The sequence below is a fragment of the Rhipicephalus sanguineus genome, chromosome 5, assembly GCF_013339695.2.
Source record: "Rhipicephalus sanguineus isolate Rsan-2018 chromosome 5, BIME_Rsan_1.4, whole genome shotgun sequence".
Lineage (NCBI taxonomy): Eukaryota > Metazoa > Arthropoda > Arachnida > Ixodida > Ixodidae > Rhipicephalus > Rhipicephalus sanguineus.
The window spans coordinates 80587269-80875626 of record NC_051180.1 but is presented as its reverse complement, the minus strand read 5'-3'; the positions used below and the strand labels follow the sequence as shown (position 1 = coordinate 80875626).

At 48.9% G+C, this 288358-nt stretch overlaps 3 protein-coding genes across 6 annotated transcripts; 2 read left to right on the top strand and 1 right to left on the bottom strand.

Moving 5' to 3' along the window:
• The first annotated feature begins 50212 nt into the window (after positions 1–50212).
• Positions 50213–243047, top strand: LOC119393838 (semaphorin-5A). 4 transcript variants are annotated; one of them, XM_037661018.2, is made up of 20 exons: positions 50230–50490; positions 127134–127246; positions 189244–189496; positions 192277–192376; positions 212243–212351; positions 213682–213780; positions 218525–218738; positions 219846–219934; positions 220824–221023; positions 221753–221888; positions 223245–223357; positions 223924–224125; positions 226147–226223; positions 227732–227868; positions 228119–228286; positions 229400–229573; positions 230356–230727; positions 231689–231871; positions 236378–236539; positions 239845–243047. In XM_037661018.2, the coding sequence occupies exons 3-20, from the start codon at positions 189352–189354 to the stop codon at positions 240186–240188; spliced, it is 3024 nt and encodes a 1007-aa protein (XP_037516946.1). In that variant the 5' UTR covers positions 50230–50490; positions 127134–127246; positions 189244–189351; the 3' UTR covers positions 240189–243047. The 4 variants fall into 4 exon arrangements, with proteins under 4 accessions (XP_049272347.1, XP_037516946.1, XP_049272345.1 ...); XM_049416388.1 differs by lacking the exon at positions 189244–189496 and adding an exon at positions 175859–176111; XM_049416389.1 differs by lacking the exons at positions 189244–189496; positions 192277–192376 and adding exons at positions 175859–176111; positions 178896–178995.
• LOC125758746 (uncharacterized) lies at positions 207609–209951 on the top strand. The gene has a single exon (XM_049416391.1). The coding sequence runs from the start codon at positions 207618–207620 to the stop codon at positions 208662–208664; it is 1047 nt and encodes a 348-aa protein (XP_049272348.1). The 5' UTR covers positions 207609–207617; the 3' UTR covers positions 208665–209951.
• Positions 243048–249076: 6029 nt separating the features above from the next.
• LOC119393840 (CDGSH iron-sulfur domain-containing protein 3, mitochondrial) lies at positions 249077–253001 on the bottom strand. Its single transcript, XM_037661019.2, has 4 exons — positions 252810–253001; positions 252010–252144; positions 250527–250671; positions 249077–249229 (listed from the first exon to the last, which is right to left on the bottom strand). The coding sequence occupies exons 1-4, from the start codon at positions 252864–252866 to the stop codon at positions 249186–249188; spliced, it is 381 nt and encodes a 126-aa protein (XP_037516947.1). The 5' UTR covers positions 252867–253001; the 3' UTR covers positions 249077–249185.
• Positions 253002–288358: the final 35357 nt, after the last annotated feature.

Here is a 288358-nt window from a genome sequence, read left to right as displayed (position 1 = left end):
ACGCTTAAACATCATCGCCTGTGCTCGCTGGAGCGCTCTGGCGGAAATATGCAAGAATGTTACTGTCGTTAGTTTGATTCATGTGGCTTAGTGGCAGCAATATCACCTTGAGAACGGTGGTGGTGGTGTTTCTATAGCAGTATCTTGTATCTTAAGATACACGATACATTATTGAATGTATCGGAAATACAGATACAGATACTCGTTTTGCAAGACGTATCGCGATACAGATACAAGATACCCAACGAGTATCTAAGATAGTATCGAAGATACATGTATCTTCGATACTGCCCTGCACTGGAGAGAAGGTATTGATGATGAGGAGGAGGAAAGTGGCGATGAAGCAAAACCTTGAACGTCCAGAAGCTATTTACATTCTCTTGTCGAGTTCTGTCTCGCGCAAAAACTTGTTCAGCGCTTTCAGAATACAGCGCTGATGACGAGGTGGTGGTCCCAACAGAACTTTTTCTGAAACTTGTTGTTTCGTAGATTTTAACAAGACGATGGCCATCGCATTTCTTTGCGTGATATATCGCTTGCTGACGCAGCAGAAGTGTTCTATTGTCTCAGCAGTGCCACATACCTCGCAATTCGGACTGTCCGCACCACCGTTAAGGTGTAGGTAACGACGAGTGAACGCCATCTCTAGTCGCGATCTCTGTATAGTAGGCTTGTGCTGCGCCTTTTCATGGAGAACTAATATGTGAAATTGCGCAGGACTCCCAAAAAGCTATTCAGGTGGACAGCTGCGGAAGAGAGGAAAGCGAAAATGAAACCTGCTTGCAACAAAACTGCCCGTACTGAATTTTCTGGTCCACATGTGTGCGCATGGGGTTCGAATCCCACTTCTGACACTATGCATCGTAGACATGGGACACCAAATGCCAAGGGAAAAAAACACAGCTTTATTTAGAAACGGCTATTTATACCGAAACTCATCACGAGAGTGCAAGTGCAGTCCGTCATTCAGCAATGCATATCAGCTATAGTTTTGAGTCGTCACTGCAGCAGGCTGCCCATCGCGCTTAAGATACAAGGAGGACGAGAAGAGATTGCATCATAGTGACGAAAACACAGGGGATTGAATGTCGAGGGCACAGGCTACATGGAAACGCCCTAGATACTGCAAGAGTGCGAACGAAGTCAGGAGGAACACTAACACGACCAAAGTGTATGGGGAAATGGCATCACCGAATGTACGTAATTTCGTCACTACCTATAGCCTTACACGTGAGCGCACGACTGCACGCGCGTACGTGCCTGCGTGTGCGAACAACCCGTACGCTGTGGGCATATCACCCGATTCCTAAATAGCTGACGACCTAAGCTTAAACGCGTCCTATATACGTTTGTCAGTGCAATAAACTAAGCATCACTAGACCTTTCTTTCTTTTTTTTTTTTTAATGCTCTCGAAAGCGCGCGGCAAGCTTCAAGAGCCCGAAGCCAACGCCTGCATGTATAGGGAGCAGGGACGATAATACGACCACTGTTACGACGCCCGCGCGCTGCCACATCACCTACAGGCTCCTTTCGCACTGTACCTAACTGTTACGTTTCCACCCACTGTGGGCACCCAAAACAAAAGCCGGAGGCCTTGCACCGCGTATGCAGTCACCGTGATTCGGTGACGTCGTTAAGTACAGGGTCGACCTTGTATCGCCGGGGCGTTTGTTTTCTCTTTTTATTGGTTATTATTTTGTTTGTTTTGTTTTTTCGAGCTCGTGTGATGAGAGCCCGCAAAAAGCGGAGGAGGACAAACAAGCAAAATGAAAGATAAAGACGACGACGAGGACCGCGAAAGGAAACGGGCTGGCCCATGCGCGCGCTTTACATTTTATCTCGCGCATGCCGGAGCCGAGCAAGCCGGCGGGAGGGCCGGCCCGTCGTCGTTTCTTCGCGTCCGGGTTTTTCGGCTGGCGACTCAATTTAGATTAGGGCCATCGGCGACCCCCGCGCCCGTATATCGACGCGGCCAGGCCGGAATATCGACACCCTTAATCGGCCCGCGCGCGGCCAGGAACTGCGCGCAGTCGGCGGCGAGCATAATTTGAGAGCCTCTTCCTGCACGCCCCCCGCCCCCCCACCTCCCTCCCCTACCTGGGTCTCGCACTGAGCGTCGTCGATGTCTCTTTGGGACGCTGATATCGCGGTTCTGCGCACACTGCCAAATGTGGCGGCGGCCGAGGAGTTGATTTTGGTGCTCGAAGAGAGGAGGAATCGGAGAAAAAGAGAGAGAGGCTGGGGGGGGGGGGGGGGGTCTGTAGCATTGGCACGAACAAGTGACAAATCGTCGATGATGCGCACGCGGTATTTTTTTCTGGTGCCTCCATGGGCTAGCAGCAGCAGCCAACGGCAATCGCGGACGTGGAATGCCCCCTACTGCTGCTGAGAGGTGGGTACACGGTGGTGGCGGCCAGCGAGCAGTTTTCACGTTGTTATATATTCATTTACCGGGTCGCTTTAAATCGGCCAATGACGCAATTCGCAGATCGTATTCTTATGCTAATGAAATAAACGCTGTCGATGGGCAGAGATTGTGGGGTTGCACACGCAACCCAGTGTCTTCAACGCGGCGGCACCTCGGCTTCGCGCTGCGTATGTACGCGCAGTGGCGAGAGGGGTTGCGTCGGAGAGGGCATTGTGCCGCTCGCGCAGCCTTTCGCGCCCTGCTCCCTGGCCGAAGTCGAGATGCCCCGTTTTCCCTCCTTGCCCTTTTCTGGAGAGACTCCTCTCCAGACCCCGGGAACACGCGTAGCTTTCTTGGGGGCCTCGGGGTCTTCGGTCTTGGACGGTGTGACTGACCACATCGGATCCAAGCCGTGAGCACCACCGCCGCCATCAACCCCTGCAGCGCTCCGGCCATGGAGTGCGAACCACCGCCCCGGACCGGAGTGCAAAAGCAGCCACGCGAGGTGAGATGAGCCTTTATCATTCCCTCGACGTGTGCTTGCTATTTTGTTGTTGTTTCCCCCAGTAGTGCGGAACACTCCGCCTCTGAGGTGTTAACTTGATGTGCTTGCTACTTATTGTTGCAATTGGCATCTGAGGTGAATAAACACCTTCAGTTGAAAGACTTGTCTCTGTCCCCACTGGCCTGAAACCCGCCGCGGTCGCAACTCACGCGAACCGCGGGATAGGGGGTCACAGCTCTGACTGTTAGGGCTGCTGCGTAGCACCTAGTAGTGAGTAACTACACTCCTCTAGTGCGCGGTGCGATCCAAACGAGGGACAGGTTCGCACGCGCGGCACTGTTCGTTACAAAAGTAGAACCCCTATATTTGGCGCCCAACGTGGGGCCAGCGGTGCGACAGAGCGAGTCAGTTTGTGTGAGTGACTGCCACTACACGAACAACCATGGCAGCAGACGGGGCTGACTTATACAGCCGTTGCAATTGCTGTCACGGATGCTGCCAATAAGCAACAGTTCGAAGATGCGGTAACGGCTACTGCACCCTTCGATTCCTGCGGCGAACTTTAGCCAAAGGAAGTAGAAGTAGCACAGAGCAGGGGTATGAGCGGCTGGCTGGCGCGATGGGCACCCCTCCTGCAGCGATACGACTTACTGTTCGCTGCAGAGGGAGAACGAACAGCGTGTATCGGACGCACTTACGCGTACGCTCGTTGTCTGTGAGAAGAGTAACATTACTACTCCACTCACCTTGCCCGACGCCGAGCCTGAGAGCGACGTAACTACTGCGACGCTCAATGTTATCAGGGGGGGTAACATTACTACTCATTCTGATAATTTGAAACTCAGCCAGAGAGCATATAGTAACTGCTACAATGCTCAACGGCGACGGTCCGAAACGAAGGGCGGACGACCCACCTTCGCAGGACGAGAACGCTAACCACTACGACTGCGTCAGTTTAGTGGAAAGCTTGCTTAGCCGAAGGGAGTTGTCAGAGGAACAGCGGCAGGATCTCTTTTGTAAATACTTTTGTAAGTCTTTGGTGGGCTCCGGGAGCCCGGCGGCGCGGCCGCGGCGCACGTTGATGCAGCTGGTATTGCTGTTAGTGCGCGGCGCTCTGAAGCAGCTAGTAACGCTGCGAGCGCGTTTCCTCCTACTTTCGATCCCTGCCCGCTGAGAACTGACCACTCCTTGCTAAGATAAATCCCCGCGGAGAAGGATACACATGAGTCCTTCAAAGCGCTGATTTCCCGCACGTTGGCACGCATACTCGTGCATAAGCTCATCGAGGTGTTCACGTGATTCGAATATCCAAAGCAGGTTATGACGGACAATTCGTCCTGATTCTCTGTCGAAATCTTCGTACACTCCTGCGTAGCCTTCGGCATTAAGCGCAGGAGAACGACCACGTAATGTGCCCAGGCAAATATCATTGAACGTGGGAACCGCAACATCAAGCACGTGCTCGTTGAAATTGCGGGGACGCACAATTGCTCTCAGGGCTACTGTGAACACTCTCGACTAGCTTTACCCCCGCCACCCTCAATCTTTGAAGGGAGCTGCCAAGTACCGTAGAACATACTCTACAGGAATGCAGCATGGCACTGGTTGCTTCGTCAGCACGCGCTGATTATGCAGCTGGGCTGCGCGCGAAGGTGACGAAGGCTTTGTGCAAAGCACGACGGAACCTGAGCACTGCTCGGGCGGAGCAGAAAGCGCAGTATGACCGCTCTCATCAGGACGTCAGTAAAAAGTGGGCGATCTGGTGTTGAAGCGCAATCATGTCCTAAGCGATGCCAGCAAGAAGTTCTCAGCTTCTCTGGCACGGAAGTGGATAGTACCGTACCGGGTAGGGGAGACTGCCTCTTCTCTCGCGTACAAGCTGACGGACTTGACGCTAAGACCGATCGGCTGACCGGTGCATGTCTGTGATCTCAAACCCTACTATCACAGAGGGAACGAGTGGCCCGAGGGAAACGCTTCCCCGCGCCCGCAGGCAGTGGCATTCGAAGGCACGGCTCGACGTACGAGCTCAGTGCGACGCTACAACTTGCGATCTCGGCAGAACTAACTCTGTCCGGTTCGTATGGGCTTTATTGTGCGCGACATCGGATGGGACGCTCCTCTGATATCTAGCATGCAACCTTCGAGAGCGAGCACGCGCTTGCTTTTTCGGAGAGTAAGAGAGGGGCTAACTTATTGTTCGAGTCGCAGATCACCCATCGGCAGCATTTCAACAACAGCCAAGCCGAAACGACCGTTTTCGCCAGCAGACGCCCCATAGCCTGGCACTTCATCAAGCCGTCAACGCAAGCGTCTTACAGCAGAGAGCGGCGACACCAAAAGCCCACAGCAGCAGCTAGAGTCAAGGCGAAAGAAAAACAGCAAAACAGCTTCCGGTCCCGAATGGACTCGGTGGAGAAGAATTCGCGGAACCAGTGCACAGCCCGGCGAAGAGTTGCAGACCCGGCGACCGAACTACGGAGTGCACCCGCGGTACGAGCGTGGTATCCCGCTGCGCAGAACGGAGGTTGCAGCCGGCCAGCCGCCAGCGTCGGGATACTTTCGACTCCAAACGCCTTAGAAGAAAAGAGGAAGAGAGAGGACGAGGCCGCAGGAGCAGAGCGGACCCCTGCTGAGCAACAAGTGGCGAGCCGCTAAGGACGGGTCGGCGCCTTCTTTGCTGCTTTGCGTGCCGATAGTCCCAGAGCAGCGGAGGCGCGCGACACGGAGAAATCTTCAAAAGAAAAAGAAAGAACCATTCCACCACAAGCGAACATCTAACATCGGGACGGCCACCAGAATCGAGCCCAAAGCCGGGTGCCCCCCCCCCCCTTTCAAGAGCACGGGTCCACGAAGTCCGAGCCAGCGATCGACGCCAGAGGCAAGCAAAAGTGTGCACGGTCCGAGCTGCCTGGTTTCCTGCCGCGCCCCCATCAGCTGTCATGTCTCCCCAGTGACATCACTCAGCGATAACGGTGCTGTGATCTGTGTCTCCGGGCGGCTCCCTCATCGACACGGACGTCGCCGTGTTTCTGGTGGAGTCGCTAGCCCCCCCTCTTAGAAAGCCCCTGGTGATGGCGGTCCTCTTTTTTGGCTAAAGGGTTCAATTAAGGAGGGGGGGATGTGGGGTTGCACACGCAACCCAGTGTCTTCAACGCGGCGGCACCTCGGCTTCGCGCTGCGTATGTACGCGCAGTGGCGAGAGGGGTTGCGTCGGAGAGGGCATTGTGCCGCTCGCGCAGCCTTTCGCGCCCTGCTCCCTGGCCGAAGTCGAGATGCCCCGTTTTCCCTCCTTGCCCTTTTCTGGAGAGACTCCTCTCCAGACCCCGGGAACACGCGTAGCTTTCTTGGGGGCCTCGGGGTCTTCGGTCTTGGACGGTGTGACTGACCACATCGGATCCAAGCCGTGAGCACCACCGCCGCCATCAACCCCTGCAGCGCTCCGGCCATGGAGTGCGAACCACCGCCCCGGACCGGAGTGCAAAAGCAGCCACGCGAGGTGAGATGAGCCTTTATCATTCCCTCGACGTGTGCTTGCTATTTTGTTGTTGTTTCCCCCAGTAGTGCGGAACACTCCGCCTCTGAGGTGTTAACTTGATGTGCTTGCTACTTATTGTTGCAATTGGCATCTGAGGTGAATAAACACCTTCAGTTGAAAGACTTGTCTCTGTCCCCACTGGCCTGAAACCCGCCGCGGTCGCAACTCACGCGAACCGCGGGATAGGGGGTCACAGCTCTGACTGTTAGGGCTGCTGCGTAGCACTAGTAGTGAGTAACTACACTCCTCTAGTGCGCGGTGCGATCCAAACGAGGGACAGGTTCGCACGCGCGGCACTGTTCGTTACAAAAGTAGAACCCCTATAAGATCCACGGGTGCGGCTGACGCTACATGCACAAGTGGTTCGACGGATTAACTGTCTCTCGGCTGGCGATCAACGAATCGAGTTCGCTCGTGGGGTGAGTCGCAATAAAAGGCGTTGCTTCGATTCTAATTAATAATAATTGCTGGGGTTACGGCCGCCACAGTCGGTATTCGATCCCGCGACCTGCGGGCCAGCAGTCGAGCACCATAACTACTAGATCATGGCGGATTTGCTTCATTCCTGTAGAGAGAGACAGTTTAATGAACGACACATTGTGACTGTGCATTGGATGGCGTTTTTGTGTGTTAGTCGGACATTGCAATGGTCATAATATGTCGACTTCATATTCTCTTCCTCTACATTATCCTCCATTCGTTTATAATAAACCCCATTTCGCCTTCCCAACTGTATAGGATAGCCAACTGAAGATCTCTTCGGGCTAACCTCCCTGCCATTCCAGCATCCCTCTCGCTCTCTCACGCACACTGGTGGTTTCGAAGTCAATTCAATGTACTTTCAGCACATCTGTGGGACCTCTTTACGTATGACTTTTCCAGTGTGTACAAGTGTTATTTGAAAATAACAAATTTAAACTTGAAGTATTGCAAACGTAGAGAGAGAGAGAAGACGGGCGGCGATGAAGTGGATCACTGTTTACCCTGCTTGGATTCGCGCAGAAACCAAAGAGCATGCCTACACAGCCGCTATGCCGGTTGCGAACTCTATAAGCTTGCCTCCTGACAAGGCAAGGTGACATTTTTCTTCATCTTGCCTCGGGCTCCATAGCGAAAGAGGCACATGACATTCTTCAGAACCGGACCATAACTATGCACACAATCATTTGGTTCCCGGCACACCTAGGTCAAACTTTGGACTCGCTCACCAACCTCAACGACATCGCCCACTCCCAAGCGCGCGTACTAACTCTCCGCGCGGAAGGTGAAGCCTTGTCACAGAGCAGGGTTCAAGAGTTCCTGAGACACTTTATCCACATTTAATGAATTTACGAAGCATTTTTATCTGGAAAGAAGAGTATTTCCTCCACCACACAAAAAGCTCACGAGACCACAGGCGATGACCCTTAGGATGCTACAAACTAATTCTTATCCGAATCTCGCTTTCATGCACTGTCTATTCCCAAGTGACTTCAGCTCGCAATGCCCTGGCTGCGGGGGAACGTGCGATTTAGAGCACATGCTTTGGTGGTGCCCCTCGTTACGTGGGGATAAGGACCTCACAGAGCAGAAATGGAGCTCGGCCCTCAAGAGCTCGGCATATCAGCATCAACTTTGGGCTGTCCAGAGAGTTTGCGATGCGGCGGTTAGGCTAGGTCTAACTGTCCCCACGTGGGAGCGGCCCGCGGTGTCACCCTAAAGCCTGTTTCACATGCAGCGATTTTGCTCCAAGAGCGGAGCGGCTGCCGTCGCGGAAGCCCAAAAACAGGTTTTTCCGAGCGACCAGTGGACGCGCGATCGAGATCGCCGTAGTTGGAAAAATTCGCGAGCGGCAGAGCGGCTGCCCAAGGTCAACCAATGGGGGAGCAGTGACGCGGGGAGCACGTGACCGTAGGGATGGAGACGAGAGCAGCCGCGCGCGCCGGGAGGAACTCGCTCCGACTCGGTTTCCTAGCAGACGACATTCGCTGCAACGAGCTGGCAGTGTAGAAAACGCCGTTCTTTTCCTTTTGTTGTTCTTTACTGCGCTTCCATCAAAGCAGACAAATCGTTTGCACGTGTCATTTTGTTCTTTTGTATTTTTATCGAATCGTGACACCAACATAGGTCCGGACAGGGGGAACCTACGACACTCCGCACTTGTTCGCAGTAGACGTTTCAGTTTTTTTTAAATGCGAAGCATTTCTTAGCGAACTTCTGCGACTTTGAGCGTATCTATCTATCTATCTATCTATCTATCTAGCCGCCTACGACTTTGTGCTCTCCTGGCCGTTTCGTTAATCGGATGTATACCAAAATTGGTGTGTCATAACATGGCCTTATTACGAACATAAATGGCAGGTCATATCATGAAAATCATGACACGCATGTCATGAACAGCACGATTTACATTCCACGGCCTTTGGGCTCCCTGGCCGTTCCGTTAATCGGATGTATACCAATATTGGTGTGTCATAACATGGCCTTATCACGAACATAAATGACAGGTCATATCATGAAAATCATGACACGCATGTCATGAACAGCATGATTTACATTCCACGGCCTTTGGGCTCCCTGGCCGTTCCGTTGATCGGATGTATACCAAAATTGGTGTGTCATAACATGGCCTTGTCACGAACATAAATGACAGGTCATATCATGAAAATCATGATATGCATGTCAAGAACAGCATGATTTACTTTCCACGGCCTTTGGGCTCATGCGGCCGTTCCGTTAATTTCATATATACCAAAATTGGTACGGCGTGACAAGAGTTCATGGCGAACATAATGACAGGTCCTAACATGCAAATCATGACGCGCATGTCATGTGCAGCATGATTTACATGGCATGGTCTCGGGGCGTTCGCGGCCGTTTAAATGAAGGGATAGATACGAAAACTGGTATGACGAGACATTTCTGTATGACGAACATAACTGACACGTGGTAACATGAAAATCATGATATGCATGTCATTTATGACATGATTTACATGCCACGCTCATGGCGCACTCGCAGCCGTTTCGCTAGATTGATATACACCAAAACTGGTATTGTGCGATGTGACTTTATGAAGAACATAAATAACAGGTGGTAGCACGAAAACCATGACATCCATGACATGTATGTCATGATATACATGCCACGCTCATGATGCATTCGCGTCCGTTTCGCTTGCGTGATATACACCAAAATTGGTGTTACGCGACACGACTGTATGATGAACGTAAGTGAGACGTGGTAACATGAAAATCATGACATGCAAGTCATGTACGACCTGATTTACATGCCACGCTCATGATGCGCTAGCGGCAGTTTCAGTAGATTGATATACACCAAAACTGGTATTGTGCGATGTGACTTTATGAAGAACATGAATAACAGGTGGTAGCACGAAAACCATGACATCCATGACATGCATGTCATGATTTACATGCCACGCTCATGATGCATTCGCGTCCGTTTCGCTTGCGTGATATACACCAAAATTGGTGTTACGCGACACGACTGTATGATGAACGTAAGTGAGACGTGGTAACATGAAAATCATGACATGCAAGTCATGTACGACCTGATTTACATGCCACGCTCATGATGCGCTAGCGGCAGTTTCAGTAGATTGATATACACCAAAATTGGTATGACGCGATGTGACTGTATGAAGAACATGAATAACAGGTGGTAACATGAAAACTATGACATGTACGAGTATGCCATGTATGTCATGACTTACATGCCACGCTCATGGTGCATTCGCGGCCGTTTCGATAGCTTGATATACACCAAAACTGGTATTGCGCGATGTGACTGTATGATGAACATTAGTGACAGGTGGTAACATGAAAAACCATAATATTCATGTCATGTATGGCATGATTTACATGCTCTACTCATGGTGCACTCGCGGCCATTTCGCTCCTTTGATATACACCAAAATTGGTATTGCGCGCTGTGACTGTATGACGAACATAAATGAGAGGTCTTAACATGCGAATCATGTTATGCATGTCATGTATGGTATGATTTACATGCCACTGTCATGGTGCGCTTCCGGCCGTTTTGTTAACGTGATATATACCAAAATTGGTATGGCATGACACGAGTGCGTGATGAACATAAACGACAGGTCATGCATTTATATACCAGAATATGCGTTTCATTGGCATGGTGTACACTAGATTGTGCATGCATGCGTGCATGGCAAACATGCGATATATGGTGGACTAGATGCCATGGCATGAATGATTTCATTTGGCTCAAAGACAAACAAGGCGATGTATGCAGCTCTTTGCTGGCTGCTTCGCATTACATCGACTCCCACAGTGCGTGGGATCTGCCGAATTTTTTTTACTACTCTGGTGCAGCACGTTCGAACAGTTTACTGTTTTCTTTTCCCTTTTTTTTTTTTTTAGTGGTCACGTACCCCGAAGACGACAAATGCCGCCGCCTCTTTACTGCAGAATGCCCATAGGCAAAAAAAAAAAAAAAAGAGACGAGCTCCTTCACAAACCCACAATGTCGTCGACTGGGCCGCTTGCATGATCCGGTTGCCGGCCCATACGGCGCACCAGCGCCTTGCGGCATTCGAGAGCAAAAGCCACCGAAAGCCCTGTGAAAGCTTAAAACCCCCAAAACAAATTCTTTCTTTCGCTTTTCCATGGCCAAGTGTATGGGCGTGCAACATGGCTTGCGTGGTAAAAAAAGAAAGCTGGAACAGAAATAAACGTGACTACTGAAGTTGTTTAATTGCACTCTGATACACTGCACATTTTCATCATTCAAGGTTTAGGCGCGTGAAATTCGATCACCGAAGTAGAAGGCTCGTGAAACTTGCAACCCAAGCGCACCAAAACAAGCGAGCCCGGAGAAAGGAAACCCGCGGATAACGGGCGCTTCCCACAACCATCACTGCGCATCGCAGAGGCGCGCGCCGCGCAAGAGCGGTGCATGTGAAACGAAGCCGCGTCCGAGCGTCCTGCTGCCGCTCGATCGCTGCGGGCCCCGCCGCTCGGTCGCTCGCATGTGAAACAGGCTTAAGGGGTGGCACTTCTCCGGATCTTTAAATAAAGTTCTTCGTACCGTATCTCCTGAAATAATAGAGTCTTTTAGCAAGTTACGGAAATACGGTACGCAAATACGGTAAGGCAGCACGGTACCGCTCCTCCTTTCCCGGTCGTTGAGCGGCCAAAGCACAACCAGCGGGAAAGGAGGAACGCTACCGTACTGCCTTACCGTATTTGCGTACCGTATTTCCGTAACTTGCTAAAACTCTCATATGACTCTATCTGAAAAATTCGCGCACGAAAGAGCTTCTTAAATGAGAACTTGTAACCCGCGTACGGCAGGAAAATCCAGTAGCGCCTGGTGATCGGATCTTCGATAGCTTCGCAACAAGAGGCCTAACTACGGCCAGCTAAGAGATATAGGAAACTCAATCATCACCATTTCTACAGGTTGGTGAACTCTCCTGTGAATAAAAATTTCGCGTTATATACCGCGCAAGCTTGGCCGCGATCGCGATTTGTCAACCGTATAACGAAAGACCCCTCAGACGGGCGCAGTAAGCATTCAAGGCCGGAGCAGCGCTGCCACTTCGAGGCCTGTTATTATTTGGTAACGCGCAAGATGGACGCATCGCTTGGCTGCCACCCGTTGTCTTCTGACGCGCTGCAGAAACCACCGATCAACCTTGGCAGCACGTCAAGCGTGCACAGCCGTCAGGAAGAAAGGCGATTAGAGTGCCGCGCGCGCCGGACCTTGTCCACCATGCGAAACTGTCCGATCGGCTTTCAGCTTGCTGTACTTGAAAAGAAAGCCACTGGTAGGAAATCGCAACGAACGCTCTTTCATCTGTGCGATAAGTTTTCATGAAGCCTCCTCTTTCCGCTATCTTTAGCGATTTTGGTTCATTTAGCTGCTGACACAACAATATCCGAGCATATTCTCAGCAGGTGCGACCGACCAATAGAAAAAAAAAAGCGAGCGGAACTGCTTGCGTTCAACTTGTACAAAATACGCTGATAATATTGCACTTACACTATCTACTAATCGCGGCATCACGGGAAAAAAAAAAAACAAATCTTATTCTGCGCGGACTAATAGGGCGGTCTCGAGAGATGGCCACGGGCCGCGGCTATACCTCGAATAAAGAGGCAGGCCACCTAGGGCACACAATTCGCTTGCTCAGAATAAAAGATTATTCTTCTCTTCCTCCGATCAGCTGACAATCCTCACGATGTTGAAAGTAAATACAGCGCAAATGTACAAATGGCGGTAAAGACACGACAGATGTTTCGTGCGTGTCCAATCGCGCGGCCTTTAAGATGTATACCATTACAATGCATCCTGAATCGACGTCCCAAGACCGTGTCGTAGAATAATTAGCCATTCCATTCATAATGGAGGGCTGTGGCGAACAAACTGCGTTGCCGTTGGTATACAACTCTGGTGTGGTGAAATTAGTCCCGCCATTCATAACAAAACAAAACTGATGCTAAAACAGCTGCGGTGATATGCCCGTGACAGTGTTGTATGATAAGGTCAATCACTCCATTCACAACTCAAAACTAACTCGAATGAATGGCGATGCCGTTGGTTCAGTGAGGAGCCAGCGCTAGTTTCTTTCAGCAGGCCTCGAGGTTTTGTTCCATGCAGCGTACACGTATGACTTTTCTTTGAAACGGGGTATAGGTTTCGGCGCAATATCTGCTTGGCTTCCCGTGTAATAACTCATCAGTCTTGGCTCCTGTTCCGCTTGCTCATAATAGCGAGCAACATGTTACGGCGTCAACGACCGCGTATGACCTCTGAAGACCAAGATGCACCCAGACCCGCACAGCCTGTCAGTTGGCCAAAGGGCGAGGCACACGCAATGGAGCACGAAGAGATGCAACCCTACGCCGCACACGCGAAGGGCAGGCGAAGGAACAGAACGACGGGAGGCAAAAGCCCGATGCATATATGCGCAAGGCTGTAAATCAACAGAATTATGATTTTTCTCCGGAAATAAAGTATAAAGTTATGATATGAGAAGGTGAGTGCGTGAACGGTGCGTCAGCGAGTGAGTAGTAAGCGAATAAGACAGTGAGCATAGTGGCCAAGACTCTCATTAACTGGCGAGTATTAAGACAGTGAGTGAGTGAGTGAGTGAGTGAGTGAGTGAGTGAGTGAGTGAGTGAGTGAGTGAGTGAGTGAGTGAGTGAGTGAGTGAGTGAGTGAGTGAGTGAGTGAGTGAGTGAGTGAGTGAGTGAGTGAGTGAGTGAGTGAGTGAGTGAGTGAGTGAGTGAGTGAGTGAGTGAGTGAGTGAGTGAGTGAGTGAGTGAGTGAGTGAGTGAGTGAGTGAGTGAGTGAGTGAGTGAGTGAGTGAGTGAGTGAGTGAGTGAGTGAGTGAGTGAGTGAGTGAGTGAGTGAGTGAGTGAGTGAGTGAGTGAGTGAGTGAGTGAGTGAGTGAGTGAGTGAGTGAGTGAGTGAGTGAGTGAGTGAGTGAGTGAGTGAGTGAGTGAGTGAGTGAGTGAGTGAGTGAGTGAGTGAGTGAGTGAGTGAGTGAGTGAGTGAGTGAGTGAGTGAGTGAGTGAGTGAGTGAGTGAGTGAGTGAGTGAGTGAGTGAGTGAGTGAGTGAGTGAGTGAGTGAGTGAGTGAGTGAGTGAGTGAGTGAGTGAGTGAGTGAGTGAGTGAGTGTCCTGTTGACTTGCCCAAGAAACCATGATGAAAGACTCTCTTGAGACTCCACAGAAGCAAGGAATCACACGTGTGTGTATGCAACAAATCGTGCCTTCAGAATGATCTACTAGAAATAAAGAAAGCCTAACGCCTTCTTTTTACATTCCTAAAACACACTTGCCTGTTAGACAAGTGGTAGTCACTTCAGTGACTGCAGCAACTGTGTAACAGATGCCCAAGCAGAGCAAATGCTATAGCCTATTGGCCACCAGGCGACATGCGCGCCTATAGCAACAACGCACCACCACATGCACATAGTAAGATAGTCTGAAAAAACTTGAACCAAAGGTCGAAAAGGCATCGACACAATTCGGCGCACTTGCAAAGGAGCGCTCGCACAGTATGTCACGCGGTCGACTTGAGCCCGCCGGCCTCGCTGCATTTTTTCAGGTTCTCGATCACGAAGGCATGTTATCGCTTCATCAAGCTCGCCTTTTCGGAGCCATATGTGAATAGCACTCACAGCATCAAGAGATGAGATCCAGGTTAGATTGAAATTCCAGATCGGCCAAACTAAATGACTTAATCAGAACGCGCATGATATGCTTCATATTATAGCAACGCACGTTCCACAAGACAGCCATTCAAATGTAATCGCGGCGCATGCTTATCTCTATTTCCTTGTTGCCTTAAGGAGAACAAAACGTGCTTAATCGACTCGCGCGATCGCATCGTGATCTGTTTCGGGATAAGAGAACTCGGCGCTTCGGCACTTCAGAAGGTCGTATCGCCGTATAAGATGGATCTGTCTCCTTCGAAGCAAGGCTGCGTACGCGTCGGCAAACGAGACGCAAAGTTCAATCAGCGGATATATGCCTCGCATTGCCGCATTTTCTCGAATGTCCCCACCCTTCGACCTGTACGCACTCCTTCCCCCACCGCTTTACACTGACAGGAAGAGGGAACACTTTAAAAAGATTAAATAGAAAATACGAAAAATACCCTGTATCAACGTCTCTTAATTGTTCCGCTAGGGACGTTTGCGGTCTTGATAACCCGTACCCCTCAAACAATGCAGAACACACAAATTGTTGTGGACATGCCCTCGTGACTGAACATACATGAACCGCACAAAGATCATTAACGAGAGTTAATGTTCATAGGAACGTGTACACTTTGCTCATAAGTACGTCCTATTCCAGGTAAATCATGCGTTCCCTGCGACTGCGTATTGTTCACGGCAGTACCAACTAGTCCAACTGCAATATTTATTGAGGAAAAAAGAACACATTTTTGCACAGATATTTAAGCACGCACCTTGCTTTCTTAAACCAAGCGGCGATGCGTTCAAGTGCGCACCTAGTCAACACGTCGTGAATGAGTATAGAATGGCAGGCATATTCCTTTTCATGCTAGGCTGAAATTCTCTGAGGTTCACAACATAACTGTGAACAGCAGTACTTTAGAACATAAGTAATGCGAAGTACAAAAGTGGCAAAAAAAGAAGTAAGGCAGTACTTTTCCACAATACTTTAAGCAAATGTCCCTTACGCTCCGTCATCTCTCTCTTTCAGCACTTCGTGTATTTCGCATAGTGCACCAGTCCTTCGACACTGGTCAGCTTAGTTAATATCACCACTGTGAAGAAAACGCTGTTCTTGCTCGAAACTCGCAGCAATGTCCTCTTTCCTTTCGAAACCAAACCAACCTCTCCCAATTTCGCCATTACTGGGCATGGTCTGGGAAACTATAGGATAAGTTCGAGCGCATATGGTATATATTCTCGCCGAACGTCGCCCGAAGGTATAATCGTATAGTGAAACGAAGGTGCATAAAAAAAGCAGGTGCGCGGGGGGTAGGCACTGTGGAGGGCGTCGCAAACGTCACTTTGTGCCCAGCGCGAGCGGGCCACGCGCGAGATGGACGACCACCGCGGCCGCGGGGGCCGAACCAGCGCGGCGCGCCGGAATCGCGTCTCGGCGGCGTCGTCGTCGACCGCGCTGCAGGCGCACGCGACGTGGGGGGCCCCTGGCTGCTATGGGTCTTGCGACACTGAAGCGCGCGAGCGTTGCTGCTGCGGCCGCCATGGATGCGGACGCGCGTGCGCGCCGCGTGAGCCGCCGTTTTCCGACGGCGTCGTCCTACTCACCGGCTTTCACTTCGTTTATTTATTTGTCTCTTTCTTTCCCTTTTCTGGCTTCCTTCATTTCTCTTCTGTATCGCAGAGTCATTTCGCTTCATCTTTCTCTACTTTCCGTTTCTTTATCTTTCTCTGCGCCGTTATCGCGGCTCACTCTGTCTTCGTCATTTTTTCTCCTGTCATCTCGTTTCTATGACAACGAGCGTCACGGAAGGAAGACCCCGCCGTTGTCAAGATACAAGAAGAGCAAGAAGAGAGGAACTAACGCACATGACCCCCCCCCCCTTCTTTTTCTTTTTTTCAGTCTTGTGACACAATGCATGAAAAAGAATGAAAGATATGACGGAAGCCGAGGGCACGTAAAGAAAGCTACACATCCTTGGTACACGCAATAGTGATGTCATACAATGCCGATATCGGGAGGGTCAGTTCTTGGCCGAGCGAGGTCATGAGGCATCTTCGTCGCATTATTTAAGCTTCCATCTCCATAAATTGAGCCCCTTAATTTGACATCAATAAATGTTTCTGGGGTTTTACGAGCCAAAACCACTATGAGGCACACCGTAGTGATGGGCTCAGGAAATTCTTTAACGCGCACTGACATCGCACTATGCACGGGCCTCTATAGCATTTTGTTTGCATCGAAATGCGACCACCGCGGCCGGCATTGAACCCGTGACTTTCGGGTCAGCAGCCGAGTGCTATAGTCCCTTCATCTGAAACGATGGTCTGTTCGCCGTCTTGAATGGCCCAACAACGCTTATATTTATCGTCAAGAACAGCCTGGCTTTTAATGTCCAGCTACTTATGAAACGATAAAAAGAAAACGTTGTGGTTCTGTCACAGCGGAGGCCTAAACTTAGATTCCCTGCTTTACGTTGTGTGGGCTCTCTCCCTATGTTTCAAAATTGTGCTCAGCCTGTTTCTCCACTAAAGGCAAGACCATTTAATATTATCTCGTGACCAGCGTAGATGTGTATGCCGCATGCACCCAAACGCGCGTGCAGAGGCGTGCGCACGGGGAGGGGGGGGCAGGGTGGTAGGTGCGGCCGCCCCCTGATGGGGACCCCTGCGCACGCCTATGCGCGCGCGAATACAAAGTTCTTTACAAAGCCTAAGCGGAATCAAATAATTAGCGGGGTTTACCTTACAGAAGTAGTGCAGCCGTGGATCACTCCGTAGATGAGGGCCGCAGATTCATAGAGACTACTTGGGGATCTGAAACGTGAAACGACGACGTAGTTACATGGTTATCGAAGCAATGAATGGGGCTAGTAGGTACACGTTCTCATTGAAATCCGCTTAGTATTAGAGAGTTGGTGGTTTGCGCCATGCGTCCACTTCTTGTTATTTCTTCTTTTAGTATTTTGAGTAAATGCCATACTAAGCGCATTTCAACATTTATCTGCTCGCTTTTACCCGACGCATATTTGCTCAGTCCTTAGTTCACCCACCCGGCCATATGAATAAAGCGGGAATCTAACAAGAAATTGTTTCTAAGCGCACGCTTACTGCGTTGGAGTAAGTGAGATGTCGCAGATCCGTAAAGCACCGACAGAAATAAGCAAACGAAACGCTCGAAAAAAAAAAAAAAGGAACATGTGAAAGGTACATGTATCCGGTTTATTGTAAACGGGCCGCTGCAGATATGCTGCTCTGCGTAGTCAAAACAAGCACGCGCAGTGTAAAGCGAGTAACTGGGAACGTGAGGTTTCGATGGCTGAGGATAGATGCACCTGACGCAGCTGGTCGACACCATTTGCTCGTCAACAGAAACTCAACCCGAGCGCTACATCCCGTGATCTGCGCGTACGACGCAGACCGATCGGTATGCTCAGTGCCCGGCATTTTTTTTTTTGTTACTGGCACTGCAAAATTTTATTAGCAGGACTTCGTTAGTAGCGTATAATTAACTAAGCGTATAATTAACTAACGTCACCGGTCACCACGGCAAACTACGCTAATCAGAACCACAGGCAAGCAAAACAAACGGAACACACTCGGACTCACTCATGTAAAGTATCGCTGGTAAGGCTTCACTCAGACTCAACGAAATTCTGCCAAGCCGGGCATTACTATATACTCGAACTCACAAGTTATACACAAACTCACAAGTTACACAGTGGTGTAGCCAGGGGGGGGGGGGGCACTGGGCCCGTGCCTCTCCCCCCCCCCCCCCGAACTTTTTTTTTTTTCAAATGGGATACAGGGCACAAAATGACGCTCGACCTTACTTACCTGCCCAGACCCGATGTCGGATCAAGGAGGTGCCCCCCCACCCCCCCCGAAAAAATTTCTCCCTACGCCACTGGAGTTATACGAAGCCGGGCTCACTTGGACTCACCATTACTTTACTCAGCCGGACTAATTCAGAGTCACAGGTCGGACTATATAGTGTCACAGACGAAACATACAAACGGTGCACATTTAAACAACCATTTTAAAATTGTGATTGCGGAATTTACCATGAAAAGAATTTTTAACACTATCAGTAAGAATATTAAAAGAAAATGGCATTTATAATTGTATGTATACGTTTAGTTGCCTGGATAATAGCCCTAACGGCTACAAAGGCGTACATGCGGCTATAACTCAACACCGAGGCACCGAAAAAAGATTACTGAGTTGGAAATTGAATCCAATGCAAGTCCAGCGAGCGGGATTTAAAGAAGTCGAACTATCTACCTTTTCTTTCTCTCCTCCTCCTTCTCTGCCTTCTTATCAATAGTGAAAATGACGAGCTGCAATTATACAAGTGGCGTCCACCAATAGCACCCACCCGCATTACTAACCTTACTAGTAACGAACGATGTATCCGCACTACACAAAACTGTTCTAGTTTTTATTATTATTAGTATTATTAAAGATTATCCAAAAGATTAAATAAGTAAAGCACGACCACGATGTGCTTTGTTCTTGGGCTATGCGCTGCACAACTCTCTCTCTCTCTCTCTATCGCGAATTCCTCAAGCTAACGTCTATCAACATTCATCACTGACAAACTCCCACACTTCTGAGTGCGTGCATGTGTTTCATATTTTACGTCAGTTCTTATGGAGTAGCTCACGAATCGTGATCGATCACTTCACTGTCATAAGAAAGCGTCATAAGAAAGCTAGCCAAGCTCAAGAACACGATGGTTTTTAGTACGCGACACTCGTATTAAAAACAATATTTACAAAATAAATCGAATTCCAAGAGCTTTAATGTTTTACTTTGTCCCAACTCAGAAAAACGCGTGCAAGAAGAACGTCTGAGGGGCGACGGACCCCTGAGTCCTTATTAACCTGGACCACAGAACCGCGAGCGTTGTCGCGTGTCAGTTATATCGGACTTCGGCAGCCGAGCTCGAGAATCGAACCCGCGACGTCATTCTCAGCGGAACGCCACGACAGGATAAATAGTTCTTCGTTCAACACTCACAAATCGGCTGCCTCGTATATGATGGCTATCACCACTGTCGTACTCGTGGATATATACTGAGTACGTGCAGCGCGAAGAAACGAACACAAGAGAAGACACATAAACGACTACAGCGCCAGCCTATGTCGCCTCGTTTATGTGTCTTCTCTTGTATTCGTTTCTTTGCGCTGCACACACTTAGTATATATCGAGACATGTACCAACTATCCCACCAACGGATTCTTCTAGAACAAAAGTACTCGTCGAGTTCTGGCCATGATGCACAATCCACAAGACAACAGTGGCTGTTCAAAGATTACACCCGGATCCCTGACCGGGCATTCGACCGCGTCAAAACAATGGGAACAAGCAGCTTAAAGGCCACGTCGGTAGCACCCATCTCACGTATACATGAACTAGGCTGTCCAAACAAATGTAGGTACATCACGCATTCGAAATGGCTTTCTCAGCAGGACATGAGCGCTGCGAATGAGGGCAGCTCTCGTTTGTCGTGCCGAGCGGCCAGATGCCTCGCGCTGAAACACGCAAGCAAAGCTTCTGTCGAGTGGCACCCAAGATATGCACGTAATGCAAAACAGCAGAGCAGGCAAAGCGCGCCTTGCTTTGCAAGGCACGTGCTACGAGTTTCGGGCTGGGACAAACCCCGCCGACATGCCACTGATGTCCCGAAAACGTTACAAGCTGCATATCGTTGAGTCCAGCGGGGAGCTGGTCGCGCCTGTTAAGCGGCAACAAGCGAAAACGTGTGCCATCTTCTGTCTCGACCGTGTGTACACGCTGTTTCGAGACTACGCGATGACTACGAAAGCCGCATATAGGGTAGCGCGACGTGTGTGTAGTGATAACAAACAGCGGTTTACGTGTTCCTGCAGGGGGTTCGGGCGTGCGCCGATTGCTCAAGAGACATCGTGGCCTGAGGAAGAGAGAGTGAGTGAGTGGGACAATCGTGTTAGCATACTTGGCCATGCATCCGCGTCGGGATGGACCACGGAGGAGGAACCGACGCTATGCCTGGCGATTAGCATAAGCCACGTATACGTGCGCAGTCGTGATACCTTTTGCCAAGTGTATACATGCCGGCGCTCATATGGTCCGCCGAGGGTGAAAAAGAAAAATGATCGCGCATTTCGAGCGAGCGGCGCGGCGCACTTTGGCCCAAGAGGCCAAGAATTCTTCCGCGCACCGACAACGATTTCGGGAGTTGAATTAACGCCCCGGTCGCTCCCTCCCCCTCCTCAACCTCTCCTCTTCATCTTCAGTGAAGGCAGGCCTTCGGAGGCCGTTCAAGGTCGCCGCTGTAACGCTCTTTGGTGGTCGGCTTCGACTTAAAGCACGCCCGAAGAAGCAAAAAGAATCACGGCAGTGGGGAACGGAGGGGCCCCACCGGGCTCTCGTACCTGTTACACGGTGTACTCGCTTCCAAACTGTGCGGGCTACGGGAGAGGCAGAGGAGGAGGAGGAAGTGTACCGGAAAAAGAATTCGCTTTCCTTTTGTTTTGCAGCCGCGAGCAGAACAGGGCGTGAAAGCGAGCGCTGAACGCAAGTCATAAAGAAAATTGGCCGGGGCGGTGGTGGAACTCGGCCTGAAGCCCATCGAAAGCCGTAGCTCCAGGCTCCCTGAAGTTGCGTGCAGCGTGCGTACAGCGGCCCGCGACCGTTTTTGTGAGCGCGGATACGCGTAGATGGCCATGGTTCGGCGATCTCCGCATATCCCCGTAGTTATTTTAGCTTGATTTCACTAATCGAGGGAAAAACTCAGTCACGAAGTGTACACAGTAACGTCGACCAATTATTGATCTGCGATTGCCTGTCGATAGCCAAGACAGCACCAGGCCTCAAAGTGATCAAGCTTACACGCGATGAGCTCTACGAATCAGTGGCGCAGTCGAGATGCGCAACCAGTCACTGCGCGGCTAGGATGCAAAGTGCAACACCAGCTAACAAGACTGTGTTAGTCCACTAAGGAAAAAGAACTTAGCTCACGACTGATCCCTCCTTTTGCGTTCTGCCGATCAACAACAACATCCTTTACTTGTACAGAAAGGTCGAGGGGACTGTGCGAAGGAAACTGATATGGACAACAGGCGGACAGATGACTGTATATACGAAGTGTACATAAGCGACCCCATAAGGTATAAGCTCGTACAAAGGGCACGGCCTCGAGTTGACGTCTGTGATAGATAACAAGCTACGTAAACGAGAAGAGCTACATGGAAGGCTCCGGAGAGCCCACTATGAGTTCCTCAGATAATTAACTTGGGTGAACTTGGGCACTGAACAAACACGAGCGCTCGTGTTTGTCACTTTACTTTCTTGTCCAGTCTTCGCGCAGTTCACTAAGTTTAATAGGTACCGACATGCCCAGCATAGAACCCTCCCTCGGATAACACCTGACGGTGAGGACGGCAGGACGGGCAGGTTCAAAAAATCTTGTAGTTTACACATGAGGTGGGAGCAAGGGCACCGTACACAGCGGCGAACAACACAGGACGGGTGTTCTAGTTATATATCCGAAGACACAGGAAAACACGGCTCGAGCGCTTAAATTGCCTGTGCTATATAAAAATGCTGACATCTGAACCATAAACTGTCAAAAACAACCCACAGAAACGAGTTCAAGGTGGTTGCTTTGCGAAAAGATGTCGAGCATCATGATTCCACGCGTTCCGCCCTCTTGCCGAGCTGCACGGAAATGGAGACGGGACACAAGCGCGTCTCCTCCGATGCTCGGCCCTTTCTCGCTGCTTCGTCGGATAATTACGGTACGGGATGAGACGGCTCTATAGCTGGAAGAGTGCACGGGGCTTCGCCCCGTTGCGAGGTGGCGGTGCGGGCCACGCTCGGCTTCGAAAGGGTGTGCGCGCATGCATGCGGCGACCGCCGCCCTGCCAGTCGCCCACACTCGCCGCCGCCGTGCAACAGATGGTCAGGGGCCCAAAGGATCAACATCCTGGATCGGTCGCGCACACGCCGGAGCAGCAGCACTCGGTCATGCTCTGCCTGTGTGCGCCTGGAGTGGCGCGTTCTCCCCGAATGCAGTGAATATCGCGATGCAGGCATCCGCAGCGCTGCATACAGCTCTGGATTGATGGATGAGCGGACGAAAATGTGAGAACAAGGCCACACGATTGAAAACTTCACACGCTGCAGCCCAGACACTGGGATGTAGGACGTATCTACGAGGGCAATTAAGGTGGGAGATGAATATGGGTCTAACGAAAGGTATCTCCAGTGCCCTGTTGAAGACAGCGTGACTTCGGAATGCCGTGTCAACGGGCTGCGCTGACCGATAGAACAAGTGCCAAGCGTCAGGTGCACAGCCGCGGGCTAAATTAGACGCCCAGTGAACGAATGTCAATGGCCATGACGGTTGAAAGGAAACCGGTTACAGGGGGCAGGGGCAGGGAAGTGGCAAAAGGGGGGGGGGGGCGAAAATTTTTAAGGAGCGGCCACCCTCCCATGCCCCTCCATCCCCCACCCCCTTTCCTGGCGTCACCATGTCGCGTATGTAAGTCATCGATACCCATGGAGCTCACCTGTGTATTTGCGAGTGACTTGATGGTAAATACAGTGAAACCTCGGTGATACGAATCTCACGGGACCACCAAAAATATTCGTATCATCTGGAATTCGTACCACCAGAAAGCATGGAAAATTAGCATGTGACAAAAGAAAGCTGGCGTACATTTTCAGATATTGTTTTTCAGGGCCGCAGCAACGTCAGGAAGAACCCTGAATGATTGTCAGTTAAGTTCTTAGATGTCGGCAATCATACCAGCACTCGTAAATATACGGCCCGTACGCGCGTACTTAATTAATGAACCAGGTGCATTGTGAGCTGCGACAGCAGTAGCCCCTTCGAAATTTTAGTATGCTTTTTTTTTTTTTTTGCATGACACCGAAGTACTGCAGCGAAAGTAACAAAAGAAGCGCTTTGACGCGATGGATCAAGGCCACAAAATTACAGCACCATGGTCCTGCGTTATGATTTTGTTATTGCGGAGGCGTTGGGGATGTTTTTTGGGAGATTTACGGTCGTGCCCGCACAAATGCGACCTCAACGGTCGCTCATGTTGACGTTGTGAGGCCTGACTCCTTCGCCAAGACCGTCCTCACCTTCTTTCGGTCCTCGTCCACCTTTCATGGGATGTCTGATGCACGAGGCAGGCACGTGTAAACACAGTACAACTACAGCAGCCCGCGTCGATGTGCTAGAAAAAGAAGCATGGCGCTAATGTCCTCTGTAATCTAAACGCGAAGGCACATCACGGAGGCATATAAGAGCCTCAAAGATTCGCGTACACAATCTCGGAGGCCGTGACGAGTCTCTGAAGGCTTATTCTGACCGTAAGAAAAGTGTTATTCTTACACCATGATTCTGACTATTTGGCGGTACGGCGCGCATGCCCTTGCGTTCCCGCGCTCGCACGTGCTTAGCGCGTCTTCCGCTACAGCGCGGACAGCACCTCTTTGTACCTGGTGGTAGCGTACGTTCGTATCAAACGCCGCTGGGTGAAAATCGGTTCGCAACAACCGTACTCCATTACATTGCAGGCCAATGGGCCTTGGACGGGACCAACGAAAAATTCGTATCACCCCGAAATTCGTATGAGCTGTGATCGTATCACCGAGGTTTCACTATATCAAGTCTGGACAGCTAAATATGCGCGAAAGGGATGCGGATTCAAAGAGGGCACCAGGTGTAACACAGAATAGCTTCGTATTTAGAATTTTCTTCATTAAGTGCGCACAATTACGCCAATACGAGAAAGAACAAAACAGTGAGGCTATAGAAAACGTTTTTCGTCCATGTTTAATTACAGATTTCAAACGTAGTTCGAATTGACGGTGTCATAGTCGCCAACGCGCAGCCTTATAAGGCTGTGCGTTGGCAACTATATATATTTAAAGCACGGCCGGACCGGAGAGGCGCGCGCAAGAAACGCCCACACGCCCCTCTATAGTCCGGCCGCGGTTAACGAAATGCAGCTCACATCTCGCGAGAGTGGAATCTGCTCTCGCTTACTTACCTTCGTGTTTCATCTGTGGCGTTCCAAACTTAGCTGAGCAAAATGCTATACGTACTCACGACAAATTGTTAACATCACAGCGTCTGGAATTGTTGAGTATACATTTCATGCCGGGAGCTTATAATCGCGTTCTGTAACAGTAACAGTAGCATTGTCTGCGTTCAATCCCACTTCAGCGCACAAGAGCGGGACGAAGACAGCGTTCGCACGTGCTTCATGCTTATTATTTTATCCTGATCTCGTGCGCTTGAGGCTTCGTTCATGTCCTGCCAATATTCCCGGACCTTGCTCAATAACGATTGAGTCGCCTACCAGTTTTTGTATGTACGACGATAGCTTTCAAATCACTTCGACAGATTTCTGCGGCGTCCGTCGGAAGCATCAACATCGTGAGTAGGGGTCTACACAAAGCATTCGTCACAGAGAGAGCAGCGCACTTTCGTTGACAACTGATTCACTTATACACACCGAGCATTAAGCGATTGACCCACCCCCATTTCTTACACGACAAGCAGGATTGCGTCGGCCGTCAGTTGTCCGGCACGCGCGGACAGCTGTAATTTCTTTGCCACACGCTGCCGACGAACGAACGTTTTTTTTGACGCGCCGTATCGCCGGCGGGCGTCACAGTTCGCGGACGCTGTGCACATACGTACGTTTATTCTGACAAGTCAAAGCGCCAATAAGGCAGAAAGGGCAGGCACAGATGTTGAGCCATTCGGATAAGCCCGCTGGCCCCCGCAGTATGCGTCGTCCAGATACATACAGACCCATGTAAGCGTTCTGCGGTGTTAGCAGGTGTGTGCCAGCGAATTCAGTATGTCAGGTGCCGACCGACCGCGGCACGAAATATGGCCCGGTTCAATCAGCGTCGCTCCACATTTGGCACGAGGGCCGCCGTCTACGGTGCCTCGTTTAATTGGATATTTTTAAAAGGGTGATCCATCGCCGCTTTCTCGTCGCGTTCGCCTGCCAACCGGCCTATACCTCTTCGTGTGGCCTTGAAGACGGGTGTGAACGTCCGCTGGTTCGGATGTCGCCGCATACATTCGCTGCTCCATTTCTGTTTCGGCCTGCTCGTTCCAAATTAAAAAGAAACTGTTAAATAACGCACGCTGGAACCTATAGGTCAATGCTTTCCCATCAGCATGGAAGTGCTATGAAACGCAGACTCACTAGAAACTATGTTACGTAAGGCACATGGGCCCCGCCATCATGAGCTTTTAAACGAACGTTTTCTTATTTTTGTATCCTCTGACGCGAACTGATAAAGTCAGGAAACGCCGAATGCACCAACCCAACGGTTTTCATGTGTATACGCCCACCGTAACACTGTTCGCTTAGTTGTTCAAGATAAAACACGGCAAGGTTAACAGCCCAGCATGGAGGCACCGAAACCCGTCCGTAAAATAATCTATAGCCCATCATTTAAGCACGCGATAAAGACGAACAAGTAACAAGTGTTGCTTCATATATTAGCAAAAAATGAGAAGGACGTTATTGCTAGCTGAATTGTGAGCGTCCATAACCGAGCCTAAAGGACAGGGAGAGAGGGTTGCAGATAGTACACGCCGGGTGAGAAAGACTCGTTACAAGAAAACTATACACAGAGCCGGCTCGTTCGCAAGAGAGGAACAAACCGCACAGCAAGAAAGCAATATCCTTGATAAACCAACCCGGTTAATTAGTTTTATTAATCAGAGCAAGTTAATCCACGCCAGTGTATTCCCGGAACCGAAAAACAAGGGATTCTCGGTTCGGAAAGCAGTAAAACAATGACAGACGTCACCGGTCTCCTTTAATGGCGTGTTCAGATATTAACACGACGGTCGCGCCATTGGATGAATGGTGAGAACGAACTTAAGAATTCTAGCCATGCAGATGCTAATGCTCTAGTGGAAGTGCGTGCCATCAGGTGCGCCCGCGGTACAGAAGTTACACTTGACTCATTAATTAAATGCTACACGCAGGATACAAAGTGCACAGGCCTGCCCTCTTAATGCGAACGAGACATAAATTCAAAGGAAGATCGACATCATTTGGCACTTCCCGGCAGACCCACCAGAACTTCAGACGCTTGTGTGTATACTTGTGTGCTCTAAAAAAAATCACAGCATATCCACGGAATGAATGATGATGAGTGGGCGAAGCTGCGGAGGTTCATCAGTAAACCGTGAATCTTCCGTGAATTCTGCCCAGTACATCATCACCGACGTGAGATCGGGCGCGTTTATACTAAAGGTTCGATGATAGTTATGACGACTTGCAGCTCACTTTAATTTTACATGTACGCTGTGAATTTTCATTGTTTAGAAAACCATTGCTTTAGAAAACATCCGGCGTCTTTCGTTAAGCAGCTGGCGTCTTTTCGTTTTGCTTTAGAAACATCTGGCGTTCTTTCGTTTTGCTTTTAGAAAACATCTGGCGTCTTTCGTTGGTTTATTTCATCAATCAACGGCGTTTTGAACAAAATTTTTATTGTTTAATCACGCACAGGAGAAATCTCACCAGGCACTACCTTGGAGGTAAACAATGGCTGCTAATGGGAATGAGAGACAGAAGAAGTCGGCTTTTAGCTAACACACACTTCTACTTCTACTAACGTTTCCTACTGGAACATGCCAATGGCTGCTAATGGGGAATGAGAGACAGAAGAATACGGCTTTTAGTTAACGCGCACGCTGCGAATTTTTTATTGTTCAACAACGCGCAGGAAAAATCTCCCACCGGCACCACCTTGGAGGTCAAGATCTGGTACTAGCGTTACGACTGGTTACGCACTACGACTACGAGGGACGAACGGGTGCCGCTTTAAGGAGCTTCGTCCCTAAATGTGGGAGAGCCTGCTGAACGACACTTCTACGGAAGTACAAGACCGAGTGACAGCAAGAACCCAAGACGTCGCCTTCAGCATCGACTGAGGGTCATCTGGTACGGTCGCGGAACCCACGACTCCCAGTACCGATAATAAAGTTTTGACTGGCTGACTGGAGGCTTGAAGTGATGATAATAATAATATCTGGGGTTTAGCGTCCCAAAACATGAAGTGATGAGAGATCGTTGAACAGGGACTGTAGTTGGAGCCAGCGTTTTGACAAGGTACAGTTGTCTTCGTCCAGGCTGTCCTGACGAATACAAGTCCTCTCGTCAAAACGTTGGCTTCAGCGACATTGCACGTTGAACGATTTCTCTTCGTTTCGTGCCTCTTTATTGGCTGTTCTGCGGCGTGAACTGCGCAAGGTCGAGACATGCGAGCGAGCTCCGAGTTGGCTCGCATTATATGTATTTGAACATCAGCTTTCCTGACAGTGCACAGGCAATATAACGCCATGCTGACAAACTTCGGCCGAGCATGCACGTATCGATCATTGGAGCCGACGTACTACACTGGTGGAAGGTAGCGACGCTTACATGCCGAAGTAACAACAACGGCGTTTCCCCTGCTGACACATGCCTTGAGGATAAGCACACATCACGTTGTTGGCAAAGCCCACAGACCATAAGCCAGAATGGCCGAGAAGGGGAAGGTACGTGTGTGTAAAGATGCTGGCGCTATTAAACGTGGGTGGCGCCATCGTCTTCGCGTGCCATGTGCCAAGAGCGAAGGTTGCGGAGGTGTCACTGCGTTTAGACTCGGGCATGCCACGCCGGCACTTTATGCTACACACACCTTGGCACGGAAGCTGCAATTGTGGTAGGGGCAGGCCCTGATTGATCGCCGCCCTTTCTCGCGCCTGCGGGTCTTTCTTTTGCGTGTGCTGGCTTGCTTCGCACGCTTTCAATCTGGCCCGGTTCCTCGGGACGTCTGGTACTACACGGATCGCTTGCGAGGTTGCGGCGCCTTGAAAAAGGCCCATAGCCGGTAAGGAACGCGTCGCTATACAGTATACATGCTACGGCAGCGCCGTGAAGCGGTGGCTGCAGGCGGCACGACGGCGGGTTATAATTAAGGTGTTACCGATTCCGCCCACAAGGACGCGAAAAGGCGAGCGCCATGCATGCCTCGCGCAGCCTTTTCGAGCGCGGCGTGCACGCTTTCTTGTTGCCGAGATACATGCACCCAGTGGCGCAGCTGCGTACGATGCCTGAGCTGCTCACTTCGTGAAACAAGCAAAGGCTCCTTAGACGAAGAATGCGCTTGTATATTATGCCGTATATATATACTCTCAGGGTCCTGCCTTCCTGTAAATGGAAAGTGCTCGAATGCCAGTTTTCGAAACGAGTTTCTCTTTTTTTTTTTTTCTGGCTCGCTGGAGAAAAAGAAATATGGGAACGAAAGAGGTTCCGCTAATTGAGTTTTAGACTCCGTTGAATGCGTCACTTGTGCGAAAAGAAATACGCAGGTAATTTTCCGGTCTTCTATAAATAAGAGCTCCCGGGATCGCTTCCGCCTTTCGTGCTTGGTCCTCGAGTCGTTCGGTGCATGCTACGCGCACGTCTTTCGAGATTCGTTCGAAGCGGGAACCAGGTTGGCGGTAGGTGGAAGAGAAGGGGAGAAGGGGGGAGGGGAAGGGCTCAAATGCTTGTTTCGAAAGATGGGTTTCGTGCTTGACAAGTGACGTTGAAATCCGTGTCAGACTCCGTGAGCACACCGCTGGTTTTAACGGCCAATTTCGTATCTTTTTCCCGACTGGCACGCGATGTAGAGTGGCAAAGTGACAAGCAAAAAGAAAGGAGGTAAACTAAACTGCGGCTAAGAAAGGTCGAAGACCCTGTCGGAAAAAGGTTCAAGGAAAGACGGGTAGTTTTCGTCTCACAGTTACAAATTAGACGAGAAAGACTACCTCACCAAGAAAAGACGGGAAAGAGCGAAAAATTGTCTCGCTAACAACAGGACACATAAGTTGGGCCTATGAAGGGCCACCAAGACAACACGTGGAACCATTATTATAAAAGAAATGTAAGTACCTGGAGTTCAACGCCACAACGCAATCACGTCTACAAGAGACGCCGTAGCAAGAGGCTCCGTATTATCTTTCGACCACACGGTGTTCCTGAGAGTTCGTCTAAAGCACACTTTACTATTTTTTATTCTTTCTTAATATGCTGTTTAGAATATGTCGGTGCCTTTCCATAGCGCCGGCTACATCTCTTCGCAGATATTTCAACAGCTGTCATTGCATCGTCGCCATCATTGTAGTCGTCGTCGTTTTTGTTGTTGTTGTTGTTGTTGTTGTTGTTGTTGTTGTTGCGTACATATAATGCACAAAGACATCACTAAGTAAGAAGTTGAAACCTATAATTTAGAGACCAATTAACCAAATGACTGTGGGCAAGCGAGAGATGAAAATGGGAAGCGGTCGTCAAGAAAGCGACTACGTTTGGATGCTGTATTGCAACCTAATCCGAGTCTCCTTAAAACCGTAATAATGGGAATAAACCCGGTAGATGTGCAAACTGCACGCTTACCTGAACGCACGTCTGTAACGAAAGAAAATGGGCCGGAGCCAGAACGAACTTAATTTGGATCTTAACTACACGGGCTTCATTAGACAAAAAATACTTATATTCGTTTTTGGCAAGTTTCTGCGCGTATCACTATATGGCGTATTGCTTTTCCTTAGTGGCGGCGTACGCGCAAGGGGATGGTAAAGTGTGAATCCTTCTATACAAGTCTATGTCCCTTAAGTAGATGCAAGAAGCGTGACCACCCGGTTCCCAATAATAACAGTAATAAATGACGCCGCTCCCCTACACTATAGCCAGGTATATTGCGTGACTGATATGCCAGACTAACTTCAGTGCGATATCATCATAGCTGGTGCCTTACGTCCAATGCGAAAAACATTACGAGATGGAAAGCGCAGAAAACTGGTTCCTTCGCTTTCGGTCTGCGCGAATGTAATGCACAGTATTAGAACTAAACGTCGTTCTGTACGCCGCAAGCCGCACAGTTGAGACTGATGACTTGTTAAAATTGGTCCAGCCAAACAAGCCCCTAACTGCGCGAAAAAAACAAAAAAGAAAAGGAAACAGAACTTAGGTGTGCTACTACAACCACTTTGTAAAGTAGGACACCTGAGCTCAACTGCCAACGTACCTCATCTTTCATGAGGCGTGTGCCACCAACAGTTCTTTAAAGCACTGACAAATGAGAATAGATGTGCCCATCTGGAAAGTGGTTCTGGTTTCGGGATTTATGCTAAGAAGATGTAACATGTACACGATCTTAGCCTGTCGCGGACCTTTAAACAACAAGCGCAATCTGCGTGCTTCGCTCGACTCTCCAGCTTCTACTGGAAGGTCATAGCGAGTGCCGTCACGGCAGCAAGCACAAGCGCTAATCAACGCCCCTTCAGGTGACGAGAAAGACCTCGACAAAAGTGGTCTTTGACCACTTTTGTGGTCTTTCACCACAAAAGTGGCCCTTGACAAAAGTGGTCCAGAGGTCATTTTCAGAAAGTTGGGCAAAGGAACCAAAGACCATTCTGACAATGGTTGACAAAAGGAACCATGGGTCTACGCTGATACAAACCTCGCGAATGCGATAGCCCAATATAAAAGCCTTCGATTGCCCATTACCGATGTCTGATTCCTGTCAAGGGCCTCAGAAAGAGACTACTGAGGCTTGAGAAAGGTATAGCACAGAGAAGCGCCGTATAAAAGATTTCGCTGAGCTTATACCTCAGATAAAGATATATCCGATGCATTTATCTCATTCATCCCTTGGCAGGTCTCCATGAGTGCGAAGATGCCGCTGCCTTCAAGGTCCTCATCATCCTAATAGTCGTCATCATAATTATGAATCCTTTCTCATAGAAGTCTCTTGGACAATGCCGGACTTCAACGACCATTCAATAAGTTGTCATTGTTTCGGAGCGATTTACAGGTTAATTGTTTAGTTAATCACGTCAATTTTTCTCTCCTCGTTAACTTTCCCCTACTTTGTCCCCGTTGTTCTCTTGCGAGAACTATTCACTCTCTTCTACAGTTCTTAGCGCCACCAGGAAATAGGTACCAAACTAAGCCAATAAATTAAGTGTTTTTTTTATTATTTGACAGACTTTCAACAGGTCATATGCAGTTTCAAGATTGCAAAAGGGCATCAAATAAATGCACGCAGTCCTAATCACCACCGCATCAATCGTCATCACCGCCACCACCCAACTCCACCACAATCACAAGCAGCAGCATCCCACACCTCCACAGTCCTTCTGTGACGCATCGGGAACATGAAGTTCATTGGCCCATCACCCTAACTTAGGGAAGCGGGAAGTCGTAGTGAACGTAAAATTTGCCGAAGAAAGCGCGAGAAAGAGTCCTTTCCTCGCGTCGAACTTGCTACATCGCCGTGAGGTGCTATCAAACGCATAGCCGACCGTGAAGAGAGCGCCCGTATAGACGTAAAACGGCAGGATAAGCGCTGCAGCTGCCAGCCAATGAAAAACGAAAACAAAACAAAATAAAACGGAAAGCAGTCTCTTTAATGACGGCCATCTCAGAGGCGCGCCTTATCCGTTCCGTGCGACCGATCACGTATATATACAGAAGTGTCGTCAACCGCGTGTCTCTGTATCGGTAAAGCACTCGTGAAACAAGAGCGGGCCGCTGGGTTCGATGCACTGTCTGGCCCGTCCGCAGTGTCATCTCCAAGCCCCCACCACGGCCTTGCCAATAGCTGTAGCCATACGGCCAGATATGAGGTGACTTCCAGGCGTGACGTTATCTCCAGAAGACGTCCGGGTATACGCTTTCTCGTCTGTCTGTTTCGTAGATAAGAACATACTTTCATTTATCATTGAAACGTTGAAATGAGGCAGGTGTACCCCTCCTCTATCATCTATTCTTGCCATTACATCTTCTTTTCTTTCGCGCGGCGTTCACTGATTACCTACACTGTAACAAGACAGCAACATCAAGGTTATCAAGCGAAAAGCCACAGACGGTAGACCACGTTGTTTTTAAACATTCCTACGTCCCAGATACTCTGTCATGGTCGCAGAAGACAGCTGTGGAAGCAACAGGACTGCGGTTATTGCGTTTCGATCGAAGCGAATACTACTAATGCTCCAAAACGATCAGAGGAAAGCGATTGAATAATTGATTACGCAAAAAAAAAATGAGGTAGATCCCACGCCTTGTGGGAGTCGTTTTCATGCGAAGCACTCAGTAGTAGTTGTCTATGCTGGATATTTTTGGCTTTGAGCCAAGCGTTACGAGGTGGATCGACGTGTTTTTGTAAGCGTAAGTATTGTGTGCACATCGTGGCCTTACCCGGCACGTCGTCTACGCTGACGTTTTGCTGTCACTGTCACTTTGCGAAATGGCATTACCATGTGCACCACAACGTTATAAACCATCACCTGCAACTCTACAGTTAACTTTAGGCCACTATAATACTGATAAAATCCGGCACACTTGTGCAAAGTTTTCTAGTTACATCAGTAATTCAGCTAAGAGCGTGGTTTTGGCCAGAGGTATTACGAGAAATATAAATATGAGCTTGATTGAATTGTTACTGCGGTTCCTGCCGCGAAGGCGCACTGATTGAATTTTCTGACCATGAAGTAACGGCAGAAGTAACGTGCGTTACTTTCTTTCGGTAATGGTATCGGTAACGCGTTACCTTTTTTGTAGGCAACGTAGAGCGGTAACGCGTTCCTCTTTTTGTTAGCATAACGAGCAACATATTTTGTTAATTTTTTTCCGGTAACGCATACAACACTGACGTTAAAGAACCCCAGGTGATCGAAATTTCCGGAGCCCTCAACTACGGCGCCCCGCATAATCATATCGTGATTTTGGGACGTTAAACCCCAACAATTATTATTATTTCTGCCACACAACGATAAACGTCATCCACGTCACGTACTTTCCTTGCGTTATCACCGCGGACCCGGCGACACAGCATTCTTGATAGGAAAGTGGCGAGAGTCGGGTTTTCAAGAAAGGAAACGCGAGCAAGCCAGATATGACGATTATAGCTGTGTGGCAGAAGTACTCTCCAAATACTCGATTTTTTTTTCTTAGAGTGCTGACTTGCCCCGTAAATGACTCTCTTTAAAGAGACTCGTTAACTCCCTTTTGGGTCCCACGACTCTCCGAAGAGAGTATAATGAACTCCAAAAAGAGCTCACGTGTGTCCAAAGAGATTCACATTTAAAAACTTCGGCAGACCCCACTCATTCTAGGAGTCGATGTCATGCAAAGCAGTAGGCGATTAGTGGTCTACACCGAAATTTTTTTTTATTGCTTTGCGTCAAGCGTTGCGAGTTGGACCGTCTTCTTTGTGCATCTTGAGTAGTTAGGGGTGTATCGTGAGCGGGCCCTAGCGAGGAATTTTCTTTTGGGAGATTAGGCGCAATGGGGGAAGCACTTGCTGAAGGCTTTGACTATTTGAGGAAAGCACTTATTCTGAGGAAAGTACCTATTTGAGGAAGCAACAAACTGGGGGAGTGGGGGGGAGTTCCTAGCCCCCTGGCAAGAGGACAGATCGTGAGCTTACCAGGCACGTCGGCTACACTGACGCCCAAAGCGTATCCTATGCTCCGACGTGCCGTCGCGGTACTCGCCTTACAGCACAGATGTCAGTTTTATCGAAATGAACTGCACGCTACGGTGCGATGATGTGCATATCATAAGAAGCGGTTTTCGTCGTACTCCTTTAGGTTGAGAAGTGCTTGACGATATATATATATATATATATATATATATATATATATATATATATATATATATATATATATATATATATATATATATATAAGAGAGAGAGAGAGAGCTTGGCGAATCGTAGGAGTTAATATGTAATGTTTACTTCATTGTTAGAAATGCCGATAGCGAACACTGGCCGCGATATGACGCCATTATAGGGTCTCTTCCATAAACACTTTCAAACACTGGCGTAGCTCTGTGGATACATACTTGACTGCCACGCAAAATGCCTTGGTTCGATGGCGGCTCTAACCGTGGTTTTCAATCCTTCCGTCCCTCTGATATTTCCCTCACCGACAACGTTGCCGACGCGTGCCCCGCATATTCCGCGATACAAGCTCCATAACGCGATCGCGTAAATATTTCTGAAAGTCTGTTACCGCCGTTCCTGGGTTGATACAAGCTGTGAATCACCTGTGGCTACTACCCCCATGGGCCGCGTATACGGGTATTGCCACACGTGACTCAAAGGTTTCATGATGTACGCGACAAGTATCTCACGTTATTCATGTAATGACTGTCCATCGCATCCGTCACACACTAATGCCCTCCCACGCAAATTTTGGTATGTGCCAAGTTAAGGAGACAACCAAGAGAGCGCGCAGACGTAGGCGGATAGATAGACAGATATACACGTAGATAGAAACGGTCAAAGTGCCTTTGGTTCGCTAAGAAATACCCTGCATTTGAGAAGAATCAAATCACTCTTTATTGATCTCAGAGTGTAGAACAAAATACTGCCACATGCGTTTCTTATTATCACTTTTTGCTGCATTCGGTTTTCGCTGACAAAGACTGTCAGCAACGCTCAGCCACCTCTTTTTTATTTAGCGGCCGTGGCTCAGCGCAATCCTCGCCTCATTGTTCGAGAAGCTTCTCGATTATTGTAGATCGTTTTGTTAAGATTGCGCGTAAGACGCGAACACTCGAGCTTATTCTAGAACTTGCGCGACAACCAGCGATAACGCTGGAATATTCGACGGCACATTTATAAATGCCGACGCGCTTCACCGCTTGTCAGTTGATCGACGGTCGACGCTCTGTTCGCCGCTATCTGTGTGTTGCTGTAGATTGATGTTCAGTTTCGCGGCCACAAGTTCGGCCAAATAAAAAGTTTCATCTCTGACATGCTGACTGCTGCCTTCGTCGACGTCACGACCACGTGACAATACGCTCACGATACGTTCCCACGCGGTTCCGGTTGAAAATTCGCATCAAGTCGGAATTCTTATCAACGCTAATTACACGGTTCGGCTGCATATACACGGACGGCCAAGCGCGCCAATCATGATCACGTTGAAATTTGCGTATACTGAACGCGGATATCCGCAACGTGTAAAGGAAGGCTTGTGCTAATCGGGGTGTGTTGTGTAGGTGTGAGTCTCTGTTATCTTGTACACTTGTGCACGGACAAGCTACAACCCGGAGAACGCCTGCAAAACTACATAGTGTACACAGGAAGTGGCGTTGGTGTTTCCAACTCTATACTCTAAAACCTGCTACACCCACTGCCTCGCTCTTCCTGTTTCAATCGAGGATGACTTGACAGCCCCGGAGGTGCTACGGAACTTTTTTTTTTTTTTTCGGAAAACTAGGAGATACGTTAACGCCGGTCTCGGACGTGGGTGAGAAGATGGTGGCGCGCGAACAGTGGGCGGTGCTCGACTGCTCTTCACCACCTCTAGACGTTCTAATTTCACAGGAACAGGGGTTTTTTTTTTCTTGGGTGTTCTTTCGAATGCACGAAGAAAACTCGAAAACGTACAAAAAGAAAAAAAAAAGAAACAGCCATCCCGGAAATACTTAACTGCGATTTTGTACGGAATCTGAAAGCTGTAATTAAACAACGTCCATTTAGAGAATAGAACTGCCGTATAGGAATTTCATCGTACAGTTACCCGCGCTCCTCTTAAGAACGTGGGATGTTTTTAAGAGGTAGCGCAAGTAACTTTACTGTGAATTCCTACCAAGAAACCAGTACCATTCTAAGTGGTATAGGAAACAGTTGTGCGTCTAATGTAGAACTTGTAGTACAAGGCTCATGTCTATGTAAAAACGGTACCAGTTAACCTAATGTTGACTTCCAGACCTCTAGTAAACTCCTTTTGTGCCTCTGTATCACAGCATTAAAACCGACCTTCGGCTGATATTGTAACTCTTAGGGATAATTAACCACAGGATTCCTAATGTTTAAGCCGGCATTGTACAATCAGGGCTATTATACTTGAATGTGAGACTAAGTTGAATACTGACTGCTTTTTGTTGTTTCTTCGACTGAATTGATCCCCCCTGCCCCCGGAAGCATTCTGCATCTAGCGTGGTTGTGCACTGCCTCCGAGATCGCAGGCGTTGCAAGCTTCCTGCATCTCACGTGCCTCCGGGATCAGCCCACTTATGACCAAGCGACGATGTTACGTGACGTCAGGGTGACGTCACTATGATGCCGTGATGACTGCCCAAATTTTGGCAATCTGTGACGTCACGATGGCGGCATAGGGAGACGTCATCACATAATGATGATTTTTCGCATCACTTGTGTTGACGCCCACGGTCGCATTTGTGCTTGATGAGGCATCTAAGGCTTTCGCCTTAATAAATAGCACGAGGCCGTTGACCCGTTTAGAAACACGGACGAACGATACCGCAGTGTAGGAACGCAGTTATGCAACGAATGATCTACGGAAGTCTCAATACGTCAACAGGTAAGCCGATACAAAAGTGCAACGCGAGTTAGTCCCTTGACACGGTTATATCGCGGGAACGACGTTTCCTGCGAGAACGCATGAAGTCAGTCGGCGCTGTGGAGCCTCATAACTCCGCAGTTTGTTTAGATCTCCATGATCTTTTTTTTCTGTATTTTTTATTTATTCGTTTGCTGGGCCATCTCGCGTTGCCGCCTTGCACGTATATGCTCTCGCGCAAATCGATTATTAGGCCAGCGACCGGTGCTCCGAGCGCTATACTTTATGAGCGCTCGGCCTGTCACATTTTTTCTGAACCAGCCGCGAGAATGCGGCCGTTACACTTTGCTATAGTATACATTCCTGGTCCGCCTCCCGAAGGAATCGTGTGCACACGTGCCTATGAAGCACAGCGTGAAATGCTCGTGCGTGTTTGTACCGCGATCGGGCGGATGATAGCAACGAATACTTTAGCTGCTATGCGGAGCAGCGTTTGCTTGGTTCCTAAAGTTTTCACTCAACACTACTAATCGTTATGCAAATGGCCGAATGCTTCGTGGACAGTGTGGTTTGCTTCATTGAGTAATCTCTCTGCGCTGAAACCCAGTCGCTGCGACGTTGATCTGCCGAGGTCGCGGGATCGCTCCCGGCCTCGTCGGGAATATATTTTGATGGAGGGATTATTAATGAAAAAAAAAAAAAAAGGCGGTCGTGCTACCCACTTTGGGAGCCCTTAAAGAATCCCGGGTGGTCAAAATTAGGACTGCTGTCTGCACTATGATGAGATCGTTGTTCTGGTACGTAAAACTGCAGAATTAAAGAAAAGATCATTTAAATTAACATTGCTTATCTAGATTTCACTATATATGCGAAGAAAAACGAAGATACGGAAACTTACTCCTGTAGTGTCGCTCAATTCGATTAAAATCGACAGGAATCGTTGGTTCTTATTGCAGTACTGCAGTGCAGGACTGCGGAGAGAACGGCATTTTTTGCGTTCTGCAAACAGCTGAGGGCGGCCGCCGATGCAGGAGTCGAACCCGGGACCTCCTACAGAGGCTTGAGCAACGCCGCTATGTGTATCAACTAAGCTACGCGGGCGCGCGCATCGTTAGGTTAATTATCACGTAAAAATCTGCAGCCTTCATTGACCCTCAGAGCTCCTCCCTCCCTCTCTGTCCCGTCCTATTATGGTATTCCGAGGTTTACTTATCTGAAATTTATGTAGCTTAAATTTTCATATCGCTTACTGTCGTCGTTGATTAGCCATACGCTGTGTTGTGCGCCGACACCACGTAACGAAGCATCCATAACGCTCCCCATTTCCATTTTGTTTTTTTACTTGTTACCACGTTTTTTTTTTATGTAAGGTAACAAACCAGGCTTTCCTGTAGCTGACGGTAGTATCTTTCTTTACTATTATTTTCTTTCTCTCTCTCTCTTTCTCTTTAAACTGAGCCCGAATATACGAGGGTCATTCGGAAAGTAAGGGCCGTTTGGTCCCCCAAAAATAAATATTCGTTAGCAAAAGTTTTTATTGGCGGGTTTAGTTTAGTACAAGCCTACATCACTTTTCTATACAATCACCGTTATCTTCTAAGCACTCTTCGTACCGCTTTACCAGTTTCTTTAGTCCCACTGCACAGAACTTCGCCACCTGGGAATTGCTTGCTGTTTCAGTTGGTCGGTAAGCATTTTCGGTACCCATCTTGCACACACTTTGTGGCATCCGAGCTCCTCAGTTACAATCGTGCAAATTGTAGTGCGGCGAACACGAGGAAGCTCATCAGACAGAACACTAACTGTCAGTCGTCGATCTAATCGCAATTCCCAGTCCGCTTGTTGAACGGTTTCATTGGCCTGCAGATTTTGGGCCTGCCACTCCACTCTTCGTCGTGCATATTAAATTTGTGCGGCCATATGTGAAGTCTCGACACCATTTTCTGACCTTTACTTCGCTCATCACTTCAGGTGCGTAAACAAGACAGACTCGCCACAAATTTGAGAAGCTGATGATCTTTTTGTCTGGAAATATCGAATTACAGCTCACACTTCGCAATTGGCGGGAGCAACAATTTTCGCAGACATTGTCGTTTGCATTCCCCGAAAAGCAGACCACTACTGAGTCAGAGAAATAACTTCAGTACCTTCGCAAAGAATTAACAGACGACTCTGCACAAATGAACCTTTATTATGACGTGTGAATGTTGAAATATTTGCAAACGGCCCTTACTTTTTGAATACCCCTCGTATTATAGCGCCTGCCGCGCGACCATGCGCAGTTTAAGACACCTCCTTAACTGTTACCTCAGATGTGGCTTGAAAAAGAGACACAGAGGAAAAGAAAATGAAAGCTTATTTGCATAGATAAAGCCTTAACAAAAAAGAAACAAAACATGGCGAAGACAAAGAGTGGTTGACTTCCCCTGTCGGTATCCTTTGAAACGACAGCATACTTCGGTGGCGCTCAGCAGCTGTTAGCTTTCTTCCATTTTTTTTTTTTTGCCTTCGATGATTATGAAACGCTGTCAGAGGTACTGATACCTGTTCTGTCGATAAGGCAACAACCTTCGGACAACAAGCGCGACACGCTCGAGCTAACAACGAGGAAGCAGCTGCGCGCATGATACTGAGATAAGGGTGCTCGCCATCCACAGCGTTATCCGATTTCCAGCACTGTTCGAGTAGTGTCCCAACAAGGTATGGATGGATACCTACGCGATAGGTGCGTGACTCCGAGCACGTTGTGCTCGCGTCGCAACAGCGATGTCCGCAAACAACAGACGAGAAAAGTCAAATACCTGAAGTAGCTGTACGTGCGTCGTAAAAACGTTGTCTACAGACAAGACATGAGCCATGTGAAATATCCAGTAGCTGTTCGGAACAAATACCCGCGGTGATAATGTATCTCTGTACGATCGCCGATATTGTGCTATAAACGTCCGCAGTACGTCAGCTTTTCTGCTATAAACAACCGCAGAAAAGCTCACAGGGTCCGTTTTGCATTCGCCTAAGACGACTCGAAGGCGAATGCCATCTTCGCAACCATCACGCTATGTTACCTCACGGTGATGTCATGATGACGTCACAGACATTGGCGATCTGTGACGTCATTATGACGTCATATGGTGTCTTATCACGTGATGATGTTTTTTTTTTCCTCATCACTTGTGTTGACGCCGACGCCAACGGTCAATTTTCGCGTTTGATGAGACATTGAAGGCTTTCGCCTTAAAACATATTCCATGGGCGATGGACATATACGATGGTCAAAAAGAAAGACTAAAAAAATGAAGTGGCATTTTAGCACGCCTGTAAGTTCTTCGAACGCTATAGCAGTTCCAGAGTTTTTCGCGATACATGGTCGGACACACGAGGCCACACACATTCCAACGCGGGACATTTCGCAACAGCTGTTTCACAATCGGGGACCGACCATGCCCAAGAGAAGGCAATGTTTCATTTTGACATGACAGGTAATTAGCGAGCTAGGTTACTCAACGGCTTGGAACAGGCATCTTCCTGTCGTCAGGCCAATCCCACGATTAGTTCATGCCAGCGTGCGTGTGCGTTCGTGTGTGCGGCGCGCACGTTTATGCGTACAAGTGCATGTATACGTATGTTCCAATAAGAATGAAGCTGCAGCAAAGACGTGAAATTGCACCAGTTGGAGTCAGTTATAGTCATCGACAAGCATTACGAATGAGAAAAGAGGATGGACGGATGAATGGATGGATAGATAGAGTGATGGAAGGAAGGATGGACGCAAGGGTGGATGAATGGACAGATAGAAGGATGGATGGATGGATGGATGGATGGATGGATGGATGGATGGATGGATGGATGGATGGATGGATGGATGGATGGATGGATGGATGGATGGATGGATGGATGGATGGATGGACATGCAGCATGATGGGCGGATGAATAGATGGATGGATAGATAGAAGGATGGAAGGAATGAAGGATGGATGGATCGATGGATGGATGGATGGATCGCAGTGAATGAGCGCCATATTTATGGGAAAGTGTTTCAAGAAGCAGTGCGACACTCGAAATCTTTTTCTGCGGTTATAGTAAGGAATGTATGTATTAATTACGTCTTGGAGCTGTTTCTGGCTATATGTTCCTCTAACTTTGCCCGCTACTACACAGCAACAACCTACTGTACTCGTGAACAAAATGACAATAAGACATACCGCATACGCAGCATTATCAAATCAACACTCTACTAACTACAGTCTCCGCATTTACACGTACACGTTTAATGCGCATGCAACTGGACATGCCGCTCGGGGTAGGCATGCACATGAAGTGCATGCACTTAAAGGGCCCCAAACCACTTCGAGTTCAAAGAGACGAGGGAGTGGTTTCTTTCTCGCCTTCACTACCCTTCCTACAGGCGATATCTCCTCCTTGCCGCTTATTTCTTAAAAGCACGTGTACAAAGTCAGCGCTAAGCGTGGAGCCTATCACGATATCGCGCTCGTCGGCTACACGCTGTTGTTATCGAATGCGCAGTCGAAAATACTGCCAGTGAGCGGTGGGAGGCCCAGCTGACAAGCTCGAGCCTTGAAGACCAGCGACGTCTGGTGGACGGGGCCAAGCTGTCAGCCCAGGCCCACGGCATCCTGGACCAGGGACGCCACCGACATTGAACGACTCTGCCGTCGGCTCACTACAATGAATGAAGTTTATTCGTCCTCCTCCTTTCTCTCCGTCTCTCTGCTCTCATTCCAGCCCTTATTTCCCCAACCTCAGTGCAGGGTAGCATACCGGATACTAGCGTCTGCTTAAACTCCCTGCCTTCCTCTTCTCTCTCTCTCTGTCTATGTTTATCTTTGTTAGACACAGTATTAATGAGAACTAACAGACAATAACGCCAAGGAAAGTATAGGGGATGTTATTTGTAGTAATCAGGATCTAAATGTGAAGAAAGTAAAGTGGTCGAAAAGATAACTTGCCGCCGGCAGGGACCGAACCTGCGACCTTCGAATAACGCGTCCGATGCTCTACCACTGAGCTACGGCGGCGGTCATCCTCCCGTCCACATTATAGGGTATATATGTGCATTTTAAACCTGGGAGTGTTAGTCAGTGCCGATCGCAGCCATGTCTGTTAGTTCTCATTACTAAAGTACTATGTACCATATCTCTCTAACGTCCATTGTACCTATTTCAATGACGACCCGAGAGCTGCGATGCGCGCTGCATTATTTACACTAGAAGCAAAGGCCTCTTCAAAGAGAGAAAGACAGAAAATAATAGTAAGAAATTCTGCATGTTGCACGTTACGGTGCAAGACGGAGACGGAAACACGCAAGAGATGGAAGGACACAAACAAGCGTTAACTTTCAACTGAGACTTTAATCCGAAAAAAAATAAAAAAAACATATACAGAGGGTCGAAAAGGTGTTCGTTAGCTCTGGCTACGTCAAACTACGTGAAGCGGTTCTTGTTTGTAGACAATGGAGAAAAGGTACTGCACGGTCCTTCATGGCAAAACCAGTGCCGAACATAGGACAATAGCTTTTTTTTTTTTTAATGGGGGCATGAGGGGGAGAGTCGGGGGGTGGGGGGCGTTATAGAAGTAATGGAGCGGTATGGATATCCGTGGAGAAGGCTCTGTAACTTTGCGGAGCTCACCTCCCTATCCAGAGCTTTCGAGCAATACGAGGCGCACCAGCAGGAAGCCGACTTTACGGGCTCCAGAAATGGGTTGCGCTAAGGCGCTGGGAACGCCTTCGTTTCTCGGTCATCGTCACATCGGCAATTCAAAAGTGTACGTATTTTAATTTCGCGCGTGGAGCTCAACTAAAGGGAAACTACACAATACCGCCAAGGTTTAAGGCTACAGATAAAGAGAGAACTTTCTGCGGTGTAATTACAGTTGAGATGTCGGACTAAATCAAAGTTCTTACTAGGCTACTACTCGGCGTTGACGATGAGGAATGGGTGTAAAGGTAAAGAGAGAGAGAGAGAGGTGTTAATAATACGAATTAACATAGTGGTAATTAAACTTGAACAGCGAAACACTCTTCAGAGTATCGTATCCAGCTCCTGAAATTCTCGCACTGTCAATTCAGTCACAGCGCTTGCTGTTCGATCCCGGAGGTTCATTAAGCTTGTAGCCACGTCGAGCGAGGTACTACAGGTTCGCAATCAGAGACATAGCGGGCGAGCCCCTTCCGTACAAGCGAAGGAAAGACACTCCTGTTGCCACCGCGTCGGGGTCAGCCCGCGTGCACGAGCTCCCTCGGCACACGAGGGGCGCAGCGAGGGGGCCCGCCATTTACCGCGGCGACCATTAATACGCCTTCGTCGACTTCAATTAGCAAATAATGCCGGTACAGCCACGAAGAGACCCGCGACAACGGCGAGGAACAAGCGAGGACTTAATTACAGATCGAAATCAGACTCCGGCGCAACGCGCAGTCGTCAATCTCTGCGGTTCCCAGCAGCATGCATGCATGCATGCACGCTATGCGGCGCCGAGGAGAGGAGAACACCGCCGGCTGGCCACCGTTTTGTGCGGTCCCCACGGCACTTTTCCGTGAACGCCATTAATTAGAATCGGCAGCGTGCGCCATAGGGACAGGCTGTGCCCGCGGACAAGCTAGAACGGTCGGACCAACACGTATATCGTATGAAGTTCCGTGGCTACACGTTCCACGCTTCGCCCATGCTCCCTGTCGCCAGCAGAGTGCGCGGGGCCTCCCCTGAGCATGACGCAAATCAAGTTCTCGTCGCCTCCTGAACTGTTGCCGCAGCCTCCAACGACCAGAGGACACGACACCGCCGTTACGTTTTGGGGTGAATAATGATCGCACGTGTGACCCCGCGACACCAAACCGCAGACGAACAAATTCTGGCGGGAAACACCAACATCGTGTACACTGTATACGTCATGTATAAAATATCCGGCCCGCTTGCCCCTGAACGTTTTGAGCCAGTGCAGACACGCTGATTTCGAGTTTACTGCCGTCCACGGAGTCTGCGGCTGCGGTGTGTTGGGTGCGAGGAATGTTGACACAACCGTTAGGCGATATAGTGGCAGAGTAAGATGTGTGCGTTGACACACGTTTTAACATAAGGTGTTCCTGGGATAGAAAGCTGAGACGACCGATGGCGTGTGATACGAATATCAATCATTTAAAGAATGCTCACGAGAAAAAGAGTCGTAACAGTCCACGATAGCTCTACAGTCGACCAATCTATCAACTTTTTGTCCGACCTGACTATTTGTGTGTTTATTATATAGTGTTACCTCAATTTGCATTTACGTGACCTTCGTGATTATTTTGTGCACTTATACGCGCAACTGCGTGCACTCTATAGTTTCGTTTTCACGTGGAAATGGGTAGTGGGCGCCAATTACACGCGCCAGCTTCTACTAACAATTTATTATTTTGGTTAACAATTTGGTTATTGAGTCATCCAATCAATAATCTATCAATAACAGGATTCCCAGCTGCGCTACGCAGGTTCTGCTTGGAATGTAGCTGGAGACAGGGCTCAGCCTCCGGTACGTGGCAACAGTGCGAGTGTTCCATTGACCGCATGGAACATACATATACGCCTTCAAACAAAAATACATTAGGCGACCTACGCATTGTTTATAAAGATAGACTAAAGCGCTTTGCCTTCTTAAACAGGGCCTGTATTCACAAAAACGCATTTAGCTAAAAAATTTTCGCAAGTTCAGCCAATCACGGCATGGGACATATCGTTAGCGAAACCGACTGACGAATGGCAAAACGCCTCTACGAAAGAGGAGTGTTGTGAACTCATCCCCTCCTCTTTTTTTTCTGCGTAAGTTATATGCAGAGATTACTTAAGCGTCAACATATCTGTTTCCTTAGATACACATACCGTTGTCCATATAACATATAGAGTTTCCTGCAATTATTGTGGAACCCCGAACGGCTTCTTTGCAGTGTATTCAGGCAAAAGACGAAAGTAAGTGTGCAAAAGCGAAGTCACCAGACATTCTACACAGCCTTGCGCTAAAACATCTAAAGGTTCCGGTCCAAGTGAAGATCCCTGTAGTAGGGGGCAGCTTCACCGTAAGCTGGCTTCTCTGCAATGTCTAAGCATCGCGGTGGAGAGACACTTACATGGGAAACGTTGCGTAACCACGCGGCTGATTATACGAAGCAAGATTTTGTTGCTTCCTTTTTCCTGCGGCAGACTGCTCAATATATGTTGCTTCCTTTTGGGCGGCCAATCTTTTATGGCGCCGCACGCTGTCGCGTTGCATCACCGAATCCAATAAGATTGCTTCACTCGGCGGCTTGCGTGTAGAGACCACATTAACGAGCATTCCATTCAGTGAGACACTGACCTCGGTCACTCGATTAACGTGCTATTAGGGCAGCGTTGTTCAGTTCACACTGTGTTTTCTTTTCCGGCGCCGTTGCGGTCTCGTCACCATGTCTCAAGGAAAGAGAAGGGGAGGGGAGGAGATTATCCTTTACGAGAAACGAAGCACAAACACATATTCATGCCTCATTGCGCCACTGAACCCTTACCTCGAAGCTCGTCTCCTCTTTATTAGCCGTGTGACCTTAATTATTCGTCGACGAATTTTCCAGTGACCGCATTTCTCTTCTTTCTGGCCAGGTCGATAATAAATCAGAGGTGGCTTTTTGTATGCTCGACCAAATCAAATTTAGCCAATAAATTAGTTTTTTTTTTTACCACGCGATTGATACCCTATAGTACATCTCGGCTCCAAAGACGTGCAAAATTCCTTCAACTGCAGGTGAGTTGGCTTTCCTGCACAGATTTAATGATATGGCGACGACCACCCATTCCAAAGCTTTCATTAAAAAAACTCCAGGCCTGCGCTGAAACCGCAGCACTGTCACAGCGAAAGCTGGAAGAGCGGCGTTTCTAGAGCGCGTTGTAAGCTCTCTTGGGGCTAATAATACAAGTACACTAGCAAGGTACCCGCTACGCCATAAATCATAATTTTTGTGAAGTTGGGAAGCACCTACTAAGCCATTATTCGTCATTCTGCGGAGAAGCGGGGCACCAGCTACACGTCTGTATACAGACGTGTAGCTGGTGCCCCGTAAAGTGCACATAATGCCTTATAAGGCATTATGTGCACTTTGTTGACGCGACGACTGACGGCGATGAAGAATTATGGCTCAACCCTTTGTAATGTGTTGGAAGCTTTAAACATATATATATATGTTGGAAGCTTTAAACATAATATATATATATATATATATATGTATGTATGTAATTTGCCTTGGGTGACGCCCGGTCGCTATTTCCCTCTCCCGCCATGCTGTATAACATACGTTGATGTGGGAGAGAGGGGGGGGGGGGGAGGCGAAGAACTTTACTGAGATTTCGAGGAAATGGATCGTGCGCTTATGGGCTTCCTTGGAAACCGATACAAGTGCACTTGCGAGGAACCCACTACGCTATAAATCATTGTAATTTTTGTGAAGCAGAGAAGCAGCCACTATGCAATGTTTCGTCATTCTACGGAGAGCCGTGGTACCTGCTAAACGCATGTAAGGCATTATGCGCACTTTGTTGATGCTGTGCCTGATGACGACGAAGAATTATGGCAGAGCCCTTTGTAAAGGGTTGGAAGCATTCAACAACCTACTCGTTGCGCAATTCGCATTGTGTGACGTCTGGTTACAGCATTCGCGTTGTGCGACGCTTGGTGCTTATTTAACTCTTCTACCACGCTATATTGCATATGTTAATGTGGTTCCTTCCCGACATGAAGCCTTATAGGACCTTTTTGCAAAGCAGTTTCAAGCACCGGCATGGCTCAGTGGTTGAATACTGGGCTCCCACACAGAGGGCCCAGTTTCGAACCTCGTTCCATCCTGGAACTTTTTCTTATTTCGTTTTTTTTTTTTTCGAGTGATAGTGGTTACGGACACCGCCGCGGCGGCGGCGGCAGCGGCGGCGGCGGACAACTACGGCGCCAAAAACGGCCGCTGAAATGATCTCATAACAGCTTTCGCTGTAAAAGAACACGCATTACAAAGCTTTCAAGCATAATTAATCAGCAGCAGAAACAACAAAGTGTGCAGCTGCGCGTGTTGCCTTACATACACGTAGTGGGTGCTTCGCCCATTCGCAAAAGGAAGAACTATGGCGTAGTGGGCATTTCGCAATTGTACTTGCAGTATAGGCATTCTAGGATATTTGGAAACGGCTTATATTAAGCGTACAGACATTCCTTTGATTGCGGCACCGAGAAGCGAAGGGAGGCTAGCAATTGAGAAGGCGATTGAGAAAACGATTACGCTATCGCGTTCTACTCTTGAAGGCGAAGCTCAAGCGTCCTCCAAGTTCTTTATTATATGTCAGACAGTTACGTATGTCAGCTCCTCCACACGTTAGCGCGAAGAGGATCGCACGAAAACCACGCATATCCAATACCTGCACAACATGTTCAACACCATTTCCAGCGCAAACTCCTTTGCAGGAAAGCCACCTTGCCGTTAGTTAAGTTCGCCAAGCCGAACGATAGCTCGAGTGAGCCACCGGGCAGGGCGCAGAACACGTGTTCCGATTGTTTAGAGGGTTAGTCGCAGCCGACTCCGCGCCAGTGTTCACTTGGTCCGATATTTTCGCTGCTTTGCGGTAAAAGGAGATTGAAGGACGCGCAACCGTTCCGCCCTTTGTGTACATCTGGAGGGGCCCGGGTGCGTACGAAGATCCTCTCCGGCGGCGCGCGCCGTTTACGCCTTCCCATTTTCCCTCCTTTTCCTCTCTCATACCCATATATCAAGAATAATAAAGATAACAGAGACATGGGTCAAGGATTGCGCGGCGCGGAAGACGACATTGCTTATGCATTGTTAGCGACCCCTCGGACCAATTTGTGGTTTGGTGAGCAATGTCGTCGCGCCGGACCCGCTGTACAGCTCTCGTCTCGTCGCGTGTAGGCAGGGCATACAGTAGCCCGAACCCTCCCGGTGTGGGCGGCATCATTATCGGAAGGGGGCCTGGTTACCGACAAAGGCAACTTTTCGGCGGCGCGGGTCTATGACTTCAAAAGGACAACAGTGAGGTGAGGTTTCGCATTGACATTGCGTCGAGTTAAAGGTGAAATAACTTGTTCATTGTTGGCAACATTCGAACCAATTGTTGTGTTCGCGAGTGATGTCGCCGCGCCAGGCCAAGTATACACTGAAACGGACGCAAGTTGTAAACAAGAGAGCCCTGGGACACTGTTGCAAGTGTCACGCAGTGTTACTTGAACGGTGTGTCGTGGAAGGCGGGCTCGAAAGGGGGCGCGTACACTGAAAGTGCCCCGCCTCTTTTTCTGTCATACGACCTGATACACTCATTGGTGGAAACTGAGTGAGGAGATTAAACAATGGTTCCGCCCTACATCGCGAGTGTTTATAAACGACTGTGTATGTGAATGAGGGGAGCGCGAGCCGGGCATCGGCCTCCGCTGGACAGTCATGTATGTTGATCCGAACTGATCGTGCCTTTTTGCTTTTAATAAACAGTTTTTGATTTGGAAGTTGGCCTCCCGGGTTGCAAGGTGTCTCCGGGCGATAAGGAAGAGGCATCCCTAGTAGCGGGAAACGCCTAGCCTCCTACCAGCCTGGACAAATCTTAACTTCGTTTATATGTAAAGTGTCGATGTCGTATAACGTCTCCAAATTGCATATAGACCCCGAAACACCACGTAGATGAGGCCACCCTGTTCATCTATACAACAAGTTCGGTCTTTAATATCTGCGCACTTTAGTTTTTCCCGCTCCAAGTGATCAAAAAAAATTTTTGATAATGTTTCGCGTTTATGACAGCTATTCTCTTTCTGTAGCTGCCAAGGACACGAAGTCAAAAGGTTAGGTCCCATTTCCCTCTAATAACAGCTTGCATTATGGACGGTCAGTCAAGAATCGGGTATAACTAGAAAGATACGTACAGTCCTTCTAGGTATCGGATACAAGAAAAGGAAACAGGGACGTAGTTGGTGGGAAGGGTAGGGTAAGAAGATCAATATAATTGAAAGAGCTGCATGTGCTTCGATCTCTCCTTCTTACTGTCGCACGTGTGCGTCATATTCTAAGCGTAGTGCAACGCTCTGCCCACTGTTGTTTTTCTTTCCTTCTTAAGAGTCAACCAAGCGCTTTTTGCATGTACATTCACGTCACGTGCCCAGAAGCGAGGGATATACGAGAGCAATTATGACGAAGAAACTGGAAAACACTTTGGTTCAGTTGCTCTCACAGCGTCTTCTCGCGAAAGCAGGAAAAATTACTATCGCAGAAAACTGCAGAAGACGCTGAGGAAAGCGTTTCGAGAAGGGAAAGGTGCATGATCAGCGACCCGAAGGGGCTGCGCGCGAGGCAACGGAAATGGAGCACCAGAAGAAACACACGAAAATGAGAGACTTCAGAAATAAATGAAGAAAACGAAACAATACAACAATAAAAGGGGGGGGGGGTGCCATCCCGCACGCGCGCGAAGCATGGATAGCGGTTAAACTGAAGCGGGAGGGTGGCGAAGGGCGTGCGTTGTGACGGAGGGAGCCGCAGAGGACGAGAAAAAGGAGCATGCCCAGCCCGCTTTAGGTTGAAAAGTCGGGCGTTGTTCCGCATCATCCCCACTCGGCGAGCACAAACTATGGCAAGATAGAGAGAAGGAAAGAAATGAGGGAAGGAGGCGTTCGAAGGGAGAGACGAGGAGGAGAGAAGAGGGAGGGCGGCAGGGGAAGCCGTGGAGCACTTGCTCGGCTGAGGAGGAAGATGAAGAGCCCCGCGGAGGCAAAAAAATGGCCGAGGCGATACGTCGTAGAGGGAGAGGGTGGGAAAGAGGTAGGAGGCTGAGGAGGAGAAGCCAGCTTGGGGGCCGGTTTCCTCCCTGCCAGACTAGAAAGCAGAGGGGAGCACGGCTTCTCCTCTCAGAAGTACCAAGTTCTAGGAGGAGGAAGAGGAACAAGAAGCTCGATACGCGGCCGAAGGGAGAACGGAGGGCTCGTTTTTCCTTCTCCGCCCAGGCTGCGTTCTCTCTCTCTCTCCTCACCGGCGGCCGCTGCTGCAAACTTGCGCGCGCCGCACGGCCAACAAACCGGCGGCTGCTGTCGCGGCGAACAAGCGAGCGAGCTGATTGTGCTGCACGCGCCGTCGTCCACTACTCGCGGCGGGGCTTTTTCCTGCTGGCAAACTCGTGCTTCCCCGACGCAGGCCACGCAGCGCAGACTCTCCAGAGAGCGATCGGCTGGATTACGCGCACCTCCTCCGTCCCCGCACGAGAAACGCTGTCAGCGGTCTTGTGCAACCTACTGTGCGTTCTATCCGTTTTCTTGATTCGACGCGGTTTCCTGAATTCGCTGGTGCTTCTGACCCCGTGTTTGTTGCTTAGTGCTGGTGCTTTTTGATTGTGACTTGAGGGGGCTGGAAGGCCCGCATCGGTCGTCAAGCGCCGGCGTGCCCTGAGGAGAGGATTGTGCGCTGGGCTCCCGGAAAAGGTAAGAAAGCAATCACGCCCTTCTTCCTTCGTTTGCGAGCAAGTGTACGTTGCAAAGGCGTGTTTCGGGTGGAGACGGGCGGTCGACGTTCGTTCGCCTCCCTCACGTGGTGGTGGACGCGGCGCCCCAGGAACAGCGGGGGGCACCGACCCGCCTGGCGTCGTCTTGCCACTCGCGCGCGTCTTGGCCCGGATCTTGCGCAGCTGCTGTCACTGCCCAGGACAGCTGCCAACAAAATGTGGCCACTGCCGGTGCCACTGTCAAGTCTCGCTACGCAGAGCGCGAAAAAGCGATAGGAGCGATCTTTTTACGAGATATAAGGGTTACTTTTTTACTACTTTGAGAGACTAGCTGCAGACTCGTGACCCTTCCATCTTGCGAATATGGAAGTTGTCACGTCACTCCCTGACCTAGCGAGCGATACAATTGGATAGATACGGGATATCGAATGTTTTATCTCTTTGCCTGTGCATTCCTCGTTCCAGATCCTTACTGAGAGATTAAAGCGACATGTCGCCATTACTAAAGGCACACACGACACCCGCATGCTAGCGGCCATTGGTAATTTGCTATGATCGAAAAACATTTCGAAACTACTCCTTGTAGCACACTTTCCTTTCGTTAAAGGTTCGCAGCCCATTTACTAACATCGGATATAAGGTATAGAGATGTGTACCCCATCACAATTCTTTCTCTCTTTCTCTTCTTTTTTTTTTTACCTATACCTGCTATTGGAACGTGTATCATACCCAAACAAGCCACGACCCGTACTCTGTAGGTTGTTACAACTTACAAGCGAAACGTATGTCCGTTCCAACTCGTTCTGCACGTAACTCACCGCCGTCGTCGAGCATGTGCAGAGTGCCTTGTTTATGTTTACATCCGTTACGTCACGGGGTGACGCCACGACGACGTAACGACGAGAGGACGCACACGTTTTATCTCGAGCCAGTCAAAACGCGAGACGACAAACTCCCTTGCCCACCCAACCCGCATTGGCTTGTCCGGTGAGGTCGCGTGATCACGCCGTTCTTATCTCTTCTCAGCCAATGAGGGCGCAGCGTCGGATACCCGATTTTCAAAACGGAAGAAAGAACGGCACGACATTGACGGTTCGAACGTGCGAATAATTGGCGTAACCACTTGATTGTACGTTTCACAGCTTGCGTCTGAATTCACCAGGTAACTAAGAGCGGTGCGCTGAAATCAGAGGCAAGCCTCGATCACTTGGCAAAAATAAGCGAGACATTCGGATATCGAAGCCGCGCCTGCGTTCTCGCGTCGTTGGCCTGCTCTGTCGCGTGCCAATGTTGGCGAAGCGTCGGCTGTACACGGTGTATTTGCCAAGATTTGATTCTCGCAACAATCCAAACATATCGCTTGCGGGCGAGCCAGTGCGAGCGACCTTTGGCTTCACTGCAATGTACGTAGATGATGACGCATGGGTGCTTGCAAACGAAGTTGTGCGGCGGCTTCTACTGCCAAGAATACACGATGGTGGTAAACATGACTGCGTGATCACTGAATGATGGCATGATGCAGCGGACGAATCAGTCACGTGACATGTGACGTGATTCGAATCGCACCGCAGCAGTCCACGGACTCTAATCGCGATTTGCTCCGCCATGTGAATACAGCTTAAAATCCCTAAAAGCAATCCCGGTGAAAGCCGGCGTACTGTGGAAAAGGTAACGATAAGCCACTGGGCGAAAACGCACGTAGTACCGGCCACACGATCAGCCGCTCGCCAATAACGCGCAAGGACTTTCGCCCGCAGCCACTACGACGCCGTGCATGCCAGCGCCCAGCCGGGCAGTAATGCATGCAAGAAAAGAAAGGGGAGAGGAGCCTGCGCGGGGCGATCACGCCACCCTTTCCGCGAAAGCGGTTACGTGCTGCTGCCGGTGCTCTGAAGCGAGGCAGTCAGTCTTCGCGAGGTCGGCTGAAAGGACCAGCTGGTCTGTGCTGCCTCTTCAGGCGCCGCCGCTGGTCTTTGTGACGAGCACGCATATTCGCTCGCCTCCCACCCCCGCCCGACGCGCGACGCGGCTTCCCCCTACTCACTCTTGCTCGACTGATGGCCGGCTGCTACACCTGGAACCATCAGTGCTGTGCAGCGGAACAAATGCTACAGGGCACATTCATCTACCAATGCAGGGGATGCACGAAAATATACACCTCTGTCCATAGTCCCCTTACACGAACGACGCGGCATGGTGCGACCTCCGAACGAATACAAATTTCATAAGGCATTCAAGGTAACTAAGCCTCAATAATAATATGTGGGGTTTTACGTGCCAAAACCACGATATGATTATGAGGTGCGCCGTAGTGTAGGGCTCAGGAAGCTGCGACCACCTGGCGTTCTTTAACGTGCGCTGACATCGCACAGTACACCGGCCTCTGGCATTTCGTCTCCATCGAAATGCGACCGCCGCGGGTTCGACCTTGGGGTCAGCAGTCGAGCACTGTACCCACTGTACGAACGATGCGGACAACGTTGAGATAATTGCAAAGGTCTGAGCAACGGTAGCGGCGGGTATGATGCGGTACGGTATGGTATGGTGTACAGTCAGCGCGTACCAAATCCGGTTTGCTTTTTGCGTTCAGTGTTTGCTAAAGATAAGCCGCTATTAAATTTGTATTGGATGTGGGGGTAGACTGAGACAGCTTAGTCTCATTTAGAGCATCATCATTTAGTATCATCATCATGTAGCAGCATCATCATCATTTCGTTTCATTTATCTATCTACTCCCCCTCTGGTCACGCGACCTGCATGACGCCCATAGTACTACTACGACGAAGGCACAGAATAGACTAAGACAATTTCACTGTAAAAACAAATCACCTTACGCTCGAATAGTTCGTTAGATAAAACTTCACTAGCGAAGCCGTTCGGCCAATGGCGAGAATTACTTACGAAGTGTAAGAACTTTTTGAATTTGGCCCTACCCTGCGCTGGTGAGACCAAACGTACTACTTTTGATGCAGGCATGCGAAGCAATTGTGCTGTTTTCTTCGAGAGCCGCACACCGTAAGGCCTCCCCCGTGCGTGCACACCTACTCCAGCGCTCGCATAGCCAGAGCACGCGTGTCGTTTCCGGGAATCGGCGGCGAGGCGCGCTGCATCCGCTGCATCCTGACGACCGCCGCTATTCATCGCGTCCCACCTCGCCGATTGCAGCTGCGCAACCGTTGAATGCTAATGCATACGGCATCGCCGCTTCCATCACAAAAGACAAATCGCCGAAGCTGCACCGGTGGGATGCCTTCCAGCACTCAAAAGGAAAACGTGCGCGGCTCATTCCGCGGCTATACATTTTTTTGAAATGCGAAATATTATGGAGTGGATTGTAATAATAATTGCTGGGGGTTTTACGTCCCGAAACCACGACGTCATTATGAAAGACGCTGTAGTGGAGGGTTCCGGAAATTTCGACCACCTGGGGTTTTTTAATGTGCGCATAAATCTAAGCACACGTGCCTCTACCATTTTGCCCCCATCGAAATGCGGCCGCTGCGGCCAGGATTCGATCCCGCGACCTTCGGGTCAACAGTCAAGCTCCATAACCACTAGACCACCGCGGCGGATAGCGTGGAATTGTGAGCTGGGGTTTCAGTGGCAGTTCTTGGGCTCAGCTAAAGCGAACCATTTTCGGGACTAATTCCGGTGAGAAATTCCATGAGAAATTTTAGTAAGAAAGCCCTGAATTAATACCGGCACAACAGCAATGCTAGTTCGCACTGGCTGATAGTATACTAGTTAAGTGTTTACAGTTGGCTACAGTTCTGTGAGTGTTGCCGGTGCACGATATGAACATTCAGCGCATTGCACGCACGGAAGTTCCTCTTAAGAAAACAAAATTGTCGCCATTCATGTTCACTGAGTCAAGCCTCCTCTTTCTCCCATTGTTCAAAACTTTTACGCGTCGATTGATGTGTTTTCCGCGAATTCAACGTGGAACGAATACGTGTGCACAAGAAAAAGGAAACGGGCAGCGCCACGGCCAACTGGTAAAGCGATAGCTTTTTGAGTCGAACGGACCTTCTGCGCTATACAGGTAACTCGAGAGCCAGTTGAAGCTGAATATTTCTTCGTATTCCGATCCAACGGCATTACTACGGCCCGCACGTAATGTGCGTAAGAAACGTTATTTCGAAGAACGCTGGCAGCGCTCCAGTATACGCTGTACTAAACCAACCGTGTATATAAGCGGAGGCAAGTGTACAGCTGCTCAGAACTATATAACCTACACCGAGCAGCGCCTGTTAGCGATTCAACCAGCATACAAATTGCTACTCAGTGTTTTATCTGCGTGCAACGATCGTAACAACGTCACTACAGCCTAGACAAAGCTCGAAGAGGGAGAGAGCATAACGCTTTGAACTGTGGAAGTGCCTGGATAATTGTCCACACTGACCAAGGAAAACGGAGCCGTTAGTTAAAAACTAGCAAGAACGGGTTATGAGACCTGTGCGCGAAGCACTCACTGGACTGCCTGCCTGGTTATGCTGCAGCTGCCGATTAATGATTCACATTAAGTGTCTCGCTAGTGTTTCCTTTTTTTTTTCTTTTTATTATCACGTCGTAAACGCCGAGCCTTTAAATCTAATGGTTTGCCTCGAAAGAAATTGGCACTCGGCTTCAGACTGGTGAAGGGAACCTTGCACAATGGCGCAATTCCCACTAAACGTTTTTCTCGTAACCTGGAAATAGGAGACCTACAGAACAAAAAAAGCAACAACCTTGGAACTATCATGTTTAACTTGTAGTTCGGTAACGACACGAGCGCGACAGCCAAAGTAATTTTCCGCCGGCTAAGCCCGTTAAGCGCGTCAAACATCATTCTTCTGACAGCGAGTTTGGATCCGCCGTCGGTAATTTCACGCCGTTACCTCACATCCCTTCGCCCAAAAAGAACAGGAAAAGAGCCGCAATTCGTACATTGCGCTGCCAATCGCGGTCGTTGCACACAAGTTATACAGCGATAAGGCGCGCAAGCACACCCAACGAAAAAGACAGGCGTGTAACTGATTAGCTACGGAACATGCCAAAGGCGGAAACACGATACATGTCCTTGAGAAGCCCGTGATACTGGTCGCGAATCGGGTTTGCAGCCGCCAGCAAAGGACAGCGTACCGGGCGAGGCGGCGTAACACGTCACACGCACTGCTTCTATACTTTGATCAATTTCAATCGGCACGAAACCACCACCTCGTCCGCAAACAATAGCTGTGTATAAATTTTGCCCAGCTATTAGTGAATTTCTATTACATACCTGTATTGATATAACAGAGGGCTGAGCTAGTTGCTAAGTATTCATGTTAAAGAGGCGGGGCATGCAAACATGACTTCTCTCTTGTGTCCGTGTTTGCACGTCCTGTCTCTTTAAACCTGCATTGATATTCTATAGATATTCTTCGGTATGCCGCGCAAGGCTTTTGCGAGAACACCGATGCCGAGAGTGCCGCAGAAATGACGATTCACTTATAAGCAGCTGTTCGTAGAGCTATCGAATATAAGGTGTGTAATTGCTGATTTCACAAAAAGCGAGTGTGAATTGGAAGTGATCTGCCACGCCCCACGCCAACAGCGCATTTCAACTCGACCTTTACGAAGGTCGCTGAGAGAATTCTGGCGCGTTTCTATCGGTTTTATGTTGTCTTCAAGAAACACTGCGTCGAAATGCAATTGTACATCACTCAGTTTGTTTTTTTTTTTTTTTTACATATAGTAGCGTGCTGTTAGCTGACGCTGACCCAATGGCCTACAAACCTCGACGATCTTCCATTCGGAGGATTATAATCAAGCAAATCCTACGTAAGTAATCACGCTTCTCGCACAAAAGCTGAACACGGTGGACGCGCGACGTATGATATACAGTGATACAATAGAACGCAATATGTATACTTACAGAAACGACCGCACGTTATCATTATCAGCAGGAAAAACTTCGCAACCATGTAACTTCGTTCCCCTCGGCTGCATCGAAGGTTTTCCTCTTTTCCACACTCGGATTATACAAAGCCGTGATTCCCCAGTCCCCCTTCAGGGTCATGTTCCATTGTTGTCTCCCCCTCGCTTTCGCGAATGGCCCACTTCGAGAGTTCAGGCGGAAACGTACGCCTCGGTACGATTCGGTTGGCAAGTGCCGCTTACCTTCAACGCGACGAGCGACCGCATTCGTATACGCCAAAGCAACGGGTATACCACATCGTAGGAGCGCAGGCACACAGGCGTAGGCATGGACAAAAGGGGGACACGGGGACCAAAGGCAGCACGTCATTGCTTCATTTTTGTTTTTGCCTCCATGGCAATCAATCAGCCAACTGAAGGAGGGGGTGGTGGGCAGGGGCACGCACCTGCCCCCTCTCCCCCAAAAGGAGAACCCTAGGCACGCATATGGCTGACGAAATCGCACGCCGCCCGGGCGTCGTCATCGTCGTCGCATATACGCGGAAGCATCGCCGTCACTGAAGCGTTGGCCGCTTTCCAACTTTCGTCGCGCCGGTCTGGCGGAACATTGTTGTCCTCCTTTTACCTTTTCATTGCGTCGATGTGGAGGGGCAGCGCACTTTCTTTCCATTAGGCGCCGCGCGGACCCCAATTAGCCGGCACACAAGTGCGCGTGCCGCCGCCAACAACGTCGAGAGGCAATAACGTCTGCGGGACAGTGGCGGCGGGCTGACCTTAATCGTCCCGCGCCAGTTGATCACACGCACGCGCGCGCAGCGAAAGAAGCTTCGAAAACGAAAACCAGAACGCATTAGCGCCACTGCGCCTCGATTGGAAGCAGCGCGCGTTTCCCGCCGGCCGGCCCCCACGCGCGTGTGTGAATCGCGACTGTGGAACGTTCCGAACGCTCGCTTCTTCGCGAACTTCCAATCTGCCTATATTTCTGAGGTCTTCTTCGTAAGAGCACGCGTTCTTCTCTAGTCATTACATAAGCAACTCGTGGGAAAGGCAGATACGAGGTCCCGTGGTACTTAATGCATAACACCGCCGAAATCAGCAGCAGCTGACGAGCGAAATATGCGGACGACATTATGGGTATATTTCTGAAGTAAGCAGAGCCTGAAATTGTCCTATTTGGTGTAGTCTCATCTTTATGTTGCGCACGGTCGGAGACTGCGCGAAGATGAAACCTCGTGGACCCCCTGTGAACACAGATTTCATGTACATGCATCAACCGGACGAAATCGGAGCGACTTGGATTGCCGGGTCAATCATATGACTCACGTAAAACGCTTGAGGGTCAAGTTGACGAAGCGTATGCACGTTGTGCTCATTGGGTCAACCAGCCTGCTAAGCGTAATTCGTTCAATACACGTGACAAAAAAGCGTACAAACGGTGGCAGATTGGTCTGGTCCAAGCCTATTTCTTCCCTCAATCCGCTATAACCGAGTTTACATATAGCCCTTTCATGCTACGTGAGTGGTAGGTGTCAAAAGCATATTTGTCAATCTCAGTTCAAAAGAGGTCATACAAAGCGATCGACGCCGATTGCCGTCTCCTTAGAAATTTTAAGTACGTCGTGTTCTCAGCGAAACTACAACAATGGAAGGGCAAAGATAGCGCACGTATTCCATGCGTACCATTAAAAAAAGAAAAAAGCGCGCAGCGCTTGGATAAGCCCGCCTGCTCCCATCGCTCCCTCCCAAGAAAAGATAACGATCATGACCTCTCACTGTTTGCAGAGTCTCACCGCGAATCACAAATACTGCGTTGCTCGTTATCACTGCGGTGAGGCAGCAAGCTAAATAAGTCTTATCAGTTCCGGATAAATATGCGACATGCTGATTACAAGAAAATTCTCAGTCTGACCTGCGCTTGCCGAACACGCACGCAACTCATGCAAATGTGGCACTGATTGTTGCGCGACAACATCGTGCACTTACGGTGCGCATGCCAAAGGGGGACAAGTGACGTTCGAAAGAAAGTGCTCCGTAACAAATAACGGGATTAGTCGAGCGTTAAGGAAATCAACAATAACGTGCCTGTCAAAAGCAAGCTGCCGCGTCTATAGCATCATAGAGCAGAGTCAGAGCGCTAATTGCTCGCTTAACGAACTTGCTTCGTCCGCTCATTCACGAACTCCTCGACAAACATTCACAGCGGCATAACGACAAGTACTGCGCCCCCGCCTGACAAGTGCGCCGACTGTTCATAACTCACAGAAGCCGCCAACTAATCGTATAGCCTTAATGCGAAATGCACGGTCGCGTAGGAAATTACCAGCGTCTCAGCGTCGAACGTAGCTCAGTTTACGATTCAGCATAGACTACCGCCGTCTTCAAATGACTAATCAACTATGATTTGTGGCGCAAGAAACACAGACACAAAAGAAGACAGGAGAAGACAGGAGACGAAGAGCGCTATCGTCTTCTTTTGTGTCTGCGTTTCTTGCGCTACAAATCGTTTCTCACGTACAACCAGCAGGCCCAAGTCGCCACAATTCTGACTAATCAAGACGGAGAGTTAGATAACGCGGTTATGTTATGTACCCGCTTGTGGATGCAAAAGTGCGTTGCACTCAAGCCGCTCTGTCGGCGGCTCCAGCGGGTCGGGTCGAGCCGAGCACAACTTCGTCCGCAATTTGTATATGTGTGTCCGCGCAGTCACGCGTATGCAATCAAGACTTGTAAAGAAGCGCAGAGGGAAGAAGCCCGGCGGCACGACGCCCTCTTGCGGTCGACGAAACCATAAATTTACGTACGCGACAACAGCGGCAACAGAGCAGCAGCAGCAGGCCACAAGGCCCGGCGGACTGACGAGTGAACAACGTCGGACGTCGCGAGCGGCTTCCGGGACTGAGGCAGCCGGTTGGCCAGGCAAGGGCCTCGCTTGCAGCGTCTGTAGCCGCCGTGCGTTAAGAAACGCAGAAAGCAACACACGCGGCGAAGATGCAACCTCGAGAGTATAGAAGACGCCAGCGCAGCAGCGCGTCGCGGGAGATTGCTCTATAGAGATAGCCCGGCGCGGCCGAGACTGTCCAAGCCGCATGCTAATGTCATGCAAATCTCGGGCTGCAGCTCGTGCGGCATGCAGGGCCGCGGTGAGCTATGGCAGCGCCTCCCCTTCGTACTTGGCCTCGGCGAGTCAAGGCCTCGGCCGCCGGCCGACTCTCGCTTTAAAGAAAGAGGCAGGAAGTGTGGCCGCAGTTGGGGGCCCCCGCGTGAATGTGGGTTAGGCAGGCACGGTGCGCGGACTGTTTCGCGCCTGCGTATAAAGGAATGCCACCTGCACTGTTCTTTCTTTAAACGCGATAACAGTTCGCGGGACCCGTTATCGTGTCGTGTCTACGTTAAAGCGCTCTCCCGCCTCCTTGGCAATTCCTCTCGCGTGAAAGGTAAACAACCGTTGTGGTGATCCCTAATTGCCCCCTCTCGCCTTTTTGGGCTGTATGGAACACGAGCCATAGATTAAAGGACAGATACTGTTTACTATGTCGTGTTTCATAACGTCGTCTTCCTCATTTGACTTAAACGTTCGGAAATTCCTGGAAAAGCTGAGGTGCACCCTAGAGTATATAGCTACGGAGGTTGCTTTAATAAAATATCCAGTAGTGTAGAACCATCGACAAGAAGACTATCATTGCTTTCTTCAGGTATCCTTCAACTTAATCTACTTGCTTTTATGCTTTCAGATCTTCATTAGGAACAGCTTGTTGTTCTCCCATAGTAGCGTACCTGGCACTCTCAGTCGCGAAACATTTTCCTGAACACCTATGCCATGGAATGGTCCTTTCATGGGCTCCGAGCTTAGTACGCCTCTGCCATAGTAGTGCATGATACTCAAAATAGTATTCGTTTTTTAAGGCGAAAGCCTTAGATGTCTTATCAAACGCGAAAATTGACCGTCGGCGTCAACACGAGCGATGCGAAAATCGTCATCACGTGATGACGTCCTCATGACGTCACATATAGCTAGGGCTTCGTGTTTTAAATGCGAAGCATTTCTTAGCGAACTTCTGTGACTTTGTATCTATCTATCTATCTATCTATCTATCTATCTATCTATCTATCTATCTATCTATCTATCTATCTATCTATCTATCTATCTATCTATCTATCTATCTATCTATCTATCTATCTAGCCGCCTACGACTATGTGCTCTCCTGGCCGTTTCGTTAATCGGATGTATACCAAAATTGGTGTGTCATAACATGGCCTTATTACGAACATAAATGACAGGTCATATCATGAAAATCATGACATGCTTGTCATGAACAGCATGATTCACATTCCACGGCCTTTGGGCTCCCTGGCCGTTCCGTTAATCGGATGTGTACCAAAATTGGTGTGTCATAACATGGCCTTATCACGAACATAAATGACAGGTCATATCATGAAAATCATGACATGCATGTCATGAACAGCATGATTTGCATTCCACGGCCTTTGGGCTCTTGCGGCCGTTCCGTTAATTTCATATATACCAACATTGGTACGTCGCGACAAGAGTTCATGACGAACATAATGACAGGTCCTAACATGCAAATCATGACGCGCATGTCATGTGCAGCATAATTTACATGACATGGTCTCGGGGAGCTCGCGGCCGTTTAAATGAAGGGGTACATACGAAAACTGGTATGACGAGACATTTCTGTATGACGAACATAAGTGACACGTGCTAACATGAAAATCGTGATATGCATGTCATGTATGACATGATTTACATGCCACGCTCATGGCGCACTCGCGGCCGTTTCGCTAGATTGATATACACCAAAATTGGTACTGTGCGATGTGACTTTATGAAGAACATGAATAACAGGTGGTAGCATGAAAACCATGACATCCATGACATGTATGTCATGATTTACATGCCGCGCTCATGGTGCATTCGCGTCCGTTTCGCTTGCGTGATATACACCAAAATTGGTGTTACGCGACACGACAGTATGACGAACGTAAGTGAGACGTGGTAGCATGAAAATCATGACATGCAAGTCATGTACGACCTGATTTACATGCCATGCTCATGATGCGCTAGCGGCAGTTTCAGTAGATTGATATACACCAAAATTGGTATTGCGCGATGTGACTGTATGAAGAACATGAATGACAGTTGGTAAGATGAAAACCATGACATGCATGCCATGTATGTCATGACTTAATTGCCACGCTCATGATGCATTCGCGGCCGCTTCGCTAGCTCGATGTACACCAAAATTGGTATTGCGCGAAGCGACTGTATGACGAAGGTAAATGAGACGTGGTAACATGAAAATCATGACATGCATGACATGCACGACATGATTTACATGTTATGCTCACGACCAGGGGCGTAGCCAAGGGGGGGGGGGTTCAAACCCCCCCCCCCCGAAATTTTTCAGTTTTGCTTGCGTATATATACACGCACACATACAAACGCACGCACGAACATACATAAAGTATGGTTGAACACCCCCCCCCCCCCCCGAAAAAAATTTCTGGCTACGCCCCTGCCCACGATGCACTCGTGCCGTTTCGCTTGCTTGGCATACACCAAAATTGGTATTGCGCGACGCGACTGCATGACGAACGTAAATGAGAGGTGGTAACATGGAAATCATGACATGCAGGTTATGTATGTCATGATTTACATGCCGCGCTCATTGTGCATTCCCGGACGTTTCGCTAGCTTGGTATACACCAAAATTGGTATTGCGCGACGCCACTGTATGACGAACGTCAATCAAAGGTGGTAACATGATAATCATGACATGCATGAAATGTACGACATGATCTACATGCCATGCTCATGGCGCACTAGTGGCCGTTTCGCTAGAATGATATGCACCAAAATTGGTATTGCGCGATGTGACTTTATGAAGAACATGAATAACAGGTGATAACATGAAAACTATGACATGCATGCCATGTATGTCATGACTTACATGCCACGCTCATGGTGCATTCACGGCCGTTTCGATAGTTTGATATACACCAAAACTGGTATTGCGCGATGAGACTGTATGATGAACATTAGTGACAGGTGGTAGCATGAAAAACCATAATAGTCATGTCATGTATGGCATGATTTACATGCTCTACTCATGGTGCACTCGCGGCCATTTCGCTCCTTTGATATACACCAAAATTGGTATTGCGCGATGTGACTGTATGACGAACATAAATGAGAGGTCTTAACATGCGAATCATGTTATGCATGTCATGTACAGTATGATTTACATGCCACTGTCATGGTGCGCTTCCGGCCGTTTTGTTAACGTGATATAAACCAAAATTGGTATGGCATGACACGAGTGCGTGATGGACATAAACGACAGGTCATGCATTTATATATACCAGAATATGCGTTTCATTGGCATGGTGTACACTAGATTGTGCATGCATGCGTGCATGGCAAACATGCGATATATGGTGGACTAGATGCCATTGCATGAATGATTTCATTTGGCTCAAAGACAAACAAGGCGATGTATGCAGCTCTTTGCTGGCTGCTTCGCATTACATCGATTCCCACAGTGGGTGGGATCTGCCGAATTTTTTTGGAGTTCTTTTTTCTTTTTTGAAATTCGGAGGGTGTTTTTTCGGAGTTTATGTTTTGGCCGAGATTCGGCGTTTATCGTGGTTTATTTCTCGTAAATCCCCAATTTTCCGAAATTCGGAGTTTAATTGTGCATTATTCTCTATACTCCAAAATGAAACGATATCTGAAGAAATGATATCCGAAATTCTGAGTTGAATTGTGCATTATTCTCTATATTCCAAAATGAAATATCTGAACACGACAACATCAGGAAACACGAAGCGCATTTTATTTGTCTGGAAGGCTTAAACGCGCAAACACATATATACACAAGCACAAATAGTGGAATACAAAACACCATACGTTTGTGTGTATTACAACCTTAAAGATTGCTGTAACAGACGCAAGTATACTTTACTGGCTTCGAGAATGAAAAAACCTAGACGCCTAAGCACCACCACCAGCAAAAACAAGCACAATAAAAGAGTGTGGTGCTTAGGCGTCCTGCTTTTTCTCGAAGGTATGTACGAACCAGCCCAGCAACAAGTCCTGCTAAGATGTTTTACAAAGTAGCTGTCAGTGATGGAATCCGGTTCCTTCCGATTGATGATTCTCAACTTTGAATAGCAGCGGAACACAGCCGACACATCGACTGAGACTAAGAAAAAGACGATGGCCTTCGCCTTCAAGTCGCTTTAGCCGAATGCATAAGAGACCCTGTTATTCCTTTTTTTTTTCGTTTTTTAAACACGTCTCTTCATAGATTCCTTAACTGTCAATGGAATTAGTACACTTACTGCTCTCCCATAGCAGGGTACACAAAGAGCTCCAAATCGCTCACCGTTTGTTCTGAACAGAAAGGTTGCTTTGCAAACGATGCTCATCGCCGTCCATCTCTGGTTAACCCCGTTATAAGAGCATCGGGGAAAATTAGTTCGTTACATCCAATATTCGAGCAGAAATAAAAATAGCCCCCAACAAATCGGCAATCTGGCTCGCGTAGAAATCCTACACATCAAAGCGCATTATTCTAGGCTTCAAACCCACTTTAAGAGAGTTAATCTTTACCTATCTCATAGTGGCAATTCAAACTAAGTAGACCGGAACATGAGAAGATGAAATTACAACAGAACAAAGTTCGTTTGAGAAAACAGGCCTGCGTTCACATTTATTTGCAGAAGGATGTGACCTTCATCTGGTGGCTTTGCACAGCAATTTATAGCCACATAAAAAAAAAACGTATGGTTGTGAATTGTCTTTCTATATTTATTGTGCTTTTTATGCTATCTTTCGAGTGCTGAGCCTCGCGCGAACCATTTATTTCTTCGGTATCGCCGATATCGCGGCGGCTCTTGCATTTTCAGTTTCGTTATAAATAGAATAAATGTCACTGAAACGAACGGTGACCAACCAAAGCTCGCATTTAGTTCGCTATATCCGGTAATTCGCTATATCTGTGTTCGTTATAACGAGGTGTTATAACGAGGTATTTTCTGAACGCATGGAGTAGAGGACATATCGCTCTAAATCGTCTCCACGAGATCTAAACGGATAGTCGATAGAAACAACTTTGTTTTTTTTCATTTGTCAGGAGTGCATGTGAAGATACGTCTGCATAACTTTTCCATAAGAGAGTAAAGAGCACACCAAATTATCCTTATGGTTCTTATTTTCTCAATAAACAGTTTTATTTGCTACAGCTTACCGCTCTCCCATAGTAGACTGCATGTAGTGCTCTAAAAAGTTTTTTTTTTTTTCAACACAGTTTTAGAAAGCGTAGCATATAGCAGCCTGCTGAAGCACTGAGCGTGAAACAATATGTGTAGGTAACCAGCATCTCGTAACGTACTTTCGAACTAATAAATTCTACTTTCAACATATTTCCTTAACGTAAAGAAGAAGAAAGAAAAACAGCGCGCAGTTTTCGTCCCACCCGTCGCTATATTATGTGGCGCGAATTCACGAAAATGATTTTTCTTGGCTGCACGCGTTCGCCGGAATTTCATCTTACGAGCAATTCTAACCGCAAGAACATTTCGTGAACGTTGTCCCCAAGCATAAGGTAGAATATATTCTACCTTATACTTGGGGACAATGTTCAATAGAGACACGAAAACCGTGTCTCCATAGGGACACGGTTTTCTAAAGGAAGAAAGTGTTTGGTGCGCTAAACACGGCACAGTCAATAATTATTCGTGTGGCATAGGAGGCTGGCACGCTGTCCGATTACACTTAAGCTACACTCGTACATTGTCCCTATAAGAAATATCTCTTTACTCTCCTTCGTAGGCCTAGACACAAGTCGTACGCCTTAAGCAACCCGAAGATACTATATGGCAGTCCGCGTACGGCGTCTCGTTCGCGCTTTGTTGGCACGCTTTCAGCCAGGATTCCCATTCCTTCCATTACGTTTAGCGCATAGTTTTTGTTCGTTTGTATACGTGTTTGCGCGGCACTCGGCGTACGCTACCCCTGCCAAGGTGGATAAATGCGGTGCCGCTGCGGTGACCCATCCGACGTCCACTTAGTCATACGTAAACTGTCAATGTCTATTTCTTCCTCTTACGCAGGGAGCACCCGCTAGCGCACCCACTTACCAGCGGACGATTTGTTGGCACACGTGCCCGAATCGTTGTGGATAGAGTGAGTTAACGGCTGTACACGAGAGGAAAAAGATATTGCGTGGATGCGCGTGAGATAAGAAATGTGTAGAGAACCAGGCGAGATAAAAAAAAAAAAAACTTGAATCACGAGAGACCGGCTCGTCGGAAAATCCATCGTGGCAAACAAAACGCCGTTAACGTTAAAAAAGAACTCACGCGGTCCCTTGTGTATTTTTTAAGACGACTTGAAGGCGAAAGCCATCTTCTTTTCCTTCTCAGTCGTTTGTATTGTGACTGACGTTACTGACGTCATAATGATGTCAGAAATTTGGGCGATCTGTGACGCCATGATGATGTCATAACATTACGTTTTACGAGAAAAAAGAGTGGGGGCCACATAGGTAACACGAGAAATCGTACGCCTGTGACAATCGTCATGCTGAGGAATATGTGGTGACGCAACCTGAAGACGGAAGACTTAAGAACAAAGGAGTGGGAAGTAAGAGACCGGACGCTAATCTTCTCATTCTGACTAACGCTCGATATTTTCTTTCCTACTATTCCTACCACTCCTTCCCAAAATCGTTGCTTACCTTTCGTGCTACCATGTATTACTTGGTCCCTGTTGAAGAACGCGCCTATAGAAAAATTTTACTAAATGCCGGAAGCGCTGAGCGAACCGCCCCTAACAACGTTCGTTTTGAAGAGAAAGAAAGAGGGAAAACGAGCCAGTTGCTGCAGGGTCACTCGTGTCATTGTGTTACCCTGGCGAAACACATAAGCCGGTGATTGCGCGCTGACCGCTTATACGTGCGTATATCGCCGGAATGGAAAAACATCGCCGTTCGCAACGGTCGTGTTAACGATCTTTTGTGCATGGGGCGAGCGCGGCGCGGCGAACGTGCCGCTCCTAGCGTTGTCGTCAGAGGTGATCTTTGAGCTCCCCTTCTTCTCGGGCAGCGGTGACCTCTCGTTCGCCGTTAGGCCCGCGCAAGGACGCACTCGCCGTATCGCGAAGAGCTGGAAACGCCATTCCACAGCCACGCGCTATCGCGCGCACTCCCAGCTCGACACTTATCGCACGCGCGCTTGCTAGGTTCTTCCAGGGAGAGAGAGAGAGAGAGAGAGAGAGAGGTGAAAGCGGTGCGCAACGGGCTGCAGCGATATGAGCATTATGCAGCGGGACAGATGCCAGGAACGAGCGGTCCGTATGGTAGTGGACAGAGCCTAATCACTGGCACGTCGTGATGTGCTATATATGCTGTACTGCGTACAGGGCTTCGTTATTAAGGCGACAGCCTTAGATGCCTCATCAATCGCAAAAAGTGACCGTCGGCGCCAACACGAGTGATGCAAGATCTCATCATCATGTGATGAGGTCACCTTATCACGTCATCATGTCGTCAGGTGTCGCCACAATATGACGTCATCATGACATCGCTTGGTTAAAGTTGGGCCGATCCCGGAGGTACTGCAAAACCACGTGAGGTGCAGAATACTTTCAATACATCCGATCCCGGAGGCAATGCAAAGCCACGTCGGGTGTGCGAAGCTTTTTAGGGGTAGGGGGATCAATACAGTCGACTGAGACGAAAACGAAGAAGAAGAAAAAGCAGGCTTTCGTCTTTGAGCTGTCGTAGCCAAATGCATAAGGGACCATGTTACTTTTTTTCAGATTTCAGTAGTTGAGAACAAGTCACGGGGATGAGAGAGAGACGATGCTCGCCATTAGTGACATATGAGAGGGGTGGGGGGAGGCGTATCTCCTCTGATCATTAATGCAGTGTTAATTGTGAGCGACCAGCGAAGAGACCACCTTGAAACGTCCCGTGTTGAAATACCTTCCCTTCTGACTGGCTAGACTGATAGATGCATTGTCCGCTTTCAGCGACATCACTACGACGGCTACCAACAGGAGACGTACTCCCCAACTCTTACGATCCTTTTCTTTTACAATTTTTGGAACAACAGAACAGAAATAAACGTGGGACATTGTATATTGGTGCAAATAAAGATCGTTTGATACTTTTCTGTTAAATTGCAAATTGATATATATATATATATATATATATATATATATATATATATATATATATATATATATATATATATATATATATATATATATATATATATGTACCGCTACATGCAGAAGTTCGTTCGCTCCTGCATCGATTGTCAGCGCCGCAAAAGTTCAACGCACCTGTCGCCGGCAGGTCTGCAACCTCTACCTTGCCCTGACAGACCGTTTGGGCGCGTTGGCATCGATTGTATGGGCCACTTCCTCTGACGTCCGCTGGTAACCGCTGGGCCATCGTCTCTGTAGACAACCTCACGCGATACGCTGAAACTGCCGCCCTCCCTGCGGCTACAGCGCGCGATGTAGCCTCCTTCCTGCTCCACCGATTCATGCTGCGTCACGGTCCACCCCAGGAGCTGCTCAGTGATCGAGGCCGTGTCTTCTTGTCGGATGTCGTCGAAGCCATTCTTAAAGAGTGCAACGTTTGTTCACCGCAAAACTACTGCTTACCACCCGCAGACGAATGGCCTCACCGAACGCTTCAACCGCACGCTCGGCGACATGCTCTCGATGTACGTCGCCGCCGACCACACAAATTGGGATGTCATTCTGCCCTTCGTCACGTACGCCTACAATACCGCCCCTCAGAGCACTACTGGCTTCTCACCCTTTTTCTTATTGTATGCCAGGCACCTGTCGCACACAATCGACACAATCCTTCCCTACAAGCCGGATCGATCTGAATGTGCGCCTATTTCTGCCACAGCCAGACTTGCTGAGGAGTGTCGCGAGCTCTCCAAGGCCTTCACTACGCATAACCAAGAGCGGCAGAAAAGCATTCGCGGGGATACCACCAGTTCTGCGCCCACGTTCCTTCCTGGAGCGCTCGTATGCCTCTCGGTCCCTACCACCGCAACTGGCCTCTCTTACAAACTACTGCCCAAATACAAAGTCCCCTACCGTGTCTACGAACTCACATCCCCAGTCAACTACCTGATCGAACCCATCGAACCATCTTCGGACATGCGCCGTCGAGGGCGCAACATTGTCAACGTGGCGCGCTTGAAGCCCTGTCAAGACGTTTATTGTCAAGACGTTTATTAGCGGGCACTCTGCGACGGCGACAGTCAAAGCGGGGACGACTCTCTGCACGAGGGGCGTGCTCTCCGAGAAGAGGACGACCCACTAGAAGGCGCTCAGAGGACGACCCATTACTGAGTAAGAACGCTTCGCTACAATATACATGAACACTTTCCAAATCGAATGTGTTATACATGAGTGAAGTTTGAGGCGCAAAAACAGAGGGAGAAAAAGGACTTCGCGGTGAAGGGGAGACGGTGTTATATGCGGGACATTACGGTACTACACATCCAGATCACACATGATGCTGCAGCGCGCTATACAACAGAGAGGGCAGAGGACTCGGTCACGCTCGGCAGCCCAGAGAGACGAGCGCTCGGAAGGAGGAACCCGCGAATGGCCCCGCTGTAGAAAGAGGCGCTAAGCGCGGCCTTCGCGGCGCATTGACGCCTGGGGAAGCCTTGCTCAATGACCAACGGATTCGCACGTACTTACACGCACTGCGCGCTGTTTCCTCTCCGGGCTACAGCCTGCCCGCGTATACGTTCTGGTGCGTGTGGGCCTGACGGCGGCTGTCGGAGATTTACGATGCCGTAACAAGGACGTAATGACGAGTGGAAGGGGTCGCGTTTCCTCCACGGAGAGATCGCGAGCAATGGCCGCCGTTTGAGTTGTTCGGCTCGACCACTTACTTGCTGCTGACCTACTTTGTACATGCGCGCGACCAACAAGCGCTTCACTTGCAGCGTTCCTGCAGTAGGGCGAAGCAGAGTGGTTTAGTCGAGTTTGGTGTCGAAAAGACCTCACATATGGGCGGCTTTCGGCATCGCTGTGGTGACTCTTTCCATTCCGTCTTTCTTTAACATCCTGACAATCAAAGGAAAACTTTGTAGACAAGGAAAGGCGCGGATGATTGTGCTGGCTACCAACTGCTGAGACTGCATACTACTTATCCAACTGTAGGGCTTAATCTTTCACAACGCTCGTCCTATATATGTCATGTGTTAGTCGGTGCTGTTGCGATCGTGATGCTGCACATCGCTGCATAGTAACGTATGTTGTGCATGTTCTTCCTCGTAGACGTTTCTCGAAATTTTCGTACCGTCGGAACCATGGCCAAGATAATGTATAGCGACTCTATTCAAGCTTCTTTACTTTCATTTCCTGCCCTTCGTCAACCTTATTATCAGGATCGGCCGCGAACGATGAGAAAGAAATCGTTTTCACCGTGCCGGCCCATTCTTTCCTTGCATTCTGTTCCTTGAGCGTCTAGGCTCCGTAAACAGGTAAGGGTTAGATGCCGATCGACGTCTCAGCTCACGGACTGAAGCGCGCCACAAGGTTAGAATTTAACCGGCCCTCCGTTCGGAACAGATGGCCCTGAAGGGTACGCCCTCAAGTTCACGCCAAGACAATGCCTCTCCTCGTCGTGAAGGAACGTGCCTGAAGCAAGGGCGATGGACACTGGAGATGTCCTCCCGCCGCGCATCCTCAGGATGCGATAGAAAGACGCGAGAGTGGCATGTGCCTCCGGGGCCGCCGGCCGTTATTGTTCCCGGGCGAAAACACACTCTCTAGCACGGCCCCCTCCGCAGCCGAGCCAGTAAGCGCGGCCGACCGAGAGCCCTGTGGGCAACGAAAGGACGCCGGCTCCCACGGTCGCGCGATAAGGGGGGACCTTAATGCTTGTACGCTGCGCGCGTTGCGCTTATGCAGCGTGTAGCAGTATCCGCGTGATCAGAGCGTGCGCCGCGCGGCACGGCCGCAAACGAGGCGGGCTTCCGTCACGCTCCGCGGACCGTGCAGCGAACGACATTTTCGGCGTCGGGGGGAGGGAATCCGTGTGTAGTACGCTTTGCTCTCACGCTTCTCGCCACCTTCCCCGCAGCTCCATCAACTAGCTCTCCCTCTCTCCGTTCTCTCTCTCTCTCTCAATTTGTGTCCCCTCTACTTCCTCTGTGGAAAACGCATAAGGCACCCACTTGTTACACTTCTTTTTTTCTCATTTTATGTCCTCGTAGCCTCGCTAATGCTTTCTTTCTTTCTTTCTTTCTTTCTTTCTTTCATTCTTTCTTTCTTTCTTTCTTTCTTTCTTTCTTTCTTTCTTTCTTTCTTTCTTTCTGCTACATCTAATGGGGAGAAACGCGCGAAATGGGAACTACACGTTCTCACGACACTGAGCGCCGAGGCGTCAGGAGTAATGCTATGGGTAAATAATTACAATAACTGACACGGATGAGAAACAAGTAAAGATGCGAGGTCATTGTTAGAAACGAAAGAAAAAGGGGGGGGGGGGGCTGCCGCGCGCGCGCGAATTCTCACACGTCGTCGCTCACGCAACAGGCGCGACCATGTCTCTTATCATAACGTAAAGACTCTTTCTCTTTGCCGCGTGCTGCAGTGTTGAGGAACACTTATACATTTGCAGGGTGATTCAAGAGCGCGCGCAGATCTAGCAAAATAAATAAATAAAAAGAATGGCCTGGTCCGCTTAACCTCCTCGAACGTAATATTGCACGGGTATTGATGTTTGCCTTTCTCTGAACAGGAGAACACAAGCAGCAGCCGAAGTGTGCGACATTTGCTCACCTTCAGCAAATTACGCGCAGTGCTGTCAGGGCAGAAGTTTATCGTATATACTATCCCAATGCTTTACTTTATCCCGCGAACGCATGCACGGCAACAGTAACGTCATATGCAAACGCCTATCAAGGTATAGGCTTACAACGAGCCACTAGGCGAAAGTGAAAGAACGGCGTCTCCCCCTTTCTTGTTTATTTCGGCTGGCAGCGGTGTCGCGCCTTTACCGATGCCTTATTGAGCTGTGATATGGGCGTGAACGATGTCGCGATATCAGGAGGTGCGCCACGATTGTCACGCGTGATAGGCTGGCTCGGCGCCAATTCCAGCCTCTGCGCGTGTCCCTGGCTTCGTACAAAGCGCGCGTTACCAACACCATTGTCCGCTATTTGTGACGGCATTTTACCATCCCGGATACGAAGCGAACAGAGCTAGGAAAATTTCCACGGGCGTCTGTTGGAAATAGCCAATATCAGATCCGCAGCCAGAACTTTTTTTCCGGTGGGGGGGGGTCAACAACTCTTTATGAACGTTCGTGCGGGTGTTTGTATCCACATACAAAATTCCCAAATTTCGAGAGGGCGGGGGGGGGGGGGAGTTTGACCTTCTCCCCTCTGTGGCTACGCCAATGGCCGAGATCTTTTAATTTCACCTGAAGCTGCCGGATTCAAAAGGAGCTACGCGATCCTTGGTTTCTTCTCTTTCACAAGGTGTTGTGTGATATCAAGTATTTATTGCTAAGCGTGTATACCAGAACATTTCTAGCAATGTATTGGAATAGCTGGTTCTAATATAGCCCATCATCTTGACATCTATGGGTAGCAATTAAACAACGACGTTGTCATCCTCGCTGAAATTCAGGCAGAATGTGATTGAGACGTATGCTTATGGTATTCAACAGAGGCGTAGTGAGATTATTATTATTTTTTGTTTTGAGGGAGGGGGGGGGGGGAGGGACATGTTGCTGCCACACTTTATCTGTGTTCATGCGTGTGTGTACAGTTTGCATGTGTGCGTGTAAAAGTGAAAATTTTCTGAGGGGTGAATTCACCCCCCCCCCCCCCCCCACCCCTGGCTACATTTATAATCAGCTACTCGTCACTGGATGAGGGAGGAAAGTGAGGCGGAGGTGTGACAACAGATGACCATGACAAGGAAGTATTCGCAACGGTGGAAACCAGTCCAGAATTCTAGCTTCAGGTCAATGACATGGGAAGATCGACTTCGCGGAACTTGCGTTATTAGGAATGTCTCCGCCTTGGAGCAGCACAATAAACGATCAGCTACGGTTAAGCGTACTGGTTACTGAAACTTTCAGAATGACGACGCACCTCTGTAGACCCATAGTGTCGAACAATTCAAAGCGCATGACCCTCAATACAATATAACATGAATATGAATATTAATACTCCCTTCGCTCGTTCTTGCGCATACGTTTTACCCGCGGCGACCTGGGCGCTGCAATTATCACATCTCTCCGGTTTAGCCGAGCCAAGAACGCAGCCCGCTCCGCAGGAGCGAAAGAACGCGACCGGTTATACTATACACGAAAGGCATGTGAAATGCGCACGCGCTCGCTTTTCTTCTCTCTTTATTTTTGCTTCTTTATCCGGCAGAGCCGCGCGCATATAATTGCAGAGGGGGGGTGCATGGGTGAATTTCGCCGTACACGACGACAGAATGAAACTTGGGGCGCATGATAAAGAACCGTCATGAGAGCGAGCCGAGGGTGCAGACAGAGGCAGCGGTGTGGTGTAGCCCGAGGACGCCATGCGGAATCGGCGCGGCGAGGCTATGCTTAGAGCGCGAATGCCAATCGTCTACCACCTCCCTCTCTTCTTGCTGTGTTTATAATCGTTCCGATATCCACGGACAGCAAAGGCACGCACGCACGGGCGCATGAGCCCCGTGAGCACAGGCAGTGCGTCCGGCAACACTCTGGGAAACTTGCCCGAGGGAGAGACAGGTTTCGGCAAGGGAGCGACGACGGGCACCCACCTTACGTCAGGCACCTCCAATTAGCCCCTCGTCTTCGCTCGTAAATGTGAGGCGTGGTGTCACCAGCTCCGTGGGCGCCCTCTTCTGCGCTTATTTCTGTATTTCGTGTACGTTGTTTGTTTTCGTTAACTTCAGTAGCTGCCTGTTTTCTTCTAAGGCCGTTCCCGAACACGACATCCCCTGTACACTCTCACTGGGGCGGTAACTTCGGGTATGGGGGTAACGCGAAGTAATTGGGCGTAAAGGGTGGAAACTCAGCATGGGTATACTTATGTGTTTTAAAATTAAGTTTTACTTTTCAACTTTCCCCCACTTCGAGTTCTTGCCGGTTGCATACTGAATCAGTGAACTTTCGCTTGAAACGGCGCCGTTTATTAAGATCCCTCGCAGTTCATGCGAGAAAAATTGCACTTCGAGGTGTACAGTTATAGATGTATACAGATGTACGATGAGAGAGCAAGTGAACTAAGTTAAGACAAGGACAGAAGAGGCGAGACAACACAAATTCTTGCAAATTCTTCACTGCAGAGGCACGTGATCGATCGTAGGCAGCGAAACGGTAAGTAAGACAACCAGAAATCGGATGCGTGACGCTTAAATGGGCTTTACACAGAAGCTGTATATCTGCAGTGCTAATAGCTATTAGACATGCTAAAGCAGGTAAGGTTTTTTGAGACATATCAGACGTCAGGCGACAAGTTATATATAAATGCAGATGCCCGCGCCACGCGACCGCTCGAAGTACTGAACAAGGTGTCGCCCGTCGAGAAAAAATGCAATACTTTCATTGGATCTTACGTACAGGGGCGATGGAAAGAAACACGAAGAGCGTGGCGTGTTGTTCTCATCGCGCTCTGACCTCAGTGGCAACAAAAGGATGCTAGAGTGGTCCTTGATTGTATCATGGATGACTCTAGTGGCCTTTTTATTACCATCCAGGCTACAACCGCTTGAAATGACAAGCGAAACAGCAAAGCGCGTAGATGCCGCACAGTTCGCGTTTCGTTCCATGGCGTTAGCACGTCGACATCCGGGCCAGTAGGCACTCGGTTGAGCCTCGGAGGTTCTGGACGTAACCACCGACAGCGCCTCGTCCACCAATCGCGGAGGCCACGGTCTGAATAACAGTGTAACATAACGGCTGCATAGACAGATAATGTGTGGTGAAAGAAAATGTATACTTCTGTCACATCTGTGCGACCTAAGTCAGACGAGTAGACCTGTCGTTCAGCGGATCATGGCTTTTTTAAAGAGGCCCTGATCTGCTTGCTCTGAAAGCGTCCGTCGAGGCCAGCAGCCCGTAAGTCTACATTCAGTTGTCAAGCTTTTCGGTGGTGCAGGATAACGCCTGTCGACCATGTGCACAAAATGGAGAGGACAGTCACAGAGATGAGACATGGCCTCATCGCATCAGCGCGCAGGACAAGCATAGGGCCTGTCAGCCATGTCAATGCCAAACGCCGAGTCATTTATTGAATTGTGCGTCGGCTGATTTTAAAGCACCGAAGAAACCGGCGCGCACACGCCATCAGGGCCGTCCCTTTGTTCGTGGCGACCGGGGGAAAAAAAAGCCGACGGAAGAAAGAAAGGGGTCGAGGCCATTCCGTTGAAACGTCGCAGCGCTCATGGAGCCAGTGAAGTGAATGGTGGCCACTGATGACATTATAAGCAAGTATAATCTTGTCATTCTTGTGGTCTCTTGACGAAGAACACAAAGAAGCAACTTGAATCAATTACAAGGGTTTTAGAATAAGCCATGGATGGGAGCGACTTAAAGATCAATTTGCGAACGCCATTAGCCTGGTTGTTCATCGTTTATTGCCGGATAATATGCTGGAAGGCGCATTTGGACGTCGACACGAAAATCTATATTGTTTGTTTGTTTTCTTACTTCAAAACTGCAAAGGAGGGCCCGGCTACAAGACCTGTAGCCGGTCGCCATTGCATAGCAAGCTCATGTCATATACAGCTTAATCAAGAAGGCTTCACAGTGATTGTCAACATGCAGAGTATTTGAACATCTTTCTCTCTCTTTCTCTCTCTCTCTTTCGCAGAAAATCAAGCGTGCAGCCTGTATTGGCATTCTTGGAGGCACCAATACACGCCCCCAAGGATGGACACTGGCTTCGATAGTTTTGAGAAATACTGACGGTACATATACGTCAGCCAACCCAACCCACATCCGAGACTGCCGAGAGCACCTCTGCGAAAAAGAATGCTCATTGTCGTTTTATAGCGGCAGTTGCGCCATCACCTCTACACATTCACGAGATACGCTCCAAGGCACCATTATCTGCCATTGAAAATTTTCTTGCGCAATAACTGGCCTCCCGAATGCCTGACGCTTAAATGGCCCGACAGATACATCTATGATCAATTACCCGCACACCGTCACGCACATTCGCGTCGACGTTCGCACCGCCAGAGGGCGATGCGAGAGCCTGGCCGCTGCCGCTCCTCTTCAAGGAGGCGAGAGGGGCATGCATCGTTGCATACCGACGTTGGATGGACGTCGAGACGGGGGGACGTACTGGAGTGAGGTATGATGGGGAGCTGCCAAGTTGTTGCGTGCGCATGACCGTTCACGGATCGTCCATCCCGCCCGCATGGCTGTTACGTCGGCGATCAATGATTATTAGCGACCGTTCGACCTCCAGCGTCGGTCGCGCCGTCTAAACATCGCGTGTCTCGTCCGCTGCAGACGCATTCAGAAGCAGGGTGGACGAGGGGGAAAGGGAAAGGTGGAGGGGCCAACGCGGTGCAGCCAAGGACTCGCTCTTCACGACCCCGCAAGTCCAGCTCCCTGCCGTATACACTTATTCCGGAGCTTCTTCGCTACTTTCATTCGCGACTATTTTGCTAGCCGCTTTTAGCCACTTTTGCGGACCGCAGAGGCGAGCGACACGCTAAACGAATGACCGCCGCCCAACAATAACAGAGCGAAGAAACACGCAACGTGGTAGCGCTGGTGGTGTGATTAATTCCTTCTGCAAGCGCTTTCGCAATATTTCTTTCCACGAATGGAACGTAAATGAGCGAAGCCATCCCATCCTTGGAAGGTGCCGCCCGAGCGCGATTCCGAAACATTTCTCCTCGCGAATTTTTCGCGGAACGCTCTCCAAACGCACGTGTTCGCCTTTTCCTTCTTTCTTCTTCGTTATTCGCACGGAGATGCAATCGCCCGCACGATGCGCATGCCCACAAGCTCCGCGAAGCTAATGAGTGCTTCACGTGTAAGGCAACAATTATGTAGCGCATGAATTCCCAGGAATCACTGTCATTTTGCTCCTTTCTCATAACTCACTGCGCGATCGCTCCATCCCTACGAGTATAAGGGACAATATCGTTCAAGTTGCACCTATGAAACGCCTTCTATAACCTTGTAAGAACAGAATACGCGTCTTAGCCACGCACGATTACCCGAGGTAATCTCAAGCATTGCGTGGTTTGTTGAAACTTGGCATCTGTCCTTGCTCTGCAATGACGCACAGATGTCTAGCTTCATAGCTTGTATACGATCTAATGAGTCAGACAGTCGCGACGCTCCAGCCTGCTCCTGGGTCTATCACGTAAATGATGCGTATGCGCAACTATCCTTTAATAATATAATATCTGGGGCTTTACAAGCCAAAACCACGACATCGCCGTAGTGGAGGGCTCCGGAAATTTCGACCACTTGGAGTTTTATAACGTGCACTGACATCTCACAATACAGGGGCCGCGAGCATTTTGCCTCCATCGAAAAGCGACCACCGCGAGCGGGATCGAAGCCGCAACTTTCGGGTCAGCAGCCGAGCACCGTAACCACTGTATATCACCGAGGCGCAACTATGCTTTGACACCATGCAAGATGCAGCGCAAAGAAAAAAAAAAAAAAGAAAACAGCAAGAAACGACGACGTCGACGATTCAACTCCCCCTACTTAGCTGCACAGAATTCCCCGGCGAAATTCCCGAGAGACAGAACGAAAGTAGGATCTCTCTCTCTCTCTCTCTCTAATTTGCTGAAGTTCGAGAACCCGGCCGGTGCGTTGCGAAACGAAATCTCCGACAGGCCATTGTCCCTTCTCAGGCGTATTTCCCAAAATGACCAGAATCCTTGCTTTTAACCCTTGATGGCGTACACGACGATCGCAGTGGGCGAAACAAGCGCCACGACTGCAGGCCAAGTAGGTTCGGCCGGCGGCACACGGTCACTCGCGCCGGTCGTGATGGAAGCCGCCCAGAAAGTGTATAGTCATTTTGACGGTGCGGTTGTTATACAATGGGACGCTCTCCTGTGCTGCAGATGTGAGGGGTGCCTGCTGGAGCGGAAGACGGGAAGCGAGCCAGCAGTTGCCGACGCCGCTGGCTTGCACCCACTTCCTCTCCCTCTCTCACTGTGATTGTCGGTGGCGCGAGCGGTCTCTCATATGGAAACCCCTGTAGACATCGTACGGACAATCACCGTCGACCTACGCACGTCATACGAGTGCTTATATAAAACATAGGGCGCTGCTACGCGCACGTGCGCCCGTCTGTTGGGAGGATCGCTATTATGTAGGCGTCCCCTTCGAAACGGGGTGGTAGCAGCGCTGGTGAGGCAGAGATCGTTATCTTTACGGTACTATCCCTTAATACCCGCGTGCCGTCGATACTTCAAGAAATATAATTGCGGTTTAGCAGATGTGATTTCATTCAATCAGGAGTACTTCATTGTCGTAGCAAGGGGCGATAGGAAGTGGGGGTCCACCCTCCCCCTTCGAAGAAGAAGAAAATGTTGAATGAAGAGAAAAGAGGAGAGGCCGCGGCCTGGAAGCGAGAACCCTCCGATCTTGAAAATTTATAACGAACCTTTACAAAAGGTATTTAAACACTCCCCCCCTCCCCCCCCCCCCCCACACACACACGCACACACCACCCGAGAAAAATTTCTGGATGCCCTTATTCAGTAACAGCAGTGGGGATTAAAGAGAGAACTTAGGTACATTATAATCTCTCTCACAGTAAGATGAAGAAATGGAGTTACGATGAACATTTAATGTGTAGGACATGCAGATAAACGGTAAATTGGTGCGGCAGATAATTAGGTAGAGGGATGAAATTAATAAATTTGCACATGTATGATAATACCAGCTGAGTTGAGGTGGGTAATTAATGAGAGCTCTAAGAAGCCTTCGCGCTGCAGTAGACATAAGATAGGATGAAAATAATGATTACATCCATCCTTTGGCCGTAACTGTTCTCCACTGCCATATTTATTGTTCGCTTTTGCTCTGTTGCTTTTGCAGCGCGGTGCACTGCAAGCAACTATGTGTCCGCCTTTGTATGCGACACACCCAAGCGACATCATCCACTGAACGAACCCCATCGGGAATAGTACAGGCCCGTTCGAGCGTCTAAAAATGCGCGCGCGTGGCTTCGCTGGCATATCTGTCTTGACACGGAAATGAGCCACTCGAAATCGCATTCGACAAACCGCCGGGAGCTGTTCGGCAGCTTGCATGCAGAATCGTCGCCAGCATAAATTAGACCAGATAAACCTGATATAGATAAAATGACTCTCTTTTTCTCTTCTTTATATTTTCTGTGTGTGTGGGAGGGGGTGAGAGGGAACAGGAGGAGGTTGTTCGCTGCGAAGCTTCTCTCGGCTCAAGTAGGTAGATAGTTTACGATGAACGCCGACAATGTTTCAAGGAAACTGGCAGCGACCCCCAGGAGCTTTGCTTACCCACCGTGCTTGTCTTCTACCGCCTTGCGTGCGTTTGTGCAACAACTTGAAGAGTTTGGAGGACAGCAGTGGCTGTTGTGCCCAGATGACCAAGCATCACGAAAGGAGACCATAATGATAATAGTTTATGGGGTTTTACGTCCCAAAACCGCGATATGATTTTGAGAGACGCCGTAGTGGAAAACTGCGGAAATTTCGACCACCTGGGTTTCTTTAACGTGCACCTAAATTCAAGCACACGGGTCTCTAGCATTTACGAAAGACGACCAGGCGAATGTCTTTAGGTATCTCGCCAAACGCAGTCCTCATGAGTTTCAGCACATGTTTTGACGGCGGTTCTTCATATGGCCATATTTTTCTGGTTTATCGCTAGTCAGTGTCTTCAAAAGCAGTATTTCGAGCACACGAACGGTGTATCGACAAACCCAGACGCGAAAGATAACTGCGGCGAAATCCCTACAGTGATGCAGTAGCGTGTTAGTTCATACACGCAAATTCTGCCACATTCATGGAATCTCTTTCTAACATTATTGTTTCCTGGTAAAGCCCGCGGGGGTTCTGCCTTCCTGCATAACATCCAAATATCCTAAGGTTAAGTGGCACATAAGGAAGAGCTGGTTGAAGCCGGGGACCGTAGCTGTACCGCAGGCGCTCGGTGGGTGTGCACCATCTTTTCGGGCGCCGCCATCTTCGGAGAGCGGCGCGGAGAGGCGACCCTCTAGAGGGAGGCGGTCGTCGCCGCAGGGCGAGGTTCGGGCTGTTACAGCCAGTGCGGCCGGTGCGATGGGGGGAACGGCCAGAGAAACGAACGGCCCCGCTCGATGATGACCTTGACGCCGGGTCGTGAAGGTCATGCAGCAGTCTTGGCGGGAAGGCTGAAAGCAGCGCCACCCGGGCTCGCTCAGGGGCCTCGTTCTGTTCCAGCCCAGCCCCATTTCACCTGGGGGTTCCTCGGGGAAGCCCCGTTGCAAGCAAACGCGCCAACACCGCGAACTCTCTGCTCGCTCGCTGTAAAGGAACCCCCCCCCCTTGCCCTTCTTCGCCTCGTTTCATCCCCCCCTGCCCCCCCTTCCTTGCTCTCTTCCCCCTCCACAGTCAGTTGCCCCCCTTGTTGGAGTCTGGAAAGGAAATATAAACCAACACCCTCATATAACATGAGAGAAGAGAGGAGGGGGGAAGGGGAGACAGAGCAAGGAGGGACACTCGCAAGTTAGACAGGTCCCCGCCCCGCCCCCCCCCCCCCCCCTCCGGAGGGTTTATGGCGCAGCGGCTGCCCGACTGCCTCCCAGCTTTTGTCAGGAGACCGTCGCTTTTGGCAGTTCGGTCTCTACCCTCCCCCTCCCCTCCAACACACACACACACACACACACCTTTTCTTCTCTGCGACGTCGCATGGCTTCAGCGCCCGCAACCTCTCTCCCGGCTTGCTCCGATCCGCTCAAGATGGCGGATGCCTGGAGAGAGAAGACTTCGAGAGATTGAGGGGCCTGCCCTGAATGCTAGGTGCCGCCGAATGATGGTTGTTGGGTCGGTAAAACGGTTTTTGCCGGGCGCCACGCGACTCGTCGCAAGTGGTGCTTCCTACCTACAGCCGGGGCGGCTCTTTCTAATCGTCTGTGTGATCTTTTAATCTGAAATTGCGTTGGAGTTTAATCGTTATAGCTTAATCAAACGCTTTTCGAACTGTGTTCGCGCAGGGATTTCTCAGCAGAAGCGCAAAATAAAGCCATCTCAATGCCTGTAAGAATTGCACCTAACATACAATACAGACATGTTTCCAGGAAATACAAAAGTTATGGTGGAAAATACAGGTTAAAAAATGTAGCAAAAAAAAAATAGAGAGCGAAGAAAACAAGGAAACAACAGCTTGATTGGGTCGTTACAAGGCCTACATGGCTGGTTGTATCAAAAATTGTTACACTGTTAGACACTGCAAACAAATTGTGTTAATGCTAACATTCAGCAACGTGCCGCGGCACGAGCGACCGCACTGTTCTCCAAAATATAAACTGCGACTTCAAGCATGGTGTCTCTTGAAAGAGAAGCGAGTCGTTAAAGGGACACTAAATAGCAAAACGACTTTTGCTCCCATTAGTAAAGTAGTCTTCCACGATACCAAAAACACCGCGCTTGCCGCGAGAAGACGCTTAATAAGCGATAAAACGCGCAAAAAGAAAATACAGGTGGCGACGCCACCTTGGAATTCCCGCACCTTTTGCCGTGACGTCACATATTTTTGACGGCGCCTGCTTGGGCCTACGTAGTTCCTAATCGGTTAAATCGAAGTACATTGTCCTCTGAGGGGGGCCAGAGATTCGACATAACGAGTTTGTGGACATTTCGTCGAGCCAGTGGCGCGAAAATAGGTTAAATGCTCTTTGAAATCTTTTACGTCACGAGTTACAAAGTTCGGCGCGAAATTTAGAAATGAAACTATGAAGTTGGTTTCCTCCTCTAATAATAAACCTATGGTGGTGAAATAAACTACACAAGAGTTCTCCGAGCACGCTTTATCAATCTAAACCAATTCATTCTTTCTCTTTAGTGTCCCTTTAAATTGGGCCACAATTGAACGCTCTCGTCTCGCTCCAGAGGACGCTTTACAACAACGCGCGGTACACAACCGCGCATCCCCCTCCACGCGCCTCGAGGTAAGCGTTTCCGGGGCCGCGGTGCGGGCCTTGGCCTGCACGGCGCCTCCGGCCAATCAATCCGCACAAACGGTGCTAGCCGCAGCGTGCTTTACGAGCGCGGGCAGCGTATATAAAGGGTTGCGCAAACAGCACTAAAACAGACGGCTCGGCGCGGTGATCTGATAGCCGCTGCAAGGAAAACCTGCTCCGCTTTTTATAACTTCTCGATGCCTCTGGGCCGCTACTTGCGCTTCGGGGTGACCTCTCTCTCCGGCCCGTTTATGGCCGCCGGCGACCGCTCGAGGACGAAGCCGCGAACAGGTGGCTACGTCTGTGCAGCGGAGAGAACGGGCTAACGGCCGCCACGCGCTTAGAAAGCCCAGCGGAGGGCGGCGTTGCTCGATTCTAGGAGGGGGCGTGAGGTAAGCGTGATTGGCACCTTTGCCTACATATGCCCCCAGACGGCGCCCGTTCGCCTCATCGTCGAGGCAGGGGAAATTTTTCATGCCGCCGCTCGAAGAGAAGGAAGTGGAGGATAGATGGGCAGTGAGATATACATGCGCCGTTTAATGGTTCTCGTTGCGCGTGCTTTACCGCTCGACTCTGCAGTGCCGAGGCGCGGTGCGGTATGCGTACACGCAGCGAGAGTGCTTCGGTAAACAGGTCAGAATTAATTACGGCGGCGCGTAACGAGTGAATAGATTGAACGTGCGCGCAAAGGGGCTTCGCGCTAAATGCAGAAACAGCGCGCAATAAAAGCCGAGCGTTGTTAATACCAAGCCATGGAGGAGCGCTTCCCTTTCATAAATCAGAGGGATGCGACAGCGCGGGAAAGCAGGATTCACGCGATTGACGGACCCCCGCATTTCGATGGGGGGAGGGCGGGGGAATGCACTAACACCCGTGCACAGTTGAAGTAGCCGAGGGTGCAATCCCCCTCACCCAAACTCCTTCAATTTTGCATGTGTTTATATACATGCACACATACACATAAATGCAAGCACGAACATACATAAAGGCTGGCTCAAACCCCTGCGCCCCCCCCCCCCCCCGAGAAAAAAAAATCGGGCCCCGCCCCTGCCGTGTACTTAGATTCAGGCGCATGCACGTTTAGGAACTCGAAGTAGTCGAGATTAATTCGGAGTCCTCCACTATGGCGTGCCTCATAATCAACCGAGTGCCCACCAATAAACAATTGGTGGAGGTGCTGGGTACGTGTAGAAGTTCGTTCGCTCCTGCATCGATTGTCAGCGCCGCAAAACTTCAACGCACCTGTCGCCGGCAGGTCTGCAACCTTTACCTTGCCCTGACCGACCGTTTGGGCGCGTCGGAATCGATTTGTGTGGGCCACTTCCCCTGACGTCGTGGGCCATCGTCGCTGTAGACCACCTCACGCGATACGCCGAAACTGCCGCCCTCCCAGCCGCTACAGTGCGCCATGCGCTGTAGCCGCTGGCCTCCTTCCTGCTACACCGATTCATGCTACGTCACGGTCCACCTCAGGAGCTGCTCAGTGCATAGAGTTTCCTACAATACTTACTAGAGGGAACTCTGGCGCTAGTGTCTATGGGAGCTGCAACGCATGACGCTTCAGCAAGCATTGCAATGATGGGTAGTACACGGATTTGTCTAAACTTCGTTCTTTCGGCTCCGTTTGGCTCCGCGTCGTCTGCATCCGCTTTGTCGCTAAACGAAGTTCGACAAAAGTCAGCAGTTCCACTACACCACTTTAACCTTTTTAGCCTCACCAATTCAAATCTGGTCACGAAGTTCACAACGATCGATTCTTTTATCCGAAAGAAAACCAAAACACAGCAATAAACAAAGCCACAGGTGCGTTCGAAGCCCGCAAGCACGAAGACTAGGCAAATCCGTGTACTACCCATCATTCCTATGGTGGCTGAACGATCGCAGCGCCAGAGTTCCCTCTAGTTAATTTTAGGAAACTCTATGGCTCAGTGATCGAGGCCGTGCCTTCTTATCGGAAGTCGTCGAAGCCATTCTCAAAGAATGCAGCGTTGTTCACCGCAAAACTACTGCTTACCACCGGCAGACGAATGGCCTCACCGAACGCTTTTGGCCTGGTGTGCGACCGATGGCGGCGCTGCGAACGGCGCCTGTATGACGTCAGAGCGGGGATTCGCGCGCTTTCGTCTGCTACGTAGGCCCAGCGCCGTGTTGAAACCAGCGTTGCGGTAAATCTCAACAAAAAAGCAGTTCAATTGTTATCTTGCGTATGGTGGCTACTGACGCTGTTCGAACAACCACGGGACTGCTTTTAACATTCATTTAGAACTACAGCTCTTTGTTTCTTAGAACTGCGGCCGCTTGTCTCCGCGGCGAGTGCTGCGCAATGGTGAAGTATTACTCTGTGCCTCAGTGTACTTCGTCCGCTCGTGAAAAAGGCGTTAGCTTTCACAACTACTCTAAGGACCCGAAGCTGAAGAAGGAGTGAATCGTGAAGCTAAGAATGGGAATGCGCCCCGCGCCTTCATCGACCGTGTGCAGCAATCACTTCGAGGACAGTGACTTCTGCTACCCACCGTACGCGCCACTCTTAGGTAATCTTGTGACCACGTTTAAGCGCCTCGCCAATACTTAAGCCGTTTATTGCACGTAGGCTATAAGCATAGGCGACTTACACCAGGTGCGGTGCCGTCCCACAACCTGCCGCGAAGGCCCCTAGACAAGGAGCCGACGACGCGGCCTCGTGAGCTCAGCTGAGCGGCGCAGGATATCTGAGACTACGGCTGCATTTGGATGGTGTACATACGTATTTCACTTATGAAGGCAAGCGCGCGCCTAGCAGAGTGCTTATCATAAACTCATAAGCGAAACCTGTTGCTGCTGTGTAGTGCACATTCTCTAAAAGTTTTCACCTGAGGCAGTGCAGACACTTTTTTAAAAGCGGAGCTCTTCAAGCTTTTCGTTAGGCTACGTGGCGTGAAACTGGACCCAGCTTGCCTTTGCCACGTTAATCTCTGTGGCCCTGTGCGTGGTATAATCAGCGATTAACTATTTGTTATATTCTAATACCCATGCAACGGCCCTGTGCGGCATTAATAATATGAACTACGACGTAATATCGTTCTCACTGAACCAACATTACGGGACAAACTGCGATCATGGTCATCGGCAGGAGGGTGTGCAACAAGGCGGCACTTGCGCACTTGTTTGCAGGACGAGAGCTGCGACGGTGATGCGATCTCCGTTGACCGCCTCGATCGCGCATTCAACAACGTGGCCTGCGTCGTACACCGCCTCGCCCTCGATGAGGCACCGCGACCTTTCACAAGCTTTATCTACATACTTGTAGATGCTGGAGAACGGCACGCTTACTGAAATATCGAAAGAAACACCCAAACTAATTAGTATCGTACGGCAGAAACACGATAACGAGCGAGAACACACACATGGTTTCACTTTCTTACCAGCAATGCGGTCGGTGGCATCGGCGCACTCGTCGGCCATCCGGGGGATTTCTTGGCCCTGCCGATTGGGCCGCAACTAAAACAAGTTCAAGATCACACTCGAAAACATTCGTTGTAGGCGTTAGTTGACCGTCGCGAGGCTGTTCGTTCGACAATGTTCCCGCCTGAAGCAGACGATCCGCATACAGGAACAGCGGCTGCTGCAGCGCGGTTGAGAGCGGAGTCCTCGCTCTGACGTCACACGCGAGAGGGCGCCACTCCAAAATCTCGAGGCCATTAACCGTATGGTCGGCGACATACTCTCCGTGTACGTCGCCGCCGATCACACCAATTGGGATGCCATTCTTCCCTTCGTCACCTACGCCTACAATACCGCCCCTCAGAGCACTACTGGTTCCTCACCCTTTTTCTTATTGTATGGCAGGCACCCGTCGCACACCATCGACACAATCCTTCCATACAAGCCGGATCAATCTGAGTGTACGCCTATTTCTGCCACAGCCAGACTTGCTGAAGAGTGTCGCGAACTCGCCAAGACCTTCACTACACATGACCACGAGCGGCAGAGGAGCATTCGCGGTGACACAACCACTTCTGAGCCCACGTTCCTCCCTGGAGCGCTCGTATGGCTCTCGATCCTTACCACTGCAACCGGCCTCTCTTCAAAACTACTGCCCAAATACGAAGGCCCTTACCGTGTCGTCGAACGCACATCCCCTGTAAACTACCTAATCAAACCCATCGAACCATCTTCGGACATGCGCCGTCGAGGGCGCGACATTGTCATCGTGGAGCGCCTCAAGGCCTACCATGACCCGCTCACTGTGTCAAGTTGTTAGGTCACCAGGCGTCTCCCTTTTCGTACCCGGGGTAATTGTAGCGAAGCCTTGCAAATGTGCAGTGGGTCGTCCTCTCCAGCACCTTCTAGTGGGGCGCCCTCTTCGGCTCCTTTCGGAGAGAACGCAGCTCGTGGAGAGAGTTGGTCCCCGCCTTGACTGTCGCTGTCGTGCATCGTTACAGAGTGCCCGCAAATAAACGTCTTTACAGCATGTAAAAGACCAAAAATCAATCAATCGACTGACCAAGGTCCACGGAAGAGTATCGCGTAGTAGTAATGATGTGCAATCATGCCACGTAACACGAGAACGAAGCGGATAAGCGAGTGGAGGCTGAAACACTGAATACAGCAAAGTGGACGAGTTGAGGCTCAAATAAGTCATGTGCGTCCGCGAAATTTGATGCGTCGTGCGATTCAAGCTACAACGAATCTTGTGGTTGCGACACATTTGAAGCGCAGAGCCGGCTTTCGTTTCTCCGGAGTCTGTCGACACCCTGGCTTATACTTGCAAGCTCGACGGAGACTTATTTTTACCCGCACGTTTCGTTTTCTGCATCGCACACGTAAGCCCCGTATCGGACCTTCTATCATGTCGATTTCACGACTGCCTCTCTCCTATTCAAGGAGGAAGGGAGTCCAACAGAACCTGAGAACAATCGCGCATCGCCAGCAGTCAACGGCGTGCGAACAAAAGAAAGAAAAAAAAAATCTCTGGGTGGCAGGTCCGTTCCATCAAGCCGGGAGGACAAGGTCGCTCCTCCCCCCCCCACCCCTCTCTCTCTTTCTCTTCGCAATCCATTTCTGGCGTGCTTGTTGCGTTCCGATTTATGATTACGGAAACGCCTTGTTCCGCTAGGAGACAAACGCGGACAGGAACAAGATCGCCAAGGACGCACACATCGTGTGTGTGTGTGTGTGTGTGTGTGTGTGTGTGTGTGTGTGTGTGTGTGTGTGTGTGTGTGTGTGTGTGTGTGTGCGTGTGCGTGTGCGTGCGTGCGTGCGTGCGTGTTGACGGATTGGAGGAGGGGTGAGAATATCGCCGTGATCAGATGCAGCAACCTCGGAGGCCGGAGACGGTCGACGAAGGACCGTTTACCAGGGAAGACAGCTCCCCCTCCCCTGTCCATAACGATAAGCGTGACAACAGCTCGCTTTGCCTCAGCGCAAAGCAATACGCGTTTTATGAGCGCTAGTCGCGCGTCTCCCGTATCGTAGCAGGAAAAGGAATACGTATACGCTGCGACGCTGCATGCCATGCGCCCCGAGAGATACGGGAGTCACAGACAGGCTGCCTGCTGTTGCTTATCTGCACTGCTTATCGAGCACAGCGGTTACCCCCCGCGGGGGTCCGCGTGCAGCGGAGAGTTTGCCGAGCACGGCATTTTCGTTCTTTTTGAACCAGAGCTCAAATAGCGACGTGCGGTGACCCACACAGTCTCATTTGGATAAGCGGCTAGAGGAGGGTACTACGGCACGCAGGTCTTTTTTTTTTTTCCTCGAGACAGCCCGCTGGCTAAATATTCAAATAAGTCTGCGATGCTCCTCAAAGAGCGGGATAATCAGTAAGCCCATTTAACGGGTCTAGATATTTTTCCCGCGGGTGATAACTAACAAGCCTTTGCTACGGGCATTCAAGAGAAATACGATATGATGATGACAAGGGGGGAAAGGGAGGGGGCGGGGTCACCTCTATTTTTTGTGTACATCGAGTGGTCGAGTCGGATTCTTCCGTATGTTTCACGTTCGCACTTCAGGGTATGCACATTCACACGATATTATCGCGACTTGCAGTATATAAGCAACCCGCAAGGAAGGATAGCGAAGGACGCCTTCTAGTGTGAACACGACTCGCAGGCTTGGCTCGAAGAGAGCTGCATTCGTGTCGCGCGAAAAGATCGCGAGCCAATCGCGAGGCGACTACGAGCTACTTCGCTGCTCCTTCGGCGGCCACCGTGCACTTGCGACATTCAGCCGCGCTCACGGAACGCGACGACTGATGTATCGCAGGTGTGAACCCGACCGCGCGCAAAGACTCTTTCTGTATCGATGTATCGACCCTGAGATACCATAGAGCTCCCCCATGCAGTTTAAATTGTAAGACCGCATGCGGTTCTCGTTATCGCTCCAGACCTCCTTTAAACCGAAACGCGCTATTGTTCCACCGAAGCGGCAGCGTGGACTGAACGGTCCAGTTTTCCTTTTTCTGTTTTCCAAGAGAGAACGGTTATGTTCGTCGTAAATACGCCGGATCCTGTACAGGCAATTTTCTGGTCGTAAATTTTAAAAAAGCGGAGCACGTTTACAAGCGATTTCTCACCAGGCGAAAAAAAGAAAAAAAAAGAGGGAGCGAGAGAGATAGCGTGCACGTTCCAAGTATTTTTTTATTTACTGCGGGAACAAGTTTGCTCCAACGTTTATAGCGGTCCCCGCGTCAGTTTCTGCGCGTGTCAGCGCGATATCGCGGAGTGAGAAGCCTCATATGCCGCTGCGGATGCTGCCTCATCGCGACCCTGATCAACTTCACGACCGTTCATCTGAAGTCCGCAGGTGCGATAATCCCGACGCTATACGATCTTTTATTTCTTGCTTTAGATGCCTCTCTTCTTCTTCTTCTTCTTCTTCTTCTTCTTCTACAAAACATATCGGAAAGCGTGTGTTATCTTTGCGAGAGCAACTGTCTTTCGCTAAACAAGAGTACATAAATTCAGAACGTTTTCTTTGTCCGTTAGAAACCGTTTGTCATAGGTCCATTGCCTTCGCTGCACATAATACAGTGCGCTCATTTGAATGTGAATGTCTTTGCGAGCTACCCCGGATCATACGAAGACCTCTTTGAACGCTGCGCCGAAATTAATCGCCATCTTTGACTGTCTTAGCTTACATATTCTGAAGATAGTAAACGTATCACAACGCCCAGGGCTTAAAATCTCCCTTCATTGGAGGGGGGGGCCTTCAGAGGGCGGCGACCTATATACATACACACACACATACAGTCCCTCCTTAAGAAATGGGAGGGGGGGGGGCCCTCCCCCCTTCCCCGACTTTAAGCCCTGACAACGCCCCAGTTACAGCAGTTGTGGCTTTCTTCATCACTGCACTGTGTATCAATCGATTAAAATGCGTGGTGACACCCAATCGAAGGGCCAGATACAAGAATTGAGGTCATCAATAACGAACTTCTGACAGCCAACGTGACAAAGCGCTGTAGCTTTACTAACAGTTCCGAGTGAATGACTGATACAGATCCGCACTTAAAAAAGAAAAAAAAAGAGGTTGCCGAGTCACGACGAAAGTCCGCAATGCTCAATATGTCTGTGCACTCAAAAGCGATTCAACCATGTGATACAATTCGTGTAGCGCGTTCTCCTCACATGTTCGTCTGCCCTATCAGAGTATAGGCGCGGCAATCAGTGCTATGACTGGCGTCGTGTGACGCTTAGCATACTCGGAATACATTGCATACGACGTAGAAAACAGGCAATCGTGGACAATTAGTCGATTGATCCAAATCAATGAGACGTAGCGTAAGCGGTAGGAGGCACGGCGTTTAGTAGTAAGACGCCGTGGATTAATGTAACCATGGGTCATTTAGTTTATAATAATAATTGTTGGGGTTTTACGTCCCAATACCACGATATGATTATAAGGGACGCCGTAGTGGAGGGTTTCCGGTAATTTCAACCACCTCAGGTTCTTTAACGGGCATCTAAATCGAAGTGCATTTCGCCTCCATCGAAATGCCGCCGCCGCAGCCGGGTTTCAATCCCACGACCTTCGAGTCGGCAGTAGAGCACCATAACCACTAGACCACCGTGGCGGGTAGTCATTTAGTTTTCGGCTAAACGAAAGCACGTCGGCATTCTTACACTATTTTTTAAATTCCGGGACCCTTCGTATATAGTGTCTAGCCGCGGCAGGGATTCCAAGCAGCGACCTCGACCTGGGCAGCAAACCGTCACAGCCACTGAGTCACCGCGGCTGGTGAAACAGCTTGCATAAAAATAAACTGCGTATATAGGTTGCGAAGTGAGCTTCATTGCAAGTTCTTGCGCCGAGAAAATTTGTCGGAAACGACCTCCGACATTGCTTTCGGCAGATTTCACCCTGAATACATTACCGTTTTGTCTCTTTTCTCCCCTATACCCCCATTTCCCACCTTTCCTTTATCATTTCTTTTAAAGCTTACTCGCTCGCACGCTTCTTTAGGCTAAGCACCCCCGTACGCGATCCTCGCAGAATTATTGCCTCACATCCGCAACCGGATAAAACCCTTAATGACGCGGGGGTTTCTGTCGTGCGCCGCCGCTCCTCGAAGTGGCCACCGTTTATCACTTCCAGCCGGCCTTCTCACGAGGACGGTTTCCTCCTAAACGCGGGGCCGAAACAAGAAGCAGCTCCGTGCCGTTTTTTTTTTTTTTTTTTTTTTTTCAAGAAGGGACCGCAGGCAGGGACTACGTTGCGTCCGGCACGGCAATGCCCGCAGCCGACCGTGAGTCCGCCGTCCAAAACAGAGCGGCAAGGCGGGCGAAGGCGACAGGTTAATTAACCGTGCACTCCGCGGTGTACCGTGCCGATCAGCGGAAGCAGGGACCCCGCAACTTCTAGCGCGTACACAGCTTTTGCACCGCCGTTATACCGCGTCCAGGCCACCTATATATATATATATATATATATATATATATATATATATATATATATATATATATATATATATATATATATATATATATATATATATATATATGTGCAAGGGACTCCGCTACTTTCTACACACACCTCCCATCCACCTTCCTACATCCCGCTTTAGCACGAGGGGGGTCCAGTCCGCCCCCGTGGTGAGTATTCCTCCGCGTGTATTCCTCGGTGAGGCGGGATTGGAGCAGCCCGTAGAACGGCGAAGAGGGGCGAGTAGCTGTCAGACAAAAACGTCACAGGTGCATCGGGCCGATGATCCGCTTCGACGGTGCTGTTATTACGCGGAGCGGTTTCCCTGACAGCTGTCGAAGCTGCTCGTCTGACCGTCAGCGCTGAAAAAAGAAAAAAAAAAAAAGAAACTTTGGCGTTCTATCTATAATACAGGTCGTTTCGCGAGGAAGTCAGTGGGCCACGTGTAACACGAAGAGGAAGACGACCGGTATAGAAGAAGCGAACTCTGGCGGGTGTGAGAGGAGAGGCAAATATGACGCCGAGGATAAAACAGGCTATAGATAACTTCGAATGATCCGACTCTTTAGTTGATATAAACGAGTGTTCATACTGTGCGGAGACTGCTGGCGCTTTTGTTGATCAGTATTTAATAATGATCAAAATGATACCAGAAGAGCATACTAACCTCGGTAGACAAGAACGAAACGAATGATTTGACTCAATGGTGCGAATGGTGCGCTAAATTCAAGTTTATTATGAAGAAGATACAACACTTAATTAAGTAACATGCGTTCATTCAACTATACCTTCTAAAAATTCTAAAAAACAGTGCGAAACATACAAGGACACAGTGTCCTCGTAATTTTCGCGATGTTTCGAGCTCATGAGGCCTTACCAACAAGCTCAGACTCATGCCCTTTTAAACGTTCATTGAGCGCGTGCCGGTTCATGATGATGATAAATTTTCTATCTACGACACACGGCAAACCTCAATCGTAACAGCTCTGCTGTAAAAGCCTCACACTCCTTGTTAAAAGGTCCCCTTTCATTTATATCCGGTGTAGTTAACAAACGCTATGCTTATACACACATTTAGCCACTATAGATTCATGCTTCTATAACTTCCCTTACATCAGCTTGTCTGTACCTGGTCAGGATTGCGCTTGTTGCAGTCATAAAGTTTCCTACAATACTCACTAGAGGGAATTCTGGCGCTGGTGTCTATGGGAGCTGCAACGCATGGCGCTTCAGCTAGCATGGGAATCATGGGTAGTACACGGATTTGTCTAAACTTCGTTCTTTCGGCTCCGTTTGGCTACGTATCGCCTGCATCCACTTTGTAGCAAGACAAAGTTCAGCAAAAGGCAGCAGTTCCACTTTACCGCTTTAACCTTTTTAGGCTCACCAATTCAAATCTGATCACGAAGTTCACAACGATCCATTCTTTTATCCGAAAGAAAACCAAAACACAGCAATAAACAAAGCCACAAGTGCGTTCGAAGCCCGCAAGTACGAAGACTATAAAATCCGTGTACTACCCATCATTCCCATGGTGGCTGAACGATCGCAGCGCCAAAGTCCCCTCTAGTAAATTTTAGGAACCTCTATGGTTGCAGTATTATAACATACGAGCACTGTAAAATTCTTTATACGAGTACATACGAGAGAGAGAGTCTATTTCGAGGAAGCTAAATACATTACAAGGAGCTACCGCACTCTTTTCGAGAAAAGAGGCATTACACAGTGAAAGAGGATAGCAATACATGACGGTGATAAATAATAGTGCATGCCGGTAGTAGACTGGAAAGCCTCGAATCCAGTCGAGCATCGATGCTTCGGATTACGTGCGAGATTGTAAGAGTTTGTTACAGGCAGTAGTTCTGTGTCTGTGACTTCGTGTTCGTCTTTCGCTGTCGGTTAGCATGTAACCCTCTTCGTGGCACTTCACTTCGTGGCACAAACGCCGCGTCACTTCACAGGCTGCACGTGCGTATCTCGAACACTTCGAGAGCCCCCAGCAAAGCAGCGTATACGACAGAACTTTCGATAAACAGCTAGGGGGCTCCCCCTTGCCGTCGCGTTCGAAGGTGCCACTCGAGTGGTACGTGGTTCGGAGAAGTGTACGCTTTGAACGCCGGAACGTGGGCAATTTGCCTACCCCGCGAATACGCCTACCAGTTCTAGGAAAGGTGAGCGTAATGTTGCACTCGCCGCGGCTTATAACGTCACTGCGCTGTTGCGCATAGTGTTAGTAATGGTAGTTCGAAACTGAGTGAGCGACGGCTGTAAAAACGCCTTCTGTGCGACTTTCAAAGATAGGCAGTAGTTAAGTGTAGCGTAGACATGAGATCACCCGTTCATTCAATTCGTTCACTGTGTCTACATGAAAAGGAAAGGAGCCTGAAACCATCGATATACAATATATATATATATATATATATATATATATATATATATATATATATATATATATATATATATATATATATATATATATATATATCTGAACCGTCCAGGATCGACTCACTAAACCCACAAATACGTTCGTTCATTCATTCATTCATTCATTCATTCATTCATTCATTCATTCATTGTGTCGTAAATAAAAAGCACAAGAACCTGAAATTGTCCAGATCTCATCTCCATCAATCGATTGCAACCACATATACAAGCTGACGCATTCCATGTTTATTCACAGATCGCACAATGGAGAGAGATACAGAATCCACAAGTATTAATTCTAAGTTCACCCAAAAAAGTTTACACAATCATTTCGTCTTCATCTTATGAAAACAAAACGTGCTCGGAGGAGATCATCATCACGTGTAATCGATAAATATACATGCTCACGACCAATTAACCCGTGTTCAATGCACATCGCCTGTCTACACAACCACGGCGTTTTCTTCAGCCTGGCGCGCTTCCGGCGGCAGTGCCATAAACCTTCTCTTTATGTCTCGAAAAAAAAAAAAAAAACTGTTCGCGGTCAACAGAGACAAGAGGGATCGCGACCCGTCTGGGTCTGGCCACGCAATGCATGGCTGGTCGCGGGTTGCGCGTAAAGCGCGCTAACGAGCGCTGCAGCTTCACGACGTAAGTAATGGCCAGTGTTTCCTGAAAGCCTATACCCGCCGCATCCATGATAATTACTTAGCGGGGAGGAGACTGGAGGGAAGGTCAAGCGAAATGTAGTTGTGTAAACGCGCCGTTCGGCGCTAACGAACAGCGACTAATTCACAGCGCGAGCAACCCGCGCGAGCTGCACCCAAGGCTGCACCGTGCATATAGCAAACAAACGAACAACAACACCAACAACAGAATGAAACGCCAGGGGAGAACCGTACTTAATGACGGCCGACATAATTCGGCGAGAAACGCGTCAGTAAAACGAAGAAAAAAAGACGTGAGGCGAAGAAGGCGAAATTACGGCAACTTATCACGCCGTGTTCTTCCTCGCCGCGGCCCTCGTGCGCAGAGTAACGTACATAAGCGACATGCAGATGAAACCTATGCTATACACACGAGAGCAGTTTGGGCAATATATTCGGTCACGAAGAACGGCTTCTTCTTGTTCGGCGATAGCTTTCCAATCACTCTTCCCTCGCGCAGGTCACACGCGAATACGGCGAAAATATAAAGCCGCTCGAGGGAACGGACACCTAATCCCGAAAGGTATATAGCAATGCGTCTCCATAAGAACCGCACACATCGTCTTCTTTCTACAGCCACGACCGAGATTCCCTATGTTCAGTGGTGTTGGGTTAGTGGGTGTTCAGAAAGGGAGGGGGAGTGAGCGCGTGTGTAGCCGCGCCGTAGGCTTCCAAAGTGGAGCCGCAAGGCGAAAGCTGCTTCGACGAGGAAAAAAAAAAACAAACAAAAAATGGCACGGGCTATTAGCGCCAACGCCGCGCGCGCGTTCGAATTTCGGTTCTCGCTCGCCGGATGCTCCACGCTCTGGTCCAATCACGACATGGCGCACACGGCGACGCGCCAGGCACTGAGAAAGGGAGGGGAGAGCAGTCGTTAAAGAAAAGTCATTGGGTCACGACCAGCGGCAGAATGAGCGTAATACTACGTGGTTCGAATGTTGCAGGCAGCCATGCCGCATTACAGAAGCAGCAGCAGCTGCTGCTGCACCGCAGTGCTGGCGCGCGTTGCGAGCGTGCATGCATACAGGGGGGGCCGTGAATATATATATATGGGTCTTACACGGTAGCCACGTCGACGCCTCCCAATTATCGCGCCTTCTCTTCGAGGCGATCCCTTTCATTCCCCCTTCTCGTTCGATCGTTGCCCATTCACGGCTTATGCTGCATCGGCAAGCCGCTCCTTTCATCGCAGTCGCGTTTGTCGCACTCTCTCTCTCCTACGTAGATGCAGGTGCGACCACTATTACACTACACCTACAAGCGGCGTCTACCTAGCTCGGTCGCGATGTTCCAGGTATGCGTGCCGTGGCGGTGTCTCTCCTACGCGAAGGATGGTGGGGCCCTGCGGGACACCTTCCAAATTGGCTCGTTTATTTCGAGTCCCCGGTCGAGTAGTCAGCGCCGCGCGCTCTCTATCAACAGTCCCGACGAGTAGGCGACGAGCGCAACTCCTGTTTGTGACCGTGCCGACGCAAGAAAAAGTGCGCGAGGGTTCGCTGAAAAACGTCCCAGTTCCCCTACTTTTTATACATAGACGCCATGGCCTTATGCCCCGCGGGCACAAAGGGGGGGGGGTTTCGGTCTACCCATCTTTCTCGAAGCCGTCATCACCGCGTTGGTGTACCTGGACACCCTATAAACACTAAATGCCCCGCCCACCTTTCAGCGGAGGCTATAGGCTGTCAACAGGCAATCGATGAAGGAGAAACGCGCGGTGAATGTTCAAGAAGGCGAAGCTGAGCAATGTCGCGCCATACAGACCTGGATATATGTGTATCGCATCGGCAGGCGGCGGCGCTCGTCTCTGCTGGCTGGGCGGGTAAGGGTTAATTAGCGAGTAATGAAATTGTAGACTGGTTAATCCGTGAAGAGAGTGTACTGACCCCTCGGGAAGAACTTGGCGGCGCAATCTATTTGAGACGCTCGTGTTGGTTAATGTAGACGTCGCCGTTCAATTATCACGCTTCTTCGTGCTCACAGGAAAGTAGAAAAGGAAAGTATCGCAATTGGGCGGTGATATAGTGTAGAGGCGAAACTGTGGGAACGACACCTATAGGCAATCACTGCCAGGTGTGTAAGATACATGACTTCCAGCAATTTTCTCGCAGGATACCGAGAAGCCTGAAGTTCAACGTACACTCCAGCCAACTATACCTCCAACAGCCCCCACCCACCCTCTTCATGCACACATACACACCACACGCACCCATCTCCGAGTATCTCCGGGAATGCTTAGACGAAGGACGAAGTAACATATATATATACCAGCAGTTGTCAGCTAATAGAAATTTGTGAAAAAAAAAAGATAATAATACGACAGAGCGACAAAGACGCGATGTGTTGACATCATCCTTACTAACTAGCAGTGTACTTCGCCAATTCCGCGCACGTTAAAGTACACCAGGTGGTCGAAATTTACGGAGCCCTCCACTGCGGCGTGCCTCATAATCATATCGTGATTTTGACATTCAAAGCCCCACATATTACTGTTATTATCACCAAATGTGCGGTACACCCTGACAGAGAAATCGTTCATTTGAAATTCTATAAACGTTTTTCAGTTATACATATTTAGGTAGCATGCTGTGCTGTGCTGTGTGTGTGGCTGCCGCAGTGAAGGACCGCAGAAATGAGCAGGTTCTGACAACTGTCGTTACAACCGTCATTTTCGCACAAAAGTCCATCCTCCCACAATCACAGCAAAACGTGTGTGTGAGAAAGAAGCACTTTATGGAAAGGCTGACATATTTACCGGTGTGCACGCGACCTCTGTCACGCTACACCGCATAGTGAGTTTGAGGGGGGGGGGGTATAATATTTCAGGCGAGAATAGATAACAGTGAAATAAATATAGAATCAGCAAGCAAACCTGATAATGATATTTACAAGCGAGACTTTTTATTGGGCGAACTGAGGCTTTCCTGTGGTGGTCGAAGGGGACCTTCTTTAAATGGCCCCTAAACCACTCCAAGTTCAAAAACGAGAGAATGTTTTCTTTCTCGCCTTCACTACCTTCCTACAGGCGCTATCTCCTCCTCGCCGCTTATTTCTTCACGAAACACGTGAACAATGTGAGTACTAAACGTTGAGCTTATCAGCATTTCGCGCTTTTCGGCTACACGCTGTTACCTCCGCTTGCGCAATCGAAAACGCGCAAAATGAAGAGAAATCAGTTGATCGCTCACGACAGACAAGCGAGACGAGGCCGGACGGACGTGCGACCGCACGGCTAAGCAGGGTAGGAGACAATTCACACCTATAGTATATGGACCAATAGAGAGTTGATTTCCTCATGACGTCACGTGAACAGAGTGCTGGCGTCACGAATTGTGCCCAAAATACGGGAAACGCCGGAAGAGAATAACGTGCTCGACCTTCGTATATTCAGAGGTTGTTTAGGCTCTCTTTCAGCACAAACTGTGAAAGCATATGGGCCCTGCTGTCCGCCTGCCTGAGATTTACACAAGCACGCATACTCCCGCTCGATCGCGAACGCACGCACGCGAGCACGCGCTGTTTTCTTTATATTTAGGGACTGATACGTGATACGCCAAAGGCGAAACGCACGCGGCACATTTCAGCCCGCGTTCGTAATGCCTCCTAAAGCATACACGAGCGGCAGCATGGCATCGTCCCGAGGCAAGCAGCACACAGTCCAGAGCCTTCTCGCCTCGCGTATCTCGAGAAACGAGTCTTGCCGTACACACCAGCCTGCGGCATCGCCGCCGTTCCCGCTAATACGCGGCCTAGGTGGCCCTCTCCAAATTCGGCGCCTAAAGCCGAGAAAACTGGGCCCGCAACTTCCATCTCCCTTCGCCGAATCACGTTGTCCATCGCTGATAACATTAGCGACAAGCCTGATCAACGACCCGACGCCTTAATGGCGCCGCACTCGACGCGTCCTGCGAGCACTTTTCTTCGAGACGGTGCGGAATAAGAGGAGGAGGAGGAAGAACGGCAGGTATCTGTGCACCTAAAGGAAATAAGTTAAAAACAAAAAGGGCACATGCTCAGCCACGTACCAAGTGCGCATAACGCTGGTGCCGGGTCTCTTCTCTCGTCGTCACATTAGCTGACCGCAGTCGCGCCACTACACTTGGTGGGAACTCCCCAATGTGGAGTTGGGGGGGGGGGGGGGGCTGTATGTACGATATTTAAGCGCGTGCAGTCGCCAATTGCGAATAACGTACTAATGACAGGTTTCGGTTCCTCGATCAGCGCGCGCATAACTTCGTCGTCATCTTCACTTAGCCTTTGATGTTCGTTAAATGCGAACAGCTCTCAATTAGCATTGAGCGACGAAAAGCGTACCTCCCAGGCTCTGAAACGAGTCCCAGGCGTTTATAATATCGTGTAGCACTGGGGACGGCCCACCCTGGAGGCTTCTGGTCAACGTGTGGGCATAAGAAACACTGAGACTGGGCGAGACCCGAGGATGTCTTCGGACCGGATGACCTCGTCGTATCGATGGTTTGACCCACTGACGAGCGAGTTATACAGGCGACGCAAAAGCTTGCCGCGAATCGTGCTCCTATACGTGTCCTTGCCTCCGGTGTTTGGCATCAAAGGGGGACGTATACGACATAAATGACACTGCGTAGGCTGTCCCAGCCCATAGACGCGTTATATCATTGCGCGCAGGTAATAAGAGGTACAGACGACACCCTGTCGGCGCACATAGCAGCGACATCTATTCAACACTTTGGTGAAAGGTCATCGCTGCAATACTGCGGCCTTCGATACCGCGACCTGGATTTCGTGACCCCTGTGTCACTGGTACTGCGAGTCAGGACAAGGAAACGGGGAGTACGCGGAAAGCAGCACTCACCGCCCTCCCCCCCCCCCTTCCCATGGTTTTCTTGTTATTTTACCCTAGATGATTTCAGGATGATTCCTGCTACGATATTGGGTCAGCCTCATGTGCGCGCAAATGACCCCAGTACAGATTACCGACAAACAAAATGCGCACTGTCTGTGCGTGTTACGGATTCCGCCGTGTGTCTCGAGAGAATATTTAGCGTTACTGCGGCTACGTCAGCCAAGACTCCAGGCACGCGAGCGTGCTATAGAGCGACAGAAGGCTCACTTGCTGCAGCTGGTACGTGGATGAGCCAGTAACGGCAGAGGGCTACGACCTCGTGCTAAAACCTGCCGGCTCGCTCAATCCATACCGAACGTTGAGAGATGTTAGAGGCCTTGGCATAATTCGCAGCTGGATATATGCAGCGATCCTGCATGGCAGTGACCTGTAGGATGCGTTAATTCACATTAGTCCTTGCTCGAGCTCATCGTGGCACCAGGAATGAATCGCGCACCTCAGCTTAACCGTTTCATCAGAGAAGGACTCTGGTTTCATCCATGTTAGAAGCCACGTTTGCGCGCGCACGCAATGCTCTGACGTTCCTGGCACGCCGGACGGTGGTGTACCCGTGCGTGCGTGCCACAGTATCATGTGATCAGCGCAACCCGCCTGTCGACGCCCTTGACGCGCACTTGGTCACGTGATGCTCCCGCCATGCCAACATTCCTCGCTCAACCGCCAGCCTTGGAACCATAACGCGAGCCCCCGGCTTCCATATCGCTTTTGTTAGGTTCTTTCTTTCCTTCTTTTCTTTTCTTTCTGGCTTGCTTGCTTTGCCGTTCTGCTGGTTCTTCCTCCCAGCCGACGCGGTTTAGTGTTTCCCTGGCGTTTACCCGTTCGGCTGCGTCGAAGCGCGCCTCCACTAGCATTCGTATCGTATTTCTCTCGCCGCTGTGCGTTTTCTGTTTGCTTCTTTTATTCGTCTACTCGTTCCGTCGCCGCTGGGCTGCACTCCCCGCTCCCCAGCTTGTGTGTTATGCTCCGCGCGTTATGCAAGGTGATCTACTGCGGGGCAGCTGTTCAAGGACGCCACATCCCGGCGCTCGACTGTCCAAGCTGCTGTGGCTGCGGCGGCGCCGCCGCTAAAAACTGCAGCCGCCCTGCAGAAAAGGCACCGTGGCGTGCGTGCCTCGGGTTTTCTTGCGCCGAGCCGCGTGATGCGTCTTCTCGTGTGCACCACGCGGCACGTATAACGTAGTATATTACACACCACCTGCGCGCGTATGCGATATGGCCGGATTCGCACAGCCGCAACGTAAAAGGGAGACTCCGGCTGGCGGTCTACGGGCACCGCGCAACGGCTCGCCTCCACCGTACCGTGCCTTTCACCGGCGCCACGCACACCTCATCGGCCAAAAGCACGCTCACACGGGGTCGGGTGCGGAGGGCCGTACAGCTCGGACCCCGTGGTCGCTCGACTCAGGTGACGCTGGGCGGGACGGCGTTGCCGTGGCAACGTGACGCCCCCTGCGCCTGCCTCTGCGAGTTCTTCCACTGATCTGCTGCGCTGCTGGCCGAGCGTCGAATAGCTTAACAGGAGAGGGAGAAGGAAGAGAACGGAAAAGGGGGACGTCGTGATTTTGTGGATTGCACCACGTTCACGGGAAAAGGGCACGTGAAAATCTGGGCGATGTAATTGACATTACAAGGCGTGAATGCGTGCTTACACGAATGAGAGCTCGCAGTCTGCTCAGTGGCGGTAAGCATCAAATTTTTTTATGTTAATCGTGAAGAGCGCAACGCACGGGACTGACGTAATGGCCGCGTCGCGATGAAAGCTCGTCCTCCCTGCGTGGAGGGAGCCTCATCATATCTGCAGGCATTTCATTCTCTCTCTCTCTCTCTCTCTCAATCGTGACATACATGTATGGATACCCTGAGAAAGTGCGTGTGCCTGTAATGTCCTTGCGCAGGGAGCTGGGACATTTATTTATTTGCCTCTCAGCGTCACCTGAGAGGCAAATAACAATTTATGTCAGAGTGAAAGCCCAATGTATGACAAAGTCTAAAACGGCAATACTAAAATGCTGCTTGTTCGTTTCTGTTCGATTCATGGAAAAAAGAACCTCTTTGGCGTTGCCAAGGAGAACGGCGCGCTTGGTTCAAAGGTTCCGTTTTCGCTGAACTGCGCTTCGCCCGGCCCCTGCTTCGCTCACGCGGTCGCGTCTCAATGGTAGTTTTGGTATCGCGTACTGCCGCGTGTGTTTTGCACGCTCGTGAAAGTCGCTCTGACAGAAAGTTCGACAAAATACCGCATGCACGTGATGTTGCCGGATGCCCGAATGGAACACGCCGCCAGTGTACGCCGCCGCGCAGTAAAGGCGGGCAACGTTGGGCACGGCAACAGTGACGGGTGAAACACCGCTTTCGGGCGGGTGATTTGAAGTGCGCTAACGCGATGCGGACCACTAAAACGTGATTTTATTTCAAAATAAGCACTTCCTTGGCATAAAAGTAGCACTACGAGGCTTTTGGACCGCTATATAAACAATCACCGTCGACTTAATATTTGCCTTTAGTGTCCCTTTAACAAACAATAACACGCATACAGGCACCAAATTCACGATCTTTTGCTTCTCAGGTATTGTTTCTCACTGACAAACCTGTGCTATGTGTCACAATTTAGTTATAGTGACCCACCGGTGCTAACCGTCTAACGTGCGGGAACGCTTTTACCAACAATCAGTGATGAAAGAGTCCAGGCGGAGTGCATACAGGTACAATAATGAGATTTTTTGTTATTGGAAGGGCTGTCATCTGGCCTTCGCTGTTATGATCGCTGGGCGCATGACAACAGATACCACAAAAGAAAGCTTTAATCAACACAATAGACCGGTCTTCTCGCACATATACTGCAATACACATCAACTCTTATGTCTTAGCAAGTCTTAAAAGCCAAGAATAATAATAGTAAAGATTACTGCAGAAGCTGTGATTTTTGTTGACTTTTAAAATCGCACGGCCGATGCACCGATTTAAGCTGCACGAACGTACATAGAGAGAGAGAGGAAAACTTTATTCAGTCGAGAGAGTTCAGATCCAGACCGGCGTGGTCGTATACATATATAGAGTGACCGAAAATGATAATAGAGGCTTAGTAAGCGTACAGGCCGAGGAGCCTTATGTGAACAATGAGAGCCTTCATGGCGTCGGGAGAAGAGTCCGTCAACTACTCAAGAGTAGGAGGACGAGAGTTGGTGGAGAGGTGAGCGAGGCTAGACTGCGTTGACGCGTAGCTCCCAGGACGCTCCCACATTACGCGTGGATTGCCCGGAAAGCCACGAGATCTATGCTTCTGCTCAAAGGCAGGGAGCTGGGCACACGCGATCACCTTCTCTTCGTAGTCAGGCCACTGCTCTCGAGCAAGCGCTGCCGTCGAAAGTCCATACGCGGGGCGCGGCGTCGGTTCCAAGTCCGGGCCGTTCAACTCACGGGCGGAGAGTGGGGAGGAAGGCAGTAAAAGCCCGGCGCGAAGCAAATCTCACCCCGCCTCTTCCGCGCTAAAGGTGGCGAAACGACACCGCTGAGAGCGGCCGGGGCAAAAACGAAAGCATCGCATCCCATTCGACGAGATAAAAACAGACCCTGTGTGTGTGTTTACACTTGTACGCCTCGGCAAACGGTCCCGTTTCCTGTATGTTTACCCTCGTATCTCGCTTTCCTCGCGTGTCAACAATGTTTACCGTGCTGCTCCACACTGCCAATGTTGTTGCTCGTTGCTGACTGAATGCATCTCTCTACACACGCACACACACACACACTTTTGTTCTATCCACGTACTCTGAAAAATACAGAAGAGACTTTGAAACTAAAGGAACATGCAGGAAAGAAATTCGCAAAGCGTACATCGCGTCGAACTGAACCACGCACAGAACTTGGCCATTTTAACATCCCGCATCCTCTCATTCTGTCCACCACGCCATGCTCCTGCTCAAGTAATCAAGTTCCTTCAGACAATCATCACGATAAAAGTTGAGCTCATGCACAGTCATCGGCTTCTCGCACGCAGAACACCTCGTACAACGGCGCCCATGGCATCATGCGCATTTCGTGTATTATACGTTTATCGTCATGTCTGGCACCACCGTAACCGCGTTTCATATTGCCCGAACGAATTATTGCTACGGTTTTCAGTATTAGCGAAAGGAAACAGACGCATCAATGGTATTGAAATGCCGTTCGTCTTTGTCTGGTGCACGCAACTGCTGCTCGAGCTCAGGGCTTTCTCTACGGAGTTGCGAGAGGAGAAAGCTGCAGCAAGGACGGAATGAAGTCGCGAATTGGAAAGGGGGAGGCTCTCAAGATGATGTGGGAGAGGACAAAGAAGAAAGATGGAAAGACTTCCAAGAGGCTCTTGGGCTCCTCGGGCCATATACGCTGAAAGTTCTCGCGAGCATGGCAAACACGAACGCTGCTCTAGTGCGCACACACGAGATACGAGGGCGTGCGAATCGCCGTGTTCCTATTGGTGGAAAGCGAACGCTGCGCCGCGCTTCTGAAACTGCTCCCGCTTCTGCTACACAGCCAGCAAAGATTTCGGTGCCTATAAACAGAGCTCTCACCGAAGCTGCAGCACCTTCCAAAACCGTGCTTGCGCGTGAGCGCGTCTCTTGTAAGGACAGCGCTTATCTATATACGCGACGATAAGGAAAAGAGAGCATCGATAGGGAGACGTTCGCGCTGTCGTGCGTGTGAGTGTGCGCGAGGGAAAGATGGCGTAACTCTGCTGGACACCGCAAGTAACGACGTGGAGGAGAGAAACGCGAGTCTTCTGTACAGATAGCGCACTCCAACACGAGATTGCGACAGCCGGAGCGAGGCTGTATAAGATCCAGCTCACTCCTCCGCGATGGCGAGTTGAATTGCCTTTATTGCCGCAACGTAAGAATTATACAGCTGGCCAAAGCACTCATTCCGAATCACGTGCAGAGACGACGGACGCACATCGTCAGCTGCGCTTTTCTAGTGACGAGGACACCGTGGACGGGACTCACGTGTCGTCGGGTCACGTACTATATAATTGCATCGCGGCCTCGTGAAGCGCTTCTGGTGTGCTGTTTGTGAGCTCTCCAGAGGTGTCATAATTGGTCGTCGGAGTGGTGAAAATGTCAACGTTGTTCCCCAGCTGCGATTCCTTGCCCAAGCGATAACCTCTCTCTGAGACATGTTCCGCGCCGCATGGCTCAGAAGAGACGTTCAGTTTTAAACGAGTCTCACGCGGGCCGGAAATCTCGCAACGAAACAATTGGGCGACGAAACGATGTTCGCAATCTCTTTCGCAATTCTCTTACAACCTAATGTGCCAAAAGCTCTCGTACAACTGGTCCGGCACGCAGCAACGGCCAGCGAAGCCCTGGACTAGCAGCCTCGATATCATACAGTCTCCAACGTCTGTTTTGTCAATAAAGTTTACTCGATCAATCGTTTCCCTACACCAATTACGTGAATCGAGGGAATTGGTTCGACCAGCATCGACAGGTAAATCAAACTACGAGCACCGCGCAGAGACGAGGAATCAAAATAGCGAAGAACGATAGACAGAAATAACGTATAGGTACGCTTCCTTTTAGCCTGCTGGCACGACGAGCTAAGGCCGAGAAGCGCATGGCCGTCGCGACCCAAAGAAAGACAAACACGCGGCCCTGGCGCATAAACGCCGCCGCGCCGAAAGGGGTTGCCGACCTATACCACTCGTTTGGTCAACCTTGCGGCGCTTCGGATAGCCCGTAGACGAGGGCCTCTGCATTAGGCAGCGCAAGCATACTGCGTGCACGACTGTGCACATGTATACCGCCAAGGAGACGGCGGCCGTGTGCCTGTGTGCTACTGTGCAAACCGCGGAACCACTTAGTCCCCCCCCCCCCCCTCCAACCCTGCTCGAGAGGGCGGCATGCGCAAAGGAGGACGATTTCCAGCGCACCTACGGCGGCACTTCGCACGTGAGTTGCGTGCATCGTCTTCGCACTTGCGAGAGCCGCCCGTAACTGGAGCCCCTCCCAGTTGTAACCTACGCATAACGAGGAACCCACGCGTTTAGCGAGGTAACGTTAAGGGACCCCCCACACATTTGACGCGCTCCAAAAAGAAATCTGGAAACGAGAACAAAGGACAAAGGCGTCCATTCACGTTTGAGTTACTCAGCCATTGCATTGCCGAATAGGCCAAACCTCGTCGCATCAACGACGTTAAAAGGCTCGGTCGCTGCATTGGAAGGAGGCGCCACCTGGGAGACCCGAGCACTCGTGGCAACCCTATACCGTTGCGGAATACTCAATAAGGCGTCCATTTCGAACGGGACCGCAACGGTGCCCGTGTCTTCACAAGGCCTCTCCTACCCATCTTTCCCGTAGAGTTGCAGAAACAGGAGTTGAGGAGGCAAACTCAACAGCCATATTTAAAACTACGAACACTGAGTGTCATTACTGCTTAGTAAAATACGTTCATTGCGCAGTGCAGCGACGATTTCCGATTCGACACGAGACATAAGACGCGAGCCATCGCATGTCCATTCAATCTCCCTGCATCCGAATATAAGACACAAAATTGCGCCCTAGAGATATAACCATCCTCGACTGTTATCGCTTAAGCAGAATACATAGCGCACAAACGAACAGCAGGACAAGAAGACGACGGGGCGAGCGCCACATATTCTGCTTAAGCGCTCACCAACCAACACGCCCAAACCCTATCCCTTCTCGACTGTTTTTTTTTTTTTTTTCGCAAGTTTTCTCTTTCATCAATCAGCATAAGACTTGTCATCGCAGCATTTAGAAGCGAATGAGGTATACAGACCCAAACGACCGTACATGTTGGTCATTTTAAGTCGCGTCACAAGGAATGGCGGTACCAGCCATCTCCTTCAACCTATCATTCCAACCCAAGATCCAAGGCAACGCCACGTGCGGGTTCAGACCCACTGCACCTAACTTAACAATGAAATAACACGGGCCGGCATTCCGCGCACGCTTCCGTGAGGTCTATATAGCCGCACGGGCTGCACCGAGCGATGGCGGAGGGTTGGTCCTCAAGTTCAAATAAGGTGCGCGCGCCGCTTAGGATTCTGCAATCGCTGCCGCTTCACCTTCAACCCTCGCGCGTCGCATACCCGCCCGCAGAGACAAGATGCCGACTCGCGCACCGCGGCCCACGACACCAAACGTGATCGCAATCTCACGGCAGAGGAGAGTAGGAAGAGACGCCTTCTCGCTGTTTTTGTTATGCATGCAAGATCTGAGGACGAAGATCGCGCATGAGTGGCATACACCGTTGAGAGAACGAAAAAGTTCTCTATTCCGGCTCATTCCTCGAACCGACGGTTCAGGTCAGGTCCGTATACGGACTGCAGGGAGACAACTCTGCGCTATGCGCCATGGTTCGAGATGAGAGAGAGCAGCGATTTTTAAGCTCGGAGAGAAACAACTCGGGAAACAACTTCAATAAACATACGGCTCCTTCGGAGTAAGGTCGGAGTCGTCGACAGAAAACTCTGCGAGGTATGCGCCACAGACAGCGGGTATGTTGTGCCAAGCAGCTCCTAGCATAGCATAGTACAGTATAACAAGGGGAGGGAAAGATAAGTGAGGGTAAGGAGGAGTGATGTGAGGAGTAGGAAAAGAAGGAGAGAAGGCAATATAGAAAGAAAGATGCAGAGAGAGATAAAGAAAGAAGAAGATGATGCACAAAGAACTCAACTTGCGTTCGCCAGGTGGTGGCGCTCCTCGCCAGCTCTGCTGTTCACTCTAAAGTCCCTAGATTTTTCCCTGTTCTTTCACTCAGATTTCACATGCGTGGAACTGGCTCTCTTTTTTTTCTTTTTTTTTTCTTTCTTTTTTTTTTCCCCTAACGAACAGTGCCGGGACTGCTAAATCAGCGGGCGGTATACAGGCATACCGCACAGCTTTGTAAAGCGCTCGAGCGGCGGTGCTTAGGCGCGGAGCCCCACGCGCTGCATTTCGCATTTCTCTTCGAGCGCGTTTCGTGCATTTTTACGACCAAGTGACACGCATAGCGCACCGCGCGTGGGATTTCGTTGTTCTGTGACTACGTCTTTCCTGTATAGGCTATCGTGACATATGCGGGCTGGTCAGGGTGTATATATATATATATATATATATATATATATATATATATATATCTGACCCGCTTTTCCGTGCCGCTGTACTCGCCGAACCACACTGTTTCGATGTTGCGCCTTTCACACTATCCGACCCGACTAGCTCGCAGTTATAGTTAGTATTCGCCTCGTTGTAAACCCGCTTTTCACTCCCACCTGACGTGAATATATTGGGTGAGATCTCGCAGTGCATTTGCTTATATATCTTCCGCTTGCTTCGAGCAGTATGGAATCGAATCTGGTTAGCGTCCGCCGAGCTACGTCGCAGAATAACTGCCGCACCACTGATGCTAATCGAAGTTGCACTGCTTCTCTTTTCATCCTTGCGACAGCGCGATAAATAGCGCGACATTTGTTATGTGAGTGATGTGCGAGCTCGGCTGTGCGGCGTTAGCAAATTACAAGGTGCCGTGGTTTTTCGCGCGTGGCGATTCCACAGTCCGGGGATATGAACGCGGATGTCCCGTACACTTGAAAGTCAAGGAGGACGCGAGACGCAAGGGTTACTATTCCACTCGATGTACCGAACATGCCGGACTCTCGGGATACATAATCAGAGTGAGACCGATATTGAAGCGCGGTATAGCACTCATATAGAGTCTTCTTCAGACCTGTTCAAGTCATGAGGTCATACGTCAAGATTGCAGGAACTTTTGACACGAGATGACATGTCGACGGCCCCAATAATTCTCCGCTATTTATCTCAGTCGCAGATATATTCCTCGGGACGCGGAAAAGAGGCGAGATTGTTTCGTCAATCTGAGTGATATACGGCGCGGTACGTTATCTGGGAGTGAGCACATACCCTACCTCGCAGCAGTAATGCGTCATACGCGTAAGTTTATCAGTTAGGTGCATGGGTAAGCCAGATTTCGACTGTATTTTTGACGCCGCCTGAACGCGTTCATATTTATTACGCATACCTACTGAAATCAATCAGCCTCTCCGAAACGTGAGCTTCTTTTATGATTTTTGTAGTTAGTTCCTTTTTACGCGACGTTTTCTTAATGGTTGAGAGCATGGTGCCGTCACCGCGCACCTATTTCACGTCTTGCCATCAGAGCGTGCAATGGGCAGAAAGAAAAGCATTGTATAGTGTTGAGCAATCCGGCTCTCAATTCTTTAGGTTGAACGATTGACACCCTATCTTGTTGGCTGGGTGACCCTATGCCGGTATCGTACAAACAGCATTTTCAAGGAGCTACTTCTTGCATAGAAAACTTGCAGCAGCTGAAACCGAAGATGAAAGGAAGGACGGAAGGCTTCAAGAAACGACAAAACTAAACGTTCCACGCGACCGCACGGGCATCCGGGAACGGGTCTGAGTTCGGCTGCCAACGGCCTTGCTTCAAAAAATTCCACTAACAACCATCAATCAAAGAGTGCGCGGGCCTTCTTTGGTCTTTCTCGCCTCATCGCAGGGGCGTTTGGGGCGCGACCATTCGAAAAAAAAAAAAAAAAAATGTCATCACGAAGATTCGCTTGGCAGCTCCGACCCGGTGCCTTATTTTCGGGGTTGACAACGCGGCCACACCCCTATCAGGGCGCTACAGGAATCCTCTTGGCCTCGGCCCGTACGTACAACACTGAGGAGACGATCGAGTCCGAAGACGGATCGTTTCCTGCCGTTGGCACGTTCTAAGTGTAAGCCAGTGCAGACAGCCTGTCTCTCCTGGCATGGTGTCGTTTGTTCTTTCGTTAACTGTCGGCTGTGAAAACGGCAGGCTGTAGTTTGGCGTGCCTCGGACTACCCCCGTTTTTCCCGTGAGTGGCAGAAAAAAAAAATACCAGAAAAAAAACGAAAGTAACAAAAAAATAATAAAGTGCGCGCACGAACTCTGATGATACGCGGCCAATACAAAATGGTGCGTCCCGTCCAGCTTAGCATGGCAACCATCCATCGAGCTATCAAGAGCCAAGTTCCGCCAGTTTCAAACATCGATATAAGAGCTTATACCATACCACTGACACAGATAGAAGATGGACAGATATGAGAAACGGATGGAACTCATATAACTGGTAGGTAACGCAATCATACAATTGAGATCGAATAAATACAGCGTTGATGCTTTAAGAATCGATGGCAAACATTAGCAGATACTAGCCAACAGTAGCCATAATTAGGCTGCCCTAGCATTAACCAGTGCTTCTACTATGCGGGTAAATACGGCATCTTAACTCCGTCAAATATTATCATTCTCGGACATCATCGTATACAGCCGTTCCGGAGAGTGGGCAAAATATTTGACCATCACGTCGACATATCGATCTCCGTGTTGGTGGTCGATAACCGATGGCCAGTGAGAACGACGGAATAGATTTCGATGAGAAAAGCAGCCGAGGCCTGCAGAAAGTTAGGTGTGGTGATGAAATTAAGTGCGCAGGAATAAAATGGAATCGATCGACTCGTGAATGAGAGGAGTAATTGGAGATCAGTGGAAGAGGTCTTCGTCCTGCAGTGGACATATATAGAACAGGATGATGGTTACGATGACGATGGTCATATGCATCATCACTACATATGCTGAGCGCAACACAAAACTTATCCACGCGAACGTCATCATTACGCCCAAGTGGCCCCGACTATACCTTGTCGACGATACGCCAAGGCGCTCGTCGATATTGATTAATTTCGTGTTTTTAATCGCGCGAATGTGCCGAGACCGGTCCCTGTATTTAAAGCGAGCGCGACGCAAAAACTTCTCGCTGGGCACATACATAACGCCAAGCGCATAATGCGTGCTTTTTTTTTTCTTTTCTTTTTTTCCCCTGTCGCCCGCGTCACCCTGCATGCGTACATACACGACAAATGGCGCCGATGGCGCTCTTGGACGCGAGTGCGCCTTTAATGCCGGGTCATGCATGCAAAACGAGGGGCCATTAAACACGCCTAACTGCTCCGACATGGTCATTAGTCACACTGCGCAGAGAGGCTTTGCAGTGAACGCGATTAATTTAACGACGATGCAGCCTTTTTTTTTCTTTCCTCTTAACCTTTCCTCTTTTTTTTTTTTTTTTCCGGGAACAACCGCGGCCCCGCGTGCGCGGCGCCACGACTTATTTCTCACCGTGGACATATACGAATCGTGCCGCTTAACAAAATGAAGCCCATTTATGCAGTCCGCAACTATGCGGCGTGTAAACATTCGATGCCGTAAACGCGGACAGCCGCGCATTTTCATTTGTCAACGCTATAGACCATTTTACGTAAGACATACGGGCGCCGCCACCTTGGGCTGTTAAACGAGTGTTTTTTGTATATCGCGACGTGAAATAATGTAGTCACGAAACGTGGAATGCGCCAACCGAACCGTTTTCGTGCGTATGCGTCTACCGTAGCACTGTTCGTTCAGTTGTTAAAGATACAAATGACGAGGTTAATGGCCCAGTATGGCGGCTCCGAAACACATTCGTAAGGTATTCTATAGAAAAGCGAGCATTTGCGGCTGTTTTAGCTGCAGGTGCACGTAGTACATACAGGTAATACATTCTCGTCGTATCACGTGACCTTCTACTCGGCCGCGTAATGGCATTTCTGCGACGCTGATCTCTTTGCAACATCTAAAACTACGCTCGAACGCTTTGCAGGTAACTGAAAATCTGTAGACTTCTAGATCAATAAATCCGCTAATCAATAGCTGTGTACACTTATCACGCTGGTAACCTTTACGAATGTCTTCTTTCATGACGGGCTCGCGTTGACGTTCTCCAGCCCCATAACTTTTCAATACAAAAGTTGCAGCGACCATGGAGGTTAGATCCCTTCGTTAAGTATAAAAGTCACGTCGAATTGAGTTTGCTGCTTGCAACGTAAGTTCGTAAGTAAAAAAAAAAGTGAAACTGTGCATGTATCAGAAAATCCGCTACCAGATTTATGTTGAGTTTTTGTTGATTTTATGTCACCCTCAGTTAAGGTTTCGTTGAGCAGCAGTTGCGTGTGAAGTACGATTTTTCAAAGGCTGTATTCTGTAAGGGCATATAAAGATGTTTTGTATATCCCATGCACGGGAGTTACCTGTATTGTTGCTTGTGATGGGGGACGACCAAACGACAACAACAAATTTCCCGTCTCCTTTCACATGCGAAAGGTATACAGCCGAACTGTGATAAGTACGTCTGCATAATTTTTCCGCTGCGTCCGTCTTTTAGAGTACCTTGGGGTACTCTAAAAAACATACATATAAGCGGCCTGTTGCGCGCCGAGCTCACATGACAACCTTTGCTCTTTTTTATTTATTTTAAGAACACGTACAATCTTGTACGATTCTACACAGAAGTCCTGGCGTATCGTCGGTTGCCGAGGTTTTTGGTACTCGCAAGTCGGATTTGACGAGTCCCGGGCTGCACCTTATCATACGCACGGCCGCTCGATGAAAAACACACGGTCGAGCGGCCGTGTCATACGTAACACAATTATCGCGCGATATACATTGAACCAAATAATCGCTCGAGAACATATTCTAAGCGCATGCCTTTCCTGTCCCAGAAAAAAAAAAAAAAACAAAGTGCTCCAGCGTTTTTTTGAAGACACTAATATTTGCGATAGCTACTGAGTTCTTGAACTTGTACGACTATATATATATATATATATATATATATATATATATATATATATATATATATATATATATAATATATATATATATATATATATATATATATATATATATATATATTATTTATTCTGTTATCTTAACAACTATGTGGAAAGGGGTAGCCGTCACCAAGCAATGGTGACAACAACTCCTTCATTTGTTTTCTATTTCAATAAAATATATATATATATATATATATATATATATATATATATATATATATATATATACATATATATACATATATATATATATATATAATATATATATATATATTATATATATATATATATATGTATATATCGGTGCCGTTCCCAGGAGCTAGCACGCTTTTAAAAACAACTGCACCGATGCACTGGATTAGGGGTTAATGTTTTATGCAGGAAAGTGGGGCGGGCCCCCTTCAGTGTACAGGACAACCCTTGTCCTCGCAAACCGTACACAGTTCGACCGTGATTTACGATTCACGAATCATGCAACCAACGTATAAGAGAAATAAACTGAAGAAACGAAACGGGTCGCGCAACCGCCTCCGTTTCGTATATTTAAGTAAGGTCCCACAGGCCTTTACATATACGCGCCCTCAGTCACTGGTCTGCTGCATGCGCTCTGTATACCGCTTTGGCGGTGCCGTTTTTCAAGCCTGTACATTGTCCAATCGGGGCAATACTCCGGCCGCGTCGTTTCTTGGGCTGAGACTCTGAGTATACACTCGTGCGTGTTATGTACAGTCACGTATGGAGCGATAAGAAGATCGTAAATACGAAGCTCGTTTACGGGGTACGACGTCCATATGTACGCTTACGCTATAAGCACGTGGATTTGCGGGGGGCTCAGCCCGAAACTTCGTTCGGTTCTCGAGTGCATGCATCTTTTAACACTCTATGGTTTGTCGACATTCGTTCGCGAACGCGGCGTAATATTTATGGTAATTACCCAGCACGTCCCGAGTTCGTCGCCCGTGTCGTGTAGAAAGAAGTTTGAACGCTCGTTGAACGCTCGAAAAAAAAAAAAAAAAGAACTGGGGCTCGAAGCGAACCAAACCAATTTTCGCCGATCGAATTCGCGTCGCGCGGTCGAAGCTTTGATTGTCTTCTTTCTATAACAGCTCCGCCGGGCCGATGCGTTTGGGGAGGGGTGCGTTCGACGGCGTACATATATACAGGCTGTGTATATACAAGCAATGTGGAGCAAGGTCCGTTGACCATGGCCCACTAAAAGCGGATGGCTGTTCTTCGCAAAAAAAGATAACAAACACTCCGAACGGGGTGTGTTTTTTCGAGCGAGCGTTGTTGCGTGTATTACGCGTGTGTGCGGGTGCGCGCGGCGTTAATGGAACTGCGTGAAATGTGTGTCCCTGCTCCGCTCGAAGGTGGTCAGTGGAGTATAGCTCGTACGCAAGGCACGTCGCGAGGTTTCGTGTTTGTGCTATTCTTCGTCTCGTTGAAGGCTGGCGCTACTCGCGCATGCAGCTTATGTGCCGCCTGCCTGCAAGCGGATGACAAGTGTCCCAAACCTACACCACACCTTCCCGCGCCGCAGCCGTTATCTTCTCTGTCGTTCGTTTTAATGACTTCTCTTTCTTTCTTTCTTTCTTTCTTTCTTTCTTTCACTCTCTCTCTCTCGTCCTCTTCAACTTGTTTGCGATATTACTGTTTTGCTGCTTTTGATAATCCCCTTTAATATTTGTTTCCCTCCAACTTGTCTCAGCATTCCCTGATAAACTTAATACCGCGTCCTGGGTGCTTTCAACGATCTGTCAAAGGACAATCTTGCGGTCGAGAATCTCAGTGGGCTATCGAAGACGCGCACTCATCGCCCCCTGGCGCGGACGCGACCAGAATAGAAATAACGCTCAAAGCTCGCGGAGAATCAACCCTCTTTCATTTTTCTTCTTATTTTTTTCCCCCAACAGGCAGGTCCGCGTCGCAGCTTCCTCGGCTTCTTCCTGAAACATATTCCATCAGCGCCAGCCGCGGGACAGCAGGCAAGCAAGGCTGATTACGAACCGCGGTAGCCAGAGTGCCAATGCGGGTCACGGAGCTTCTGTCTCGCGCGCATATACACACGAGCGCTGCCCAGCGCGCTCGCGTTAACTCCTCCCATGCAGCCAACGCAGGCAAACAAAGCTTAACGGACTTGACCAACGTACAGCCAGGGCCACATATCCCATCTCTCTCTATGGCCACTCCATCATGCAGATTATTGCACCGATCGACACGCTGCCTCGCAGTAGCCCCGGCTCCTCATCTGACATCGGTGCCGGTATGGCAGGCGTGCACGGTGCACGGTGGCTGTAAAGAAAATGGATGCACTCGCAAGACAAGTAGCCGTGAATGCGGATGTTGTTCGACCTTATTGATTCTTTAGAATGAACGGTATACGCTTATAGGATAAGCTTTAAGCGTCCCAGTAGCGGACTACGCCTTTTCTATAGCACAGACTTCCTCATCGCGTACACTCTGAGTTCTCAAATGGAAATCGAGGGAAGGGTTAGTCAGCAAAGAGAAGCACCAACATCTCAAACCTTGAGATCGCAGCCCGTGCTGCAGGTATATATACCGCCTATAGACCAAGCGCTATCCTTTATCACTCGTAGGAACAAGGACATGGCGAAGTAAAAGGATTGCGAGTCGGCGTCGCACGACAACGCCAAGGTTGTTTTGAATATAACTATAGGGCTCCTTGTTCTCGGAGTTTATTTTCTCGAAATTTGGAGGGTGTTTTTCGGAGATTACTTCTCGTAAATTCCAAATTCTCCGAAATTCGGTGTTTAATTTTGCATTATCCTCAATACTCCAAAGTTGATGAAATGATGTATAAACACGAGAGCGTCAGAACACACGAAGCGTATATTAGTTGTCTATTAAGGTTTGATGGCGCGAACACATATGCACACAAGCGCAAATAGTTGGGTACGACACATGTATACGTTTGTGCCTATTACTGCCTTACAGCTTGTTGTAATAGGCGCGAGCATACTTTACGAGGTTGCTGTCACTGATGGAAGCACGCCCCTTTCAACTTGCGATTCTGCGCTTTGAAAATGCCCTTTCAACGTCTGCTTCAGAAACGGAGAGAGCCAGAAGACTCGGTTAGCACGCGGCGATAAAACACTGCCCACTGGACAGTGTGAAGTCTCCAAAACGACAGGGGTTCAACAATTTCACTGATTTCATAGCTCTGACAGTTCGAAAAATAACTCGTGAGCTGGCTCATATCGTCAGTTTCAAGAAACAGTAACTTAAAAAAAAACGGCGCATAGGTTTTGAAAGAGCTGACTAGCTCATGCTTCACATTTAGATTCACAATTTAAACGTCGTATACCAAAACAATTTACTGGTGTAACGGAGTGCATTGCAAAGGTTCATCTCAACTGTCTGTGTCCACTTTTCAGCTACAGCAGCGTTATAGTATCCACGAAGCTCTGCGTCATTCGTTGAGCGGTCATTCTCGTGCCCTTTCGATAAAGCTCTTTCATAAACATGTCCTTTCGATGAAGAACGGAACAAGGTCACATTGGCCGTTAAAATCGGAGCTTATCGGATAAATCGGAATTGTCAAAAATTTTACCGGCGAGTCTTTATCACATTTTATCGAATTTATCCGAAAACACGGAGCCCTAAATATAACCCATCGCCGATTGGAACCAAAGGTTTAGTTTAGAGCAAAAAGTCTTTGAATAAATGAAACAGCTTGCGTGCCTCTAACGTTATGTACAGATGACATAACCGTCCCCCTTTCATCTCATTAAATTCCGTGCTCGCAGTGTCATACAGCAGCGTGACAAACTCATAAAGTCTTTCATCCTAGCTGCAACTATGTCGTTCGAGTGATCGTAAACATCCACGTAATCGTCATCGCCATCATGCATCACCGTCTCAGAGTTGGAAGGAAGCCCCTCTTGAAGAAAGGAAAAGCTGGGATCCGCGCCTGTGAACATCGCGTTTTTATGGTTCAGCAACTGTCAAGCCATGTCAACATTAGATGTCGCGAGTGCCATCACCGTAAGCGCAAGTCCGTCCATTTTCTTTTCCTCGTCTCCGTCAAATATATGTTTTCAAGCCGCAAACCTGTAGTAGCATCACTGAATGGGAACTTGACACCGCATCGCACGGTGCACTGAAAACTGTGCAGTTGACGTTGACTCACACATCGGGTTGCGCGAGAAACACATAGACGCGCGGATGTCACGAGCAGAGTCCTTGCCTATTCCGCCTATTCCCCGGACAGCCACAGGACAAAACGTACAGCCCCATAGATAAATGCCACATTCCACGTCAAACAAAGTTTTAAACAAGAAAAAAAAACAGACAGGAAAACAAAACAAAACGGCTATTAGCTTTCGGGACAGCGGAGAGCAGGCATGCCCGGAGATAGAGACGGCGCATGACAGGCCCCCGGCCACACATCTCTTCATGCACGTTCTAATGAGAACCACCGCATACCGAGTTCACACAATGCCGTCCGATGGACGGACAACGGGCAGAACGCAGCACGACGCCGTAAATCAAGCCCCGCGCGCGGCTTCCTCGCGCGGACACTAGCGCCGATGGAACCGATAGTCGACGGCCGAGCGGTGCATGCCCTCGGAAGGTCGCCGACGCCGGCACCGTAAACAAACCCGGGAAGCAAAAAGAGAAAGAGTCGATCGACACAAGTGGTCCCTCTCTTCATCTCTCCGCATCTTCTTCCTCCTCCGAAAACAACCGCGCGCATGCAAGGACGCGCGCCCCGACGGCCTCACGAATGACTCCTGCACCTTTCGAAGAAGAAGAGCGCTGTGACCGGTCAGCTGGCTGCAGCATGCAGACCGCCGGACGGGCGAGCCCGTTTTTCTCGCCAAGGTGACTCATTAATTAGCGGCCAGTGTCGGCCCGACCGGCGCAATTTAGAGCGATAGGGCGCCAGCAGCGAGTGGGCGCAACCTCTCGTCGGCGAAGAGGCGGCGTCGGTTGTACTCTAGAAGCGACGTCGTCCAAAGAAGAAGAGCACTCGCGCATACGCCCCCGTTGTTCGCACGAGAGCCATGGGAACGAGCCCGTCGCGCGGGCGGCGACCGCAAACGGGTTCACATGTGTATAGGGGCGGAGGTTGCGGAGATGGGACCCGCTGCAAGGATCTGACTGGGACGACAGCGCGAAGCCTGTATGAAGGAAAATAGAAAAGAAAACAATGAGGCGATGAACGGCGTTACACGCTGTAGCGAGTGGCGGCGACTCGGCCGCGGCGAATTTGGGGCAGGGGCGACCCCATGAATTTCGCGCCCCTGTATAACGCTCTTTCGCCGCATGGTTTGGAATAGTCGCGGTTTATGTGTGCTCGACTTGGAGGTAGAAGCGCAGGATACTGCGGGCCGCTCGTCTGTCGTTCATTCAGATGGGCTCGCGCAGAACGCGCGGGCGCCGGCCTAATCTAACCCCGTTTTTGTGTATAGACAACCGCGAGCGCGGGACCTGCTCAGCGGGAGAGAAAACACTGATTCGGGTGGTCGGCGATGCGTCGCAGTGTTGTGTGCTTGAGCTATAGAGGCCGGATTAACACGGTCTTTGTATAGTAAACGTGGTTTGCTCGAGCGCTGTTACGGCGGTCTCGGTAGGGGTCAGACTTCGAAACGCCGCAGCAGACGTCCGCCATACATACCGCTGACCGCTTTACGGGACACGTCATCAAGTCGCAGTGGCAAGAGGAACGAATGGGTGAGCAATTTAACACGCGTAACGTGCGGTGGCGAATTCTATAATGTCACAAGGCAACAATGGCTGTGCCTTCATTGCTGCGGCGAAGCTCATGCACAAATGGCTTCTCTCACGGACACGTGTGCGACGCGAAGTGTGTGACTTAATTTGGCTGTCACGCCTTATTTCGCCAGCTGCACGATGTTTCATCCGCATAATATGAAACATGAACGGGAAAGCGAGAACTATTCTGCACACCCGTTATACTTATGATCAATAGAATGCGCTGTGCAATGGTCGCGTAACCGGACTTTATCTACGTTGAGGGCCCGAATGAACACTTGGGAGACATAAAAAATTCGATGCTACGCATGGCAGGCGAAGCTGGAAGCGTGACAACGTAGTCTAGTTACCTTCGAATTAATAGCGTTTGAGATTACGATGATAGTATACTGTACACGTCAACAATGTATATGGGGACAAGACACATCCGCTGATAATCTGCAAGGACCGCTGGCCGGTTTGTATGTAGCGGAATGTCCTTGGTGCAGATGAATCCATCGAACATTAACACTGCGAATGTTATAGCAAGCGTGCATTGACATCATCGAAACAAGGCAAACAGAAACGCGAGCGCAAATCATCTCCTCTTGCGTGTTTACGACAGACACGTAGAATATAGAGCCTTAGAAAGGAGGAACCCAAACATAGGATATGCTATATCTATCAGCCAGGAATACAAAGGAACCCAAAGAAAGCACACAAATATAATATAACGCAAAAAATCGTTCAAAGTTTTGAGTTTATGAATAAGCATACCGCTTGGGGACGCTTTTATCTAAAGCTGCCTAATTGCGAAGCCTTTTTCCTGATATAAAGAAAGCCTTATTTTTTACTCACGGGCACCGCCATCTTGAGCTTTTACACGAATGGCTTCTCTGTCTTCGTGAAGTCAAATGAACAAGGTCATGAAAGGTCAAATGCATGTGGTTCCTGCCAATGATTTGGTGCACATACTAAACGCCGACGTTAAAAGCCCAAGATTGCGGCACTTAGGCGCATCCGTAAAATACACTATACAGCCTCCGTCACCGAAAACTCTCAGGAGAAGCCCGGCGAAATGAACGTCAATATTCGAGCGTCTTGCGCTAACGCCGCGGTCGGTCTAGCTATATTCTGGCTAGATGAGTAGTATACATACATACCGCGAGTCTCGAGGCAATTCGTAACGGGTTTCAGCAGCTGTCTGTGCCGCTCCGGTTAATTTGTAGATAACAGGACCTGCGCTGGCTTTGCGCGGCGAAACGGTGCCGGCATTCTTGCGAAGATTATTAATAACCGCGAAGATTGCCTCTAAACTCTAGTGATATGGTTCTCCCGTGGTGCTGTTCCCATGACCCCCGCTGCCAAGTTAGGTCACTCACATTGGCCTTGGTCCGCTTAATAAAGCGCCGGTTATTATACCAAAATAAAGAGAAGGAAAAAAAAAAGACCGCCGCGTTTTATATACACGAACGAACTCGCGCAAAAAAAGCCCCGAGTAATTAACATTCCGCTCGCGTAGAAAGAAGAGTTGGGCAATAAACTAGGAAGAGGTTTCAGGGGAAGGGGGTGCCGAGTGTTTGTATCCTAGGGCATCTCGCTACGGGTGGTATAACAGTTGGTCGGCAGAATGCGCGCAGCGCGAACGCTGTTTAGCCGGGCAGTCCGGGGAAAAGACAAAAACGACACGAGAAAAAAAGAAAAGGCCGCACCAAAGTCGTCTGACCTATTCGAACCATAAACAACCCGAGCGGCCGAAGCGCCACACGAGCCTCTCTCTCTCTCGCTCGGATGAGACCGCAGAGGGAAAGGGTGAGACGACATGCACACGCGCAACTAACGCGGCTAAATTGAATTCCAGGGCGTCGCGACTGGACCGTATAGGCGCGTGTGTGCTTGTGTGTTACTGCGGACGTGCGTGGTGGATGCGTCGGCCTCTCTCGCCCCCATCCAGAGATTCATTTGGCGCCCAAATTAGACAATGCATCCGGCTTCTCGCACCGTCGACCGTGAATATAGCACAGCGCGGTGCTGTTGCAAGCTTGAAAAGAGTTACTTTTCTTTCGCTTTCCTGTTCTCTCCCCCCCGCTCTTGACCCTTTGTCGAGCGTTGCCACATGATGCATATGTTGCGCGAGAGGTCGCTCAGACGTATACAGCCGCGTCATGCTGAGCGACTCCGCGGCCTAGCCGGACTCGCTGCGCTTTTTCTTTAAATTTTGGGTGGATTTCTGTCTCCAACACCGGCGTAAACCTTTCGTGTTTAATTTCCTTATCTCAATTCTTTTATTTTTTCTTTCTCAGCGGGGTGAATAAGAAACGGGGGGTTATTTCTTTTTTTGCTTGACCACCTTCCCGGAACTTCTTTGTCGACCACAACCGTATTCCGGATACGAGTCTCTCTCTGCGCGTAGGAGGAAAGCCTGTCGAGGCTTCGTAGCGCTGGTTGCGTCAGCTGTGTCCAAGCGGGTTACGGGGTCAGTTGAGCGTCCCCGCGGCTTTTCACAGCCAGCATTGTCGCCGTTGCCTTGTTTTGTAATCCAAGTCACAGATGCATGGAGATGTTTCCCCGTTTTCCGAGTGATATACGTTCACTCGGACGTTTACTCCTTTACTGATTTGTTCCAACTTTCACTGTTGACCACCATTCTAGCGTCAGACGTTCAGGCTAGACTGGTAGGCCTTACAGCACGGTGAGCAGTAAAATTTCCTTTTGCTTTACTTCTTACATCCTATCGTTATACATTTGTCTAAGTAAGCAACCACTGACTGCATCTGCCTAATTAGCATAACGCTACGTCCCCTCCTCCCCTTCTTGTTCATCCACAGCCAGAGAGCGAATTCGACAATAGCTTATGATCAAAATAACCTATTCGTTTCTTCATATCCCCAAGACAGTATACGCCTTGACTAGTTGGCGCTGTTGTGCTATACAGTGAAAGTTTATACATCTCTGTCGCTCGCAATTCCTCGAGTATCCACTCTCAGCGTGTACAATAACAATGATAATCATCGCAGTAAGTGGACGCAACACCGTGGGGCGGGCATAACACGGGCAATTAGGCGACCGACCTCGTTCGCTCGCGAGGCAGACACGGGCTGCAGCAGGCGGCGTACAAGAAGAAACCCGCCCTCGCCATCTCGCATGTCAGACCTCGGGGACCAGACCGTCGCTCATCCGCGCCGCTTCGAAGACAACGGGTAACCCTTCACGAAAGCGGGGCTACATAGCATATAGACTTCCAGCAGTGAGAGAGCTTTGCAGGCCTGCTGTGAACGGTCGGTGTCAGTGGCGTCCTCGGTTCGTGGCGGCGGTTGAGAGCATCCGCAGGCGTCGAAACCCGTGCAGCCAGCCGTGCCAAGTGAGCCGACCGCGTAGGCGAACAGGACAAACTGGCGGGCCGGCCGGCGCAAGCTGGGACGAGACAGTGCAGCCGCGTTTTGCGTCTTGACCCCGCCGCCCCTGGCACAGGGCAAACGCGTGGTGCGAGGCGGTGCCGTGGACGCACTACATAACGTTCGTGGCCTCTTTCTTGACATGCGAAGCCGCAGAGTCCAAAGCTTCGCGAAGGAAAGAAAAGAGTTTATAGGGGGAGAGCGGATGTTCCCGGAATAAGAAAAGTAATCGCGGTTCGTTGCCTGGAAACGCGAGTGGACTTTTCTCGAGGCGCCCCTCGGCGAAATGCAAGCCGCTGAGCGATACGATGAATATGCGTGGATATCAGTGTACTGCACAGAAGAGAACCGTAGGAGTAGACTCGAGAAAGGATTCGAAGAACTGCGTCGTACTAAGTACAGCTAATATAAACCGTGGAGGCTAAGTTCGCCATAAGCGCTATATATATTAAAATTGCTACGTGAGGATAACCTCTACACCTCCGATTAAGCTTGCGTCTATGAGGCCATGCAAACAGCGCACGACGAGTAGACGGTGGAGAGTGTACTAAGAAGTTGGCCATCAGGCAGCTGTATTTTCAGGTTTGATGATCTGTAGCTCGAACTGCGACCCTCTGATTATCGAAAACATAAAAGAACAAAGCAAAGAAGTGCTAGATCGCTGTCAAACAGGAAGTAGCAATACTCGCGTATATAAAAAAAAGCGAACTATACGAGTAAGCTTCGTTCTCGTAGGTATAACTTTTCCGGGTCAACACTTCATCATCTCGGTGCAATACGTTCAGGCAATGATACATCACTGCCTATCGTTTTTCCCGTACTAGTTATAAGCGAACCGTGGCAGTTATTCTGTACGGTCTCGGCTTCCATTCATTACAAATAACACACGTAATACAACGTTTCGTTCCAGAGCGTTACAGCACTCACCGTTACCTTTACCGCACGACCATGGTGCCATCAACAGGCGTAGCTTGCGTGCGTCATTTCAGCGGCTGGAAACGGGGTGGTACAACTGTAATGGTGACTGGCAAACGCTGTGCCCAGATTGTTCTGAAACACACCCTTCTATATTTACATTACGAAACTGCCGCGTGTAGCACCTAGTCCCGTTCGTACGGAAAGGGCGAGCATGTGTATGATAAATTGAGAGTGGGCCATCGTTAATGAAATATAGGAGTAAAGGGCCAGTGGAGAGGTCGACAGCGTGGACGCCCGCCTGATAAGAGCTTTTTTTTCTGCGTGGGAGCTGAAAGACATAACGGCTACGGATATAGTTCCGGTTCTGCAGACGAAACGCCATATGGCCGCTCTCCACTGTATGGGTCAACTAGCCGCGACGTTTTATAAGCACCTGGTTAGGTTTATGCGGTGGTTAACGGTGCCCCGTACTTACATTACCGTAACGTCAGCCCCTTTTATCGATTAGTTGGCATAGAGGTTCGCCGAAAGCTTTCAATGTAATTTTTGTTGCGTTTTCTGTCACCTTCGTTCAAAGAACAGGGGAGCTCGAAACAAACGCAGACTGATTGACAGTTGACGTTAAAGTTGTTCCGTTTATAGAAAAAAACAATTGACACGGAGACGACGCGCACGATTGTAAAGGCATGACAGCGTCTCTTATTTATTGATGTGTAGTTACTGAACGAGCATTCTACGCAAGACATTTAGGGCAAGTTGCTTACAGTTTACAGTGAAGAATCGAATGCTGCTTCTTGGCGCAGTCATTGTGTACGACAGTTATATACGCAGATATTTTGCCATAAATGGGGGTGAACTTCGTCATACGGGGTGACAACGTATGTAACCGCGATAAACCGAAACAGATTCGACGGCTGTTCATCGCACAGCCGTCTCGCTCATAAGAGGCCAGAAACATGCAGAAACTGCGCCGCAGGAACGCATCTATATAAATCAGCAATCGGCGTAAATCGGTCGTCAGCCTCCAAATGAATAAATAAGCAAGCGCAGTCATCCGTCCGACAATCCAGGCATTGTAACCTCGATCACCTCACTAGAACTGGCATATTCAGCACTCATGACACAGTCCATGGCCATTCTTGATCCCGTGGACGATGTATGAGAATGATACCGCTCATAATGAAAATTTCGTGCAGTGCTCACGAGTACGACAAGGACGGAAGAAACAACAAGAACAGGCACTGACCCTTAACTGAAGTTTGTTTTGAAAAGCAAGAATAAGGAAGAAAGAAGGAACAACGGGCCATAATCAGTGTGACGTGGCGCCGAAGATTAGCGCACTCTTCACTAAAAAAAAAAAGAACAGTATTGATAAAAAAGCTTAACTGTGTCAGGCCCTCATCGAACAGCCTCATCTTATGCCTCCGCACGCGCTTGTCCTTGTACTCGTGAGCGCTGCACGAAATTTTCATCACGAACACCAACCAACTAGCTCAGCTTACCATCTTCATGAGACTGCTCATTGGTCATAGCAGCTTATAAACGAAGAGTCGAAAGAGCTGACCATGACCTTGTGCACAAGAAACTCATCTCGCGAACATAGAGTGCCATCTCCGACGCATGAACTGTACGCGCCTGGGGCCCTGGGGGCAGCATCCACTCCGAGAGAACGCCGTCGCCTGCGTCAGGGCCCAGATGGCCAGCAGCCCCTCCCGGCCTCTCCCCACACGCCGGGGCGTCGAGGGGGCCAATGCACTCGCGCTTCCTCTCCCCAGACGAGGGCCTCGGCAGCATCACAGCGCTGCTGCTTCTTCTTCTTCCTCGGGAGGCGCAACGAGCCCTTCCCCGCGACAGCGACCAGCCGTGTCTCTCTCTCTCTGCACTCCTTCTTCATGCCTTGTCGCTGGCGGCCGCGCAGCAGATCTGTCCAGATCTCTCCGGAGAGCTGCGAGCAAGACCCCATCCGAGCCACAGGAAGGATGTTTTGCTCGCACATATGGGCGATCAACGAATTCAAAAGTCACACGGTCCATTACGCATTTGCCTAAGACGACTGCAAGGCGAAAGCCACCTCCTTCTTCTCAGTCGATCGTATTGATCAACCCCTCCCCCCTCCTCCCCCAGAAAGCTTTGGTATTGTAGTGCCCCCGGGATTGGCCCACCTTTGACCAAGCGACGACGTCATGCGATGACGTCACCATGTGACGTCATAGCGACGTCATGATGACGTCGAAAATTGTGGCGACCTATCAATTTCGAAATTTTGACGTGCCTGCCAGTTTCGTTACTTCATCACTATTTAATCCTCGACAACTGCTCTTTCAATCGCTTAGGACCTATTGTGGCTCTAATAAACATTCCAATAAATTATATGAAGCGTTCGTGAAAAAAGTTATTACCGATAACTTGCCCAAATTCACACTTTTCTCTTAATCTCATCCAGTATATCAGCTACGCTTGAGTTTGCTTTTTTTTTAATTTATGCTGCCCTCTTCTCGTCTCAGCATTACGTACACATTTTTCTATTCAATCTCTCACGCGTGGTCTTCAGCATCCTTTCATGTTTCATACTCCGCGTTTCGGCATCATTACTAGCAAAATACTTTGACTATAGAGGCACGCCGGATAGTAGGTACACTCAGCTAAATCACTGCCGGGTGTCCGGCGCTGTAATGGCGAGTGGTATGATGTAATTACCGATAGTGTAAGAGCTCGGTGTTTTATAAAGTAACGGTTTCTGACAAAAAAAAAAAAAAAGAATGGCCAAGCTTGTACTAAGCCGCGCAATGCTTGAAACAGCGAAACTGGACGATCCTGAGGACTAATCTGGTTGCTTCTATTGTTTCTAAGCCTTAGCTAGGTGATGCAGGTTCTAGATTGCTTCTAGATTGTTGCTAGGCTTTAGCTGTGGTGCTAGATTGTTTCTACGTTGATTCTCAGTGCAGAGAGGTTCGAGTTAAACCACAGACAGTCACAGACACGACACGGTTTGCCAAACTCCAGAGACAGAAACTCGCGCAGAAACCAAGCGTTCGCACCTCTCACAGGTCGTTGGCGTCCCTTCCATCGCTTCGTGGTCTTGCTGCCGCCGTTGCCTTTCCCGCTCCCAATTATTTTCTTACTGTACGTACTCGGGGTCTTCGGCTCGCCGGCGTCGCTTCGCAGCCATTTTTTGGGCTAACTGTTGCCTTCTTCATTTTTAGTGGACCAGTGGTGAGTAGTGGGATTTACCCAATTTCTGTGGCACATGCCCGTTTATGATGATGAGAGTTTTCTGCGATCGAATCACAAGGAACGATTTGCTAATCAGCTTCGCCGTTAAAGAAAAGTGAATATAAAAGAGTAGAGTTCTACCCGAATAGCGTAAACGTGTATACAACAAACGGCCAAGCACGAAATGTGCGCACGACGCAAGGGCGGGACGTCCGGCGGAGCGTCCCACCCACTGCCGATTCCTCCAAGCAGGATTTCATTGGGACGTGGTTAACATTACAGTATCCGTCCGTTCGCTTAACCACGGCGCCGTTTCACGCGTGTTATTCCGGAGGTCCGCGTAACCACGAACTTTCGGTTGCGTGTACAGAAGACCGTGGCGCGACGCCGTGGTCTCATCGACCTTGTCTCGGCAATCACGCCCGCATCCGCCTCTCCAGCCTTTGTTCTCGCGTAAGAAGACACAGCTACCGGGAGAGAGTGAGGTAGACAGCGTGCCGCCTCCGTCCCACGAACCCTGCTTTGACAGCCAAGCTCGACGTTCGGGACATCCGGCGACCGCGTCGTCGCAATGCTTCTCTGAGAAGGCGAGCCTCTCCCGTGTATCACGTGACGTTGTCGACGGTGTGGACGACGGATGGCTGGCGAGTCACACGTCTCGAGATCGAAACGCTTTCATGCTCCCGCGCTTGTAGCGGCGGATGGAGCCGCGCACACTCTGGCAACGGCGTCAGCTTGCGCGGTGCGCTCGTGTTCCAAGGACGTCGGTTCGACATTGGGAACCGTGAGGGTACGTCGCACGTATCTCGTCGCCTCTCGTCTTCTCACCGGTATTGTTCTCGGCTTTGTTGCGCCTGGCTACGATCCACAAAAACCACGAGCAAAGAGAAGACTCCGCATTGACGGTAGCCTCTTTCTTCACCTGGAACAATAGCGACGGAAGCGCCACTACTGCGTCAGAGTTTCGAAAAGAATTAGGACTTACCTCAATCGAGGCAAAGACTAATCGCTTAGCATGTTTAGGTCGCTGCGTTCCACAATTTCATTTGTCTATATCAGTCTGTCATTGTATCACAATATTTGTTTTACTCTGAAGAACAGTACAACGGTCGCCATTATCTGATCAACATGCAAAAGTCATACGGGCCCGTATGCATTTTATTTGCCTAAAACAACTCGAAGACCAAAGCCATCTTTTTCTTCACAGTCGACTGTATTGCTTCCCCCTAGCCCCGAAGCTTTCTCCACCCAACGTTGTTTTGCACTGCCTCCGGGATCAGCCCACTTACGCGACGAAGTCATATGATGACGTAATCATGTGACGTCATGATGACGTTATATGCTGATGTCACCACATGATGATGGTGGTGATGATGTTTTGCGTCACTCGTGTTGACGCCGCCGATGCCGACGGTCACTTTTTACGTTTGGTGAGGCATCTAAAGCTTCCGCCTTAAAACTCTTACAAGTGAGAGACTCGTAAACCCGAGACGGGAGTCGCGTTCATTATCTCGGAGACAAGACTCTGTTAAGCTTTCTCCCGGCACGATACGGCGTCGTCACGACAAATGAAACACCGTCACTGGCCGCCCTTGGCCGAGAGAAAAAAGCGAACGAGCGCTGCTCCGCTGACCGTGACCGGAGCTCGCGCCGCTACTAGGCACGTACACACTACTACAGTTATATAGCAGCGTACCATGTCGCCACCTCTGGCGGCGAAAAGGCCAAGGCGATGGGGCCACGCAGCGACGACGGCTTCGGCGGCGATCAGCCGCACTTAAGCACTTAGGACGGTCACGACGACTCGTGCAGTCGCGAGAGCTAGCCCTCCATCCATCGTGAATGCCAAAGCGGCCTTTCACACCCGGCCGTCATTGGTATGCGGTGGACGGGCTCCACGTGCACGTGGATTCCTCGGAGGACTACGGCTCGACTACCGCACAGAGAAAAAATGGCACCGCAAACCAGGCTCGATAGTTAGTTAGGAGAGGAAGCTATCTTCTCCCGTCGTTCCGCAAGCCACCGGTTGCGTCTTTCTCTTCTTCGGGGCGCGGTGGCATGTCCACATAGTGCGTCTGTGCACGCTATAGAGATATTTACATAAAGGCCGCATAGCACGCGCGGCACTGATGAGGAGAAGGCTGCTTGCTGTCTATGCTGCCAATACGGAAACCGCCACTTCCTTCCGCTGTTGCACGCGGTATCCTTTGCGACGCTTTCGTGCAACGCGCCAGTTATAATAACTGAGCTCTCAGGTGTCCTAATCCCATCCATTACTGGGAAGAACCGTATACAAGCTGATCCGGCGCAGTGTGTGGACTTCTCTGTTTTTTAACCGCGGTTTCCTTAACCTGACGCCGACCGTGCGAGGTGTAGCCGTTATCGTCTCACGTATATGGCTGCGGCGCGACCTGAGACATATGATACATGCGGCGCATACGCGATTCGGCCGGGCACGTCATTTATAGCCGACTTGACCTGTGTGACGACGGCACGCGACTCGAAACAACGTGGGTGTTCCGGCTTGATATAAAGGCAAGACGAGTGCTGTCTGTACATTGCCGCATGTATACGTGCCTGTATGTTTAGCACTTGCCTGTTGGTATAGTAGTTTACATTCGCGCGCCTTTTTTTTTTTTTTTCTTTGCTTTCGCAGGGAGTTGCAAGTTCGGTATTCGCCGACCGTAGGCGGCCGCACGCTGGTCGTCAGAGCACTGTGAGCCGAGCTCCGACAAGACGGATCAGAACTCGGTACGGAGTAACCACACGGTGAGTTAAAAACCTTCATTGACTTTGTGCGTTAACTTTTGCGAGCTTTTAGCGACGGAACTATACGCAAGCGAAAGGCAAGAGTAGCCTCTGGTTTTTGCTACGAACAGAACGATGTGTAGGAGCCATATGATTAGTGCCCACTTCAGGAGCATTTTCATATCTTGTCGCGTCTTCGCGATTCTGATGTCTTCGCAATATCGTTTAACGTTTTGATCGCGTTGGTCAAGTAGTGATCCTTAATTGAACCAACTGCAGCATAAGGAGTCATCAAAGAAAAAAGTTATCCCTCTCTGTTCTGAACAAGTGCCGCATTAAGGAAACTATACATTCCAATGTCAGTGCCAACAACAGGCAAAACATATATGCCTACACCCTGTCACAGCGGCCAGCTTTCAGCTATACTCTACACCTAATTCTGGTGGATACAATAGAGAGTTTGATTATTCGACGCAAGCCTTCGTTTGTTGCGCACAATGACGTAACGTTTGAACACGAAGCCCGTGTTTTTCAATTCGAAATTGCGTCGTCATCTCATTGCCACGCAGTTGCGTGCGAGTCAGGCGCGCTCTTGGTCTCAAATTCCCCACACGCGCCATTGCCTCACGATGAGGCAAGGGCTATGACAGCGACATAGAGACGAAACAATGGTCTCGTCTCGTCTCGCTCTCTATAAAAGAGATGCATGTATTGCGCGTCTGTAATGCTACGTCTTAGTTCTGAGAAAATCAACGAGGGCGCAGAGCAACTGTCGGCTAATCAGGACTAACAAGATGGCGAATTTAACAACGTGACGGAATTCGACTGTCTATGGAACAACAGTAGTGGCGTTTTATCAGTGGCTGTAAAGCTGCAGCTCTTAAGAAGCGGGTTTTGGTTTCATTTAAACGTTTTGTTTTAAGGAGCAGTGCGAGTTACGTCAGCAAAGACAGCTAACGGCAATTACATCATAGATGTCGCGCGAATCGTGCTAATTACAATAAATGTTCGGGTTTTACAGCCCAAAACCACGGTGTGATCACGAGAGACGACGTAGAGGGCTCCGAAAATTTCGACCACCTGGGGTTCTTCAACGTGCACACGGGCTTTTAGCATTTTGCCTTCATCGAAATGCAACCGCCGCGGCCGGGATTCGATCCCGCGACCTTCGGGTCAGCAGTAAAGCACCATAACAACTAGACCACCGCGGCGGGTTACGCGCAGATCGTGATGCTATTCCCTTCAGCACTGTTGGCACGGCCAAGCCTATCAATTCACACGTTTGCCTTTGCTCAATAGATTCATTCATTCATTCATTCATTCATTCATTCATCATTCATTCATTCATTCATTCATTCATTCATTCATTCATTCAAAATACTTGTCTTAAAGCACTAGTCCCGTTTGTCAAGTTGCGCTTTTCTGTACATGCTAAGTCCGCGCCCCATTCCCTCCAGGCAGGGTGTCGGAACGGAACGAAAACCGAAAACGAAAAACGAAAAAAAAAACGATATTTTTGACCGGAACGAAAACGTAACCGAAACTTTATCTATTATTTCATTCCGGAGTGAAACCGAAATTTTTTCAATCGTTTTTCGGTTCACGAGAAAACTTCGCAATGCGGGACAACTGAGCTCATGCATTGTGAGCATATCTCAGAGTACAGTATTAGCGCGTACCTCAGGCAGGAATTTCGAAGCAAAAATGCGTTGAAATTGTGCGAAAAACGAAAACAGTGGCAACCAGAGATGTTTATATTAACGCAAGTGGACTTTTGCACGCCTGTCAAGCAGGCCAAAGTGGAGCATCGTCGGCGCAGAAGTTTGTTACAGCGAAAGCTGTTATGAGATCACAACAGCTGAATTTTGCACCATAGTTGTCCGCCGCCGCCGGTGTCCGTGACCGCTATCGCGTGAAATAAGAAAAAATTAAATGAGAAACAAATGTCTAGGAACACAAGCGCAATGCGTTTGTGTTCGTGTGGTTCAGTCTTCGTCCTCAAAGTGGTGCGCAATAACGTAACAATGAATAGATACCAACTGGCCCAAGCAAGTACCCTTATAGGGAATTAGTAGGGCGGTTGTAGCGCACGAGATATGTCACCAAGCTACTATCCCTCGACTTTGGTAACGTGTTTCGCGTACTTTTGCAGTTCTTAATGGATCTGATGACATCAGCTTTATGGGGCGTTCATTCTAAACTCGATAGATCTATCAAGGTGCCTTTCCTACGTTGAGGAATTACAGGAATGGAATTGAACTGCTAGGCCATTCCAGGAGTGGGAATGGGCTAAGTTTTTCATCCCCAGGAATTGAAAGGAATGGAATTGCGGCAAGTTCTAATTCCCCGGAATGGCATTTGAATAGAATGGAGGCGCCCATGCCGCAACACTGCTTCCCACCGACTGCAATGCGCTCAACCATAATTCTTCATCATCATCAGCCACAGCACAAAGTTCACATAATGCCTTACAGATGTGTAGCGGGTACCACGATTCTCCGAAGAATGACGAAAAATGACATAGTGGAAACTTCGCTACATCAGAAAAATTTCGATGATTTATGGCGCAGTGGGTACCTTCCATGTGTACTTGTATTAGTTGCCCCAAGAGACTCTACAACGGGCTCTACAAAGTCCGCTCTTCCAGCTTTCGCTGTGACTGTGCTGCGTGTTCTGCGCAGGCCTGGCGATCTTTTACAGCGAAAGCTGTTATGAGATCATTTCAACGGCCGTTCACACTGGGAGGTTCACACAGGGAGGTTCACACTGGGAGCCCAGTGTTGTACCTCAGAGCCATGCCGGTGCTTGGAACTGCCTTGCAAAACGACGCTATACAGGCTTCATGTCCAGAAGGAACCACATTAACATATGTAATTTAGTGTGGTAGAAGAGTGAAATAACAACCACGCACCACACAATGCGAATTCTGTAACCAGGCGTCACACAATGCGAATTGCGCAACGAATGGGCTGTTGGATGCCTCCAACCCACTACAAGGGGCTCTGCAATAATTCTTCATTGTCATCAGGCACAACACCAACAAAGTGCACATAATGCCTTACATGTTTTAGCGGGTACCACGGCTCTCCGTTGAATGACGAAAAATGGCATAGTGGCTGCTTCCCTACTTCACAGAAATTATGATTTATAGCGTAGTGGGTTCCTCGCAAGTGCACTTGCATTGGTTGCCAAGGAAGCCCGTGAGCCCATCATCCATTTCCTCAGGGTCTCAATAAAGTTCTTCCCCCTCTCTCTGTCTCTCTTTCTCACGTCAATGTATGTTATATTGCATGGTGGGAGTGTTAAATAGGGACCGGGCGTCACACAATGCGAATTACGTAACTGGTGAGCCGTTTAAAGCTTCCAACCCATTATAAAGGGCTGAGCCACAATTCTTCATCGTCATCAGTCATCACGTAAACAAAGTTCACATAATGCCTTACATATGTGTAGCTGGAACCTCGCTTCTGCGCACAATGACGAATAATGGCGTTGTAGGTGCTTCCCAATTTCACAAATATTGTGATTTATGGCGTAGTGGGTACATTGCTAGTGTGCTTGTATTAGTAGCCCCAAGAGAGTTTACAACGGGCTCTAGAAATGCCGCTCTTCCAGCTTTCGCTGTGACTGTGCTGCGCTTTCCGCGCAGGCCTGGCATTTTTTTTTATCAGACAGCGGTCTCGCACATCAGAAAGTACACTCACTGACGTGCTGCTTCTGAGAACGTGCTCACTCCCTTGACACAAAGCACTGAACCTACTAAAAAAAAAATGTATTGGCCTTTTGAGAAAATAAATACTATGACTTTGAAATTAATACTGGTTTGTGCTACTTGGTAGGAATTCGTGGTACAGTTACTTCCGCTCCTCTGAAGAGCGTGTTTTACCCTTGTCCCACTTTCTTAAGAAGAGGGCAAGTAACTACATCACAAATCCAATGTTTTTTATGAATACCTCAACTTCAAATTTTTGCATTTAAAAAACCGTTACGTACCGTTACGGAACATTTATTTTTTTGTTCCGGCACAGAAACGGAACGGGACTATTCGCGTCGGAACGAAACTAAAACCGAAACGGAAAACATTTCGTTCCGACACCCTGCCTCCAGGCTCCAATCCCCAAGGCGGCGCTCTTACTAATTTCGCCTATTGCTTTCATTAATTAAGTTCTCCCTATACCATTCGTCGCGCAACACTAGTACTGTTAGTATGCACTGACACTTTGCGCATGCGTATAGATTAATTTCTTTCACACACTGGCATAAGCGACGTACCGTGTCCTTGCTCCACATAACCGTTTCCATTGAGAGTTGCGTGCCCACGAGCACCCCTAGGCGTTATAGCATGTACAGCTGTATCGGCACACGGGAGCGCCATATCCTCGCGGCTGCAATTACTGGACAATCCGTCCGGTATATTTACATTGGGGTGCCACTCTTCGCTCTTATACGGGTACGCATGGCCGTGCACTGCATGTATATGACCGGCAGCTTCGCGCTATTTAATGCTTTCTTTTTCCTGGCGCCCCGCTGTAAGTAGCGATGTACTGCCCCTCCCCTCGCCGTCATATATCCCAGCTCATTAACAGGCGACCACTGGCGTGAGAAAGGGCGGCCAAAGGGCGAACGAATGTCTTCATTACGCAACAGCGTGCGCGCAGTGAGAACGAATTAGCGCGGTATCCGAGTCCGTGAGTTGTGCGTGTCCGTGCGTGTGTAGACAAGGAGAGGGGAGGGGTCTGCGGTGGTGTTGGCGCCGTACCGGCGCGAAGCATGCGTTGCGGGCCATCGGCGTCGTCACGGCGGCCTGCTTTCTTGGCGCGCAATCGAACGCGCAAATCAGCCTATCGCGGACCCGATCTGTCCGACGCCGACCGAGTTGCCGCCTCGAGTCGATCGCTCTCTCCGGGGCTCGCTCGACGCTCGTCCCACGCGCTCCTCTGGAGACCGGGCCTTGGACGTGAGCGTCGGCCCCGCCTCGTGCAAAATAAAACGCAGCCGACCGCCGTCTTTCGAAACGCAGCGAGCCGGTTGTCATTTTTCTGTTTTTCCAGATGGCGCCCTTAGCCGACGGTTCGTCCGCTGCACGGCAAAATGAGCATGCACACGGTTCATCCCGAATGCCAAATTTACCCGTGATCGAGTATTACGAGTCTGTCACGGCGTATATGGTTATGTCGCCTTGTGAAGATCTACCTAGCGAGCCAGCTAGCTATAGTTCTCGCTTTCCATTTCTCTTCCCCAGCACAGGGTAGCCGACCGGAAGATTTGCCCCTGGTTAACCTCCCTGTCTTTCTCTCTTACTCTCTATCTCTCTTTACGTTACTTTGCCTACACGAACTTCCACAATTACACCACACTCCCACGTACACTCTCCAGCAAAAGTTTGCGGGACGCGAGATTTTCGAGAAATCTATATCCCCGATTTGTCTGGGAACATATAGCCTCCAAGTAGTTCTTACGACCTATGCGGTGACTCGCTAGATTAGAGACATCATGCGCTAACAGAGCAGAAATTCTCATTTGCACTGGAGCCCACGTCTCGCAAGCTTTTGCTGGTGCGCGTACGCATGGTATACTCTGCTGCGAATGCCGGTATATATGTAGACAACGTGCTTGACGCTAAGTGCGTCGCGAACTCGATCCCGCGAACTGGCGAGCGTCTATGCACGGGCGACCTGCGTTGACCCCGACGTTATCGGTCGGCCAGGAGGAGCTGTAGCTCCAGCCCGCCCTCCACAGCTGAGTGTGTATGCATATGCGGCGCTCTATGCACCGCCTGTCAACCTCCCGATTCCCGAGGCGTTGATCCGAGAACCGCTGCTTCAACGCATCTTGCGAGACAAGGCGCGAATATGCGTGTCTCTTGGCCCGTAATCTCAAGTGGCTCATGTAACCGGCACACGGAACTCACTGACATCGTGGTGACAGCGGCCTCTTGGAGTTCAGGAAGCTCATTCATAGTATGACGTCCGTGCTTGCCCCGCATGCAGTCAAGTGAGCGGCCGCACCCGTGTACTGCGTCGCAAGAAATAAAGCTTTCAACTGCGAAGCGCTTGGGCTATAGGGCGTGCCTAAACGATGAAAACGTGAGCTGTTATTCACGGTGATATTATAGTATATATATTCACGAAGCGCGAATTCACTTGTTCATTCACGATTAACTGCCACTACATGCTTCCCTCGCGACAGGCACACGTGTGTATGCGCAGACCACAAATATGCAGTGCTGTAAGCAACGTCCCATGTGGTGTGGTTTGCAATCACTTAACGAAAGCGATTATAAATCATCGAGAACGCAGCAGCAGTATACGAAGTGCAGAGCGCACGACGTTTCTTGATCAGTCCATTCATTCATATAATATTTCTCAGCTACATTCAGCCACTCACCAAACGGTGTCCCGGCGATGGGTATCGAACCCACGACTTAACGCATATCTATAAAGAGTATAGCAAAGAGCAGTTGCTGCTTAGTCGTATGACACTGGTAACGGAAGGCTGTGTAAGTACATGTGCTACATGTGCACTTGTAACGTACAGGTGAAGAAATGGAGCGCCACTTTGTTAGCCTACGAATTCGTAGGCTAATAAAATTCATTTCTGGGCTAGTTGGTTCATATATAATACTAAATATTGGATAGCGTGGATTCAACACAGGACACGGCTTGTGAGTATGTCTGTGTATGTGCGATCGATGTTGTGTGCTTGGATGCTAATTAAATTCGACAGTCCCTGACTCATGTTGAGCCTCTAAAAAGCACCTTCCTAGGCGCAGGCAATGTAATAATAATAATAATTGTTGGAGTTTAACGTCACACCTGGGGTTCTTCAACATGCACCTAAATCTAAGTACATGGCTCAAGCATTTTCACCTCCATCGAGAATGCGCCCGCACGCCGCGACCGGGATTCGATCCCACGACCTTCGGGTCAGCAGTCGATCGCCATAACCACTAGACCACCATGGTGGGTCGCGCAGGCAACGTTTCGCTGGTGTTAAGAAACGTTGAAAGCTCTCGGATGCCGAGACAGAGTGGAGAAGAGATGCGCGCATCCCAGCGCGTCGTCGTCGCCCGCCTCGTGCGACCTGCGCGTCATGTGAAGCGCGACGGGGACTTGAGGATCAACGAACCCGATATATTGACGCCTCCCAAGCGTGTCGGAAAGAAAAAAAGGAGTGGCTGTGACGCTCACGAAGCAGCAGTCAACGAGACTCGATTAAAAGAAAAAAACAAGAAAGTAAGAAGCTGTGCGTCGCTCCTCCGCCTTCTATTACTGTGAAAACGTCCCAAGCCTATTCTACGGGGCGTCATGCATATTTTATTTCTTTTGTATTCGGTCGGCAGCACGGCGCGATTATTGTTTACTCAGCGCGCCGCGTCTCTATATAAGTACGGGTGGTGGTCTCCGAGAGACGTTTCGATTGATCGGCCATATGCAATCGGGGAATGCGTGTCGGCCTGCCGTACGTCTATACATACGTATACGATTAAAAGCAAACGTCCTCAAAATAGAAGTCGTGAACTCGCGTGATTGAGTACGCAGTCTCACACAAGACGCGGTCGACGACAGGAAAGAAACCGCATTAGACGCTGTAGGTGCAAATGTCTTCGCCCGTCGATCTTTCGGTAATTAACGAATCGACAGACAACTGCGCGCGACGAGGGAGTACAGAAAGGAACCGGTGTGCAGGACGATGTCAGAAGACGGTGGTGAAGAACACTGCGCGGCTTTGGCTTTCCTTTCCTTTCTTTCTTTCTTTTTTCTTTTTTTTTTTGGTCGAGATTCATCAATCGCGGCACGGCGGTGCATCCTGCACATCTTGCACTCTCACTGCTCCTAGGAAATCATGTTCGCCGCTGAGCAGTGGGTCTGATTTCGTTCTTGTTTTACTTTTTTCTTTAATGGCCTACCAAGTGGTCTAGTGCTCGACCGCTGACACGGAGGAGGTCGCGGGATCGAATCACGGCCGCGGCGGCCACATATCAATAGAAGCGATATATTTAGGTGCGCGTTACAGAACCCCAGGTGGTCGACACTTTCGGAGCCTCCACTACGGCGTCCCTCATTATCATATATGGTGGTTTTTGGGCGTAAAACACCGACAATTATTATTATTATCTTTATTTAATGAAGGCCTCATCGCCTGTTTCTCCCTGTATACCACCCTTATATAGATGAAAAACAAGTCGTTGTCACCGCAGGTTGCCTTTAGGCCTGGAGATACGAAAAAAAAAAAACAGATTTCTTTTTTAATGGGAGAGATGGGGGAGGGACGGTGGGAAGAAGGCCGTGAGTCTCCGTGAGCCCTAAGCGCAAGATATATTTAGTGAGCAAGCCTGAGTGAGCTGTACTTTTCTTTGCCTACAACATCTGCCATGAATGTAACAGCTCATTTCCGCGAAATCCCGTGAAAGACAAAAGAGGGCCTGCGGCACTAACGAGGACGTCGCGAGGTCCAAGCCGTGCTTCTGTATCCACCTGAGCGCTGTGACACAAAGTTCGTGCTACGCCAGCCTCACGAGCCCGCGTGCATACATGTGGCTTCCGTGTTCCGTCATGACAGCGCCCGGCGTTTGTTCGCGCGTGCAACGCGCCATCCCCGCTCCTTTTCTATATACCCCGCGCGTGGCGTCGCGCGAGACAGCCTTGGTCGTAACTTAGGCCTAAGGTTATTTATTACCCAGGTGTCCGGCAGCGCAGCTCATCTCGGATGGCGCTGCTCTCACTGCGGCACGCTTACGAGCGAGCTGTATATATACCTGCACGCAGAACACGCTCCGCCAGTTGAACGCATTGCTGCGAGGAAAGCAACAGCTGCGGATGCCACGATCAACGCTATTGTCCCAACGCCAACACGTCGACCCTTCATGTCCGCACGTCTCGCGTCGCGTCGGCGTTATGTGAGGCTTTTAGTTCGAGTGGGCGAACAGGAGCGCTTTGGAACTGCTCCAAAAGCGCACTATCGTGACTACCGCGCGCTCCGGTGCAAACCGGCGGGTGTGCACTCGCGAGAGCCCTCGTTGTTTTTCGGTGCGCCCACGATATTAGTTTCAGGCGCTATGTTGGAGCACAGAATAACCTCCGCTGCTTAGGGTTAAGTAAATCGAAGTCATCAGGCAGGCGTATGTCGTCGTATCGTGGAGAGTAACCGTATGCAAGTTTGTCTCGAGACGTGTTTCCGGCTATAACACGTGCATGCACGAGTACTTGCGCTGCATGCTTCGAGAAGAGAGCACATTCTATAATTTTCTGGCGCTGAAGCAAGCTGATTGCTGCAATTAGCGCGCAGTGATTCTCCATTAATCACGGCATCACCCCCTCCATGTGCTTTTCAATAACTGAGTAACACCAAGAGGAAGTTCCTTTGTGGTGATTATACACGATGTCGGACCATACTGTTTTTCTCAGACGCACATGTGTGGCTATTCATACACACATAGTCTTCTCACGCTACAGGGTTTCGCCCTACTGCACGGAACTAATTCTCGGACAGACGCTTAGAGCAGCCTATTTCTCTATCGAGCACACGAGCGGGATGCGAAGACGACGGTCGGACAACCGCGTACATGACGTCTCCATCGCGCCGACGCGCGTAAAACATGCGGATAACTCTTAATGAGTTCGTTGGCCGAGGTCCACTGGCTTGTCCAAGGCAATGCGGGACAAGAATCCTCGAGCGAATACACTAAAGTATATATAGTTGACGGCGGAGATTATAATGGCGCTTGCCGTGCTGTAGTGATACGGTCGTCGTATTACCGTCACCCCTCGAATATGCGAGATGGTCGGTGTTCGGCGATGGCTATATTATGCGAATGGAAATAAGCCGAGATAAAGTGATCGGCGGCCGAGGAGCATTCGTTCTCGTGCGCCTCCGCGCGAATTCCTTGGCTGCAGCGGTGTTGGTATAGGGGCTTTTGCCAACGAGATGGGAGTCATTTGCAGTCGCGATGCAAAAGGGGCTTGGGAAGGAAGGGGGTCGCAGAAGCCGGATCCTGTCGATGCATCGCGCGCTGTTGGCAAGATTAACCGTCGTTCTGTGCTCATCGCGAAGGCAATTCGGACGGCGGCATTAAACATATACGAGCCTATTGCGACGCTCACGTTTTAATCTATCTGACCGCCTTCGCCCAGGCGTCGCGTTGTCGTCTCGGTTTGTACTGCTGGAGGGCCGATTCTAGTTGCATTATATACAGCTTGCGGTTATGAAAGAGCGCCGTCGCGTAAGTGTATAGGACGTAAGCGTTATACATGGAGTGTTTTTGTACATGAATAACGGTCAGGGATGCAGAAAGAAGACCCGTTGGTTCGCGATGCATACGATATCGGCTGTGAATCTGGTCGTACGCACCCGGACAGGAACTTGTAAAACAAAAAGCTACAGAAGAGGACTACGCAAAACACCGTTCTGGTTGCATATGGAGCACAACGGCGTACAGTTCTACGGGAGATTTTGCGACTTCTGTGGATAGTGATTGACTCGGTTCCCCGAAGTTCGTCGTCGAACTTTACAAGGCGCTCAGACGTGACACGTAAGCGCGTACACTCAGGCGCGAGTGCGCACCTTGAAAAAGCCATGTTAATGTCCCGGCGATGCAGACGCGTCATCGGGCCACGTAAAGCGTAGAGCGGGGTGCGCCTTGTGCACGTTAGTCATTTCGTGCCACGCGCTACACCAGGTGAAACAGCGCGGTGTTCCGTTGCTCATCCCGTTTACGGGCGATTTCGAGGAATAATTGGAATGTCGTCATCATGACCGGCTATATGCTAGCGCAGTCGTCTTGAAGTTGTAATGACCGGCCGAGCGACCACGTTTTGACAAAAAGACTTGTCTTTCGTAAAGCCAGATGACACATTCCCTGCCGCTGGGTTCCTGCACATGAAATATATGGAAGGCCAGGCGAATACACCTCTACCAAATGCTGCCGAACGCGAGGTCTCGGTGTCCACTTTCCTGCTACTGAGACAGACGCATCCCGATTTGGGCGGGCAACATGAGTACTCGAGTGCCACGCTCTGGATGCAGCATAAATTATTCCCGATGGTCAAGAATAGGTCAGGATCATCCGCAACGGCACCTCTCCTCGTCCTCGTCGCTCCTCGTCTGTACTGCCTGTTTAATAATAATAATAATAATAATAATAATAATAATAATAATAATAATAATAATAATAATAATAATAATAATAATAATAATAAAAATTTCTGCCACGTACCGTGGGAGTCGATGTTATGCGAAGCATGCGGTGGGTAGGTGACTGTGGCGTAACTTTTTTTACTTAGCGACACGTTACAAAATGACGCTAAAGATTTCTATGAATTTTATACACACACACACACACACACACACACACACACACACACACACACACATACATATATATATATATATATATATATATATATATATTCTTGACAGTTCTTGAACACGGGCATCATCACCGTGATCAGTGAGCACCAGCAGCTGGTCATGACTTGTTATATATAGATCCGGTCGTGATCGTGGTGACGAGGGGTCCATGTGTAGTGAAGTATGTGGTACAATAGAGCTGTTGGAATTTGTGGATGCCTCGGTCATTTCGTCGACAAATTGTCTGTCGACAGAGCCAGCGACATGTCGGAACCTGAAGCCACCTTTCGCGTTTGTGAGGTATAGGCCGTCGAGGTGGTAGGCCTGGATAGTGCTACGTAGACCAACATCAGTGGATGGCGTTTGTCGTATTCGTAGACTATCTGGGCGTATGTGGCCTACGCAGCCTAGTCTACAAAGCGGCTGTCAATCAGTCTGGCATCTTCCTCGGTCAGCATGAGGCCATCGCCCAGCCTCGTAAGAAATGAAGAGGACACTGCGTCGTTCTGGTGCACGAAATGGACCTTACGCTGCGGTGATGTGGATATCATATGTAACTTGCGTAAATGTATTCCTCCGGGGTCGAGCAATGCTTCAATATAGCTTGCTGAATCATAGAAATACAAACATAATGTTTATTAGACTGCTATAAAAGCGGAGCCAACACTGGAACTACAGACGTTAATATGATATGACGCCTGTATCGTCGGAGTACACATCGTAGGAGTACCGTGTAGTGTTTATTGCTTTCTTGTAAAATTAGATAGCCAGCACCACAACCACAATTGACATTGCACCGATATTACGCCTGTGTAGGCTGTTTTTACAAAACAGTTTATAGACCTGGCGTGGATCAGTGGTAGAATACCTGATTGCCACGCAGAATGCTTGGGTTCGATTCCTGCTGGGATCCTAGTTTTCGTTCTTTCCATTCGTTGAGTCAACGCTGCCGATGTTGGTTTTCCTTAACGCTCTAGCATTTAAGTTACCAGTGTCTGTTCTCCGCGTTCCTGGATAGATATAAACTGTCAATCACCTGTGGCGCATACCCGTACACCGCGGCCCGTGGTAAACGGGTATGTGCCACGCGTGTCTAGTGGAAAGGGTTTGACGACGTACGCGACAGTATTTTAACGTTATTCATGTCATGACCCGGCAATAGTGTTCGTCAAATCCTCTTACCCTCCCATGCAAATTTTGGTCTACACCAAGTTGAGGAGGCGATCATGAGAGCACCCAGACGTAGGCGGATAGATAGATAGATAGATAGATAGATAGATAGATAGATAGATAGATAGATAGATAGAAACGCTCAAAGTGCCAGAGGTTCGCTAAGAAATGCTTCGCATTTAATAATAATAATAATAATTGCTGTGGTTTTACGTGCCAAAACCACAATCTCATTATTAGGCACGCCGTAGAATGGGGGGTCTCCGGATTAATTGCGACCACCTGGGGTTCTTTAACGTGCACCTGAATCTAAGTAAACGGGTGTTCTTTGCATTTCGCCCCCATCGGTATGGGGCCGCCGTGGGCGGGAATCGAACCCGTGCCCTTGAGCTTAACAACGCGATACCTTACGTGCATAGCTACCACGGCGGGTAATGAGCCTATGTAGTGTTGACCTGTAGAATTGTCACGAACAAGCAGTGCGGAGGCAACACTCCGCATAACCTTATTCCCTTGCTCGTGTTCAGGCTCACGGAGTACATTTCTCGATTCGTTCGCTTCTCTGAAGGTTGAACACACACTACGGCAAAAGGCCGCAGGTTGAACTTTGTAAACAGGGAAAAAAATATATAGAGAGAGTGCACGCTCGCAAGTGGCCGGTGCTCGCGCGCACTGCAGCGGTGAGCACGCGAGAATGCACTTAACGCCAATGCCGCGGATGTACTTGACCCTCGGCGTCGGTTTGCGCTATAGAGATATAGAGCGGAAATGTTTTCGCAAACGCGAGGCCGTGCGAAGCTGCGAACACCTTGGTTCACCTGTAAACACGCATCAACGCCTCGTTCCTTATCGCCCTATCCCCGCAAAGGGGAGTGCCCGCGAGCGACTGCGCGTGAGAAGGCTGCGTATAGCGAATATGTACTACATGGCTTTTCTGGACACTGTCGAATTCCGCCGCCATGTTGTCAAATTTCGTAACGGCGGCATTTTAAGCCAGTCAGGGAGGCCGTAGCAGCCCTCTGGACCAATCCGAGTTGACCAATGACGAAATTCGACAACACGGCTGAACTTGACAATGTCCAGAATAGCAACCGTATTCCCGGAACGGTGTAATCAACAGACAGTGTATAATTGACCGATGTGACCATAACTAATGCATTATAACTGCTAGGATACAAAGTTACACTCAGACACTCCACATTAATGATGTGTTATGTCAAAGGAGGTCGACAGATGGAATAAAGTCTGGATGAATTGTTTAATCGACGCTATGTATAATGTAGAAGTCACTGCAACTACGCCGGAATGGAGGGGAACAAAATCATGACGCCAATATATCCGCTGATGCGCGGCTTTATTGTTGCATTATGATCGGAGGTGCCTATAGTAAACGGGGCAGGTGAGCTCAGGAGCCTCGCTTTGAGGGAAGGCGAACAAGATTTCTATATCAGTCGAACCCAACGCGCACAATGACCACGCCTTCTTGGTCGCCGATAGAGAGATTTATATGGAGTATACAAACGAATAAATGAATAATTCTGCTAGCTTGTTATCATAGCTGTTCTCAGGAAAGGAAAATAGGAGGATGAGGAGGAGTGAAAGGCAGGGAAGAAGAGGAGGAGAGGTAACATAACGCGACTGGTTTAATCTCACGTTGTCAAGTGTATCACTGAGTGTTACAACACGAAAATGAGTATTGAGGCCGATCTCAAGAAATGCAGAAGGGTGCTCACTGAACTGCGGCACGCCTATTAATATCGCCTCTCAGTAAAAGTATCTTACTGGCATATATATTGAAGCAGCAGCTACGCCTACATGACAAAAACTACTCTGCTCATTGTTTGACGGTAGCTGAAAAACTTCTTCTGCGTGCAAGGTGGTATGGTTTTTTATCGTACCTTTTTCTTCCTGTTCTTGCGCGTCAGCGAAGAAATAGATAGATATTTTCTACACAGACTTGAAGTGAACTTGAAGACGTGTCAGGCATGGGCTCTGCCAGCGCGTGTGTACGCCTCATGGCTTAACCTTTTCTTCAGTTATACCGGAGCGTGCTCCTTGCATCTCAACCAACAGCATATATAGAGCCAGCCGCAAGGCTTCCTGCTAACAACGAAATAACAAGAAACACAATTGCGAGAGTGAAGCTGTCGTGACGAGCGTTCAGACCCGGCCCTTACATGATCGAGAAATATAATAGAAACACGAGCATTATAACGGCGTCGAAGGAAGCTGTCAGCACGCCACGGCAGCACCGCGCGCGCCAGTCATGCGTATATACACGCCCACCGTTCACGACAAGCTCGCTCCGAAAAAGATCGCGTCAGGACTCACAGGCGTCTGAAGTACACGCTTCCGGCAATACGCTGTCCTGCGGACCATGCTCCGAACAAAAGCAAGACTGTGTATCGCTACCTTAACTTGCGTTGATCTCGTCAGACTAGATATCACTCGACGATTGCTGAGACAATACTCTTACAAGCTAGAATGTTTGTTCGCTTCTCGACTGAAAATGAGAAAAGGTCATAAAACAAGTCACACTGCGTTAAAATGGTGGTTACACGCCACATGTCGGAAGTATGCATCCGATGGAGACGAGATAAGGATGCGATTACTGCAATCTCTATTCTCTTAATTTCTTAATTAATACCTGGCGCTCTACGTTCTTCTCTCTCTCTCTCATTAGAGAGAGAGGGGAAACGTAGAGAGCGACGTACACTTTCTTTCACGCCATGATCAATCATGACAGCGACAGTGTAACATAATTCGCAATTTGCAGCTACACAGCCACTATCGCGATAGGATTCAGGCAGCAGCATTCCAAGAAAGATTTTTGTCATTGATGGTTCCGTTATAATCATGTCTGTGCGCGTATGCTAGGTATCTAAGCCAGCTGTATAACGAATCACGCCACATTGAATCCTTCATTTGATGTCGGCCCTCATTGGAAGAATTGGCTGATGGATTAGCCCGTAAACAGAGTGCTATTCGAAAACTGAATATACAGGCCCTATGAGCGAGAGAGAGAGAGAGAGAGAGGGGGGGGGGGGGCTTCCTTAATGGTTGTATTCTCCTCCAAATAGCAAGTAATGTTGGTATGTAGAATGACGCATTACGCAAATGTCTTCACACGCGCAACGTACAGATGCACACACAAACACAAGTAGAGGCCAGTGTCGCGACGGAAGAATGAGGGCGCTTAGCTGTAAACGCATGGCTTGCATTGTAAAGCACAAGCAGCACACGACGTTTAGCGCATTACACTGCTGGGGCCTTCTGTCCCTTGCAGCGCTGTATACGACGAAGTAGAGAACACCACATGTCTAATGCCAAAGCGCCACACACATACGGCAAGGACACATAACTGCACAAGGCGTCACTTCACGAGAGGTCCCCATTTAGAATCAATCCGCCGTCACAGAACCTTGCGGCCGAAAGCAACATGTCCGTCGTCGTCGGAAAGTATTCGGCGTTGTCACGCATGTACGAGCGGAAGTGTGCGTCGAGTCGTGGAGTAGTGGGGAGGGCACCCCAAAATGGAAACAGCCCCTGCTACATACTCAGCGGCTGCCGTCGCACGTGCGAGCCAGCGGCCTCCTTCTGTTGCACGGCTGGCCAGGGGGCGCCGTGGCGAGGACAGACCTCCCCCGCCGCGAGCAGCTCAGACGAGCATCACCTGTGTGTCGCCTGGAAAACTATTTCCAGCCAACACAGCTCAGCTAGAGAGAGACGTTGTCCGATTGCTCAGTCAGGCACTGCGGGGGCGGATGTGCGGCTACATAGCGGCTCCCGCAAGGATGTCGGCCTGGATTCGGACTATATTAAAAGTACGGGAGTGAAGCAACTCCAGCATCTGCTTCTCTCTCACTCTGTCCTCAAGATGAGGGACACTCAAACGGACGGCGGTACTTGCGTCATTCACGGCACTTGTCGACGCATCGCTATATGCGCGTGTAAGTCGTTGAGAAATCTATTCTGAGCACGTCGCCCCGTTTATTAGGGTTAGTCTGAGCATCTGCCCGTCCTGTCAACTCGAACAGTCCCGCACGTCGTCAGAAAAGAAGTTCCGTCCCGATCTTTCCATGATAATCGAAGTACTCGGATTCAGCCAGTGCAACGCATGCGCGTCATCTTTAAGTGCGAGAGAGCCCGAAATGTTTTTAAAGCCATGGAGCTCAATAACAATGTTCCTCCTGTGGTTACCTGGCTCTGTAAGTTCCTGAAGCGTGAAGAACATTCGTAACGCTAAGCTTTCTTACCAGAGAGTCGTACCCAGCGCAGTATAAGGTATAGCACTGAAGGTTATCCGGCGACGGAAGAAGGCGAAAGTGGGTAAACAAAGCATTCAGGCTTGTAGACTGTGTTGAACTCGATAAAGCACCGAGTCTCAATAAAGCAAAGAATTTGTCGACGCATACGCGCTCCAGTGCAACAAAGGCTCGTTCTCAAACTACAGCTTCTGCCTCCGAGGCTCGTTCCGAGAAAGTACATAGCTTCGGACAAATACCGTCATATAAATCTATCCTCAAGCCCGGTGTGATACAGTGTATACGAGCGACTCTTCCATCTCTCGATTGCGGAGATAATAACACCAGCGGGCGCAGCATAGTGGTGAACAGGGTCCATCGCCACAAAACGGAGCACCACTAAAAGAACGCGCCACATACTCGCGCTGCTGACCTCCTGCTCTCACCGACCGACAGCCCATACACCATTCAGACAGCGCACATAGGCCGACTGGCAGGGGGAAACCCCTGCGCGGCTATGCTCAGTACCTCGCCGCAAGCACCGGCACTCGTTTCGTTACCGATCCCAGCGGGAAACCTGAAGTACTGCCACGTCGCACCTCGGCTGCCTCGGCGATCGAGAAGGGCTCGGCCCAGTGCCCGTACATGGCAGCACCGAAAAGTATAGCGGGGCGGGCAGAGCGAAACGAAGCGCGCTGCAGTTCGCCGCCTCTATGTTGCCGCATGGCAGCGCTGCCGACTGTGCTACAGCTACAAGTATTTTCTTTCCCGCAGACAAAAAATAAAAAAAAAGTAATGTAGGTTCTCCCGCGTCGCGCCATCACCAAGCGGAACATTTTTTCCTTTCCTTTGTCCCGCAAACACGGCGTACAATCGCGCCTGCGCGCTTTTCTTCCGCGCGGCATGGGGTCCACGCACCGCCGCTTGGCGCCGCCATCGGCGAGGCGCAGAAGCGCCGCCCCGCGGCCACTTCTCGCACTTCTCGCTCCTACAACAGTATTGTTTCTCTTATACATCCTTCGCCTGTCGTACCTCATTCTGCTCTCTTGTTTAGGATAAGCATGGTTTGTTTGTTTACTCGTTTCCTTTTCCCGATGTTCAGTATGTCTGTCTCGTATATAGGCGAGGAGAGGAACAAGATACACTATAGTTGAGCGCCAAAAGAACTAAGCAAAACAACGAGAACAGGGGGCGGTTCTAGACCCACCGCAGAGTTGTTCGTCTAAACGCGTGGCTGTTCCCCCAGACGGCGGCACCCCGTGCTACCGTTAGAGTATGCATAGAGCGGTTAAGGCATTTTTATTTCCCCGCGGCATGCCAGAACGCTGCAGATATACAGCAGCAAGCCCGAGGTGGCTGTAATCACCGCGTGCCCGGGGTGCCGCGTTGACGAAGATAAACAGGTTTCGTGCCGAAAGGAAATCAAGAAAATAATAGCTTAGACTAATCATAAAGAAAAGAAGGAAACGAGAATCTAAATCCCTCCCAGCTCGCGTTACTTGTCGCAAAACGAGGTGGAGCTAGTACGCCTGACAAATATCAACGTAGAAGCACCAAGCAGCCGTGCCTTGTAGGCACATGCGGAGCTATGCCTGGCACGTCCTTTAGACACACACACACACAAGCATAGTCGAGGCACGTGTTAACAAAGTGTCGGAAGACTGACCGTAAACGTATACATACGGGGCCTTACACCAGGGGGCGTCGGTCTTCCACGTGCAGCGCGCCCCACAACGCCGACGGAACGAAGCACGCCTTGTGGTTTAGGGTTATTGATGACGCGGCGGCTTTTCTGCTGCCCAACGGCGTGTCGTCGTGTATTCACGGGGCGCATTTACAAGACCGCGAAGTGTCCGCGGTTGCGTGGCTACCGCGGTGTGTTTGTTTTACGTGTTTTGGCAGGGCACGGCAGGCAGGCAAAAAATACGTTGCAAAACGCCTTGTAGTTAAGGTTATTGATGAGGAAGAGCGCGTTCTTACCATGAGGGCTGCGCTCCTCCGCGGAGACAAACCAGTACGTGAGAGAAGCTCGCCCTGGAGATCCAAATAACTTCTCCGGAGAGAAGGGCGCGGTTTGTTTTCGAAGATATTCCGAGCGAGAAGGAAAGAAATAATATCAATAACGAAACGCCGGACGCTGACGCGCTGTCAACGTGATGAAGAGTGATGGTGAGAACGTTGTAGTTAAGCGATGGGAAGAACGGAGATATACATATGAAAAAGAAAGGAGGTCCACAGTCAGAAATTATAAGCTATAAAATGTGTGCAGGAGCATGCAGAGGCATCTGAATGGGGTTCATGTTTTTTTTTGTTTTTTCTTTTGACGCTCCTCTCCTACCCCTCCCTCCAGCCTTCTTCCTCTCGCCAAGGCATCTTGGTGAGAGACAGTTGGTTCGACTTCAACAGAAACTTGAATACAGCCTGTGATAGAACGACAAAAAGTGTACGATGAAATGAAGCACCGACAAACGTGACTCACATGCGCGATGTCGCATAGATCGGTTCGCACGAATCTCAGAGTGTACGCGATTAAAAAAAAAGAAGTGAGTATGGAGATCCCACTTAAAGCCAAGCGCGCCAGCGGCCCACGTGGCTCTCGACGTCTGCTTGATATTGCGCAGCATCGCTGTGGGAAACTGGTTCGTTTTGCTGTAAGAACCATATAGAGGCGAATGCAAGGAACACCCGAACAATATTACATACAGCAACGCCTCCTGAACGGAACGTGAGACAGTGGACATGCAAACAGAAACATCGCTGACACGACCGCGCGAAGGCTTTTTTTACCTACACACGCTCCTTACGTTTGAGTGCGCACAAGTTCTGTCGAACATATTCACCATCTCAAAGTCAGTTAGATGTCGATAATATAATATCTGGGGTTTAACGGCCCAAAACCACGATATGATTATGAGAGACGCCGTAGTGGAGGGCTCTGGAAATTTCGACCACCTGGTGTTCTTTAACGTGCACCTAAATAGTTAGATGTCGACCTTCGAAGACGTGCGAACTCTATCTGCCACAGTGTGTATGCAGGTGTAACTATAGATACGCTCTTGTTTTCGGCGCCATTCGCCTCACAACGGCTGTCGGCGCTTCAGAAACAGTGACAAAGTGCGCGGGCCGTTACAGAATAATCACAAAACGAACAAAAGCGCCACCCCCACTGAAGCCACCACGCCCGGTCCTCAACGTGCACCGAGACAGACCGCGTACAGACGCCGAGAATCGCAGGTGCAGACACGCACACAGTGCGCGAAATAAAACGCCGCGGGGCTTGCGGCGGTGTCACACTGTCAACCTCGCTCGTTGCATGCGACCGAGCGAGCGACGTGCCGCACGGCGGACACCTGCGAACGAGCGTGCCACGAACGAAACACACGGCGAACGAGAAGGCCTTCGTTCGACACACGCTGCAGCGGCAAGCAGGCACTTCCAGCGAACCCCGTCCACCCACCCACCCCCTTCTTCCTTCGGCAGAGCGTTGTTTGCAGAGGCGCCTTTTCGGGACGCCCGAGCGGGACACAAATCAGGCCGGTGCTGTCACGAAGCCCCGCAACAGCCGCGCCGCGCTACACGTCGTGGTGTCGCCTTGGAGGCCTGTGGGACCGCGGCAGCCGCTGCCGCACACGCCCAGAGCGGGTGAACTCAACGCCCAAAACTTGTAGCTATATCTCGAACCCTTTGCGTGCCCCGGAAGGATACGGTACTACATGAGACAGGTATGGAAACCGCCCTCGAGTCGAACGCCGCATCGTCTAATACAAGGGCGAATTCGAGCGGCTCAGATATACATATGCATACATCCGGAACGTGTATATGCGCACACACAGCAAGTGTACCGGGTGTATGTTTTTATGAGAACACTATTTTCTTTGTTTTTGCTGATAGGCTACGTGGCCACGCGCTAAAGTTGTTACTTTGCGTGCTTTCGTTGAAGCTTTTCTTTCTGGCTATCTCCACCTTTTGTCAACGTACGTTGACATTTGTCTGCAGTTATAGAAGAATAACGCAAACAACCAATTGAGAGAGAAACTTTATTTCCACATTTACAAACACCCAAGCAACACAGCCTGTCCGCAAAATTCGCAGGGGCCTGTAAACACTGCTTTTTTTTTTGTAATTGTTCCGTATAAAACGAAACGCCTGGTATGCATCAGGTGAGGATCCAGAAGAAGCCCCGACCTTGAAGACAATCGTGCCGCAGGCGCGCAAACTTCCCGCACCGAGCTCGCAACCAGAGCCAAGCACCCCGGGTGAGGACTTGATCTGCAGCCAGCCGCCAGATTGGAGCCACGTCTCCTCCGGAAGCCGGGGCGCAAATTCGGGACGAATGTCAAAATAAACGAGAGTATACGAAGTAGAGAAGAGAATTCATAAAATGCAGTCCGTGCAAGTTGCAAGGCGGGGAAAGTGCGCGCAACAAACAAAAAAAGAATTCAAAAAGAGGAGCGTCCTTCTTCGTTTTTGTTTTCAACGACGCCAGCTTCCGCTGTCCCTGGGTCTGCCGGTCTCTCAACGCAGCAAGACGGTGAATGGCGCCCGCTTGTTCTCTCTTTTTATAAGCGCTCGCTAAAACGCGAGGACGCGCGTGAGCGCGATGCGTGCAGCTCGTTGGCAGTCAGACAAAGAGACCGGCCTGTGCTGCGATTTGGAGAAGCGGCGCTATCGGAGACGAAAGTCCATCATTACGCGTTCGGTTTCCGATGCTCAATAGGCGAACTAAATGAATCCACGCAACGCTGGTGTATTGTGCCCAGCGACTCCAAGGTGAGTTACCCAGGGCCAGGAAGGATGTAAGCGACAGGGCTGATCTCTTGTCTTCGCAAAGCATCCGTCTAGTGATAGGGAAACAGAGGATTGAGAGTTGAAAATGCAGGGAGATTAACCAGAAGGAAATATTTGGTGCGCTGCTCTACACTAAGCAGAGCATGAGGTTCTTGAAAGATAAGAAGAGAGAGAAAGGAGAGAGGGAAGGGGTCTGAGGCGCTAAGCCGTGTTTCCGCAACGGTTGCCGAACATAGTTCCCCCCCTTCTCTCTCTCTCGCTCTCTCTCGATTGCTATTGCAGCTGTCTGTCACTGCGCAGAACACTTTTTTCCTACGTTTTTGTCACTCACGACGCCTTCGCATCAATTTTTCCAGCACGTAATATCGCAAGCAGCTACATGACTCCGCGGTTTTTTAAGGAATATGAAGTGATCGGCACGCCTGTGTCTCTGCATGATTTACCCAACTGTCCCGAAGCAGTAATTCAAATGCCTGTAGAAGCAGTTGGTACAGTCCTCTCCTTGCCCGCGACTTGAGTTTTCCCTTACGTCCCGAACGAACGCATTTGCTTTACAGGCCCGGATTTTAAAACCTCCTTTGCTATTTCCCTATACTTGCCCTTATGGTATACAGCAAAACAAAAACGAAATAAAAGGACCCATGGTTCCCAGCAGCAAACTGCACTATATAGGTTGCGACTTGCATGTAGTAAGGACGTGCTTGTTTCAGTTTGCTATTCGGCCAATGGAGAAAGAGAGAGCGAGAGAGAGAACAACTATTAACATAGAAGGAGGCTCATGAAAATGGAGGAGTGCAAACTCGGCCTTGTTGGTACGAGTTTGTTGGCCTTGTTATAGCGTTGTTGTTCTTGGTACATAAGAAAAGCGCAACGAATACACAGGCCGCAGAGGAAGACAACACATGCGCCACGCTGATAAAAAGCATGGCAAATGATACGGCACGCACAGCAAACTCCCTAGAGTTACACAATACACAAACTCGGGCCACATAAAAACAACGAGAAGGAGGAGGATCTGTACGCGTGATCAGATAGGCCGCATTTTGCACGAGCCTGCAGGCATGTACACAAACATGACGTGGGCAGGCCGGATAAAGCTATATAACAGTTATGCCCGCGGCTCCGACGACACTGTCGCGGAGCGATTACGTCCGTGCTCTTTTTTTATTTATTTATTTTCTCCCGAACTATCTAGTACCGCACGAAAAGGCGAGAAAGCCGTAAAGTCGAATCTATCCGGCTTCGTGTATAGCTTAAACACCGCAAGCATTCCGGATAGATTTTTTTTTTCTCCACTCTTGTTTGATCCGCGCGTTCGTCTCACTCGTTCCGTTTTATACGACGGGCGACGAGTAATATACCGTTCCTTATCTGCACGGCGGTGTCTTTTTCTTTCCGTTACGGGAGTAAATTTACACCCGCTCCTATTGGGAAACATTTAGGTCGTTTAGAGAAACGCTTCCTCCACCCTGGGGATATTTGCCGAGCGCCGACGGAATATCTTCGCGCGGCCCCTACCGTGCCTCGACCGGTGCGGGTTTTGAAACGGGTATTCGCGTTTGTCCAACGCCGACGCGGGCCGCGGAGTCAAAGCGAGCGAGTGTTATCGTTCGACTGTGCCAATCGCTGGTACTTGGCAGTGTTGCAGGAGCATTCGCTGAATGTGAAATCGTCCTTTTGGCGCGTCCTTAGCAAGCTTAACAAAGGCGTTCCTTTGTATACACGCCTTAACAAATTACGTTGCACCCACCCGGCGTGTTTAGATTTCCATGGTTGCGATGAATGATATAAAATGGAGAAGGTCAGCGAAATTGTTTTGAAGGCTTTCGGCGTGAAGACTCGAGGCGGGGCACACACACACACACGACTTCGCGTTAAATGGCAACTGCCCTAAATGGCCGTCTTTACAGACATGATGTGCTGTTATTGTATTATACCTTTCCCCTTTGACAGATTTCTTGCACGGTTATCCTGCAAAAGACGCAACGGAAAACTCGGCACACAGGCGCAGCTGCGAAGCAAGAGCGTGCGCTCTATCGCTATCTATTTTTTTTTTTTTTTTTGCAAGCCCAGGTACACTACATATATGCGAGATATGCGGTGCGGAACTTATGTACATTATTAAATCCGAGACATTACGCGTGCGTACAACGCCCGATCACTGAGCTTTCACTAAACTTGTGGTATCGTTTAAGTGCGGTTATCTTATTAAACAACTTCTCGAACACTACACAGATTTTTAGGTGCGGGAAGGTGGGAAGGTAAACGCTGTCCTATCATATATACGACCGACTACTGTATATGCGCACGCCCACGTAACAGGCGAGTTGGAAGGCCGGTCCACGCATAGCTGTCGTTTCGAGCTTTACTAGCACATCGCCACGTGCTGATCACAACGGCAAGGTTCCATCTGCCCGCGTAAACTTTTTTTTTTTGCATTTCTAGATTTTTACGTGCCAAGGCCACGATATCATTGTGAGGCACGTCGTACAATGAGAGAGCCTAAATTAATTTTCACCAAATGGAGCTCCTTGAACTGCACCTAACCCCATAGGTGCGCGGGCGTTTTTGCATTTCCTGCCCATCGACTTCTCGTCGAGGCCGGAAATTGAACTCGCGCCCTCGTGCCTAGCAGCGCAACAACGCGGCAGGTGCCACTTTGAGTTCAACATCACCGAACGACATTCAGTATAAGGTGCACATACAGAGGCTATCGGGAGGCATAGAACAGATATGAGCCGCCGCCGCCGCGCCCGTTTTAGTATGCGCCGCTGACATCAAGAACCGTATACGGGCTTCGAGGTGCGCTACGACGCATGCGAAGCAAACGGTAAACGGCGGCACTCGTCTGCAGCGCACGGAGTGGTTCCCCTCCATGGACGCCGGGCCGACAGATAATGTCGGGGGTCACGAATACAGATAAGGCGAAGGCGCACGTGCTCTCCACGCAAGCCCTCTTATGGCTCCTGCCGTGGCAGATATTCCGTGCCCCGCGTGCTCGTCCGTGGATGGGGGCGGAGTACACTATATAGTGCGGGGGATGATGGCGTAAAACATTCGTGCGCATCGCGACCGTATCTGTTGTTGTCGTTGCCGATACTTACCGATCAAATCGACCTTGCCCTCTTGACCGCTTTCTTCCATAGCTATCCTGAAAGAGACGTAACGGAAGACTCGATCGGCACACACAAATGCGGCTGTGAAGCAAGAGCGCCCGCTATCTCTCTCTCTCTTCTGTTCCATTCTCATGTGTGCCTTCCATTTGAGAGAACCATATAGATATGCGGCGTGGACACTTATGCATTGGCTGGGATGCGCAAAACGTGCTCGCCAGCTACCGCTATCGGGTTAGAAGAGAGCGCGAACACACTTTGGGCGTTATTATATATATAACCCGCCGGTCTTAAGTGCGCAAACGGTTTCTAAAGGCACATTTATACAGACGTGGCCGCTCGCGGCGAGACACAAATCGCGACGCCGTCAAACTACACGGCGCATACCGTTGCTCCTCTTTCAGGTTATGTATTTTTCATGAGCGGATTACGACCCACACACATTCAAAGCGAATTAAACAACTTCCTAGATCGATACAGAATAGGAGGGGGTGTGTTACATGATTTTCCACATGAAACAGAAAGAGAAAGAAAGATACAGACGTTAATGATAGACTGCTGACATAGACCTGGCTCCATCGATTGACATACTACTCCAGGTCCTGAGTGATAGCTGCAGTGTAGCACGTATCAGCCAGCATTACCTGACTCCACCCACACAGGCGGCACGCAGTAAGTCCAGTTTGGTGATCTGCAAACCTTTCGCAACGAGACGTGACAAGTGGCCTCCGCGGCGCCACGTCTGTTACCTGTAGTGCATAAGCTTTGTTCACCAGAGATCATGTCACTGCCCAAATGACCATCCACAAGCCCACCACTGGTTTCCTTTTCCGTCTCGCAACCATACCGGCGGGCTGCTCTTCTCTCGTTTGCTCCCCAACCTCGCTTTCTCATCTTGTCGGCCCTGATGTCCCAAAGAGAGAGCGCGGCTGTCGATTTCTGCAGAACCGTTTTTCACGGTGCGCTCTGCCTCCATGGACAGTAAAGCCCAACGCTGGGGCCACCAGGAGCCGCAGCTGGCGCTTGCCCGCAGTTCGGTGCGGGGCACTGGCCGGCTCCACCGTGGCCAAACAAAATAAACGAGGCCCGCTGCCAACCGAAGCAACGCGCGCGCGCGGAGCACGGGGCGCGCGTTTCACCGACAACGAGAGTCCTCCCTTCCATTCGAGTGGCCCAGGAAAAACAAACAGTGGATCGGAGGAGGCTGCTGCGATGCTCGTGGCGGCAGAGCGAATGGCTTCGTCTTCGCTAGTCTTTGCTTGGCTCTGTTTGATTCTTTGTTTAAGTGCGTTTGCGTGTTATCACAGCGCGAGGAAGACGAACGTACATCGAATGCATGCTTCGAGAGGAGTGACAACCGCCTCCTAGGGGCAGAGGCGAAAACGACTTATCTAAAGCCCCAGAACAACCTTTCGTTCTTTCTTTCCTGTTTCCTTTCCTTCTTTCTTTCTTTTTTTTTTTTTTCCCTTTTCTTATGGACACGAGGATCTTCAGGCGAAGAAGAGCTACGGGCTAGAACACGGGAAAATGGTGAAGACGGGGAAATCGTGAAGCTTTGGCACTCGCTTGCGTTGCTCATCTTGTTTGTACAGAGATAGCGGGAAACTACTGCAAAAGTATATGCGCACGTTCTCCATAGCGGCGAAGGAGCTTGTACTGCGAGAACCTTGTAATTTCTTGTGTACAGCTTGCGCTGCATGCAGGTCACTAAAAGAAAACGAAAGCAAGCGGCGCAAAGACCATGGCAAGTGCCGTAGGCCTGTCTATCACACATGCTTACATAGCGGGAGGACGAAACTGTCGAGTTTTGAACATCGCGCCTGAACTGTGAGCAAATCGGTCAATACATCAGTGATTTTTTCCAAACTTGTCAAACTTGTTAACGGTTACAATGTATAGCGTTTTAAGCTCACACACGCACATTAATAATAATAAATGTTGGGGGTGTTGCGTCCCAAAATCACGATGTCATTGTGAGAGACGCCGTAGTGGACGGCTCCGGAAAATTTTGACCATCTGATGTTGTTTAACGTGTATCTATCTAAATACACGGGCCTCTAGCGTTTCGCCTCCATCGAAATGCGGTCGCCGCGGCCGGGATTCTATCCCTCGACATTCGCGTCAGTAGTTGAGTACCATAACCACAAGACCTCCGTGGCGGGTCACACACGCACATTCATTCACGTACACACACCGAGTAGCAAAGCCGTTCTTTTCCTCAACGATTTCTTCCGAATGCAGTACGGAGCCCGATTTGCTATGACGGGGATTTTACCGATACGTGTGGCGCACGCCATGCGCGCCTGACGAGTGCCATGCGGTACCCGGACCCGCGGTATCGTGAAACGATGCTCAGTGCCTCTGCCAGTATGCTGCAGCCGCGTCATATAGAAACCTCGTCAGCCGGGGGGCCGACAGCTTTGGGCCATCTGGACCGTGCAGTCGCTACGCGGTGTCCCCATCCACCGGGCATCCATTCACGGGAGCGGAAGCACAGCCCCGGCTCAAGGAGAGGAGGGGGGTCCCGGCGACGATCTCAAGATGGCGCTGCCCTGTCGCACGCGCGGTCGTCGCCACGCGCCTGCCATATGGCTCTGCACCCTGTCCCTTTGAGACAGCGTGTGGCTAGTATGACGAAGCTTTCGACGCCCAAGGCTTCTATGCGTGTGTGCGTACGCGCACGCCGCGCGGCGTGCGCGCTCGTTTACGTCGGGTCAGCCGCGGCACTACGGCTCTTTTATCTCCATGTGTACAGATGACACTATAGAAAGATTGTACTAAACACGGCCCGAGTAAAACGGATAAAGGTGCTTCCTGCAAATTCTTGGTTTAAACTGAGCGAGCGAGCGAGAAAAAGGAAGAGCTAAGTTTCAATGATAACATGACAACTAAAGTGAAAAATTACCACCCACCCGTTTGTATTAGGAAGTTATACGAAGGAAATGCGTACGAATTACCCGGAAGAAAAGCTTCTCATTTAGCTAAAAGGGCTTCCTGATCCGGAGTTCGAACCTGAGACCAACGCATTCCCGGGGCGGTTGCACTCACTACCATATCTGAGCTCAACATATGAACTATGACGCATTCTTTATGGTAAATCTGTACGGACTTCCATTGTATTCCTTACGAATAGGCGGGCGACAATTTTTGCCCTTTCATGATACCTCCACCTTGCGGACTTCTGCAGAACTGACTCGCCATAATCCGCCTCTTTCACGATACCACGGCGCATGCGCCCTTCCCCTAGAGGAAATGTCTTGAAACAATCTCGGAGGCTTTTGTTCTAGCAATACCGCCTGTCCCGGTCCCTATCAAAACCCTACCAAAACGGCAGAGGGCAGCACAAGAAAATGAAAGAGGCGGATTGGCAATGTCAGTCCAACTGAAGGCTCAGTTGGCATGATACTAGAAGTGGAATACATGACAATGTCCAAAACGCATAGCACGCTGTATCACACCCGCAACGACGTCACAGAAGCGCAGTATCAAAGCAGGGACCGTACGCGGACATTGTCCAAGGAGGCCGCAGTTTATAGGTGCCCGTCGCTACAGGCAGTGAAGCCTCATTTTGTAGACCCTCCTGCGTAGAACACCAGTCGTGGCATTCGCCCGTTTCCACCACTGATATAGCCATTCATTGCTCCACGGGAGACAGGACGAAATGTGAGCGCACGGTATACGCAGTAAAGGTACAAACACCCGTTATGAACACGCTAGTCCAGATGACTAACAGACTAACCAGAGCGTAAACGGCTTATTTATACAGCGCGGCCTCCTTCCCACCGCAACCAGCTTTACAGCCCCTTCGCAGATATCTGCGTCCAATATACGGTTGCACGCAGTGCAAGTGGCGTCGTGCAGGCAATATTATATGCTTCATGCTTCGCTCTTAAACCGTCTGTTGCACGCGTTATTCTACGCACACAAATTTAGCCTCTCGATACGCTAACGAACCTGTTTTGCCGAACCTATAACGTGTATCCTCTGAACAACCACAAACACCGCAAGCCGCGTGGAAGCGTCGTGACCTAATGCTTTCCGTGCCCCACTGAGCCTCGGTATTTCCTGACTGTAAGGCCTTAACCATTCATTTCCTAACTACTTTTCTTTCTAACAAGGTGCGTCCAGGCGCGCGCAAGCGGCAGGAGAAAGAAAGAAAGAAAGAAAGAAAGAAAGAAAGAAAGAAAGAAAGAAAGAAAGAAAGAAAGAAAGAAAGAAAGAAAGAAAGAAAGAAAGAAAGAAAGAAAGAAAGAAAGAAAGAAAGAAAGAAAGCTCGAATGGCTCGTTAACGGAAATCGAAATCATAAGGTATATCCCGTCAAGGAGCGCCTGCTAAGCAAACACGGGATCTCAGCTGCTGCATACAAGCACGCACACACTAAACCGCGCACGCGTTCAACGTAGCATACGTGCAGCGGCCGCGGAGGGCACGAAGTGGAAGCCAAGGCCGCTCCCTCCTCGGAGTTATACCCCCTGACGAGGTCGCCAGCTTCTACCTTTATGGTATGATCGTTGTGAGCAATGCAACCAACGCAAAGCCCGCCGTACACTCGCTGCAAGCAGCGTCTGATATACGATTACCCGCGCAGACCACGCCGCCTGTGGTGGCCCACTGCACGGGCGTAAATAAACAAAACAAACAAACAAGTTAATCGCACTCTCAGCAAGCAACCAAGCCTATCGAACCCACGTTATGCGGTACAGATGTGTGTACAACTTTCGTTTGTGTGTGGCCATACAAAACTCGCTCCGAAACCCTTCATTCTCTAAGCGGTACTACTGGGGAAGCGCGCGCGGGCCACTTAACGCGAGCGCGATGAACACGAGTGATTCGGAGCTGTGGCAAGTTGCACTCCCGAGGAAAAAGCGCGCGGGAAACTTGTACCTTTTCTTACTCATACTCAGCGCTGACGGCTTTAGTCTTATGTGTGCGTGGCGTTCTTTTGTTTTCCTGCTCAGTTTCGTAAGTCGCTGCGCACGTCAGCGCACGACGATGAAGGAAAACGAAGCGGGCAGTTTAGGGCCTGATGAGATGTGTCCCGCGGTGTTTCTTTACATAGCACGTGATTGCGCGGGCCGTTTATAGGGCGCTTAATTGCGAAAGCGGTAGTCGGTAGAGTTCCACCGGCGGGAAAGCATCAGAGGTGAAGAATAAACACGCTTCGAGGGATATACGCATTCGAATCGATTACGCAGTGCCAGGTGATTAGAGCAGCTGATCGATCTTCTAGATAAGAGCAGACAAGTCAATTAAATATACGTAAGGAGCTCCAAAGTTCAACCCACTGATAAATGCATTCTTTACGCGACTCAAAGAGGCACTGTCAAGCTTTCGACAGTCAGTTTAGGGGCCGCCTTTGCCTATACGTTAGCTTTGTTTTCGGTTCATCCCCGTCAGGTCATGTTTCCGTTAAAACTAGTCACAAAGTGCGTTAGCCGGAAAAGTCAAACATGCAAGCGCATTATTTACACAGATTTGTCAGGTTGACTCTCGCGCTTTCTCAGTTCGCTTTGCGACATTTCCACGGATTGGTGTATAATATCACTGTACAATACTACAGGTTCCTTTCATGTCCTGGCGGCAAGTGCATGAGCCGTACCAGGCAGTACCCCAAGAGCGCGGCGACTGACCGACCCCGTCGGGCCCAGGCCGCGTATACCGTCCACCTGGCTTTCGCCTCGCGTATCTTGGTTCTAAATCCCACAGACCATTACGCGAGGACATGAACAGTGCACGACAAGTCATCAACAAAATCACGGAATGGTTGTTACTACGGGACAAAAGCCCCCTTCTTTTCCCGCGCGGTAAACGACAAGCATGTCCAAAGCTCACTGACATTCGTAGAAACTCGTGTAGGAGTTTTCTGGGTAAGGTTGGCGCCGAGCCGGTAAGCGTACTTCAGCGTGTATTCGGCGGTCCTGAGCATGTCTTCATAGCAACAGTGAGCACGTGTGCCGCAGGCGCGCTTTAAGAAAGTCATCGAGGTAACGTTCTTATCGAAAAGAAGAATATCAAGCACACGGGAAGTGACGTGTTCTCGAGAGGGTACAAATTTGTCTCGCTAGTGCCTCAGAGACCAGCGCGAACTCTTGCGAGAAGTTTCACAGAAAGCGCTCCTAACTTTCTGTCTTTGAAGACGTCGTCATCGCGATTCCTAGACCTGCTCATAGACAAGTGTCTCACGGTGCATTCCGTGCGTGTTACGTGTGGTGCGCTGTGATTTATGGACTCCTCATAAAGGTAAGTCATCATTTGTGTTTCTTGGCAACAGATGTATCGAGTTACATGCCATAATAAGCTGGAGCTTGATGTGACAAGAATTGCTGCAAATCTGCTTGACAGTTCGATTGAATTTCCGAATGTTAAGGAAGGGGATGGTTTGTGCTGGTCAGTACTCCGTGATGGTTAAGGGTAAAGCGCGAACAAACGGAAGACGAGGACGACAAGCGCCTGCCGTTCCTTCATCATTTTGGTGTGTGTGTGTGTGTGTGAGAGAGAGAGAGAGAGAGACGATTGACTAATAGCGTTCAACACCCGATAGAAGTATACATGACTGATTGCCAGCATTCGGTAGTGAAGGTGCTCCTAATAAATTATTCAACCAGCCCGACGTCTTTCAAGTGCAACTTATGCGAAAGTGCGGAAAACCTCCGATCGAATTCACACTCCAAGGTCCGGCACCCCAAGCTTTTATACTCTCACGCAGCATCAACTGCAAGCAGGTCGTCGCAATTATCAAACAAGGAATGGCCCAATGCGTTCGCTATAATGTCAGATATCTCGTCGCGCCACCTTGTGATCGAGTGCTTTTCCTCCTCCTTCCTATTCGCTCCCGAGTTCACGCGTGCCTTGATCACGTTTTTCGCGGGTGCGGTCATCGTTCGTTGCACCGACCCCGCTCGTCGGTCCAAACTTCACGCCTGCGCGCCTTCGTCATTACGCAAGGGCTGTGTATGTACGCGCATTCGTGTCGTAAGGGCCTCGCCCATCCACTGAGAGAGAGCTCATCAGTGTTGTCAGCTCCAGCTGAGCGGAAAAGAAACGCAGCACAAAAAGTAGCCATCTACCATTGGAGAGCACGGGGCCCGCCTGGCGCCGACTGTCGGTCGCGCCCGGTACTAGCGTGGTGGGAAGAGAGGCGTTATCTGGCAACCAAGGTGGAGGGGAAGAGCGGTCTCGAGGATGACAGGCTGTTCTCGGGGCTGCCCTAAAGAGACGCACAGATTGGGGCACAGATACAATCTGCGGCGGTAAAGCAAAGCGACATAGAACGGTTGTAGAGAGACGGGACACGGCGGCGGGGCGGCACGAGGAGGCGACTTTTTGGCGGTGGCGCCCGGTGCAACCAGAAAAAAAGGAAGTAGAAAAAAAGGAGAAAGAGATGGCAGCGAACTTTTCGGCGCAATGGTGGCGGGCGCGGATTACACAACGAAAGCGAGAGCGCGCACTGCATTCTGTCGTTTTCTTTTTTAAAATCTTACTGCTACACGTTCAGGCTTATTTTTTTTGTATATTTTTAGAATTTGTGTGCAACGCACAAAGACAATTCGTACACGCTCTACCCGTGCTTCTAAAAGGCAATCCATTGTCGCTAAACGCGGCTTTTAGTATGCGAGCGAAGCTCCCGTGTACCATTTGCGTGAGTCCTACTATTCAAACGGCCTTTCGACGATTTTCTTCGTTACGAATGTGCTTTAGGCACACACGTGTACGCAAAGTACGATACACATAGTTCCACATATGGACTCGAAGAGCGGATTGGCTTTAGATGATGATGATGATGAAAAAACATTTATTATAAAAGAAAAAAAGAGAGTTTGGGGGCCAAAGCATGACCCCGGTACATGGTCGGCGTCCCTAGTCCGGGACACCGCATGACGAGGCCCCGTCTCGCGCCCGTCGCACCAGAGCCCGTTGCGACTCCAGTGAGGAGCAGTTGAGGAGGCAGTCTCCCATGCCTCTCGTGAAGGGGTAGGGGAAGGGGGCAGGTCGGGATTTTTAGTACATGCCCACACCATGTGGAAGATATCGCAGGTCTCCCCACAGTGTGGGCACCGCCCATCCGTGTTTGGATCGTAGTGCTTTAATATTGCAGGGCAGAGTAGAGTACCTGTCTGCAGGCGCCTTAGAGTTCGCTCATCCGCCTTACTCAGCCCCTTTGCAGGAGCCGGGAAAAGGCGGTGAATGTCGCGATAATATGAGAGAATTTCTTTGAACCGCAGAAGCGGTGTATTGGCCTCTGAGTCATAAGAGCCAAGGTGAGGAGCCCGGTGGGTAAGCGCTCGGGCGGCCGCGTCAGCGGCCTCATTACCTCGTAAGCCCTGATGGCCAGGAGCCCATATAATGCGTTTCGGGGTCGGATCAATGGCAGCCCGTTTTAGAATTTGGCCGGCTAAGGGGGATATCTCCCCTGCCAAGTAGTGAGCACATGCTTTACGGGAGTCCGTGATGATGACTTTCGAATTGGGATCCGCGGCAGCAAGCGCTATCGCTACTTCCTCAGCTCGCTCTGAATTTTGTGCTCGGAAGGAGAGCCCATTGACGTGTTTTTCCTGGTGAATTACAGAGGCCGTGTAAAATCCCTTGGGCGAAGGCCCTGCTATGTCCACGTAGAATACACCAGGTCGAGAGCCGTGTTGTCTTTCAAGCGTCCGAGCCCGCGCTTGTCGTCTGCTTTCGTGCGTGTGCGTATCCATGTTACTGGGGAGCGGAGAGACCGAGAGCATATGGCGCCACAGTTTTGGAATACGCTCCGCCTCCTCTGCAGGGCAAACGTGTTGGATCTGTAATCGGTTTAGCAGGCGGCGCCCGGGAGCCGTCTGCACGAGCCGCGTGTATTGATTGACAAGGTGGGCCTCCCGCAACTCCTGGTAGGAGTTGAGCACGCCTAAAGCTCTGAGTTTGGCGTTGGAGGTGGCCACAGGGAGATCCAGAGCTCGCTTAGTCGCCTTGCGAATGATGGCATCTATTCTGTCGTCTTCGTGCTTGTTAGTGCGAAGGTATGGGACGGCGTAGAGTATCCGGCTAGTCACGAAGGCATGGGCGAGCCGAAGCGCGTCCCTGCCCCGCAGACCGCCCCGCTTGTTGGAAACGCGGTGGATCATGCGCCCTACCTGTTCGCCTACTATCCGGAGTTTCGCAATTGTGGAGTCCGGTCTGAGTCTGTGGTGAATGAACAGGCCGAGAATCCGAAGCTCCTCCACCTCTCTGATGGGAACCCCAGACAGAGAGATGTGTATGGCTGATTTATCGGTTGGCTGCGCTCTAACATGCAGAAGCTCTGATTTGGTTGGAGCACATTGGAGTCCACAATCGTTGGCATACGCCTCGACTATGGATGCGGCCCGCTGAAGGCGTTCCTGCATTTCCCCAATGCTCCCTTCGGTGGTCCATATTGTAATGTCATCGGCATATACTGCGTGTTGAATGCCTTTCACCTGGGCCAATTTATTTGGAAGGCGCATCATAGCAATGTTGAACAGGAGCGGTGATAACACAGCTCCCTGAGGGGTACCCCGTGTTCCCATAATGTACGGGCCATATTCCTCGTCCTCGATCCGAAGAAGGGCCTGGCGTTTAGAGAGGAAATCTCTTATATATGCAAAGGTCCTAGCCCCGCAGTCGGTGGAACTCAAGTTGGCCAGGATGCTACCGTGTTTAACATTGTCGAAAGCGCCCTTCAGATCAAGGGCGAGGATGGCTTTGTCATTGTGTTGCATAGTTGTGGGTTGTATGACGGCCCTGTGCAGCTGGAGAAGGACGTCCTGTGCAGACATATGTGGGCGAAACCCAAACATGGTGTCTGCAAAGAAGCCCTTGCTCTCCAGGTATGGAGAGAGGCGATCCCGTACCATCGTCTCCATAAGCTTGCCCGTGCACGAGGTCAGTGATATGGGCCTCAGATTTTCCGTATTCACGGCCTTTTGGCTTTAGACGCACGTCCATAGTTCCACACCTTCGTCCGGAATGCGGAACTACATGACAGAAGCGCCAACCGTGGGTACACATGAGGCAAGGTAATGTATTTTTGGGAGAACACGATCAACAGCACTGCAGAGGGAACAGGGGCGAATAGATGTGGAAGATGGGGTGTAGTTGTTCCGGGGTGGGGTAGGGTCATCCAGGAAAGCACATGAAAGGCACGGCTCCTGGAGATCATAGTTACATCCGAGCAAGGGCTGCCCTGGTTACGGCAAGCTTTTAGCCTGCTGGTTCTTGCAGCCGAGAGCGCAGGATCCAGCGTCTCTGTTTTAGAGCGTGTAATCATACGAGAAAAAGTACTGAGATTATTGAGATGAGAACAGGGCTGAGGTTTAGAATATAGTCGAATGGAAAACATGTACACGAGAGAAGACAAGGTACAAATACGGCGCCAACATTCTCTGGTGCATTCCGTTAGCGTTCTTAGTATAAATACAGGTGGTGGGCGTGCCCTCATCCGCCGCATAATAACCGACATGCAGCCTCCCCAGAGCCAAACCGGCGAGCCACGATGTGTAGTAAAATGGCGCACACGCACGCACGCACGCACACACGCACACACACACACACACACACACACACACACACACACACACACACACACACACGCACGCACGCACGCACGCACGCACACACACACACACACACACACACACACACACACACACACACACACACACACACACACACATGACGACGACATCGTCGTCACCACCGGCGACACTCTGGCGGGAGGCAGGAAGAAGGGCCCCGGCCATTTCGACAGTCGGGGCACGCTCGACGTGCAAAGAGCGCCCGCCGCCGAAGCCGTGTAATGCCTGTCGCGGTCGCAACATTCCGCGCGATTGGCATCTGCAAGCGTGGACAGATAGACGGACCACTAGCAGCGCGCCGATAAGCGCCACCGACACAATTTATGAGCGGGGACGCCGTAAAAGAGCTGTTGCCGCGCACGCCCGTGCCGCTCTTCTTAGGAGAGGGGAGGTGGCGGGGAAGACCACCATCCTTCCTGTTGCGTCATAGGTTTGTTTTTCCCGCGTAGTTCTGCTTCGCTTCACCCAGGTGGCGGTGCTCTCAGAGCGCGCATCCCTAAAGCATCTCACTGGACCAGTACTTCCTGCTTACTGTGTTGTTCCCCTTCAACTCATTTTCTTTAACTCTGACAGTCCCTAGTTAACATGTTACACTGCGTAATACGCTAAACAGAAGAGCGCAATTAATGCATACTCGTCCTCTGTACAAAGAACGTTAATACATATATATGCGCTTTCCCACGTAGCTATTCCCAACGTCTTTTCTTGAATAACAAGAAAGAAAGAATGATCATGAGAAAAAGAACGCTCGGAGAACCCTGGAAGGGTAAAACTGAATAAGTGCGTGAGGTAAGCGTCTCCTGAAACTTTATTAGGATACGGACACGCAAGATCCTCTAACTCGGGTCAGGAAGAGAACCGGCGACAAAGGTCATTCCCAGAGCGTCAGATACAGCATTTGTGGCACGCAAAAACAATGTACCGGGCACAACGTGAAACGGTTTTGTTGTAGGGTATACGTTGCCGCTGACACCATCACGTTATGCGTCGGCGTGCCGTATTCAAGTTCGTTTCCGTTGTCCCTTGCACGAACTTCGCCTGTACGTGTCTGACCTCCCTGCCTTGCTTTTAACAGACTTTACAAAGACGTGTTCGCACCATATAAACGCTGGCCGAGCGTTCACAGCTGACACAAATCGATCGTAACAGAACCAATGCGCTATTCGAGCGCGACAACCTTGACCCGACACGCGGGCTCTGGGGGAGGACTGTCGCCGCGGAAGGAGAGACTGCATTGCATGCGAAGGACGCCACATGCGGCGGCGGCGGCGGCGCCAAACAACCACAACTGCACCACCGCGGGGCCTGACCAGCAGCACCATAAGCGGGCTCGCGGGAGTGGTGGCTGTGGACACGCCGCTGGAACGCCGGCGTGGGTGTCCCCGGCGAAGCCATGGCAGGCAGCGAAAGCTGCATCGCGGGGCGGCGGCATTCTGGTATGCCCACTTATCGCTCGCGCGCGCGGGGGTAGGCAGACAGGTAACGGCGCCTACGACTTCGCGTCTCGCCTTGCTAGCCCGGCGTGCAGGAAAAAGCCCGTCCGGCGGCAGAGCCGGTCCGAACACGCGGGGAGGGCGCTGAACTAGAGAGAGGGCTACGACGACGGCGACAGCGCGACGCCGCGGGGAATGGGTGCCCGCTCGGCTTAAAACCGTGCACCGCACCCGATGCGAGGTGTGCTAGCTGGGCTTGCCCGCTGATTCGCAGGATGTGACAGTATACTGCGATTCTGAGCATATATGTCCGTCTCAGTTCCAGACATCGAGACTGCCACGAATGAGACGGTCTGCACAGTGAAAATCTGCGTTTTATCTCCATCTAATTATCTCCAGCAGCCCGGTGGAAGCTACGAATCGCACAACGAAATGGCGTACCTTGACCCTACAGACCAACCGACTTTACAGCGCATTCATTTGGGCACTCAGCGAAGCGCTTTCACGTCACTGAGCAACGCGATTTGAGAGTGTTCACACTCGCCTTCCTGGTTATTTGACGCGATCCAGGTGGCACAGTGCTGCACCGTACTGTGAATCGGCAGGAGGCCCCGATGCGCGTGGCGCTGCTGCCATCCATTGGGTGCCATCGTCCTGTATTAGCCGCTTCGAGTTAGGAAGTGCGCCCCCTCAGGGCACCTTTCCACGCACCGCAAAAGGCGAGGCGACGGATTGGAGCGCGGAAGTTCTTGCGGAAATGGAGTGAATTATTTCCGACGTGTAGCATTTCCGGCGCAGGACACAGTTCCTAAGGGGAATGCAACCGTAGCTGCAGAATGCGTGTTACAAAACGACATGAAACGCCACCAGCCTTGATTATGACAGTCGCACGGTACACATAGGATAGAAACGGATTGCAACCATCGCCGGAAGAAACGCCAGAAATTCGTTAAAGCGGCCGTGTTTAACACCATGCGGAGCGTGAGCTTCTCGCGGTGCAAATTTAAATTAGGTGCGCACTGTTCTCGTCCTGTTATTTGCGCGGTTGTATAACCGTCGACCATATCGCGTTGTACACGCTCCATGTTGCTCTGCGTCCACCCGTCTCGCTTAAAAGACACGTTACGAAAGAATGTTGCGGAAAGATTTGTAACGCCGTTTCGGTGTCAGTGCCAATTCGCGTTTCTTCCGGTGGCATGTTTCTCTTCCGGCGACAGCGAATCTGCGTAATTCCAAAAACAGAAACTTAAAGAAAGCCGCAAGTTACTTCTTGAACTACATGTTGCGGAAGTGTAGGGCATGAACGATGCATCCGACTCGCGTGAAGAGCTGTGAACAACACACTAAGTGCGCGTCATCGCATCTGGATCATTCTTCCTTCATATTGTACTACAGTGGCACCGTTCTGCCAGCTTTCAGTGTGGCCTCCCATACGATATGCCGTAGAGATATGTCACCACCACGATTGTGCAACTTATGTCTACTTTAGGATTGAAAACAAACAAACAAGAAAAAAAAGACACCTAGGTGGAAAAAGCTTGGTTGGTTGGTCCCAAGTGAAAATGCACAACCCACAACGGGACCAAAGCCAGGAATAAACCGTGAAAGTTGATAGATTGCTCAATTTCCTATATATGTGTGGCTCATGCGCAGTCTATGGGGGGCGTTGCACCTACCCACTATGAGGCTCACGTATCCATTATGAGGGATTTAACCAAGAATCAGATATGTCTCCACGCAGGTTATCGCTATATATACATCTTCATGCTCGCAATCTTCGTGCCCGATTAATACGTTGTCGTCGCAGCATCAGTCATCATGCTACGGTAGGCACAATGTGCACTGAATACTTGCATATTCACGCATCGCTACAGCGATGTATGTATACATGCAGGTAAAACATCGCTGCAGCGATGACATGCGAATGTTGCGATGACATTATTTTTTTCTTTCGTGAGAGATGAAGAAACGGCTTCAGAAAAGGGGTAGCCATTTCTGGCTCCTTTCAGGAGACACTGTGCACGCGCAGCACTGGGCTCCAAAGGGTTCGGCTGCGAACAACGATCATTCACGAGCAGCACGACGTCGACTCGCTGACGAGAGAAAACTCGCGTTATCACCGAGGCGCCTGGGAGGGGCGACTTTCCGCCCCAAGTTTTTTTCTGACGCGGCCGGTACACGAATGCGCAACAAACGGACCGAGGTACCGCGCTGAGTGTGAATAAAAGAAAGAAAAAAGAAACGAAATCTCGCCGGCTGCGTGACAAGGAAACATCGGGGCTACCACGCTCTTGTATCTATCTCCGCGCAAACACAAAAGCCAGGGAGGACGCTGGGGAAACATTAGCGACCGCGGCGGCGATCTTTCGGGGAGCGGCTTTCGCTCGGAGATGGGAACGAGAGATGCTGCGCGCGGACCCGAACTTTGCCAGCTAGAGAAAACCTATCCTTGTGTCGTGCTTGGAACAAGGCCGGGGGCTCGAAAACGAGATGTGCACGCTCTCACGAAAACCACTTCCGTTTGCCGCACGATCGAGTAGTCACTCTGTTATAAGACGGACATAGCCGCAGATTCACGAATCCTGCAGTGCTTACAGTTATTGGGACTGTAAGAAACGGTAAGTACTGCGTACGTGGAGGATAGCTTGGCGCTGCTCCGGACTACTGCGGCGTCTTTCGCGGAGCGTCGGTCCCGATGAGCGATAACCGCGGGCCGTATCAGAGCCGAATCGAGCCGAACAAACCAGAAAGTTCAGGTCGCATGCATTGTCGAGCCTTCATTTCGTTGTAATCGCCTTCCACAGCTACGGCGGATCTCTTTCTCCATCTCTCAATCATACTGGCTTGGAAGCAATTGAATAACGTTGTACGCACGTATGTACAAACGTCGAAACGAGAACGATCGGCTACCCGGGGATACCCTGCGCAGTCTGGATATAAAAGTAGGCCCGACGATTCTGCACCACGGACAGCGGTCGCGTATGTATGTAGTACAGAACGCTGACCCGGCCAATAGAACGATCGTTGGCGAGCGCCCGGGCCCTTTTCTTAGGGCGTACTATCGCGTCACGCAAGCATACACAAAAGCGTGACCAGCAACCATCCTTGTCTTCGGACAGCGCTGCGGAAAGTGTCCTGCACCCATACAGGGAATGATAACAACCTCCTCCTTAGTTGCCTGCAACTCGTGCGACGGCACAGATCGTCCGGGTGCGACTATACGACCGAGTCACTTCTTGCCATGTATACTTGCTCGTATAGTATAGGTCAGCAGTACACACAGCCGCGGCACGCTTGCTCTGCGTATCTCATTGTAAGGGAGGAGCAAAGACGACGCGATTAAGAACAGTGGGTATAACAGATATAAAGGCTATAAACGCGTACACATGCAGCTATACAGAACAGATCGATTCTCATCTCTGTAGTCTGGTGTATAAATGCTACGCGCTCGGCGAGGCCGCACGAACGTGCGATGCTCCCGGAAGATCACGTTACGGTATGTTTACCGAGAACTATACGACCGCGTCGTATGTAGATAACCTGGCAGTTCCACATATATACGTTTGTTTCTCGAGTGAGCTCCAACACGTGCTTTGATTTTATTATCGCGCAACGCGCACGCAGGAAAGTCTCGGCGGCGCCGGCGTACGCACGCTTTCTTTACGCGAACACGCAACCAGCCAGTACACGCAACCATTTGTACCTGCTCTCCGGTTCTTTCTTCTATTTTTCCACCTTTTGCGGGGGTTTTCTTTCATTATTTATTTTTCCACCTTTCACGAGGTTTTTCTTTTACACCGGTTCGACCATGCTTGCTTCCTTTCCGAGAGTGCCTCGTTTGACGCCGCCTCCGTTGCCGGCACTCGCAGCAGTTTGACCGCAATGGGTTCGCGTGGGCCACGTCTGAATAACTGACACGAGGAGCGCAGGCCGAACGTGGGCGGACGTTTCATCTGGCCTCTTCCGCGGTTTGCGCAAGCTGTGCAGGGCGAGCCACGCGTGTATACTAGGCCCATTCACACCTGCGACCATCACCGGTCGCGCGACCGTTCGCGACTGGCGACCAAAAAGCGACTGGACGCGTCCGTACACAACTGCGTGCAATTTATGGCCGTGGAAACACGGCCATAAGTTCACGTCTGCTCGTCTGCTCGAATTCACGTCTGCTCGCATTGCTATTGTCCGGCAAGATAAGGTGACGTCCTGTTCCTGCGCACGTGATTGGTTCAGAGGTTTGCGACTGCAGTCGCGCGACTGAAAAATCAAGCAGCGAGCGACTGAGCCAAGACAGTCGCTGTGCGACCAGAGCGGCCATTTACGACCGTTTGCGACCATTCGCCGAGCGACAAACTTGGTCGCGCGACCAGTGCTATATTAAGGGCACAGGGTAAGGCAAAATTGAAAAAAAAAATCTTTTTTTTGAGCGATTTGGGAAGTGTATCCCTATGTGCATGTTTTCCACGTTCGTGTTTTTCTTAAAAAGTCTTTTTAGAGCGCAGCTCTCGGGCTCCCGTTCCTGCGTTGAGCGGCGTCGCCGTTGGCGTCGGCGTAACCGATAGAGCGAACGAGGACGAAAGAGAGCGAACGTGTAGCACTCGAGCGCTGGCAGTTCCTGTGGCAACATGTAACGAATGTTACATTGCTACGACTGCGGAAAGCCAAAACTTCACAGTTGGCGTTGCCCCGACACGAAGCTGCGCTCAGAATTCGCATTAGGCAGTATCGCAATCGTCGGTGAATTTTTTGTAGCTGAAAACCAGCTTTTCCAAAAGCAAATAGTGAGTGAACACGCACTACATGATAAGCCCCTCGAATGCGCTCCGCGATTACGGTCCATTTTTCTAAAAACAATTTCCTGTACGAAAATGAAAATGTCTATCTGAAGTCAGCTGTATATATATATAAAAATGTCGGATAACAACTGTGCGCCTTTCTATCCGCGCTTTTTATTCGGAGCGCGTCTGTTCGAACATTTTCAGCTCCAAGCTTCATTACACCTTGTGTCTGTCACGCCTGTCGTTAAGTTGAGATGCTGAGGGTAAAAAAGGTCTTCAGCAAGTGAAAATTTCGCGGCAACCATTACAGTTCTCTTGTAAATGCGAATAAATGCCGGCGACGTACTGAGGTGCCGAACGCTGAACCAGCAAGCTCTTCATCGACGAATCTCTCATCCTTTTCAGCGTCCTTCTAGACGAAACGCCTGCAGGGAGACAACGGATATGCTCTAATGGACATGAATAGTATTTGTGATGCAATTAGACAGAATTGTACGAGGAAACTGTACGTGCAAAGTGTGAACAGGAATGGCGACGCAGAGTATTTGCTCTCTTTGTTTAGGCTTCAGGATTGCCACATTGGATGGTGTTTATTCGTTTAATCATGGCAGTATGGTACGTGCCAAATTCTTAAATCATTAGGATGAAGCCTGGCCAAAATATAGTCAATCTGCGGAAAGAAGTTGACCACAATCGACGACACATTGCGAATATAGAGATGCACGACAGCTCACAAAAGCAAGGCAAGCAAGACGACAGTCTCGAAATTGAAAAAATGACTTTGGCAATGATTAACAAGCTCGTACAGCTACTAAATAAAATGGTTGAACGGTGTTTGTGGCGAAAGATGTTCGCTTTCCAGCTGTTTTCTTACTTTAAACTCGATTATCTAAAAACCACGTTTTTTATTACATAGGTACCATTATTTCCTGTGTATTTCAATATAAACAGTAGATTATTTTTCCTTGTGTTCTGCATAAGTGCATACAACTACTGTACCAGAATTGAAATTGTACGTTTGACAGTTTTTGCGTTACAAATTTTGAAAGATGCAAATGAACTCAATATTTAGGTCCCAGCGGTAAAAAAATCACCAAAACTGTAATATTAGTCGGACTTTAATGAGTCTGGTAGAGCTATAAGAGCGGAATTTTTGAAAGAAAATTATATGTGTATTGTGTGGAGACCCCTTTAAGTTACTGAGAAAACGGTTCCTAAACTTGGTCAAAAATGCATGGGACGTGTAGGGAACCGACCACGTGGCTACGAGATCGACCGGCTACTCCAAAAGTCTATAGATCGTCCAAACATCGTGAAGCGCACACATTTACGAGCATGAATACCTACCAACTCGCTCAAGCTTCTATTCTGATACTCCCAACAGAACAAATGGAAGCATATTCATAAAAGACAATGGATTCCGCGGGTACATCCCGTTCTACAGTCGCCGTGAGAAGTGTGCGTTTCCATGTTTATAAGAACGTTCTTGTATACGCTAGAACTGTTCTTACTAGCATATGAGCGGTCAGTCGTGGTCTCAGACACATTATAGCGAACGTGACCGCGGCCAACTTGGCGAACTAAAAGCTTTGGGATTCTAACCCCTGCATTGAACTCAGTACGTATCCGCAGACGAAGGGGGCCAACTTCTACGTTTGTGGCTTGCGGCTGATTGTTTTCGTTGTGCATAAGTGTCCGGTTTTAAATTTGGAAAAAAAAAAAGTGCAGCTGCAAAGTAAAGGACGTGTCCATATACTCCGTCCATCGACTGTTTCGACTGAATGAAACGTGTATGAATCGATACACTACCTCCTCCCCCTGCTGTGTTTTTGTTTAAGTGATCTGCTTTATTAGCTGTAACAATGATTGTTCGCGGGCCAGTTGGTACATCTTGAATATGAAACAGCGCGCTTAGACAGGACAGAAAGTTACAAGAAGCACACAGATTGCCCGAATTCCAGGCACTGACGAAGCCTCCCTGCGTGGAACTGCGCGGCTGCTTTTAAAGGTCGCGGAACTTACCGCTGAACATGCGAACGGAACGGCGCTTGAACGTGAACGAAACGCACTCGCAGCGAAAGGTGACAGCTCCCGATTCCGTATTTAACGAACGTGTAGGTACTCTTGTCCGTAGTTGTCCCGACCCGCCCAAAAGCCCTGCATCCACCGGCCGCACCGCGGCTACTCTACAGAGTCCAGTAGCTCTTCAGTGTTCCGTGACCGCTCGCGTCAGGTGGCCATTTTATCTTTCCAGGCTCATTGCGCTTCGATATCGTCGTGGCGTCCGGCTCGAATTTGGCTGTAGACCTTCCATCAGTCTCACTCATGACTGCAGCACAAAGGGTTGTAATAGGAAAAAATGAAGACAAAAGAACCAGGCCACCCACTGCGCTCAGTATAAACACCCTGCAATGGTGATCGAGTGAAGGCCGTAATTTTCGGTCATTTTGACGCCCTTGCAACCCAGCTGCTCACTGCAGTGCCGCTTCGCCTACACCCCTTAATACACGACCGTATACACTTCCTATGAGAAATACAATGGCTTACAACGGACAACGGGACTGCGTCGTCGAAGGAAATGGCGGTCTTTATTTTTTTTTTCCCCTATGTTTCTGCTCACGTACGAATCTCTTGCATCATGCACGGCGGGCACAGAATGGCACGATGCCACATCTGAGCCAAAGGCGCAATGTCTTTGTATTGTTCTTTGTTTTCTTCCTCCGCCTATATCTCCTCCTACTTATGCAGAGATACGTACAACATATAGGGCAAGTAATACATTCAGGCTTACATCCATGCGCGCCTCCGCTCCGCTGTTATCTTCCGTTGACGCGAATGCGCGATAAAACAGCGTAATACGCCGTCGTATACAACCCGCGGCACTCACTTGATCTTTTTCCTTCGCGTACACGGATACAACGGGACCTAACGGAAAACAAGAAAGCATAGTGGGTGCTCCCGTGCACTCGGTTCGACGGCCGTTCGACTCCCTGAATAGCAAGCAAGGCAACCGTGGACGGGGAAGGGGCCAGGTTTTTCCGCGCACCATGGCTTTCCTCCTTGCATGCATCTGCATCGCCAAAAAGCTTAGGGGGGCAGCAGCCAGCCAGAGCAACGAAGTGCCGGCTAAACAATGGCGAGGGCCTCTTGGCTTGCATGCGCACGCTGATGCCACTAATGACAGGCGGACGCGACGTGGCTTCCGCATTGACGGCCAAGCATCGCGCGCGCGCCCTTCTTCCCTTTGTTCTCTCGGCTGGCGCCCAAGTCTCGAATGCAGAGTGAGAAGCAGCGCCGGCGGGCAGGCAGGCCGCGGTTCTGATGTGAGTGGCGGTGATCCATCACACTAAACGGCGGCGACCCGGTAATGGAACCGACCTCTGTTGGCTGCTGCATCCCGTTCGTCTCTTCTCGTGTGTCTCGGCACTCGGAGAAGACACGCTGGCTCAAGCTCCGCTTTCCAGCAGTGCCGCGAGCAACTGTCGCTCAGCACCGAAACTGGGACGCACCAAACACGCGACGGGGCGCGCGCGCGCGCGCGCGGTCGCAGACGCGAAGGCGTCATCCTCTTTTATCCGCGGACAACGGAGCGAGAGCACCCTCCAAGCTGGATCACGCTGCGCCCTGCGTTCAACACACACTCTCTCTCTCTCTATCCTCTAGCTCATTAAGAGTCGTCCGCGAGACAGCACCATTACAGTATACTGACACTCTTGAGAGGCACGAAGCGCACGCCATGACTGCTTCTGTCACGCGGTCACGGTCATGCGGTCATCGTTTGTCCAGCTTGCGGCTTACTTACAACCACGTCAAGAACGACTCGCCGCGTGTTGCCCTAATGAACTCTGCAGACCGCTTGACCGCTGAACACGCGTGCGATGGCGTGTAAGTATACGTGCAGAGAGTGACAGCGGGAACTCTCATTGTGCGCTGGCTATTCGCAGAAACGGGTGTTCCGTCGACTCCGCGATTTAGAACGTCGCAGAGGCGTCTAGTTGGAGCGAGAGGAGTTGTTTCGTGATCCCATGTATACAAGAACTTTGGTGTCATGCAAGTGTAACCGCGTGTTGGCTATAGTGGAAGCTCGCGAAAGTGTCCCTCACAATGGGGCTACCGCCGAGAGGAATGAGGAAACAACAAATGTCATAGTGAAGTTCTTGGTCCACCATCGCGACGCGCTATGGACGGTTAATGCAGAAAGGCGTCGTTTCTTATATTCCAAAACAGAAACGCTGTGATGATCGAATGTTTTCTGACTTTGTTTTCCCATGCATAATATGCGTCCGAATCACAATTTTACAAAATAATAATAATAATAATAATAATAATAATAATAATAATAATAATAATAATAATAATAATAATAATAATAATAATAATAATAATAATAATGTCTTAAGCTGTGCGCACCTCCGCAGATACAATATGAACGGTTTCAAAACCTCCGTGTCTTGGGGAGTGTTTACTGGTGGAATTGTGCATCTTTAATGTACAGTATTTAAGAGTCTAAAGCAGGAATTCAATATATTCAAAAGCAAAAGCAATACGTCCCACTACCAGGAAATCGTGTCCAAGCCAAAAGCGGTGGACTCGGTCAATTCTTCGTTTACACATTTCAGAGCATGTATGCCATGAAACGGGCGCGTGTTTGTTGCAGTTGAAAGTGTCATCTCGCTGGCGCTGGAAGGAACGCGGAAACTGAAAGAACGGCAAGTCACGCCAGCTAGCCAGTGCGGCGTGTCTATAATTAAGGGTTGCTAAAGTTATATCGTTTATGGCGATGCAAATCCAGCTCTTACTATAATACCGTTCAAAATATAGCTTTTTCTCGAGAACATCCCCCACTGAGAAGACCGAGGCATTCCGTATATATAGAGTGCTGGTCCGGTACCCCCGCCGCGAAATGACCCATTCTTCCCAGGCGTTTGGTTAGGTTGCTCGAGGCGGAAACAAGATTTAAGCGGCGACGACGCGGGCTCCATTCGTCGCAAATGCCGTGCGCACGGCGAGCTTCATTGCGGCTTCGTGCTTTGGCGGTGGACTTCATTCCGAGCGCGTGTCAGCGGCTCTGTGCACACTCTATACTAGTAGAAGCTGCTTTCTGCTATAAAAAAAAATAATAAATGGTGCAAAACCGTGCGGAAACGAAGACGGCCTTACGGAAACACGCTTCGTGGGGGTATGCGACGAGCGGCCCGCGCGAAAGGCGCGCCGAACCATTTTTTGTCAGCGAGGCTGCCAGCCGGCCGCGGGGTGCGCGTTCTGCGGGTCGTGCTCGTACATAACGCCTGGAAATTGGAGCAGGGATCGTTGCGCAAGTTCTGTTAAGATGTCATACCGATACTATATCTATCCTGCGAACAGATGATAGAGTTACGTGTTGTTTGCCTTCCCACCATCGTCATTATATATATATATATATATTATCCAGTGTACAAACAAACTCGCGGTGTGTACTTGGCGCGAAATTGAATCATGTGGAAAGCATAACGACTTTAATGAATACCATACGATGGAACTTGCTGGAACTCGAACGAGCGTTCATGGACTGTGTCTCATTAACGTACCAATTTGTCTGCTCTTGCTAAGCGCAGCAAAGCGACATTGGTTCCGCCATATAGTCTTGAATTCCCCATCTCGTCGTGTCTGATTGGCTCACAGGGCTGCGCTATGGCCTTTCTGATTGGCTCAAAGGTTCAACATGGCGGAATGTGACAATGTCTCCAGAAACCAGAACATTGGATAAACGCCTGCTTCGCGGAACGTTCGAAAGTGTGGCACGGTGCACAGACAAGTGATGTGCCTTCGCACGCATAAACGCTCCAGTTAGAGCGGCGTGTTCCGATAGCAGTAACCACGCTTGTAGCTATACATTTTCCGAGCTCGCCCGTGATACTGCGGTTCTGCATAAGAGCCGTCTTTCCTCGGCATTCTGTAGCGATCGAAGGGCGCCGCCCGTCAGCGGTTACTCTCCTAACGGCAAGGCTTACGTAGGCGCTTATATATGCACTCGTGCAGCGCACCTGCCGCGGCATAGCCGTTTCCGGATGCATACGCGTACGTCACCCACTGCCATCGCGACCTCTTGACGTTGATGGAAAAGGCCGAGAGGAAAAGGGGTAGGAGAGGTGCGTGCGGCGAAGCCAACCAACACGGCTGCTGCACGCAATAATGAGACGAACCGGTGGCCGGGCTCCCTGTTGCCGCGCACTCTGTACCGCATATAGCCTGTGTGTTTTTGGCGGCGTTTACATTTACGACGGCGCGCCATTACGACCAATACATCACCGCGCACCAATAAATGACACTTCGCGTGTAGGTTCCACGGGGCGGGCGCCGCAGCTCGTGAAGCCCCACAGCCGTGCAACGCAGCGCGCCTGTCTCCAACTGCAGCATGCGGGCTCCTGCTTTCACGCGCTAACGATTGTTCAGCTGCCGCGACACACACACGCACACACGCACACACACACACACACGCACGCACGCACGCACACACACACACACAAACACACGCGCGCGCGCGCGCGCATGCACGCACACACACACGAACACAAAACAATCGCAGACAAACGCCTGGTGGCCCTCTTCCCGCGCCTGCCATGCGCGCACTTCCGTGTGAGTGTGTGCACCGTGGCTCACATCGCGAGCGTATATCACCCGACATGGAGCTCTATACCGTCGTGTGCGCGTTTGTTGGCGTCACAACGGGGAAGAGAAAAATAATAAGGGCCGATGCGGCAGCTAACACGTTTACAGTTCAACAGGTGGACAGCTTGAAAACCAAGTTTCCGGTTGTACCGATTTCCATCCGCGCGCTGCGCATGAATCAGGCGTGCGGAGCTTGCTATAAGAAACGAGCGTGAAAAGATGACGATGTCTCCATGTCTTCTAAATGCCGAAGCTTCGGGTGAGGTTGAACGCAGCGTGCATCAGTCGAACAACAGATATTGACACTGTCAAGCAAGGCATATACGCAACGACTTTTCAGTATTACGGGACCAACGATGTGGACAGCATAGATTTGATGCAGAGCTTCTTCTGCTTCAGAGGCCTGTAAAGTTATAGGCCTTCCATTTGACACGTTGACGCGCGGTATGTTGTATGTATACCACAGCCATGCGTACGCTTTTGTGCTCAAGCGTACATCGCGAATGTTGAAACCCCCCTCCTTCTCATTGTTTTGCAGGTTCGCGGGTCAAGATGGCCACGGCAGCGAGAACACCACTCGGCGGGAGCTGTTCGAGGTATCGTCGCCACTTGGTCCGGACGGTGCAGTGACGTCATACGGGACACCATGAGCCTAGTACCGCGCACTTCCGAAGAGCCAGCGTCCCAGCGGCTGCCCAGACATGCACTTCTCGGGCTGTTCAGAGCGTCGATACTCTGCGTCACAATGTTCCTGGTCGCCGCCTCGGCGCACATCACAATACGGGAAAAAGGCAAGCATGCATTTTTGTCTCTGTGTTCGACATTTTCAGTGACCACAGAAAATGACCGTGTCAGTGCATGTATACCGCTGCCGCATATAAGCCCATGTGAGAGAGACAATATTGAACGGGATGTAATAGCCAGCAGTCAAACTCACAGGGTACCTTGTGCTAAAACGACTCGAAGGCCAAAGCCATCTTCTTCGTTTACTTCTCGGTCGATGTACTCATCCTCCCCCGCTCCCCCTCCAAAAGCTTTCTGCGCCTCACCTGGTTTTGCACTGCCTCCGTGATCGGCCCTGCTTTGACCGAGCGAGTCATGTGATGATGTCATCACGTGACGTCACGTTATGTGACGACGTGATGACATCCTATGGCCAGGTCATCACGTGATAAATATCATCATCACGCGACGACATTTAACCGTCGTTGACGCCGCCGCCGGTCAATTTTCGCGTTTGATGAGGCATCTAAAGGTTTCACCTTAATAATGTCGACCATATTAAGATCCTCTCAGCCAAGGAGCGCTGCTTGTTCAAGTATGACCAAAATCTGTAATGAGGTCTGCTGTGAGTCCATTAAGTATACGCTCAGCTCGAACAGCGCTTTGTTCCGCTGTCCGCCCTTCCGGGAAAAGTTCGAGGACCACCTTGGAGGAGCGCGCACGTCCCTTGTTCCGAGGGCCTGGCATCGCTGCGGTAAACGCGTGCAGCCCGCGCATAAACACACGACGGCGCGCGCATCACATAAGCGGGCGGCCCGTGCTCGCAATAACTCGCTAATTAAATGCGGGAGCGCAGGCGAAAGGGCGTGCGAAAACTCACGTACACGCGTGGCCTTTACACCCCTGCGACATCGTGGTCGTCTAAACGCACGGTTAAACCGTGCACCCTGACCAGTGAAATGCGAGCGCAAATAATCGTCGCTCCGTTCACTTTAAGCGATTCCGTACTTATACGTGCATGGAGCAATCGTTCCCCCCTCTCATTTATTTTTTTTTTCATTAGAATCACGGGCGTGCGCAAGAGGGGGGGGGGGGGGGGCTTCGATGATGCTTTGCCCCGCCCCCCCTCCCCCCTAATGGGGCACGTCTATACGTCTAGAACCATGGATAAACGTCAGCCTCTATATCTCTTCCTTCAGCGTAAAAAAATGCATTGTCCCAGCGTCCATCGACAACGCGGTTGCACGGTTTCAGCTCGCTAACGTAGCTTTCACGCAAGCCTCAAAGTGAGATTCACCCAAATAGCGTTTCAACTGCATTACCAAAGTGATACCATTTGGAGGGTGCCACGTAAATACGTATAGGCTATTGAAATTCGTATTCCCACATTAGCTAACTGCTAAATTTAGCCGGCAATTTTCGAAGGTGAAACCGGAAGTGTTGTGCTATGTGTGTGTTTACAAGTATTCTTGCCACGTGATGCGTATGCCTCACGGCAGGCTTGAGAAGCGTGTCAAAACTGCAACCCGCCTCCGACGCTCTCTCGCTGATCTCGTTTCGGCCGGGGGGCTCAGTTCTTCCGGGGCACTTAAGGACGCAATCGTCGACGATAACTGTCCGGTAAACTGCAGCGCTGCCCCGTTAGTTGATGAGCCCAGTCACTAGATCTCCTTCCGAGGTGCGTCCGTATAAAAGCGCTATGTATACGTACAGCAGAGGAGCCTATTTAACCCCTAACCGCAGCAGACCGCGGCGAAACGCTATTTAAGAGTTTATTGGTATGCGTCGGGCGTCACCGTGGGCATATAATTTGGCCCTGCTTTCAAACAAACGAGTCGTGAGGCTTAAAGCAACGTGCGAATATCGCAGAGAAGCGTATACACACACAAGGGCTAACTGCGTCTTCCCTCCGTGTCCTTTTTCGTTTAACTGTATTTACTTATTTATTCTTGTCCACATAACATTGCGACTCCCCCCCCCCCCCTTGCTCTCCGGGCCTGAAACGGGTTCTCGGCGCTACCAAGGTCATATAATTATATTGAAACCTTTCCTGTAACAAGGACCACGCGAGCGCGTGGTGAAATATCCGTCTGCACCGTCTAGTGGCGAGCCTTCTGCTGTCGAAAGCATATCTCTGGCCGCGAAATCGCCAGAGTTATCCTCTCGGCAACATACGGCTCGCCACTATACGGCGCGAACGGCAATTTCGGTACGCACCCGTGTGATCCATATTATCTTGTGGCCGAGTGTACCAGCACAGAATATATTGTACAGCATCTAGTCCACTTCATCGCTGTTATTGTCAAGCTCGCCTACAAACGTGCAAGAAATACACTACAGGAGAGCCTTAGCGAGCGAACTCTCCGCGAATCCATTCCATTGGACTTATCCTTCGCTCAACACACGATGCTCTCGAGACACAGCAGGGAAGCCTACGTTGCTATAGCTTTGCCTGCTGCACGCGCGCTCAGACGCGCGACGATCACGTGTTGGGCCGTCGTTAGAATGCAACATCTTCGACAGAAAACACAGTTCAGCCTCGTAATAATATAATATCTGGCGTTTTACGAGCCAAAACCACGACATGATTACGAGACACACCGGTAGTGGATCGCTCCGGAAATTTCGACCACCTGGGGTTCGTTAGCGTGCACCTAAATCTAAGTACACGGGCCTCCAGCGTGTTGCCTCCATCGAAATACCGCCGCGGCAGCCGGGAGTGGAACCACGTGCTAGATCACCGCGGCGTATGCTCGTGATAATACCAACAAATAATATGTGCGATGCGTGCAACATTTTGCGATGCTCGTAAAATACCTTTCATCACATCCATGACATTTTCTCCTTTACAGACCTGGACGGCAAGATGTTACGATTCACGCACGGAGACACGGGCTACTACACAGAGCTCCTCTTTGACATCCACAGATACCAGCTGATCGTCGGAGCAAGGTACGAGCGCCAGCTCGCGCGAGAAGGACCAATAATTTCCTTTCATTCTACGTAATTGATCCGTAAATAGAGCCAACTAACGGATGTTCATTATACGGGGACATAACCAACCTAGAACATATATGCTCTGGAGGTTCCCCGCGTTACGCGACGGCGAAGTCATAACGCCGTCCAAATGGGAGGCTGCTATTACCAGCTCCGCACTCGAAGAACAGCTATGGGCAGTCCAACGGGCCCGCGACGCAGCAGAGAGACTTGGTCTTTCAGTTCCGACGTGGGAGTGGCCCGCACCGTGCTAAAGAGCGTTCCGGGGGACCATAACATCCTTTCTTGCGTGTCCGTACTTATACGTGCATGGAGCATTAGAATCACAGGCGTGCGCAAGGGGGGCATCTACGTACCACAATATAAACTGTGTTGCGCGACTGAGCCATTGAAGTATTTACTTCTTGCTCTAGCGGCTACAAAGAAAGAGAACCTGTATTCCTGCGTAATTAGATGAAGTAGAACTTTGTGCACTCTGCTTTTCTGTTTGCATGAATACGCGTATTGCTGTAGAAATGCGTGGCTTCAGGCCTTTTTTACCGCTTACCATCCTCTGCAGACGATTTCATGCTTTGCGTACAAAAATTAATCAAACTCTCCAGCCACTTATAGTCCAAAGTTGCTAAAGTTAAAATTTAAAAACTATAAACTGACCCGACGTTTCGGGACCGATTCGGTCCCTTCCTCAGGGGTGACCTTTATCGCAAGGATTCACAAGGATTTACAAATCGCCAACACATCACGAGATGGTGTCACTAAAATTCTGCATTCACACCTCGACATTGAGTACTTTTTTTTCGTTTATGCCGACGCCAAACAAACTATGTGACGCGCTTGAACGAGAAAGCGGTACCCACATGAAATGATTTTGACGAATGAACGGTACGATGGTTAGACCTAGCGCCATACCGACACGGGCATGCACTCACTTATTAGATGCGAAGTATCTTATGGCGGAGCTCAATCCGGTGGTGGTGGTGGTGGTGTGCGGTGTGACCACCCTTACTGCGCATGCGCAACCCTCTCCACTTCCCCTCCCCTCTCCACTTCCCTCTCCACTTTCTCTCTTCCTCCCCTCTCCCCTCCCCCTTTCCACTCTTCCTCTGAAACGCGGGCTAGACACGCCAAAATTCTCTCCTGCGCAACGCCGCGATGAGCAGGGTTGCCACTGACTTTCGAGTAAATGTCGCCAAACAACGAGCAGAAAGTCGCCAAAAGTCGCCATTTTTTTAGAAGTTTCGCCAAAAAAGTCGCCATTCTAGATGTGTGCGGCATATCCTAGGTAATATGAATTTTCACTGATGTATAGCCACGTAGAATAACAGTGCCATTCAAAGCCTTCAGGACAGTATCTTGAACATTTCTCAATTACCCGGCGCATCGCCACTTCCACCATTGGGAGTGCTTGGTGCACCTGGTTTTCCGGCCTAGCCGCCCAGATGTGCGCCTCGGCGCCGCAAGTTATGAAGGATAAAACGCTCATGATATCCCTTTCCATCCCTGTCCGCTCGTTTCAAGGTTAAAAAGTGTGGTAAAACCTTGGGCGGAAAGCACGCTCGCGAAGGAGCGTTGTTTGTAGACAGCTTTACCATCCCCTCATATGAAAACAAAGGAATATTAACAGGTTTATTGAAAGTAGTAAGACAGAATTCTTACAGGTATCGTTCATTAGTGAGTCTTATACCTTTCAGTGTGAACTAATATGATACCGGACGCCACTGTCCCTTTCATATATAATCACTTATATCTACCCGCGTCAATCCAGTCCGTTATAATTGAACAGGTAGACATTGTAACATGTTATATAGCAATTGTTTTCATTGCACACGCTCACCGAGAACAGTAGAAAATGCCTGAATAATAAATTTTTATTGCGCGAACACCCGCGTATCCGCCCATCTTCGCTATACGAGCTCGATTAGGGATACTGCAGCGGTGAATAGGTCGCCAAGCTATTCAGAATAGCTGGAGCTTTGGCGGAACAAATGGCCGGAACACACGACCAACCCGTCATCTAGCCCCTTCAGAAGCGAAACTTTAGCGAAGCTCTGAAGCATCTAGATGAATCTAGATGAATTGAGTTAGAAGCATCTAGATGAATTGAGGAGATACATACGAGTTACAGGACGGACATACAGAACGGCGCGCAATGTGCACCTCAAACCCAGAAAAATACAGAGAATAGTGCCGCTCATTCGTTGGGAAGGCACTGAGCTTAGGATGCATAACTCAGTGGAGACCTAAGCTGAAAATCGCCAAAAATTCGCCATGTCGCCATTCATAATTTTAGATCGCCACGGGCCTCTCAAATTCGCCAATTTGGCGAAAAGTAGCACCATTGGCAACCCTGGCGATGAGCACCAGCGCATGCGCGTCCCCTCCCCCTCTCACTCCTCTCCTACGCTACCCCCCTCTCGCACGCCTGCCGACCGCATTCCCCGCTCGCCCTGTGAGAATTAACGGCCAGGCTAGAGGGAAGACAAGACGCGCGTAGCGTTCCTCTTCGCGTTCCACGACGCGAGGTCGGTAGCATGCCCAAAGAACGCCAACGGAACGCGATCGTGCAAGTGCTCCGACTTCGCATCGCGTCATGGTCCCCTTTAGCGGGAAATGGTGTAATTTTAGAGTGCTACAAGTCTCGTAACGCGAATACTTGTCTATCCGCCTCGTGCGCTGCTGCTTTCAGTGGTACTGGTGGCGCACCAACGGCGAACGGTGGCGATAGGTGGATATGCGCGGCTCTTAGAAGCCGTGGGCAAAGCGCCTGTTACTCTCCGTTTTTCTATTCATGTTTCATTCTGGTTTGATATTTGTACTGCCGACGCTGCTCCACTAGACAACCATGGCGTCTGTTACGTCGATTGTTCTATATTATTTGTTTTAAAATAACGGGCCCGTTTTTTTATGCGTGCGCGCGATGCACTGCGTACGTTCTTACGTGCATGTGTCCAAGTGTTTGCGTGATCTGTTAACACGATGAATAAAAATTGTTGCAGTACAAAACAGCATTCTGTTTTATTGAACACCCCAAACAGTACAACAACAAGACTATTACAGCTGTATGCCGCTTAAGAAACGCACAAAAGACACGCGCGATTTTATCTTCGCCCAATTCTATCCGCGCTTTTTATTCGGAGCGCGTCTGTTCGAACATTTTCAGCTCCAAGCTTCATTACACCTTGTGTCTGTCACGCCTGTCGTTAAGTTGAGATGCTGAGGGTAAAAAAGGTCTTCAGCAAGTGAAAATTTCGCGGCAACCATTACAGTTCTCTTGTAAATGCGAATAAATGCCGGCGACGTACTGAGGTGCCGAACGCTGAACCAGCAAGCTCTTCATCGACGAATCTCTCATCCTTTTCAGCGTCCTTCTAGACGAAACGCCTGCAGGGAGACAACGGATATGCTCTAATGGACATGAATAGTATTTGTGATGCAATTAGACAGAATTGTACGAGGAAACTGTACGTGCAAAGTGTGAACAGGAATGGCGACGCAGAGTATTGCTCTCTTGTTAGGCTTCAGGATTGCCACATTGGATGGTGTTTATTCGTTTAATCATGGCAGTATGGTACGTGCCAAATTCTTAAATCATTAGGATGAAGCCTGGCCAAAATATAGTCAATCTGCGGAAAGAAGTTGACCACAATCGACGACACATTGCGAATTGCACGACAGCTCACAAAAGCAAGGCAAGCAAGACGACAGTCTCGAAATTGAAAAAAATGACTTTGGCAATGATTAACAAGCTCGTACAGCTACTAAATAAAATGGTTGAACGGTGTTTGTGGCGAAAGATGTTCGCTTTCCAGCGTTTTCTACTTTAAACCGATTATCCCAAACCACGTTTTTATACATAGGTACCATTATTTCCTGTGTATTTCAATATAAACAGTAGATTATTTTCCTTGTGTTCTGCATAAGTGCATACAACTACTGTACCAGAATTGAAATTGTACGTTTGACAGTTTTTGCGTTACAAATTTTGAAAGATGCAAATGAACTCAATATTTAGGTCCCAGCGGTAAAAAAATCACCAAACTGTAATATTAGTCGGACTTAATGAGTCTGGTAGAGCTATAAGAGCGGAATTTTTGAAAGAAAATTATATGTGTATTGTGTGGAGACCCCTTTAAGTTACTGAGGAAAACGGTTCCTAAACTTGGTCAAAATGCATGGGACGTGTAGGGAACCGACCACGTGGCTACGAGATCGACCGGTTACTCCAAAAGTCTATAGATCGTCCAAACATCGTGAAGCGCACACATTTACGAGCATGAATACCTACCAACTCGCTCAAGCTTCTATTCTGATACTCCCAACAGAACAAATGGAAGCATATTCATAAAAGACAATGGATTCCGCGGGTACATCCCGTTCTACAGTCGCCGTGAGAAGTGTGCGTTCCCATGTTTATAAGAACGTTCTTGTATACGCTAGAACTGTTCTTACTAGCATATGAGCGGTCAGTCGTGGTCTCAGACACATTATAGCGAACGTGACCGCGGCCAACTTGGCGAACTAAAAGCTTTGGGATTCTAGCCCCTGCATTGAACTCAGTACGTATCCGCAGACGAAGGGGGCCAACTTCTACGTTTGTGGCTTGCGGCTGATTGTTTTCGTTGTGCATAAGTGTCCGGTTTTAAATATGGAAAAAAAAAAAAAAAGGTGCAGCTGCAAAGTAAAGGACGTGTCCATATACTCCGTCCATCGTCTTCATCTTGCAGCGCTGATGATGATGAATGAACGCTTATTTTCTAAACAGTACCCCCGGGCAAGCCCCAGGTATATACTGTTTCGACTGAATGAAACGTGTATGAATCGATACACTACCTCCTCCCCCTGCTGTGTTTTTGTTTTAAGTGATCTGCTTTATTAGCTGTAACAATGATTGTTCGCGGGCCAGTTGGTACATCTTGAATATGAAACAGCGCGCTTAGACAGGACAGAAAGTTACAAGAAGCACACAGATTGCCCGAATTCCAGGCACTGACGAAGCCTCCCTGCGTGGAACTGCGCGGCTGCTTTTAAAGGTCGCGGAACTTACCGCTGAACATGCGAACGGAACGGCGCTTGAACGTGAACGAAACGCACTCGCAGCGAAAGGTTACAGCTCCCGATTCTGTATTTAACGAACGTGTAGGTACTCTTGTCCGTAGTTGTCCCGACCCGCCCAAAAGCCCTGCATCCACCGGCCGCACCGCGGCTACTCTACAGAGTCCAGTAGCTCTTCAGTGTTCCGTGACCGCTCGCGTCAGGTGGCCATTTTATCTTTCCAGGCTCATTGCGCTTCGATATCGTCGTGGCGTCCGGCTCGAATTTGGCTGTAGACCTTCCATCAGTCTCACTCATGAGTGCAGCACAAAGGGTTGTAATAGGAAAAAATGAAGACAGAAGAACCAGGCCACCCACTGCGCTCAGTATAAACACCCTGCAATGGTGATCGAGTGAAGGCCGTAATTTTCGGTCATTTTGACGCCTTGCAACCCAGCTGCTCACTGCAGTGCCGCTTCGCCTACACCCCTTAATACACGACCGTATACACTTCCTATGAGAAATACAATGGCTTACAACGGACAACGGGACTGCGTCGTCGAAGGAAATGACGGTCTTTATTTTTTTTTTCCCCCTATGTTTCTGCTCACGTACGAATCTCTTGCATCATGCACGGCGGGCACAGAATGGCACGATGCCACATCTGAGCCAAAGGCGCAATGTCTTTTTATTGTTCTTTGTTTTCTTCCTCCGCCTATATCTCCTCCTACTTATGCAGAGATACGTACAACATATAGGGCAAGTAATACATTCAGGCTTACATCCATGCGCGCCTCCGCTCCGCTGTTATCTTCCGTTGACGCGAATGCGCGATAAAACAGCGTAATACGCCGTCGTATACAACCCGCGGCACTCACTTGATCTTTTTCCTTCGCGTACACGGATACAACGGGACCTAACGGAAAACAAGAAAGCATAGTGGGTGCTCCCGTGCACTCGGTTCGCCGGCCGTTCGACTCCCTGAATAGTAAGCAAGGCAACCGTGGACGGGGAAGGGGCCAGGTTTTTCCGCGCACCATGGCTTTCCTCCTTGCATGCATCTGCATCGCCAAAAAGCTTAGGGGGGCAGCAGCCAGCCAGAGCAACGAAGTGCCGGCTAAACAATGGCGAGGGCCTCTTGGCTTGCATGCGCACGCTGATGCCACTAATGACAGGCGGACGCGACGTGGCTTCCGCATTGACGGCCAAGCATCGCGCGCGCGCCCTTCTTCCCTTTGTTCTCTCGGCTGGCGCCCAAGTCTCGAATGCAGAGTGAGAAGCAGCGCCGGCGGGCAGGCAGGCCGCGGTTCTGATGTGAGTGGCGGTGATCCATCACACTAAACGGCGGCGACCCGGTAATGGAACCGACCTCTGTTGGCTGCTGCATCCCGTTCGTCTCTTCTCGTGTGTCTCGGCACTCGGAGAAGACACGCTGGCTCAAGCTCCGCTTTTCCAGCAGTGCCGCGAGCAACTGTCGCTCAGCACCGAAACTGGGACGCACCAAACACGCGACGGGGCGCGCGCGCGCGCGCGCGGTCGCAGACGCGAAGGCGTCATCCTCTTTTATCCGCGGACAACGGAGCGAGAGCACCCTCCAAGCTGGATCACGCTGCGCCCTGCGTTCAACACACACTCTCTCTCTCTCTATCCTCTAGCTCATTAAGAGTCGTCCGCGAGACAGCACCATTACAGTATACTGACACTCTTGAGAGGCACGAAGCGCACGCCATGACTGCTTCTGTCACGCGGTCACGGTCATGCGGTCATCGTTTGTCCAGCTTGCGGCTTACTTACAACCACGTCAAGAACGACTCGCCGCGTGTTGCCCTAATGAACTCTGCAGACCGCTTGACCGCTGAACACGCGTGCGATGGCGTGTAAGTATACGTGCAGAGAGTGACAGCGGGAACTCTCATTGTGCGCTGGCTATTCGCAGAAACGGGTGTTCCGTCGACTCCGCGATTTAGAACGTCGCAGAGGCGTCTAGTTGGAGCGAGAGGAGTTGTTTCGTGATCCCATGTATACAAGAACTTTGGTGTCATGCAAGTGTAACCGCGTGTTGGCTATAGTGGAAGCTCGCGAAAGTGTCCCTCACAATGGGGCTACCGCCGAGAGGAATGAGGAAACAACAAATGTCATAGTGAAGTTCTTGGTCCACCATCGCGACGCGCTATGGACGGTTAATGCAGAAAGGCGTCGTTTCTTATATTCCAAAACAGAAACGCTGTGATGATCGAATGTTTTCTGACTTTGTTTTCCCATGCATAATATGCGTCCGAATCACAATTTTACAAAATAATAATAATAATAATAATAATAATAATAATAATAATAATAATAATAATAATAATAATAATAATAATAATAATAATAATAATAATAATGTCTTAAGCTGTGCGCACCTCCGCAGATACAATATGAACGGTTTCAAAACCTCCGTGTCTTGGGGAGTGTTTACTGGTGGAATTGTGCATCTTTAATGTACAGTATTTAAGAGTCTAAAGCAGGAATTCAATATATTCAAAAGCAAAAGCAATACGTCCCACTACCAGGAAATCGTGTCCAAGCCAAAAGCGGTGGACTCGGTCAATTCTTCGTTTACACATTTCAGAGCATGTATGCCATGAAACGGGCGCGTGTTTGTTGCAGTTGAAAGTGTCATCTCGCTGGCGCTGGAAGGAACGCGGAAACTGAAAGAACGGCAAGTCACGCCAGCTAGCCAGTGCGGCGTGTCTATAATTAAGGGTTGCTAAAGTTATATCGTTTATGGCGATGCAAATCCAGCTCTTACTATAATACCGTTCAAAATATAGCTTTTTCTCGAGAACATCCCCCACTGAGAAGACCGAGGCATTCCGTATATATAGAGTGCTGGTCCGGTACCCCCGCCGCGAAATGACCCATTCTTCCCAGGCGTTTGGTTAGGTTGCTCGAGGCGGAAACAAGATTTAAGCGGCGACGACGCGGGCTCCATTCGTCGCAAATGCCGTGCGCACGGCGAGCTTCATTGCGGCTTCGTGCTTTGGCGGTGGACTTCATTCCGAGCGCGTGTCAGCGGCTCTGTGCACACTCTATACTAGTAGAAGCTGCTTTCTGCTATAAAAAAAATAATAAATGGTGCAAAACCGTGCGGAAACGAAGACGGCCTTACGGAAACACGCTTCGTGGGGGTATGCGACGAGCGGCCCGCGCGAAAGGCGCGCCGAACCATTTTTTGTCAGCGAGGCTGCCAGCCGGCCGCGGGGTGCGCGTTCTGCGGGTCGTGCTCGTACATAACGCCTGGAAATTGGAGCAGGGATCGTTGCGCAAGTTCTGTTAAGATGTCATACCGATACTATATCTATCCTGCGAACAGATGATAGAGTTACGTGTTGTTTGCCTTCCCACCATCGTCATTATATATATATATATATTATCCAGTGTACAAACGAACTCGCGGTGTGTACTTGGCGCGAAATTGAATCATGTGGAAAGCATAACGACTTTAATGAATACCATACGATGGAACTTGCTGGAACTCGAACGAGCGTTCATGGACTGTGTCTCATTAACGTACCAATTTGTCTGCTCTTGCTAAGCGCAGCAAAGCGACATTGGTTCCGCCATATAGTCTTGAATTCCCCATCTCGTCGTGTCTGATTGGCTCACAGGGCTGCGCTATGGCCTTTCTGATTGGCTCAAAGGTTCAACATGGCGGAATGTGACAATGTCTCCAGAAACCAGAACATTGGATAAACGCCTGCTTCGCGGAACGTTCGAAAGTGTGGCACGGTGCACAGACAAGTGATGTGCCTTCGCACGCATAAACGCTCCAGTTAGAGCGGCGTGTTCCGATAGCAGTAACCACGCTTGTAGCTATACATTTTCCGAGCTCGCCCGTGATACTGCGGTTCTGCATAAGAGCCGTCTTTCCTCGGCATTCTGTAGCGATCGAAGGGCGCCGCCCGTCAGCGGTTACTCTCCTAACGGCAAGGCTTACGTAGGCGCTTATATATGCACTCGTGCAGCGCACCTGCCGCGGCATAGCCGTTTCCGGATGCATACGCGTACGTCACCCACTGCCATCGCGACCTCTTGACGTTGATGGAAAAGGCCGAGAGGAAAAGGGGTAGGAGAGGTGCGTGCGGCGAAGCCAACCAACACGGCTGCTGCACGCAATAATGAGACGAACCGGTGGCCGGGCTCCCTGTTGCCGCGCACTCTGTACCGCATATAGCCTGTGTGTTTTTGGCGGCGTTTACATTTACGACGGCGCGCCATTACGACCAATACATCACCGCGCACCAATAAATGACACTTCGCGTGTAGGTTCCACGGGGCGGGCGCCGCAGCTCGTGAAGCCCCACAGCCGTGCAACGCAGCGCGCCTGTCTCCAACTGCAGCATGCGGGCTCCTGCTTTCACGCGCTAACGATTGTTCAGCTGCCGCGACACACACACGCACACACGCACACACACACACACACGCACGCACGCACGCACACACACACACACAAACACACGCGCGCGCGCGCGCGCATGCACGCACACACACACGAACACAAAACAATCGCAGACAAACGCCTGGTGGCCCTCTTCCCGCGCCTGCCATGCGCGCACTTCCGTGTGAGTGTGTGCACCGTGGCTCACATCGCGAGCGTATATCACCCGACATGGAGCTCTATACCGTCGTGTGCGCGTTTGTTGGCGTCACAACGGGGAAGAGAAAAATAATAAGGGCCGATGCGGCAGCTAACACGTTTACAGTTCAACAGGTGGACAGCTTGAAAACCAAGTTTCCGGTTGTACCGATTTCCATCCGCGCGCTGCGCATGAATCAGGCGTGCGGAGCTTGCTATAAGAAACGAGCGTGAAAAGATGACGATGTCTCCATGTCTTCTAAATGCCGAAGCTTCGGGTGAGGTTGAACGCAGCGTGCATCAGTCGAACAACAGATATTGACACTGTCAAGCAAGGTATATACGCAACGACTTTTCAGTATTACGGGACCAACGATGTGGACAGCATAGATTTGATGCAGAGCTTCTGCTTCAGAGGCCTGTAAAGTTATAGGCCTTCCATTTGACACGTTGACGCGCGGTATGTTGTATGTATACCACAGCCATGCGTACGCTTTTGTGCTCAAGCGTACATCGCGAATGTTGAAACCCCCCTCCTTCTCATTGTTTTGCAGGTTCGCGGGTCAAGATGGCCACGGCAGCGAGAACACCACTCGGCGGGAGCTGTTCGAGGTATCGTCGCCACTTGGTCCGGACGGTGCAGTGACGTCATACGGGACACCATGAGCCTAGTACCGCGCACTTCCGAAGAGCCAGCGTCCCAGCGGCTGCCCAGACATGCACTTCTCGGGCTGTTCAGAGCGTCGATACTCTGCGTCACAATGTTCCTGGTCGCCGCCTCGGCGCACATCACAATACGGGAAAAAGGCAAGCATGCATTTTTGTCTCTGTGTTCGACATTTTCAGTGACCACAGAAAATGACCGTGTCAGTGCATGTATACCGCTGCCGCATATAAGCCCATGTGAGAGAGACAATATTGAACGGGATGTAATAGCCAGCAGTCAAACTCACAGGGTACCTTGTGCTAAAACGACTCGAAGGCCAAAGCCATCTTCTTCGTTTACTTCTCGGTCGATGTACTCATCCTCCCCCGCTCCCCCTCCAAAAGCTTTCTGCGCCTCACCTGGTTTTGCACTGCCTCCGTGATCGGCCCTGCTTTGACCGAGCGAGTCATGTGATGATGTCATCACGTGACGTCACGTTATGTGACGACGTGATGACATCCTATGGCCAGGTCATCACGTGATAAATATCATCATCACGCGACGACATTTAACCGTCGTTGACGCCGCCGCCGGTCAATTTTCGCGTTTGATGAGGCATCTAAAGGTTTCACCTTAATAATGTCGACCATATTAAGATCCTCTCAGCCAAGGAGCGCTGCTTGTTCAAGTATGACCAAAATCTGTAATGAGGTCTGCTGTGAGTCCATTAAGTATACGCTCAGCTCGAACAGCGCTTTGTTCCGCTGTCCGCCCTTCCGGGAAAAGTTCGAGGACCACCTTGGAGGAGCGCGCACGTCCCTTGTTCCGAGGGCCTGGCATCGCTGCGGTAAACGCGTGCAGCCCGCGCATAAACACACGACGGCGCGCGCATCACATAAGCGGGCGGCCCGTGCTCGCAATAACTCGCTAATTAAATGCGGGAGCGCAGGCGAAAGGGCGTGCGAAAACTCACGTACACGCGTGGCCTTTACACCCCTGCGACATCGTGGTCGTCTAAACGCACGGTTAAACCGTGCACCCTGACCAGTGAAATGCGAGCGCAAATAATCGTCGCTCCGTTCACTTTAAGCGATTCCGTACTTATACGTGCATGGAGCAATCGTTCCCCCCTCTCATTTATTTTTTTTTCATTAGAATCACGGGCGTGCGCAAGAGGGGGGGGGGGGGGGGCTTCGATGATGCTTTGCCCCGCCCCCCTCCCCCCTAATGGGGCACGTCTATACGTCTAGAACCATGGATAAACGTCAGCCTCTATATCTCTTCCTTCAGCGTAAAAAAATGCATTGTCCCAGCGTCCATCGACAACGCGGTTGCACGGTTTCAGCTCGCTAACGTAGCTTTCACGCAAGCCTCAAAGTGAGATTCACCCAAATAGCGTTTCAACTGCATTACCAAAGTGATACCATTTGGAGGGTGCCACGTAAATACGTATAGGCTATTGAAATTCGTATTCCCACATTAGCTAACTGCTAAATTTAGCCGGCAATTTTCGAAGGTGAAACCGGAAGTGTTGTGCTATGTGTGTGTTTACAAGTATTCTTGCCACGTGATGCGTATGCCTCACGGCAGGCTTGAGAAGCGTGTCAAAACTGCAACCCGCCTCCGACGCTCTCTCGCTGATCTCGTTTCGGCCGGGGGGCTCAGTTCTTCCGGGGCACTTAAGGACGCAATCGTCGACGATAACTGTCCGGTAAACTGCAGCGCTGCCCCGTTAGTTGATGAGCCCAGTCACTAGATCTCCTTCCGAGGTGCGTCCGTATAAAAGCGCTATGTATACGTACAGCAGAGGAGCCTATTTAACCCCTAACCGCAGCAGACCGCGGCGAAACGCTATTTAAGAGTTTATTGGTATGCGTCGGGCGTCACCGTGGGCATATAATTTGGCCCTGCTTTCAAACAAACGAGTCGTGAGGCTTAAAGCAACGTGCGAATATCGCAGAGAAGCGTATACACACACAAGGGCTAACTGCGTCTTCCCTCCGTGTCCTTTTTCGTTTAACTGTATTTACTTATTTATTCTTGTCCACATAACATTGCGACTCCCCCCCCCCCCCTTGCTCTCCGGGCCTGAAACGGGTTCTCGGCGCTACCAAGGTCATATAATTATATTGAAACCTTTCCTGTAACAAGGACCACGCGAGCGCGTGGTGAAATATCCGTCTGCACCGTCTAGTGGCGAGCCTTCTGCTGTCGAAAGCATATCTCTGGCCGCGAAATCGCCAGAGTTATCCTCTCGGCAACATACGGCTCGCCACTATACGGCGCGAACGGCAATTTCGGTACGCACCCGTGTGATCCATATTATCTTGTGGCCGAGTGTACCAGCACAGAATATATTGTACAGCATCTAGTCCACTTCATCGCTGTTATTGTCAAGCTCGCCTACAAACGTGCAAGAAATACACTACAGGAGAGCCTTAGCGAGCGAACTCTCCGCGAATCCATTCCATTGGACTTATCCTTCGCTCAACACACGATGCTCTCGAGACACAGCAGGGAAGCCTACGTTGCTATAGCTTTGCCTGCTGCACGCGCGCTCAGACGCGCGACGATCACGTGTTGGGCCGTCGTTAGAATGCAACATCTTCGACAGAAAACACAGTTCAGCCTCGTAATAATATAATATCTGGCGTTTTACGAGCCAAAACCACGACATGATTACGAGACACACCGTAGTGGATCGCTCCGGAAATTTCGACCACCTGGGGTTCGTTAGCGTGCACCTAAATCTAAGTACACGGGCCTCCAGCGTGTTGCCTCCATCGAAATACCGCCGCGGCAGCCGGGAGTGGAACCACGTGCTAGATCACCGCGGCGTATGCTCGTGATAATACCAACAAATAATATGTGCGATGCGTGCAACATTTGCGATGCTCGTAAAATACCTTTCATCACATCCATGACATTTTCTCCTTTACAGACCTGGACGGCAAGATGTTACGATTCACGCACGGAGACACGGGCTACTACACAGAGCTCCTCTTTGACATCCACAGATACCAGCTGATCGTCGGAGCAAGGTACGAGCGCCAGCTCGCGCGAGAAGGACCAATAATTTCCTTTCATTCTACGTAATTGATCCGTAAATAGAGCCAACTAACGGATGTTCATTATACGGGGACATAACCAACCTAGAACATATATGCTCTGGAGGTTCCCCGCGTTACGCGACGGCGAAGTCATAACGCCGTCCAAATGGGAGGCTGCTATTACCAGCTCCGCACTCGAAGAACAGCTATGGGCAGTCCAACGGGCCCGCGACGCAGCAGAGAGACTTGGTCTTTCAGTTCCGACGTGGGAGTGGCCCGCACCGTGCTAAAGAGCGTTCCGGGGGACCATAACATCCTTTCTTGCGTGTCCGTACTTATACGTGCATGGAGCATTAGAATCACAGGCGTGCGCAAGGGGTGGCATCTACGTACCACAATATAAACTGTGTTGCGCGACTGAGCCATTGAAGTATTTACTTCTTGCTCTAGCGGCTACAAAGAAAGAGAACCTGTATTCCTGCGTAATTAGATGAAGTAGAACTTTGTGCACTCTGCTTTTCTGTTTGCATGAATACGCGTATTGCTGTAGAAATGCGTGGCTTCAGGCCTTTTTTACCGCTTACCATCCTCTGCAGACGATTTCATGCTTTGCGTACAAAAATTAATCAACTCTCCAGCCACTTATAGTCCAAAGTTGCTAAAGTTAAAATTTAAAAACTATAAACTGACCCGACGTTTCGGGACCGATTCGGTCCCTTCCTCAGGGGTGACTTTATCGCAAGGATTCACAAGGATTTACAAATCGCCAACACATCACGAGATGGTGTCACTAAAATTCTGCATTCACACCTCGACATTGAGTACTTTTTTTTTCGTTTATGCCGACGCCAAACAAACTATGTGACGCGCTTGAACGAGAAAGCGGTACCCACATTGAAATGATTTTGACGAATGAACGGTACGATGGTTAGACCTAGCGCCATACCGACACGGGCATGCACTCACTTATTAGATGCGAAGTATCTTATGGCGGAGCTCAATCCGGTGGTGGTGGTGGTGGTGTGCGGTGTGACCACCCTTACTGCGCATGCGCAACCCTCTCCACTTCCCCTCCCCTCTCCACTTCCCTCTCCACTTTCTCTCTTCCTCCCCCTCTCCCCTCCCCCTTTCCACTCTTCCTCTGAAACGCGGGCTAGACACGCCAAAATTCTCTCCTGCGCAACGCCGCGATGAGCAGGGTTGCCACTGACTTTCGAGTAAATGTCGCCAAACAACGAGCAGAAAGTCGCCAAAAGTCGCCATTTTTTTAGAAGTTTCGCCAAAAAAGTCGCCATTCTAGATGTGTGCGGCATATCCTAGTAATATGAATTTTCACTGATGTATAGCCCCGTAGAATACAGTGCCATTCAAAGCCCTTCAAGTATCTTGACATTTCTCAATACCAGGCGCATCGCCCCTTCACCATGGGAGTGCTTGGTGCACCTGGTTTTCCGGCTAGCCGCAAGATGTGCGCGGCGGCGCAAGTATGAAAGGATAAAACGCTCATGATATCCTTCCATCCCTGTCCGCTCGTTTCAAAGGTAAAAGTGTGGTAAACCTTGGGCGAAAGCCGCGAAGGCGTTGTTTGTAGACAGCTTTACATCCCCTCATATGAAAAAAAGGATTAACAGGTTTATTGAAAGTAGTAAGACAGAATTCTTACAGGTATCGTTCATTAGTGAGTCTTATACCTTTCAGTGTGAACTAATATGATACCGGACGCCACTGTCCCTTTCATATATAATCACTTATATCTACCCGCGTCAATCCAGTCCGTTATAATTGAACAGGTAGACATTGTAACATGTTATATAGCAATTGTTTTCATTGCACACGCTCACCGAGAACAGTAGAAAATGCCTGAATAAATAAATTTTTATTGCGCGAACACCCGCGTATCCGCCCATCTTCGCTATACGAGCTCGATTAGGGGATACTGCAGCGGTGAATAGGTCGCCAAGCTATTCAGAATAGCTGGAGCTTTGGCGGAACAAATGGCCGGAACACACGACCAACCCGTCATCTAGCCCCTTCAGAAGCGAAACTTTAGCGAAGCTCTGAAGCATCTAGATGAATCTAGATGAATTGAGTTAGAAGCATCTAGATGAATTGAGGAGATACATACGAGTTACAGGACGGACATACAGAACGGCGCGCAATGTGCACCTCAAAACCCAGAAAAATACAGAGAATAGTGCCGCTCATTCGTTGGGAAGGCACTGAGCTTAGGATGCATAACTCAGTGGAGACCTAAGCTGAAAATCGCCAAAAATTCGCCATGTCGCCATTCATAATTTTAGATCGCCACGGGCCTCTCAAATTCGCCAATTTGGCGAAAAGTAGCCACCATTGGCAACCCTGGCGATGAGCACCAGCGCATGCGCGTCCCCTCCCCCTCTCACTCCTCTCCTACGCTACCCCCCTCTCGCACGCCTGCCGACCGCATTCCCCGCTCGCCCTGTGAGAATTAACGGCCAGGCTAGAGGGAAGACAAGACGCGCGTAGCGTTCCTCTTCGCGTTCCACGACGCGAGGTCGGTAGCATGCCCAAAGAACGCCAACGGAACGCGATCGTGCAAGTGCTCCGACTTCGCATCGCGTCATGGTCCCCTTTAGCGGGAAATGGTGTAATTTTTAGAGTGCATACAAGTCTCGTAACGCGAAATACTTGTCTATCCGCCTCGTGCGCTGCTGCTTTCAGTGGTACTGGTGGCGCCACCAACGGCGAACGGTGGCGATAGGTGGATATGCGCGGCTCTTAGAAGCCGTGGGCAAAGCGCCTGTTACTCTCCGTTTTTCTATTCATGTTTCATTCTGGTTTGATATTTGTACTGCCGACGCTGCTCCACTAGACAACCATGGCGTCTGTTACGTCGATTGTTCTATATTATTTGTTTTAAAATAACGGGCCCGTTTTTTTATGCGTGCGCGCGATGCACTGCGTACGTTTCTTACGTGCATGTGTCCAAGTTGTTTGCGTGATCTGTTAACACAGATGAAATAAAAATTGTTGCAGTACAAAACAGCATTCTTGTTTTATTGAACACCCCAAACAGTACAACAACAATGACTATTACAGCTGTATGCCTGCTTAAGAAACGCACAAAAGACACGCGATTTTATCTTCGCCCAATACTCGTAGCACTCAACTAGGCCAAGAAAACCAAAATCTAACTTGCTGAACGTTTTAACAGCCGTCACACAGCTGCATAATAATGCGTGAAAGTACTTTAGCAAATGACGAACAAACATTCACACAGCGTTTTTTTTTTTTGTTCACAGACCATGTTAACATATGAGAAAGTTCTAACTGCATTGCAATCACATATTTCGGAATATCTAATCACTTTCACCATTGAAGCCACAATCCTCTAACACATGCGCTTTAAATTGAGCATGGCATTACTCAGACTTATATAGGAAATGCGCACGCGTGGCATTACTCAGATTTATATAGGAAATGCGCACGCGTGCAATGTATCTCGTATGCTAGATTCTCCTTTGGTACGTGCAGCTCAAAATAAAACGCGATTCTAGAAGTAATGTTCGTGGAGTAGCGAGCATATAGCAGGACAACTACTTACAGCTTCACTTACCTTTGCAAAAACGGTATTCCAATTGCAATTCAATATTAACCGACGCAACAACGATAACAACACGCTTGTTGCACACAGGCGTACCAGGTTGACGCTCGAGGCCAAGCGCGGTATTTTAAGTGTAGCACAATCGTGCGCGTACAGTACGCTAGAATATTCTGGCACAATGTCGTCAAGCTTGCAGTCACTTCAGCGGTTCCCACAATGTAGCACCAGTTGACATCCTCGCGACATCAAAACTGCTACGACGCCGAGAACTACACACACAGCTGACTTGGAAAAATGCGGTCTTGCAGGAGGCCATCTTGTCCCGCAACCAACGGACAAAAGTACACAACTGACGCGTCTGAAACATTGCCGTTGATGAGATGGCAGCTGAACGAAATCAGGGCTCATCGTCCGACGTGTGGCCACCGCCTTAACACAATATTAACGTTGCAACGTTCAAGGAAGACGCGACGAAAGCGACGAGCCCAGCCGGTCTTGTCGGGTGCGCTACTGCATAGTGCACAGCGCGCGCTCTCACGGCCACCGAAATAAATAAAAGAAAGTGGAGAGAAGGGTCACCTAGGAGCATCGCGTATCGGTGGAAGCAAGAGGAAGTGTTGCGTCGTCGGTGTGGCGTATTGTCGAGAGATGGCGCTAGTTTGTTTTTGCGCAACGAAACCGCAAACTTCATTAAAAATGCATGGGATCCTATGGGGGGTTGGGAGAGGGCACAACCACCTTAGCCGAGCGGTGGCGCCACCATGCCGATGCACGAGGCGGATATCGTGTAGGCATACGTACAAGCATTTGATACTGAGCTAGCACAACGGAATAAGCTGTAATCTGAGGACGTGCATGGCGTACGCACATGTGCGAACACTGTGTGGCTAGCAGACGACGCAAGGAGCCATCGGATCCACACATCGGGGCTTCGTCCACTCGCCGCTAGGTGCCGACTCTCCTGGATCTCGCCACCAATTCGCCGCGAGTTCGGGCTACAGGTGGCAGCACCGTCGCCGCGCTAGTGTGGATAGGCGGTTGTCGGTGCGTATACAAACGCACACAAAAGTGCTTCGTTGGGGCAAACAAAACGCGTTGACTGCAGCTTTCTGGTAATATGTGCGCTCTTCATTCCCGAATTAATACACGAAGCGCGCCGAACGTCACTACTCCTCGTGAGAGAAGCGCATTCTGACAACGAACGGGTTGCTCGCCTTCGGCAACAGTCGGCGTTTCCGCAGTGGATGACGTTTTCTTATTGTTTTATTTGTACATGTTTAGCTTGTGTTCCACCTACTACGAACTGCTGTAGCGCGACTGAATTTATTTACTTGTTCATCTGGATACCCCCAACAAAAAGAAAGCCCGTATTCCTGCACAATGAGTTCAAATAGCACTATGTGCACTGTGTGCTCTAATATTCATCCACATTTCTTATTCAGTACTCATGAAATGTAGGACAGTTTATAGGTTTACTGAGTAAATGTACGTGGCTGACAGCGCTTTAGCGCTACGGAGACGTTTAACGCGCACACGCTTGTTTTTATTCCAGTAACAGTACACAAAGGTAACTGTACAGCACGGAACTTTCTTCGATTGATGACTTGCACGAAAGTAATGAAACAAAGGCCCGGTTTTCTCACGGGACCAAGATACATTTTTTTCATGCGAATAATGTCCGCTGCCTTCCAGCAATCTGCTATAACAACGCTACACAAACGCTCAAGGTAATGTAAAGAAAAAAGAAAGATGTGGCTTCGCGTGAAATTACGACATAAAATAAACTACGCCGTTTGGATTAATTTTGACCATCACGGCTCTTTAACGCGTACATTAATCTAAGTAAACGGGTGTCTTTGTATACATTTCGACACAAGTTATAATTGCGCAAGGCAACTCAGTTTTGCGATTTCCGTGTCGTTCCCTTTTCTGTTCTTTTTGGAGGACAATTTAAGTACTGAAATGTGAGACGTGACTTGACAGAAGTATTTCTCTGTAGTGGGACCACGACCGTACACAACTAAAGCTCGTCGCGTAACCCATAAGCGTGCGCAGGGTTGCCCTTCAGGGGGGGGCGAAGGTTCGTCGCAGCGCCCCCCCTCCCTATTATGTCAATGTATGCGGCTGCCTTTGCGCCCCCCCTATCGCCCCCCCCCTACAATGTATAGGGCTGACTTTGCGCCCCCCCTTCTCGCCCCCTTTGCCCCCCCCCCCCCCTGCGCACGCCTATGGCGTAACCTATAAACGATAGTCACGAAGTTATACACCTAACCGCAACGCGCAAGGTCATGAGAGCCTTTTTTTTTTTTTACCACCGAGCCGCTAAAAGGCTATATTCACATGAGATTTAATACTGCTCATCTTTAGGACAACATCAAGTGCACTTTGCAATACGCTTGGACCACAGAGCGCCCCTGCACTGATATGACTCTCGTGAACGGAGGGTACGACGACCACACCCAGCACTGTTGACAACTGCACTCACTGATCTTATTACAGTACATATTGGCCGCGAGATCGAGCGGAGTCGCCGCCTGGCGGCTACTGGCTGAAACGCGCCTAGTGTGGATTGCTCCATGCGTCGTCTGCTAGCCACGTAGTGTTTGCATGTGCGCGTACGTCATGCAGGTCCTCAAAAGGAGTTTCGTTCCTTTGCGGTAGTGCAACCTTAACCGCACGTACGTATGCCTAACACGATGTAAAGAAGCATTTGGCCTTGATCGGCTGTATATGTACTGTAATAAGATCAGTGAGTGCACTTGTCGAGAGTGCGGTGTGTGGTCGTCGTGCCCTCCATTCACGAGATTCATATCAGTAGGTGCCGCTGTGTGGTTCAAGCGCATTGCAATGTGCGCTTGGCTTGGCGTTGTCCTGAAGTTGAGAAGTATTAAACCTCATGTGAATATAGCCTTTTAGCGGCTTGATGGTAAAAAAAAAGGTTCTCATGTACTTGCGCGTTCTGGTGAGGTGTATAACTTCGGGACTGTCGTTTATAGGTTACGCGACGAGCTTTAGTTGTGTACGGTCCTGGTCCCACTACACAAAAATATTTCTGTCAAGTCACGTCTGACACTTCGTACCTTCATCATCATCATCATCAGCCTGTCTACGCCCACTGCAGGGCAAAGGCCTCTCCCGTGTTCCGCCAATCAACCCGGTCCTGTGCTTTCTGCTGCCATGTTATACTTACAAACTTCTTAATCTCATCTACCCACCTAATCTTCTGTCTCCCTCTCACGCGTTTGCCATCTCTTGGAATCCAGTCAGTTACCCTTAATGACCACCGGTTATCCTGCCGACGTGCTACGTGCCCAGCCCATATCCGTTTCTTCTTCTTGATTTCAACTATGATGTCCTATGATGTCCCTCGTACCTTAATTTTCCCCTAAAAAGAACAGAAAATGGAATGTCACGGAAATCGCAAAACTGAGTTGCCTTGCGCAATTTTAACTTTGGCGAAATTAATACAAAAACACCCGTAAACTTAGATAAAGGTACGCATTAAAGAGCCCTAATGGTCAAAATTATTCGAAACGGCGTACTTTAAATTTATGTCGTAGTAATTTCACGCGAAGCCACATCTTTTTTTTTCTTTACATTATCTTGAGCGTTTGTGTTGCGTTTTTATAGATTGCCGGAAGGCAGCGGACATTATTCGCGTGAAAAAAACGTACTTTGGTCCCGTGAAATAACCGGGCCTTTGTTCCATTACTGTCGTGCAAGTAATCGATCGAAGAATGTTCCGTGCTGTACAGTGACCTTTATGTACAGTTGCCCATTTTTTTAACCTGAACGCGCGAGCGTCGACCGCTGAGTTGATAAGCGCCGTACAACGGAGCGCAGTGGCAAAATGAACGAGAATACGCGCATGCGCGCTATGGGCAGTCGTGGGCAACTGCCGTCTGCTAGGCTTTTCCGCAGACGGCAGCTGTCCAAGGCTGCTCATCGCGCGCATGCGCGTATTCTCGTTCATTTCGCCGCTACACTCCGTTGTACGGCGCTTATCAACTTGGCGGTCGATGCTCGCGCGTTCAGGTTTAAAAAATGGGCGACTGTACTGCTACTGGAATAAAAACAAGCGTGTGCTTGTTAAACGTCTCAGTAGCGCTAAAGCGCTGTCAGCCACGTAGCTTTCCTCAGTAAACCTATAAACTGTCCTACATTTCATGGAGAACTAAATAAGAAATGCGGATGACTATTTGAGCACGCAGTGCACAAAGTGCTATTTGAACTCATCGTGCAGGAATAGGGGCTTTCTTTTCGTTGGGGGGTATCCAGATGAACAAGACGTAAATACTTAATTCAGTCGCGCTACAGCAGGGCGTAGTAGGTAGAACACAAGCTAAACATGTACAAATAAAACAACAACAAAACGTCATCCATTGCGAAAACGCCGACTGTTGCCGAATGCGAGCAATCCGTTCGTTGGCGAAATGCGCTTCTCTCACAAGTAAGAGTAACGTTCGGCGCACTTGCACGGAATGCGAGCAATCCGCTCGTTGGCGAAATGCGCTTCTCTCACAAGTAATAGTAACGTTCGGCGCACTTCGTGCATTAATTCGGGAATGAAGAGCGCACATATTACGAGAAAGCTGCAGTCAACGCAGTTTGTTTGCCGGAAATCGGATCAAATCGCTCACAACGAAGCGCTGTTGTGTGCGTTTGTATACGCGCCGGCAGCCGCCTATCCACACTAGCGCGGCGGCGGTGCTGCCACCTGTAGACCGATTTCGCGGCGAATACAGCCGATCAAGGTCAAATGCTTCTCTACATCGTGTTAGGTATACGTACGAGCGGTTAAAGTTGCACTAACGCAACGAAACCGACCGCATTTTGAGCATCTGCACGACGTACGCGCACATGCAAACGCAACGGGGCTAGCAGACGACGCATGGAGCAATCCACACTAGGCGCAGTTCAGCCAGAATCCGCCAGGCGGCGACTCCGCTCGATCTCGCGGCCAATTCGCGGCGAGATCGACCTACATAGGTGGCAGCACCGTCACCGCACTAGTGTGGATACTGGTTTCGTGTGGTGTGTGTAGAAGTGCACGGGGCTTCTGTTTTCACATCGTGATTTTGTGTTCCGTACCCGCAGAAAAACGCCAGGCCTGCGCTGAAACCGCAGCACAGTCACAGCGAAAGCTGGAAGAGCGGCGTTTCTAGAGCCCGTTAAGCTCTCTTGGGGCTACAATACAAGTACACTAGAAAGGTACCCACTACGTCATAAATCACAATTTTTGTGAAGTTGGGAAGCACCTACTAAGCCATTATTCGTCATTCTGCGGAAAAGCGAGGCACCAGCTACACGTCTGTAAGGCATTATGTGCACTTTGTTGACGCGACGGCTGATGACGATGAAGAATTATGGCTCAGCCCTTTGTAATGGGTTGGAATCTTTAAACGGCCCACCAGTTATGTAATTTGCATTGGGTGACGCCCGGTCGCTATTTCCCTCTCCCGTCATGCTGTATAACATACGTTGACGTGGGAAAGAGACGGGGGGGGGGGGCGAAGAACTTTACTGAGACCCCGAGGAAATGGATCATGCGCTTATGGGCTTCCTTGACAACCAATACAAGTGTACTTGCGAGGAACCCACTACGCTATGAATCATTGTAATTTTACTGAGACCCCGAGGAAGTGGATCATGCGCTTATGGGCTTCCTTGGCAACCAATACAAGTGCACTTGCGAGGAACCCACTACGCTATAAATCATTGTAATTTTTGAGAAGTAGGGCAACAGGCACTGTGCCAGTTTTCGTCATTCTACGGAGTGCGTTGGTACCGGCTAAACCCATGTAAGGCATTATGCGCACTTTGTTGATGCTGTGCCTGATGACGATGAAGAATTATGGCAGAGTCCTTTGTAATGGGTTGGAAGCATTCAACAACCTACTCGTTGCGCAATTCGCATTGTGTGACGCCTGCTTACAGAATTCGCATTGTGCGACACTTGGTGCTTATTTTACTCTTCTACCACGCTATATTGCATATGCTAATGTGGTTCCTTCCCGACATGAAGCCTGTATAGGACCTTTTTGCGAAGCAGTTTCAAGCACCGGCATGGCTCAGAGGTTGAATACTGGGCTCCCACGCAGAGGGCCCAGGTTCGAACCTCGTTCCATCCTGGAATTTTTTTCTTATTTAGTTTTTTTTCTTATTTCGAGCGATACTGGTTACGGACACCGGCGGCGGCGGACAACTACGGCGCCAAAAACGGCCGGTGAAATGATCTCATAACAGCTTTCGCTGTAAAACTCTTCGTTATCGATGGTGAGGTTTTGTTCGGTGCCACAATGCCGCACATACTGCACATAGCCAGGTTTAAGCTTCCATTTTTATCCCACCGACGCGGAACGTCGCCGAATGTGGCTCGTTAGGCTTCGTAACGGCAGGACGCCTTCCAAGTACGCGATGGTGTGCAGCAAGCACTTCGACGACGGTGCATTCGCATTCGCAGACGAGAAAGAATGGTGAGTAGTCAGCGATAACTTCGCTAATGTGTGCATTTATATGCTTGTTGCTGCTGTGCACTACGAGCGTGAAGACGGTCGCAGTAAGCGAACGCTCGGGGAAGCTTCCCTGTGCTTTGATTTTCCTACACTTCCGCAGGAAAATTAAGCGAGAATCAACCGAGAAAGAAGAAAATTAATTCATGGAATTTATTCTCTGTCATTCATGTACCGTCTGCGCTGTGAATGCAAAGTTTGTTCGCGCTTGGCTATGAGTCTGTTTAAACGAGAGTCCCCGAGCCCTTTTGTAGTTCGCGCATGTTCCATTGTGTTTACACGGCCGCGAGAACAGTTCTCAGTATTCCGCAGGGCAAGTACGTCACCGAAACGCGGCAAGTGTGTGATCTGGTGCATAGTAAGGGTATCGTTTTATGAGCCCTCACTCGCCACGTAAGCGATGAAAATGCGCGAGCGAGTTTATCGCCACTGCTGATCTTGATGAATATATTTTTCTCGCTCGCTCTCTTTTAAGTGCGAATGCACTTTATAAGCGACCCTGAATCCGCCGTCCCATAGCAACGGCGCGAGGAAAGGAGAGGAGCGTCTGTAGCAACGGCGCAGCGACGTCACACCCCACGTGACTGCGCGCGCTCCGCCTCCTCACCGCGGTTTGCGCGGGCGCGCGCCGGTCCTTCTCTCGCCGTTCGCTCTCTCTCCTCCCTGCGCCCCACTCTCCCGTCCGCTGGCTGGGCGCCTCTCGAAATGTGTGCTCGAGACGCCGCTGTGAAACGCCAACGGCGACCACAAGGCTGAGATTATGGCCGTCAGGTACAATGACAACACAAACAGGTGCTGGTGAATGTGTAAATAAATGGTTACGGTACAAATCCTCGTCTCGTCATTAATTTACGCCATTAAAATTACTGCGCCGTGTACTCTCGGCGCAAGAAATGCATTCGCATTTCCTCACGATTCCCTTCGGGGAGGTGGGGGCATTTTTTTAAAGGGTTTTCGCGGAAGAAATTGAGGCCTGACGCACTTCCGACACTGAACTTGCCAAAGCGCAAATTTGACAGGCATAAGCTACCTCGCAAGTACACGGGTGTCTTTGTATACATTTCGCCACAAGTTATAATTGTGGCGAAATTAATAATTATTATAATTATTATAAGTTATAATTGTGGCGAAAAAATAATTATAACTCAGTTTTGCGATTTCCGTGTCATTCCATTTTCTGTTCTGTTTAGGGGACAATTTAAGTACCGAAGTGTCAGACGTGACTTAACAGAAATATTTCTCTGCAGTGGGACCAGGACCGTACACAACTAAAGTTCGTCGCTTAACCTAAAACGACAGTCCCGAAATTATACACCTAACTACAACGCGCAAGTGCACGAGAGCCTTTTTTTTAACCACCGAGCCGCTAAAATGCTATATTCAGATGAGATTCAATACTTCTCATCTTTAGGACAACGCCAAGTGCACTTTGCAATGCGCTTGAACCACAGAGCGGCACCTACACTGATATGACTCTCGTGAACGGACGGTACGACGACCACACACAGCACTCTCGACAAGTGCACTCACTGATCTTATTACAGTATATATACAGCCGATCAAGGCCAAATGCTTCTTTACATGTTGTTAGGCATACGTACGAGCGGTTAAAGTTGCACCAACGCAACGGAACAAACCGCCTTTTGAGGCCCTGCATGACGTACGCGCACATGCAAACACAATGCGGCTAGCAGACGACGCATGGAGCAATCCACACTAGGCGCGCTTCAGCCAGTAGCCGCCAGGCGGCGACTCCGCTCGATCTCGCGGCCAATAGGTGGCGCGCCGTTCGATTCAAGATGGCGCCAGGAGGAGGGCCAACCCAACCTAGGCCAACCCGTTTCTTAGCATAGGAACACATAGTACGTGCGGACGTACGGCTCGTGCCACTTTCACCGGATGAAGCCATGAGCTGCACTGAAATGGATATGAGACCAAAATACTTTCCCAGACCATGGAAAGTGCTAAGTGCTCGCCACCTAATTATTTGCTGCGGTGTGAAGGGTTATATTTCAGCTCCGTTACAGTGTATCAACGATGCTTTGCGAAATCCTGGGCGTGCTACAGAAGACCGCATGAACTAGAATTGACGTATGAACTGAACGGCGCTCCGAGGTACGCGTACCGAGCCTGCCTGACGGATTTGCCGCAGTAGTAGGCCGCTAGCGAGTAGCGCCATCGCTGCTACACGGGACGAAATGTTTAACGTGTTGATGGTTTCCAAACACATATTACGCCGTCGTCGTTACTTGCGCAGTCAGGAACGCGAGTTAATTCTTCAACGGAACAGAAGCATCCAGCATCCTTTTCAGTAGCGCTAGTGTCACAGTCATGCTCAGACTCAAGCCGTGTGCAATTCACTTCACTAGAATGTTGCAGGTTCGATCAGCACAATGCAAAAACTAATATCGAAAAGAATGCGCACGTATGCTTTTCGCAACATCGAAGAATTCGACGTTCTGAAATTCGTCGAACAACAATGCCGTTCGGAATGTACCGGTGAAATACAGGAGAAGTTAGCCGAGAGGCGTGGATTGTGGCCGTGACTGCACGTTTCATCGCTCTAACCATTTCGCTTCGCTGATCGAGCTCGAGCATGTTGGCGGCATGCGGCGCCCCATAATTGCAATGCACAAGAAAAACTATGCTTTTATCTTGATCTCGCTCACGGATATTAGACATTAAATACAATCAAAGTGACTTACGATCGCGAAAAAAGCATTAACGCACGAGGGGACGTGAAGTGCAACTTGCTCCTCGTGAGTTAGCAGCTGATCGTTTCTCGTCGCTGTCGCTCTCGGTGCTTTCACAAAATCCTCGTCGTCAAGATGGTTTCTTTGAACATCACTGCTGAAAGCAATCTGAAGAATTTCAACCGCCGAACAACTTCGACCACTCCGAGTCGCCTGGGCGGTCTGGGCGCCCCGGAGAACATTTCGCGATGAAACCAACACACTGGCAACACTGGTGATGCACGGACGGCGTTGAGAGCATTCGCTCCACGAAAGGCGTGGAGCGGACGCGTCCTCGAATGACTGAAACGTCGCTCGCACGATTCATAACAGCGCTTTCCTGACAAAGGATAGAGGCCTTATTTTAATGTACCGCCAACTTGAGACTGCTCAGTTATAGAAGAGCACATCGCGAGCCCGTGCGACCTCCCGCGGGCGTACAATGTTATGGGATTCATGCACCACAAAAACACTGACGAGGGCTACATGCAAGTAAAACAGTTTCAACTGATAATGTCAGACGATAACATTTAACTAGCCTATGTGGCTACAGAAAACTTCGCGAAGCTGATACGCGTACGCTGTGGGCTATCGTTGCAAGCGCGAGTTGCCACGTATTTTCACGAAAACTTCGCGTCTCGCAAGAACGAATCAGATTTCTCGTGTCGCGGAGGGCCCGGTTTGTTCATTGATGCAGGAAACATGCAAAGTCGTAGTTAACACTGACTAGCACAGCCGAACAGAATGTGAGAAGGGCGTGAGGGCCCACCTGCACCACTAATGTATCGCAGGTAAGGAATGGGATGGGATAGAAATAGGATGAGGATAAAGGAGAAGAATGGAAGAGTTAGATGGATGGATTGGAAAAGAAGGAAAGAAGGATAGTGTGGTAGGGTAGAGAGAAGAGAAGGGAAGGGAGGGAAAGAATGTTGGATAGTTAAAGAGTAGGGAAGTGAGTAAGATGAGAAGACTACCACCAGGAAACCACGAGTCGGGGAACGGGCCAGCTAGTCAACGGGCATTTATTGATAAGGGAGCGACAGCGTAGCATTGCGAATATTCGGTGGTGGGTAGCGTGAACTTCCCGATTTCTGTGACACATACGGCTTTTGCCCGCGGACAACTTCCTCATTCTGAAATGGACCAATGGTAGGTAGTGGAGCTCGCCCAATTTCGGTGGTGCATACACGCATGCATACACGCTAGGAGTTTCTTATTATTCTTCTGTGTCAACACATGTATATATTTTGAAAATTCGGGCGTTGATTTATTTTATTTTATTATTATTTTTTTCATATTTGATAAAGCGTCAAAATTTCATTTCAAATTTATGTTTCTATTCTGTAACCCCCCCTTCTAAAGTTTTATAACACTTATAAAACCACTCAATTCTTGGCCAATCACCCACACTGGGTGTGAGCCGAAGTTTCTTCGCACGTAGGACGGACGAATTTTGGTTTTGCCTAGGCATATGCAGCTTGGCTTTACAGTCCTACGTGCCACAAAGCGGGAGGATATCACTATTAACACACCTTCCGGCTATCTAAGCGGGTACTCTACAGTTATCTCGAACGACCCAGCTGTTCGAATGTGCTGTTGAAACACATTTTGCAACGCGGAAAGCCCAAATACTGTCTGTGAAAGACACGACACATACCTGTCCACAGGGCGGGAAACACGCGAACTGTTGAGTCGTGTCTGACGTGTAACAGCATTCCAAAGGACTACACACGTGGCGTCGAACGGCAAATCGAGGATAGCGAAGGAGAACACTTGCATATGCTAATACGATTTAACGGTATGCAAGAAGAGTTCAGGAGTTCGATGCTGAAGAAAACGACTGGCAATCGTCGTCTGCAAATGTTGTTTAACGTCTGATGATGATAGCGACATTATAATTCCTTTTCTGGTACTGTAGAGGCGTAAATATTACTTCCAAGCATTAATAAAGAGAATTAAAAAATTGGAAATAGGAGGCACACACAGAAACTATGAATGTGAGTGCATGAACACACGGAAAAAAAGGAAAATTTATTTCCTTTCTCTAGGCGGCCACGGCAACGCGTTGGCCACGGCTATATGGGCCACGGTTGATGACGTCATCAGGAAGAAATGCTGGAAATGCCGATTGCGGGATTGCGGCAATTGCGGTAGATGTTCTCCGATCGTATGTGCGATCGTGGTATTATTGTGGCTTGCGTGAGCGCGTGGCTATTTCACGGGCAGTAGGCTGTAGTCTTCGATTACATTCTAGCACGTGAAGGCAAGATTGATTGTGCTGGCCCCCAGTGGCGCCCTGCTGACGTACCGTTATAGCAGAGAATATCTACTATACGTTATAGTGCCTATAGTCCTATAGTACCGTGAACCAGTAGAACTGGTAGAACCACAAGTCGACATCGGCGATGAGCGGTGCGACACCTGCGAGCGTCGTTTCAAACTCCTTCGAGCCTTGCCACCAGCAGCATCAAGCCAGCAATGACATCATTCGCCGCATAAACTGCATGCTTCTCCAAAGTGGTGGATCCGTACAGCTGGGCGCAGTTCTAGAGCAGCTGCGCAAGGAACCAATGCTGGAACGGGTAACATCGACAGAGGTACTCAATGCTTGCTTGAATACACGTGGCCAGCTCAACTTTCATGCCAAGGAGGGCAGTGTTATCATTTGTCGGGGCGAAACGCCGTCTCTGCAGTCATGTACTACGGACGACGAATCAACAACCACACGGGGGAAAACAACACCGCTGCAGTCATCCGCGAAGGACAATCCATCCACCACAGGGAAACCCGCCTGCTGCGACGTAACCGTGGTGCAACCCCTGCCAGACGCGTTGGGGGAAGAGTTCTTCCCCGTTGTTGTGCGAGAAGTAGTCAGCCCCGAAGCAGTCATCATAAACCTCGTCGGGCGCTGGAGCTACGAATTAAAGGCGCTACTCGAAATGATGAACTTATACTACTCGAATCAGGGCATTGGAGGAATAGCTGGGCAGATGTATCGCATCCAGGACCTGGTTGCTGGAGCGTTGTGCGCTTACCCTCACGTCGACCTGCCCAGTTCCAAAGAGGAAAACTGGTGCCGCGGAGTCGTGACGAGTGTACTCCAAAACTGCATGGTCAGAGTCACGGATGTCGACAGCGGCGTGAAAACCCTGAAACCGACCACCAGTTTGCGCCAGCTCGCCTCGCATTTCCGCTCCCTGCCGCGGCAAGCGATCACAGTGAAGTTGTGCCGGCTGCGGTCCGCCCAAGGAGGGGTGTGGGGTCCCGAGGCCTCAGCACGATTGGCAGAGCTTGTATGCGGCCAGACTGTCATGTGTCGCCTGGTCAACTACGTGAAAGGTGTGCCTGGCGTTGTCATGTGCGACACGAATGGTCCCGAGGACGTCTTCGTGAGCAACGTACTTATCGAAGAATGCCTGGCTCTTCCAATGTCCTCCGACGATGAGAATTAACATATTCAGTCAGTAGCTCGTAGACATCATTGGCTTTAGGCTTCTGTTACACCGGTGAAATGTGTGAGCAGCGATGTTTTCCCCCTGGCATGTGTTAGGTCACACCAGGCCACACCGCGCACATGCAATGCCTCGTCTTGATAGTGATATAATCTAGTAGGATTGTGCAGCTGTTCTTCCTGCTCATCAGTTTTTTTTTTTTTTTAACACTTGCAATGCTGTGAGCTGCTAGCTGCAAAGTCTGCAGTCCTTTTATTTTTCTTTCTTGTGACATGCTTAGCATTTTATCCTGTGTTGCCTTCTGTAAGATGTTTTTTTGTTGTTGTCATATTTACTTTGTGTTCACCTTTGCAACAAAATAAAGAGGTCATTTTACAAAGTCACATCTCCTTAAAAGAAAATGTTTGTCCTCCAGTCTTTCCCCGTCTTAAAAGCAAATAGCTGCGAAAGCTGCTCTACAAAATGTTCTGCCTATTGCTTGGTGCATTTTCAGCATAGGAGGCCGCCTTGTGTAGCAAGTTTCTGCATGTGGCACAAAATTTCTATGCTTCATTCACACCGGCGACTCTCGGAGGTCGTGCGGCCAAGTCAGTCACAGATGTTCAAGCACACTCAAATCTATGATAGTCTCTTTTGTTCGAAAGACTGCTCTATTGGCTCGCTATCGTTTGGTTGTGCAAGTGCAAAATTGAACAGCGAGTGAGTGAATTAAACTGTTGCTTTCCATGCATTTCCCTCTCAAGTGTGCTAGAGAATCTGCGACAACTTCATAGCGTGACGTCCGAGAGGTGCCGGCATGAATGCCCTCTATATTCTGATTCAGCATGAGAAGGTAGGAGAGGAGGCCCCGCCCTGATGACAAAAGCGTAGCAGCCAACTATCTCCATGAATAAACAAATAGTCCCACTCATGTACTCATCCTTCCCCGATGGCAGAGTCGCTGACTGTCCATCCAGCTTATGACATAAATCTAAAGCGTGCACTCATTTGTGCAAGCTTGTGTGCATCCATCTTTGAGGTGGAAATGCCACTGAATTCTAAAGTTGTACCCGACTCTAATGTCATCTCTTCACGAATCGTGTTTCGCGAAACTCTTTCAGCACGGTGGCCCAGTTTCTTAAGCAACCCTGTGGCACACGCCACTTATGTCAGGTTTGCTGCATCCTGCAAAAGCATGAACAGCTATTTTTCAGCCTTTACCAAGAGAAACAACAGCACAAGGTGCATGAACAGCTTACGGTCCTAGCTGCATCGTGTTCTGCCTGTCCTGTGACGATGGAATAATCTAGAGCAGGGGCGTAGACATAATTTTTTTGGGGGGGGGGAGATTTAACCACCCTTCATGTATGTTTGTGCGTGCATTTATATGGGTGTGCAAAATTGAGAAATTTGGGGGCGTTGCTGAATATGGAAAAATCGTTCCGCAAATGCCCACAGACTGAAAGCTTCGCTCGGCAAGTGGATAAACAATTGTCTCCTTGTCATAAACTCCGCTACTTGCTGCAGTATAATTGGGTGAAAAATTATTTTGTGAAACACTTTTGATCAGACACTTCATGTCAACTTACTGTGTAAATTGACAGATGTGGACAAATGATGTCCACATCTTAAAACAATTTAGTGCAAGAACTAGGACTGCTATTTGGTGCAGGTGAATTTTAAAGATTCTGTATTGTTAGAGAAAAGAAAAGCACCAGGTATGTGTACTTGGTGTATGGTATGTGCACAAGTGTACTTGTGCACTCATAGGAGGAGGAGTTTGTATGCCAATGTTGTCACAAAAGAAAGCGATAAATGTTACATTATATATTGTAGACCCCTGTCCAGTGCCGTGCAAGAGTGAGCCTGGGGCAAAGGGGGGAGCAGTGTGGGCACCCACCCCCGAAACACACATCTTCTTCATCATCTTCCTCAATCGTCTGTATTGACTCCCCCCCCCTCCCAAAAAGCCACGTTGGTCACGTGATACTTTTGGTACCATAGCGTTGCTGCCGACAGCTGACACCTCCAGACGGTCACATCTCATGAGCTTTAAGGATTTTGCCTTTAAAAAAAAAAAATCTGCATTGTAGAATAACAGGCACAACATGGTCTGCCATAACACTCACCAGCCCAGCCATTCTTACCCCCACAAATTCCTGGCTATACCTCTGGTGCCATATATCAAATGTTGCTTTGACATCTTTGATGCTGATGTAAAAAAAAAAAAAGATGTATCAAACGAAACAGGCATGTGTCCCTGAATGGTAGGCTAAGGGAGCCAGAAAATGTAAATTGCTGTGAGGATAGACACCTTTCGGTTGCATTGCTTAAAGGGACACTAAAGAGAAAAACGATTGTCTCGTGCTAGTGAATTACAATTTCACAGTGCTGAAAGCACCATTCTTACCACCAGAAAATGCTTGGTAAGCGACAAAAGCGCACCAAAAGGAAATGCGGGTGGCGACGCCACCTTGAAGTTCCTGCACCAGCCGCTGCGATGTCATAGATTTTGATGGTGTCAACTAGGGCCTACATAGTTCCTGGTCGGTAAAAATCAGGTACATTGTGTTCTGAGGAAGCCAGAGACTTCACAAACGAAGTTCCAGGAAATTATGTTGAGCCAATGTGACCAAAATATGAAAAAGCACTTAGAAATCTGTGGTGCCACCACTGGAGATTTTGGCGAGAAATTTAAACATGAATCTTCTGACACTGAATTTCTCGTCTGTTAGTAAACCTATGGTAGCGATATTACTGACACTAGAGTTTTCAGAGTATAGTTTATCAGTCTAAACTAATTTACTGATTCACTTTGGTGTTGCTTTAACTGTAGTTGTCATGCAACATTTAATTATTATGACACACTGTACAAGAAAGCTTAGAGAAGCGTTGCTGAAGTACAAGGAAGCTACACTGTTCACATAAGCAAATTAACATAAGGTAAGCTCAGTTAGTTGGTACATATTTGCAATCTAAGCAAAGGACACAAGAATGATGGGATTTAAGAAGTTGTGCTGACTTCCGATTCAAAGGTGCATTGCATAAAAGCTTCTTCATGATCCTTAAAAGAGGCATAAAAAAGAAAGAACGGCAAGAGGTAAACAAAAAGTTTGGATCAAACCCCATTAATGATCACAACGGTTTTACAATTTCTGATAATGTTATATTCTTTTTTCCACCTCCACATATTTTTGCATTCTGCAGAATCTGCCAAAGAAATTCCTGTATATGCACTTTACCTTTCTTCATTTCAACTTCTTTCATTCCTTCCTCTGCAGCTACAGAATTTTCGTGAAACAAGTTCTAACGATATTAGTTTGCACTGAAGCCCTATTTTAATGAGCTGACATCTATAAGGCAACTTCATGAAGTGCTGTCATGAGCGTCAGCAGGATTTTGACTTGCATCACTGCAGGGTGGAGGGGGTGGGGGGTGTTGTCGCTGATGGGGCTTCGCAGGCAGGTGCTAATGTGGCTTGGGGGGGGGGGGGGGCAAGTGCCTCCTTTGCACCCACCTGCCGACGCCAATGAGTGCTGTGCTTGCATTGTTGCCATCTTGAATTTACAAAAGAAAAAAAAAATAATTGTTGCTTGCAGGGACCACCTGTTTCGGCTGTCCCTGGAGGATCTCAAGAAGCTCGAGGACGTCGCTGTGCCAGCATCAAATGCGGCTGTGCGGAGTTGTCGCCAGAAAGGTCAAGCAGAGGTATAGAGGGGCAGTATTTCAGTATGTTCATGTCCCTGCTTAGAGGCAAAACGAAAAATTTGACACATATTGATGGACACTTGCACTGCACACAGCATGGCTGTGCGTCACCATTTCAATGTCTTCTGGTCCTCATCCATGAACACTTGAGGGCCCAGTATAATTGAGTACGTGGTAAAAATAAGTGCCAGTGCGAGAAAATTCAAAAAGGAGAACATTTTTCAAGAATTTAATATAAGCTGACTGGCAGAACTGTTTGTTGGTCTGTATGCCAAATGTTCCTGTGCAACATTTCCTGTGGCAACATTTCAGAGCAGCAGAGTAGGTACACTTGGTTAGAACCTAAGAAAAAATGTCCGCTTCGCCCACAGCAATAAAAGTTGTTTTCATTCATTCATTCATTCCGCCCGCAGCAATCACTGTCCCTCCCACAGAAAATTTGCATAACTGCTCCGTCCAATAAGTATTGCTCATTTTCATGACTCAGACTCAAGTGTTTCAGATGGCTGAATTTCTCATACAAGCCCACGTTTGTGTCACTGGTTTTAGGTCAGGAATTTGAACATCTTGCTGAATTTCGTCAGGGATTCTAACATCACTTTCAGCCAAACATCAAGTTTTGGATAGTAACAACAAACCTTTAATCCTTAATGTGCAAAGTATTTACATTAGTCAACAAAAAGTACTTTAAGGTTCAAGCGGAAACCTGCTAGCACGACTCTTTCATAGGTGAAGCACAGGCTCACAGTGGTTCTGTGCACAGAGCTGCAATTTTTTCTTAGGCTGTAACCAAGGAGGACTTTAACAAAAATGCTGGAGTGGAAGCTCTCCAACACATTACCGGCAAAGGTGAAGCCACGGTTTGCCCCCTAGTCTGTCTCAGAAACATGCTGTTTTCGGGTGGTGGTTGTTTAGAGATAAAGTGGTTTTGCTCTGTCAATGTAAACACTAGGCTAATTATAAGGTAAGAGATTGTTGTTCACGACAAAGTAACCTGTTGAGATGAGTATTGATGACTTGACCTCCAATAAAATTTGCCTAGACTCTGAGGCTTCTTCTGGAAACTTATAACACAAGCACTACTTGTCTAAAAAAATTACCCATATTAAACTGGTATGGCATATGAGGAAAGCACAGCTTTTTCTTTGCTACACGCTAACGTTTTATCTTGTCACTGGTAAGATGGCGGATTTTCGGCTTCACTTTAGAGGCATGACTTCCACTCCAGAAATTTATTTTTAATCCTCCTTGGTTGTAACCGAGTGTACTATAACAGCTCATTGAGGATGTCTGCAGCATATCACAAGACGTTCTAACGTTTTATGCGCAGGAGGGCTGCCGAAACTACATAAAGGTGCTGCTGTCGCACAATGAGCGACTGTTCAGCTGTGGCACCAATGCCTTTGCTCCAGAATGCACTTGGAGAGACGTGAGTACATCACTCAAGAACATTCAGTGGTGTGTTAACAGTGGTGTATGTTTCAGCTTGAAAATCCTGTCCTAAAGCATGGAAGTGCACAGGCACCGTAATTTGTTGCACTCCACTGGCATAGAACTACGGTACTACTGAGGTTTGGAATATCAGGCTAAAAGCTAAAACACACCACAATATGCTCCTGCAATTTGGTTTTAACCAAGAGACATTTGTGAGTCATGGCACTATAGTACAGAGAAAATATACAAATAGCGATAAAGAGTCAGAGGGCTATCCCCCTCGTGCGCTGCTGCTTTCAGTGGTACTGGTGGCGCCACCAACGGCGGACGGTGACGATAGGTGGATATGCGCGGCTCATAGAAGCCGTGGGCAAAGCGCCTGTTACTCTCCGTTTTTCTATTCATGTTTCATTCTGGTTTGATATTTGTACTGCTGACGCTGCTCCACTAGACAACCATGCCGTTTGTTACATCGATTGTTCTATATTATTTGTTTTAAAATGACAGGCCCGTTTTTTTATGCGTGCGCGCGATGCACTGCGTACGTTTCTTACGTGCATGTGTCCAAGTTGTTTGCGTGATCTGTTAACACAGATGAAATAAAAATTGTTGCAGTACAAAACAGCATTCTTGTTTTATTGAACACCCCAAACAGTACAACAACAATGACTATTACGGCTGTATGCCTGCTTAAGAAACGCACAAAAGACACGCGATTTTATCTTCGCCCAACACTCGTAGCACTCAACTAGGCCAAGAAAACCAAAATCTAACTTGCTGAACGTTTTAACAGCCGTCACACAGCTGCATAATAATGCGTGAAAGTACTTAAGCAAATGACCAACAAACATTCAGACAGCGTTTTTTTTTTTTTGTTCACAGACCGTGTTAACATATGAGAAAGTTGTAACTGCATTGCAATCACATATTTCGGAATATCTAATCACTTTCACCATTGAAGCCACAATCCTCTAACACATGCGCTTTAAATTGAGCATGGCATTACTCAGACTTATATAGGAAATGAGCACGCGTGGCATTACTCAGATTTATATAGGAAATGCGCACGCGTGTAATGTATCTCGTATGCTAGATTCTCCTTTGGTACGTGCAACAAAACATAAAATGCGATTCTGGAAGTAATGTTCGAGGAGCAGCGAGCATAGAGAAGCGCAACTACTTACAGCTTCACTCACCTTTGCAAAAACGGTATTCCAATTGCAATTCAATATTAACCGACGCAACAACGATAACAACACACTTGTTGCACACAGGTGTACCAGGTTGACGCGCGAGGCCAAGCGCGGTATTTTAAGTGTAGCACAATCGTGCGCGTACAGTACGCTAGAATATTCTGGCACAATGTCGTCAAGCTTGCAGTCACTTCAGCGGTTCCCACGATGTAGCACCGGTTGACGTCCTCGCGTCATCAAACTGCTACGACGCCGAGAACTACGCACACAGCTGACTTGGAAAAACGCGGTCTTGCAGGAGGCCATCTTGTCCCGCAACCAACGGACAAAAGTACACAACTGAGGCGTCTGAAACATTGCCGTTGATGAGATGGCAGCTGAACGAAATCAGGGCTCATCGTCCAACGTGTGACCACTGCCTTAACACAATTTTAACGTTGCAACGTTCAAGGAAGACGCGATGAAAGCGACGAGCCCAGCCGGTCTTGTCGGGTGCGCTACAGCACAGCGCGCGCTCTCACGACCGCCGAAAGAAATAAAAGAAAGTGGAGAGAGGGCCACCTAGGAGCATCGCGTATCGGTGGAAGCAAGAGGAAGTGTTGCGTCGTCGGTGTGGCGTATTGTCGAGAGATGGCGCTAGTTTGTTTTTGCGCAACGAAATCGCAAACTTCATTCAAAATGCATGAGATCCTATGGGGGGTTGGGAGAGGGCACAACCATCTTAGCCGAGCGGTGGCGCCACCATACCGATGCACGAGGCGGATAGTCAGGAATAGCGTAAATTTTAAAATGTTTTGTGACAATCAAACAATATGAAATTGCAAGTGCTGATACTGGGGACATGTCAAGTACTAGGTTTCACTCAATTACGTTTATGGATTAATATTTATGAATGAGGTAGAAATTAAGGGGAGATGCAGGTCGAAAAACGCGAGTTTTTTTCAAAAATTATCGATTTTTTGTTTTCACCTGTTTTGTTAAGATCTACTGTTCTCTACTCTACTGTTCCGAAAATAAAAATCAAAGTCGAGACTCAACTGGAAATGCGTTAAAATTGCGTCTAAAGAGCACAACGTGGCTGTTAATCTTGACCGAAAGTGTGACGTCTTCTACCACCTCGCGGCCGATAACGCGCGGCCGCTCGCCATTGGGGATCGCCATGAGGAGATCTTCAAATAACCACGGCTTCCCCGCTACAGAAGCACAAGAACTAATAAAGAAAGTATGCTTTTACCCCGCTTTTCGAGCGCTGCGACTGGCTTTTAAATCATGTGGTACAGATCAGGGACCGCCATTGGCCGCTGCACGCCTTGTGTGTTGTGAAGCCTGCTTGCAGGGTCTGTGTGTCATCGAGCTGGCCAGATGAACGTTTATCTCGCGTATTATTTTCATCATGAATGAAGAGAACCGTAGCAAGAGCAGTCACTGGCCAGTGAAGTATCGCTCGGTCAACAAATTTTGAGGACGCTGGCGCAAATTAAAGCCAAACACTCGCCGAACGGCAAGTGCGTCTACTGCTGCGAGGCCTAGCGACGGCAACGGCGATGCTTCCGCGAGTTTGCCGCGGCGTTCGAGTATGTCAGGGCCTCTCAAAGAGAAGATCGGACTCTTTGACAGCGAAGAAAGATCACGGTCGAAAGAGTCTTCCTTGATCGCTGACATAACAGCATTGAACATCATCGCGATCGCAGTGCAGTGTGTCCAACGTGTCACCGTTCGGAAATACGCGTCCGGGAACCAGCTTACAAACGCAAAGGTGTCATTTCTGGAACTACAATGCGAGAACAGCGAGTGCCCCGAAAGTGTTCTTTCGATGACGTATACGTTGCGGCGAGTTGCTTCGAGCGAGGAGGCCAGCGTAGGGGCGGCGAGTGACGGACCGACCGCAAGCAGAACCTACGGCAGCTGGAGCTCGCGCAATAGCTACTCTGCTCGAAAGAGCTGTGAAGGAGAAACTTAAGGCACTGGCCCATTTTAATGGCAGTGGCTACTAGAAGAACAATTCACCTTTTTTGTGTGCAATTTTGATCGGATTTCGTTACCTCTTTCATAAATAAACATCCAATTTTAACATTAAAATTCGTTTTTCTCAAAACACACTTTCTGGCAACTTTTTCAGCGTGCCCCTCTCGTTTTTGGTACTTCTGGTGCTCGGATCTGCATGAACTTTTGCCCAAATTTTCTCTAAGGTGTGAGGAGTGCAGTTATCTCCTCCAAATCTTAATATTATTTATGCATACTAGAAAATTCGCAACTAAACATTTACCGGGGTCTGGGTAATAATGGATTTCCCATGCTTGAATTTTTCATGTCTAGCAAATATTTTCTATGCACTTTCTAGATAGTTTTCGGCATTCTACAGTTCAAATGGAACAATGTGAGTCATTAATTGTCAAAATGTATAGAAGTTTAAGGATCGAAACAGGGGGGCTAAAAGGCCTATGTTTTACACATTTGTCGCAGAACAACAAGTATGCAACTTACATGAAAACTAATTATATATTTAACATCAGCATAAAAATCTCTACAAATACCTCAAGTTTCATTGTTCTAGGATGAATATTAAAAAAAAAGTGTCTTCGACCCGCATCTCCCCTTAAACTGAAAATGTTGCTTTCTTCTCACTAAAAATCAGAAATGTATCTATAAGGTTCTACTGCATAGACACCCTAAAAATGTGAAGTTTTTATTTTCACTTTGTTCTGTTTCATCAGTACCTTAAAGGCCAACTCCGGCGATTTTTTCACCATGTCAAGGTAATGGTGCTTTTACGTTCCTGAGACACTCTTGTCACGCGCCCGATAGCAGAAATGCTCAGCAAATTCAAAAATAATTTTTATTAAGCAAAAAGACGCAATACCGAAACCGAAACCCAACCGAGTGTACTGTCTACGTATGACGTAGTAGTTGTTACGAACCGGAAGTCGTGCAAGGCATGCCGGTCATGCCGGCGCGGAGTATGAAAACTGTGACAGCCGGGACGAGCAGGCGCACAGTGGAGAGGTGTGCACGCCGCGCATCAGCTGTAATGTCTGCAACTGACAGTGCCGCGTCTGATAATGACAGTTAGTGGTGCCCACGGCTGCGTCACTTCCGTCGCCATAACAATATTGACGTCACAGACGCAATGTTGCCAATAATTGTGGGAAACCGGGAGGCCGTTTGCAGACAATCTTTAAAATTCATTTGCAAACAATCTGCGCGTGTCTAAAGCCTGTAATTTGGCATAAATGACGGAAACCTTCAAAGGAACATACCCAGCGAATTTCATTGAGATCCATCGACCTCGACAAATCGCCGGAGTTGGCCTTTAAGAGTGTCACATACTAAACTTCTTATACAGTGTAGCTTGTTGGTATTATGGTTGCTTTTGCAACTGAGCTCTAAGTTTTAGCCTTAGCCACGAGAAGCTTACACTTACTCCGATTAGTGCAATGCTTTACTGAGAGTTCGCACATGCCTAGTCAAATGCGAGAAAGCATGTGGCAGCTTTCTAGTGGCAATGTTTCGTGAGTGAAGTGAAAAGATGTGTGCCGTATGATGCAGATCAACTCTCTAGTCACGGTGAGGGACAAAGTTGACGGCATGGGCAAGGCACCGTACAGCCCGCACTCAAACAGCACCATGCTGATGACAGTACAAGGCGACTACTACGTTGCGTCACCTCTAGACTTCTCGGCAAGAGACTACGCCCTGTACCGTATCATGGGCCGGGAGCGGCCTCTGCGCACCCCCATCTACGATCACAAGTGGCTGAGCGGTGCGTTGGATGCCTTTACTGAAGCCTTCTCCTGAAATTAAAACTGTCTAGGCAATTCACTGTAGCAGTTCTTTGCACTGCATTCAATTCCCATTCCTTTTTCCTTCACTGTCTGTAAGTGATGACATCCATAACATTAAGAAGTAATGGAAAGTATCAAAAGAGGGGTCTTTTTTTGCCCTGCGTATACTTTCAGTGTTCATTAGTTGATACAACTGCTGCACACCTGAGCTGAGCACGAGAGCTTACTTCAACACGAGAAGGACACAGCATGAACACTGTGTGCTGCTTCTCGCGTTGCCATCATGTTGCATGCTGATTTCAAATGGGCGTCAGTCCCGACTACTCCAGCTTTCTACCCTTTTGCAGTCTCACATTTCTTTATAAACCTAAATATTTCATGCAATTATGTACAGCCATCATGATACCGTACTCAAACACACCTTAGTTGCTTTTCTGCATCTTCTGCAGAAGGTACTGAGATTTCTTGTTGGAGGGCCTTGATTGTGTAGGTTTGTGTCTCATTCGTATCTGTCTCTCTCCCACACTGCCACTCGCAAGCCGTACTTGTGGGATAACACGTGACAACAGCTGCACATGCGAACTCTGTCCAAAGCGAATGTGAACAAGGGAATGTGAGCAGTCTTTGAAATGTGAAGAACAGATATGGTCCATCAAAGTAACACAGTGAATGTGTAAGGATTGCGATAACAGTCGAGCACGTCACAGGATTAGATTGAATGATAAGATTAGGATATGTACAGATAGAGGATGTGAAGCAGGCTTCTGCAGAACAGAAGATATCTGGAGATTATTTGAAAAGGTCATGATGATGATGATGGTGATGATAGCTGTGAGTTACAATGTGCAGTTGTACTCTAGGAAATATGACAAAAAAAATGAAACTTAAAATATTTTTGTTTATTCACGTTTATTGTGCAACTGCAGCATGAGTGTCATTGTTCTTTATACACCAAACAATACCTTGGAACACTGTTGTGACATTTTTTTTTTTGTTATGCTCACTTGTTAGAGTTGACAGATACCAAGTCATGAACAGTAAGCACCACTCTGGAACCATTCCTGAACCAAGTTTCTTTCTTTCAGAGCCAAACTTTGTTGGTTCCTTTGAAATCGAAGAGTTCGTGTACATCTTCTACAGGGAGTCTGCTGTGGAATTCATGAATTGCGGCAAAGTGAGTTAACTGCCTCTTGATAGAATATACACTTTGTATTTGATGTTGCAGTTGGCACAGTCCATGGGTTTTTTGGCATCTACCAAAACAGCTGTAACTGTCAGTCTGCTTGTTTCTCTTTTTCTTAGTGTATAGATAGCTCAGTGGTGGATGATAGAAAACTTTGTTTAGGTCAAGACAAGACGGGACTGTGTACCACCTGATGGGTGATCGCTACTCTGCAAATGAAAGGTTTACTTGCCAACTCCTGTCTGATGATTCACAGTGCAGCTGTTAATAAATTGCAGAAGGATGCACATTTGGGCAAGTTGGTGATCAGACGATCAGTAATGAACTGTCTATTTACTTTGCTTCCGAGTTTCTTCAGTACAAAGTGCCACGCAACAATGTTTATATGCAACTTGAGTTGAGTTTCCAGTTTGTGCACAGTGAAAAATGCAAGCACATGTGCTGAGAGTGTGCAGGGTCTTGTCTGTAAGCGTGACCCGAAAAGTGGGCACGATATATATGACATATAGGACCTGTGCATCTCCCATAGCCTGTGAGGTCTCACTGCCATATTTTGTGTTATGCACATCAAAATTAATTACTTAAATTCAGGGGCTTTACACACCAAAATCACGATACGATTATGAGGCATGCTGTAGCAGGGGTCTCTAAATTTTCATCACTGAGGGTTCTTGAACGTGCACTTAAGTACCTTGGTGTTCTCAAAACCTGGAACCCCCGAAGTTTCACATGTAGCCCCATAGATACCTCGCAAACACTTATTCTTTGATGAAGATACATTCACCTGTGCACAAGCAAAACAATGTTTGGCAGAAGTGTAAGCATACCACACTCCTCCAGTACATCCAGTGAGTGTGCACGTATGTGTTCCTCTGCGCAGGCTGTGTATTCAAGGGTGGCTCGGGTGTGCAAGAATGACCAAGGTGGCCAGGTGATCCTCAAGGAGAACTGGACAACGTTTCTCAAGGCTCGGCTGAACTGTTCACTGCCGGGCCTCTATCCTTTCTACTACAACGAGATTCAGAGCGTTCACTACCTTGAGAAAGAACAGCTCTTCTACGCAGCATTCACCACAGGAGAGTGAGTTCACAACTATGCCAAGACACAGCAAGGGGCTGTCGTGCATAGAGACAAGTCTCAGTACTGTCAGTGTTACTGTTATGGTATTGAAAATGTTTTGGAATAGTATGGCAGGCAATTAGCTTATACAGTAGACTCTTGTTAAACGGAAGCAGAAGGAACCACGAAAATGTGTTCCCTTTAACAGGAGTTCCGTTTACTCAGAGATGAACAGAACTGGAGAATTCAAGTATAAAATCTATGATATTGCAGTCTGTTGTTCCATTTAAGCAGCAGTTCTGTTTGAGAGATTTCTAGTCTACTGTACCTTCTTCTGAAGGTTGCATAGGAGCTAGGCAGTTCTAAATAGGAGCATCGCTGGGGATGAGACTGACAGCTTGAACAGGAAGAAAAGAGATCAGAAAGGGATGCAATGCAAGAATACATGTTGGCTGTGTACCGAGAACACGCTTGTTGCAGCTGTAATAGTTTAGGTAGCTGCTCACTAACACGATGTTTCACCTTAGAGCAGATGACTTTACTATACATCACTATAGAGAACACGGTTATGGACAACAAGTATTAAAAAATACAAATTGTGACGCTTTGTCATTGCTATAAAATGTGCTGTTCAACATGATAATTGCCAATATGGAAAACAGACTCTTGCCAGTGAACAAGAATCACATGCACTGCTGCCTAGTGGGGTGTATCAGCCTATCCGTCCACATTTACATTTTATCACTGCAGGAACAGCATCTATGGTTCAGCAATATGTGCCTTCAACATGTCGGCCATCAAGCGCGCATTTGAGGGACCCCTGAAGTACCAGTCCACACAAAAGTCTGCCTGGGAGCGGTCCACACCCACCAGCCAACAGTTCCAGGTATGCTCGCTCTACGTTATGAGAAAGTCCCTAACAAAATTCAACATGTAGAGGACACTGAATTGCACTAACTGTTCGTAACAGCTGCTCATAGAGAACCTTTTTGTCCCAACGCAAACAGAATAGCCGTGATTATAACAGCAGCTAAAGCCTTACTACGAGCCACTAAACATTGCTTTAGAGAGGCCGCAACACGGTGTAATTGTACACTCACATTTTGTTCTCTTCATCATCGCTTACTACTTCTTCATCCTCGCCTATTTTACCAAGTGCAGAGCAACAGGCCAGAGCAAGCTATTGCTCAGGCCAACCTCTCTGCACTTCTGTAAATAAATTCCTCTCACTTTCTCATCCTGCTCTTGTAACAAGTACCATTCTCCATTTTATGGAACACTAGTGATCGTACTGTGAAATGTTCTTGTAAATCAAGCACATCAATCAACCAGTGCAACCATATGTCTCCCTGTAAACATTTATGCAGGAGTAACTTCTCTGTTAAGTGCAATGCACTACTTTGGCACTGTTCCTGTGAATGTTACCTCTTTTTTATTATATCCTGTGACATAGAAAAGCAAATAAAGTTATACCTTGGCATTTGTTACTTAATCATGATCATCATATTCACAGAAAGGACAGACAAAGCTTACACCTTGTCTCACTGGACTAGCAAAAGGTCAAAATAGAAGGGCAATTTCTCATTGCAAGTAAACGTATCAAATTAATCATGCTATGATCACTTCTACAACGACATTTAAATTAGTTATAGTAGTCTATGTAGTAGCGTGCATGTGGAACCTGCAAAGTGAGCTTCTATCATATAATGATTGCAAGTCCCAACTATGATTGAGGTACAAGCAATAACAAGTCATTCTCGCATTAGCACTCACAGAAAAGTTTACTACTGTAGCAGTCTCGTGCACGGGAACACTGCGTGGTTTGCACACCATCTTGCTGCGTGCCTTGTTGGCTCGTCACATACACCTGCAATGATCATAAATGGGTTGTGTTTTGTGTCTGTCCTCCATTTGACATTGCACAGCAATCACACAGTCATTCACCCAGGACAGAACAGTGGACACGCAACGCTAGCTTGTCCATCTGCCGAGTGTTCTTAATGAAAGTGTAAGCATGACTCTCATCCAGGCAGTGCAGAACTTCTCAATTTACCAAAGCACGGGCCTCCATCTGGCTTGAGCTGATACTATGTTCTATTCACTTAAAAGCTGCCAAGTTGGCTCAGTGGCTGCTGAGCTCAAGATTGTGGCTTGCTCAATGGATGAGAAATTTTTGTGGCTAGAGATAGGAAAATGAAAACTGTAACCTAGATGTGCATTTACCTTTCCTTTTGTCTTTCAGTGCAAAGCAGTTGAGGACAACGAGAGAGTCATTGAGGCTCAGAAGTACCAGCTGACTGATGAGGCTGTGCAACCAGCAAGCCGAAGGCCCTTGTACACTGGCGAGCTGGAAAGGTATGCAGCTGGGATGCTAGCAAGTGCCATTAATGAATTTGAAGGAATAAAGCTTTGTAATTACCTCTCTACTGAGCATACGAGTATCTTTAAGTTTATTAAATGAAAAGAAAACATTGCCCATCTACAAAGGAAACTCCTTGGAGTTTCTTAGAAAAGCGCCTTTGCAATTGAAGGAAAATTTGTCCTGGTTTAGAATCAAACCTGGAAGCAGGATGAATTTTTATTCAGCTACAAAGCTCTCCTTCTGAGAAACGTGGTTGAGCTTCTTTTGTAACTACGACTGAACCCCTTTATAAGACACACACACCAGGGAGCAGTTCTTGTCCATTATATGAGAAGTCTCTTATAAGCAAGGTTCTCATTTCCTGATTAACCCCTATTTCGATGTAGGCACACTGGTGTCTCTTTCAGTGCCTCTTATAGAGGGGTTCAACTGTACATGCTATGCGCAGATAAATGGCAGCCATTACCTTTTGCGAAGCTAGCTGTTTTTTACAAAACTAGTTGCTACCTTTTACGAAACTTAGCTGTTATCTGACGGCACTGTTCTCATTTTCTGCCAGGCTGACTCACTTGACAGTTGACGTTGTCCCCACAAAGTACAGCTTCGACGGAGTCCATGTCATCTTTGCGGCTACACTGGAAGGGGCAATCAAGAAGCTGGTGGTTATCCCGGGACTTCTGGAAACCTGTTTCATCGAAGAAATCCAGCCTTTCGCACCTGGAGAAAGGCACATATTCACAATGAAGCTTCTAAAGGACACTGTAAGTACTATACAGAATGATTCAGCATTACTGCTGGGTCATATAAAACATAACATGGTGTTTATAGGGTGTATGCACGACCGGCATCGACAGCAACATGCAGGCAAGTCTCGCTGTGCACTCTGGGTAATCCGCCATTTTGAAGCAATAACAAGCAGACGAGCAAAGCAGCATGTATGACCAGTCGATAGCTGTCATGGTTTACTGCGCCGTTGTAGGCTGCAAAAGCCGTACGTACACCAAAGCCGAGAAAGAGAAGGCTAAGCAGAACAGTCAGAACCTCGGCAACTTTCGGTTTTTTAAGATTCCAAAGGTGCGGGTTCATGAATGCGGCAAGACGAGGCAGCTGTCGCAACGCCGGCAGCGCGAGTGGATCGCCCGCCTCAACAGGGAGGGTGTCGCCGATAATCCGCAGAAGTACAAAGTGTGTTGCCGACACTTTTTATCAGGTATGAAAGTCTCGCACCTACGTTACCTATTTTAAAGCCCTGCCCGTTCCTCATTGTAAAAGTGTTATTTTGGGCACCGCGGATGCAGGCATTGCTTTGAGCAGAGCGTTTGTGTACTCTGTTTCGCAGGGCCACAGTCTCCAGTGGGTGCTGCTGGCTCTGCAAGGGCTTTTCGGCTCACGAGCTGCACTGGCATCGGCACCTAATCGTCGTTTTTTCATCGTCGACGACGCGAAATCCATTTCAGCGATACTAGGCCTCACATCCAATTTCCTGATGTGCGTCGGCAGCCACGAGTTGGCGCTGTCCGTGCACGAATGCTCCTGTCGCACGCGCACGCCGTACTCTACGTAAAAAAGCAGTGCCGCGACATGGGAGCACGCATCGCCGTTCCCGGCCATGCACGTACAGTGCGCGGCAACGACTTCACCGTCGCACTTGCACAGGGCCCATGAATCCACAGGTGGCCTGTTGAGGCTCTGCGAGTGGTCGACCTGGGCAAAAAGATAACGTTGTATACCGCTAGAAGAATAAAACACTTTAACGTACCTTTGTTTTGAGAATCAAGGAGTCTGAGGAAACTTCCTTAACCGATGGCTCGCGCATCCAACCGCTGGTCACAAAATTGTGGCCTTCTAATCCTTTTTAAGCCTTTAGTTGCTGGCGGGTAAGGAAGCTGGTCCTCAAAACAAGGAACCCGCTTATGTCTGCGGCGTCGATTCGCGGCCACAGGTTGATGTCTCTTACTCAGTCGCTTTCCCAAAGCTCAAAGGGGTCCACACCACACAGGGCAACTTTCTCACTGTAGCGCGCCTGGTCTTTGACGCACAGCGTCGCTGCATAATCCGTTTGATCACGCGTCATTTTGCCGCAAAACAATGTTGCATTCTTGCACAGAGATGCCAAACCGCACGCCCGGAGACCGACTGCGACCACACATCGACGACCAGTCCACAAACGTTGCCTGCTTTGGTCTGCTTGTTATTGCTTCAAAATGGCGGATTACCCAGAGTGCACAGCGAGACTTGCCTGCATGTCGCTGTCGATGCCTGTCGTGCATACAAAACAGCCAATTAGGAGATATGTAAAAATATTTGCAGAGGTGCCCTTGGAATTTCACCAGGTTTCAGTTATTCCAAAAGTGGGGAAAAGGGCAGAGGTGTTCTTAATAACAACTCAAGATGGTGATGCATGTGAAGTGTGATGGAAATTACCTATAGTTTGAATGAGTAGAAGCAGTTGATAGGAAGGATGGCAGTGCACTTAAGTATATTTGACCACGGCACCTGCAGATTTTAATCAGAGAAATCAAAGAATGTCAGGTACAGTAGTAGCAGTGGCAACAGCCAGCAACCTAGATATCTGACTTCCGGCTGTGTGCAAGCAAGCCCGGTTGCTGTAATAAATTTTTCATTGGCAAACAAGCAGGTACAGTGAATACAAAGTGCCAACACTCTGGTCTTTTCCCATACAGATGCATTGTGGTATAGACAAAAGTTATCACAAGTCCTAAGAAATACGCGACCTGAATTTTCTGGTAGCACTGAGCAATGCTTTTCATTTACATTTCAGAGCTCTCTGTATTTGGGAACAGAAAAGGAGGTGCTCCGAATCTTTGTTCACCGGTGCGAACAGTACAGAAGCGAAGAGTAAGTAAATGTGTTTCTTTGCCTCTGTGATATGCTACGTCACAATTAAGTGATGAGTGTTTCAATATGATGGTGATCAGTGACCCAAGCTGAACAAGGTTACACATTATGAGAAACACGCGTGTATATTCACATGTAGTATATCAACTGTTGCTAACTGAGCTTTGATAACGGAGTAAAAGCATCTTTGGGGCTCCAGCCTGGTAACTACCACAAGGTGGAAAGTTTGGCAAGTTACTACGAATGTGTCAAAGCTTGATGAACTCCCAAAACATTGTGCCGAGCGCGTACTTCACCAGTTGACTTGGCTGCTAAGCCTTAAAGGGACACTAAAGGCAAATATTAAGTCGACGTTGATTGTTGAAATAGCGGTCCAGAAACCTCGTAGTGATACTTTTATGCCAAGGAAGTGCTTATTTTGAAATAACATCATGCTTTAGTGGTCCGCATCGCATTAGCGCACTTCAAGTCACCCGCCTGAAAGCGGTATTTTGCACGTCACTGCTGCCGTGCCCAACGTTGCCCGCCTTTACTGCGCGGCGGCGTGCACCATTTGGGCATCCGGCAACATCACATGCATGCGGTATTTTGTCGAACTTTCTGTCAGAGCGACTTTCACGAGCGTGCAAAAAACACGCGGCAGTACGTGATACCGAAACTACCACTGAGACGCGACCGCGTGAGCGAAGCGCAGTTCGGCGAAAACGGAACTTTTGAACCACGGGCGCCGTTCCCCATTGCCACGCCAAAGAGGTTCTTTTTTCCATGAATCAAACAGAAACGAACAAGCAGCATTTTATTACGTCTCTTGATGCACGGAAGGTTCTTTTTTTATTGCAGCTAGTTTGATTACTAGTGATTAATTGTATTCAGACTCTCTCACGTCATTGGGGTCACTTCCAAAATGTCCCACTCGTGGTGCTCATCGTGTGATACATTTAGCTTAATTTCTTGGTAAGTAGGGCACTGCTGTTGATAATATTGCCGTTTTAGACGTTGTCATACGTTGAGCTTTCACTCTGACATAAGTTGTTATTTGCCTTTAGTGTCCCTTTAAGTATATTAAATGACTGTTGAAATTATCCAGATGACATTAGTGCTTGTTTCTGGAAGGAACCAACAAGTGAGAGACATGTCGCGTGTTGTTACAATGTACCGAAATGATGCATAATGAATAAAGACGAGACACAGCGGACTTCGTTTGTAATGTGTGGGGCCCATCAGAAGTCATGAAAGAAAGTGATTGAAGTATAGATAGATAGAATTTTTTAAACGACGTTCCTGGAGACGTTAGCCTGGCTTATCGCCTGGTTTGCTGCTCCGTTTGATTGAAGTATGCATGTGTACTGAGGTTTCGACAGTACATGATTTGTGCAGATTTCGATGTTGAACTTAACCATAAAAATGCCTGGTGGCCTACACCTTTGCACATGTTGCGCATATATTCCTAAAGAACTACATAGTCAAGAATGCATCCCGTAATGAATGCAAATTTGTTTCTTTTGCAGGTCTTGCCTGGGTTCTATGGACCCATACTGTGGATGGAACAAACACCAGCTGGCATGCACAACAGCGCCGCACCTTAACCCTCTCAGCCTCGACTGGAAACAGAACCATGCAGGCTGCCCTAACAGTAATGTTCCTGGTGAGACATGTCTTTCTTTCCTTCGTTCCCCATTCTAATTTAACATACTGTAGTTCGCAGGGACAGTGCCAGTGAGGGGGGGGGTATGCCGTGGATAGTGGTGCCATGGGGTTGTCTTCCCCCTTGAAGTTTTAAGCTGTCCCCGAAAAAATTGAAATTTCACTGTTCCTACAGCCCTTGAAGCCTTCGTAATGTCGGACAACATAGCTAAGGAGCATTACTGAAGCTCACATTTTCTTGTCCCGCCCAGTTGATGGAGGCTGGAGTAGTTGGAGTCAGTGGGCAGAGTGCGACCAGGTTGGCAAGGACTCGCCTGGCGACCACTGCCTCTGCCGGTCCCGGCAGTGCAACAGTCCCACTCCAACCAACGGTGGCAAGCCGTGCGAGGGCTCATCACTAGAAGTCACCAACTGCACACGTGAGTATGCAGCAAAGACAGCACTCACGTAAATTTCCTAGAGCGATAGTTGGGAACCATCATCAACTTCTGTTCATGTCGTGAGTAAGTTAATGTTTCGGCATAGACAGTACAACACATAGGTCCTCATCACATCATTGTAATTGCTACTTTCTATGTGTACAGGCATAAGGCCTGTATTAGAGGTATTCTACTGCTATGCAATAACGTAAATTCTCCTAATGAACGCTCCATATTTCCTTCCAACAGCTCTTCGAGTAATGTAGTGTCACACGTCGCGGGACATGCATACCTACTGCTGCATGTGTGATGACAGGCATGTCATGCGAGGTCTGTGTACTGGTCATTAGGATTACATGCAACATTCTATTTCATAAAAACAATGTCTAAAGAATTCTAGACAACACAGGTACTAGAAATCTGTCACTGACAACGACAACAATGAAAAATAAACCACATATCACTGCTAAGTTAAACGTGAATTTAAGGATGCACATAACCTTTTCTCCTTGCCCCTTTCTGGCAGGTGCACATTATGACATTTCCTAAAAATCTTTCTCACATTTTGTTGAGGTTGCTATGACAATGAAAGTAGCCATAATTCACACCAGCATGTCATCGAAGTTAGCAGAGAATATAACAATGCAATAGGAATATACAGTCGAACCCAGATATATCGAACCTGAAGGTGATCACAGAAAAATTCTATATATAGGTAATTCGATATATAAAATATTTTGTATACCGAAAATATGTTGAAAGGGATTTTATAACTGCTCAGTATACACAATAACTCATTATATGTGAGTTCAATACATGCAGTTATATGGTAGTTAGTGACTAAAGTGCGTTGGCGGGCTAGTTGGTTGTTCATGCTTAGTTTCCACAGCGCGACTGGACGCGCTGTGGAAACAATGGATTCTCCACGCGCTGTGGATTCCAGTTGAAAGTCAGCGCTGTGTGTGTGTTTGCGTGTTCCTTCTCCGTCCGCGTCCAGTCGCGCTGTGGAAACTAAGGTAGTTAGTGCTCGTGCCTTTTGTCACGAATGAGATAAAACGATATTTGGGTCACAGAGGCTCAATGAAGCTTCCTTTCTTTCATTGTTTTCGACAGAACATGGCCAGTGGACAGAGTGGTCTGGCTGGTCAGCATGCTCTCGAACATGCGGCCTGGCTGTGAAGTTCCGTCGTAGGACTTGTGGGAACCCAAGCCCCAAGTATGGCGGACGCGTCTGCCTAGGGCCGGAGCAGGAGCAGATCTACTGTACTTCTAACCCACCCTGTCCAGGTAACGCTTAGCTATTGTATCTAAGTTTCTTTTTTTGCATAACCTTTTACATAACATTTCCATAACCCTCGTACCGTCAGAAGGATTACTTTTGCAAATGTTTCAGGCACTGAGTTATGACACATCACTGAAATTATGCCGTAGCAATGTCTTCTCTTGGTTATTCGTTCTATGGCAGGCAGGCTTTTCGCGCTAATAACTTATGTGCAGTAATAAAAGTCTGCTTCAACGAGTAGCTAAAGTCTTCAGTCTTGCTCGACTTGTGTTTTTATCTGTTATCCATTGTCATCTGGATGATGGCAACCTAGGTGCAATCAATAATAGATGCAACCTAGGTGCGAACTAATAATAATTGTTGGGGTTTTACGTCCCAAAACCACGATGTGATTATGAGGGATGCCGTAGTGGAGCGCTGCGGAAATTTCGACCATCTGGTGTTCTTTAACATGCACCTAAATCTAAGTACACGAGCCTCGAGCACTTCACCTCCACCGAAACGCGGCTGCGGCGGCCAGGATTTGATGCCGCGACCTTCGGGTTCGCAGTTGAGCACCATAAGCACTAGACAACCATGACGGGTATAGCCAATACTATCAAAGAAACACATTACTAAATCTACAATGATAAGAATGGAATGAGTAAAGCGCAGGGCCAAGCTGCTGAAGCTAATAAGTCATAATTAAATGTTATCAAAAAATTGCTGAGCTACAACCACAAAAAAAAAAACATGTAGAAATATGACGTCCCTGAGTTTCTCATGCCATTTGGCTACTTACGTGCAGCTCCTGCCACACCTGCCACCCGTGAAAGTGCCTGGTCAGAGTGGGGTGTTTGGAGCGAGTGCACAGCACAGTGCGGCGGTGGCTTCCAGTGGCGGCGACGACGCTGCGACTCCCCACGTGGCCGTGAGGGCTGCGGCGGTGGCTGCGACACAGACTACCGTGCCTGCAACACGCACGCCTGTCCTGAGACACGCAAGAGCTCTAACTGGACAGCGTGGGTGCGTGTCAATGCGACACGGGATGGATACTTCGAGCAGCGCTTCAGATTCACCTGCCGTGCTAACGTTGCCGACAGCTCCCTGCTCCGGGTTGGAAATGTCAAAAAGGAGGAGCGCTACTGTCATGAGTCAGCAAAGAGCTGCATGGACTCGGGTGAGTAAGTTAGAAGTTGCAAGACCCACAGAAAAACGATGCTGAAAGTTGTCACGAAGCATAGTGGTTGTACACAGCACATAATGGACAACGCCTACTTATCTGCATTCAAAATGCAAATGCAACCTTATAACCACTGAGCATAAATTTGCCTTACGAAGTTGACTGTTGAACAGGAAAACTACTTCATGATAGTCATATGGCACGCCTAAACTCACAACTAAGGGACAGCACTTTGTTTAGTGACAGAACCCTTGTGTGCATATACCTCATTTTGCATCCCTGTGCGCATATACCTCATATGTAAGCATATACCTCATTTTGCATCCTCTTAAAGTTGTCATGGACAGCTTTGACAGTATTTCATAAGTGCTTCTATTCACCTAAAGCGCAGCACCAATAGCCACTGTAATATTTGCATTCTAGAATAAAGAGAATAAAGAGAAATACTCACTGTACTTAATTACTGTGTCAATGACAATGCCTTGGTCATAATTCCAGGATAGATCACGACAAATAACTTCGTCTCTACGCCTACACAATGAAGAAAAGGGAAATAGATCAAGGGACCTGTTTCTGTAGACACAGCCATGCAATGCCAAAGCTGGGGGTTTGATTTGTAGCAACAGCAAGTTGTTTTCTCATTCATTTTCATTTCCTTTTACCTCATAACAACCACACTTCAGTGAGAAACTACAAATTAACGCCCCTTGTGCTTTCCTTGGCCTCATTATCTGTCGGCTTCATATGGTTACAATGATGTAAGCATCGTGTGGTGTTGGACATCAGTATATCTAGTCTGAAAGTGTTTATTTTCCCACCGGGTTGCGGGGAGCTTGCAAACTTACTTGTTCAGTCTGATCTGTTATCTCTACAGATATATGAATGAAGTATGGCCATGCCATACATATACTGCAATATTTGTACTTTGGTTACTACAGTGTCCTTTAAAAACGCGCAGCATACCTGAATATCGATGGCGACTGGTCAGAGTGGGGCGAGTGGTCCAAGTGCTCGGTACCTTGTGGAGGTGGCGTCCAGTACAGGGAAAGGACTTGCGACAACCCACGGCCATCAGGCACGGGCGCTGACTGCCAGGGCCCTTCCAAGGAGGAGCGAGACTGCAATATCCACCAGTGCCAGAGTAAGCGTGGGTGCTTAACAGCATTTGTCGCTTGACTCATTCGTTCACCTCTTAAAAGACTAACTGCAAGAAGATCTTAGACCACACAAAAAGCCTAGTTTCAGATAGTGTGGATATAGAAGCGCCTTCATGCAACATTTCCCATTTAAAATACGAGCGAAAGCAGCACAAAAAGCTTGTCAAAGCTGCCATTTTTGGTGCTGCAACTAAAGAAAAGGCCGCCCATACCACTCACCGGAAGTGACGCACAGTAAGGGCACTAGTGCTTAGAATGCATGGCTCCTCGGTGTTGCCGCAGTGATTAAGGGGGCACTGAAACATCTCGTAGGCAGCATGCCTGGTTCTATGCCTTTGTGACAACTACATAGGCACACGTGTCGTCTACTTAGATTCTGTTCGAAGGCTGCTAACGAGAAATACTATACTGTTACTGGCCCTGCGGCCTTGCCAAGATTGCTGCAGTGGTATATACTACTCACTAATAATGAAGTTAATCAAACCCAAACTTCATTGTAGTTGGTCTTTAATAGAAAACAGAAAAATCTTGAAAAAAGGAAAAGGCAATGACAAGAAGTGCTAGAAGGGTGAGTTCCGAGTGAGCACTGGTAGCATATGGTCCTTCTTGTCCTAGCCTGTCCAGTTTTTCTTTGTTTCTGTAACATTTAACCATACTACAGTATGTATGAATGCATGGACACGAATCTAATAACTGCATGTGAGCTGCCAGCTGCATTTTATGAGAGAAATAATACTGTTTCCTACTGTTTCTATTCTATAAAGTAATGTGGGTCCAGTAATGTGGGTCCAGATCATATGGGTTCAGGGCCTACAACCTTTATAAAACTGTCTGCATTATTCAGCGTAGAGACCAGTTTTGCTTTTGCTAGATGTCTGAACTCGATTCAGAGCAATGGCCTCAGCGTTCTTCAGAGGCGGCGAAAAATATGACAGTAAATTTGGAATGTCTAAATGAAGACATCTGAAAAATCCTTTAACACACTAGAAGAAAGCTAGTATCTCTGTAAAATATGTGGCACAAATAACAGCCGACGCGGACTTAGAAGCTCAAACAGACGTTTATTAGTGTCCGCATGAGCCCAGAACGTAAAGATGGCTAGTTCATTCCTGATTAGAACGAGCTCATGAGCACAGCCACATGCTGTTTGTCTTCTTCTTGTGGGATGAGCGCGGGAAATTCAACAATCTCGCTCGGTGCAATTATTCACTATGCATTTTATGTATAGAGCATTAAAATATTAGGACATGTTAGGTGATTAGAGGGGGCGGCCGCCCCCCTGCCCCCCCTGTGCGCACGCCTATGGTAATATCCACCTACAAAGCATGAAACATCGCAGGCATTCATAAGAGGAACTGTAGAGCACAGGCTGAAAACTTCTTTTAGTGATGATGTAACATGCATGCAGAGTTCTGTCTCAATGAAGAGTTACCATATTAATGGTATATATTAATGAAACACTCATATAGATTTCTTTAATTTTATGTGCAACCACTTCACCGTCATCCATTCATCCATGCTGTCCGGAACAATGCCACGGGTCATAACAGAATAGTTGAGCAGAATAACATTCCCCTGCCTTGTTAATGATCACAGAATGTGGAATGTGTGATAATTGAACACTGAAGGACAGGCTAGCTACTGTTCCAAAGAGAATGCATTTGAGTGGAACAGTTCACATGTGCAGTTACTCGATAATGCCTTGTCAAGTTACTACATATCTGGTCAGTAATGGTGATGCGGACACCAATGCTACGTTTTGTCAGCCAAAATGGTGCCAATTTGACAGAGCTGGAGATGGAAACCAAAGTATGTGATACCTTTGTGCATTGTTCAGCCCGAAAATGATGCAGTTCATTCCATTAATATGGTACATTCTACACACACTACAAAATTTGTAAGCACCTAACCACATTACCTTCTCCACTGCCCTGCCTGCTTCCTGAATGCTTGAATTTCTTATTTCTTTTCAATCATTTGCATGATGCCTGTAAAGCTGCTTGCTTTTTGATGAACGTTTAGCCCGCACCGTAATCAATTTGGTGCTATTCAAAGCCCTTCTTATTGCCATAGTGATTGTTAAGAATGGTTATCGAGCACTCAGTTATAGTTAGCAGCACTTCATTGATAGCTTGCCATTTGTCACACTTTTCTGATTGATAGATCATGTTTGTGCAGTCCTGGCACAAGGTATTCAGACAGCATATCATGTCCTTATACATTCTCAATCTGTTGCTTAGATCCTGCTTTTTACCATATCTAGTGATTTTTGTTATCCCAAGTTCGAATAACACGTGTGACAAAGGTAAAGAGTTTGCATTCAAAGCGAGTTGACTCTACAAAGCTAGCCTATGTGTGCTGTAGCACACTGAACAGTTCGTTCAATGCGATTATGTTTGTGCTCATTGCTGGACGATGAACTTGTGGGTGCTGCTTGGTGGCTTTATTGTGGTGTTGGCTTCTTCTTCTTCTCTTTCTCCCTTCTCCTCTTCCTCTACTGCCTTTCGCTGCCATGCTTTCTGCGCGGCAAAGGCCACTGGTCCTGTTGGTCGGAGTATAGCGCGTGCTCCGTGACGTGTGGAGGTGGCGGCACCAAAACACGCACACGCACATGCCTAAGAGAACCCGGCTCGGGCACCGAGTCGGGAGCCTGCCAGGGCGATGCCACTGAGGTGGTGCCTTGCAACGCCACGTTGCCCTGCCCTTCTTCGAGTGAGTACTGGGGGGAAGAAGGAGTTACTCATGCATGAAGCTGTTTTATCCCCCCATGGTCTGAAACGTACCGCTGATTTGGGACAACGACAAAACCAGAGATCACAGACAAAAGCCTCCTCTTTCACGTGCTGTGATTCTGCAATGCTAAATACATTGACGAGGACCAATGTGCTATACAGCCATTCAAGCTATACAGACACAAGAGTGGGTGCACGTATGTGACCAGGCAAGTTGGTACTGTTCCCTCATGCTAATCAGCACAAATCTAGACAAAGGACTGAGGAAAAATGAAAAGAGGAATCAACGAAAAGCACTGGCTTTCAATTAAGCTTTACTTTTCAAGAGAACACATACGCATGTGTAAAGGTAAGCACACGCATAATTTCACAACCCACACCTAACAAAATGACCTGTAACAAACGCAAGACAACAAAGTGTCGTTATATTGTGGGCGTATCTATTCCTGCACAACCCATTTTTTAATCTCAGTCCTTTGTCTAGTTTCATGCCACTTGGCAAGATGCTACAAGACATTCGTTTAACGTGGTTTGGCTTTGAGCATCTATTGACCAGCAAATGCCCCTCTGATCCTCGTATCCAAAGACTGTGCCTCAAGCTCATGCACTACCAGTTCACCATGTAGTATGTTCCGAGAAAACTCTACTAGCAACTGCCGATCACATGCTGCCACTCACACTCAGGCACACACCTGCCATGGCAGCTTGGTAGCTAGGGCATTGCACTGCAAAGCACAAGGACCTGGGTTCGATTCCCGGCCACAACAGCTGCATTTGAATGATGGCGAAAACAAAAACACCAACTTACTTAAATCAAAGAGCAAAATAAGGAATCCTCAGGTGGCCAAAAATAATCTGGAGCCCTCCACTATGGCGTTCCTCATAATCGTACTGTGATTCTGGCACATAGAGCCCCAGGATTTAATTTAAATTAGAATGTGAACCCTGCTGCTGTAGTTCTTCCATTTGGTCAGACAGCTGCCATGCAGCCACTGTGGTGAGACAATCTGCAGCATATGAAACAGACTAAAAACCAGAGTGTCTCTTCAGTTCTGTCTTTGTCCCATGTTGCACTGTCATATTTGAAGCCCTGTAAATGTAGAATTAGAAGCCGAACCTTTGCATTACCAGCTTACATCTCCATGAGCTACAAAATACAACCCTCCTGTTGTTGGTGAAAATTTCATCACTCATTTACTTTTGTGCAAGTGGACTGCAGACTCCACAGAAAAACTGGAATACTATTGGATGTTTTGGGAAGACATGGTGGGCTGGCAAGCCCTGAAGTTAATGGCTCTTTTCATTCATGCACCACCACTGAAAGAGCATATTTGAATAAATGGTGGAAAAGGCATGCATAGTCTGTTGAATAACAGAGAGCTGAGCATTAAGCTATTTTGCATACACCGTCTTCATGTTTGTTTATGTGCAAAAGTATTTTTCTGGTGATCACACCGAAAGCACAAACGATAAAAAAAAATTGAAGCAATGGAGGTGCATCTTCTCGTGTGGACACTAATGAAAAGGCTAGCTATGTTGTCAAAAACTACCTTGTTGCTGACACTTCTCCCAAAGATTTCTTGTGCGCCAAAGTTCACTTTGGGACAAATGGACTAGTGACAACTCAGTAATTTAGGTAAGGGAGTCGCAGGTTGTTCCCCATGTGGTTCGGATGATTAGAAACAAGTTTGCACCATGCTGTGTACAAGAGAAATAGCCAAGATTATAGCCAGAAATGGTTTCTTTGTTTCTCTGCAGAACTTGAGGAAGAGGAATGGACCGAATGGTCAGTGTGGTCTCTGTGCGACCACAACAACGAGCAGCATCGCCGTCGAACGTGCATGATTCTTGACCCCAACCCAACACAGTGCAGGGGATCGACTCGTGAAAGCCGCATGTGCATCGCTGGCCAAGAGACAGGTGAGCTTGCTTACCTTGGTAAGCTCCAAAGTGTATCCTAGAGCTAGGAGAATGCAGCAGTTGTCTGTGAAGACCTTCTATATCACATATTTTCAAACTTCACTCAGTGCTTGGAAGTACACACATTAGAGTTGAAGGGAACATAGGTAGCATAGTTGACCCATAGTGAGAGTAGTGACTAGCTGCTACCTGTGTACAGATCTGTTAATGGCTGCATGTCATCTTGTGATTAGCAGTATCGTCTGATGCATCTGCTGACAGCAACCAGAAACTAAAGTCATGAGTTTGATAGGTGTGGCCCCAAGGACGTGCCCAGTTTTGTTAGCACATGTTTGTGCATCATGGTCAGGATTGGCGTTATTGGCAGATGGTGCAGGAGGCATATGCGCAGCCAGAGGGGGCGCTGAGAAAGTTCAAACCCCCACCACAGAGTAACAAAATCCTGGCTACACCTTTGGCCGAAGGTGCAGACAGCTATGCAAGCAGTAGCAACAGATCTAAGGTCTGCATACCTTCTCACAAAAGTGTTCAATAAGGCAGCAAGTCAGGCGATAAAATTATAAAGTTATTTGCAACATGAGCAGTCAGTAGGGCTCGTATTCAAGTACAGAAAACAGGTCATGCATTTGCAGCACACTTGAGTAAATTTGTGCTTGAGCTTTTTCGGAGTTGCCACATTATGAGGACTTTTCCTAGCATATGTTACTGTTGCCCAAAAATAATTCACAATTGGTGATATGTACATAAATTACAGAGTGTGTGCTGCTGTGTGATTCTGCACGTTTGCATGCATGAGCACCTCGGTGACATGCTGTAACCAACGAGTACGTAACGACAATGCGAACAATGTCAGTTGCCCCTTCAGCAGTAAAAAAATCTCCTGCACAATTCCACTGGTTACAGTAGATTTGATTGCCCCTAATGTTGGTTAAATCTCGAGTTCAGCTCACGTAATCAGTAATAACTTGAGGCTCAGCATAATGAACACATGTACAGTGAAAGCTCGTTAATTCACACCTCATTAATTCGAAATTTTGGATAATTCGAAATGGTCGCCGCAGTCCAGTCCGCAGTGCATAGGAGACCATGTGTAAAACGATTCGTTAATTCGAACAGAAACTGCCGCCTCTACGGATAATTCGAAGCGCGCGCCGCCGAGCGTCATCATCGTCAAACACTAGTGGAAGCTTTTACGGCCGAACGATAGGTGGCACGACCGGTTTTTTCGAGCTTCAAGTGGCCTCCGAGCAAAGGGCGAGCAAAGTATGGCCTCCGAAATCCAGGGAGCAATTTTTTTTTTCCGTAGCCCTCCCGCTATCTCAGCGCCTGGCGGCGGAGTAGTCCTAGCAGTCCTAGGCTGCACCCGGCAGCGTCACTTTGTTCCTCGAGCGCGTTGTTCGTTCACGCCGTCAAGCCGTCTTATTCCGCATCGAAGTTGCAAGATGCCGCGGGGAAACTACTGCGCGAAGACTGTCAAGGAGAAGGTGGAGATTTTGCGAGAGGTTGACCAAGGGAACTCGAGCAAATACGAAATTGCGAGGAAGCGCGGCATACCTCTGAGCACGTTGTCAACCTACATACGCAACAGGATGGCATTGAAAACACCTATGAAGCCGAGGATTTTGGCGCCAGTCGAAAAAGGCTAAGGACAGCGAAGTTCCCGGAAGTGGAGTCAGCTTTGATTATCTGGGTTAAAGAAATGAGAGCCCAGAGTATCGCATTGAGCGGCCCTATCATCATGGCCAAGGCAGCCGATTTCACCCTGCGCTTGGACATTGAAGACTTTGTCGCCTCCGAGGGATGGTTTCATCGTTTCAGGGAGCGGCACAATCTCGTATTCCGCACGTTATCCGGCGAGGCAAAGGAAGTGGACGCCGAAACATGCGCTACTTGGAGATGCAACACCCTGCAGCAGTACTTGGAGAGCTACTCACCACAGGATGTGTTTAACGCTGACGAGACAGCGTTATTTTTCAAGTTGCAGCCAGACAAGACGATCACCTACAAGGGAGACAGCTGTGCCGGCGGCAAGCGCAGCAAAGAGCGTGTCACTGTTCTGGTCGCTGCAAATATGACCGGTACGGAAAAGGTCCCCCTTTTTGTGATTGGCAAAGCACTCAAGCCACGGTGCTTCAAAAACATTCGGTCACTGCCGACGGAGTACGCCGCAAACAAGAAAGCCTGGATGACAGGTGACCTATTCAGGAAGTGGCTACTGAAATTCGACAGGCGAATGGAACTGGGCGGCAGACGCGTTCTTCTTGTCGTCGACAACTGTTCGGCGCACAAAGTCGACGTTGAGCTGAGAGCAACAAAGTTAGTGTTCCTTCCAGCAAATACGACTGCGGCCCTACAGCCAATGGACCAGGGTGTGATAAGGAACATCAAGTGCTTTTATAGGCGTCACATGCTGGAGAGAATGATTTTGTGCGCGGGCGACAGGAAGGACTTCGGCATTACGCTGCTCACTGCCATGCACATGTTGGTGCGCGCATGGGAACAGGTGACCGCGACCACAATCGCAAACTGTTTCCGCCACAGTGGATTTGCAGCTGGAAGTGCGCAGGATAGTTGTGACGTCGACGTGGACGGGGCTGAGGAGCTCATGCCAGTGGCATTGCGCGACACTCTTCGGGGCGTACGTTTTGCCGATTATGTTGAAGTTGACACCGGTGCATCGGTGTGTGGTGCCCTGACTGATGAGGACATCGCTCAAGTAGCCGGTGCGCAGCCTGTTGCTGAAGAGCCAGAAGGTGAGGAAGACGAAGATGACGAAGCGCCTGTGCGCCCGTCAGCTTCTGCGGTGATGGAGGCACTTAATGTGGCGCGTCTCTTCTTCAGCTTTGAAGAGGGTGAAGAGGATTCCCTGCGCCGCGTCCGCGCGCTGGAACAGAGAGCCGCAGCTGTGGCATTCAGAGAAAAGAAGCAGATGGTCATCACCGACTTTTTTGGCCAATAAATATTTTTCGTGCCCCCACCCCCGAAATCCACCCATTTTTGCTCACTTTCATTATTTCGAATTTTGTTTAATTCGAAATTGCTCAGCATTCCCGTGGAATTCAAATTAACTAGCTTTTACTGTATAACTTTGGATATGAGAAAGGAAATCCAAGATTTGTTTGTTTTTCTTCTAACTATAGAGGCATGTATGCCTATAATGAATATATGAAATAACAAAGGTATGTGCATTTCAGATGCAGCTTTGCTTAGCTGCGCTTAGCATATGCTTCTTATCCTTCAATACAGTTAATAGAATAATAAGTGAAAGCGTGCATGTAACGGACATGGTTGTTTATGTGTTGCAGTCTCAGTACTACCTAGTCTGGAGGACCAACGTGACAATGGAGACAGTGGCATCCGAACAGAGCACCTTGTGGGAGCCTGCATCACCTGCCTCGTTCTGGGTGCACTGGTGGGTGCACTGGCCATGTACCGCTACTTGAAGCGACACCATAGTCGTGACCCCCTGGCACCGAAACACCTGGGGACACCACTGGTGCAGGCCGAGGGCAACACCTACGTGCCTCACTCCCAATACAAGAACAACTTCTCCACCCTCACCACGTCACCCGGAGGAAAGTTTCAAAAAGAGGCTACTATTAAGCGGAACGGCTTCAGGGCACAGATACACTCGGACCACAATTTCTGAGGTTATCACGAAGGACAAGCAGTCGAAGAGAAATTTCTGCTGCAACTTGCTAGGACACCGTGCTGTGGACAGATCCATAGTGGACAGGATTACAGCTTGTCGACTGCTATGCGAAGATCTGTTTGGGCTCGCCTTTTGAGTGCAACAGTAAGGGTTCGTGATGCACAAGCTCGGTGACTTTCCAGCAATTCTTCTGTCGGTCCCAAAGACTTGTAAAGAGAATGATGCAGTGTGACAGTGTTAAAGTTGTGATCTACGCCAAGTGCCACATCACATCTTATGCTGAGCAAAATATAGCCGGAAGGGGACCAGCAACAGCTGTGTTTATAGCATACGTACCTTAAAGTGGTGCAATTCCAAAGCCCTCGACATAAAGCTTTCCCAAGGCCTTTTTTGTGCAGCCTGTTGCTAGTACAAACCTCCACAAAGTTCCGAGGAAAGACTGCAGCAAGACTACAAAAGTACATCTGCAATGAAGTGCCTTTATATGGCATTTTGCTCGCCATAATTATTGCCATGCAGAGGAGTCAAATAACTCTTCGATAAGGAAGAAACTGAAGCCTATGACTCAAGCAGAACTTTCAGCTACAGACAATCTGAATTGCGTCCTGCCACCGTCAGTGTTCATGGATGCTGTAACAGCCAGCTGTAAGATTGCAAAGTAATCACCCAGTGAAATAAGGCCAGCACCACACCGCATTAAAAGCAGCAAATTAAAGAGCGCAGGTGTGGTCAAGCTTCATCTAAGCACTTGGTGTGCCCCTCTAGCTACTGATCTGTTCACCAAACGAGTGGCACAGTGTTGTACAACACAGTTCCTGAGAAGCAGACAGCTGTGAATTGCAAAGCACTACGGCCTAATCCTAACAGTGTATCGCGAAGCACTGCTCGCGGGGTGAGCGTGAAAGACTTGCAGAAACACTGCCCTATTTCCTTCAGCAAGTAAATTGCAGGGTGCAACGCTGCAGCAGCCACAGCGGATCATAACACACAAACAGTGCATTGAGAACAATATGCACAACTATTGCTCCTCACATTCAAGGTGCACGCAGTCAATCTAGGCTGTGTGAACCAAGACTACAGGGATACAGGAACCTTCTCAACGAAGCGGTAAGCAACATGACCGCGCCTTGAGAACACAGGGCATAAAGCATGGTGTGCACATAACCATGTCAAGCCCGCAAGCATCGTGCACCAGTGCTGTTCGTGTTCCAACTGTGGAGTGTGTGACAGACATGCCAGTGACACTGCTTCACAGGCTTGTACGAGTGGTGTGTATTTAGCAGGGCCTTGGAACTTACCGTATTGGTTCGATATCAATGTCTTCAGTTCACATCCGCATTTCTGTTTGTGTTCACAAGACACATGTGCACCGACTTGTGAGAAAGTGGTGAACGGTGAGAAACAGTGTTTGTGACTGCTCCATAGAGTGTGTTTGAACTTGAACTGCAGTGGACAGTGCATTGAACATCATGTGCCTTGCCGTCAACAGATTTTGTTCATGTCTCTAGGATGGGAAAGTACTATATATGAAAACAAGACTAAATACCCTAACATGTCTATAATACACACTAAGTCAGCCTTTTGATGCGAAGTTTTATGCAAACCTTCAATGACAGTGTATGTGTGCTTGATATTCAGCTTTGACATGAACAGTGATTGCATACACCTTAAAGATGTTCTATGTCCCGATTTTGAGCCTTACATTGCGAGCTGTGCTCAATCAAAGAAGGTTAATTACAAATGCAAGCTACAAAAAAAAAAATCCCCTCTCCACAGACTCCTTTTTCAATCGGAGATTGAAAACAATTAGTGTGAATACTACAACACTTCATAAAAAATTTCAGAAAGCTTCAGCTCTGGCAAATTGAATCTAAAGCTTTAAATGCAAAGTGCCTAGCTGTTTACCATGGAGCCTGTTTGTTTACACTGAAGGTGAGACCAGATCCTATCAACCAATCTTTCCTTCGCTTGGGACCAAGACTGCATTTGCATTTGTAAATAGTGTACGCCTGTAGATATTATGCTTAGCTGTAAATCTCCCCTCAGATGTACAGATAGTTGGTTATGTGGCAAAGATGGAACATTAGTATACGAGAGACACACACAACAGGTTATTAGAGCTCATGTTTGCAACAGATGTGCCAAAACATTTTCTTTTACAGCTTCTACATTTCGGTGTTCTACAGTAGACTGACAATTATGTATGCGACTACAGGGTGCATTTTGGCGTGCTATTTATGACGCAGTAAGCAAAGATGTGATCAGTTTGTCCAAAAGTGCTTTGGCTAAAACATGAAAGAGCATTCTTGCAGAAGGATTTGATGCCCATAAGAGCCACCTTTCCTCATGTACAGTGCTCACGGAAAGGAAACGTGCCAATTTAGGGCTAAATAATGCCCATACCTTCATTTCCATTATCTTCAGCTCTTGTTACATCGATGTTATCGGCTTGTACACTCACATCAGAGCAAACATGGCCGTTCGTGGGCAAATTCATAGCGACATGGCGTGATTATGAGTAATTACTCATACCGTTCGTTGTTGTGTTTTATTCCGTGAACACAGTACATGCATTGTGGCACATTAATCATGCAACTTGTGAAGAATGTTAGGGAAACAATACAGCTTATACAAATTTATGACGATCATCTCTCATTAATAGATTCGTTTCTGTAGAATGTCTGCAAAAGAAGTCATTTGCTGCATGAGCTTGCCAGGAAAAGAAAGGTGAATACAATCCTGCATGCATTTGTCTTGGCATCACATGTAACCAAGATATTCGTGTCTCACAGTGCCTGTCAGTTTTATGCCTCTGAAGATGCTTTATTTTTTTATGGATGTGTCGTACTAAAGACAGAACAATGTACTAATGCTTTGGTGTTTTTCTTTCACAAACACTGCACCTTTTCGCATTTGTAGAAAAAAAGAATTGTCATGTACACAGTGGCGTAAATCATGGGGGGGAGGGGTCAGGGGGGTCCTGACTCCCTTGTATTCAGGCTGGGGGGACACCCCTTGCAAGTGTCCCCCCTTGAGATTTCCCTTTCAAACGGCATATTTGATATGCCTGACAGTTAAGCATGCCGCACTCTCCTTAAAATCAACTCTGAAGTCTGAAGTCCTTCCAATAAGTAGAAATGAAGAACAAGAGTGAAAGCCATCTTTGTTTTGAAAGGCACTGTAGAGGTCGTGCTTTCTGAAATGCTACGGGTGGCTTCTGACGTGCCCCAGAGGTTTATTATTTGGGCCTTTGAAGCGCAAAGTAAAGAATCCCCAATCATCTACCATCATTTATTCATGTCAACGATTTATGGAAGACATTGACAATGAAGTATGAATGCGGTTGCTCGAGTATAATTGTGTGAGTAAAAAAGAAACACTGGTGAATACAAACATGCTTTACAAGAAAGATTCCAGGGGTAAATCTTGGAAGGCTAGCAGTATATACGATTAGAGATGAAGTTAAAGAAAAGTGTTCCTTTAAGCATTATAACAAAAAAAAGAAGGTGCCAGCATTTTCATTTCACAGTTTAACCCAAATGACATATTAGCTACTGACTTTGCCAACTATTGGCTGCCCAGGCCCGGGCTCTTTTTTATTTTTTTAATTTATTGAAAACATGATTTTAATTTTCATATAATTAAAATAAAAGGCATACTTATGAAAAACAAAATCGCCACCATGGCATAAGGCGTGTGTCCCCCCTTCAGATTTTTCCGGATTTACGCCACCGCATGTACATGTACCATCAAGCTGCATATGACGTGTGAACGCTAGAAAACAACATTAGCAGCACAAGAATAACTTGTACTGATCAGGGAATCGAACGCAAAATCAACACCTTTCCGGAGTAGTCGCTCTACCGTTTCAGCTAACCAGGAGGCTGGCAGATTGCAGAGCAGTGCTAAATTAACCAACAACTCAATGCACCAGGACACTAAAAATTGGAAATCAATTTACCAGGTGTAGGAAATGTTGCGACAAGAAAAAACTGTCATCCACAGGTGACTCCTGGAGAGTAGCATCAAGCTAGAATATTCTCCTTATTTCAACATTACTGATTCGCCCTAATTGATCACCCCTGTGCTTATATTCTTGTCAAGAAAGAGTCCAATGAGATTTTTTTTATTATTGAAATCAGGCAGCATTAGAAGTAGCATGCGTAAGAGCTGCAATATATTGACAGATATTTCACTACAGCTACAGCCTCTTTCATGTGCATAAGTGTATGTGTATAATGTCTATGCTTTGACAATGGGGAGAACTTTAAATAAATTTCTTTCCACAATGTTTCTTTTTAAAAGCAAAACTAATTCATAATCACCACAATGAGAGCAGCAATGCATTCCCACAGCGTGTTTTAAATATTTCTAAAGCGAAGCCCTAAAACTAAAGGCAAACCATCACAGCCCTGCTAGAGGAACCGAAGAACATTGGCATAGAGTGGAAGACAGGAAGCACTCCTCACTTTCTGCAAGACTAAGATGGTCAGTTTTGCCATACAGATATTGCTCAGCGGGTACCTCTTCATTAGTTCTGGAATGAAGCTTGATTGTCTTGGGGAAATTGTATGAAAGGTCATGATATCATTATTCAGCCAGAGGTGATATTTTAGCCTGAAACAACAACCTTTTTTTTCATGGCTGATCTATTACAGGGGTCTCAAACATGCGGCTTCACACGGAATAAAGTTTTGTGACTTTGCTAAATAGTACTTGCATTATTTTTTTGCCTATTGCAATTAATAGCGCTTTGTTCGGGTAAGCAACAGAGACTGGACTGGTCTCGAGCGTATTTTTTCGGGAGGCACCCTATGCGGTCACTATGGGTTGAACAATCACCGCGGAATGAAAGCTCTGCATTTCAGAATCGGCGTCCAGATTTTAGATGCTGTGGAAATCAGTATCAATATGTTTTTTGAAACCTTACCTCAAATACCTTTCAGAAATTACCAATATATGGAATATTGGAAAGGCGCTCTTTCAAATGGCAACCTTAGGTGACATTTTGTTCAATTCAAACTCTTTCCGCCACCACACCTCCTCAACCGCCCCCACCCCCCCCATCTTCACTGTACCAGCTCTAGTCAAAATTCCGTTAATGCGGCCCGCTAGTTGAGGTGAGCTTCAGACCCCTAGTCTAGTATTTGCACTAATGGAGCAAACGAAGTCGAACTGCGAGTGAAACCTATCCAGCGTGGCTCTCTCCCTCTCTCAAAAGCAAGGCAAGGGCAAGCTCTGGCTCCCCTCTGCCGGTAAGTGTTTGTAGAAACTGCCACAACAGATCTTTTCTTTTCCCAGCCAAGCTTGTATTGCCTCGAAAGTGTCATTGGCGTTATACGTGTGACCACAAGAGAAAAGAAACGGCACGATGCTTTCTCAATCGTGGGCTTGTCGGTGATCAGCCGTTTCTGGTACGGCAATCTCATCTTTTATAAAGGCGACTTGTCACTTCACATAGCCACATTTCATTGTTGCCTGGATATGAATGCATGACCATTGTTGTTTCCTTTAGCAACTGAAGTGTTCTGCTGCTAAGCACATGGATGACAGTCCAATTCCCGGCATAGGGGAAAGAAACAGTTAGGATGGAGCACTATGCAATGTGATAGAAAGAAAGAAAGAAGGAAGAGAAAGTAGTATGCCAAGCTTCGCTTGCCCCCATTTTCCTGACAGAGCAAGGGCTCCTGAATTACTTTTTAATGATCTCTGTAAAGATCTCGTTTTGCAAATCAGCAATATCACATTTCTGTGCCTCAACACGACACAACTGAAGAGAATATGCAAGTTGGCACTGGTTCATCGTTAAAACTAAAATCACGGGGAATATAAAGGCAAGCAACACTGCACGGGACTTGTGTAACGCTCTTTAAAAGTCAAAACTTTACTTTTAATCTTCGACAAGCCAGGATACACCAGTGTTGGCCTGTGCATTTTCAGTGGCAGCTTTTAATGCTTGTGTGTACAGGAAGTGCTCTTTGGCCTCATTTTGAAAGATTTCCTGTTCTTTAAGAGGAAAAGGCAGTTGAAAAATGAATTGTGTGTTCGTTAGCACTTTTGTTACCTTTGCAACAAGCTAAGTTGTACTAGCAGCCATCCGGAGATAGCCTTGTCATATCTAAACAGCCCTATATAATGATTTATCATTGGAGTCACTAGTACACCATTATTCATATGCAATAATTCACCACATCTAGCTGACACGACAGAACTGCTCCTATGTCCACCAACAACGTGTCGCATTCCGGACAAGGTGGTTTACACTTCGATCACAGTGTATTGAAAGGTTCATGTTTTCCAATACTGACTTTGCTTTTAAGAAAGCTCGCTCTCACAGATTTTGGTGCTCTGCTTTGTGCCTTTTGCCAGCAGTGCATGCGGAGGCACTGGCAGGTCGGATATGTGTGTCATCAGCTTCCCATAAGAGCCAAGCGCATCCAAGAAGGCTTTCAGCTTGGCTCCGAACACTGCTGCCGTATTATCATCTTGCTGTTGCTGGTCCCATTTGTTTATGCAGAGTCCTAGAAAAGTTTCCTTTTTGCCAAAATCTTAAACATTCCTTAGTTTAGCTGAGGGCCCACGCTCTCTTTGCTGCAGCTGCATCTGTGCCAGACGTCCCCTAGCTTTCTCACCACAATGATGTTGTCCACGTAGACTCGTACCCCATGAATACTGCTAAGCACCAGCTTCATTCATCGCTGCATCAAGAGAATGCCCAAAAAAATGCCCCACACTGAGAAAACGCCGAAAGCTCAGCGATTAGGCAACCACGCTCTTAAGGGGGCACACTGGTCTTACAGATGAAAAATCATGGGAAAAAATGAGTTTTCTGAATATAGTATTTTCGTAACATACAGGCATTGTCGCAAGTGCTGACCAAGTTTCTTACATCTTGGATTGATATTTCAGCCCCAACAACAATTTATATTACCAAAACAAGCTATATTTCGATTGAGAAAAAGCACAAAAATTGGGCTTTTATATCGATATGCTGCTTCTGAATGACGTGTGCTGCAGCAGTAGGCATGCTGGTTATGTCCCAGGTGGAGACTAATCATCTAACAAAAATATTTTAGTATCTTCTATTACATGTGGTTCAATATGAGCTTTATCTGTTTTCTTGAATTTTCCCAAGAGAAGCTTTTACTCACTCTGCTTGTTTGGTGCAACAATTGCTCAAGCTCTAGAATAGCTGCAGCTGTAACGTTTTTTGCTGTATGAAGCTAAATGCATAAAGCTTGAAATGCTGCAAGCAAATTCCTTCTTTTCTTCTCCTATAATTTTTAAGCTGCCTGTGTTCTTGATCGTTAGTAGCTATACTGTAAATGCTAAATTTCAATGGGCTGCTAAACTGTTAATTGTTGTTGGATTTGAAAACTGCTTGCAGCAGTTTGATTCTTATTTGTTCTGCTTTTCACTCGTGCATTAAACATAACTTTCTGCCCAGTTTATTATTATCTATTGTCTCACCAAATAATAGTAATTAATATTTAATTATCCCAATAATTATTTCAGTCAAATAACAAATTTCTGCACTTTTGAAATCAGCACGAAGAAATACATATATATCTGTGCTTTTTAATTTAATCTGGTCAGAGAATGACCAAGATAGCGCCAGGTACCATGTCCCCCCCTTAAAGGAGTTGTGAACCACTTTTTCAAGGAATCATCGAATGACCTCAGTATCAGAGCTTATTGCCTCATGAATCGATTGCGACAAAATTGTCTCAAATCCATCAAGAACAGGCGGAGTTCCAGGGGTTTGAAGCTAAGCAGGGACGTATGGCACAGGGGAAGGAAGTTACGTCAGTGTGCATCAGGATTTTGAGCACGCGTGATCCAACGCAATCGCTCTCTCCCATTGCGATTCCTGTATGCAAGCATGGCTCACTGTGTAATGTTACCAGACTATGGAGCACTTCGCTAGCACGTGGAGGCACCCCGTGGCAAGAAGCATATTTCATCCAAACGCCACTCTTAATTTATGTTGGCTATTGGCCAACAGCATGCCATTTGCTGTTCGACGTCAAACAGCAGACACCAGCAGCTGTGAATAGAGTGAGCACAGGCCTCTGTATGAAAAAAAGGGCACCTTAGAAAATGGCAACTTTGTTCTCTGCTCGTAAACTCTCTTTGTCACACATGACTGTAAGATTTGGCCGAGATGTTCATAGCAGTGTCTGTTATCCACAGGATGTGTTTTCTCACCAAGCCTGAGGGGCTGTTCATAACCCCTTTAAAGTACTGATCACCTCATGAATCGATTGCAACAAAAATTTCTCAAATCCATTAAGAACAAGTGGAGTTCCAGGGGTTACTTTTATTCCTCGGCCAGCCGCAGCCAGTAACGTACATCCTAGGAACTCACCACGCAGAAAAGTTCTGGGTCGCTTATATTCGCAAAAATATTGTCTGCTCTCAGCAGGAGGTATTCTGTTAGACTGCAGCATTCACCGTGAAGTGAAAATCACTGCATAAGCACAGATGCCATTGGTGATAACACACCTCTGGCCACAAGCCAGCCAGTCCATTTCACTCATATCCAATGGATTCAGGGTGTGAGAAATGAGCAGTGCAGAAGCCTTGCCTGTTTGCATGGCATGTTTTCTTGTTGACCGCAAGACTGCGATGATTGCCTGCTATGGTGCCTTTGATCCTTTGCTTGAACACTTATGTGCCACGTCGTGTTATCGTTCGCATGGCTGTCTGTGTTATTGAGTGCCATAACGAAGTGATTGTGAGACTGTCTTGTTGAATCATGAATTAAAGCGGTCCTTGTTTCCAGCATTGCTGGCTCTTTTCCATGCAGTGTGTGGCTCACGGAACCCCCTAAGTGAAGGCAGAGGCCTTCAGCATTTACGAGTGCGGTGCAAGGGCCCCCAAGAGAATTAATGTGAAAAGCCTTTATTGAAGCTTTTTTTACAAAAGCTGCCTATAGGCACTACGAATATCTTCTTTTACGTGGACAGCATAAGTTGAGGCACTATTGGTGAACTACAGTTTAATCTTCAAGGCCGCACGAACAGGCTCTGGAATAACTGCAATGTAAACACATATGCTTAGTTGAAAACAAAGCACTTCCACCAGAATTAAAGGCTGTGGTAACTTATAAGGTCCACTGATCACTCCTCAAGCAGTAACGGGAAACTCTCTCACTACTAAATGAGTGGTACTAAATGTCTAATGGAGTGAAAAGAATAAACTTGGCCTAAACAAATGACCTAAACATGCAATATGTAAGCACAAACTGTAGCACCGATGCCATCACTGGACCTTTTTTTTTTTCATAATAGTAAAGCTCATTTTCCCACATAACGGTTTGCCAAGCTTAGCAGTGAACTTTTAAGTATGCTTAATCTGTACATGTGTGCACCGTGGGGCGTAGCCAGGACTTTACTTAGGGCGGGGTCCAATCAATCTACTATGTGTGCATGTTTGTTTGTATGAGCACGTGTACATATGTGCATATAAACAATTTTTTTTGGCAGAGGTGTAGGGGGTAACTCCCGAAATCCTGCCCACTCTGTGGTTTCTGTGATGGATAATTATGCCATGTACAACAGTGAAGTGCTAAGATGAGGTCCTACAAAACTTTTTATTCAGGCAATATTCATTTTTTTTATATATACATACCATTAGCAAGGCAAAGCACACTAGCAACATTGGAAAGAGTGCTCTTTTAAAGCCATAAAAAGCACGAAGATTAGCATGCTGCAAAGATGCATTTTCTGATGGCTTGAGAGATGCAGAAAATTGTCACAGCGAAAGAATAAAGTGCAACAAATGTTCCTGCAGCTGCTAAACTTGAGATAATTAAAAGAGATACTTTTATATTAAAGACATATTCTTGTAAGACTGTCATATATGCCTAGTACCCTGCGTCATTAACTCCACACTGGCCAGTGAAAGCTGTGCATCCATCAGCCAACCAAAACAGCGATCAAGAATAAGAGCTCTACTGCTTTGCACTTTTGGACGCCCTCTGCACAAGGACAACGAAAACGAAGCTTTGCGGAAGAGTACGCGACATCAGACTTTGGCAACGTGCAGTGGGTGACCCATCTTCTATTTTCACAACACCAAGACAGCTCTCGTCACTGAACAGCTGACACGAGCCCTGGCCTTTGCTACCCTATGCTGTATAGCACCGAGTTAGTGAGACTGTCGTAACATTAAAGATGACACTCAAAACGTTCAGCAAAGCTTCAACTTGGGCTAGTTGGTACGCAGTTTGCGCACTACCTGTTCAGTTCTCTGCGTCGTGTTGTCCTTTGTGCCTTTCACTCAGTGCAACCACATTAGAATGACACTGAAAGACATCAAAATGGCACTCACAAGTTTTGACGTGCGTCAGGTCACAAAATGGCCTGTTGTTGGTTTGCTTACACCTGCAGAGGAGATACTTCTTGCTCTCCTCAACAGTAAAACGCACTGGCCCAATACCATGCTCCTTGCCTTTATGGGCCCCGTCACAGAATGGCTAGAAAGAAAGTGGCAAATGAATTGATACAAGACACTTTGCCATTTTATCTCATTACACACATGCTGCTAGGTGCAACAAGGAGCCTGTAGAGGAGTATGGGGCAAATAAATTGCATTAAGAATATGAATGTCAAATGGCTATTTACTAATTCAAAACTGCAGCTAACAACAGGATGTAGTCAGCAGTAAAGTTGTGGCCTTCCCGTGCCGGCCTTCAACAAAGAGCAACAACAGAGAAGTAAAAGAAGAACAACGGTATGTTTAGGCTTGAGACAGAGTAAACATCTCATGAATTTGCACAAAAAAGAACATAGCAATTTAGACAGGTTCACATACTCACTCACGAGTGCACAAAGTACCTCCATACTTGTTTCACAGGAATAACTAGAGCATTCATGAATGATGAAGTGCGAGTCAACGTAAGTGGGAACAGGATGAAGTGTGGCCTAACATGAGCACAAATGAAAGTCAGCGACAGTTAGGTTAAGTGGCCATGAGAACAAATGTGACTGTGACTACTGACTATGCGAGTGCAAGCAGGCACCAGTAAGTGTAAATTTAGGAGCCTACGAACACCCGAGAATGTTTTAAAAAATTCTGAGGGTTTTTGCATGTCAAAACCACGATATGATTATGATGTACGCCATAGTAAGGGACTCCAGATTGTTTGTGACCACCAGGGATTCCTTAACATGCACCTAAATCGAAGCATATAGATGTTCTTTGCGATTCGCCCCCACTGAAATGCGATTATCGTGGCCGTGAATCAAACCCACTCGAGGGCATGACTATGATTACCAAGCAGCTCGAGGACGCACAAGGATGCCATGGTGGGTATAATGCCTGCGAGTACTACTAAGTATTAGTGGACGCGAGGAGAAATTTAATTGAATACACAGGAATGCAAGAAAATGCAAAACTTGTGAAAATATTTGTGAGCGTGTGTGAATGAGTACTTACTAGTTCTGTCAACCTATAAATCTTTCGGTGCAAAAGAGGCAGAAAAATAAGTATGTAAAGAAATGACCAGGCATGGAAGAATACCACCTATGGTTGAAATCTATGAATACAGAGCAAATCAAAAAAAAAAAAAAAGAACTGGCTCCGTTCACTTGGCAAGGTTAGAAGATGGGGAAGGGGAGATGCAACTGCCACAGTTGTGCACTTAGTCAACAGAGATTTGGAATCCACTAATCAAATGAACGAATACTTAAATATTTAAATGTACCGAAAAGAACACCAAGCCGCATTTACTGCCAAGAGGTTTTGTTAACAGTTAAACATTAAGTCAGCTGACAGTAGACAAAACCACTTTGTTAACAAATGTAAATCTTACCTGCTTCTTGCTGAGACCGCAAGCACACCAGGAGTATGTTTTGCCAGCTTCAAGTTTCACGAACGCTGGGATCTTTTTCGCTATTTGACCTTTCTTAACCGGCTCCTTTGGCGCTGCAGTTGTGCTACAGCTGACCTACAAATCAAAACATACGTAAATTCACGTAAGTCTTCTTCACAAACTTAACGGATGGACATTCGCACGTAAGAACGCTTCGTAAGAACTGGCGCTGACCAACCACGACATCGATCGAGACATCAAAAACAACGGCTCGACAAGACAGTCTACGTTGTGTTTAGTCAACAGTTTAGTAGTTAATGATCATGAAATGCGTAATGAAAGTTGCCTTAGCTTTTTTTTTTTTTTATCGTCTATTAACACCGTGATCTCCGAGCGGGCAACACAACCAGCGAGAATTGCCAGAAGATGTGTTGACAACATGTCTCGATAGTAATCTTGAGATAATTGCATCCCAGAATAGATTTATGATGAGGCTTCCCAAGGTTGAAGACTATGCGTGTTGGTATAACATCACTGTAGATTGTATAGCGCAACTAATCGAAGGGACACGAGAAAGATACGCACGCGACAGACCGCTACACAACACAACAGAGCGTTAGCGCTCTGTTGTGTACCTTTCTTGCGTCCCGTCAATTAGTTGCGCTATACAATCTACAGTTCTGATGGGGGTATCGATATTACCAAAGTACTGATGCTACAAATCAAGTCCGTGAATGCAACGTTATCGTTATAAACCGCTGACCGTCCGAGCAAGGAAAACACACGACTATGTAGCTCACCGCTAGAAGCCGGACATGACTTCGCATCTTTAATGCTGCGTTTCTAACGGCAAACATGTTTTACTAGAACGTATGAACAACTAAAAGCAGGACTGCCAAGTAAAACGGTTTTATTCTCTGTGTACTACACCTCGCTTTGCATAGCTCACACGAAACTGCAAGCACAAGCCTACAAGCGCTACAAGGTCGTCAGCGAAAAGCGATGTTGATATTTATAAGTCTTTCCCGTTAACTCAGACGACTTGTTCAGGGAAATAACACTCTATCAAAGGATAACTCTGAGCCGTAAAACTTGTTTGTTTTTAAAAAGCTTGCATTGAGCGCCAAGTCTGTCCAGCCAGCGATCATCGTTTGTTGTTGTGTTTACGTAAACAAAACAAAACAAGAGCGTCATCCAAGTTCTTGATCTTACTTTATACTTTCGTTGTGTGTGTGTTCTTTTTTTTAGTAGAAGGACAAAAAATATAAAAGCTATCTTATACTTGTTTTGTACGATTGTATGAGGATTCATTTTATGTTTCGCTAAAGTAGGCAACGCCAGGGAGGAACGCATCGAAAGGCGGGAAAATAAATGTAGGAATGGCTGTGCGTTACGCCAGGGGTTTCTCACAGTAGCTGAGCAGGTCAACAAGTGATAAGAATGCATTAGATCTTGGTTAAACGCCGCCCAACTTCAAAGCACCGTTATTAAGCTCTGTATGTGTGTCAGGCACGCTTCAAGGAGTCGGAGACTTCGACTTTTTCCTTTCGACAACAGTGCAGCCATTTCACCGGTCATGAAAATACGGTGGCGCTGTCACCGGGCGTTTAGTTTCGCGCGGTAGGCAAAAGCGCAAAAGCCGCTGTCCACTGTGCCTACCGGCCTACCGCAGTTGCTGCCGTGATTTCGCTGGTGCATGCGCTGTTTGCTGTCGTGCAACGAAGAAAGAACGGTGTAACGACGAGATGCGTTGCGGTCACTTGCGCAGGAAGGCACAAAAGAGGCGGAATGAGCTTCTGTGCGCTTTCTTTTTTACGAAGACCATCGCAAGAAATTGACCGCGGAACTTGTCGGCGACGCTGGCGCTTAGGTTATGTGACAGAAATTGAGTGGTATGTGCGGCTCGTTTTATCTGACGAAAACGATTAGCTTTGTCAAAAGCGTACCATTGTATTGTCCCGCACAGCATATTTTGGCACAGGCCTTGTGTGGAGCCATTTGAAGCATGTTTACCTCAGAGCACAAATACGTAAGTGGTGTGGATAATTTTGAAAAAAAATTACACCATCTCCCGTTAAAGGAAACCATGTGTGGATGCGAAGCAGCGGGGAGATGGTTCGCTTGGGCGGGAGATGGTGTAATTTTTTTTTAGGAGCTTGCTCGCCAGGTTCTTAAGCTGGGGCGAAGTCCCGCGCTGTAAGTTGCATCCATCCATTCAAAGCGTCGTGGAACGCGAAGAGGAACGCTGCACGTGTCGTCTTCCCTCGGACACTAAAGAGAAACAATTAATCGGTTTAGATCGATAAATTGCGCTCTGAGAACTCTAATGTCTTAATTTCGCCATCATAGGTTTATTAATAGAGGATGAAAATCAAGTTCAAAGTTTCATTTTTAAATTTCGTGCCGAAATCTTCCCGCGTGACATTACGGGTTTCAAAGTGCAATGCCTCCTTGACTAGATGCACGCCGCGTCAAAAATCCGTGAGGCAGCGCTCGTAGCCTGACCGACTTAGAGGGACCTTAGACCGACTTCCGGCGGCAGCGGAAATACGCTTGTTGCAGCAGACGATGGCTGTGTTCCAATTCTGGACAGCATCGTATCAGTCTACGCTGACAGCTTAGAAGACAGCATCGAGCTCATGCTGTCCCATAGAACGCGTCTAGAAGACGTCTACGCGACGTGATGCCACCTCGCGTTGAGAAAAGAAAGCTAAGAAAAACAAACGTAAATGTTCTTTCTTTAGCCTCTTTCGTGTTCAGACCTATGAAAAAATTAACGTAGCTTACATTGAGCGCCTAGAAAAGCGCCTACTGGTGTACAGACGACCATACCGGCGAGATCCAATCTACGCGAGCATTGCGCTATGGTGGCTAGAGGGGGGAAGTGTGACGGGCGCAGCATCCCCGCCGTGGCAGAGGGATGCGCGGAACCACGGCCGGGCTAGACTATCTAGCCACCATAGCTAGACTGCACGCGCGCGCTCGCTGCGCGTGCGCTCTAGCCCGGCCGTGGCGGAACGCAATGAAAGTTCTGGCCGCCGCAAGGGGCGCTGGTGTAGTAGTAGGTGCGGGAAGCGCTTTACTGTTTGAAGCGAGATTCAGTAAAGAAGAAGAACAGTGCACGTGCTGCGGGGAAGATCAGGAAACGGCGGAGCATGTTCTGATTGAATGTGGAGACATCCACTCAGGTGTACGTTTGGGCACGAGCCTACATGACGCCTTGGGTTTTAGAGACAATGGAAAGCTGAACACACCCGCGATTGAAGTGAGACGGTTAGAGTATTGGTGGCAGAAAACTAGAGAGAAATGACAAAAATAAATATTGGAAAAAAAAGGACATTCTGCCGTAAAGGGCACAGAACGGAGCTGAAAACTTGTTTTTTTTTTTCTGGAGTAAAATAGTTTTAATTGAAGTAAGGAGACTAGGCCAACGCTAAGAAAAAAAAAAAGAGTAAAGGTTTTTTTTTTTTTTTTTTTCGAGCCTGGTGGCACACTTGTCACCGCCCCGTTATAAAGGGGACGCTCATAGCATCCATCCATCCATCGTGCACGCCGCGCTTGCTTAGGCTCGTTCGTTCTCTCTGTGCTGTGCCGTCACCTTGTTCGGATGCCTCGCCTTCGCCGTCGTCGTTTGTTTACCCACGTGTTCTGCGAACCATGCCGTCAAATCGCGCAAGTACATGCTTCGTCCCTGGCTGTAAAGGCGGGTGTAGATCGTGCTCGGAGGAGCTTTCGGTCTTTAAAGCCCCGTAGGATCTCTCGAGGTGAGAGCAATGAGCTCGAAATATTAAGCGGACTGACAAAGAGCTGACGAGGGACAGCGTTGTTTGCGAGCGGCACTTCAACGTGAGTTTCATCGAAAGGATATACCAACACATTATAAACGGTGATGTTGTTGAGATACCCCGCGCTTGTCAGAAGACGCTGTGCCAACGGTGTTCCCGGACGCACCGAAGTACTTTACCAAAAAAAGAAAACAGAAAAGCAGACAGGAGTGCACAAAGGGAGCGCCAAAACCACTTGAAGTTGAGGAGGGTCAAGTAATTTGACCTCTTGACGTGATGGGGAAGTATGTGATAACAAATGTATGGGATGACAAATGTGTGATAAATAAACATGTTTTACCATTTCCCTTGCGTGTATTTAGTATGCATCTAAAGCCGTAAGCTAACAGAAATCATTAGTCCTTGTATAGATAGAACTATCGCTAAAATAATAAGATAAAATGTTCAGTATCAAAGAGCCTCCAGCTGCAGCATTCCGATCCCCACTTCAAATTTCTCAAGGAAAGGAGCCGGAAAATGTAAATGCTTAGAACATTTCGCTCTCAAGAGAACCCCCTACAATGCAGAGGAAATGAAGGGGGGAGGTGGGTGCGGACTAAGAGAGAAAAAAAAACCGCACTGCACTGCAGCCAATATACACGCTATGAACGATTGTAAACAGTTTACATTTCAGCAAGAGGAAAAAACACTTTAAAGTCAGCTGAGCTATGCAACCGAGCAAGTGGTTTAGTTCAAATGAAGCAGCCTATAAATATGGTAAAAGCAGTGCAAAAGGAACACGATAATAGTAACGACACAGGACCAGCGCTGAACAGTTCAGCGCCTGTCCTGTGTCGTTCTTCTTCTCGTGTTGCCGTCTTTTTGCGCTGCTTTTACCATGAAAATCAAGTTTTTGCACACTGTTGCAGATTAAACATGTCAAAGCAAACCGATATTAAGAAACATTTAAATATGAAAACCTGGAGGCACGCCAGTTCGGTCTGATTTAAAGGCATTCTTGGGGGGGATCGGAGATCTCTGTTCGTTCCGCGTTCGTTCTGGCGGTGTGACGTCACAAAAGTGGGCGGTCCGCAGCTCTCTTCCGCCGAGAGGAAGAGGACAGCCAATCGTCAAGCGGTGAGCTTTCCGGAAGTAGGCGCGCATCGTTTGTCCTCGGCAAAGGGACCGAATATTTCAAAACAAAGTGTTTCTCGCCTTCTAATAAATACAGTTGTTATACGAAAAGATATTGTTTTTCTTTACAAGCTCAAGCAGTTTCCTAAACAGCAATAGCTTTGAGTGCTGATATTTATTGGTGTTAGTTTTTCTAACGTGCTTGCTATGTTAAGTCGCGCACGCGAAAAAAAAAAGAGAAAAGTAGCGGTTGGCGCAGTTTTTCAATATGTCGTCCCACAGGAATGTCTGGCTTGGCTCCCGGGTGTCGGATCGTCAAAGGGAGCTTCTGCTGGCTTTTATAAAAGAGCACCCACACATAGCTACGCCGTCGCGCCCGCTGGGGCCATCGTTCACGAGTGAGGACCGGGACGACACGTGGCAAGAGCTGGTAGCGCTTTTGAACTAAGAAGTCCGTGCGCGTAAGACCACAGCCCAGTGGCAGGCCCGTTCATTTCGTTCGCACTGTTCGTTTCGAGAACCGAAAGCGACGCCGCACTCGCTCATGGCTTCAAACGCATCTCGCACCTCCAACCTCAAAAGAAGCACACGTCACAAGCGCCATTTTCTGAAAATGAGCTGTTGCGGCAGCCGCAACCGCTGCATCATGCCGTGCGAAGCCGTTTGTTCGCTCGAGAGAACGCGTGCGAACGGCCTCGCGATCCGTTCGTTTGTAGCAGACGACATGCTCGTTATGACGCGGTATGACGTCACCAAAAAATAAAAGACCAAGCAAAAAGAAAAATGGCTACGCCCCAGAGACGTGGTTTTTTCCGGCTTCGGCTAATCGTGTGCTGCAGAGTGGGTGCAGAACGAACGGCGCTGAACAGAGATCTCCGATCACCCTACTCGTTATGACGCGATATGACGTCACCAAAAAATAAAAGCTCGCTGAAGCGGCGGCGTCGAGAAATAAAAAAATTGGCCCAAGAGTCAGCTTCTCCGCAATGCATGGTTGCTAGCGGCGTTGGAAGACAGATGCGCAACTCTGCTACCTAAAGGTAGCATATACAGTAACTCTAGGTGCACTGAGCTGGTGGCGCCGCTATGCGGGAGTGAACGAAACGAATTGGCGTGCTACGTGCAGCATCCGCTGCACGAGCCAAGCCGTGTCACGCCGTTGGAGGAGTTTTGCAATGTCGCGCATGAATTGCTGCGTCGTCAACTGCGCTAATAGATATAAGAAATGCCCTCCTGGAACAAAGTTCTTCCCTTTTCCGGGGCGAGAAATCCTCCTAGACCAGCGGGAACGGTGGGTTTGCAGCGTACGGCGTGTGAAGTAAGTGACCCTGTGCATGGTCATGAAGTACACGTTGTAGCTAGTTCGCTGTGAATTTACGCTCCAAACAAGTGAACCGGTATTTTTAGTGCAAACGGAACCGAGTGGCAGCCGGCAAAGTGGTCTCGGGTCTGCAGTGTACATTTTGTTGGCGGAAAGTCGTCGACGGATCCAGCTTCTCCCTCGTACGCTCCTGCTGTTTTTCCGCCGACGTGCCGCAAAACTTCGGCGATAGCTGAAGTATTGCTGACTCTTCACTGTTGACAAAAGCTACAACTGCTGCTGCATGCTTGCAGTGGCCTTCAACATCACCCCTACAGTTGCAGTGAGCTCTGGTGATCAGCCTATAGTTGCATCAAGCTGGAAAAGAGAATATTCAAGTTACACCCGGCCTCTGGGCGGTGCAATTGAAAAAGCGTGTTTTTGGTGTTGATAGTTTAAAGTAATTAATGCTGAAAAGTGCATATGCATATTACAGAGCGCGTGCGCTTAAAGTTACGTACATCAGCCAACAGTTATCTCGCAGTTCACGGCGATGACCATATTGTCAAATTACTGGACGCCGTCGATTAGCTGTACGTGCGTTATTGTTACGCGGACCGCAGTTCAGACAATTTCATAGGCACATAAAGGCGAGCATCATTCAGTCATGCTCATTTGCAGGTAAGAAATGTTATTCGTACGCCCTACGTATAAGCAGACAGCGCAGTTCATAAACGGGAACAGTAAGAAACAAGAGCCGCATGCGTGGCACAATGCATCGGGGACTGCGCGAATTTTAGGTTTTATTACACCTGTATTGCATTTGCCCCTTGACAGCGCTGCGCATGCAAGCGGTGCCGCGCCACGCTGTTTTTATGCTACGTGACGTCTAAAATGTCGCTTGCAAAGATGACACGTAACAGATTTACCCAAGCACTCATGCAGCCCGAGCAACGTCCACAAACGGAACTGCAGTATAGAACGCTTCGCACAATGGTTACGGCATCACTAAATGCAACACGGGAGGCGATCGTACGTACTACTTGCGCCGATCGCACTCGGTTGCCCTCAAGACAACATCTCGCTACAGCACATGTTTGACGTTATTGTCATCGTTTACTCAGTAATAAGCAGGTAAAACGATGAAAAAGCGTGCGCACAAACCTCGATGATGAATGCATATATATGCTTCCTGCTTCACGTTGGCCTGTTGCACGCATCTTACTCTGTCCGACCGTGCTCTCTTCCGTCACGTCGAAAACGTGCCTGCTGCGACATAATTTGTGTTCTTTCTCTTCGTTGGAGGCTCTAAAAAACCCTGCGCTGTTTACGTTCTTGAAGCCGGCGCACTTTATAACCCCAGTCGCCATCGCGCACAGGCACGTCCACAAAACGCGGGCGCAGCAGGAGAGACGAGATTTCGTAGCACGACACTTGACAACTGAGTGGCCACTCGCGGCGCTGACGGCGCGCTGGCGCACTGCATTGCCGCGCCACCTGTAGGTGCCGCACGTTTCCCATAAGCGATTATTAGAAACAAGTGAAACTAACGTCTAGCGGCCATACGCAAAGCAGGCAAATGCCGCCACCCTACCGCCGCAAGCATAGAGTTTCCTACAATACTTACTAGAGGGAACTCTGGCGCTAGTGTCTATGGGAGCTGCAACGCATGACGCTTCAGCCAGCATGGGAATGATGGGTAGTACACAAATTTGTCTAAACTTCGTTCTTTCGGCTCCGTTTGGCTCCGCGTCGGCTGCATACGCTTTGTCGCAAAACGAAGTTGAGCAAAAGTCAGCAGTTCCACTTCACCACTTTAACTTTTTTAGGCTCACCAAATCAAACCTGGTCACGAAGTTCACAACGGTCTATTCTTTTATCTGAAACAAACGCCAAAACACAGCAATAAACAAAGCCACAAGTACGTTTGAAGCCGCAAGCACGAAGACTAGGCAAATTTGTGTACTACCCATCATTCCCATGGTAGCTGAACGATCGCAGCGCCAAAGTCCCCTCTAGTTAATTTTAGGAAACTCTATGGCCGCAAGGACCTACGGCGCAGGTAGCGCCACCTGGTGTGACCGCCATCTTTCATTGGGAAATCGTCGCACAGCCCTCCGCTCTCGCCCGTCACACCTGCGTTAAGGTGGCTAGAAGGGGAGGTGTGCTGAGCGCGGCGGCCAGCCATAGGAGCGGGTGGTCCTCTTTCGCGTGATCGCCGCTAGGGCACAACATAGCGCTGCCGTCTGGGGCGCCGTCAGCATTTCCGCGGAGAGAGGCTAATCCGGCTGTCAACGCCTGGCCGGCGGTTTGTAGTTGTGTAGTTTGCTGCGAACTGTCGGCGTGTGCTGTTGATTCATGAGTGCTGTGTGCTGGCAAAGATGCTGTCTACCTCAAAAAAAAACTCAGCGTTGGTGCTTCGTGCCAGGGTGTGATTCCGGCTACAGGTCTTGTTCGGAAAAAATGCCCTTTTCCGTGCTCCGACTTGCCAAGAACTGTTCTTGAAGTGGGCATGCGCCATTCCGAGGGCTGACAAACCGCTTCTAGAGAATTCCGCTGTTTGCGCAAACAGCGGAATGAATGACAAGAACTCAAAAAAATGAATGACAAAAAAGTCAAAAGAAGAAAGCCTTGTGTGATGTGAGGCAAGCCGCGGAAACGATCAAGTGCATTCTGGTGTACACAATAGTTTCTTTACCTAGTAACATGTTGCATTTATTTATTTGGTTTCTCAATTGAGCCTGAAAAGACTACCGAACGTTGTATTACCATGTATGCCATGGTTTAATCCTGATTTCGTTGGCGTAAGTCAAGTTATCTGCTTTCGCACGTAATGAGGCGCACGAATAAACTGATCAGAGCGCATTGGAGCATAATTAAGCCGCCAGGGCCGTAACTAAGGGGGGGGGGGGGGGGGGTTGAGGGGGTTCTGACACCCCCGAAAATTTTTCATGCTTTACTTATTTATTCTTTATTTATCATAGTACCCACAGCGCCCAAGGGCATATTACAGTGTGGGGGGCGGGAGGAAGAATACAATATTTCGATACAGAATACAGATTCCAACATTTCAACATCACAATAAATGCAATTCACTGTCAGCTTACGTAGTGATACATGGATATACACAATATTAATCGGGTTCATAGTACTGTTTTGTCCTTACAGAATCGCGCGAGCATACTACTGGAGACCCAGCAGTGAACTTGAAAATACTTCATGTGAAGTAATTTCTGCTACTGCAGGAGACAACCTATTCCACTGGCTTATAGTCCTGGAAAAAAATGACATTCTAACTGCGTCAGTCCGGCAGCTTATTTCCTTTATCTTATTGGCATGATGTAATCGCTGCGAAACGTAATCCCGTTTGTGAAAGTATCGCGAGGGGTTTAAACCCGTTCGGTTATGAAATACGTTATGAAATAGTTTCAACCGCAGATATTCCCTTCGTTTGTGTAGAAGTTTCCAACCAAGCCTTTTTTTTTTTTTTTTTTGCTTTTGGCGCACTGTATAGTCAGAGCAGACAACCGAACAGCGATGTTCTGAATTCTTTCTAAATTGGACACGTCACTTGCCTTCCACGGATCCCACACAGCAAAAGCAAAATCTAAGATAGATCGAACGTTAGACATGTACAGTTGAGTCTTGGCCTCAAATGATAACTTTTTTGCATTTCTGCACAGGAAACCTAGCACACGCCTGGCTTTAATTGGTGACGTGATTGATGTGACAGCTCCAGGAAAGGTCCGGTGTGAAATATAGACGAAGATGCTTGTGTTCACGAACTAATAGCAGCCTGGTTGAACTTACAACATAAAAAGAGTCATGGGGGGCCTTTTTCTTAGTGAAACACATATGTACTGTTTTTTTTTTTGCATTAATAAACATACGCCACCTATCACCCATTCTAAGACCCCCGTCGAGGTCGTTTTGGAGAGTAGTGAATCATGGGAGCTATGTATAATTCTGTACAACACACAGTCATCGGCAAATGATTTGATATGGGATGAATTAAATACCGGAACAAATGTCATTTATGTAGATGAGGAACAATAGCGAAACCAAGACTGCAGGGGCGTAGCCAAAGGGGGGGGGGGTTGGGGTTTTCAAACCTCCCCCCCCCGAAAATTTTCAATTTTGCTTGCGTATATATACACGCACACATACAAACGCACGCACGAACATACATAAGTATGGTGAACCCCCCCCCCCCCCTCGAAAGAAATTTTGGCTACGCCCCTGCCAAGACTGACCCTTGGGTACGCCAGAGGACACATAAACTTCCCGGGATTGTCTACCATGATAAGACCTTTTGCCTTATCAATTTAAATGCTCGTTTATCCAGTTCACAATTAACTGTACGTTCACATTATACAGTTTGTTTTTCAATTAATAAAGAGTGGGGTACAACGCCAAAGGCTTTTCTTTTAATCTAGGAACAAGCAGTCAACAGAGGATCCCCTTATCTAAAGCACAGGATAAGTCGTGTGTCAATTCAAGTAATTGTGTTGTACAGGAAAAATGACTACGAAAGCCGTGCTGCTGAAGTAAGGAAGGCGTGCTCATGAGTTATAACATTGGTAAATAGAACATGTTCAGTATTATGCATGCAACACTTTTAAGGGAAATGGGCCCTATAGTTTAAACACTACTTCGCGGTCCCCTCTTGTGAACAGGCACTAAGTTACAAGTCATATAGTCATCTGGTAATGAAGATTCTTCTAAAGACTTTTCGGGTGACACTAACATACGTGCACGGCTTCACAGCGACCTCCAGTTGCCAAAGTTAGCCGTTCCACACAACACACCCCCCGAAAAAAAAAATCCTGGGTACAGCCCTGTAAGCCTCGCTTTCCCGGCCTGCTTGCTTTCCGTCGGAACAAAACTCGGACAAAACCGTATATCACAACCGCATGATACCAGTAGCGCAATACAAACGGTGCGCTGACTAAGGAACTGCATTATCAGCTAAAGTTTTATATAATTGGTAACGCATTTCCACTGAAGCGTTCTTGCCGAGAATAGAGAACGGCCCACCTTCGCTGACGGCGCCCCCGACGACAGCGCCGCCCCACGGCATTCCACGCGAATGGCGGCCAACTTTTGCCGCCCGGTCATCACACCTCCCCTTCTAGCCACCCTACCTGCGTCACACTTCCCCCTCTAGCCACCATAATTGCGCTGAGCCGCCATCTTGTTTGGACAGCAAAGTAGCCTGCATCGTTTTTGTCTTTCTCGAAGCTGTCTATTTTGCCGGCTACGTGAGAATTGGAATGGGACTTAAAATGGCCGCTGTCCACTTAGCTGTCTATTTAGCCGCCTACGGTGAGTATTGGAACACACCCGATGTCGTCAGTTGCGCCGCGCGCCGCTCCTTGGGACCTCCGAGACAATAACAGGTGAGATGGCAATCTCGGAGGCAGGAGCACGTGATCTTTGTTAGTAAGTTAGTAAGTAAGCAAGGTGTTTCTTTAACACAGGGCGAGCATTTTAAGCGCCACAGGAAGGAAAAACCGTTGCATACATTGCAGGCGTGCGCTATTCGCCGCGAGATCGGGCTACAGGTGGCAGCACTGTCGCCGCGCTAGTGTGGATAGGCGGTTGTCGGCGCGTATACAAGCGCGCACATCATCGCTTCGTTGTGAGCGATTTGACCCGATTTCTGGCAAACAAAATGCGTTGACTGCAGCTTTCTGGTAATATGTGCGCTGTTCATTCCCGAATTAATGCAGTGAAACGCGCCGAACGTTACTACTACTTGTGAGAGAAGCGCATTCTGCCCACGAACAGGTTGCTCGCCTTCGGCAACAGTCGGCATTTACGCAATGGATGACGTTTTCTTGTTGTTTTACTTGCACATATTTAGCTTGCGTTCCACCTACTATACGCACTGCTGTAGCGCGACTGAATTAATTATTTACTTTTTGTTCATCTGGATACCCCCCAACAAAAAGAAAGCCCGTATTCCTGCACGATGAGTTCAAATAGCACTTTGTGCACTGCGTGCTCAAATATTCATCCGCATTTCTTATTCAGTTCTTCATGAAATGTAGGACAGCTGATAGGATTACTGAGGAAAGCTACGTGGCTGACAGCGCTTTAGCTCTACGGAGACGTTTAACACGCACATGCTTGTTTTTATTCCAGTAACAGTACACTAAGTAACTGTACAGCACGGAACTTCCTTCGATTGATTACTTGCATGGCAGTAACGGAACAAAGGCTCGGTTATTTCACGGGAAAGTACGTTTTTTCATGCGAATATTGTCCGCTGCCTTCCGTCAATCTAAACAACGCAACACAAGCGCTCAAGATAATGTAAAGAAAAAAAGATGCGGCTTCGCGTGAAATTACTACGACATAAATGTAAAGTAGGCCTTTTGGATTAATTTTGACCATCAGGGCTCTTTAAAGCGTACCTTAGTCTAAGTACACGGGTGTTTTTGTATAAATTTCGCCCTGATGGAAAGTTAATATTGCGCAAGGCAACTCAGTTTTGCGATTTCCGTGTCATTTCATTTTCTGTTCTTTTTAGGGGACAATTTAAATACCGAAGTGTCAGACGTGACTTGACAGAAATAGTTCTCTGTAGTGGGACCAGGACCGTACACAACTAAAGCTCGTAGCGTAACCTATAAACGACAGTCCCAAAGTTATACACCTAACCACAACGCGCAAGTGTATGAGAGCCTCTTTTTTACCACCGAGCCGCTAAGAGGCTATATTCACATGAGATTTAATCCTTCCATCTTTGTGACAAACGCCAAATGCACTTTGCAATGCGCTTGAACCACAGCGTGGAATCTACACTGATATGACTCTCGTGAACGGAGGGTACGACGACTACGCGCAGCACTCTCGACAAGTGCACTCACTGATCTTATTACGTACATCATAGTACTAGCACGATCAAGGCCACCTTTACGTATGTAAGCGGAACACAAAACAGCCGCAGTCAACACAATAATGAATTTTATTAATTTTGAAAGATATGTCACTGCCTAATCCATTCATAACGTGCGTTTAAAGAAAATAAATTACGCATATAAGTGCACATACTCTCTGCACCATGCCTCGAGAAAAATCGTCGTGCCGCCATTTTTGAATAAGTGTCTCCGAGTCCGTGTGCATCGTCTTGTTTACGTCTGTGCATCTCGTTCCCTTCTTATTGCGCTGCCCTTCATTCTACTTCAACACTACCAATAGTCATAAACAGTGAGTGACGCAGGTTTTCTTCCTTCTTCGTCGACGCCGGCACTCGTGCTGGCAGTACATGCGGACTGTTGTGGGAGCCATACGCAGCAAAGGCTTCGTGGACTGGACGTTAGACCTGTGCTCAATCGAAATTGGAAAGGACAACGTGATCTGGGTGGTAGCGCAACTTCAAAGAGCTCGGCGACAACTTGCAGCGTGTTTGACAATCGGTACGCGTAGAAAAGACGCGTACCAAAACAAGCGTACAGTGTTGCCAGCACTCCTGTCAAAATTACTGCCAACATACTTGCAGTACAAGTTTATGTGATAAAGACAAAAAAATTGTATCGGTGTGATTAATTTATTCTTCTATAATCACACATACCATTTAGAATGTTTTCAGCGTGATTATACGCGAAATCTTGCATGCAGACGTAGGTGCAGCAGCGCCTAATGGACCCCTTGCGGCTTCTGTCCGAAGCTCGTAAAACTGCCGTGTGACATGGGCACAACTCCATCTCCGTCAAACTCCCTCATGGAGTTTTACATTGATGGAGTTTAACGAAGTTCGGTGGTGGCCGTGTGACAGGAGTATTAGGCATACGTATGAGCGGTTAAAGTTGCACTAACGCAACGGTACAAACCGCCTTTGAGGACCTGCATGACGTACGCGCCCATGCAAACACAACGTGGCTAGCAGACGACGCACGGAGCAATCCACACTAGGCGCGGTTGAGCCAGAAGCCGCCAGGCGGCGACTCCGCTCGATCTCGCGGCCAATAGGCGGCGCTCGTGGCCTGACCGCGGAGAAAAAAGAGGGAGAGGGTACGGAACCGGGTTACCGGACCACGCGGCTGGCATTCAGTCAAGGAGGCATTGCAGAGTGTATTTATTGTATTTTGGCGCCATTGGTTCAACAAAATTACCCAAAACTTCGTATGTTAAGTCTATGGCCCCATCAGAGGAGAATGTACTTCATTTTTACCGATTAGGAACTACGTAGTCCCTAGTAGGCGCCGTCAAAACATGTGACGTCACGGCGAATGGTGCGGAAACTTCAAAGTGGCGTCGCCACCCACATTCTCTTTTTGCGCGTTTTCTCGCTTACTAAGCGTCTTCTCGCAGCAAGCGTGGTGTTTTTGGTATCGTGAGAGTACTTTACTGATATGAGAAAAATAGTTTTGCTCTTTAGTGTCCCTTTAATTCTCACAAGGCGAACGGGGAACGCGGTAGACAGGCGCGCAAGATGGGGGCGGGGAAGCATAGCAGAGTAGAGGAGAGAGAGTAGGCGCATGCGCAGTGGAGCGCGGACGCCACCGCCGGACGCAGCCCCGAGCAAAGCTGCTTCACGGTTGAAAAATGTGGAAATCAGAGGGGTCATAGGGATTTTGTAGTATGCACGTGAACTAAAGGTGTGCCTCGGTTCATTAACGCAGCATCGAGTGAAAGCACGACTTCGGCAAGTTGTATATGCGGCTCCGATGACACACGCAACACAAGTCATTTCCATGTCTTTCAGACTCCACAGTGTTGCGACCGGCCTTTGGAGGCACCAGAGACTCCGGAGGAAGAGGCTGGAGGAAGGCAAACTTAAAGCAGTTTGTTTCTACATGATGATTTCGTCCTACAGGACGAGGATTTCGTGCCGAATGAGCCCGCGGGGGCTCGTTTTAAAGGGTCTCGTTCCCCAGATCCCTAGATGGGGAAATTTCTGCGAGTTGGGACGGTCCAATCGCGTCCCACACAACACTAATGAAGGTGCCACCCACACTCGCCCAGGTCAGCGTCGTCGACTGGGGCGTGGCCACCTCACTCTGTTGCTGTTGCACCAAAGGGGGCAAGATGTGGTCCCCGCCATGCGAAGGCCGTAGGGTGATGGGTCCCACGCTCGGACCGCGGGGCGCAACAAAGGGTCTGCAGCTCCGAAGCACCTCGTCGATCAATTAGCGGGGCTGGTTGACATCCGCTCGGACGCCGCTGTCTCGTCAAGGTAGATTTGGCGACAGGAAACCATTACGGTCATCTCGCTGAGCTCGGATGGGATGGACTGCACGGCGCCTCACGTCCCATCTCGGGAGGACAATTCACGCGCTTGAACCATTGTCAAGGCAAGCAGCGCTTCGGCACCGGGTTCGAAGAACAGGCGACGCCGCCTCCTTTTCAGCGCAGATGCCGATCGTAACAACAGGCAAACTGCAAGCGTGAAATGTTCCGAGTCTGTTTACGGACTGTAGGCCTTCGCGGTCTCGACTTCAGCGTACGGGCAGAGCGATAACCAGTGGTTGCATATCTAAATACCTGTCAGGTTTGCCATGGCGAACCTGAAAGATATGTAGCAGCCTTGTCCATGGCATGTAGTAATTGTTGAATACGTTACTGCAGCTGTATCGCCGATTAAAGTGTCACCGAGATCGCCCTTCACGTTTGAATGAGTAAAAGGGTATTCAGACGGCAGGGGCGTAGCCAGAAATTTTTTTTCGGGGGGGTTCAACCATATTTTATGTATGTTCGTGCGTGCGTTTGTATGTGTGCGTGTATATATACGCAAGCAAAACTGAAAAATTTCGGGGGGGGTTTGAACCCCCCCAACCCCCCCCCCCCTTGGCTACGCCCCTGTCAGACGGGGGAGGAATGCTCGGGGGATAAAGGCGGAGCCTAGTGACGTCAGCTCGCGAGGAGAAGTCTCCACAAATGCCCCCCACTCACACGGACGGGGCGAACGGAGGGGGAGACCAGTGTTACTAGACTACTCTGGTGGCTTGCACCACCCATTTGACGAGCTGCTGACGACGAGCTGCAGACGACCATGCATCTGCAGACTGTACACCCGCTGCCGCTCTCTGCAGGAGCAAGTGCAACAATGTAGCCAAACAAGAGCCCGAAATTCCGCCATATCCCCCACCGCCGGGGGATTGTTTGTCCTTTCGGGGAAAAGGTCTCCGTCTCCTCCGAGGAGGCGCGGGGAGGTCACGCCCACTCGCTAATCCTTGACGTCGTGGTCACGTGATCCGCAATCCCCTCGTCTCCCCCGAGCATTTCTCCCCCGTCTGAATACCCCTTAACTAGCCCGGCGAACTTGCTTATGTGTAAGGATTCACCGTAACGGTCAGGGTTGCCAATGGTGGCTACTTTTCGCCAAATTGGCGAATTTGAGAGGCCCGTGGCGACCTAAAATTATGAATGGCGACATGGCGAATTTTTGGCGATTTTCGGCTTAGGTCTCCACCGAGTTTTGATTCCTAAGCTCAGTGTCTTCCCAACGAATGAGCGGCAACATTCTCAGTATTTTTCTTGGTTTTGAACCCACGAGTAGAATGTGCACATTACGCGTCATTCGGTATGTCCGTCCTGTAACTCGTGTGTACCTCCTCAATTCATCTAGAGAGATAATAAAACGTTTATTTAATGTTCTGTGAAAATAAGATCAGTGAGTGGGATCCTTAGTTCGGGATGCCATCTAGATGCAGGAGGTACTGGAACGTCCCCCAGCGACATTCTAGCAAAATGTAAGTCAGCGGACTGCCTTGCAAACCGCGATGGGGCAGTGATTGACTATAGGTTTATGGCTTTAGGTGCTTTAAGCATCTCTAAAGTTTCACATCTGAAGGGGCAAGACGACGGGTTGGCCGCGTGTTCCGACCATTTGTTCCGCCAAAGCTCCAACTCCTCTGAATAGCTTGGCGACTTATTCACTGTTGCAGTACCCCCAGTTCAGCTCGCAAAGACTGTTTTGGAATAGCGAAGAGAGGCGGATACGCGGCTATTTCTGCAATAAAAATTATTTATTGAGGCATTTTTCACTGTTCTCGGTGAGCGTGTGCAATAAAAACAATAAAAACGTAACTATAAGAAAGGGTCGGTGATGTCCGGTATCATATTAGTTCACACTGAAAAGGTGTAAGACTCACTAATGATCGGTTCCTGTAAGAATTCTGTCGTGTTACCTTCAATAAACCTTTTAATCCTTTTAATTCATATAAGGGTACGTAAAGCTGTCTACAAATAATGCTTTCACGGTTTTCGCCCAAGGTTTATACCACACTTTTAGCTTTGAAACGAGAGGACAGGGATGGAAGGATATCATGAGGATTTCATTCATTCAATCTTGCGCCACCACGCACATCTTGCGGCTAGTCGGAGAAGCAGCACCATGCACTCCCATGGTGAAGCGGGCGATATGACTGGCATCGAGAAATGTCAATATAATTTAAGGGCCTTGGATGGTACTGTATTCTACGGGGCTATACGTGAGTGGAAATTCTTATTACTGGGTATGCCGCACATATCTAGAATGGCTACTTTTTTGGCGAAATTTGTAAAAAAAATGGCGACTTTTGGCGACTTTTTGCTCGTAGTTTGGCGACATTTACTCGAAAGTCAGTGGCAACCCTGGTAACGGTTATGGGCCTGTTCGTAATTTTACTCCGCGCATTTTCATACCGCAGCAAAGAGCGTCTTGCGGGGTTAGGAGGTCCGTTTTTGCATTAGTTAACAAATTAAAATGTACACGTGTGACCTATAGACTACAGCAACGTCGATGACATTTCGCGAATCAGTCACATTTGTGGCGTCAAGATACCTGATGTTATGGTGAGGTTATCAGAAGTAGTTGCACGTCAACTTAGTTTTTATAAGTTCATTTCAGAGCGCTTGTTGGTCTGCCACATACGTTTACTCAGTTATGGCCGCAGGTTTTTGACGACAATGGCGGCCGAAGGCCCGTGATGTTGCATTCCAAGGACTGTTCACCTCCCATCTTTTATATACTTCAGCAAAGCCAGGGACCAAAGGCAGGCCATTGTAAAAAGCACGTCATCGCTTTTTTTTTTTTTCATCCATTGTGAAGAGTGTTGTTCTTTGGACTCCACAAACGGGGAGGGGGTTGGGGTCCCTGCGATGAAACTTTGAAACGTTGCTCCCCCTAATGGAGAACCCTACACACGCCTATATATGCGTGCGCGCGAACGTGCACGCTTACCAATCGGAAATTCTCAAGTGGGGTTATTGCGATGGGGGGGGGGGGGGGGGGGGGGTGATATTAAGGGACAACAGCTCTCACTGAGCTAAAACTTAAGGTTTTGGTTTTACGCGCCAAAATTAACATGGTTTCAGTCACGCCGTCGTGGGTGGGAATCCGAATTTTGACTACCTTCATGGGGTTCTTCAACGTGCACCTAAGTCTAAATATACGGATGTCTCTGCATTTAGACTTCCATATTAAAAGCGTTCCCTCGTAGCGTGAAGCGCCGCGTGGACCTGCGCGAACGTTGGTGTTTCATAAAACAACTAACAAAAAAGAAAGAAAAAAGAAAGAAAACTACGACGACGATGATCGGACGGCGTGACCAGAAACGGGCCGCTACCTGCACCGCCGGGACAGGGAAAGAACGAGACAAAAAGAGTGAAATGCAGTCGGTGCGGGCAGATGCAAAAGCAACGAGACGGCGGCTGCGCAACCAACCGGCCGCCAGCACCACGGCGATGAAATGGCCGACCGAAAGACGACGAGGAATGAGGCAAGCACAGACGGCCCAGCGTCAAGTCGACCCTGAAACAAAACACGGCGCCAGCCGGAGAGAAAAAATCGAGGTCGTGAGTGCGCGCGAAGCGAAAGGGAGCCGCCGGCGCGGCGTCTCGAACGCGATGACGACGACGAACGACGCGAGGCGAGCCGCCCTTGCAGCCCGCAAAAACAGCCGAGGAGGAGGGGAGGAGGGATGAGGGCCGTCCCCATTCGCCTGCTGGGATGGCAGCAGCAGCAGCGGCCGCAGACGAGGGCAGCGACGGCGCGACGTCCCGGCGGCGCCCGGGTCAACGGTGGCGCTGGCTTTGCGCGGCTGTTGCACCCACTTCCGGGCGCGAAAGAACGCGCACGACGGCGCGCCGGGGCCTGACCATTACTACGCGATGGCTGCTCCCACGGTTCGCTGCCGTTGCGCAGCTGGACAAAGCCCCCCCCCCGCAGAACAATGAGAGGCACTGCCCAATAAAGGAACTCCCCGGCGCCATGCGGTCGCCGCCGTCTGACGGCGACGAACCCCCACCCCCTCCCCAGTCATCGCGACCCGCTTGCGTTTGGCCCCGCTGTGGTGCGTGTGCGACAGGCAGCTCCTCTCTCGTGGATGGGAGTCGAGCGCACACCTGCCGATTGACGCCGGAGTGTCGCGCGCTGTGCTCGCCGAGCGTGATGTTTACGCCGAAACTTGCCCCCTCTCTTGCAGAACGGATGTACGCATACGACACACGGCGCTTTGGGCCATATAGAAAAGACACACAAATGGTAAAAGACTAAAAAAAGACGAGCGTTGCGTGATCCGGAGAGGAAAAAGTCGGCGCCGCCGTGCCGCCGTGCTACGTATACATGCGTGCGTACATACATGCTGTTGGCTGCCGGCTTTCCCAGGCAACCGGCCCGCCGGTGGGCGACCATGTCGGTGACCGTATCTTCATGGAGGAAGTCTGGCTCACCTTACGCAGCTTACATATCAATTGAAACGGACAGCCACGAGGCTTCGCGAACATTATGCTTGCATTTCTTTCTTTTTTTATTTGTAGACAAGAGTCGAAGCGGACCTAGCAGTAGTTGGCGACTTAGCATGGCTTTCATTTCAACCTTCTCAGACTTTTTTTCTTCGTACACGTTTTTCTTTTTATTTTTCAATCGCTTTTTGAAACCACTCGTTATCCATCCTTGCGACCTTTTCATCCTTGGCTAAAACGATGGAACAGCGTGTGCGATAACGCTGATGAAAGCGACTCATTCGGGACTTTATACATGAGCGATATAGCAAGCGTGAAACACATGCCGGCCGGAGGCTATCCTAGTCTGGCGGATCTGACCGGCCAGCTTGAAGGCCTCGACGTCTCGCGAGCATGTTTGCACCTTCAGAAGAGGCGTGCGAGGCCAAAGAAAGAAAAAAAAAAGAGACAGAAACGGGGCAGTCACTGTCCCAGGAGGCGCCGGTGCGAGTTCTGAATACTTCCCAGCCAGCCGAACAAAGGACGGATGCGGTATCTGCTTCTGGCCAGTGAGAGATTACGGCCGGCGTCGAAGAAGAGGGCCTATATCAGTGGCCACCGGTGCGCGCCATACACAGCTCCGCGTTTACAAGCGCGGCCGTCCAACCTATGTACAAATTGATGTGACAACCGCACGGAGCATTTCAAAGTGAAGCGGAATTCAGCTACGATGTTCATGTGGATCAAATGTAAATCAAAAAACAGTCAGCAATGTCGAGTGTACACAGGGCACCGGAGAGGGAAGGCGCATTTAGGCACCGGTGTATCACAGGCGGTTGCAGCATGAAATAACATTGTAGGGATATGTCGAAGCATCCGAAAAGGCTATATATGCTATAGCGAAGCATCTGCACCGGACATATATACCTTTCCAATAGAGTGTGCCGCCTCCTTGGTGTTCTATGGCACGGGAGTACAAAGGCTTCAGGATAACTTTTTTCTTGCGAGGGTTGGTGTTTACTAAACATATTGTAGTAGAACAAAGTTCGTAAAAGAAAGGAAAAAGAAAAAATTACAGCATATCCACGGATGAATGATGAGCTTGGGCGAAGCTCCTGAAGCAATCATGGTTACACCGTGAAATGTTCAGTGGTTTCGCCAAGAAGTAATCAAAGCGATACGTTGCTTTGATTACTGCTGCGCTCGCTTGGCGGCAGCCTCTCGAGCTCGCACCTCGGGATCCTGCCGACGAGCACGAGACGCAGCGGCCTTCCGCACCCGGCGCTCCTCGTCGTCCATGGTCCGCCAAGCAGCACGATCCGGCAAGCGCACTCCTCCACGTACGGCGACGATCAAGGAGAATGAGAGATAACGGGCGCAGCAGCCAATCTGAGAGCAGCGGCACCTATAACGCCATCTAGCGTGCATTCACCCAACCGCCATATTGAACACATCTCTATGGGCATCTAGTATTGGCCTCGAGGAGTTACGGAGTCGCCCTCTATCGGACGCGCCTCGATTGCGTGCTAGGCAGGATACCGCCGGCGCGCTCCCCATAGGTTTTGCTGTCGGCGCTCTACAAAAACACCTCGCGGAAGCCCTCCAGGGCATTTCTGTAAGTACTTTCGAAATGAACTGTGTTCTTTACTGTCAAAATAATCATTTTTGACGAACTGAAAGCGCAAGATAGTCTACAGTCGCTGTCTCTTTGCAGAAAACCGAGCACCCGCTTCACGCTGTCACCGCGTTGCAGACCCCTGAACCGGCTTCTTGCGTGAAAGGTTGTCACTCGCTGAGTGCAAACTATGTGAAATATCTCGTTAGAGTAGACTGCCTGTATAACCAAACGGAGCATAATAGAAAGAAGCTCCAAGCCAGCGATCGCACGGGTTCGCGGCGACTGACGGTGCCTCTGCATGTATGAGCGTCTGCATGTATGTTCGTACTGATGGTTTCGCTTTTGCTACGAGCGCATTTTGGCACCGGGCTGTGAACTTTAGGCCGCAAAATATGAGAATTTGTGAGTAAACAAACAACTACTGTTGCGCGGACGCTATCAGAGCAGTTCAAAAACAATTTCCTTACAACTGCGGCTTCGGTGCGCATGGCAACTTTGTGATCTGCCGTCCCGACGATTCAGTGTTTTTTTTTTCTTTTTTGGTCTAAATTCGGGTACGTTTCAATGTCATTTGACAAGTTGTCTCGCACTGCCATAGGCGTGCGCAGGGGGGGGGGGGGCAAGGGGGGCGAGAAGGGGGGGCGCAAAGTCAGCCCTATACATTGTAGGGGGGGCGAGAAGAGGGGCGCAAAGGCAGCCGCATACATTGACATAATAGGGAGGGGGGGGGCGCTGCGACGAACCTTCGCCCCCCCTGAAGGGGAACCCTGCGCACGCTTATGCGCACTGCGTATTGATTGGTCTTCTCAGCGGGCAAATGCCGCTGCTTATGTTTCTTTACTCCGCGCATTCGTTTCGTTTGGTGCTCACACAAAACGTGAGCAAATGCGACGCCTTTTTTTATTGCTCCTTAGTTATCGTTCCGTTTGCATTCCAGTGAACTTGCCGCTCTCTGTCATCAAAATTCATAGACCAAAGCTTCACCACTTCGAGATTGCTGGTGGAAGAAGAACCAGTCTACGAGACCGAGCATGTAGTAGCATGCGACGCCTAAAGGCCCGAACACACGTACGCGTTGCAGCGCGTCAACGCGTGACTTTTTGACGCGGCGTCGCGTCCTCTCCCTGTGGAGAGGGAGGGCGCGCAGCTTCGCGTAGCCACGCGCCCTCTCTCCCTATAGGGAGAGGGCGCGACGCCGCGTCAAAAAGTCACGCGTTGACGCGCTGCAACGCGTACGTGTGTTCGGGCCTTAAGAAAAGAAAGAAAATACAGCAACGTTTGCGGACTTGTTCTGCAAACGTTGGCTGTGAACTAGGACCCACATGAACTTGAAATAGCGGTGAATGAAACAGAAGTTATTGCAGCAACCAACAGCCGCAAAACAGGATAGTAATTATTTGGCATGTACCCCAGCAATTTTGGCAGCAGTGTCGTGTCTAACGCCAACAGGGTGGCATCTTTCCCACGTAAATAAACGAGGCTCCAAGAAAATACATGGGGCTGGCCGGTGGGCCGATCACGGAGGCAATGCAAAATTTATGTAGCTTATGAAGCAATGCATGCGTCATCAAATAGGAAGGTTGCCCGTCGGCGTCCCGCGTCGGCGGCGACAACACGAGTGATGCAAAAAATAATCGTCACGTGATGGTGTCACCATATGACGTCATCATGACGTCACAGATCGCCAAAATATGTAGCGTCATTATGACGTAACATAATGTGACGTCACATGATGACGTATTCACACGTCATGGTCGCTTTGCATTGCCTCCGTGATCGGTCGCGGAGGCCGTGCAAAACCGCGTTAGGCGCCGAACGCTTTTGGAGGGGGGCGCGGGAGAATCAGTACATCGACTGACAAGAAGAAGATGGCTTTCGCCTTCTAGTCATCTTTAACGAATGCATAAGGAACCCTGTGCGTTTTTTAATTTAACGTATCTAAACAATGACTTGCGCATCTGCAGCCGATTTTGTGGACGCTGAGCACGGGGCCGACGATCAAGAGGTCGCATGAGGGTTCTGAGATGGCATCGCACGTGGTAAAAGGTAGCGCTTTTACCATCCTGTGGCAGATAAGTATCATTTGCCGGTGGGAAGCGCGCGCGAGCCATCGTCTCAGTGCGCGCTGTCTGCTACTCACCGAACATCGCAGGCCCGAAGCAGTAACAAAAGTCTTCGTCGCGGAAGTACATGTTGCACACAAGACTCGTAGCGGATGGCTACTTGCCGGTTCTTAGCTTTACAACCCATGCTTCACGCTGTTTCTTGTCCCGCGGTTACCAGTGCGGGCTGACACTGGGCTCCTTTGCGTAAGCGCGGCACTGCGGCACCGAGCGGTAGAGCCCCATGTTCGTCGCCTTCGGAAGCAGCCACTCTATTACAATGGTTTCAATTGAGTAGAAAATGAGAGAAAACTCCCGAATTTGAACAGACAGCAGCGCATGTGGGACTTGAAACTCGTTTTCAAAGCACGCGGCAGTGCGCGACAAGCAGCCGACGCGGCCGCTGAGACCACGTGATCCTGCCAAGCACGTCACGCCGACGGTGGCGCCGGCGTTTCCAGTGGTGGGCCTCGAGGCCAATATCGTCACCCAACTGCAGTTTGCATGCATCTCTATGGGACAGCGTCATCTATTGAAAATGATACAGGAGACGCGACAGCGGTGGAACGCCGGATGGAGCGACGACCGACAAGGTGATGCTATAAGGAGCTTCGCCCCTAAAAAAGAGAGGAGAGAAAGAGAGGCGCTACTCAAAGTTCGTAACAAGCTGTCTGTCTTTCCTCTCCTTTTTTTGTTTCCTTTCTTTTACGAACTTTGCGTTACTACAATATGCTTAATACAAAGGCTGACGTCACTGCCTCGACGGTGCATTTCGGGGGAGTCACGCATATTTACCACAGCCGAGAGAGGATTACGGAGGCATCCAGGGATCATTCGTGGAAAAGGCGCATAGTCGAGCGGCTTGAAAAGCATAGCGTAAATTTAGGCAGCGGCAAAATTGAATAAAGCGGCCCGCAGAGGAATCAACGAGCACATGAGATCTCTTTGCACGAGTTGCGCGGATTTTAGTGCACGTGTAGTGAACGTGGTGCGGTAGTAGCAAAACCTGTTTAGTTGCGAAAGCACCATCGCGCGCACATTTTCTTTTTTAGATGTGAAGTATCTTAAGGCGGAGCTCTCCGGTGGTGGTGGTGTGCGGCGTGACCACCCTTACTGCGCATGCGCATACCCTCTACACACACCTCCTCTCCACTTACCATCTCCACTTTCCCTCTCCCCTCCCCCTCTCCACATTCCATCTCCCCTTCCACTCTCCACATTCCCTCTCCCCTCCCCCTTTCCACTCTTCCTCTGATACGCCGGCTAGACATGCCGAAATTCTCTCCTGCGCAACGCCGCGATGAGCTCGAGCGCATGCGCGTCCCCTCCCCTTCTCCCTCCTCTCCTACGCTGCCGCCCTCTCGCCCGCCTGTCGACCGCGTTCCCCGCTCGCCCTGTGAGAATTAACGGCCAGGCTAGATGGAAGATACGACGCGCGTAGCGTCCCTCTTCGCGTTCCACGACGCGAGGTCGATAGCATGCCCAACGAACGCCAACGGAACGCGATCGTGCAAGTGCTCCGGCTTCGCATCGCCTCATGGTCCGCTTTAGCGGGAGATGGTGTAATTTTTCGTTTTTTTTTTTCAGCTTTACATCTTGACTCCCTTATCGTAATCCTCGGTCGTAATTACTAACTTAAGCCATGCAGCTTTCTGTCCCAGACCAGTGCGTAGTAATAACACATGAATGCGATCCGAGCTCGCGTAGGGAGGCTAGGTAGAGAAAGCAGACTCCTTCAGTAGAGGTTGTCTAGCGCAGGCAGAAGTCTATAGTTTGTCTTATTTGTTTGTTTGTTTAAGCGTAGAAGAGTTTTTTTTTCTTTATTTCTTTAGTTCTCGCGGACACTTCCGCTGACAGAATGGGACGGAAGCTACGTCATCGTTCAGCATGGCGGCACGTGGACTGCCCGCCAGAGGCCCAACAATGGTTTCCCCAGGAATTGAGATAGGCTTTATTCTTTTTATATAAATGGTGGGGGAGGGGGGGTGAGAAGCTGCAGATATTTTATTCATTTTTTTTTTAATTTGTGTCAAATGTGATTGCATAGAGATGGTAATTTGACTCCGTTACCCATGACCAATATTACGAACAAGTAGTCTTATGCAAGGAATAAAGTCGTGATCAGTGACGTAAATTCTGGGGAGTCGAGGGTGCTGACCCCCCTTGTGTTCAGGCTGGGGGGAGGGGAGGGGGGGAACACCCCTTGCACGTTTCTGCCCCCTTGTGATTATAAGCTTTCTAGCATCACAAACGAATTACTTGACAGTTAAATACAGCGCCCTCTCCGTAAAACCAGCTTTGAAATCTGAAGCCCTTCCAAACAGCAGAAACGAAGTACAATGAAAGCTGCTTTCCGTTTCGAAAGACACTGCACAGCACGAGCTTTCTGAAATGTTAGGGGTTACTTCTGATGTGCTGCAAATGTTTATTATGCTTGGCTCTAAAATGCAGCGTAAATAAAGAATCCCCGATCATTAATTATGTCGACGGTTTCGCGGAAGCCAATGACAATGAAGAATGAATCCGATTGCTGGAATATGATTACGTTAATTTTTCTTTTTTTTTCAAAAATTACCGGGTAACATAAACAAGGTTTACAAGCAAGCCATCGTGGGAGGCTGTTTCTAACAGGTAAACACGATCGGGGACGGAGCTAAAGTTAAAGAAAAGCTGTACATTTGCGCATTATAACAAAGAAGTGCTGGCATTTTCACTTGATGGTTTAACCCGAGTGACAGAAATATGCGGCTAGAGCCCACCTACGAGCTACACTTAGAAACTAACTTCATCAACGTACCTTTCTACTATTGGCTGCTCAGTGCTGTTAGGTTAAGCTCATGGGTTGCTTGTAATGTATGTCTGTGCATGTGCATGAACGATCAAGGGTTCGTTTTCTTGGTTATGTACAACATAGTGAAGCCAAGGAAAGTATGGAGGCATAATTTGTAATCTTCAACTGTATAAATGTGAAGCACTGAAAGTGGACGAAGAGAGTGAATATATGTGTATGTGCGCCTGTATTGCTCATCGCCAGGCGCCCTGCGACTAAGGGCTTGGCGATACAGGCCGCAAACTTCTGCCATCCATTCTGTAAGTGTACATCTGCATAGGTATATATGTAAAGCGGAAACGTTCTATTATAACTTTAGTTCCGGGTGGTCACCACTGACGTGGTTCAAACATGTACAAAACGCATTCGCGTCGCTTTGCTGCAACGCAATCTATTGAGAGCGGCCGTTGAGCAATGCATGTGATACATCTGTTGTGCCGCGACATCGCTGGCGCCTCATGTTTTACTGAATAACAACCTCGAGCCTGCGGATAACAACTATACACACACGCACACACACACACACACAAAAAAAAAAAAAGATGACGTCGCGTTTTTCATCAGCCATACTATAGACCCTATATATAGACAATGAGTTTGCGCGCGTCCCTTGTACGAAGCGTGAAAGTTGTGTTGTTTCTCTGGCGGCGCGGCGTTTTGCAATCGTTTCGCGCTTCAAAGTATTTGTCTATTTATTTACGGCTATAGCTCGGCGGCCTTTCGCAATCCCCCTCTTCCGGCCGGGCCGCCTACGTACGTGTCATGCCAGTAAATATCGTGTAGCTGCGTGCAGTTGCAAGATACCGTTAGCAGTAAAAATTGAATGAATAAATAAATAAAATGATAAAAGAAAGAAAATCGATGAAGAGGAAGGGGGGGGGGGTGATATGAGCCTAGGTACGGTAAGGCATGTGGCGTCCGCATGTTAGTGAGTGATGTACCACGGCCGCTACATAAAAAAAAAAAACAGGTGCGGCCTGCTGCGTGGCGCCGAAACGGCGTCCGGGGCCTAGTTCTCCTTGCGCCCGCTCTGGCGCCACCACACCGGTCCAGCTAAAGGACTTTAGGTCCAGCTGTTCACGGAGAAGCGCTTCGACAGCCGCGTTTGTACGAGCGACAATTACTCCAATCAGGCCGTAGATTACGCCTTTTATAGCTGCACATTACAGGTTGACTATTGAAGTCGTTATTAGAAATGCCGATTACCCCACATATGTGAACAGTTTGCCCTAGGACTACCAATATTTGTAGAGTGGGCCTCAGTACTCTTCATGAAGGTTGCCCGCTTTACTCACCTGAAATTGAAAGAAGTTCTCGTTATTACGAATTATGCTGAGTATATTTACGTGTTTCTTCAAGACGAAGTAGTGAGTGATGCAGGCACTCAGGAGGGTGGCCGCCTTTTCTCCCGAAATTTGACTTTTCCTCTGTCTCTCTATAACAAGCGCGGCAGGTTAGTAGAGGTGCATGACATGAAATCAGTAGCACATAAAGAAACGGCGGCAAAATAAGATACACAGAACTGACAAGCGCTTGTTCTGTGCACGTTTCTTCCTTTTGTCTCCCGTTTTTTTTTTTTTTTTTTCTTGCGCAAGATCTAATGTGGTTTGGCAGGCCTGATCTACAGGAAAGCTACGTTCTGTGCTCGGTTCTGAGGCCGACTGTGGAACGCACGCTTCGATCTCGTCTTTCACAGGGTGCGAGAAACTTTTGATCTTAGGGCTTTCTCCTGAGCTTTCACAATCACCTGCCCCAACTATTGCGTCATCAGCTGCATTCATTCGCCAGCGTTTTCTGGGCTGCGCGTTCTTTTTTTGCATGTAGTGCGGATAACCGGGAAACACAGTCGGGACCACAGTCGGAAGCAAAATCCTAATCTTCGTGTTCTTTTTATAGTCATCCTCAGTGAAATGTAATGAACATACCAGCGACCTGTCGCTTGGCTCCCACTTACTTGCTTTTAGGGGCGAAGCTCCTTAAGGCGGCACCCGTTCGTCCCTCGTAGTCGTCGTGGTCGTAGTAGTGAGTAACAAGTCTTACGCTTTGACCTCCAAGGTGGTGCCGGTGGGAGATTTCTCCTGTGCGTTGTTGAACAATAAAAAATTCGCAGCGTGCGCGTTAACTAAAAGCCGAATTCTTCTGTCTCTCATTCCCCATTAGCAGCCATTGGCATGTTCCAGTAGGAAACGTTAGTAGAAGTAGAAGTGTAAGTGTTAGCTAAAAGCCGACTTCTTCTGTCTCTCATTGCCATTAGCAGCCATTGTTACCTCCAAGGTAGTGCCTGGTGAGATTTCTCCTGTGCGTGATTAAACAATAAAAATTTTGTTCAAAACGCCGTTGATTGAATGAAATAAACCAACGAAAGACGCCAGATGTTTTGTAAAAGCAGAACGAAAGAACGCCAGATGTTTTTTCTTAAAGTGTAGTAGTAGTAGTTGCATGTAGCCACCTCGCCCGATCGTCAACGGGCGAGGTGGACCGGCAACGGCGCGAGGACCCTGCCGTACGAGAGTTAAATCACACTAAAAGACATACTTTGCGGGCGATACACTCTAGTGAGCTTTCAACTTTTCGTCTTAATGTACATGATAAAGAAATTATTTCTACGAAAAACGCAAGGCACACCTTGAGCAATATGTTTGGTTTTGTGACGCTAAATGGAACCATGAGGCGATGCGAAGCCGGAGCACTTGCACGATCGCGTTCCGTTGGCTTTCGTTGGGCATGCTACCGACCTCGCCGTCGTGGAACGCGCGTCCTGTCTTCCCTCTAGCCTTGCCTTTAATTCGCACAGGGCGAGCGGGGAATGCGGTCGCTCTTGGCGCTCTTTCGCTCGGGAGCGGACTTCTTCCTTGCATTTCACCGATCACAAGTGATAATGAAGGGACCACGTAAACCAACAGTACAATAAAAGTTTGATGTTTAATATATACACGATGTTTCACACTCTTCATATTATGTACTGGGCGCATTTCACGGTTTACAGATGATTCCCTCCGTAGCTTCGCCCCACTCATCATCATTCACCCCGTGGATATGCTGTGATTTTTTTCTGATGGCCCTTGGCGAGAAATATTCTTCAGCCACGCTTCACGACGCTGCAGATCACTAGGGAATTCGTGGTACTTCATAGTAGCGTCTCTTCTCGCGTTTGAATTGCACAGCGGCACACAACAGCTTCGCGGCATCTCACCGCTGGAAAAAACCGTCCGCCACAGACGCGCACACCAAATAAACGCACTCAGGCGCGAGAAACATGAGGAAAGCTACTCACACACACGATCACACAAAAAAAATCACAGCATATCCACGGGGTGAATGATGATGAGTGGGGCGAAGCTACGGAGGGAATCATCTGTAAACCGTGAAACTCCTTCCGTGAAATGCGCCCAGTACATAATTAAAGAGTGCTGAAACATCGTGTAATATATGAAAACAATCAAACTTTGTATTGTACTGTTGGTTTACGTGGTCCCTCAGTATCACTTGGGATCGGTGAAAATGCAAGGAAGAAGGGTCCGCTCCCGAGCGAAAGAGCGCCAAGAGCGAAAACCGCATTCCCCGCCGCCCGTGCGAATTAAAGGCAAGGCTAGAGGGAAGACAGGGACGCGCGTTCCACGACGCAGGTCCGGTAGCATGCCCAACGAAAGCCAACGGAACGCGATCGTGCAAGTGCTCCGGACTTCGCAACGCCTCATGGTTCCATTAGCGTCACAAAACCAAACATATTGCTCAAGGTGTGCCTTGCGTTTTTCGTAGAAATTAATTTCTTTATCATGTACATTAAGACGAAAAGTTGAAAGCTCACTAGAGTGTATCGCCCGCAAAGTATGTCTTTTAGTGTGATTTAACTCTCGTACGGCAGGTCCTCGCGCCGTTGCCGGTCCACCTCGCCCGTTGACGATCGGGCGAGGTGGCTACATGCAACTACTACTACTACACTTTAAGAAAACATCTGGCGTTCTTTCGTTCTGCTTTTACAAAACATCTGGCGTCTTTCGTTGGTTTATTTCATCAATCAACGGCGTTTTGAACAAAACTTTTATTGTTTAATCACGCACAGGAGAAATCTCACCAGGCACTACCTTGGAGGTAAACAATGGCTGCTAATGGCAATGAGAGACAGAAGAAGTCGGCTTTTAGCTAACACTTACAATTCTACTTCTACTAACGTTTCCTACTGGAACTGCCAATGGCTGCTAATGGGGAATGAGAGACAGAAGAATTCGGCTTTTAGTTAACGCGCACGGCTGCGAATTTTTTATTGTTCAACAACGCACAGGAGAAATCTCCCACCGGCACCACCTTGGAGGTCAAAGCGTAAGACTTGTTACTCACTACTACGACCACGACGACTACGAGGGACGAACGGGTGCCGCCTTAAGGAGCTTCGCCCCTAAAAGCACACGAACAACGCATAAATTCCGAGCCGACCACATTGTAGCACCACGGCCGCTGCATAATGGTAGCACGAACTGGCCTCTGCTTTGCGGACCGCGCTAGTGGCGTCCTCACCAAAAACTGCGGCCGCAACTGTGAACTCGACCGGGACGCGCTTGCCCATTGACGGCGACGCGACGCAGCAGGCCGCACCTGTTTTTTAACACGAAAGTGTTTTATGCCGGGGTCCACCAAGTACATCCGTCACGGATGTGACGTTGATAAAATGGACGGCAACGGGTGAGAAAGAAAAAAACCAAGAAAAAGATACCCCGCTGGGAATCGAACCCACGACGTTGCGGCCGCGACGGCAAGCGCCCGACGCCTCTACCGACTAAGCCAACTCGGAGATGCTAGGCACGGCGCGAACGCGCCTTATATCTTTCACACCTTCTCTTCGCGGCGGGCGGAGCGGAGCGGTGCGCCGTCTGTGAGAGGTGAAAAGAAGTAATGCTCACGATCGACACTTACTAGCGCTTACTCCGAGATTGCACGTGATATCGGAGGTCATGGTTAAAGCGTCTCGATACCAGAGAGGTAGACTGGCCGCGCTGGCGTCGCCGAGGCACCCTTGACGCAGTTACGTTCTTTGCCTTTGGATTCGTGTTAGCGTGCGTCGGCTCATCGGAGTAGTGCAGCTTCCACGTGCACGAACGGGATTTCTCTGCCGCCGACTGCTTCAATTGCGAGAGCACCGACTAACAAAAACTGCTGCAATATGCGTTGCAGAAAGGACGCGATTTCGACGGGCGAATGTCGTGCCTTGGTGGAGCGAGAGCAGCGCCTGCGAGACAGATGCCAGCGGGACGCACGCGTTTGCGGCTCACGCTACGAACCTCTACCTCCCGCGTTGCTGAAGTGCAGTGTGTGTTATGTATGCATGAGCACAGGCGTCGGCTACCCATTACTAGAAAGCGCACACCGTGCCGTTTCTCTCCTTAATTGACGACGCTTTGGAGAAGCGCATACCGGGTACCAGTGTTGATTATGAGCTTGTTGATATCATCCTTACGCGGGATTCACGATTCGCTGTGTCCAAATATGTGTTCGCACCGTCAGCTACCACAATGGTTTAATCATGATCACGGGCGTTAGTCGTCGCGTAGAGACATGCTGTCAACATGGGTGCATCCACGTCAAACGGTGCTATAGCTGCCGAACACGAATAGACATTGTACAAGCTCTCATATATCATAAGCACTACTTTTGTGAAGACACGTTTCACTTTCGTGTTATACCGATTCCTATGACGGAGGGATCAGCCATGTTTTTAACACGAAAGTGTTTTATGCCGGGGTCCACCAAGTACATCCGTCACGGATATGACGTTGATAAAATGGACGCCAACGGGTGAGAAAGAAAAAAACCAAGAAAAATATACCCCGCTGGGAATCGAACCCACGACGTTGCGGCCGCGACGGAAAGCGCCCGACGCGCTACCGAGTGAGCTAACTCGGGAGATGCTGGACACGGCGCGAACGCGCCTTATATCTTTCGCACATTCTCTTTCGCGGCGGGCGGAGCGGGGCGGTGCCGCCGTCTGTGAGGTGTTGAAAAGAAGTAATGCTTCACGATCGGCACTTACTAGCGCTTCCTCCGAGATTGCACGCGATATCGGAGGTAATGGTTAAAGCGTCTCGATACCAGAGAGGTAGACTGGCCGCGCTGCCATCGCCGAGGCACGCTTGACGCAGTTACGTTCTTTGCCTTTGGCTTCGTGTTAGCGTGCGTCGGCTCAACGGAGTAGCTTCCACGTGCACCAACGGGATTTCTCCGCGGCCGACTGCTTCAATTGCGAGAGCACCGACTAACAAAACTGCTGCAATATGCGTTGCAGAAAGGACGCGATTTCGACGGGCGAATGTCGTGCCTTGGTGAGCGAGAGCAGCGCCTGCGAGACAGAGGCCAGCGGGACGCACGCGTTTGCGGCTCAGGCTACGAACCTCTACCTCCCGTGTTGCTGAAGCGCATTATGTGTTATGTATGCCTGAGCACAGGCGTCGGCTACCCGTTACTAGAAAGCGCACACCGTGCCGTTTCTCTCCTTAATTGACGACGCTTTGAAGAAGCGCATACCGGGTACCAGTGTTGATTATGAGCTTGTTGATATCATCTTTACGCGGGATTCACGATTCGCTGTGTCCAAATATCACATCGTCAGCTACCACAACGGTTTAATAATGATCATGGGCGTTAGTCGTCGCGATAGAGACATGCTGTCAACATGGGTGCATCCACGTCAAACGGTGCTATAGCTGCCAAACACGAATAGACATTGTACAAGCTCTCATATATCACTACACATTAAGCACTACTTCTGTGAAGACACGTTTAACTTTCGTGTTATACCGATTCCTATGACGGAGGGATCAGCCATGTTTTTTTTTTTTTATGTAGCGGCCGTGGATGTACTGTTGACGGCTCAATTGAAAGCAAAAAAAAGTAAGAAAAATCGCGTGAGTCTTGCAACAACTGCAATCCAGCTTACTTTGCCTTACCAGCAATTAAATACGTGCAAGCATGACTCCACAGTAACTCACATGCAATGAAAATTTTGCACTGGCGCAGCCGCGTTCTGCAAAGTAGTGCACATAATGTGTTGGTCCTTTTCTCACACTTTCTCGAAGAAGGCTATAGTAGTGTTCTGTCATTGACGCTTTACGTCTGGCATCACAGGCGACTGCGCAAGGGGGGAGGGGTTGCGGTCGGCTCCCCTTATAATCACATCAGGAGGGCGCCAAGTCAACCCCACATCTTCACTCAGTCAGACCTGTCCCGTCGTTGTGTAATGTGCAGAGTTATGGCCATGAAAATTTTCGACAATAATGGCAGCCGAAGAAATGTTGCATTCCATAACCGGTTTTACTTCTCACCTTTACCATCCGGAAAGCCGGGTACCAAAGGCAAGCCGTTGTGAACAGCGCGTCAACCTGTCATTTTCATTTTTGCATCCATTGAGAAGTTTGTTTTCTTTTGAACTCTTCCAATTGGGGAAGGAGCGGGGGGGGGGGGGCTCTGCGGTGAAATACTGCTCCCCCCCCCCCCATAATGGAGAAACCGGCGCACGCCTACGTTTGGAGTGGTCAACGGATCCGAGAGCCTACTACTGGGTGATTCTACGTAAGATCGAACAAACAAACGATGGCTAGTCGACCTCCTAAATTTATTTCAAAATTTTATATATTATTGCCTGATGAGTGGAAAGAAGAGATCCGCAATTTGTTCTGCCGCCAAAAGTTTTTTCGAAGCGCAGGAAATCAATAATGAAGAAGAGGTGGAGTGGAGCGCTCATCCGCTCTGCTGTTTTGGCCAACTTTCGTTATGAATTGAACAAAATATATTAAAGTTAGGTAGCTGAAATTTCTTTAACTAAATATATGCACGTTTTTGCTTCTGCTCAGCTATTTTTAGTTTTTATGTGTAGCGTAGATGTTTAGGCAAGGAGACCCTTAGGCAAGGATTGGCAATTCCGACTTCTTGCCCAGCAAGTGTATAAAATGCAGGCAGGATTGAATTTCTTTTTATTAAAAGGTCAGCAGTACCGGAAAGGGTGTCGGCGGCACTGAAGACGTTAACTTTCAAATTATTTGGTCACTGCAGCGGCCACGAGCGCGGGGCTACCATGCAGGCGCGCGCGCATCCGAGATGCTCGTTGTAAGAGACGGCGCAGTGAGAGCTCGTTTTCGCGTCCTCAGACTGACTGAGTTCGAAACAGCACCACCTCTGGGGTGACTTAAACGCACGTGCACCGGTAGTCGCAGTGATTTGGTCAACGACATCGATTTCTTTTTCAGGGGGCATAAGAATGTCATCGTTCAACAGCGCGTTCCGTGAAGATCTTTCATTGCAATGGTAGCAAAAGCACGCGTAGCACAAGTTGTCCCTCTCACTGACAGTCACTGATCCTGATCTTTCGGGTGTTAAACGTTTTTGTAGCGTTAGCTACACTTGCCTATACGGAGCCGATTTCGCGTGGAGCGTCATGAGCCGTGCAGCGCATGCGTGAGGATCAGTGATGTCACACAGCTGGGTCACCGGAGCTGGCATCTCACGCGCTCTCAGACACCGCCGCGCGCGGCTCGCCGCTGCTTGTCTGCTGCGCGTTCAGGAGGAGTGGCGTCGTAGCCGCGGCAGACAAACTGGAGCAGACGCGCGCGCAGACTCCGCCACCGCCGCGCGCGACTCGCCGCCGCTGCTCTGGGCTTTCCAGAGTGACGTCGTAGCCGCGGCAGACGTATTGGCGCCAGCGCGCGCGCAGCTATTCGCCTTCGCTGTGCAGCCGCCGTCTGACACTGTGCTGGAGCCGCTTGATGGCACCTGACTGGCGTTTGCTGGTGGGTAACGCCATGGAGAAGGAGAGCGCAAATGCTGCTCAACGGCGCAGAAGAGCCGAGAAGCTTATCTCATCGGATCCCGAAGTAGTTGCCTGGCAATTAGCGGTTCAGCGTACGAAGAATGAACAGAAGAAGGCTAATCTGGAGAATCTGGAAAGCTAAGAATAATCATCTGAACCTTTGCTAACGCTACGTATATCCTGGCATAGCCGAGCTAAGCCACTGCAAATTTTTTTTTCAAAGCATTGATGTCTAGGTCGATAACTCTGCGAAATCTTCGTCATTATTGATTTCCTGTGCTTCGAAAAAAATTTTGGCGGCAAAACAAATTGCGGATCTCTTCTTTTCACTCATCAGACAATAATATATAAAATTTTGAAATAAATTTAAGAGGTCGACCAGCCATCGTTTGTTCGATCGTACGTGGATTCACCCTACTCTCGCCTACGTACTGCAGAGGCTCCTGCTCTGCACAAGGGAAAAGGGAAAAACGTAGTGCAACAACTTTACTACGTTTCCAATGTGGTCTCTCGTAATTCATTCTTTTCTCAAAACTGCTCGCTCTGTGGCCATCGCTCTCTCTCCGTGTATCGCTTGCACGTGACGTCATGGACGCAGCTTCTGAATTCACTGGTACTCCACGATGGTGGTTTTGATGGCAAAAACATGGCTGATCCCTCCGTCATAGGAATCGGTATAACACGAAAGTGAAACGTGTCTTCACAGAAGTAGTGCTTATTGTGTAGTGATATGAGACCTTGTACAATGTCTATTCGTGTTTGGCAGCTATAGCACCGTTTGACGTGGATGCACCCATGTTGACAGCATGTCTCTATCGCGACGACTAACGCCCATGATCATGATTAAACCGTTGTGGTATCTTACGGTGCGAACATATATTTGGACACAGGGAATCGTGAATCCCGCGTAAGGATGATATCAACAAGCTCATAATCAACATCGGTACCCGGTATGCACTTCTTCAAAGCGTCGTCAATTAAGGAGAGAAACGGCACGGTGTCCGCTTTCTAGTAATGGGTAGCCGACGCCTGTGCTCATGCATTCATAACACACACTGCACTTCAGCAACGCGGGAGGTAGAGGTTCGTAGCCTGAGCCGCAAACGCGTGCGTCCCGCTGGCCTCTGTCTCGCAGGCGCTGCTCTCGCTCCACC

Excerpts from the sequence above, each read along its gene's own strand:
- LOC119393838 (XM_037661018.2), top strand. The coding sequence starts at position 189,352 with ATGAGCCTAGTACCGCGCACTTCCGAAGAGCCAGCGTCCCAGCGGCTG. Across the intron at positions 213,781-218,524 it reads CAGAATGCACTTGGAGAGAC|ATCAACTCTCTAGTCACGGT; the intron begins GTGAGTACATCA and ends CGTATGATGCAG. Across the intron at positions 228,287-229,399 it reads AGAAGTCACCAACTGCACAC|AACATGGCCAGTGGACAGAG; the intron begins GTGAGTATGCAG and ends TGTTTTCGACAG.
- LOC125758746 (XM_049416391.1), top strand. The coding sequence starts at position 207,618 with ATGAGCGGTGCGACACCTGCGAGCGTCGTTTCAAACTCCTTCGAGCCT.
- LOC119393840 (XM_037661019.2), bottom strand. The coding sequence starts at position 252,866 with ATGTTTGCCGTTAGAAACGCAGCATTAAAGATGCGAAGTCATGTCCGG. Across the intron at positions 250,672-252,009 it reads GCGGTCTCAGCAAGAAGCAG|CCATTCTGTGACGGGGCCCA; the intron begins GTAAGATTTACA and ends CTTTCTTTCTAG. Across the intron at positions 249,230-250,526 it reads CCTGACGCACGTCAAAACTT|TTATTCCAGAGCCTGTTCGT; the intron begins GTGAGTGCCATT and ends TTTACATTGCAG.